This window comes from Oryzias latipes, chromosome 15 (genome assembly GCF_053564925.1).
Source record: "Oryzias latipes strain Hd-rR chromosome 15, Olatipes_Hd-rR_3.1".
In the NCBI taxonomy this organism is placed as follows: domain Eukaryota; kingdom Metazoa; phylum Chordata; class Actinopteri; order Beloniformes; family Adrianichthyidae; genus Oryzias; species Oryzias latipes.
Genome location: NC_136251.1, coordinates 11,561,171 through 11,784,878, shown reverse-complemented (window position 1 = coordinate 11,784,878; position 223,708 = coordinate 11,561,171). Strand labels below are relative to the sequence as shown.

Genomic DNA, 223,708 nt, shown 5'->3' with positions numbered 1-223,708 from the left:
CCGGAACTGCCTCGCCAGACAGAGCGGTCTCCGGGCCGTCCTCCGGACCCGCCTCGCCGGACTGCTGTTGGCCTTTTGATTGGCCTTTTGGGCCCCCTCCTCCTGGACTCTAGGAGGAACCTCGGTGCGGTTCCTTGAGGGGGGGGTTATGTTACGGTTTCTGTTTCTTTGCCCTTGTGGTTTGTTTCCTTTTTGTTCTGTGATGTTTTCAGTTCACTTCCTGTTTTAGTTTGTAGGGTTTCCTGTTTTGTTTTGTTGTGAGTTTTACTTTGGTTCCCCATCCTGCCTGATTGTGTTCACCTGTGTCTCGTTTGTCTGTATGTATTTAAGTCTTGTCATTCCCTTCCTCCTGTGCTGGTCCATAGTTTGTAATTGTGCTGTTCCCTGGTTTTGAGTGTTTCTGTATTTCGAGTATTCTAGCCTGCTGAAGCAGTGGTTTTGGTTTTCTTGTAGTTTTTGTTATTAAACCCCCATTCCCTGCATCCTCCTGCCTCCTCTCCTCTCTGCGCCTGGGTACTTCCCTTCTCCCCCGTTACATTCCCTTTTTTTTAAAAGAATTTCAACCTCATCTACTGCTGATTACCCAGGTCAGGTGTGTTTAGGCAATAAGGAGCTTCAATGGCAGGTTAGTTGGAAAACGTGTAGGACACCGGACTTCGAGGCCTGGAGTTTGACACCTGTGATTAAAAGCCACCAATTAACCTACTAAGCATGTTTTTGGACCGTGGGAAGAGGCCATATTGGTCTCCCGGAGAAGCTGAATCCAAAAAAAGGAAGTGTTTATGTGTAATTATTTAAACTAAAGAAACTCCTGGAGATATTGTGGAACTCTGCAGGATCAACAGCAAAGGGAACTTTTGTGTTCAAGTTATGTAAGATGTACAATGAGAATTGTGTAACCCTCAGAGAGCAGCAGTTACATGCCAGTGTATGGGTTGGAACAAAGGTTTATTTATACAGGAAGACAATGCGAAGTACATGTGTTCGGATGTATAATCAGTTGAACTTTGGTTCATATCAGTTCAACCACAATTAACATTTCAGTTAAATTTAGTTAAAGTTCCTATTAGTCCTCCACTGTAACTTACTGCAACCAATGCAAACCTTCTCGGTGCATTCTCGTGGTCTCTGCTCAGAGAAGTAACTGTTGTCCTGATGTTTGCAAGACGAAAACCACAAAAACAGGAAATTCTTCACGCCCTTGTTGCCAGAACTAAGGATGACTTTGTCAACAGAAGCCTACCATGATCTTCCATCGCCCAAGGATGGAGTGATATGTCAAAATGGACTGGTACAAAAACCCACTAAAGCACATTCAACATTGCACCAGGGGAGACCGGTTTAAGCTTTTTCACACAGCAGAAAAAGGGAATATACTAGACTGGCAACACCAGAGAACCTTGCAGTACCTTGGATGTAAAGAGTAGGGGTTATAACAGGATTTTCCCAATACAACATTGTGATGGGACACTGACATGACTTATAGACTGCTTGACCAATACTGAGTCATCAGGGTGGCCTAAAGGGCTCTGACCCATGATAGTTATGCATTTGTAAGCTTAGAGTGCTGGGGTCCTCTTGGGAATCAATGCTTTTTTCCCCTCTCCTTACTCACTGTTGACCTTTCTCCTGTTGGTTCTCTTTCCCAGGCCAATGTGTCAAATCTATGAACATGTATGTTTGGTCTTATAACAGATGTCCAAGTGTTCTTGTGTCTGTCTGTCTTGTCTGACCCTATGTCTGATCCATCAGCTGGTAGCCTTTCAAGAGTCTGCTTCGGCGGGTGGTCTCTCCCAAGCCACCGCCTTTCATTCCCAAATTTGAAGCCAAGGCCGAAGTTCCAAATATTGCAGTTCTGCAAATGACCACTGGAGGCTGGTTTCACAAACTCAAAAAAAATAGGAGAAAAAAAAGGTTTTTCAATAGTTTGATTTTTTTTTGGTGGCAACTCTTAGAGAAGTTAGTGTTTTTTTAACAGCTGATTTTAGTTGAGCTAAAATGTGTGTATAATTGTGTTTGTGCATAATGTTGGGCCAGTGGCTGGACCAATGAGTCTTCTTTTTCTTTTAACAGCTCCTTTTAGGGTTTGCCGCTGTAAATCATCTGCCTCCGTCTAACCTTGTCCTCTGTGTTTTCCTTGTCCACACCAACATCCCTAATTCTTTCTTGTTTACCTCCTCTATGGTCTTCCTCTGGTCTTCTTTTCTAGTCTCCTGTTAGCTCCGACCTCAGCATCTTTTTACCCACATTCTCACTGTTTTTATCCTCTGAACGTGTTCAAACCATCTCAATCTGCTTCCCTGCATTTATTTCCAAAACACCTACCATGAGGTGTTCCTCTGATTGAATAGTTACTGATCCTATCCAATCTCATCATTTCAAAGAGAACCTTCATCTCTATTACCTCCAGCTCTGCATCAGATCCATTATCTCTAAACTTTCAGTTTTTATGCCAGATGACCTTCCTCCAGACACAAACCTGTATTTTTATCCGGGCTGGGGACCGGCAAAGGGAAAGCTTACTGCTGCATAAATAGGCAGTAGACCTAAGGACCCACACTGAATGAAACTCTTTGTGCTCCCTGAGAACCCTAGCCCTACAACCCAATGAGTTATATCACTAGAGGAGACACGCCCGCTTTAGAAGCCTGGCCGATGGTGGCGGAGCGCGACGCCATCTTGGTGAGGTCGACGACGCCCACATGACATTGATTTCTATTGATTTTAGTGGTGTCTAAGTAGCTTTTATAAACTGTATATATTTTTAGTTTTAAATATATTTATACATTTATATAAATATATTATATTTTATGTATATAATATAGATACATCATTTGTTGTTGTTAAAGAAGAGAAAAAGTCAGCCTTAAAAGCTCAAACTTGAATGAAAATGCATTGTTGCAGGACTTCTTACAAATGAAAAAATTATTAGAAAGAATTTTTAAAATTAATTTCTGAAAATTTAGAAGTTTTAGACCTCTTTGACATGTAATTTAAATTATTTAGAAAAACCCAACACTACGTCAATAATAATAATAATAATAATAATAATAATAAATCAATAGTAAGTCAATACAAACAATAAATAAATAATAAGTCAATAAATAATAAGAACAATAATTATATAATAATTATTATTATTATTAATAATAATAATATTCAAAAGAAGTCCAAAAGTGAACAATAGATTTACCCTAAAAAAAAACAGTCTGGCCTCTCATCAAAATCTGTTTCCACAAATGTTTTGAACAGCCAGACTATATTACTAGTTGGTACCACAGTGATCCATCTGGGTTAACTCTTTTGATAGATAAGGCCCACTTTTTCCCTAAGTCTGAATCCATTGGATACCTGCAAGAAAAGTTCAGTCACTGAGTCAGAAATCTGTATTACTATAATAGCCTAGTATGCTGTATATAGGTTTAGCAAAATAAAACGTACATTTATATTGACAGCAAAATAAATGGACATCATGCAGCATGTTGATAATAGTCCTGCAGCATCATGCATGTCAACATGTGTTCTATTAATGAAGCCCCTGCAGCCTTAAAAAATTAAAATACTTACCTGTGAAATGATACACCTACCTCCTTCATGGACTCATTTATCTGATTTTGGCAGTTGAAAACCGCACAATGAACTGGCATTATGCAAGAAATGTGTTAACATGCATGTACTGCAGTAGTAACTTGACCTCACCAAGATGGCGGTGCTCTCCTCCCATGGGGAACCACGTGATGTCTCTTCTAGTGATATAACTCATTGCTACAACCCAACCAACTAAGGCCAAATTAAACAGAAGTCATTAAAGTGGTACCACTTTATGCTTCTTCCCCTTCATTATCTAATAGGAGACATCAGAGATTATTGATCCAGAGTGTAGTCCGTATGATTTTCCCTAATTAATCTTTTGATGGGGAGCTATTCTTTTTCATTGCATCCACGTTACGTAATCAGTACAAAAACAAACACACAAACCTGCTTGATGTGTTGGTGAGTTATGGGGGCCGTGAAAAAAATACAGTGATGATCATTTTAGGGTTGGATTGTAATATATTGAATTGGATTGAATGAATTGTTTGAAAGTTATCTCCTCTGCCCATCATGGTAGATGGGTGTTTTCCTGTAAAATGACCATGCTGTGTCAAACACAGACGCATCTGCTCACACTGTGTCACACACATGTGGGGTTTGTTTCTACATGTCTGCTGCTTTTTCTAGAGCCAAAGCGAAAGATAAAAAAGCTTCTTTGATTGGCGTTTTAGCTGCAGCCTCTTCAGGTTGAAACTTGTGCCTTTTTAATAAATACCTGCTGAAGGCTGTGATGCAGACTGAGCTCTGCAGAACAAAGATCCACTCACACATTTTGGTTTGTTGGAAAAGCTCAGATTTTTGACCCAGCTTTCTCCACTGAAGTGCGTTTTTTTCTTCTTTTTTTTCAGTGGCAGAATTGTTGTCCAGTTGCTGAACAGCATTCCCCTCATTGCTAGCCTGTAGGTCTGTTCAAAACAAAATTCCCCATTTATCAGTAATATGCTGCAGGCTGGGGGAGGTACGTGTGCTTGTTGATAGGTAAGTGCATTGAGAATGTCATTCTGGGTGTTGTTTGTTGTAGCATTTGCTGAGTGATGTCATCCCGCATTATGGTATGAAGAGCATGTGGAGGATTTTGAACCTGTTACCTGCTGCTTCTTGCTGAAACCAACACTGAAACGATTTCTAATTCACAGTTTATAGTGTCAGGCCTCTATGCCTCGTGTTCATATTTTTAGCAGTCATTACTGAAATTCAGAACAAGGGAGCCGTTTAGCTCGTGCTGGTTTGCAGCGCCTTCCATCCTGGAAACCCAGGTTCAAATCCGGACTGCTCCCTGTTCCCTTCTCCGCCCCTGTGCTGGTCCCAAGCCCGGTTGCTTTGAGAAGGTTGCGTCAGGAAGGGCATCCGGCGTAAAACATTGCCAAGTTTACCATGTGACTCGTTCGCTGTGGCGACCCCTGATGGGAGAAGCCGAAAGAGAAACAACAAAACTGAAATTCAGAACAAGGTGATCACATCATTCACAAGAATCCACTGTATTGCAGAACATGGAAAATGCCTAAGAGACTAACAGGAAACTGTAGCACAAGAATGCTGGTGACCTCAGATAGTTCAGCTGTCAACGATGTGCCTCCATTCTGTTGACTCACTCTACAAATTTAAAGACTAAGGAACATTTCATGAAAACGTCATGCTCTGAGACTTCCGCTGGTCTTTAGAAATCAGAAATCAGATAAAATGGAAGATGAAGACACGGAACTAATCAACTTTGGTTGTTGTTCACCTTTTGGACTATCCTTTCACGGGTCACCACAACAAAGCAGCTTCCACTGATTTGCATAGGTAGTTTGGCAAAGACTTTTTTTTTTGCCGGATGCCCTTCCTGACACAACTCTGTATTTCATCCAGGCTGGGGACCGACAGAGGACCCTCACTGGATAATTGCACATCATGGGTATCAAACCCTTATTTTTCATGGTCCAGACCTGCGCCTAACCAACTAAGCTTTCAAACTAATCAACTTTGGTAAATCCCCAATTACAACCTTTTGTAATTGTTTTTTTCAAGCTATAAGTCGCTCCAGAGTATAAGTTGCAGACGCCAAATAATGCAAAATAAAGAAGAAAAAACATTTCATTTCGAAAAAAATTACAAATAGGTCACACCTAAGTATGAGTCACACCCCCAGCCAAACAGTACCATAAAAAAAATACTCAGAAAAAATCAAGGACGTGTTTAATCTGGCTGTCCGTGCCATTCATTTAACCCCAAGTATTGACTTCTTTAACCCTGAACGCCTTGTGTCACCGGTGGCATCTAAATAAAACTCTTTGGACTAGCGTAAATATTTGACTGTTGAAGAAACAATCACTATTCCACCGGAATCTGACGTGGAAAAAAGCTGCTTTGCATCTAAATGCAACACTTTACGTTTCATATTGGTAAAACGGTGCTTTTCTCAACATCAGAATCAGTTGGTTTACATTAATTGCAGAAGTACTTAACTGTTGTAAAGTTTTGCATACCAAAGCCGTTTTTCTCAGCTGCAGAATCCGTTGGAACTACATTAGTTGCATAAATGGTTCAAGAGTTACAGTAGTTCAACCATCAGTTCTTAAGCAAACGGCAACTAGGTTGGATCATTGTGGAATAGTGGATTGTGCCTGTGTTGAAAATGTAAGTCAATTCCCACAAAGTTAATTCTGGGCATCATGTAACAAACATTTAGCTTGTCTCCAGCCCGGTGCCTCAGATCAGCTGCTTCTGGAGGTACCGAGGTCCAGACGGAAGCTCAGAGGGGACAGAGCTTTTGCTGTCGCTGCTCCAAAGCTTTGGAACTCTGCCACTGTCCATAAGAGAAGCTCCATCACTGCCCATTTTTAAAACCTGCCTGAAAACCCATTTTTATGCTCTGGCTTTTGATACAACATGAGACTTCTGTTATTGCTGTGTTGCTGTACTGGTTTTATTGTTTTGATCTCTGTATATTTAATCTTGTGTTTGAACATGTTTTAGTGTTTGTTTTCTTTATTTCTCGTGTTCAGCACTTTGAGGCGGCTGCTGTTGATTGAAAGTCCTATATAAATAAAGATGAGTTGAGTTGAGTTATTTTCCATTTTTGAAACGTGATATCATATCCTGCCAAGATCTAAAGGCAGTCAGAGAACTCTGTTCAAACTTTAAATCTGTTCGACAGAAACCAGAGGACCATAAGTCCTTTCATCACCCAACAACCATGGGCATCACCACTACTGTAGTTGAACAAAGTGAGACGGTGAAAGAGAGAAGTAGAAAGAGAGGAAAGGTAAAAGACAGATGACAGAAAAACCAAAGCAGTAGCACAGAATATCTGAAAATGGTCTGCCTCATGACAACCAAAACCTGGTTCTAATACCCTGCTTGATTTTGAAAAATCGCTGCCTTGCTTAACTAGATTAGCTAGATTAGATTTTTTAGTCAGGAACATTCAGGACATTTTTTTCTAGGGCACCACAGTGGACTGCTGGGCTTAAGCCCTTTGACAAGATCATCAATAGGTGTTGGAAGTCTATGAAGGAAAAGCCGTCTATTTCCACTGATGCTTCAGTACCAGAGAATGTTCATCAGTCTTAACCCCTGGAGTTTTTTTATTTTTTTGGTGCATATGGTGAGAACATAAAATTGTGCATCTACCATTGAAAGTTCACTTAAACAGAAACCTTTTAGGTGCAGACAGGAGGTACAGCTGTGATGACTCAGATGGTCTAAATCAGTCGTTCACAGCCCCTGGGGCTGCAAACCAGATCAGTTGGTACTGGGCTGCAGAGGAAAAGCACCCAACCTACAAATTTTCCGTTTTATTTCTAATCTGACTCTGAAAGAAGTTTTATTTTGGAAAACTACTGGATTCTTCCACCACATCCAACTCATTCTTGAGACATGTCAAGTTGCTTGGTAACTTATTAAGAGGGTTTGATGTAAACAGAAACATAGCGATTGTGCCTACGTTTCGTGAGTCTGAGGTGGATTCCTACTTTAAAGCTTTTGAACGTGTTGCAATAGCTCTTGACTGGCCAGAGGACATGTGGTCCATATTGCTACAATGTAAGCTGGTGGGAAAAGCCCAGGAGGTTGTATCCTCTCTTTCTGTTGCTGACAGCTTACAATACCTTCTTAAAGCGGCTCTGCCGGTCGCTAAATTAAAACCCCAAAGCTCGCAAACTTAATTAAAAAGAAATGTATTAAGAACGTTTCTTTTGGAAGAAAAGAGTCAGTGAGGAAACAGAAGAAATGCTTTTGACTTAAAAAAAAAAGAGACAGCAGCATTTAACAGACAAATATCAGAAACAAATATATTTAGAGCAGGAGTCTCCGCCCTTTTCCAGGCCACAGACTGGTTTAAAGTTAGACAATATTTTCACGGAGTGGCCTGTATGAAGCCTAAGTCAGCTTCTGAACTTTTTTTTTTTTGTAGTTTCCAGTTTCCCTTACTTTTTGAGGGTCAAGTTTATCTTCAACCCTGTAAAATATCTGCAGCTGCTTAAACTTTGTAATGTTAAATGGCCAGTCTCTCATGAACCGCTATTTTTCTAAAAATGATCATAAACAGGAATCCACTGTTTAACCCTTGTGTTATCTTAGATGAGCCCACGCTTACATTGACGTGTTCTCCCTACCATGACAAAGGTGGATAAAGGTGGAAAGATTTCATGTAATCCATGGACACCAGTGAAGATCACAAATCATTGAAGAAAAAAGGTTCAGCGCACTGTCTAGTGGGTCAATATGACCCAACTCCCAATGTTAAAGTGCCTGGGATAGCACAAGGGTTAAGCTACTTTATTAGTGGCATTCTCATAACGTTAGATAGCCGGTTACTGTCTAATAGTTCTGCATTAATATTATGGTGTGTGGGAACACCTATGGAAATGACTATATTTTCAATCCAGCAACAAAGAATCCAGTGTCAGTTTGAGTTCAGCGTTATTCCATCTTTAGAGACAGAAAGTAAGAAATGAAACGACACCGGACCATCCATTCATGCAGGCATGGCAGTTCTTCCCTGTAGAAAACCGAATCATTTTCAGTTACATTGTTTTTTGTAAGCGGAAGCCTGATCTAGTCACTGAAGCTACAGGCTTGTCTTCAAGGCTTAAAAATCCATTCCTTCTGCACTCCTGAGCATTGAGACCTAACTTTAAGTTTAGAACGGACGCGTAACGTTGAAGCTTGTGCACACTTTAGTGGTAAAATCACTTATGATGACCCCCCCCCCCAATCAATACCTCTCTACTGAGTATGCGGTGAACCAAAAGAAAGACGTCCTTCAATGTGGGTCTATTGCTCTCATCCATTTCTACACCGTCAGGTGATTTGTGGCAAATAAATTGTTTTATGGCAGAAATGTTTGATCAGCACTTAAGACTTTGATGCCTAACGATGCAACTAGGAATCAAACCACTTTGTCTCCAAAAACGACATTAATTTAGTATTAAAAGCAAAAACAAAGGTGAAGTTGCTTTTTCTTAAAGCTGAAAATAAAATCAGGCATGAAGAGGTTTTAATGTGCAAACAGAGCAGACTGCAGAGACTGCATCTTTTCATGTTTCTTTTTTCAATTACATTTGGAGAATTGATCATGTGATGTTGATAATGTAGTTTTGAAATGCATTGAAAGGAGGAAAACCACAGGTGGAGTTTTAGATCACTTTGGTATTTTGGTCATTAGAGCTTGCCGTAGCAACAATGTGTTAGTCTCTAATACTAATAGTTCTTTTAGATAAACAAAAATAGATCATGGAGATTTTGACTCACCCTGGAAAGTCTATTACAGCTTACAGTTGAATTTTCTGACAGGTGAAAATTTATTTTTCTGACTTTTCTTAACGTCTTGTTAGATTTTAGTGAACATTTTTGCACAATCTACATTGTTAAATTATTCTTTTCTTCATTTGATCCCCCCCACAGTTTTTCAGACACCATGAGCCTGAAACACACACAAACGGAAACAGTAACAAGATAAAAGTTTTAGCAATGGTGGGGAACACCTGATACCGTCTCAGGCTGCACAGTTGCTCAGGAATGCGATCATTCTGCATTTTTAAACTGCTGCGGTCTGAGGGCGCAACAACATCCGCTCCTGGCAGTAACTTCATCAGAATAAAGTCACTGTCATTACCTTCCCTCATCGTTCTGTACAAAAGAGGAGCAAAAAACGTTTCCTGTTATGTTAAACAACCTTAATTTTGAAAAGACTTAAAAAATGAAGCCTCGCACATTGTTTTTATTTTACTTCACTCTAAGTTGCAATCAAATATCAGCAACTGGAGATGAAGGCCTTAAAACAGGAAATTATCATTGATCGTAGTGTTGCAAGTTTTTCTAAGTTTCTGCAAACTTTAATTAAAAAAAAAAAACATGCATTTGTATTTCAAAGGTGCAATAAAAGAATAAAGTAGAAAAAGGTTGTTTCTTTTTTCTAACAAGGAAACAGGTGAACCAGCCCCCCAGCTTCTTGAGCAACAGAGAAACATGCATGGCATCTGAATTAGTTCAGGCATCCCGCCTGCAGCGTTGCTGTGGACTAAATCATGGAGTCACTCTCACGTCCTGCACGCCAGTCGACAAGCGCCAGCCTGTCCTGCTGAATGTTAAATGTTAAAAGCTACAGACGGAGGTCGATCAGACTTTCTATGAACACGGAGGCTAAAGGAGATATTGTTTTGTAACAGAATCATTTCATCTTTTGGGTGTTTGTTAGAGTCTGATTTTTTTACAGCATTCTCAGACAAGTTTGAGGCAGGCACTATTGGAGTTCTGAAAAATAAAATATAGTTTACTTACTCATTTTAAAATCTGTCTTGGTTCAAAAATATGCTGTTGTGCACATGCTGGTTCAAATCCCTCTGGGTGCTCTGTGTGTAGATGCTCTCTTCATGCATATGTGGGTTTTCTTTGGGCATTCCGGCCTTCCCCACCCAAAAAACATGCCTTTAAATATTCTGAAATCTTTTCTGATGAGACTTATTAAGCATTTATATACTTGACTTGTGATATGTATACTAATTTCTGGATTAGCCATATAATCTCTGCAATGACATTGAATCAATAAGCACTTTCTTTGTTGTTTGATAGTATTAATACGTATGGATTTGTTTAATGATCAGCATTTGGATAGGGAGCCCTCCAGGGGCAAGTGGTTAAAAAGAAAAAAGATCTAAAAAACCGTGCGCATGGATTCCGTACCCTGTAGGGCTCCGTACTCGGACTGATAAAGTATGAATGAATCTGATTAGAAATTACAAACTGTAAAGAAATAAGTAATAAAGGAATTTGGTAAAGCCTGATAGGAATGGGATAATATATATTTGCTTCTTCCCACCCTTTTTTTAAGCAAATATTTTAACTGTTTCTGACAAACTTAATTTTTAAAGGATCCATTGTGTCATGTATGGTATGTATAAGTACAAATATGTTTACGTATGAATAAGAGTAATTTTAATGAGATCATTTACATGTGTAGGTCAAGGTGGATGTATATGGATATGGATATATCTTTTACTTATTTTTACCAGTCAAGTCACGATTAACCATTCAAAGTTTGGTATGTCTATGTGCAGATGCAAATTTCCTTTTTCCCTTTCTTAAGTATTTTTTTTGTTTTGATTGTTTCAAAAAAACCTAATCCAATTTCCAATAAGGTCACGTGTGATTCTAAAATGTCCACTAAGTGTGAATGTGGTTGTGTGGTTGACCGTCTCTGTGTGGCCCTGTGATGGAGAGATGACCTGTTCAGGGCGTGACCCACTTTTGCTCAACAGTAGCCTGGACCCCCATGACCCCGTGACCCTGTGACCCTGAACAGGACTGAGTGGGTTAAAATAGTGTGTCATATTAACACTTCAAATAGAAAATATTGTGTTGTCATTCTCCTTTTTAGACAATTAACTCAAAACAAAGAGTAAATTTAAAAAAAGGAAAAACTAATCCGAGGTAAAAGTCAAGATGAAAAGCTGTTTTATTAAAAGGTTCTAAAACGGGAGCTCCTCTTTGGGACAAAATGAATCAAATCTGCTGACATCAAAGGAGAAAACAGTCCGACAGATGCTGTGAAAGCATAGCACATTTTAAAAACATGTAAAGCAGTTTCATATCCAATCCCAAAAACAAAATAAAAGGGTACTGAAGCTACACCTCTGCTGTTGGCAGCAGTTAAAAGCCAGCGATTTTGAACTAAGAGGCGGAACTTGCTTTGGCCCAAAGGAGTCCTCTGAATGACTCCAAAGCTTGGATCCACGCTCAGTGATCAGGGGAAAAACCATGTTTAGACTTTTGAAACCTTTTCCATTGGAGGCAGCAACAGATTTAAATCTCTTGATCTCAAATGATCTTTTTTTTTACATAAAACAAATTAAAACTGTAAAAGAGAGTTCACAGGTGTTTTGGGAAAAATAATAATTCCGCCAAATGTTGTCAGATTGAAACAGACTTTATAAACACAACAAAAGTACAACGTACAAAGTACAAAAGTACAAAAAGCATCTTTGTATGCTTCTAATCAGTCAAGGCCATTTTCAAGTTTTATGAAACTAATATCAATAAAGTTACTTGAAATGGTTATTTTTATGATGCTTTAAAGTGGAAAAAAGTCACAAACGTTTCTGAATTGTTTGTTTCATTGGCAAGAGTTGCTCCTGAAGGCTGCATAAATCTGGTTTATCAAAGGAATTCCCTTCTCGATACTTTATAATTATCGCTCTTATAAAGAGAGGTATGGTGAAACGTTAGAGCAAGTGTCCTGTCACTGCTTTCATGCGCCCACAATTCCCTGCAGTCATCCACCCAGGAATATTTCACACACAGCATACAAAGGCCTTAACCCTCAGCCTTCAGCCCGGATCAGAAATCTAAAAACATTAGACTAAATAAAGTTTTTAATTGCATATGAGCTCATCAGCGTATTAAAATAATTCTGCAATGTCTATATTTAGTGCAATGAATTTCAAAGGAAGGACTGTTCTAATGCGAAAGACTATTACATTTGTGATTTTACGCTTTTACTTTTCTTTGGGTAATTTAAATTGTTATACATCATAGTTGTAATCCAAGGGGTCCCACCAGGATCAATACTGAGCACAAAAATGTTTACATACATTCTGACGATAGTCACTATGGGACTCAGGTTTTTGAGGAAAAAACATGTTACATAACACAGTCAAATCACATTTTTTATTTGCTTTAATTTTATTCAGTCATATCTTTTCCTTGACGTTTTAAGAAAGTCCCAATGTTGAGAACTTTTGTGAAATGGAAGGAGCTTCAAAGTGACCTGAAATAGGGTAGAAAACTCCACATCTGTTCTGGGACCGTAGATTCTGTAGATTTACAAAAATGTTTGCATAATTCTCCCTCTAGAATAAACAAAAAAAATCACAATTTTATCAAACCTGGAGGCTGAAAGGCCACAATGTGGAATACTGTGTTCTAGTTTGAGTTGTTGAAATTGTTTATTCTAAGGGCTTTTATGGTTAAAGAAACAAGAACATTTTTTGAATTGTTAATAAAAAGTAATCCTCACAGAAAAGGCTGACGGCGATCTGCGTGTGTCCTTGTTTACAGTGATGAGTGAATTAAACCATTTGAGGAATCCTTGACGGGCCTATGATCTGCATGAACTGCATGTTCTGTGCAATGACAGCTGGGATGGGCTCTAACACGTCACCCATGAGCTGGGAACGGTCAAAATGCAACAAGAACAACAGTCTAAACCACATGTGTCAAACTCAAGGCCCAGGGGCCAAATGCGGCCCTCCATGTCATTTTATGTGGCCCTCGAGAGCATAAAAGTTTTTAATTTCTTAAAATAAAAAATAAAAATTGGTTTGTATTTATTCATATCTAGGGGGAATCGCACTTGAAAAATCTGATTGGGCAACTATAAATTAGGACTTAAACTGTCCATATAACCTAACCTGACAGAATGAAATTTAAAAGGATTTATGCTAAAGTAACAAGCAAACATCTGTTTTCTATGCAACTTTAATTGTCACTTTAAAAAGTTATAATAAATAAATAATTTAAGTTATTGAACATTAAGGAGTAGTTACGTTTATTTTTCATTGCATTTAGTTACATGTATAAGTTATATATGGCCCTTTGAGGACAGACACTATGCAGATGTGGCCCTCGGTGAAAATGAGTTTGACACCCCTGTTCTAAACAGTTCCTGAAGACAGCTTCGATGCAGAACAGGACTCTGGAGAAAACTCGACTGCTTTCAGAAGCACATCTGAGAGGCTCATCTTGCGTTTGAAAGACCCACTCCAATGAAAATAGTGTTTTTGGTGTTTTTAACATGTTCTTTTAGCGTTTTTCATTTTTGAGCATTTCTTTATTCAGATCAATGTGAATCAGTTTGAAAACATGCTTATTTATGACGTAGAAGACACAATAAGTGGGCCACAAACTCGCTGCTCTCTCTCAGTAGCGGCGAGGGGAAAGGAGGCGGGCTTGCTCTCTGAAGGTGAATCTTTAATGAACTACAGCTGCTCTGCAGAAACAATGTACAAAAGAAATTTTAATAATGGGTAAAAACGTCAGAATCGTAGTTATAAGACGACTGGAAATCCTTTAACAATTGAACAAAAGATGATCGGAGCAGGACTTTAACAAGACTGGAGGTTTGATCAAAGGTGGTGACCTGAATTTTGCTCATCAAGCATGATTTTGACGTGTTTACATCAAAAGAGTTGGAACTGCTTTTGCAGTTTGACTTGAAACTGAGGTCATTTGTACGTCCTGGTTCAGTTCAGCAACAGTGTGAACCACCTTCAGGCTTTTTTTGTCATGCAGTGGGTTGAGTCAGAGATCAACTATCTGGTGTGTGTTCATACGGTGAACACAGGACAAAAGACTGGAGGTGATAGATTTTTCCAAAATTGAAGCCCAGAAGATACAATTTAAGAAGCTAAACATCAACCTGTTGTTAGAACTTGTCAACCTGTGGACACTGCTATCATTGATCGCTGGGGTTTAGTATCCAAGTACTCAAAACAAGTTCCAATACTTCCAAAACATACTGTACAATACAAATAAAAAGCAATCTTGCAAAAAATAACTTGACTTGGAGTAAAGTAGTTAATGGTGACAGTGTCTTTGCCATCGATATATTTTACCGTAATTGGCCTGTGTGTATTTGCTGCTTTACACAGTGACGTGCATGTGCAGGCGCCATTGCTGTGCATTGAGTCACATCACTGAACCCTGCTGTTCCAGTTTAGGACAGGCAGCCATCAACCACAAAAATCTGGCTATAGCTCCCTCATTTCTTTACTGATTTTAGCAAATAATTGCTCAAATTAAAACTTGGAAATGATTGGTCTGGTGGTATATTTAAATGTTTGCTATCTCTAAAGAATAATCTGTGAGTAGAGCAAGAACTGCACACCAAAAATGGTGTTTTTGGTGTTTTTAACACATTCCTGGAGCATTTATCTGCCGATGGGAGACATTTATAAAGACAATTACCGTAAGCTTAAACATTTTACTTCTGAGTATTTCTTTATTCAAATGATTGTGAATCAGGAGCAGATGATCGAGTCAAAACCAAACGTGGAGAAGCTTCTATGCTCCACATATCTGGAACAGACTTCCAGAAAGCCTCAGATCCGCTGAAAGAGTTTATTTAAAAGACCCACCTGTTCTCAGCTGCACTTGATTAGATTGTATTCAAAAGTTTACATCCGCACTGTTACTTTAAGCTTACTTTTTGAACTTTCTTTACATTTTTGATTTTAACCACCACTCCTTTAACATTTAGTTTTGAATGTTTTTTTTCTAAAACACTTTGAATTGTCTTTGTACAGGAAATGTTCTAGCCTTTTTAGGAATGGCGGGTCGCAAAGAAACTTGCCTTGTAACTGTAAACAGGCCACTTTCAGCATAGAAACCAACACTTAACATCCACAGAAATTCTTATTGGGCAAAAGTCGTTTCCTGTTGAAGGCTTGAGAAAATACCATGTTCATGTGGTTTGGTGCATTCAGAGTGAAAACAAACCAAATTCTCAGCATCAATGAGTGTATGTGAAATACCTGCACCTTAACACTGCCAGCAAGACTGACTGTTACTTTTTGATCAGAGGTAGACACAAAGGCATCACACTTACTAGTAACTTGATGAAAAGAGTTTCCAGTTTCATTTTTTTATGACAATGCAGAATAAAAGCATCACTGCAATGAGCCAGAATCAGCCCAGCAGCAATTTTTCATTTGTTGTCCTTGGACAGTTGTTAAAATTGTCTACCAAAAAAAACCCCAACAATTTAAATGATCAATAAGAAGGATATACAATGAAAATACAATTATGAGCTGAGACTTAAAGAGGTTTTGCTGCATCTTACTTTTTTTGAACTTGAAACTTGAAAGTTTTTTTGTTTTCTTTTTGCAAAAAGTAGGTTCACTCGATTTCTGCTATACATAGTAACTTCTGTGGAGCTAAAACAGTCTCCCTCATCCTTCAGGGTCACTTGGTTGTATGTTAATTTATTTATCCTTAGATTTTTTTCAATGGGAAAACCTGTTAGTTCCAGGATCATTCTCCCTGTGAAATCTCTTTATTTGTGTGCCATCACTGAAAAGGCTTATGTTTATTTTTTTGAAGTACATTTTATTCAGAAAGAGTGAAATTCTTTGAAACTGTTATCAACACAAATTCTTAGCGTTAAGTGTTCTCCAAATACACGAATGTTTACAAAAAGAAGAGACAAGAATTAGCAGAGTACATCATATAAAGCGTTAAGGAGTGAGGCTCTATGTTTGAAGTGAAATATTTGCTCTGATCTTCTCTGACAGAGTAAATGATAGTAGAAGGATCTATGAAGATGTGGTCACATAAGACGATCAGGGTAACTTGACATCAAATTGACTGGTTTCAGGAGACACTCCATCCTTGTTTGGGTGTTGGATGTTTAACTTTAAAGAACAGATTTCATAAAAATGCGTTGAATGTAGACGCACTTCCAGGTTTTGAGAAGAGGAATGACATTACGAAGTGCTAAAAAAATGCCTGGGCCTTTGGGGATTTTTTGCAGATTCTTCTGCACTAAAAGAAAAACAACAACCAATGCAGGAAGTTTTGGTCTTTTACTGTCGGGCAATGGGCATTTTTTTTGTTGGATAAGATTAGTCACAGAATGAGAAGCATGTCTGGCTGCATGATTCGCATTTTTACTTTATCTTTTTAATGTCGAGTTTGGGGCTGCATTTATGATGACTAACCTATGCTTATGAGAAAACCTTCAGAAATGTGTTTTAGTGTGTAATCACGTCACTTGAACAAATGCAATAAAGATCTACTGTCTGGAGCTTCTGGCTCCATCTGCCAACATCAAGCAGTATTTCATTCAATTCAACTTTATTTATATAGCCCAATATTACAACAGCAGTCGTCTCAATGGGCTTCATACCAGTAATTGTATAGTAAACATGTAATCAGTCATAGCATTTAATAGGTAATTGCTAAACAGACTAATCTAATCTAGGCATCACTGCCCTTGGACCGTCCTTCTGGGTAAGGAAAAGAAGGGTCTAAGGTTGGATGGGAAACTTTAGGGCAAACTTGAGCACTTTTGAGGTCTATTTTAAACTTTTCAGCTCATCACTACAGATTTTTATCAAAAGCACCCATCCTAAAACAGATTCGTAGTAGATACTAAGACCTTTAGACGTTTCCAGGACGGGAATATTCTATCAGTTTTTTAAGTTTCCAGCCTCATATCCCACAGTTCAACAGGCAGAAAATTACTTCCTCTAAAGTTTGCTCTTTTCTTTGTCAGTTTAATTTTTAGGCGATTTCCTTCTAAATAAAACCACTTTTAAATTTTTAAAAAACAGGTTTCGGTTTTTATAGTTTCAAAACATTTAAGTTAATGACGAAAGCTTTTGTAAAAAAAATGCAAATGTTTTCGTTGCCAACATGCAACACAATAGAAGCATTTTTCTTCCAAATAAAAGCCTGTCCAAACCAGAGTGCATTCTAGCTGATTATATTTGTTTTCTTATTTTTGAATCTGTTGACAGAAAACCATCTGAGGACAAACATGTCTGCAGTCTTTTCATTCCTCTGCTGGTTGCAGCTACTGCATGCTTCGTTATGCCTGACTGATCGACACGATTGGTCAGTTGAATGAAGAAAACCTTTGATGACACATCGGACAGACAACAGCCCAAGCTACAAAAATGTTATTTTATTGAAGAATTCGCAATAAGAAGTGAGAAATCATCAACATACACGGTATGTTTAAAAGATTTGCTGCTTCTCTGGGTCTAGAGGAGCAGCACAGGATGGTTCTGAGCATGCTCAGAGCTGCAGATCAAGCTCAGGTCAGCTGGCCACCACATTGTCTTTGACTGGAGACATTGGTTTTCCTTTCCTGCAGGGACTCAACCTCTGGGCGTCTCTGAGAGCAGAAAAACAAAGTGAAGGTTAGACTAATTTCTCATTTCTATGAACAAATGTTCATATAGTCCTTTTTTTGTGCGTTTACACACATAAAAAATCTTGTGACCAACAAGTGGGTAAGAAAAAAAGAGAAAAAAAGCATCCCGTTGTTCTCAGTCATCTGCTCTGAGCTCTGCAGGTTTTTGCTGAAGAAGCTGCTTCGTTCAAGCTTTGATTCTAATCGGTCCCATTCCTTAAATTTACATTTCATGCAGAAACACCAAACACGACCTACTACAAACAAAAGAAGGAACATGCAATAAGAAAACATCTTAAATGAGAAAAAAAAAGATTCCTCCTGGAAAATTACAGAAGAAATGGCAACTAAGTAAATGAAGCATCTCGTAAAGGAACTCTGATGTTTCATAGGAGCTGAAAATCATCCAACCAGAATAAAGGGTTGGAGATGAACAGTCGGTGACTTTCATAAAACTGTGGACTAAACGAGCTGCATTCTTTTGAAAAACGGGTCCTTGTGAAATTGACCGGACGCCTCTGGCGTCTCAGCTTCCACGCCGGTTCTGTTACATGTTCAATAACTCTCTCCAGGAACCTGCAGGACTCACTTTTTGAAGCTGAAGTTCTTCCAGAGGCCGCTGATGGTGGCCTGGACCCCCGGGCTGTTCTCGTTATTTGGGGGGGAGTCCTTCTTCCCAGAAGCTGAAGGCTTCTTCCTGAGCCCGCTGGCTCTGGCGGGGCCCAGCGCTCGAGTCTTCGTCGCTTGGAGCTGACCGCTGGAGTTCAGCTTGGACAGTCCGGAAACCTTCAAACAGAAAAGAAAAAAAGAGTTTATAAATGAATCGTGTTTACAAAAACTTCAGGACAAACATACCTTTGATCCCAGCATGCTCGGTTTTGGCTCCGTTTGGGGGGCCGGACTTTCCGCTTTTACAGGGCTTGAAGGGATTTCCTAAAAAACATGAATAAAGTTTTTGTTAAAGGAACAGTTCTGCGTATTTCAGGCACGGCGGCGGCGTCTGTCTCAAACCCAGAGGTTTGTATAAGGGGCGGAGTTTGTTTGGACGCACCGATGCAGCATCAAAGGCGGGGGCTTCCTCTCTGTCGCAGGGAGTCAGCTGGGGCTGAGACTGGGAAAAGTAGGCGCTGTCCTGGGAGGGCGAGGAGTCCAACTGGCTGTCCTCAGACTTTTTGTCGGGGGAGGGCGAGTCTCTTGGGAGCCCACCAGTCTGTAAGGAGGAGAAAGTCTCCCTCTTGTAGTGGAACTGCTGCAGAGCTGCCAGACCTGAGGCAGACTTTGATGCTCTGGCTGTTTCCAGCGATGAAGATCCACCTGACCACTGGAAGAGCTGGAGCCCCTGTTTGGCTGAACTGGGGGGGCTGCTAGTGGGAGACTGAGAGGGGCTGGGGGTTTCCACAGACGGCCAATCAGGACCGTCGCTGTCCTGAGTCTGGATGCTGAGCGAGGATTTGTCCCCAGGTGGACCTGCAGCTGCTGGTTGTGCTTCTCTGGGGGGCTCCTCCATGCTGGGACCTCCTGCTGATCTGGAGCTGCTGAAGAACCTGCAGGTGACGAGGAAGAGGGAGGAGCTGAGCTTCAATCAGGAGAGTGAGTGTGTAACGGAGCAGAACAGAAAGGCATTAGGGAGAGGAAACACCTTAAGCTTTCCTCCTCCTCACAAGACCAACCCAGAAGAAACTGTGAAAAGCTCCTGCTGCTCCCTAATGTTGTGGGACGGGTCTTCCTACCTCCAGATGAACTCTCCCAGCTGTTGTCCCACCCAAAGCTTGATCAAGGCTTTCAGAGGGTTAACAACGATTTGAATTATTCCGCCTATGTTAGCCAAGATCCCATTAATCTGGTGGAAAGAGCAGATCAGGATCAGGATCTTGACTCTGAAAAGAAGCTCCTGTGAAGCTTCTAGAAGCTCCACGTTGCCATCAGTGGGATCAGCCAGAATAATCCTAAAGATTTCATTCAAAGCAGCTAAATGTTAGGCTTTAAAAATAATAAATCCATGTTTCCAACTGCAGCAGTGCAATCAGAACTCAAGCTTTTCTCAGGAAAGAACTGAAATGTCATTTTTCTTTCAAATCGTGTTCAGACTTGATGATGTCAATTTTTATTTGAGAGGATTTAAAGGATGCTATGGAAGTTTTGAAAATGTAGAAATACACAAGCAGTGTGAGCTTCAGTGATGACTCAGAACCCAGAGTAGACTTCAGATCCGTTCTCATTAGAGTTCATAAAACGGTGTGAGGCCTGACCTGCTGAAGGTGGCCTGGCTGTCATCCTCCTCTTCATCCCGGTTCCTCCTCTGCAGCAGTGTGGCAAAGCGGTTCTGTGTCCGGGGCTTGCCGCCGACCACGGGCCGGTCCGGTGTCTCTGACTTGGACCTCTTCAGCACAGATGTGGAGTATTGCTCCAGCACCTCCTGGTCAGGAACATCGCAGTCTGCAGGAAGACAAAGAGAATCAAATCAGAAAGAATTTATTTCTGTAAATCCTGGGAACAAATTGTGTTTTTTCACATTAGCATTAAATTATAAAGTTATACATTTATAGTAAAAACACTGTAGTTTACAGAATAAACTTCATTCTTACTTTGCACATTGTTTCGTGATTTTTTTTTAGAAGAAATTGTAACAAATTGAAAAATCATATATGTGGGATTGAGAGAAAAATCAGCTGCATTAACACTTAGTATTAACAGTAAGACAAACATTCAAACGATTGTAATAAAGTAAAAAAAAACAGAGGTCAGAGTTACATCACCTGTATGCAAAAAACAGAGGGAAAAGCTGAACATGCTAACACTAAACTGTAGAATTAAACACACAAACTGGAGAAAAAGCACCAAAGTGAAAGACACTTTTCATAGAGCATCGGTACGGTGGCCTTGGAGGTCAAATCACATCAACAAAAAAGGACAATAAAGATTACAACAAATGGAAAAAAAATGTTAGAAATTAAAAAAAAAATCCAGAAAGCAAAGTGCAAGAAGAAAAAAAAGTAGTTTCCAGAAATCAAGATGAAATATTAAAAAAAATATAAGAAATCAAAAAAGGTAGGTGTAATAGGACATCACTAATTAGATAATCAGTTTTGAAGAGGAGGGAAAGCAGAACAATTTCATGCCTGATTTGTGCCAAATACTTGATAGAGCAATCACTGAAATGTTGCAGTGGCTAGAAGCTACAATAACATCTGAAGGACCATATCGCCATATCAAAGGTGAACAAGCATCATCAGAATTCCTACCTTTAACGGTTCCTTATTTTGTTTCTTTGTTAACTTTTCATTTAGATATCTGGGAATTACTTTTGTTTTCTAAAAAGTTTATTTTTTTTAGGAATTTAGTGTTGATTTCTAAAGTGTAACATTATCATTTTTTCATCATTCGATTTGCTTTTTCAGTCGTCATTCTGACCTTTAAGACGCTTTGGCGTTGAGTGATATGTTAGTATGATTGGCACTTCAGGGCCACCAAAGTCATGGATGAGAAACACAATATTCAGATGATGGCAGAAATATTGCAATCCAGACTTTGGTCTGACAATGTTTTCAATTGATTTACATTTAAAACGATTAAAAAGTGTTTTATTTCCACAGCTAAGCCCGTTTTTGGTGGTAGTTAACGACAGCTATGAATTAAAAACAAAAACATTTCTGCATTTCTTCACACTGAACCAGGACTGCAGCATCTCGTCATTTTAACTTCACCTTCATCCTTTGTCAAATTTGGTTGCATGTGCAACGATGAAGATCATTGATCATCTTTGATAACGCCACTTGGACGCTTCATCCCTGCCCCCATGATTGAGAGGAGGTTCCGCCATCAACCAATCAGGTCAGCTCACCCTCTCTGGGCCTCTTCACCTGCAGCAGCCTGTCCACGCTGATGACCCGCTCCTGCCCCCTGGTGGGCGGAGGCCTGTGTGGGGAGGCTGCAGCTTGGGGTGGGGGTGCTGGAGTGAAGCCTCTGCTCCAGATGCTGCCCCCGCTGGAGGCTGGCGAGCCCTTCCAGCTGTTGGTGCGATGTTTCCCCTGCTGAGGAGACGAGGACAAACCCGTTCTGAGACGTGAAGGTTCAATTCTGTCACCTCGGTCTGAGAGAAGCTCCCACCTGTGGATTATCTGGACTGAAGTCATCTATCCGCTCCATTGTGTTGAAATCAAGATTCCCCAGGGCCATCTCCAAGCCTCTGTCATCTCCCGGATTCCTGAGGTCACTCACATCAAGGAGAAACACTTTGGATGGGGAGGAACTTCATGTTTTCTGACGTAGATCAGAACGCGACTGAAAACAGGATACAGGCCGGCGTAGCTGAGGGAGGCGGGGTCAGTGTGCTCCGGGTACGGGTTGAGGGGAATCACCTTCCTCTGGACGGGATCGAACACCAGCTGATGAAGAAAGGTGTTGTTTGCCCTGATGAAGCCCTCGACGTACTCTTCAGGCACCACTAGATTCATCTTCAGGTACTGACCCATCTTCTTAATCACCTGTAGAGAAAGCAAAAAGTATCTGATTTTATTATTAGAATCAACTTACAAAATGACTACCAAAATAAAAGACAGAAACTGATGCTTATGAATCTGTTTAGGTAGAGATTAAACAAGATGTGGAGTCTTTGCTGCCACCTGTTGTCTAATTCTAGTAGTACATCAACAATAAAAAAATAAAATCTTATCATTTTGATTTCCTGATCCAAAACAAACATGTTTTTTTCTGCTCCATTAATGTCATTACTTTCATGTTTGAACAGTTTTATGTGATAATATATAATAATATATATAGAAAATGCTTTTGGGTGCCTAAGAGTTTTTTTGACAAATATTTTTTAATTCATGCTTTTAGTTATATTTAACTCATTATTAAAAAATATTTTTAGATATATTTAGTTTGCTTTAACTCCTAATTAACGTTATAACAAGTCCAAATAAAACTTTATACAGATTTTATTTTTTATTGTCTTTAATTATTTCTTATTTAAAAGGATTTTACCACTTATTACAACTGATGTTTGTGTCGATAAAGACAGCACGGATGGTGAATAATATGACTGACAGGGGTCAGCCTGGCCCCGCCCCTACCTTCAGGATGTCCGGGTCTTTGGCGAGCCGCAGCAGCTTGCAGGCCTTTCCCAGGCCGATGCCGTGCAGCGAGGGAAGGTAGTCGCAGCCGGAGAGGATGCACATGTACCTGAACTTCTCCTCTGTGAAAATGTTTCCCAGGGAGCGGCAGCGACCCAAGTTACCTTGATCTATCTCCAAACCATTGCCCTGCTTGTCCATTTTCAGGATCACCTAGAAAGAGAGTACCTTTGCTGAAACATGACAGCAGAAGGTCTTCTTGGTTTCCTGAAGTTTGCGTGGTTTATGGTTCTTAATGTTTGGCTAAAAACCGTCTGCTAACATCCTTGAATTCTTTATGAAGCCTGGTTTCTAATGTGCTGCTTCACTTCCACACACACAATCATCTGCCTGTCACGGATCACTGCCTCTGTCACAGCACTGCATACCGTCTTGCAGCCAAACGCCAGCAGGTCAGAGTCCTCAGTGATGACCGCCTGAGCCAATCCAGACTTGGTGAGGTACGCCAGCTGAGCGTCCGCTTCGTACGGGGCCACCAGGCAGTCCACCCCCCTCGCCCTGGCAGCCTGGTTCAGGAGAAGACACACAATCAAGAAGAAAACCTCACCAACTTGTGTTTGCAACTGTGTTCTGACATTCCAGACCCCGAAAAACCCCACAAGGAGTGACTTACTGAACAAAGATGGAACTACATTTAGTAAAACGATTCCTTCTTACAATAAACACTAACAAAAAGTGTTCTTGACAGAATGCAAGAATTTGCTTGAGATGGTTGATTTATTTATGAATATTAGATTGTTGTCTAGCCGTATTTCACTGTGCTCATTCGTCCACCACATGATGACATCACCAGATGTTCAGTCGTGTTTAGATCAAAGTTTAATGAACCTCAGATTAACTTGTATAAAAAAGCTAAATTCTTCGCTCAAGGATTAGTTTAGTCATGGAGCGAGTGATGCAGCTCATCCTCACCTTGATCAGGTTGTGTGCCATGGCGGGTGTGATGTTCACACAGCGGGTGAAGCAGTCTCTGGCCTCTGACAGCTTCCCTTCCCGCAGCAGCCGTCTGCCTTTCTGGAGATTGGCTTCCCGCCGCCTGAAAAGGAACAGAGTTGGTGAGATCTGCAGAGGAGCGGAATGCAGAGCCCATCAGGCTGCTCTCGTTCACAGCAGACTGAGGGAAAGAGCTGAGGCGAAACCGGGGAACTGCAGCTCGCCTCTGGCGACTCCTGCAGACCCACTCCGTCTCCAAAAAAGGAGAAATGAGGGGAAGATACTCACTCTCGTCGAGCCTTTTCCACTTCCTGTTTGGACGGCAGATTGCGCCCGTCAAACACCAGGATTGGTTTGATGCTGAAGTTCAGCAGCATGTCCACAAACTTCAAGCAGTACCACACATACCTGCAGCGGGGTAAAGCGAGCATTAGAGCGTCTCCGTCAAACACCAGATCATCACGCAGGCAACACAGAGACTCACTGGTCCGTCGGCTCTCCTTTGGCAAGCTTCTCGGCGCAGGAAAAGGCTCCTTTGTGCAGCCAGCAGTAAGTGTCCACAGCCACCGTCTGGCCCTTGTACTTCTTCACGTTGATGGGTTCTGCTGCATCCTTGATGAACTGCAGCAGGCCAGTGATTCCCATTTTCAACAGCCGAGCTCCGCCACTCCCAACAGGATCGGGTCTGGTTTCTTTTGGGAGGACATACTTTTAGAATAAGCGCTAATCACAATAAGATAGGGATATTGTCGAAACTCAGTGAATGTCATATACATAGGGAGATAATTGCATTGGGGTGATAGACACATCATTTTGTGTTTTCTTTATAATGGTCTCCCTGTGTTCAGTGTGCTTTATTTTAAAAAAAAATTCTAAAAAGGAAAAAACTGTTCAATGTGGCATCAGTTTCAACATTCTGGGGAAATAAAAAGCTGATCTTGTCTGTAAGTCATTCTAAGTTCGTAATTCAAACTGCTATGAACAAACGACGGCGCTTAGCGAAAGAGCAGCACCACCTGACCATAGTGAGCTTTCAGGTTGGTGTTAGACATTCAGATGTTGCAGGTTATCTTAGTAAGTCTTAAATAGTCATCAGCAGACTTATATCAAGACACAGAACCACTGACAGAGTTTGTTCAGACCCAGGAGTGAATCCCCTCCAGTGACAGACCAGAACCATGACCAGAACCTAAGGACCTCTGAACTCAGACATGGTTCGGCAAACGCCACACATCTGCAGGCCCGTTTACCAGATGTGACGGGTACTAGGGGTTCCAGACAAACCAATCACAACTGACTCCACCATTTTGACTTGAAAACCAGACGACTGTACAGCTGACTCCACTGACACCAAGACACCGCCGTGGACGTTTGCAGTGGGTGCAAGACCATGTGACCTGGACAATGCAGCAAAGGTCTACCGTCCTGTTCACTTGCACAGAAAAGATGGTCGTCAGCGTTGCTGGAGAAGGCGAGGTGAGCGAAACGCCGAGGTCAACCTGATCGTTCACTTTGGAGGGGAAGGAGCAACCGTCTGGACAGGCATCAGCAGTCAGCGTAAAACCGATTTGGTTATTGTAGATGGTCCAGTTACTGCACATCATAGAACCATCATCCTCCCCCATTTCCACCAGAACACCCCCAACTTTCTGTTCATGGATGATAATACCATGGAGCCAGAATTGGACTTCAGCAAGTGGGAGTCCCTCAATGACCTCTGACCTGAACCCCTTAAGCAGGTCTGGGACCAGCTGATGCAGAGACCTGGATGATCGTACCCCACCCCAAAGTGACCTGGCAGAACTGCATGCAGCACTTGTGGAAGAGTGGAACACATTTCCTCAGGACAACATCAAAAGCTGGACATACCCGCTACCGCCTTTTTAGGGGTTATTTTTATTACTTTAATTAATTTATTACTGTCTTAATTTTGGGGATAATAAATATGAAAGCAATGAAAATAGTGTTTCCTTCTCGTTCATTATTACTCAGATAAGGGAACTTTAACCTATTTCGTTAAAATTCAGACCAAACAGAAAAGGCACTGATAAATGACAATTACCTTAACTTTTAGTGAGTAGTCAAAATACGTCCAGCCAGGTCAAAGACAAAACTCATCTTTGTTTTAATGTCAAACTTTCTTACAAACGATTAAAAAGCAACCCAACTTTGGTTTGTTTTGCCGAAGTATAACCTTATGTCGGATAAAATAGATTCGCACACAATTTTCGAGGAGAATGACTTTTTGACGACACGACGAACGACGGACAAACAAGCAAGAATTATTTAGGTAGGACAATTTTATGTTCTCCGGCTCGATCACAAACAAACGTTGGCTTCAACGGTAATGGCTCAACTAACGACGATAGCCGGAAATAAACTTAAATGGTGTGGAATTGCAAATATTTTATGTAAAAACGTACCTGTTTGGCGGTATCGAAACACAAAAGCTGGTAGGTAGCTCTAAAAAATTTGGTTTTAGCGGCAAACACAGTGCATCCAGTAAAAACTCTTCCTATTGGCCAGATTAGCGGAAAGGGCGTGGTGACCGGAAGAGAAAATGGTGAACCCGGAACGCTGGAACATTGCAATGTGTCCTCCGCACCACTTGGTGGCAGTATAACAAAATTGAATTTGCGCTGATTGTTGCTCACGACACTACATAGCGGCATGTGTTTAAAACTCTACCAACAAGCCTCATTACATGAAAAAAATATATATCTTCAAAGAATTTAAGGATGGTGGTCTCAATTTGTTGATTTTGACTGCCTTAACGGAACCCCGATAATAAACTGGCTGAAATCGTGGATCAAACACAGTGGATCAAACACAGCCAATCCTTCTGGTTTTATGTCCCAAATTATTTATTTAACAAATTAGGCGGGTTAAAGTTGGTGCTTAATAGTGATTTTGACATTGATAAGCTCCCTATAGCATTATCAGAGTTCCACAAACAAATTCTGCTATACTGGAAAATATTGTGTGCGCATAATTTCACGCCACAATCAAATATTATATGGAACAACAGATACATCCTCCACAGAAACAAATCCTTGTTTTGTGCTGAATGGTTTGGCAGAAGTGTCTGGTCGGTGTCTGAACTGATGGATACGCAGGGCAATTTATTAGATTATGAGCAATTTTGTTTAAAACATAACTTTAATCCTCCTATTTCAGAATTCTTAAAAGTATGTAATTCTCTTCCTCGACAATTTGTATTTCTAACAAGGAACACAATGACACATGTAATGATAAAACCACAGTTAGCCACATTATCAATTGAAGCATGCCTATTACGGACAAAAAATGTAATAACTCTTTTATCAGAAATTGGTTCATAGAAAGGTTTTTTCCTGGACAACAGAACAAAAACAATATACTGCATAAATTTGAACAAAATGTTGTTACTAAATTATGAAGCGATTTCATGAAACCTCCTATTCCCCCAAAAGTTAAAGAAACACACTTCAAAATTATGAATGATATTTTTCACTCCAAAGAATTACTTAGATTATGTTTCAACATTGATGACAACTGCTGTACCTTCTGCCAAACTGCTGTTGAGGAAACCGACCACATATTTTTCCTGTGTAAAGTTATACAAATTTTCTGGTTGGATGTTTACAAATGGTTAAAAAATAAGTTCCCATTCAATATGGACTTCTTTTCAAAAGAAGTAATAATTTTTGGCCTGTCACTACACAACAATGTAAATAATGTATCTATCAATACTGTGTTATGTTTAGCCAAGTTTTTTATACCTTCTTTAACAATGAGGCAAAGTAAGGCAAGTTTATTTAAATAGCACAATTTGTACACAAAGTAATTCAAGGTGCTTCACAAAACAGAAAAAAGGCATTAAAATCACAATACATCATAGAAATAATCAACGTAAAATTTACTTTAAAATAAAAGAAAAAATTTGAAAATTGATTTAAAAAGAAAGGAAGGAAAGGAAAGAAAAGTGCAGATAGGAACTTTCAGTCATATACACGGCTAAACAGAAAGTTTTTAAGTCTAGATTTGAACATGAACACAGAAGAGGCCTGTCTTACGACTTCAGGGAGGCTGTTCCAGATTTTAGCTGCAGAATATTGAAACACTGATTCCCCTTGTTTAGTTCTGACTCTGGGAATCAACAGGAGGCCGGTCCCTGAGGTCCTCAGAGTACGAGATGGTTCATATGGCACTAACATGTCAGAGATGTACTTTGGTGCTCGGCCATGGAGAGACTTGTACACAAGCAGAGCTGCTTTGAAGTCTATTCTTTGAGGTACAGGGAGCCAGTGCAGAGACCTGAGCACAGGACTAATGTGATCATACTTCCTAGTTTTGGTCAGGACTCAAGCAGCAGCATTCTGGATGTACTGAAGCTGTTTTACGGCTCGTTTGGAGAGGCCGGTGAGCAGGCCGTTACAGTAGTCTAACCTACTGGAGACAAATGCATGAATAAGTATCTCCAGGTCTGGCTTTGACACTATGTTTTTGATTTTGGCAATGTTATTCAGATGGTAAAATGCCGCTGATGTTACTGACTTGATATGGCTGTTAAAGTTCAGGTCAGAGTCCATGATTATCTCTAGATTTCTGACTTGATTTGAGGGTTTAAGAGACAGAGAATGATGAGGTCAATTTATACTTAAAATCCATAAAATTAAAGCCATAACAGTTTATGATATCCTGAGTGATATTCCCAGTGTCTGAGACAGTTTATTTATCTGTTGTATACCCCTGCATTTTGTAACACTATCCAACGCTGAAATTTTGTGAATTTTATGTAAATGTTCTGGTGTTTTGCATTGTGTTAAAAAAAAAAACTCTACCACTCGAAGGCGACATTTCCCCTAAGATTTGACTTGAGAATGCAGCTGGTACTTCAGAATCAGCTTTAATAGCCAAGTAAGAGGGCAAACATACAAGGAATTTGGCTTTGGTGGCTTATGCTCTTATGTAAAAAGGACAATGCAGACAAACCAGGACAAAGCATAGATGCAAAATAATAGAAAGAACAAGACAAATACAAGATTTCAGCCGGTTTTAGACTACAATCTTTTTATTACCCAATACAAATATTACCATAATAAAATCATTTATATTCAAAGGTATACATAGATATTATCCAGTAAAAGATACTTGTCGATTTGGACACAGTATTGAACATCTTTTTGTAGATTGTTCTGTTTTGAAGTGATCTACAAACTCATGGGCCTTTTTGAGAAAACTGTCCCATTATCCATTCAATTTGTTTTTGATGGCAATCAAATATTGTCAAAATATTATATACTCAAGAGAAAATGGTCAGGTAGTTAGAAGTTATTAAAAACAATTAGACTATTTAAAGTTGTTCAGTGTATTATTTCAATTTTCATTTCTTTTTACTTCATTGTTTAGTCTTGGATGGTTATTTTGTTATAAGATATATAAACTGCTTTATGCTTTGATTTGTTTGAAGAAAATGTTTGGATATGTATACTACACTTGTAATACTGTATTGTATTTTGAATTGTCTCACAATTGAAGAAAAAAAACATTTAAGGTGGTTTAAAAGTTCTCATGTTTGAGCTTTCTGTCTGGTCAGAGTTCATCAGAACGACATCTCTGGGAAGAAGCTGTCCTTGTGGCGAGTGGTTTTGGCGTACAGAGGCCGGAAATGCTGGCCTGAGGGGATGAGTCTAATAAAAAATTGCATCCGGGATTTGAGGGGTCTGCTGACATTTTATCAGCCCACTTCCTAACCCTGGAGCGGTAAAGGTACTGGATGGAGGGGAGGTTGGAACCAATGATCCTCTTTGCAGATCTGATGTCAGGACAGACTGGATTGCAGTTGGCTGCATTGAAAACCAGGGTTGGTTTCCCAGATGGCGCTATGAGTTTATTCTAGTGTTGGTCCCTAGGCAAGACCCTTCACGCTAATGCCCAACTATGTAGCCACAAGGGGACCCTCCCAAGTGTGGGCATCCTTGAGCCGGTCCCCTGCCCATAAAATATTGGGTTGTGTCAAGGGTGTCCAACGCAAAATTCTGCCAAACCAAGCGTGCCAATTGGTTCAAGCCGATTAGCTGTGGCAACCCCTGAAGGGATATGTCAAGTGAAGAAAAGACCAGCAGCTCTTTGACCAGATTGAACTTTTAAGTATAACATCTGCTGGGCCTTTTTTGGGGGTTGTCAGCCCAAGATCCCATGAGATCTTGGCATCTCCCTAGTTTCAAGTGGGTTCAACTCTGGCTGAACCAGAGGACTAACCACTGCTCTTCTGTTTGCTAACTCACCATCCCTAATCTGATTAATTCAATCCAAGTTTCTTTAGTCAAAACACCCAGCAACTTTGCAGGCAAGTTTCATCGTCAACAGGATTTGTGGACCTTTCCAGTGTTACTTAACTGTATACTTCGAGTGATCAAATCATGGTATAACCGCTAGATAACTGGTTTCTGTTCTTTGCACATCTTAAATGTGCAGGAGACTGTTCATTTCTCATCCAGAGAGTTTCCAGTATTTTAGCAGTGTCACTCAAGTTATTGGTGCTTGGGGTTGGAAGACCAAGCAAATGTGATTTGACGGGGTAGGAATAAAGGCAAACTTGCCGCTTCAACTTTAAAGTTGAAATTAAAAGGGACCATTGAAGAAGCCATCTGATTATATCCAGTTAGATGCTACAACACAAGACTCTGCAGGGTCAAATTTAATTCATAAGCCATGATTATGTTAAAGCATTTTATTCTAGAGTCAAACACAACTCAACCATAGCATGACTAGCTGTAGAGTTTCTGCTGAAGCTGCTGCTGAGGACCTTGGTCTTCAGAAACATGCTCCTTCAAGTAGTGGATGGATTGGTAGTAGTCTTTGCCCTTCTCATGGTTCTGGCTGAAGGTGGTGTAGGTCCCAGGAGGGTACAGACCATACAGGAGCCTGTAGTCAAAGCCAGGATAAGGAGAACCCCAGAAGCCACCAAGTCCTTGGCCTGGAACAAGCACACTGGTGAAAGCAGCTCCAGGCTGCATGGGCTCAGCCGGGTAACCAAACTCTTCCGTCTGCTGCTGGTAGTTGCCAAGTTCAGCTTCCTTCACAATATTGGAGGTCTCTCCAGACTGGAGGACAGGTCCAGGCTGAGGTTGAGGGGCTGGTGGGAGAAATTCCCCAGGTCCCATGGTTTCGGCTTGTTCAGAAAAAGTTGGGGGAGCAACTACCCACCTAGTTTCTGCAAAGAGAACATCAGTTCAGATTTTGTTCAGTGCAAGAGTTACATTAGCTTAGTTACCTGGCATGCCAGCTTGAGCCCCTCCAGGCTGTGGGGAAACCACTGCAGGCTGAGAGACGGGAGCATTGTAAAACACTGCAGCAGGAAGTTCAGTCTGGACAGGCAGGGAAGCTACAGAATACCCCTCCACAGGCATAACAGAGCCTTGACCAGCTGATGGAGCTGCAGGAACAAACTGAACAAGGTTCAGATCCTGCATTGGTGAGTAAACTGGCTGAGAGACACCGCCTGCAAAGGAGCTCCGAAAAGGTGCAGAGTGGGTCCTCTCCACTGTTCTGTAGGAACCTGCAGAATTTGTGCTGCCGCCATCTGTGGCCTTTGAGCCTAAAAGCCAAGAGATACATTTACAAACAAACTGGCATATTTCTGACCACAGCTGCAACACAAAAATGAAGCATTACCTTTGGCAGGAAAGCCACAGGACTCTGAAACCAGCAATGCAAGAAAGGAAACCCTAGAAATGAGAAAAGCATTAAAACTCATGCCAATACCCAAACTAGGGCCAAGACTCTGTTCCTACCTCAGGAAGCACCTCACAGACTCCATAGTGAGCACCAGAGTATGGAAAACCTTAGTGAGTGAGGGGTTATAAATGTGAGCAGACCAATACTGACCAATCACAGCCTAACGAGCAAATAACAGACAGCTGCAGGTGAGATCAGCATCAGGCCTCACCTGAGTTAAAAAATAAAACTGAGTATACATCAATCTCAATGAGAAGACAGTGTCAGAAAAGTATGAACATTTATGAAGCAAAAGCCTTTTTTGCATAAACTTGTGATAAAAAATGTCAGTCTTCCTCAATGCTTCACTGAAGAACAGATGATCCACAAATTGAACTCCTCTAACATCTTTATGAGTTTGGTTACCACAGTCACAAGCTGCTTCATTGTTTTCCTGTTGGAGATACATTTTTAATGTATTTTGGATTTGGTTCATTTCAAGCATTAAAAACAGAAAATACCAATGAAGAAAATCAAAAGACTTCTGTCCATCCATCTTCTTCCACTCATCCAGGACCGGGTAGTGGGGGCAGCAGTCTAAGCAATGATGCCCAGACTTTCCTCTCCCAGACCACCTCTTCCAGCTTCTTTGGGCGACCCTGAGATTTTTCCAGGCCAGCTAACTGACTACATGATGGACACCAATGTGAATTCAACATTTCTTCTTCAAGCTTCCAAATCCTCTGATATGATCAGTCACTGAGCTGCTTATCTATCCTCTATCATTCATGTTCAGCAGCTATACGTTCTTGTCATCAGCAGCATCAGAATGGAACCTTTAGGACCTAAGAAGAAAAAAGACCGGCTGGAAAAGGCTTTCAGTATTTAGATGTTTGCTGCTGGAGCTCACTGTTATGCCAAAGCATTTAAATCTTCTTCATACCTCAGAAAATACATTCAAAATGTAACATGAAGTAGAACTAAGATCTGGCTGTTTACTTTCACATTTTTATGAATTGATCTCTGAATTACTCACACAAATCCTGATGTCCCACTTTAAACAGGATTTCCAAGTATATATAGTTTATAATTCTTTACAAATTTACATTTGTATTTGATATAAAACTCAATGGTAACTCTTTGTGGATAAAAAAAACAACTCATTTTTAGATGGTAAAGCATCAAAAAAGCTGAAATATCAACATAAAGTGAAAATGTAGTCAATTGGAACTATATAGTCTTAACACTCATCATTCTGTTTCAGTTAAGTGTGTTAAACATCATTTAACATTTTAGGAATTTGTTATCAATTGGTGAGCTAATGCAGAGTTTGAGATTGGTCAAAGTATTTTCTCATGTTTCTGTGGGGAAATGAAAGAGGTGGTGCTAAAAAATCTGATAGCCCTTGTTTAATTATTTTGTGGATTTTACAAGGGGATCTTTGTTCCACTTTTATGTGAGTGGAAAGGGAGTAAAGGAACAAGTAGTGAATTACTTTTTAAATTGTGGGATCTTTCTGATGATTGAAGTAATTTATAAAGAACATAAGGTTTACAAATGCATTTGTATTTCAAGTAATAAAGTAATCAAGTATTTCTTGATTAACATCCTTGTAAATCAGGAGCAGATAATAAAAATTGTGGTTTGAAAAACTTGTGATTGTGTCATGGAAGCTACGACGGCAAGCCACAAACTCCTCTGGACGCCCACTCCATTCTGATGCATCCACTTGTAGACAAATAGATCCATGTTGGTCTTTATTTTCCTTGTCTGAGCTGGAATCTGGATCTAAACTGTACGGCTGGATAGCTCCAGTGTTGTTCACCATTTTTGTTGCACCGGTAATGTTAGGTTTGGGATTGCAAGAAGCTGTAAGGTAGCGGGATAGAGTGTAAACAGATAGATGATGGGAAGTGGGAATGGGATTACTCCGTGCCAATTGTCCCGCCCACTGCTCAGAGGCAAATTACTGATGAACTACTGCCACTCTGCAGAAACTATGTTCCAGGAAAACAGCATAATCAAAATTAAAAGACCACTGGGAATGCTTTTACATACAGTAGATCCTAAAATGGCCTGAGTGGTATGGAGACCCACAGAGTTGGGATCCTGCTCTGTTGTGGGACTTTTTAAAAATGTTCCTTCATACCTGTGGCACTCCCTTGTAGGACTGCATTTATTATTCTATTTTTTATTTCATATGTGCATTATAAAGCATTATAAAATAAAAAATACATAAACTGCAGTTAATTTAGAGGCAAAATTACAAAATAGAAATTGTCATCTCTTTGGAATTATACTAACCGCCACATTTGAAATGATTGTGAATACAGAATGTTACTTAAAGTGTTATACAAAGATATTTACAATTATATACGTGTAATTAACAGCAACAAAGCCTGCTAAATTCCGTACTAACTTTGATTGGACTTTGATTTAATGGTAAACACATCTTTTTCAGAATTCGAAGCCACTCATTGGTCAATCTCTGTTGCCAATTTATTTGTCTAATTTCTGATTGGTTTAAAAACTAAAGACCTAGCAAAGTTCACAAACAGATAATCAGTACTCGGTTTAGGGTTCTGCAGGGACTCTCTTCCACTGCATGTGGCAATGCCCTGAAATAAGACTTTTTTGGGAGGTGGTTAGAAAAGCAGTGGAGATGATTGTTTAAAAAACTGTTCCAACAAATCCTGTTATGTTTATTCTAGGTATATATCCTTCAAATCCCAAGTTTAGTAAAAGCGATCAAATTATGATTGACATGTTTTTTACAAGCAAAAAGAACCATTGCAATGTTTTGGAGAAGAACCTGTAGGCCCAAATTGACTCACTGGGTGAAACAGATGCTCGTAGTTTTTCCATTAGAAAGGATTACATGTATTAGGAAAGGAAAGTTCGAACTGTTTGCAGAAATGTGGGGTCCTCTAGAAAGTTTTGTGAGGAGTCTTAATTTTGAGAATGGATCTGTGGATGACCAAGACTAACTAAGAATACTCTGTAAACCTTCAGTATTTAAAATTAAAAAAAAAATGCATTTGTATTTGAAAAATGTATCAAAAGATGGCTTTTCTTTAATTTCCTGATTAGTAGAGGTTGATCTGTTTTTGTTCTTCTTGTTATTGTTTAGTTGTTTTTTCTCTGTTCTATTTTATTTATTCTATTTTAGTTCACATGTACAAATTGGATGTAAAGCTTGTGATTATGTTTGATAATGTACCAAATATTAAAATAAAAACAATATTACAAAAAAAAACTAAAGACCGCCCATCATTTTAGACTGGTTGGTTTTGTAACCATTTGATTTAAAACTATATCAAGTTCAACACAATAATAAAAGAATATGTCATATATTTTAAATAAATGTACTTAAAATAAATAATAGCCTAAAATTAAAATTTGATTTTTGATAAGAAATTGTGATCAATTCGTTTTTTTTTTTTTAATTGAACAATTGCAACATACAAAACAAGAAAATACAACAATTATGCACATATAATGTACAATAGAATTCTGAATACAGAACAAACGTGTTACATTCTTTAAAAAATACTAATTATTAATAACAAACACAAAAAGGAATAAAAAGTAAAATGAAACAAAAAAAAAAGAGAAAATGCGAGAGTAAATCTATGTCAGCAGTCCAAAAGAATTACAAATGCTAATTGTTTTTTGAGCTTTTGTATTTTTTGAAGCAGAAATTAAGTTTAAATAATGCTGCAGTTCCAGTTTGAACACAAAGAAATCAGGGTTTCTATTGGAAAATTTTCTTTTGTGTATATGAAATTTAGCCATAAATAATACCATGTTTACACAAAAGAATGCATCACGGTCTTTGACATCAAAGCTATGAAAACCAAAAAGTATGTTTTTGTAATAAAGTTGTATGTCAGCAAAAATAGAATCGGTGATAAATTTGTGAATGTTTTTCCAAAATCTGTATGTAAATTCACAAGACCAGAATAAATGAGAGCAGGTTTCAGGTTGTTTCTGGCAAAAAGTACAACTGGTGTTTATGTCAGCCTCAAATTTAGTTAAGTAATGCTTTGCTGGATAAAATCTGTGTAGAAGTTTAAAAGAGATTTCTTTGACTTTATTTGTTAAAGAGATTGTGATCAATTCGTGTCCCGCAATTACAACAGTATTTGAACGCACCCTATGACGTGTATCGTTTTTCCAGCGCAGAAGTGTCTGTCGGATGAAACCAAAACAAGATGCGGTGAAGACGCTGCGGTGATTGACAGCCCTCCGTTGACGCGTCTCGGCCTGTCTTGCATTTAAATGTCGTTCTTTAAAGGCCAGTGACCGTGACAAAAATGACAATGCAGTTTTCTCCAAACAACGGAGACTTTACGTTCGTGTCCTCCTCGGAGGCTCAAGGTAAGCTAATGCTGCTAGCAGGCCCTTAAAAGTTAGATTCAGCCAAAGTCTTTTCGCATATTACATAATTACTTAGTTCAGTGTGTCAATAAAGCTTGTTTGACTTGCAACTGGATTATCACTGAGCATGAGTCTGGACACGGTGACTTTTATGGAATATTAATTCCAGTGTTTCAGGAAGGGGCGTTAGCCTAGCCTAACTTTCATACGTGGCTGGGAGGTAGCTGTTCCATCCGGGAAGTAAATGCACCGATTATTTGTTATTTTATACGGTTTAAGCTTTGGTTTGAGACGTTTGAATTAAAGTTTGACCCCTTTACTAAAGTTACAAACTTATATTTACGTAGTTTTTTTAAAAGCTACGGCATCTCTTCACCTAAGCCGGAGAGTCAGTAGGTGCCGAATACCAGTTCGTACTATGTTTGGAAAACTGGGAAGCGTAAAAGAAAAATAATAATAAAAAAAACCTCAAACTTTTCTCAGTCTGTCCATATTTCATTGTTAAATAAAAAACAAAATTCTGATCAAACTAGCCAAATAATAATTAGCTAGTTGAAGTTAACCTTTCCTCCCATGTCCATTGAACAAAACAACAAAATTTGCATATCTGGTAGACAAACCCTCCACTATTCCATCACCGTTGATGTGTCTGTTGAGTTTCTCAAACTACTTTTAAGTGTGACATTAAAATTGTTGCTCACGTGCAAGGAGTATTTGATGGTTTACTCTCTAAACGCAGCCTTAAATTCTACAGAACTGAGCGGGACCATCAGTACTCCAGATGTCAAACTGAACATGGGGGCTGACGGCGGGAGGGACCCGTACGCCACCACCTTCCTGAGGCAGCGGGGCTACGGTTGGCTGCTGGAGGTGGATGACGATGACAATGAAGAGTCCAAGCCTCTTCTGTGAGTGCAAAATATTCAAGCTTATTGATCATGTTTAAAGGTGGAGAGAAAGGCATGTATTTTTTAAAGAGCTCAACAGGATGGATTGTCTTAACTGAGCTGTCTTAGTAACTGAAATGAAATCCAACTTTAGCTTTAGAGGACTAAACTGCTGCATCTACCATAAAGCTGTTTTTCTTTGAGTGTAAAAGTACAATTTAAGGTCCATAGTTTCTACCAAAGTTTTATTATAGACTTGCTTTTTTGAAAATGATCATTCGTAGGTGAAGTTAATACATCTTCTTTAATTAGGTCCTTTGAATGTGTAAATAATTTAATGTATCAAATTTATATCAGAAAAATGTAATCTATCATTCATTACTGCAGTCCCTCGCTGTGTTGGGGTTCAACTTTCGCAGTCTCCCTGTTTTGCAGATCTTTTTGTGTGTAGTTTAATATGTTCATTTTCATTCATCTTCTTTACCGTTTATTCCCTTTCGGGGTCACGGGGTTGCCGGAGCCTATCCCGGCCACTTGGGCGTAGGCAAGGCATGCCCTGGACTGGTCGCCAGTCTGTCACAGGGTAGAATATCCTCAATCACACATCCATTCACTCTCACACTCACACCTATGGACAATATAGAGTTGCCAATCAACCTATGAAGCATGTTTTTTGGACGGTGGGAGGAAGCCGGAGATCCCGGAGAGAACCCACGCATGCACGGGGAGAACATGGAAACTCCACACAGAAAGGTCCCCGTTGATGTGTTTTTCAGGTCCCCCAGCCAGGACTTGAACCGGGGGTCTTCTTGCTGTGAGGCAAGAGCGCTAACCACTGCGCCACCGTGCAGCCCAGTTTAATATGTATGTCTGCATTATGTTGCAGACCAAATGCGTTCAGCTTTTCACGTTTATATGAATTTTCAATTGTGAGCTGATGTTATAATTTTTTTCTATTTTATTATGGACTTAATTTTCCACAAAGGTTTAAACTGTGAGTGCTTTAAGATTCACTCCGATGGAAATTGTGGTTTTAACTTGTTCTTGTGGCATTTTTCTGGTGATGGAGGACATGTAAAAGGAAAATTATGCTTAAAAATTCACTTCTGAGTAATTCTTTCTTGAATCAGCAGCAAATGTACAAATTCCTTTAGAAAAAAAAAGCTTATTTGTGAACAGGCCACAAGCTCTCTGCTCCAAGATCTTAGCAAGTGGGGTGGGGTTGCTCTCCAATGGTCCCACCCACAACTTAGAGGCAAATATCTAATGAACTACCACTGCTCTGCAGAAACTGTCCCAGAAAACGCTGTTTGTTTTTTTTGCCTAAAAACGGCATAATCATAATTAAAAGACCGCTGGGAAACGCTTTAAAATAGATCAAAAGATGATCAGGGTGGGACTTTTAACAACAAAACAAAGTAAAAATATTGATGTCTAAATTATCAGATTTCAACAATTATAATTTACAGATGCATCCAAAGATTAACACAGTTGTGACTAAACCTGGTTTCTCTTTTCTTTGCCTTGTTAAATAGGAGCACTGAGAAAGTAAATAGGCCTTATTGTTTTTCTGTGTTTGTGTTTGGCAAATATAAAGACATTGGTAGGTTATGCCATTGTTACGCACACACAAGACAACACAAAAAGTTCTGTGGATCTTCTCTTGGTTCTGTTGACTCACCTCCAGTTCATCTTCATGATCAGGGAAGAACTGGACATCGACGTCAAGGACATTTACTACAAAATTCGCTGTGTGCTGATGCCAATGCCATCGCTGGGCTTCAACCGGCAGGTGGTGCGAGACAACCCGGACTTCTGGGGCCCCCTAGCTGTGGTGCTGTTCTTTTCCATGATCTCTATCTACGGACAGTTTAGGGTGAGCAAAAAACAAACAAAAAAATGCTGTTCTGTGTGTAGTTCCCCAAATATTGTAAAGCGGAATTTCCACAGAAAAAACTTAAGTAACTAAGAAAGCTTCTTGGATCCTCAGTTGGCTTCTTGTGTTTTCTTTCACAGGTTGTGTCTTGGATTCTCACTATCTGGATTTTTGGGTCTCTGACGATCTTCCTGCTGGCTCGTGTTCTTGGTGGTGAGGTAAGAGCTGAACATCAAGGCTCACTACAGCAGAGCGCGTTTGCTCTCCTCTCTAAGGCCTTGTGTTTTCTGTGGCGAGCAGGTCTCATACGGGCAGGTTCTGGGAGTGATTGGGTACTCCCTTCTTCCACTCATCGTCATCGCGCCGCTGCTCTTAGTGATCGGAAGGTTCGATGTGGTTTCTACTTTAGTCAAGGTAAGTGAATGAAATTAACAGCAGTTTATACTCTAATGTTGTAATAATGTTTATCTATCAGTGGATGGAGATGCTCAAGGAGCTCTGTTATTGTTATTATAAAGTATTTTCTTATCTTTTTTTTGCAAAGCTTAGATTTGATTTAATATTTATTACAACCATTTTTTTTAAATGAATCAATTCTACATTAAAAGAAAAAGACAAAACATCAAACATGAAGGACAACATTCCTGTGGATAACACCATCTCTGTTCAAAGACCATCCACACACTTGACTTTATGTAAACTGAATTTGTATTTTTGTATCTTTGCCAAACATGATGCAGTGTTTTGTCTGAGGTGCAGGTTTGGGTGTCAGCGACGTTTGTTGCATCATCAGGTTAACGTTTAGTTATTGGTGGTTCTGCAGTGAAGCTTTAGCATGATTGATCAGCAATTCTCCATCTGTCTTTAATAACTAAAAAAAAGATTATAACAGAGATTTCTCCCCCTCTATCATTTTCAGTCCAGTTTGATTAGCCGAGGATCTGAAAATATAAAATTACTTTGATTTTTGTTTGATTTTAGAGCGTTTTTTTCAGACCAGAAGAGGCCAAAGACTCTTCTTGAGAGGGCAGAGATTCCCATTTTCATATCTTCATTTACTGGGATACAATTGTGTTCCAGTAACTTCACAGCAAAAAGAATCGATTTAAAATAAAATAAAAATTGTTTTCTTTTTCTGGCTTAATTTTTATTTGTGAAAACTTGAATTGGGTGAATTTTTGTGATATTTATTTGGTTTCATATTTGAGGGGAAGTCAGCTGTAGTATGATAGCCATTTTTGTACAGCTAACTTTTCAGAAGAAGCCAGTGAAAATAGAAACCCCTCTGAAAATGATCTGATGACGCTGAAAAAACAAAGAGCTGCATTGAATCTAAAAACTCAATTAAAGCTTCCATTTCTATCTTTTTCATTATATGGTTAAAACATTAAAATAGTTGTAAGTTGACATTTTACTTTTAAGTAATTTCAGTTTTCACTCCTTGAGTGGACGGTCATGAATTAGTCTAGATTAATAGAAACATTGTAAAGATGTTTTCAAAGGGTGTTGTCATGGCAGCAGTTTCCCCCTCCTTCATGCATGTGACCTCTGTCAGAACTATTTGTGCTGATGCGTCTCCTCTCCTCACTCCACAGCTGTTCGGCGTTTTCTGGGCCGCGTACAGCGCCGCCTCGCTGCTAGTTGGAGATGAATTCAAAACGAAGAAGCCCCTCCTCATTTACCCCATTTTCCTTTTGTATATCTACTTCCTGTCCTTGTACACTGGCGTCTAAGGGGACAAACTCATTCATGGACTGTAAGCCCGGTGCAGGGAGCAGAAAGTTGGGCAGCGTCGACGGAAAGTTTTTAAAAAGATGTTTATTTCTTTTTCTTTTTAACTCTCTTCAGCCGTAGGGATTTGGGATATATATACATAAACATATATATATATAAATATCATTGTAAATAGTTTTTTCCCTCTTGTCTCTGGTCAATAAAACACATCATCTTCTGCAGCTAAAAGCTTGTGATGCAGATGTCTCAGCAGTGGGACCCTCTCCTCTCGACTGTCTGCTGCCTCTGAAGCTGGACTTGATGTAGAGCTGCACACTCAAACCGCACACTGTGGTGCCAAACGTCTGTGTCGGTGTGTGCGTTCACGCCCGCAGTTCTGGGCTGTCCCTTACTGTAATGTCCACACATGCCCTCCACCTGCCGATGGATGGAGCCGCGGAATGAGGCAGTGGTTGAACCACTGTCTGCAGAATGTGGTGCCTTGTTCTCCCTCTTGACGTCTTGTTTGTCTGCTCTTTGATTCAGAAGAGTTTTCAGTAACTAGATAGCTGCCATTAATCTGAGGAGTTTCTGCTAGTTCATGGCTTCTGTCTCCAGTCAGCACATCTGATGACATTCTTACATTAAACATTACTTTGCATTATAATGTTCCATATCTTTAAACACTCGGTTCCATTTATAAACCTAAGTATAAGTTTCCCTAAATGCTTAATTGAAGAAATAAGAAAATGATGGGACTCTTTAAAGCGTTAACCTGTTCCTCCCGTGTTCAGTATTCTTAACGAAAAGTGGTCTTAACCAAACGGCACTCAAAAAATCAGTTTTTCCTATTTTCCTTTAAAAAAAAACAGTTCTGCACTGGTGTCACTTTTCCTTTTTGTTCAGGGTTTCTGAGCCAGAGAAAGGAGACAAGCAAAAAAAGAATTGCGTAAACATGACTTGTCAAAGCCTTCTGACGTTGAAACTATGTGGTTTAAAGGGTAAAATTTCTGTTTGACAGTATCAGCAGCTGTTTAATATCTGAACAGAAACTATGGAAGACCTGCAGTTCCCACCGGTCACAACATAGGTTTTCACAGTTTGGGGATTTTTTTTACAGATATAAGTCACCTATTATGTAAAAAACATGTATTTGCATAATGATTCTGTTGCAGGAGAAGTCTCATCTGATGAAAGGCTTTCTTAAAACAAATTATTAAACAATTTAAGGTACATACACCTTATAAAACCTACTTTCTGTATCAAATTCATTTTTACACTTAATTACTGGAGAATTTTGGTCTTCAAATCTGCAATAAAAGATCAATTTATTCACAAATTGTGTTTTTATTTAAAAAAAAATATGTGGAATTACCTCAGGGATACAAAGTCAAAAAAGTTCAAATAATGAATAATTTTACACATTTTTACACAGGAATAGCATTTTACATAATGTTAAGAAAGCTTAATTTGGTTGAGCTTTTAAACTACACCCTGTAAAATAAAAGTTTCTTTAGTGCACATTTAAATGGCCCAAGCAGTCAGCAATTGTGTCATGATATTGTGTCGGTAGAATCTGGAAAGTCAGAGACGGGTTTCATTTCATCCTTTATTTTATCCAGCGCTGATTGGTTAAACGTCTTAGTAATAGTAAAGGTGATGCTTTTTTAACCAGTCAGAAAAATATGGTGCTTTATTTCCTCAAAGAGCAGTTGAACCTGTTTTTGACAACTGAAACTAAGGCGCACCGTAATATTCCTCTTGTGAACTTGCAATGTGTGTTTATGGTTTTTAAATGGTTTATCACATCGCAACGTAACTGAAAAACATGAGGATGAACCCTTACGTTTTGGCAGATTGATTACCTTTAATGGCTAAACTCGAAAGTTTTGGTTTTAATCACCGTAAAAGGTTTGTTTTATGTTCACATAAGTTTGTTCAGCAGTTGTTCTCGTGTTTTTGTATTATCGCGAGATGTGGTTTAGAGATACGCTAGCTTCGTTGGCCTGGGTGTGAGCGACATGAAGAAGAGCCGAGGCGGCCGTTGCGTAGTGCTGTTGGTGAATAGCCGCTGCTACGTTTACGGGCGGGGGAGAGAAAGCCGCAGAAGGAGTCAGCAGTGGCGGGGCAGCGCTAGTTCAGAGTCAGTCTCGTAGATTTAGGAGTATTACGTGTATCAACGGACCCCTCACGAAAACAAAAGGGAAAGGAAGGGGGAAAGGTGCAAGAAAGATGGCGGCGGCCGCGGCCTCGCCGGGCTCCGGTTCGTCAACCACCTCAGACTGGATTGTGCTGAGAGACGGCTGCCTGCGCTGCGACGAGGAGGGCCTGCGGAGCCTTTCCTACCACCCGGCCCTCAACGCTATCTTGGCTGTGACCAGCCGTGGCAGCATAAAAGTTATTGACGGCACTTCGGGGGCCATCCTGCAGGCTTCGGCGTTGCATGGTGAGTAGCTGAGTCCCCTGTCCTGCCGTTGACAGTAGCCGTTTCGTTTCTGTCATGCTGTCAACAGAGGACCGGACTCGGGTGCATTAGCTTACGCCTTAGTTGCTCTTAGCAGTTGTGTCAAGGCCTGTTCGGGTTGTTTAGTCGGATGATGTACTCAGCTCCCATCTGCTTTCATAACGGCACTGCCGCCGTGTTGGTACACTGACGAGTTTATGGTCACGACACTAAAGTCTTTAAAAACGACCGCGTTTGTGTTTGTTTGAGGGTAGTTTCAACCTTGGCACGCTAAGCGGAATTAGCACTGCACCGCTAAGCCGGTCAGCTTTTTCCCCGACACTTTGTGGTGTCTTGCCGCTCACTCGCAACGTGTCGTCAGTAGTTTAAGACATATCTTGCACACCTGGACTAGCATAACAACGTAAACATTAAAACTACCGACTGTCTAAAAGTTTTTAAGCTGTACAATGTGAAAGACTGGGTTAGCTAGCGAGTTAGCAAACGGCTCGCGAGCCGCATAACTTTCCAGCTCAGCGGGCGCGCTCTGTCAGATGAGAGCAGTGATGCTGACACTCGGTCCATGCTGCACAAGTAGTGTTTCTGTAGGGACGTGGACTTGGTTATGTCCACCCATTTACTTTTTAATAAGTTCATGTTGACGAAGGGAACATTGCCAAAGGACACAAGACCTCTACTAAGCCTGTCGTGTAAAAGTATACTTAACCGCTTCTCTGCCTCTTCTAGTTCCTGCTTAAATCCATGCCCCAGATAGCAATGGTTTCCCCCAGAAAGCCAATGAAAACAACACAAACACATTAAAATGCAAATTTTAGAGTTGCCCAGTAACATTCTGAGTGCTTACTGCCCACATTTTATCCTGATTTGTTAAGTTGAATTCCTGGTGTGACAAAGGATGTTATGTCTCTTCGTCCTCATCCGGGGGCATCCTGAAGCGAATTGTTGAAGGCCAGAGTTCATATTTTGACCTGATGGTGCTGAGAATCAGCAGGATTCTGTCTCACCAGATGTACTGTGAATTACTTGGTCAATATGGATTTTTTGGGAGGATTTTAAAGACCCACTTAGATGAAAATCCTGTTTTGGGTGTTTTTAACATTATCTTTTGGCATTTTTCTGGACATGTATAGAAAGAAAATTAAGCTCAAAAGTGCATTTTGTGTATTGTTTTTATTCAAATTGCTGTGAATCTGGAGCAGACACAAAAAGGCAGGTGAAAAAGCTTGAAGGTGTGACGCAGAAGCTACTATGGCGGTCCACAAGCTCCCTGCTCCGCTCCATTCTGATGCATCCACTTGTAGACGACTAGATTGATGTACGATTGTTTTCCTCGTTGGAGTTGGCATCTGGTTTAAAACAGTATGGCTGGATAGCTACAGTATTGTTCGCCATTTTTGTCGTTCCGCTAATGTTAGGTTGTGAGCAACTGTAAGGTAATGGGAGAGTGCCAATAGTCCTGTCCACAGCTCAGAGATGAATGTCTAATGATCTACTGCCACTCTGTAGAAACTATGTTCTAGAAAACGACAGGTATTTTTTTAAATTTTGGCTTCAAGCGGTATAATCATAATTAAATGAGCACTGAGAAAACTTCTACAATACATCAAAAGATGATTGGAGTGGAACTTTTTTCAGTAAGGCTGCACGATATGAGGAAAACTTGCGATATGCGACATTAGTGATCAATATTGTGATGACGATATAACCTTTTGATACATAAAAAAATAGGAAAACAAAAGCCAACCAACACATCATTTACATTTCACTGCAGAAGTCATATTAAATAAAAGTCAACCTAACTTTTCTCAGAATGACCATCGTCTTTATAGCAGGTGGGCATCTAACATAAAATGGCTCCTTCTGACTGGTCAACGTCGTGAAGGTGTCCATCTGATTGGTCAAATGTGTAAAGGGCTGTATTAGCTTTGTTAAATGATTCATTCTGCCATGAGATTCTTTTAGCATGTTTGTAAACATTTAATGTAACCATTAATCGTAGTTTCTGCCGTCTTTTGCGACACATGCTGCGCAGGCTGATATCGCAATGATGATACATTTTCGATTGTGTGGACTTAAAATTAGGTCAACACTCAAAACAGAACAAATCAAATAAAGTTGCCTATGAGCTTTGAACTTTGTTTGTGCTGATGTGTCATGTTGGCTTGATCCTACCAAAATAACAGCAGAGTCAATACAGACTAATAATTAAATTACCAACACTGGATAATGCATAAATCCCAGGTGTGAATGTGGTGTGTCTTGTTGTTTGAAATGAAAAATCAATTGAGCCAAGTGTCTTTAGATCATTTATTTCTCCTTAGTAGTGTTTGCTGCCAACAGCTGAGCTGAATGAACAGCCAGCAGTGTTTAAAGATGCTGATTCTCATGAACAAGCCCAGTGTTATTTTATGTGTTGTTAAGGAGCAATGGTGCTCCACAGGGTAACGCTTATTGCTTTTTGTTCTGTCTCTGTACTTAGTTTTTGAATGGTAGGCAGAGAACTTGAAGAATGAAATGCAAGTGGTTGCAAAAAGCAGTTGAAAAATATTGTGGAAAAAAATTAAAAGATGGAGTGGAATGATGTCCTGTTGGCGTCTGATGTTGAGTTTCAGCTGCTCAATAGTCCTGGCTTGTCTTTGTGACATGATCCTTTTCATGGTGCTCCAAATGTTATTCAGTTTGGGAAAGGTCTGGACTGCAGGCAAGCCAGTTCAGCATCTAGACTCTTCTACTAAAAGCATAGTTTCTGACTAACGCTGTGAGGGGTCCAGCATTATTTAGCTGGGAGATGCAAGGCCTTCTCTGTAAAAGACAGTTGTCTAAAGGCCCGTACACACCGGGACGAATATTCGCCAGGCGTTATTCGCCAGCGTTTTTCGCCACGTTTTTTGTGTTCACACCCAGGCGATTTTCGCTGACGATGAGCCGAGCGAACATGCAATTTCATTCCCTGACATTAGATGGCGCTTAATGTAAACAGAAATACTCCTGTACACAAGGTGGCGCTGCGCAACCTCCAGCTTCTTAAAGTCGCTTTTCCCTCAGAAGAAGAGAGCAAGTATTTACGCGCTTGTCAGAATCATACAAAGAAAACATGAATATTTCAAGCACCAGTTGCTCCAACTGGGGATATTTTAGAATGTCCGTCATTATTTCTTCGCTGCTGTGTAGACGCTACTCGGCGTCCATCTTCTTCGCTGGTATGTGTGTTCAGCAAGGCAGTTTTGTGTTTGAGCGCCCCCAAGTTGTGTTTTACTGTAACTTCAGAAGCTCCAGACACGTGTGCAAAAGCGCCATTCTCATTGGTCGAATAAATGTCGACGCGACGCGTCGAGAAAAAAAAAACGAACCTGAGGCGGTTTTTTTTTTTGACGCTTTGACGCGTGGCGTTTTTTCGCGTCGGTGTGCACACTCTCATTGGTGCCCTTTGTTTAGTCACGAGGCGTTAAACATCGGCGAAATTCGTCCCGGTGTGAACGGGCCTTTAGACGGAGCAGATGCTGCTAAAACCTTGATGCATCTTCCGCAGCGGTAACTTTGTCCTTCCATAGGAGTGAGCTGTCCTTTTCACAGGCACTAATCCCCTTTTTACCATAGAGATGCTGCCTTTGGAGTGTTAAATACTCACTGGATGGCCTTTCTTGTCACACATTAGCTGGGATTTCCTGAAATACTTTCACATTTAGGTTTGTTTGACTTCAGAGATTTTTTTCTCAGTTTGCTTTAGCCCATCGTAGGGCAACAGTGCTTCTAGATCATGTTTACAAATGGCTTTTTTTGCACAATAGAGGTGGAACATTCATTCATTTTATTCTTTTAGTTCCTGAATAAATGAACTCGGAGGGTATTCCTGAACTAATGTGCTGATGTGCATTCATTTCACATATGTTCCACAATTTCTACTCTATCTATACATATGAAATGCTGCCTTTTAAAATGTTTTTTGCATAGCTAGTTATGTCATGGACTTGTTGCCAGTTATTCTAATGAGCCACAAACCATCTCCTGATAGAAGTCTTTTAACTGCCACTTGTTTTGTGGGTCTTGTGTTTTTTGTTTCTCCAATGTTAGGAAACTAGATGCTGTTGCAAAAATGAACAAATTAGCGTTTGCTATGCTATTGTTATGCCAGTGGGAAAGAAAATTATATGTGTGGGTGTGTGTGTGTATATATGTATATATGTATGTGTGTGTCAAAATTGAATTAAGGCTTTGAGTGAAAATATTGTGTATATGTGCGTGCGTGCGTACATATGTATATGTGTGTACAAAAATGTGTATGTATATATGTGTGTGTGTGTGTATATATGTATGTGTGTGTGTATATATATCTATATATACATATCTATCTATATCTATCTATATATATATCTATATATATATATATATATATATATATATATATACACACACACACACACATACATATATACACACACATACATATATATACACACACATATATATATATATATACACGCATGCACGCACATATACACAATATTTTCACTCATTCAAAGCCTTAATTCAATTTTGACACACATATAGATAGATAGATATCTGAGGCACGGGGGTGGAAGCATCATGCTCTGGGGGTGTTTTTCTGCACAGGGTACAGGACAACTGCACTGTATTAAGGAGAGGATGAACGGGGCTCTGTATAGTGAGATATTGGACAAAAACCTCCTTAACTGAGTCAGTGCGTTGAAGATGGGTCGTGGCTGGGTCTTTCAGCATGACAATGACCCGAAGCACACAGCCAAGAAAACCAAGGAGTGGCTCCGTAAGAAGCATATCAAGGTTCTGGAGTGGCCTAGCCAGTCTCCAGACCATAATCCAATAGAGAATCTTTGGAAGGAGCTGAAACTCCGTGTTGCTCAGCGACAGCCCCGAACCCTGACAGATCTAGAGAAGATCTGTATGGAGGAGTGGGCCAAAATCCCTGCTGCAGGGTGTGGAAACCTAGTGAAGAACTACAGGAACCGTTTGACCTCTGTAATTGTTAACAAATGCTTCAGTACCAAATATTAAAGTTGTTTAACTCAAGTGATCAGATACTTATTTGTCACAGTAATATACAAATAAATTGATTTAAAAAAATTGTACAACGTGATTTCTGAATGTTTCTTCAGATTCTGTCTCTCACTGTGGAAATGCACATTTGATGAAAATTTTAGACCCCTTCCATGTTTCTAAGTGGGAGAACTTGCTAAATCACAGGGTGATCAAACACTTATTGACCTCACTGTATGTGTGTATACATGTATGTATATGTGTGTATACATGTATGTATATGTGTGTATACATGTATGTTTGTTTGTATACATTAGGGCTGCACGATATGAGGAAAACTCGCGATATGATATGCGATATTGGTGATTAATATTGCGATAACAATATAATTCGCGGTATATAAACAAACAGCAAAACAACCAAAAACATCATTTCCATTTCACTGCAACAGTTTAAAAATTATACTCTAAATGACCCTCGTCGACGTAGGAGGCAAACATCAAACATAAAAGGGCTCATCTGATTGATCAACAACGTAAACGGGTCCTTCCGATTGGTTAAATGCATAAAGGGATTTATTTCATTTGCTCAATATTTCAAGCTGCCATGAGTTTGTTTTAGCACATTTAAGGTAACCATTTATTGCGATTTTCGCCGTCTTTTGCGGTATGCATATTGCACAGCTTAATGTCGCGATAACGATAAATTTGCGGTATATTGTGCAGGCCTAGTATACATGTATGTATGTTTGTAAACATGTATGTATATGTGTGTGTATATGTGTGTGTATGTGTGTGTATACATGTAGGTATATGTAGGTATATGTATATCTGTACATTACCACAGTGAATTTTAAATGAAAAAACTCAGATGCCAGTGAAGTGCAGGCTTGCATAAAAATGTGAAAAACTAGAGCATTTTTAAACACAATCCCTTCATTTCATGGGCTTTCAAGTAATTGGACAATTGACTTCAATGCTATTGCATGGGCAGGTGTGGGCAATTCTCTTTTTATGTTATTATGAGTGAAGCAGATAAAAGGCCTGGAGTTGATTAGAGGACTCTTGTTTGCATTTTGAAGATTTTGCTGTGAACAGACAGCATGCGGTCAAAGGAGCTCTCCATGCAGGTGAAAGGAGCCTTCATTATGCTGAGAAAATAGAAAAAAAAACATGCGAGAAATTGCTACAGTATTAGGAGTGGCAAAATCAACAATGTGGTTAATCCTGAGAAAGAAAGAAACCACGGGTGAACTCAGCAACGCAAAAAGACCTGGACGTCCACGGAAGACTCGTTGGATGATCGCAGAATCAATACCATGGTGAAGAGGAACCCGTTCACAACAGCCTTAAAGACCTGAAACTTAAAAAAAAAAAATTGGACAGAATAATTCAGAGTACTAGCATATTTAACAAAAGTTCTGTTTAATGTAATTAATGTACACGTAAGAAAAGTTAGTCTTACTAGTATTAATTTGAATAAATGTGTGGCTCTGAAAGGTTTGATTAATACCCAAAGCTAAAAAAAAATCCCTTTTTTTTTTCTTTTTGAAACCCCTCAACCTGTCTTCTTCTATCTCCTCCAGCTAAACCTGGTGGGCGTGTCAGATGCCAATACTTTCCCGCTGTGGACAAGGTGCTTTTTGTGGACGACTACGCGGTGGGATGCAGGAAGGACTTGAACGGCATTCTGCTCCTTGACACAGCCCTCCAGCCTCCAGTGAGCAAACCGGAGGACATGGTCCAGCTGGAGCTCCCGGTCACGGAGGTGAGGGAGGACTGAATGTTTTCATTAGGAGCCACTCTGATCTTTGTCAAATTCTGACTTTGTCATATCAAAGCCAGAATTTCTTTGTTTCTTAAAAAGAAAACAGTTTATTTTAGACCTTGTCGAAGTTTTCCGTGAAATCAAAGATCAATCTATACGAAGTAATTAAAACTCTTGAACATGAGAGATGAGAGCAAAAAGGAATCTGAAGCTAAACAATCAAAATAAAAGGTTTGAAATTCTTTTACATAGCTGTGCTGACAGACTTTTATTTCTTGTTGAAGTCCTTGCAAATCAAGAGAGTGAGCAGTAATTTAGAAAAACTAATATCCTAATTATTTGGAATAAAAAATAGTTGTCATATAATCCAAAATTAAAAAAAATATTCTTGTACAGACTGTACTTTAATGTTTCCAAATGAGATGAATCTCTTTTACTGTAAGTCTGGAAAAACTCAGTTTAAAACCTGTGATTACTGATTCTTAGGCCTGCACAATAAATCGCAAGTTATCGTTATCGCAGTATCAAGCTGCGTAATGTGCAAATTGCTAACGGCGGTAAAAATTGCAATAAATGGTTACTTTAAATGTGCCAAAACCATTTTATGGCAGCTTGAAGTATTTAACAAATCAAATAAATCCATTTATGCATTTGACCAATCGGATGGAGCCCTTTAATGCTAGATGTTCATCTCTTATGTAGACGAGGGTCATTTGGAGTGTAATTTAAGTTATGTCGAGCTCTATTTAAAGTGTTGCAGTGAAATGGAATTGATGTTTTGTGGTTGTTTTCCTATTTGTTCATGTATCTCAAGTCATATCGTCATCACGATATTGATCATTAAAATCACATATCGCAGGTTTTCCTCATATCGTGCAGCCCTACTGATATTAATGCTAAAGACGAGGAGACACTTAATGAGGTTTGCACCTATAACTTTGCCATTCAAACTTTGATTTACTGTGTAATCAGGTAATCAGAGGAAACTTATTAAGTAACTGTTAGATATTGATAATGTTTCTATTTAGGATCTTCAAATGTTGCTTGACATGAAGCTACTTTTGTTTGGTCCTTCAGGCTCAACAGATGCTGTCAGCCTGTCAAGAGAAGATTGATGTGTCCAACACTGAGGGTTATGAACTCTTCATCACACAGCTCAGAGAAGGCCTGAAGAACACCTCTCACGAGACGGCAGCAAATCACAAAGTTGCCAAGGTGAGTGACGCAGCTGCTTAAAAATAAACAACCAAATAAAACTAGAACATGTCATATAAAAAATAAGCTACTTTTTTATGTTGTATTCAAGTTAGTGTACACTCAAATTAGAGTTCAGGCTCCTGAACAAATTAAGAGGGAATGTTGCAGCCAAGCTTTGCAAATTTGCTTGATTCATTCTCATTGTGAGGTTCAGAAATAAAAAAAATGCACAAATTTTCTTCTTCAAAAGTGTTGAATATTTCAGCAATAATCCTGGAGGGTATTCCAGAAAGCAGGTTATGCTAGTTACCACGGTAAGTTTGAGGCTAAGGAAGCGGATAACCTCAGCTTTCAGTTCCAAAAGCAGAGGTATGTTTAAGGGTATGCTTAGTTCCCATAGCAACTCATGATCTGAATATAACCTGGTCAGGAGCAGGTTTAGTTGAAGGTTAGTTTGTTTACAGAGAGGTGAAGCAGCATGGCGTGTCCATTTGAAGATGATTTAGTGGATGAAGAAGCTCAGATAATACTTTTTCCATCGTGAGAGGGTGATAAGACCACGTATCCATGTTGTAAAGATAAACTTTTTTACATTGCTCTAACTTAATTATTCGCTTCAGTTAAGATAAATAATTATTTTGAGTTCAGTCAACTTGTAAATAACACGTAGTTATCAGACATTTATTTTACTTTTATTCAAATGAATTCAATTAAGTAGGTGTAACTTTGGTGCTGTTGTTAGATCGGCACCGCAAGGAATTGTGGGATACAATTCGCTTTGCCTGTCTGTAGGATTTGGGTTTAAATGTATGTTTTTGTCTAAACATATTTAGTTGTGTAGCTGTTTTACTGTGTTTTGCCTAGTCATTTGTCCTGTTATGTTTACTTCTTTCTGCACCATGAGTGAGAGGGAGGGAGAGGATGATGAGTTTATTTAGCACCCCTAATGCAACAGTAAGGCATAGGAACTGAAGTTACAGTCAGTCATGATAATTAAATGCATGGTGTGTATTGTAAGTCCGCACTGTATCATTTATTTTATTGTTATAAAAGTGAGAAAATCTGCAGCCTCTAAAGGCCCGTACACACCGGGACGAATTTCGCGCGCGATTTTCGCCGATGTTTAACGCCTCGTGACTAAACAAAGGGCACCAATGTGAGTGTGCACACCGACGCGAAAAATGCCACGCGTCAAAGCGTCAAAAAAAACACGCCTCTGGTTCGTTTTTTTTTTTTTTTTTTTGACGCGTCGCGTCGAAATCTATTTGACCAATGAGAATGGCGCTTTTGCACACGTGTCTGGAGCTTCTGAAGTTAAAGTAAAACACAACTTGGGGGCGCTCAAACACAAAACTGCCTTTCTGAGCACACATACCAGGGAAGAAGATAGACGCCGAGTTGCATCTACACAGCCACGAAGAAATAATGACGAACATTCTAAAATATCCCCGAACCAAGCACCAGTTGGAGCAACTGGTGCTTGAAATATTCATGTTTTCTTTGTATGATTCTGACAAGCGCGTAAATACTTGCTCTCTTCTTCTGAGGGAAAAGCGACTTTAAGAAGCTGGAGGTTGCGCAGCGCCACCTTGTGTACAGGAGTATTTCTGTTTAAATTAAGCGCCATCTAATGTCAGGGAATGAATTTGCATGTTCACTCGGCTCATCGTCAGCGAAAATCGCCTGGGTGTGAACACAAAAAACGTGGCGAAAAACGCTGGCGAATAACGCCTGGCGAATATTCGTCCCGGTGTGTACGGGCCTTAAGTTAGACATATGAGAGTTCAAGAAGTACAGTAAATTAATATGGAAAAACATTTAATTGAATTGGAGTAATATGACATTTAGTTAGATAAATATGTAAATTTGATTTGTATAAACAACTATTGAATTGGATGTACATTGGAAATTAGGTTGATTAAATTTAACTCAATTACCGGTACTTGTTACAAACTGAATCAATTCATTTAAGTTTTATAAGTTGTGTATATATACATCACAATGTAATTGGAAATAAGATCAGAAGCTCCTGTGTTAACTTTGTCTGTTATTCTACTACAAGCAGAAACTCTTTCTTTTGCTGATGATGCAGCCGTATTACTTTTTTGATGGACGTATAATCTTCATACGCCGTGATTAAAATCTCAGACTCCGTCTCACTAAAGTTGAGCCCTCTCTTTTTTTCTCCACGCGTTGAGAATGCCTTTATGTACTTGCCGTGCACACGCATTAACCCAGGGTTACAGAGTAAAGCGTAATCATGTTAAGTCATACCCGGTCTTTTGGAACCGACATACCCAGAGTAAGCAAGTTCAGGTTGATTTCAGCCAGAGTTCAGGGTTAAAATCAGGGTAGCTTAAACATGCTTTCTGGAAAAAACCCCAGGAGAAGTAGCAGCTGTTGTGCATCATTATTGAACCTTTTTTAAACTATTTTAAAGTCTTTCATTCTGGTACATAGGGGAAATATTAAGAGAAACTCTGCAGTCCTCTATAAACTAATAATTATCTGAAGTTTTATAGGTCATTGTATGAATGTATAACTGATGATTGTAATGTTTTTGTGTATTATTCTTATTTGATTGCTTGAAATAAACCATTTCAAATCAAATCAAATCAAAAATCAAATCAAACTGGAGCATCTTTTCTCTTGATGAAGCTCAGACAGACACTCCCTTGACAGTGATTACAGTCATTACATTGAGTTGGTTTTAAATCATCTGAGCATTCCTTCTCTTTCTCTGGACTTCACGTAAACTCTCACACACTGCTTGTAATCTGTTTTTATGATTTAGCATTTCTTAAAACATGAAAACAAATATCATCTGGTCTTATATTGTCTAACAACTATGTTGAAACTATCTGGTTTTGTAACTAACAAAAAATGGGTTACTCTCATACGTTTTTCTGTTTAACAACATCCGGACTGTTGCAAAGATGAATGTGCGTAAAATAGGAAAGACTTTTGGCTGATCATCACTAGCTCCGTGGAGAAAGTGTGTGTTAGCCTGGGGGCGGTGCTGGCAGCATAGACTCTTCCTGGAAGGGGCTGTTCTTCTCTGGTCTATGTCAAAATGTGAGGACCCACTCGTTTATGTGGATTGGGAGGGGCCGATGCTCAGAGCAGGTTTATAGAGGAATACTCAAAAATGTGAGAATGGATCAAAATACCACTTTTCGTGTGGTTTCTTTTCGTGTGGAATCAACACTATAATGCATTTAAAAGGTCCAAAAAATGATTTTACGTGGTATTTTAAACTAAAATACTTTTTTGGGGTAAAACAGGCATACAATTTGTGCATTTGCAGCCTGCACCAAGTAATGTGGTCTTCAGCTTAAGTTTATCAATTTTTTTTTAAAGGTGTTGAACAATACTTTTCACCATAACCTGTAGTTTAAGTTCGACCCATTATTTAAGGATTAGTAGTATTCTGACCAGTTTCAGAGTGCACTGTGGCCGATAACAGACAGGCACTTTTTTTTTAGCAGAATTAGGCACCAGAAGAAATGAGAAACATGTGAGACGACTTTTAAATTTTTAACTTTCTTAATTTAATTGAAGAAAAGAATATGTTTACAAGAAGCAAACAGACAGAAAACAGAACCGCCATCAGCTTCAGCTCTGGTTGTGGTGCTTTGAAACTTAAAAAGGAGACTGCTTAGAAGGAACGCACATGAAACTGTTTCCAGAAAACACTAATGTCTGAAAGAATGTTATTCCACAGAAGAAACTATAAACAATCCTCCATAGAACATAGTGCATTATTTTGTTTACAGTCAACAAAAGGTTCACATCAACAGCAGACTTACTGCATACAGCAGAGCAGAAAATGAGAATCTGGCTGATCCAAAGCGACCATCTCTGAACCTGAAACTGAATGTATTTTTGGAGAAAAATGAAACCTGTTGGTACTAATGAGATTTATCAAAAAACAAAGGGTGAACACATGCACTGTAGTCAGGAACAATAATCATTATGATCATTTAAATTCAGAGCCTCATCTCTCATCTCTAAAAAACCCACTCCAATGAAAATAGTGTTTTAACATGTTCTTGCTGCATTTTTCTCATGACGGAAGACATGGATAAAGGATTTAAAGTATGAGTATTCCTTTATCCAAGTCATTGTGAATCAGAAGTAGGGCTGGGCAATATAGAATTTTTTAAAAATTACGATATAGTTATTTTCACATCAGGCGGTTACGATATATATCACTATATAATCCAAATAACTATTTTTGTCAAATTTTACACACTCTGCTCATAAGAAAATAGTGTAAATATCAGCAGGTTGTATAAATTTAAGTATTTATTTCTTATCTGACTCTTCAGTCTTACAAATCGCTGCATGTTCTGCGGTTTCACCAGTTGATACTAAACACCACACAGGTGAAGTAACCTGGGTGGTGGGGGTGGACAGTGTCTCGCGTGCAGACTGTAGAGGAGGAGAGGACAAAATAAATTCACCAAAAGGAAAGCTAATTCATAGGACTACGTTTACGCAGACGTTTACTCGCCATGTGGCGACTAACACTCTAATTTTAACTCCCTAAAATGATAGCGGATGGTAGGTGTTGATTAAGGACCCTTTATAATAAGTGTATTGTTTTATAATAAGCGTATCGTTTTATCGCCCAGTCCTAGTCAGAAGCAATGGAAAAAAAATGCAGTTTATAACCGTTAGTAGTTGTTGCGTAAAATCTGCAATCGGCAGGCGACGTGCTCCGCTCCATTCTGATGCATTTACTGGTAGACGACTAGATTCATGTAAGATTGTTTTCATCGTCTGAGCTGGAATCTGGATCTAAACGTCTGGATATGTCAATTGTTGTTGCAGTAGTATTGTTGAATTAGTGGTGTGACGATCTGTAAGGTAGCAGGAGAGCGTGTAAACAAAGGGATGATGGGAAATGAAGAGAGGCTCACTCCATGCCAACTGTCCGTCTTGTTAAAAAATATATTTTCAAATAGATTCTAATAATTTGTGAAAGTTTTGAACTATTGATAGGTAATGATAGATAATATAAATAGAAGTCAGTTTTGCATTCTGTTTATTTTTAGTAATCTAACGAATGAGTGCTTTCTGCTTTCTCTATTGCTGCGTTGCCGCATCAACTGCTGCAGCAATGCTGAGAAAACAGCAGCTTCCAGGCAGGACAAAGTCAAACACACCTGTTGGATAAATGCAGCTTTAGGCCACTAAGGTGTCAGCAGTTAAGGGGCTCCTGCTGCTGGCGGCACCGCACAGCAGCGACACCGTGTTGCTGCACTCCTGACCTCTGCTGCAGAAGCTTTCACCCTGCTCTGATCGTGAACAGCACGATTTCTGTCCCCCGCTGTCATACAGCACATCACAGCCCACATACACATCGCACATAGAAAACGACAACATTTAGATGAACAAACGATGAGGCTGGGTGTTTAATGGGGTCTTTAGTGCACCGCACAGGTGCAGTATTCTAGGGGCTCTTCCTTCTGAAGCTATCAAATGTGTATGTTAGAGTTTCACACTTTTCCATTGTTTATGTTTCACGAAAAAAAATGACTGACCAAGTAGTCTTTTCATGGTTTCTATTATAGTTTAGTATTGTCTCATTTCCATGGAGTTGCTGTGTGTAGAATGAGCAACCATGACCTATTAAAATAGGAAGATTTTCAGTTTGCATTAATATGGTATGCATTTAACAATCTATACTGTTATAAACAGAAGAAAAGGAGCGTTTTTGTATTAAAAAGGGGGGGGGGGTTGCTGCCTTACGATGTGTTGCGTGAAATCCGAGGGGAAGGACTCTATGCTATCGTGTCAAATTGATTTTAATAATGTGAGAAGATGTGTTTCTGCACAAATGGTGTAAGAAATGTGATAATGGATAGACAAAGACAGACAAAAAACGATTGTAGAAAAAGCCACATCAGGCCCTGAGTGGAGAAACAAAGACTTTAGAGTGACTGAATGAAACTTCTATCTTAAAGTACAGCTACAGTTTTGGTGCTGAACAATTTCCTCTCCTTAGCTTGATTACATTGTGTAAATAAGAAAATACGAATACTTCCTTTGTCATGCTTTGCATAGCCACACTAAAAAAAGATCCCCCTCTGTGTATCCAGCTCCTATTGATTTTTTTTGCTCTCAATATGCTCACTTTTACTTTCTTTGTCTTTCTGCGGTTCTCTTAGTGGGCGACAGTGACGTTCCACCTCCCCCATCACTTGCTAAAGCTAATGGCGGGTGCCATTGTTGGCGAGCTCAAGAAAATCAACCAGAACGTGGCGGCGGTGTCCGTGGCCTCGTCCATTATGGACAGGCTTTCCTACCTGTTGTCCAGCGCCAGGCCAGAGCTGGGGTTGGGCCCTGGACGCTCTGTGGACAGGTGAGATCAAACCTGTTTTTGGCAAGATGAAAGGAGCAGAAACGTTACTACCTTAACATGAAATTAAATATTTTTTTTAGGCTGGATTCTGGCTGTACCTTAATTTTTAATGTGAATTGATTTTTCAAATCTGATGTTTCAGGTGTAATTAAAAGATAATTCATTTGTCTCTCATTTCTTGTCAAATTTCATTAAAATATTATAACTCTTTTGTTTTCTTCACAGATCCTTGATGTACAGTGAGGCCAACAGGCGGGAGACGTTCACATCATGGCCACATGCCGGGTACAGGTGGGCTCAGCCTGATCCAATGGCTCAGGCGGGGTTTTACCACCAGGTATGTTTCTAGAAACAGCTGGAAAAACTGTAGTAGTGCAATTTTCTTCTGTTTGTTAACAGTTAGCCTGTAAAATTTGCATGTTGGCAAACAAATTTTTGCTAATTTGGACTTCAACAAGTTTGCGTTAACAGAAGAAAATGTGGCCTCGTTTTGAAGAGTTGTAGCTTTGCTCAGTAAACATTTGTAAAGTTAGTTTTGCACAGAAAATAGAGCTGGATTTAAAGGTCAACTCCAGCTTTTTGGTAGTTTTTTTTGCTGTTTAAGTTCACATTGAACTGAATAGAAATTGTCTTCCACAGCCAGCGTCAACGGGGGATGACAGAGCCATGTGTTTCACCTGCAGTGTGTGTTTGGTCTGCTGGGAGCCCACAGATGAGCCCTGGTGGGTGGAGTCTTGATCTGGCTTCCTGGAGTTTCGGCTTCTCTTTGTGACACGTCAAACGTTTTCCCTTTCCTCCTCCAGGTCCGAACACGAGAGGCATTCTCCCAACTGTCCCTTTGTAAAGGGAGAGCACACCCAGAATGTGCCTCTGTCAGTGACCCTGGCAACCAGCCCGGCGCAGTTTCCCAACAGTTCTGACAGCTCGGACAAGATTGCTTGCTATGGCTTCGGCAGTTGTCCACAATTCCTGGCTGCTGCCACTAAGCGGGGCAAGATCTGCATTTGGGATGTCTCCAAATTGATGAAGGTCAAAACACCATGCTACTCATTTGTTAGGCTTCCTCACCTGTCATGTTTAATCGGATGAGCTGTCAAAATCCACGTTAACCCTTTCAGATCTCTCTAACCGTGTGCCTAACAGGTGTATTTAAAGTTCGATGTCAACCCCTATGACCCGGTCATATTGAGGCAGTTGATCCTGTGCAGCATTGAGCAGGGTTTGACGTTGACGGAGTCACAGAGACCAACACTGAACTGGTTAGAGGAGTCATCTTCCTGCTCTGACCTGCCCAAGCTCGAGGGGGACAGGTACGTCGCATGAAGTCTTAACATTCAGGCTCAAAGAATCTTTGATTAAAAACATTAAACAAAAGCAGCTCACCTTATCAGCAAATGTTTAACTTTTCACAGGTTCTCACCCACAAATAAAATGAATTAAAACAGTCATTTGGAAGGCTGTAAGTACAGAGAAAACCCCATCAAACATGTTTAGTTTTCTTTAACTGAACCAAACATCTGCTGGTTCAGCCTTTAACAGAAAATTGCAGTCAACTTCAAACTATAGCTGTTAAACTGTTGAAATGTATATAGCAGATACAACTGAGAAGAAAAGGAGTTGCTAAGAACAGGAACACCATCAATGGCAGTTGAAAATGACCACGCTATGACCATGTGTGACATCCAGGTATAGACAGACAAAAGGGTTATGGCTAAAAAAGAACTAGAAGACAGCCATAGTGATAGATGTAGCAATCTAAAGTGAAGGCAGCATCAGGGAAAAGGTAAGATCCAGAAATACAGAGGTGCTGAAAGAAGAATGGGGGGAAAAATGTGGAAGGTAACAACTCTCCTTGTGGTTGTTGGAATAGTTAGAGCTGTAACCCCCCAATTTGCAAAGTGTCTCTAGCAGATTCCAGGAACAACATCTCAGATTTCTGTCCAGAAGAGTTCAGTCCTAGAAACGGCAGAAGTCCTAGTGTCAACTGCCCCCTCACTTTACTAACAAGTGCTTCATGAAGGGCTCCATACCTGCGTCATAAGTGCACATTATCCTTGCAAATACTTCACAAAAATGTACCACAAGCACGGCAATGGTACATTCCATTTTCATTATACCCCTTGAGTTGGCTGACGAGTCTCAAGGGAAATGCGAGATCGATCTGATCCTCTCTAGGACCCTCTATGACCTGGACAACTTGCAGCACCCGTATGGGTCAACCCTGCAAATGGGTCCATGTGACGAAGGCCCTAGTTGGAGCGGTGCCTGAGCCTATCCTGCGTGCTTAATGGCAAGGCAGGGTCCACCCTGGACAGGTCCCCAGTTCATTGCACACCCCTCCCCCCTGCCTGCACACACTCATTTCAATTTAAGCATCTTTTTTTACTATAATAAAAAGCCAGAGTGCCCTTACAAATCACACACACTCGATTTGTTTATAATTTAATTGCACTGATTAAAAAACAACTGGTGATTAAAAAGAAACTTTGTGTTTGACTAACTTATTAGACATTTTTTAAAATGCCTTCTTATTTTTCAGTGACGATCAGCTGGAGGATTCAGACGGTGAGGAGCATTCCCGATTAGAATCCGGTACAGGTGATTCATCATTCAACATCTTGTGCAGAATCTTTTTTTCCCTTCCCTGTTTTATATGTTTCTTTTTTTAAACAGTGCAAGTGTCTCATTTTGTTCTATCTACTCCAGGCCAGCCTTCCCAGTGGGAGAGTACAGATGTGAGTCTGGGGGTGACGGCACTGAGCGTGCTCCAGCAGCCAGAAAAACTCCAGTGGGAGGTGGTGGCGAGTGTGTTGGAGGACACGGTGAAGGACCTGGAGGAGCTGGGTGCAAACCCGTCAGTAAACCAAACCAAGGCCCACAGCCATGCTAAAACAAAAGACAAGGTCCCTGACCACCATAACATTCCCTTTCCCTGCCTGCTGGCTGGAGGCCTCCTTAGTTATTGCTCTGCTTCCAGCAGCCCTGTGGCTGGTGGTTCAGCCACAGCACCAACATCAATGCGGAGGACCTCAGGAGGTCCACTCAGAACTCAGGGCCCCGAGCCTTTCCTCGGACCTCTGCAGGAGCAGGCTCCCATGGAGATTGAATCATGTAACCTTCAGACTGCAGCCCAGGAGCAGGGCTTCTCTAACCCGACCGGGCCTCAGGCTGCGAACCCTTCCTCCTTGGCCCCTGTGCGCAGGACTATGCCTGTGCTGCTGCTGTACAGCATCAGAGAGGTAGATGACAAATCCTCAGGACAGATGTTCACTCAGATGAACAGCCTGATGAGCAAAGGGCTGCACGAGGAGGGCTTCACTGTGCCTCAGATCATCGAGATGGAATTCGACACGCACGAGCAGCTGCTTCTTCAGGATCCTCCCATCACCTACATTCAACAGTTTGCTGATACGGCGACTAATCTGGGGGGGTTGGACGGTCATGTGAACAAATGGAACACACTGGGGACAGCAGCGGTTAACAGCCCGCCTCGACCTGGAGCGCTGGTGCAATGCCTAAGACTACCCAAACAGCTGGAAGATCAGAATCTTTTTGTGGACTCCATCACGCCGTGCTGGGACGGACTTCACGTTCTGGTTGGGCTGCAGCCCTGTTGCTCCGAGTCTCTTAGTGCTACAAACCAGGTCGAGGCTCTCAACAATCTAAACCGCTTACACTCGGCTCTATGCAGCCAGCGCAAGGGAGACTCCCTTCAATCAGTGGCTAATGGCGTAGAGGGCCGACACACCGGGGCGTCACCGCCTCAGACTCCTCTCATCTTACCCCCAGGAGACAAGCAGCAGCAGCAGCAGCACCAGCAACAACACAAGTCTCAGAGCAGTGAAAGCGGAGGAGGTTACCTTGCACTCTACAAGCTCAACTACTCAACCCGCATTGTCACTTTGAAGGAGGAGCCCATCAAGGTGCAGCAGATCAGGGACCCATCTGATGCCATAACCTCTCTGATACTGCTGCCCCCAGATGTGCTGGACAGCAGGGAGGACGACAGTGAGGAGACTCCAGAGGAACCTCCCCCCTCAGTCCAAAAAAACGGTTTGTCTGGGCTCGAAACTGCTCCGGCGGGCTCTGCTGGGTCTGGAACTGCAGCTCCATGTGGAGCAACCACACCCATCAGCAGTGCTTCCGTCACCAGTCCCTCCACCTCTGCCCCCGGCCACAAAGACTGCAAGCGAGCAGAGGTGGCTGGCCTGGGCCACCTGGTGGTCACCACACAGGCCGGGTATATTATGATACTGGACCTGTCCACATTGGAGGTACTCGCCAAGGTGGAACCGCATAAAAAGGAGGGGGCACCTGAGGAAACGGACCCCTTTGTCTCAGTTACATATTGCTCTGGGACTGACCGCCTTTGTGCCTGCACTAAAGGTAATCATTGCATTCCTTTCTGCCGTGTTACTGACATTATGTTCACAGCTGAAAATGTGGATGGCGACTGTTGCACTTCATCTACATTAAGTCTTAAAAGAAATTTGAACTTTTCAAGACATTATTAAACTACTTTAAAAGTTAGTGTTTTTTTCCAGAAAACTCATTCAAGCAGCTTAGGAAAGACAAAGTTTGACAGAAGTTTCAATGTAATAAGGGCATTCAAATATGCTCTGAACATGGAGTCCTGTTAATTGCTGTGTAGTTTCTTTGAATGTTTTTTCAGAATATGTCCTGGTTGTTCAGTCTGTCTGCGCTTAGTTTATTACAGCTAACAGTTATTTTGTCGTTGAGAAATTGATGAATTAACTTTTCACTTAGTCAGTTATTAACAAATATTCCAAAAGCAACGATTGCTGTTTTACTCCGACCACACTCATGTATGTGATGCTGCTGAAAATATATTTGGTTGAATCATTTGGTTTAGTTTGTAGATAAATCACGGTGGAGGCCCTGGTTCAGATCTCAACTAGGACCTTTGTGTGGAGTTTGCATGTCCTTCCCTTGCACATCTGGGTTTTCTCCAGGCACTCTGGTTTCCTCCCACAGCCCAAAGACATGCTTCATAGGTTATGTGGTGAATCTAAATTGCCGCTAGGTGTGCATGTGAGTGTGGGACCCTGCAACAGCCTGGCGACCTGTTCAGGGTGTTCTCTGCCTTCGCCCAACAGTAGCCGGGGCAGCCTCAGGCAGCTACACAACCCCTAAGGGGATACAGCTGTTAAAGACGATAGATGAAGTCTAGGAATGTGATCATTGGAAAATCCTGATCCGACATGTTTTAATCCATAATCTATGTTGTACTTAATGCCCTGTCTTTCAACTTTCTTTGTAACCTTCTCGAATGCTGCAGTCCTCAGTTGTATTTGTGGTTGCCTTGGATACAGCACCACAACCCAGACGCATTGATTTCTTGTCTCCCTTTTCATGTGTTTCTTAACACATGTGCAGTTGACAAGTTTTAATGTCATTTCCTTGTGAGGGAGAAGGCTTTTCTCCCTGAATGTGTCTTTTACAGCTAATAGCACACTAATTAGCAATCAGCAATAGTCAGGCCCTTTTGTTATGTTTTACTAACTTTTCATTTTTTTTATTAGTTAAAATACTTGACGTTTAGAAGAAATACAAAAAAGTAATTATCAGCAGGATGCACGAGCATCTGGATTTTGTCGCTGTCAAAACAAAAAAATGTTAATCTTAAATGGCTTAAGCCTGTTCTTCTGGCCTGGTAACCAACTAAGGACTATTACTAACGGGCAAATAATAATATAGAAAAATGACCATTACATAAATCTTTTCCTAAACCTAATTTGACGGGTTTTTTTTTTAGCACAAAAATGTTTACAAATCACATCGATGTTATTTTATGTGCATATGTCTTTACCAGTTGGTAAAGGGATTAAAAAGGACATTTCAAAGAAATATCCAAAACTTCGAAAAGTAAAAGGATCCCTATGGAAGTGAATAGAAAAGGCTTCTTTAGAAAACCAGCCTGAAGTGATCATTTTACAAACTGCAGCATTTGGTGTATTTATTTTAAGTTAAAAATTAAATGTAGGGCTTGACACTTAAATTACTTCTTCTTCCAAAAATAACCACACAAAAAAATATATTCATTTAACAAGTGTTGATGGTAACAAATTAATTATACCACACCAACATTTTTGGGTACCACCATAAAAATATGATAGCATTTCAGCAGGAAACCTTATGACAAAGTTAAAAGGAAATACATTTAATATTGTTATAGTTCTGCAGGACAAAAGAAATGTTAAACTCTGAATATCAGAGAAGTTTATTGATCTTTTGTTCTTTAGTATTGGTAACAACCTGCAGCCCAAACAGTGCTGATACATGACTGTAGATCCCTGATAAACTTTAAAAAGTTTGGGTTTCACACTGTCGTTACCTGAAAGAAAAATATTCCAGTTCTTTTTAAAAAATTTTTTACCCACGCTGGTTCTCTTCATGTGGTCCGGGGAGCTAATGTGAAGTCCTGAGGGTTGATGGGTAATCAGCATATCTTTGTACGAGGTTCATTTCTGTGTCTGCTCTCTTCTGAAGGTGGAGAACTTCATTTCCTTCAAATTGGAGGTGTGTGTGACGATGTAGATGATGGAGACATGTTTATCGATGGCCCCCTTTTTAAAGGGGCTGAACTGCTTTCTGATGGGGCCAAGCCCTCCTCCAACCCCTCCAGCCCTGGAGTCTCAGGTGAGCCTGATGCTTCCATCATCTGAGGTTGGTGCTGTTCTCAGTTCTCACCTTCATGTACATAAATGTTTCTGGCTGGCCCCGCTGCAGGAGTGGAGCTTCTCGTGGACCAATCGCTGACCACAGAGAGTCTCATGTCTTTGGTTGAGTTGACACGCTTTGAAACGCTGACCCCCCGCTTCTCAGCCACTGTGCCGCCGTGCTGGGTGGAGGTGCAGCAGGAGCAGCAGCAGCGGCGGCACCCACAGCATCTCCACCAGCAGCATCATGGGGATGCAGCTCAGCACACCAGAACCTGGAAGCTGCAGAGTGAAAGGTAGCTTCTACCTCCTTTATTATGAGTAAGGATTGGCATGTTCAAGTTCTTTGTGGAGGCATAATAGTTTTAAATGGCACATATGGGTTTCTTTCTGTCTTTTTTTTAGATAGTGTATCATTTACAATGAAATTACCTGATAAACTGCATGGTTGTGTAGTGTTGAGTGAAACAGACATTTTCTATTGTTAAACTTGTTAATCTACTTATTCTTCTGATTATTTTGCTGTGATGCAATGGCTGTTATCTGAGACAACTGAGCTTTATTCTGAAATTTGTGGAAAGCGGTATTCATCAGCAGAAATGATTGATTACTAGATTTGAAACAGCCAAAGCTAAAGGAAAAAAAAATGAGAAACTGCTTCTAAAAAAGGATTAGGTTGTAAGAGTTCAATCTTACTTAATTCCAGAGGAAGTGTCAGATGTCTTAAGATGAGATATCAAAGCTTTAGAAACAAAACATTCAAAGGCTTCAAACCAGTTCGTGTTCTAAACCCGAGCATTTCTGTGTCCAAAGCTCCAGTTGGGATGAGCATGTGTTTGAGCTGGTCCTTCCCAAGGCATGCATGGTGGGCCATGTGGACTTCAAGTTTGTCCTTAATGCCAACATCACCAACATTCCTCAGATTCAGGTCACTTTACTAAAGAACAAAGCTCCAGGCCTGGGCAAAGTCAGTGGTGAGCATCCTGTGTTCCAACTCTTAGCCTTTTTTTTCATGCAATTTCTGTGTGTGTTTGTTATGTGACTTATCTATAGGTTAGGAGTCTCAAGGTACTATGTTATGATGTGATAAGCCACACTTATTTGTTAAAAAAAGTCACTAATAAATCGTTAGAAAATACTTTAACCCTGATTCACATTATTTGTTTAATCTATGTGAAAATGATTTTTTTTTTCTATTCTTATAGTGAGATTTATGAAAGGTCTGAAACATGGTAGCTTTACCAGAAGCTGTGAAACCTCACTGGTGTCTTACTGAGACAAAAACCAGTTAAATGATGATTGTTTTTGGTCACTCTGTGAAGACTTAGAAACCTGCTGGTAGTTAATACAGTAAAAAACTGATGCCACACATGTACTGTTGCTCTCAGTCTATAAGAACCACTTTGAAGTCCATGAAAGCCCCACTCTGATCATCTTTTGATCCATTTTCAAAGCGTTCAGAGAGGTCCCTCAATTATGATGATGCGGTTTTTAGCCAAATCAAAAAAACTTGTTTTTCTAGGACACGGTTCGTCAGAGCGATGGTAGTTGAGTAGAAATTCCCGTCTGAGTTGTGGGTGGAGCCCTTGGCACAGAAACTCCTCCCCCTACTTCCCGTCACACATAACCCTTAATTTTCTTTATATATGTCTTCAATTATCAAAAAAATGCCACAAGAACATGTAAAAAAATCGGAGTGTGTCTTCAAAGAGTTTTGGGAACAAGGTGCACAGAAAAGTTGGTGCTGGCCTGTGATTCTTGTTTCCTGTGTTTCGAGCAGAGACACCTGTAGACAGACAAATCTCCTTTCCTCTGTCGAACATCCTCCATGCCAATGGGGAGAAGAACGGCCAACCCCTGCTGCAGGATTTTACAGAGGACATCCAGTTCATGGACATTGAGGAGACCTCCGGTGAGGGCCATCTCCTCTGCTGCCCGCAGCTGTTCTTCGTCACACAGCTGCTCAGCCGAGCTCAACTTTGGAAGCGTTTTAACCCTCCCTGTGCTTAATTGTTCCCTCCAGGCTCGGTACTGTGTCCATTCCTTGAAGATCACAAGGAGGATATTTTGTGTGGTCCAGTTTGGCTGGCCAGTGGGCTAGACCTCTCCGGTCACTCTGGCATGCTCAGCCTCACCAGCCCCAAACTGGTCAAAGGTAATTGTGGTCCCAGACCGTTTCATCTTGTGCTCAGCAACTATTCACTAAACAGTACATTGTGCCTGAGGTGTAATTTACCTTCTGGATGGGGTTACTGTTGTCCAAGTGCCAGTGTTTCATCATGTGGTCACAGCTGTTTAAACCATCTTTTGTTTCATGGTTCGAATCTGTTTTTTTTAAATGAAATGAGCAGTCCCCCCCCCTTTTTTTAAATCCTTGTCTGATTTTTTCTTCTTTAAATTATTTTTAAAGAAGACCCCTTTTTTTTTTTCTTTTTAAATCTGACTCTAACTTGACATCCTCATATTGTGGCAATGAAAAGTTGTAAAACACTCAGACGCTTCTTGGTGCTACAGGCATAGCAGGAGGGAAGTATCGTTCCTTCCTGGTTCACATCAAAGCGGTCAGCGAGGGTGCAATGGAGGAGAGCCCGAGGCCCGTGGTGCGGATACCCAGTGTGAAACCTCACAGCTCAAAAGCACACTCTCTGACCACGCTGCTGCAGCGCGCTCAGGCCTCCAAGGTATGACCCCACGCCTTGCAGGTCACTCAGGTCTGGTGCCCCTTCTACTGTGAACCTCAGTCACATTCTGGCCTCTCCTTCCGTGTGCAGGAAAAGATGTCTGCAGGGAAAACGGAGGCTTCAGCTCAGTCCAAAAAAGTGGAGAATCTGCGAGGCTGTGACCTGCTGCAGGAAGTTTCAGTAACAATCAGAAGGTTCAAGAAGACGTCCATCCCAAAAGAAAGGTTTGCTCTTGCCTTTGAAGCCTGCAGATTGACTAATTCAGATCTGGTCCTTCTCTCCCTTGTGCTACAGACACTGTGATGTGCGTTCTATTACACGCTATGTGCAGGGTTTTGAACGTGTGTTCAGCTCGCAGTGTTCATACTGGACAAACACGGAGGGGCTTCTTCGTTTTCTGCTGTTCTACTAGCACATGCCCTCCACCTACAGTTGGAGGAGGCTTGGTGCAAAATGCTGAAGTGGTGCAGATCTCATGAATCTTGCTCCAGGCTTTTTCTTTCACAGCTCTATTCTGATGTATGAAAGTCTTGGTGTCGTATGATTCCAGCCGGGCACAAACCCCAATTATTAATTTAATTCCTTCATAATCAATTTTCAAATGGTTGGTCAAAGTTCAACCTGGTTCAACTTTTAATTTTGCAACTAGAACTTGCTTCATGTAAGTATGAGAGTTTTCAATACAGAAGCCTGAAACGCGCAAAAACATGTTTACATAGACTTTTCATTGGAAGTGGTCAGTCGGCATGGTGCAGAGAGCGATGTAAACGTAGCTTTGTACCTGAATCTAAATTTTCTGCTGAAAACTTAAATCTTCACTGCTGGATTTTGATCGAGCGAATTTTTGAAAGCAGCTCCTGTTAATCCAAATATTGTCACTTCGTTTTGTGTTCCAGGGTTCAGCGATGTGCCATGCTGCAGTTCCAAGACTTCCACGAGAAGCTGCTTGATGGGCTGTGTCGGCGAACAGAGGGCAGCGTGGCTTCTGAGCATGCTCAGAGCCTTATCCTGGACATCTTGTGTTGGCTGGCTGGGGTTTTCTCCAACGGGCCCTGCAGGTCAGCCTGGTGACACACATGCAGGTTCCATGTCTGCGCTGCTTCAGCATCAAAACCCTTCCTGTCTGGATTTCAGCTTGAGAGAAGGAAAAGAGGGCCTGCTGGTGAAGACTCGGATGAGGCTAACAGAGATTGTGCGGATGTGTTTCTTTGAAGCTGGCCGCAGCATAGCACACAAGTGTGCACGCTTTCTTGCACTTTGTATAAGGTAAGACACATGCAGTAGGCTCTTTTCCCCTACAACGGGGTGTGTCTGTATCTCTTTGTCCTGTTTTGGAGTTGTCCCACATCTTTGTATTTCTTCATTGACGAATGGGCACTTTTCATGACAATGATGCTGTTTTTTTGTCTTTGTTTTGTCCTGGGGACAGTAAATCAGAACTGGGTGTAGTGGTACTGAATTAATGATGAACAATAATGGCTGTTTCATTTGCAGCAATGGAAAAGGGGAGCCGAGTCAGCAGGGGTTCAGCATGAGCCTGCTGAAAGCTCTGTTGGATAACATGCCTTACTTGCCTGCTGCCGCAACAGGCGGTGAGTAATGCAGCAGCAGCTCTCTTCCCCTCAGAGGCCTACAGTGACCCAGATTCTGTTCTGTCGGCTCTCAGGTGCTGTGTTTTGGTACTTCGTACTGCTGAACTACGTGAAGGAGGAGGACTTGGCGGCGTGCAGCACTTCCTGTGCCTCTCTGCTTACAGCAATCTCTCGGCAGCTGCAGGACCGCCTCACACCACTGGAGGCACTGTTGCAGACCAGGTAAACCTGTCTTTCAGCAGAGGGGTTTTTAGTCCTAAAACTGCTGATGTTGTTTGTCTGGACCTTTCTGGATTTTGACTTTTTTCACCTGGTTTGTTGCCTTTCTCCAGGTACGGTTTGTACAGCTCTCCGTTTGACCCGGTGCTCTTCGACCTGGAGGTCAGTGGATCCTCCTGTAAGAATGCCTTCAACAGCAGCATCGGAGTTCAGTCAGATGAGATTGATCTTTCTGACATCCTCTCAGGTAATGAAATTCTGGTGACTTTCAAAGAAATTAACTCTTCTCGTTTTGATCAGTTTTTCAGATGGCGTTCAAATGACTCATAACAGCTAAAAAAAATACAAGTTCTCTGTGATTGACACAATGTTTTTTTTTCCCATTTACCATTCCCCCCCTCATTTTTAGCTGAATAAATTATACCATGTTAAAGAGAGTGAGGGGGTTTAAATTTAGGCAGATGTAACTTTTGATTGCATTTAGAAACTGTAAGGCTGATGATTATAACTACACTTTACAGTAAAAAGTCCTGCAGAGGCGATTTTTCGTTCTTTTTTTTAATACTACTGCTGCTCTGCAGAAAATGTTTTTTTTTTTTAAAGTTTGGCTGTAAACTGCATAATCATAAATAAAAAATCACTGGGAATGCTTTGAAAATGAAAAAAAAGGTGACTGGAGTGGGTCTTGCATGTTTGAACCAAAATAATTTATGCTTATTATTTTGGGCATTTTAACAACCAATAAACTAGCTTACAGAACCAACTAATACGCCAAAGATTTCCTGCAAAAAATTATTTCCTAGCATCATTCCCTGCTTTGTGATGTGTGGCTTTTTGAACTGGTGTTGCACCTTTTCACCAGTGCCCTGTCTGTTTTATGCTGATGATCTTATAGTTTGTTTTCATGTGACTACATAGAAACATTACCCATACCTGTTTTTCTAAAGAAGAATATAGGAATTGTGTTTTGCAAAACTAAACTAGTTAGAACTAAGGTACCACTGTACACATTTTAACAGGGGTCAAAGGATTCTGTTTAATTTTGCACTCATTCTCCTCTTCATCACTCGGGTTGCTTTTCATTTTGACCGCTGCAGTCTTTGTTCTTCCCTAAAATAAAACGTGAATTTTATGGATTTCTGTTCGGTTGACAGCCTGTAGAAAACACGCTGACTCTCGGCATTCTCCCAACATAAACCTGAAGTTTAGACTGTCACTGTTTGCAGGGAACGGTAAGGTGAGCAGCTGTGCAGCAGCAGAGGGCAGCTTCACAGCATTAACTGGACTCCTGGAGGTTGAACCTTTGCACTTTACTTGCATCTCCACCAGTGATGGCACACGGGTGGAAAGAGACGACGCCAGCATGTTCACTGGTAACCTTTTCCTTGTGTCACTCAGCCATAGCCCAACTTTCAATGCTCGTCCTTTGGGGAACCTTTTTGCCTTTGACCCTCAGTGAGTACATTTGGTGTGACCCCCACGGTTGGCGGCCTCTCGACTGGCACGGTTGGTGAGGCCTCAACAGCTCTGAGCTCCGCGGCTCAGGTGGCCCTTCAGTCGCTGTCTCATGCCATGGTGTCAGCTGAGCAGCAGCTGCAGGTCCTGCAGGATAAACAGCAGCAGCTGCTAAAGCTGCAACAGCAGGTAAACTATGACTGCCTTGTGTGGCGCTGGCAAGAGCTAGAAACAAGAAAAGCAGATTTTTCTTTTGTTATCAGCAGAATTTTTATGTGCACTCCTTACAAAAACTCAATCCTTCAATACATTTTGTGTGGAGAGAATAATTGATATTTCAAAAAGTCATTTAAAGGTTTCAAAACCAAGAAAACATATCCATACCTTAGGTTGCGTGTGTGCATAAGGGGGAATTGGGAAATCCTCATCACAGTTCTGTTGGGTCAATAACACCTTCTACCTGCAGAAGGCCAAGCTAGAAGCCAAGCTGCATCAGACCACCTCTGCAGCTGCAGCTGTGGCCTCTGGAGTGCCCATACACAACTCTGTGCCTTCCAATGCCTCATCTGCTCCGGGCTTCTTCATTCATCCCTCCGATGTCATCCCGCCCACACCCAAAACCACGCCTCTTTTCATGACTCCTCCCCTCACACCTCCCAATGAGGCCGTGTCGGCAGCCTTCAGTGCCGAGCTGGCGCACCTGTTCCCCGGCTCTATGATGGATACGGGACCGGTCAACCTGTCTGCACACAAGAACACACACAAGTCCAAACCGGTGAGACTCACACTCCCCTCTCTGTTAATTATTACTGGATCATGACGGGGAGGGGGGGTCCGAGACCTTTTAAACATTTCCAGGATTATTGTTATAATGCAAGCATCCGGGTAAACATGGATTTGACAGAAACGGAGGCTCCTGGATTCTGCTGTGTTTAACCTTTTGACTCAGTGTTGACATCCTTTTGAGGACTCTTCAACCGTTTACACTATTAACGTAATTTGTAAAGTGGAGAAAAACAGCTCTGTGTTGACATGCAACACTTAACAGCAGCAAAGTTCTAACACAACCAACGTAAATCAACAGATTGTCAGGGAGAAAAGCGGCTTTAACATAAAATGTTGCACCGATAAGAGAAGGAGCTTTTCTTTGCATCAGATTCTGCTGGTTTATGGTGATCGTGTTAACTGCCCAAGAGTTACGGTAGGTCGAAGAGCGTGTGTAATTTAGGCATCGCTAGGGACACCTGAATGTAAGCAATGTTCCTGAAACACTATAAACAAAACCTAACTGAACGAATTTTCAAAATTGCTGTGTCCTAATCTCTTGGTGTCGTTTTATTGGACCCATCCACATCAAGCTCATGTTTCTCAGTTGAAGGTTACAGTTTTAACATTTGAGATTAGAGGACTCATTTTTTACCGGCAGGTGGTCCTTCTTTTGTCTTGTTGTTTTTGTTTGTTTACCAGAAGTCTTTTCTGTCTCACTTCCAGAGTCCCATGGGCAGTGGGCTGGCTCTGGCCATTTCCCAGGCGTCTCACTTCCTGCAGCCGCCTCCTCATCAGTCCATCATCATCGAGCGGATGCATTCTGGTAGGTCTTATTGCAATATGTTGTGCAAATGTGCTGTTGTGTATTTATTTACTTTTTATTAATGAAAGCCAAAAAAGATAATTTCTAAGCAGTAGATGTCCTGTTTTGGTAAAAAAATAAATTTTTATGGTTGATTATTATTAAAGTTTCTTTATGGTAACTGGAGAACTTTTCTTGGCAGGAGCTCGCCGCTTTGTCACGCTGGACTTTGGCCATCCAGTCCTGTTGACAGACGCTCTAATCCCGACCTGCAGCGACCTAGCCTCTTTGTCTATAGACATCTGGACGCTGGGCGAGGAGGTGGACGGCCGCCGGCTGGTGGTGGCAACTGACATCAGTACCCATTCACTCATTCTGCACAACCTGCTGCCGCCACCTGTCTGCAGATTTATGAAGGTCTGCTTCTCTGCAAACTAAAAGAAAACAGTAGCCCAATCCCACCAAAACAGCTGACAGGTTTGTTGTTCTTGTTCTGTCAGATCACTGTGATTGGCCGCTATGGCAGCACCAACGCGCGGGCTAAGATCCCCCTGGGCTTTTATTACGGCCACACTTACATCCTGCCGTGGGAGAGCGAACTGAAGCTCATGCATGATCCTCTGCGGGGAGAAAGTGAAGGTGCCAGTCAGCCCGATGTTGACCAGCATCTGTCCATGATGGTGGCGCTGCAGGAGGACATACAGTGCAGGTTAGACTGACATCATTTTAATTTTGGATCTTTTAAGTCATTCTGATTGTTCACCTTTACCTGCACAAGTGGAAAATGAAATGAAATTGACCCGCCTGCTCCAGGTACAATCTGGCCTGTCATCGGCTGGAAACCCTTCTTCAGAACATCGACCTGCCGCCTCTGAACAGTGCCAACAACGCCCAGTATTTCCTGCGAAAGCCAGATAAGGTGGTGGAGGAAGACCAGCGCGTTTTCTCCGCCTATCAGGACTGCATCCAACTGCAGCTCCAGCTTAACCTGGCTCACCACGCGGTCCAGCGGCTGCGAGTGTCGCTGGGCGCCAGCCGCAAATCCCTTCTCACCTCAGGCTCCCCTGGGGCTCAGGATCTGGTTCACAACTCTTCCACAGAGCAGCTGAGAACCATCATTCGTTACCTGCTGGATACGCTGCTCAGCCTGCTGCACTCCAACAACGGTGAGGAGACCTGCCGCAGCCACAGTGCTGCTCGTGTGAGTTCTGTCGTTTGGGGCGCAAACACTTGAATCTTCGGTCTGCATGTTTCCAGGACACTCTGTGCCGTCGGTTCTCCAGAGCACCTTCCACGCCCAGGCCTGTGAAGAGCTTTTCAAGCACCTGTGCATCAGTGGGACGCCCAAGATCCGTCTCCATGCCGGCCTGCTGCTGGTGCAGCTCTGTGGAGGCGAGCATTGGTGGGGCCAGTTCCTCTCTAATGTTCTGCAGGAGCTCTACAACTCAGAACAGCTACTCATTTTTCCTCAGGACAGGTGGGTGGTCTCAGATTCCATGAGTTTTTTCCCCAAGTTACTGCCATGTCTTCCCTGATACTGAGGAGAAATGCAGATGCAAATCTACAGTGAAACATGGAATGCCCCATCTTTTTTCCTGTTTGTACAAGATGATGCATGTGTGTTTGTGACAGAAACGTCGCAATATTGCCTAAGCGTAAACATTTATGGTTTTCCAGAAAGCCACACATAACCAGTTAATAAAAACCCTTTCTAGGAGCTTCAAAGAAAAAAGCCAGGAAATAAATAACACTTTCTGAAAATAAAATTAAATTCACTACCGCGGGCCATAGTTTGAGGGACCTTTGCTTCAAAAAGCCTGAACCTTTGACCTAATTTTCAGTAGGACCTTTGCATCAGGAAGGAAGACCAGGGGCCTCATTTATAAAACTTTGCGTAGGATTTGCGTCAGAAGTGGCGTACGGATGAAACATAGGACGTGCGTACGCACAGAAATGTTCGGATTTATAAAACCGTGCGCACGCACATCCTACGCATCTTTCCCTTAATAAATCACAACCGATTCTAAATGCTGCGCAGCTTTTGCGGCCTCATGACACGCCCATAGTTGACCATAAATAGTCCGTGAAACGCCCACAAATGAATATTCATGGCTTGCGAAACCATGGCGAACACAGAGAGGAAATGGAAAAAAACGTAACTTCACTCAATGTGAAGTAGAAGTTATCGTTGGCGAGGTGGAAAAGAGGAGAATAATGTTGTTTGGAGGGCACAGTGTGGGCATTACTAATGCCAAAAAGCCACGTGAGTGGCAGACGTCGTTAATGCTGTAGCCTCACAACCTCGGACCGTGGTTAAATAAAAAAGAAATGGTCGGACATCGAAGTCGAGGCAAAAAAACGTCTGGCGCTGCACCGCCAGAGTGTGTCTTCCACGGGTGGGGGGGACACCGGAGCTGACCCCTCTTGATGAGAGACTGGCGGCAATAATTGGGAAATCCCTTAAGTGGAGTGGTGACTGACGCGCAGGGGGACGCCGACGCGCCAGATGCACCGGGTGACACACCCCCAAAAGCCCGCAGAGGAAGTCGGAACCGGCTCATAAGCCACTCGTCCTCGTTTGCCAGCAAGTTTTCTTGCTGTCTACAGATGCGTTCACTCCGAATTCTTCCATTTGCCACATCTTCTAAGAGCGCAAGATCAGCCATTGTGCGTCATTACGCATTGTGATGGGGGATTTTATTTCCATCCATTTAATTGCATCTGACAAGCTACAAATGTCGGTAATAATCAACGTGGAAATGGGAAATTGATCAGCAAATGTAATTTCTTGTTGCTCTCTGAATGGTTGAGACATACGCCATACATTGTTTTATCAAAAATGAAACAAACTAAAGGCATATGCATGAATACCATAATTCCATAGCTTATGAAGAAATGTTTTACTATGAAAACAACTTTCCCTAGTGGACAATTAATGCATCTCTCTCTATCTATCCATCTGTCTGTCTGATTGCACCTTTGTCTGCTCCTCCAGACGGACACATTGACGGGAATCTCAGTTTTGTACATTATTTCGTTCTGTTAACTATATTATTTATGAGGATGAATTGCACAACATGCCAATATTGTAGAACATATTTCACTTTTCTTTTTGCAAATAAGTGTTCATTTGAATTTCTGTTGTAATTTTCGTTTGATTTTTTTGTTTGTTTCACTGCTGATCGGTCCAACGGGTGTTTGTGTAGGCTGTTAATTGTAAGACTTGCTTTGTGAAGTCTTCATGTTATTTATGAGAGGCAGTATTGTCATTTTCACTTTCACGCGTTTCTTCCATCTGCCGACGGCGTCGCCGTTTCTCATTTCACCCGTTTTTGTGCGTACGCCTGGGTCAGAGCTTGCGTGAAGGACCGCACATTTTCCCGTCAAGTTTGCTTTTTATAAATCTCAACTATTGCGTGGAGAGTGGCGTACGCCTTCTTTTGTGCGTACGCAACGTTTATAAATGAGTCCCCAGGACAGCAGCGGATCAAAATTTACTATAATGTAATCTAGCGTAATGTATTATAATAATGCTTATTTCCCTTTCATAAATACAATGCTGGGTCAGTTCATGAAGCCCAAGCCACATCTGTCTTTCCCTGAACTCTTTTCTTCAACTGGCCCCTTCCTCAATCACTCGAAGCCGCGAGGATGACTCTGTAGTTTCTCCTGTTTCTCACTTGCTCTTAATTACCTGTAAATCTATTTAGCAAGATGAAGTCGTAATAAATATAAAACAAGTAGTTAGAGACCATTACTGTAGTATTTCTGTTGTAAGACGCTTGAGTAAATCCACTCTGTACTTTATGATTTAGTCGTGGTCTGAAGATGTTGCAGAAGCTGTCCTCCCCTCACCAGCCTCTATTAGTCATTTGCCTTCATCACACAGAGAACTATTGTTCTGCAGGACTCATGACTTTCTGCATTCACTAATCAACACGTCATGTCTAGGATGAAGCACTTATTGATTATATTTAAAAGGTGATATATTAGGTCTAATCTAACCTTACAACCTAAACCAAATGACTGCAGTGATTGGTTGATAGGTTTGGTCTCATCCAAACACAGAAACTTCCTTCATTTCTGTTTCAGCTAAAGGAAACAAAAATCTGAAATGTTTTTGCATATCAAAAAGTTGATTTGATTTTCGAGAAATCCTTACAGTCCTGCAGAAACTAGTGCTTCTGTCTGCAGATTTAAAGTAGGCAGATTTAAAGCTCTGTGCAGTGCTGCCACCTTTTGGCTGCAAAAATGCATTACAACTAGAATTTAAAAAATCTTTTTATCCATCAAAAAGCTGTGAGTTTCTGCTAGATGTCTTAGGGATGTGATGGAGTACTTTCTAAAGTCCTCTTGGTGGGTCTTTAAACATATTGTGTTCCATCCAGTAATCAAGGTTTTTGGTTCTTGTTTTCAGACATCTTATGGTGGTGTTCTGAGTTTTAACAAACATCTTGGTAAAAGTGAGATTTCTAATGGCGCCTTGAATCGATGTCTTGTCATTGCAGGGTGTTCATGCTCCTGTCCTGCATTGGCCAAAGATCCCTAAGCAACAGCGGAGTGTTGGAGGGCCTGCTGAACTTACTGGACAGCTTGCTGAACCCACTGCAGCAGCCACAGGCGGTGGTCCAGCCCAGGACTGAAGGTGAAATGAGTCCCGGGACAGCCCTTAATAATGTCAAAGAGTGATGTTTTTTAGACTGAAGACTTGCAGAAACCTGAGGTGGGTGTTTGCTTTGCAGGTGTTCTGGACATCCCCATGATTAGCTGGGTGATGATGCTGGTTTCCAGGCTGCTGGATTCTGTGTCCACCATAGAAGATGAGGCCTCAGGCGGCAAGAAGAACCTTGCAGGGAAAGAAAGGGAAAGACCTGGATCAGGTATGTCGGGCTCCGTTTTGTCAAAAGCCGAACTTCAGTTTGGTCGGAGATCTGCAGCTTTGTTTGTTTATTTATTTATTTAAAATTTGGCTTTTGATTGCTGGAATCCTTTAGTAGACTTTCGCTGCTTTACCCATACAAATCTCAAGTATATATATTTGTTCTAAAATCTTCTAAATTCTTGTTTAATTTTTTTTTTACTTAATGTAAGGCTATAAATGAATAAACAACACTTAACTCTGCCAAAATAAATTAATCTTAGGAATTACATTTCAAATTTAGAAAATGGTTCTTTGCAAGCAGCAAAAACAATGTGCAGAAAATGTTTTACCAAAGCTTATTTTTTCAACAATGACAGAAATCTGATAAATATACTAGGTATACCTAAGATTAAAGAAAAAGACTAAATTAAAGAATCTACTTGGAGATGCACTTAGTGGCATTTTAAGGCCAAAATCATGTTTTCTGTAATAGTTGATTTTAAAAATTCCTTTTCTCTCAGGAGTCCTGCTAAATGAACACTTTTTGTGATGAACCTTGGTTTTGAAATAGAAACTTGGAATAAAAATGAATCAAATTGTCTTTTATTTAAATCATTTGAAATTGTAAATTGAACCAAATTTGAACTTTGAATCAAATGTCTTTAGGACTCTGGCAGTAAACTCGGCTGTAAACTGATGGGTTAAGCTTGTTGTGTCTTCACTGAAAACCAGCGGTACCGGTAGTGTTCCTTCTGTTGCATGACGCATTGTTTTTGTCTCTTAGGGAGCCAGTGGAGCTTCATCAATAACAACCTCCAGACCCAAAACCCCACCAGAGCTGCTAAAGGCAGCAGCAGCTTAGATCGCCTCTACTCTCGCAAGATCCGCAAACAGCTCGTCCACCACAAGCAGGTAAATGTGTCTGGTTTATTCTTGGCCTCCTCCGTCGCAATACTACATGCTACATACTAAGATGGAAGGTTTTGGTTCTGATATTAATCATCCTGTCTTTATTGCAGCAGTTAAATCTCCTAAAAGTAAAACAGAAAGCTCTGGTCGAGCAGATCGAGAAGGAGAAGATCCAGAGCAACAAGGGCTCCTCTTACAAGCTGCTGGTGGAACAAGCCAAACTCAAACAAGCCACTTCAAAGGTGAGTCTCACGCTTCCTTCTGGAAACCAGAAACCCCTCACGTCGTTTTTGCTGATCCCACAGAGATTTACACAGAAAAAACAAAACAAATGCGTAGCTTGGTTCACTGTTGCCCTTTTTTATAAGCTGTTTAATATTATAACATCATTGGCTGCTGTTGGTGAGCGATGCCTGAAAAGTTGCATAAAAAAGGCAGCATTGGTGGAGAGATTAGAAAATCCTGTCTGAAGCTTTCCAGATCCAGGTAGATTGGAAATGTCTTTGAGTTGTAAAAAGGCTCAACGACACTAAAAGATGGCTGTAAATATATTTACGACACATACTGCTAATGAGATAACTGTATTCAGTTTTTGTAATATTTGTATTTTGTTGCTTTACGGCACATGTGTCAAACTCGATGCCCGCGGGCCAAATGTGGCCCTCCATGTCATTTTTATTTTACGACAACAAACTGTTTTTTAAAGACCCACTTCAATGGTGGTTTTAACATTTTGTGGTATTTTTCTGATGATGGAGGGCATATATAGTTACAGTTTTGTTCTCTGGGAAAGAGCAAAGACGTCTAATTCCTTTCCCATAATACTTTCTGTTTTTTCTGCCACCTCAGCACTTTAAGGACCTGATCCGTCTGCGGCGGACAGCGGAATGGCCTCGCTCCACATTGGATGCAGAGTCCACAACAGCCAAAGAAGCCCCAGAAGTGGAGCCTCTGCCCTTCACCCTGTCCCACGAGCGCTGCATCTCCGTGGTGCAGAAGCTTGCCCTCTTCCTGCTCTCCATGGACTTCACCTGCCATGCCGACCTGCTGCTGTTTGTCTGCAAGGTATCCACAGCATGGACCTCCTCTCACAGAAGGACTTCTGTAGAATTCCCGGTGACTCTGCTTTCTCTGTGCAGGTTCTGGCTCGGATAGCCAACGCCACCAGACCCACCATCCACCTGTGTGAGGTGGTGTCCGAGCAGCAGCTGGAGCGACTGCTGCTGCTGCTGGTTGGAACAGACTTCAACCGGGGAGACATTTCTTGGGGAGGCGCATGGGCTCAGTACTCCCTCACATGCATGCTGCAGGACATCATGGCAGGTCTGTTTGAGTTTGGTAAAGTTTTTCTTTAGAAGCAAAAAACACCAGTGAAATCTAATGAAATGTTACCGTAAGGAGGCTTTCACATTTAATGTGACTATTGCCAAATTCATGTACGTGCCTGCATTTTTACACATAGTTGTTGAGTTTTTCATCAAATCAAACTTTATTTATAGAGCACTTTTCATACTACAGTAGCACAATGGCAGAAGATAAACCAGAACAAAATGCAGGGTTGAATGCTATATTGCTGAATGAAAATGAAACTTAAAGGATAATATTTGGCAAACATAAGTAAACAATTAAATAAAGAAATGATCAAAGTTGACCATAAATAAAGTGAAAACAGCAGAATAACAAAAAATATATTTTTGTGAAAAATGCCAGCGCTGGGTATCGAACCAGCGAGTTTCTGCACCAAGGATTCCTCATGTATTTCATTGAAGGCAAAAATCCTGGAATTATTTGAAGAGTTCAAGGATTTGGGGGACGAAAAGTCATAGCTAACAGTTAAATGGTTAGAATAGGTGAAAAATTCTGGAGGACAAATTTTAAAGGACTTAAGTGCCAAATAATGGCGGAAGATATTATAATAAAAAGAAACTGGAAAACAAGATGAATAATCAAATGAATAAGTAGACCTTAATGGAAAAGTAAAAATACTCACAAAATGAATTTACCATAAAAAGAAGTAACGAAAGTATTGTTTTGCTAATTTTCTGTTTTTTAACTGTGATGTATTTTATATGGTATTCTTACATATTTTTATGTGCTGTTATTTAATGTTTTTCTGTAAAGCACTTTGTGACTGTTGTCATTACTTGCTGACTTAAAAGAACCCCTAAAGACCCACGCCAACATGTTAAAACCCCTAAAGACCCACGCCAACATGTTAAAACCCCTATAGACCCACGCCAACATGTTAAAACCCCTTAAGACCCACGCCAACATGTTAAAACCCCTATAGACCCACGCCAACATGTTAAAACCCCTATAGACCCACGCCAACATGTTAAAACCCCTATAGACCCACGCCAACATGTTAAAACCCCTTTAGACCCACGCCAACATGTTAAAACCCCTATAGACCCACGCCAACATGTTAAAATCCCTATAGACCCACGCCAACATGTTAAAACCCCTATAGACCCACGCCAACATGTTAAAATCCCTATAGACCCACGCCAACATGTTAAAACCCCTAAAGACCCACGGCAACATGTTAAAACCCCTTTAGACCCACGCCAACATGTTAAAACCCCTAAAGACCCACGGCAACATGTTAAAATCCCTATAGACCCACGCCAACATGTTAAAACCCCTTTAGACCCACGCCAACATGTTAAAACCCCTATAGACCCACGCCAACATGTTAAAATCCCTATAGACCCACGCCAACATGTTAAAACCCCTAAAGACCCACGGCAACATGTTAAAACCCCTTTAGACCCACGCCAACATGTTAAAACCCCTATAGACCCACGCCAACATGTTAAAATCCCTATAGACCCACGCCAACATGTTAAAACCCCTATAGACCCACGCCAACATGTTAAAACCCCTATAGACCCACGCCAACATGTTAAAATCCCTATAGACCCACGCCAACATGTTAAAACCCCTATAGACCCACGCCAACATGTTAAAACCCCTATAGACCCACGCCAACATGTTAAAATCCCTATAGACCCACGCCAACATGTTAAAACCCCTATAGACCCACGCCAACATGTTAAAATCCCTATAGACCCACGCCAACATGTTAAAAACCCCTAAAGACCCACGCCAACATGTTAAAAACCCCTAAAGACCCACGCCAACATGTTAAAAACCCCTAGAGACCCACGCCAACATGTTAAAACCCCTAAAGAGAGAACTTCCTACCTATTTTGCTGCCAGCATAATTATTACCAAACACAGTCTGATGCTCGGTGAAGTTCCTTCTCATCTTTCTGTGATATAAACTTGTGACAACTGGTCCAATAGAACAGTTGGGAGGTCTGAAATGGAATCAGAATGATCTTTTTAGTCAAAAACCGTTCTGATGGGTAGTCCGCTGACCTGAGCGTGCTCTTGTTCCAGGGGAGCTGCTGACTCCGAGCTCTCTGGATGCGATAGACGAGGTCGTTGGAGTAGGCGAAGAGGCTGCAGCAGCTTCTTCTTCCTCCTCCTCCTCCGCTGCAGCGGATTCAGACGAGTCCCTGCTGCAGTCGGTCCCGTTGGTGGAGAGCATCGACGAAGCCCTAGTGCCTGATATCATCGCAGGTACAGCAGGGGCCTCCTCAGTTTTCCAAAGTGCGTGGGTAGCCCCGTCCTCCACACCTCATGATATGAATGCATGCCCTGCTTTTTCCTCCTCTGCCGCAGATGCACGTCTAACATTCTCTCGACAGCTTTTCACGTCTTTTTTATGGCGGTAATGAAGTGTAAGATTAGATTGGAGACTGCAGGAGTGTCAGCCTGGCTGGAATGGTGTTAAGTTTTCCAGAAATATGCTTTAGGAGTTTATCTTCTTGTCTGTTATTCCAGTGTGCTTACTTGGCAATATTAAAGCTGTTTTCGTTATCCAAAGGTGCTCCACCTCTGTCATCTTTGGAAAAAGATAAAGACATTGACTTTGACTTGCTACAAGACCTGATGGATGTTGATATTGATCCTTTAGATATTGATTTGGAAAAAGATCCTCTCGCTGCCAAAGTCTTTAAGGTATGTTAATGACAAGCTTCTGTGTTCTTCCTCTAGTTGTACAGTTGAATTTCATAAAAAGATGAATTTTTGTTTAGGAATCAGTAATTACACAGCACATTTTCAGGAAGTTAGGAAAAAAAATGTTTGAGGGAAAATATCTTTAAATTAACAAAAAAGTTTAGCAAATACAAGTTTGGAGGTACCACTGTGACTAGTATAAATGAGAATAAAGCCTAAAACATAATGGAAAAAGCAAAGTTACTGTTTTGCATCAGAGATTTGAATTCAACCCATGAACAATTACTTAGCTTTGGGACTTTTTGTGTTGATGTTCTTCAGTTTTCCAGGTTTGTGCTGCTTCTGCAATGTAAAAAACATTTGCTTTTTGAAGCTTGACAGAAACATTTGTTGTTTTTTGATCTTTGCTTATGAGTCCATTGAGTCTTAACAATGACATGCCAACATCTTTTTATTTTCTTCCTACGGAGAGCCGCTTTTTGTCTGTGATCTTCTTCGATAAACAAAAGCCACATTGCTCGAGTTTGTTTTGTCCAAACTCTGTTTTAATTGTTTTTTAGTAATGAAAATATGATCAAAATCCAGGAAATTCCCGCTTAAACTGACTTGTTTGGTGGAAACTAGAAAATAATCCTCATTAACTTTATCTTCATTGTTCTTTCAGCCCATAAGCAGCACCTGGTATGACTACTGGGGGGCTGATTACGGCACGTATGGTTACAACCCTTACATCGGAGGTGTTGGGATCCCAGTGTCCAAACCAGCAACGATAACTGAGAAGCCTGGCTCCACCAGTTTGTCGGTGTCTGTGTCGCAGGGTGAGGACAGCTTCAGTTTCAGCCCGGTGCTGGTCGTTCAGCGGCTTTTCCCTCCTAAAGTCTCTGCCTCTGTGCCTCTCAGCTCTGGACGCTCGTCTTGAAGTGGGTCTGGAGCAGCAGGCCGAGCTGATGCTCAAAATGATGGCGACCCTGCAGGCGGACTCCATCCTGCAGGCGCTCACGTCAAGTTCATCCCCAGGTAACCAGAAAACCTTCCAGATGTTTGACCAGATGTTCTAGAACCTGTCCCGTCAACATTTGCAGTCTGATGACCGGGTCTTTTTGCTCTCAGGGAGTCAATCCTCCAACGGAACAGACGACTCTTTGCTTCGAGTTCTCCAAGGTGGAGGCTCTCCTCCGGGCAGTGCCCTGATGACCCAGCCCTCTTCCATCCCTATCCTCAGTTCCTGCTTCAACAAGCTCTTCTCCATGCTGCAGGTCCATCAAGTACAGGTTAGCATCCATAAAAACAGTCTGGAAGTGGCCGGCCTCCATGTTGTTGCTGTAATTTTTCAGATGATGTGCAAAGGGGATCCATCAACTGTATTAGCCAAAAACCCACCAGCATTTCAATCTGAATCACTTGCTCCTTAACTCTTTAACGCTGGAGCTCCAGTGTTCTTTCAACTACTGTAACTCTTCAGTCACTTACCCATTCCAGATGATTTAACTGAATCAGATGGCATTATGTTGATTGCTTAAAGGTCGTTACAGTATGTCAAAGAGCGTGTGTTATATTTGTGCTGGCGACATCTCTGGTGTCGAAGGGTTTCAAAGAAGTGTTTGTGTATCTTTTTCGATTAACAAACCTGAACTAGTTTATAGGTTGCATGTTGTGTTTTATGGCACTAATTCAAAAATGTTCTGATGAACAATAAATTAATAACGCTAACATGTTTTCTCTGCTCTCAGCTGGAGTCGCTGTTGCAGCTTTGGTTGACTCTCAGTCTCAACACGTGTTCCAGCGGCAGTGACGACAGCGGGTCGGACATTTTCCTTTTCAACGCCAGCCGCATACCCACCATTCCACTAAACCAGGGTAGGTTAGAGCTGCAGAGGCTGTTCAGTCATCCAGCTTCATGCTTTCCTCATTCCCGCTACTGTCTGTTCTCAGGCTCCATCAGCAGCTTCCTGTCGGTGCTGGCGTGGTACCCCAACACATCCCTGAGAACCTGGTGTCTGGTGCTGCACTCCCTCACCCTGATGAGCAACATGCCAGCCTGCGGTCAGTGTTCCACTTTTTGCTTTCCATGTGTTTTTAGACTTCGTTAAACCTTCTTATAAACACGGAGATGAACCTCACTGAGCTTGACAAGGAGATGAGAAAAGACTCAAATTTCTTGATTCAGACATTAAAGAGATGTACTTTCTGATGCTTAATGATGCTCCATCATTAAGCTTCACTTGAACCTGTCAAGAGTTGTCGTCATGGATGGACAACGACCCAACTATTTTCCTAATTATTCTTTCTGACTGCACCTTTTAGCAAAAATGTAACCCCCCTGCCACATTCTCATAAACTCACCAAGATTTGCACACACCCGCTATAAATTCATTTTTGACACAACAAACAACCCCCCCGAAAAATGATGACGTCACAAAAAAATGACAACATCACAGTTTGCAAAACTATCAAAAAAGTGAATAAAGCCAATATCTCTTTAGGGGCTCAGAGAAAATATTTCTAAAGCCACTAACAAAACCAAAACACACATGTCGGGGATATCAAAGGGACGTTTTAAAATGAAAATGGGTGAACATTTTATAGCAAAATGTAAAGTTTGGCCATTGTTACATTTTTGTACTTCTTTCTCTTTCGGCTTTTCCCATCAGGGGTCGCCACAGCGAATCATCCTTTTCCACCTCACTCTATCATGAACATCTTCTACCCTAACATTAGCCAACTTCATGTCCTCTGTTAAGACATCCATGTATCTCCTCTTTGGCCGTCCTCTTGCCCTCCTGCCAGGCAGCTCCATCTCCAACATCCTTCTACCAATATATCCACTATCCCTCCTCTGAACATGTCCAAACCATCTCAGTCTGGCTTCTCTGACTTTGTCGCTAACACAGGCAACATGAGCCGTCCCTCTGATGTACTCGTTCCTTATCCTGTCTAACCTGGTCACTCCTAAGGAGAACCTCAACATCTTCATCTCCGCTACCTCCATCTCAGCCTCTTGTCTCTGTCTCACTGCTACCGTCTCTAACCCATAGAGCAGAGCTGGTCTCACCACTGTCTTGTACACCTTTCCTTTGAGTCTTGCTGACACTCTTCTGTCACACAACACTCCTGACACTTTCCTCCAACCGCTCCAACCTGCCTGCACTCGCCTCTTCACCTCTTTTCCACACTCCCCATCACACTGAACTGTTGACCCCAAGTACTTAAACTCCTGCACCTTCTTCACCTCAGCCCCCTGTAACCTAACGCTTCTACCTTGATCCCTCTCGTTCAGACACATGTATTCTGTCTTACTACGACTGACCTTCATGCCTCTTCTTTCCAGAGCAAACCTCCACCTCTCTAGCTGTTCCTCCACCTGCTCTCTACTCTCACTGCAAATTACAATGTCATCCGCAAACATCATTGTCCAGGGAGATTCCTGTCTTACCTCATCTGTCAGCCTGTCCATCAGCATAGCAAACAAAAAAGGACTCAAAGCTGATCCTTGGTGTAGTCCCACCTCCACCTTGAACTCCTCTGTCTGACCTACAGCACATCTCACCACCGTCATACTTCTCTCATACATGTCCTGAACTACTCTGACATACTTCTCTGCCACTCCAGACGACCTCATACAGTACCACAGCTCCTCCCTCGGCACCCTGTCATACGCCTTCTCTAAATCTACGAACACACAATGCAGCTCCTTCTGACCTTCTCTGTACTTTTCCATCAACATTCTCAAAGCAAAAATGGCATCAGTGGTGCTCTTACGGGGCATGAAACCATACTGCTGCTCACAAATCTCCACCTTCTTCCTAAGCCTGGCTTCCACTACTCTTTCCCACAGCTTCATTGTGTGGCTCATCAACTTTATTCCTCTATAGTTGCTGCAGTTCTGCGTGTCACCCTTGTTCTTAAAGATCGGAACCAGAACGCTTCTCCTCCATTCCTCGGGCATCTTCTCACTCTCTAGAATCCTATTGAACAAACTCGTTAGAAATTCCACTGCTGTCTCTCCTAAGCACTTCCATACCTCCACAGGTACGTCATCAGGACCAACGGCCTTTCCACTCTTCATCCTTTTCAGAGCCTTCCTAACCTCATCCTTTCCAATCTCTGCTACTTCCTGCTCCACAACAACCACATCTTCCTCCCTTCTTTCCCTGTCATTTTCCACGTTCATCAGCTCCTCAAAATACTCCTTCCATCTTTTCTGTACACTCTCCTGGGTTGTTAGCACCTTTCCATCTCTGTCCTTAATCACCCTTATCTGTTGCACGTCCTTCCCATCTCTGTCTCTCTGTCTGGCTAGCCTGTACAAGTCCTTCTCTCCTTCCTTTGTGTCTAACCTGTCATATAGCTCATCGTAAGCCTTCTGTTTGGCCTTTGCCACCTCTCTCTTCACTCTACGCTGCGCTTCCTTGTACTCCTGTCTACCTTCCTCAGTCCTTTCTACATCCCACTTCTTTTTAGCCAACCTCTTCCTCTGGACGCATTCCTGTACTTCCTCATTCCACCACCAAGTCTCTTTACCGTCTTTCCTCTTTCCAGATGACACACCTAGCACCTTCCTACCTGTTTCCCTGATAATTTCTGCTGTAGTTTCCCAGTCATCTGGAAGCTCATCCTGACCACCCAGACCCTGTCTCAACTTCTGCCTAAATTCCTCACAAGTTTCTTCATTCTGTAGCTTCCACCACTTGGTCTTCTTTTCTGTTTTCCCTCTCTTCTTCTTCCTGACCTCCAGAGTCATCTTACACACCACCATGCGGTGCTGTCTGGCTACACTCTCTCCTACCACCACTTTGCAGTCAATAACCTCTCTCAAATGACCTCGTCTACATAGGATGTAGTCCACCTGAGTACTCCTACCTCCACTTCTGTATGTCACTCTATGTTCCTCTCTCTTCTGGAAGTAAGTGTTGACTACAGCCATTTCCATCCTCTTCGCAAAGTCCACCACCATCTGTCCCTCCAGATTCCTTTCCTTCACACCAAACCTGCCCATCACCTCCTCATCACCTCTATTGCCCTCACCAACATGCCCATTAAAGTCTGCTCCAATAACAACTCTCTCTCCTCTGGGAAAACTCTCTATGACCTCATCCAACTCACTCCAGAATCTCTCCTTCACTTCTAACTCACAGCCAACCTGTGGCGCATACCCACTGACTACATTCACCATCACCCCTTCAATTTCTAACTTTAAGCTCATCATCCTGTCTGAGACTCTTTTCACCTCTAGAACACTGTTTACAAACTCCCCCTTCAGAATCACTCCTACCCCGTTTCTCTTCCTATCAACACCATGATAGAACAGTTTGTATCCTCCTCCAATACTACGTGCCTTGCTGCCCTTCCACCTTGTCTCCTGCACACACAGTACATCTACCTTCCTTCTCTCCATCATGTCTGCCAGCTCTCTGCCTTTCCCTGTCATTGTGCCAACGTTAAGAGTCCCTATTCTCAAACCTATGTTCCTGCCTTTTCCCTTCTCTCTCTGGCCACGGGCCCTTCTGCCTCCCCTCTTTCTTCGACCAACAGTAGTCAAATTACATTACAAATTACAATACATTTTTGTACAATATCGGATAAGAAAGCCTTTTTGTGGTCTCCAAAAAGATTCACACACATAGCAACAGGTAAAGTCTACAACCACAACTGAAGTTTTGTTGACCTTTGGACCATACATTTTTCCTTAATCCTTTTACTATGTTGTGATGACCCCACCCTTACATTAACGTGTTATTCCTACCATGACAAAGGTGGATAAAGGTGGAAAGATTTCATGGAATCCATGGACACCAGTGAAGATCACAAATCATTGCACAAGGGTTAAAAATATTAAATTTTTTAAAATTTTAAAGTTTAAATTTATAGTGCAAATTTAAACTCCTAGGGATTTCAATCATCATTTCCAATCATTTCCAAATTCCTTCAGCATCGATGGGAAGCCACTTGGTAAGAAATGTTGGTTTTTAAGTTTGTAGGTTTGGTAGTGTTCCCCTGTTGCTCACTTTTTTTGTTTACCAGAATATTGTCAAAATTTTAAACATGAATCACTGACTCAAGCTGATCAAAACGAAATGGCATCCAATAAGAACAGAATAGGAATGTGGGCATGGTTGACAAAAAAACTCCATCCCAAGGAAATCTGAAGATTTACTTTTACCAATTTTTCTAAAAACTGGCAAGAGATGTTTGTCACCTCCAGGTGACCACAACATAAAATAGTTGCTATAGAGATAAAACCAACCGGAAAGCTGTCATTTTGAAAAAATTGCTGTTTTGTCACATGCAGCTCTGACAAGGTGGCAGACTCAGGGGGGGAGCGTAAGGGCCGTGTACCGGCCGCTCAGCCAGTGAGGGGGGGTCAAGAGGAGGCGGTGGGGGCTTGTTGTCTTTGAATACACAGCAAAGCACAATCTCAAGTCTATAATAAAACATCAGAACAAACAACAGAACAACAATAAATGAATAATAAATACATTGTAAACGCTTTGAGCATCTGAAAAAGCGCAGCTAAATCTAATCCATTAGTATAATTATTAACAAAAAAATACAAGAAAAGGGAGTTTCAAAAATCTGTCTTGGCTGCAAAAGGACTCAGTCTCAAGACCCAGACCCCCTTTGGGATGAGTTAACTGACTTACAAAATGTGTCTGATCTTCCAGCCTCCAACAGCGGCATGAACTCCCAGGAGAGCACAGCTCAGCAGATGGTGTCTGACCCCACGCTAGTTCATGTTTTGGTGCGTTTCCTGTCCGGCGGGAGCACCAACGGGACGAGCCATCAGAGCCCGCATGTGGGACCCACTGCCACCCAGGCCATGCACGAGTGTCTGAGCCGCCTGCAGGTCCACCTGTCCTCCACGTGTCCCCAGATGTTTAGCGAGTTTTTGCTTAAACTCCTGCACATCCTGTCCACTGAGAGGTAGGATTTCACTTTGTGGGAAAAATAAAACTGTTGGCTGTATTAGCACAAGTTATGGGAGCTAAGACGTGTTCTTGACTCTACAGGGGTCCATTCCAGTCAGGCCTGGGCCCGCTGGATGCTCAGGTGAAGCTGCTGGAGTTTACTTTGGAGCAAAATTTTGAGGTGGTGTCCGTGGCAACCATCTCCTCCGTCATCGAGTCCATCACATTCTTGGTTCACCACTACATCACCTGCTCAGACAAGGTGGTGTCTCGCAGCGGCTCCGACAGCTCTGTGGGAGCCCGGGCGTGCTTTGGGGGTCTTTTTGCCAACATAATACGGCCTGGAGATGCCAAAGCTGTCTGCGGGGAAACCACCCGGGACCAACTGATGTTTAACCTCCTCAAGCTGGTGAACGTGCTTGTGCAGCTGCCGCTGTCCGGAGACCGAGAGTTCAGCGGCCGAATGCCACCTGTGGGCAGCGGGGCAGCCGAAAGCAGCGTGTCAGATGAGGAGAAGGTCTGCGGCAGCAAAGAAAGCGTGGCTGGAGGCTCTGCGTCCAGCCAGGGTCCTTCTGCAGGTGTGGCAGACCTGGTTTTGGCCAACCAGCAAATCATGAGCCAGATCTTGTCGGCCCTGGGTCAGTGCAACAGCAGCGCCATGGCGATGATCATCGGTGAGACAGATCAAGTTCATTCAGTCAAATTAGTCAGTTTATGATTCTAGCACCTTTTCATTTTGTTATGCAGTGATCTTCACAGCAGCTTTCAACTATGGTATCTTCAACAATTTCAACATGAATAATAATTTAGAGTAAAAACAATTTAATGGTGTCGCTTAAAGGATTGAAGTATTTGGTAATAACAACAGACTCGTGTTTAAATCCAATGAAGCGGGAGAAAATTCAGCTCAGTCAAAGCAGACAGAGTAGGAACTCAAGATAGAGAGGGATTTATATCCCCCACAAATACAAAATCATAAATCCATTTCATCCAATATTTGTACTACCAGGTGCTATTTTTTGGTTTTCAGAACAGATTTTACGTTTTTTTTTAACATGTTAAAAGTTGTTCCATTTTGTTATTTTCTCTTTTTCCTGAAGAAACTTTTTCATGGAACTCTTTTATTGCTTTTTCAGTCTTTGCTCTCTGTTTTGGATGTTGAACACAAATGAGTTGTTTTCTTTAGCACAGCGGCTAACCACTGTGCTGAAAAAGCCCCGCTGTTCCCCCCCTTTGGGACAACACCAGGCCTGTAATGTTACAAAGATGCTGCTAATACTCAGTTGATTCAATTTTGTTAATATATTCAGTAAATACAATTTTTAAAAATGAAATTCACATTGTTTTATTTACCGTCATGTCTTCAACTCCAGTCCAGGAAGATATTGTCTGACTTGAAGTCTGTGATGACATATAGGTGACATACGGAGCAGCTAATTAGCATGAAGGCATCAGTGTGTAACGGCACTGCTGTCTGAGAATCGACGCTTTTTGGAAAACAGCAGCTTTACCCTCCAGTTCTGTCTGGATCCTGTTGAGAATCGTCAATGTCCCACTGCCTCATCAGCCCAACCTAAACGCTATCCGGACGTGAATTCACAGAAGTGACCGGGGGGTGGGGGGTGTCTCTAATGTCGTGCGCTTTTTTTTTTTTAACCTCGCGCACGGGCAGTAGAGGAGGAGCATTGATGACAAAAGAAGTTCACGAAAAAGAAGTCATGTTTTATTTGTGTTTTTGTGTAATTTAACCACTTTTTGTTATTCATTAATAATGGCAGCTTATCATTGTTAAATGCCAGAGGCTTCATTAATAGCTCAGTGCCGAGATAAAGTGGAAATGGAAAAAAAAACTCCTCTCACCTAGAAGCTCTCATGTTTCTGCAGGAGCCAGCGGCCTCCACCTGACCAAACATGAGAACTTCCACGGTGGTCTAGACGCCATCTCAGTGGGCGATGGCCTCTTCACCATCCTCACCACCCTGAGCAAGAAGGCCACCTCGGTTCAGGTTATGCTGCAGCCTATCCTAACTTACATGGCCTGTGGGTACATGGGCAGACAGGTGAGCTTCAGTCTGCTTCTGTTTGGTCCCCCTGAACACTGACAGACCAGAACCAAAATTTTTTTTTATTTTCTAGGGGTCTCTCTCCACCTGCCAGCTCTCCGAGCCTCTCCTGTGGTTCATCCTCCGAGTGCTGGACACCAGCGAAGCTCTGAAGGCCTTCCATGACATGGGTGAGACACGGGATGTCTTTTTCTTTTGGTCCATGATTTTGTGCCTTTTGTTGGGTCGCCTTTTAAACTAAACATCTTTTTTTATCATCATCATGCTTACTTTAACAAACAAGTCATTTCTGTGAAATTACTTTTACCTTAATTACTTACAGAAAGTTTTTTTTTTCATGAAACACTCAGAGAAAACTGTGTAAAAATACTGAGCATTTTTCTCTCAGGTGGAGTGCAGCTTATCTGCAACAACATGGTGACCAGCACAAGAGCCATTGTCAACACGGCTCGCAGCATGGTGTCCACCATCATGAAGTTTTTGGATTCAGGTCCTGGAAAGACGGCAGATGGAAACCTTAAAGCCAGAGTTATGACTTCCGAACCTGACAACGCAGAAGGACTCCACAACTTTGCTCCTTTAGGTGCTTTGAGTACTTATTTCATTTCTGCGTCAATCAAATTGTGATCACTGCTTGAAAGAGAATGTCTTCATCAATCTGCGTCTGTCTTGCAGGGACCATCACATCCAGCAGCCCAACAGCACAGCCAGCAGAGGTGCTCCTCCAGGCCACTCCCCCTCATCGGCGGGCCCGCTCGGCAGCCTGGTCCTACATCTTCCTGCCAGAGGAGGCTTGGTGTGACCTCACCATTCACCTTCCAGCAGCCGTGCTCCTTAAAGAGATCCACATCCAGCCTCACCTGGCTTCCCTTGCCAGTAAGTTCCTCCCTCTTCAGACATGCCAGGTTTTGCTAAGGTTAAGTTCAAGTCTCTAAAAAAGGAAGTGCTTTTTTCTGTCTCCTGACAACCAGCCTGCCCATCATCTGTTTCCGTGGAGATCAGTGCAGATGCGGTCAACATGCTGCCCCTTTCCACGCCCGTCATCACCAGCGGGCTCACCTACATCAAGATCCAGCTGGTGAAAGCTGAGGTCGCATCTGCTGTGTGTCTGCGGCTTCACCGGCCTCGGGATGCCAGCACCCTGGGTCTGTCCCAGATAAAGCTCCTGGGTCTGACGGCGTTTGGAAACACCTCCTCTGCAACGGTGAATAACCCCTTCCTCCCTTCAGAGGACCAAGTCTCCAAAACCAGGTAAAGGTTTCACTTAGAAGAAGCGTGTTTGTGAGGGATGCTCTGGTGTTGAGACGGTCTCCTTCTCTGTCGGCAGCATCGGCTGGCTTCGTCTCCTCCACCACTGCCTGACCCATGTCGGTGACCTGGAAGCCATGATGGCCAGCGCTGCCGCCCCCACAGCAAACCTGCTGCAGACCTGCGCCGCCCTGCTCATGTCCCCGTACTGCGGCATGCACTCTCCCAACATCGAGGCGGTGCTGGTCAAAATTGGTCTGCAGTCCACAAGAATTGGGCTGAAACTCATCGACATTCTCTTGAGAAACTGCGCTGCCTCCGGCACAGACCCTGCCAGTGAGTCTCACGCCGCCAAGATTTAATTACAGACACGATGCCCTTCCATCAAGAACGAGTTCGCCAGCACGTACATTTATTCCCTTAAGAGCTTTTTGAATAAAGCTAGGTTGAAAGATACACAACCTTTTTCTTTGTTTATTTTATCCCTCCAGGTTATGGAGGGATTTCTGTCCCTTCTACTCTCCTGCATATCAGCTGGAATAGAAGCAGTTTAAACTTTATCTGCCTATTTAAACTGAACAAAACAAAGAATATCTGTATAGATCAGAAAAAGGTTTGGATTCCTGGAAGAAAAAAACAGAATCAATCCAAGAGCTCACTGACTGTCTGATCTACATTTTCAATATACTGGTTACAAATCAGCCTGAAGCTGCGCTTAGTATTTTTATTGATAATTGTTAAATCACTCAGATCTTTGGCTTAATTTCTATGTGTAAATTCTGGATTGTAAAGCTGTGCTTGTGTCTCTGCAGATCTGAACAGTCCTCTTCTGTTTGGGCGTCTCAACGGCCTCTCCTCCGACTCCACTATTGATATTCTGTACCAGCTTGGGACCACGCAGGATGCTGGAACTAAAGACAGGTACCTGAAATCAGCCCGCTGTGTTCTTTGTTTGTTTGTTTGCCCCCCCTTAAAAACTTAATAAAGGAGGAGAAGAACTAGTCCTCTGTCAAGGTGATATTCCAGACAGCCATGCGCTAGTCGTAAAAAGCATCCTCGTCATTTTTTACTGTCATCAGTGCCGCCTGTTGCATTCTAATTCTGCTGAGGAGAAAGCATCCAGACCTTGAGAAGAAGTGACTGATCAAAGTTCTGAATCTTCCCCCTCCAGGATCCAGGCTCTGCTGCAGTGGGTTAATGACTCCTCCCGTGTTGCAGCTCATAAAATGAGCGGCCCCATGGGATTTGCCAGTCCTGGCTTCACCCCTGGCTCCTCGAGGGAGTATGGCCTCCTCATGCCGTCTCCTTCTCACCTTCACTGTGTGGCGGCCATCTTGTGGCACAGCTACGAGCTGCCGGTGGACTACGACCTGCCTGCGCTGCTCAGCAGGGAGCTCTTTGAGTCAGTTTCCATTCAATAGCAACAAGAGTCCACAGCCCCCCCTTTTTTTGGCCATGTTGTTTCTGATTCTGCTCCATGTTCTTCTCTCCAGACTGCTGTATAACTGGTCCATGTCTCTGCCATGCAACGTGGTGCTGAAGAAGGCTGTGGACAGCCTGCTGTGTTCCATGTGCCACATCCACCCCAGCTACTTCTCTCTGCTCATGTCCTGGATGGGCATCGTCTCAGGGCCCAGCGCCAGTCACTCTCAGGCCCAGCAGCGCCGCCTCGCCATGACTGACGATGGCAAAAAGCAGCATGATGCTCACGCGAATGCCGCAGGACTGACGGACGACTCCAAACACGCTCGGCCTCCTGTGAATCTGTCAGAGTCACAGTTAACCACCCTGGCAGCCGCGGCCCAGTCTCCAGGAGCAATAGAGCAGTTGCTGGAGTCAGGCCTTCCCTCCCTGCTGGTTCGCAGTCTAGTCCAATTCTGCACAAGTCTCCTGGTCAGCGCTGACCTCCCATTACCCGCCACTCAGATGGAGAGGCGCCACCACCAACACTACTACTCGTCTTCCCAGAGCCGGCCACCTCTGGCAGGAGAGCTTGCCGCCCCGGTGCTGCGTTTCCTCACTGAGGTCGGAAGCAGCCACGCCATGAAGGACTGGCTGGGGGGGCCGGAGGTGAACCCACTGTGGACGGCGCTGCTCTTCCTGCTGTGCCACTCTAGTGCAAGCACTGGCTCCGGAAACAGCGGGCAGCCTCAAAGCGCCGGAGCTGCTGCAGGCCCACCTTCAACACATCCTCACCTCTCAGGGTCAAGGTTCTTGCTGGCATCCTCTGGGCAGACCGGGGGGCTCACCACACAGCAGAGGACGGCTCTGGAGAACGCAACGGTTGCCTTCTTTCTGCAGTGCATCTCCTGCCACCCAAACAACCAGCGACTCATGGCGCAGGTCTGCGTTTGCATCTCTACTATTGATAGAAATATGTCCTATATGCCCTAAAATGACTTCATATCCCTAATGTTCCTGACGTGTTTGAACTGTTTTAGGCATCAATTGTCAATGGCCTGTAGTTTTGTTAAATGATGTATTTCTGTGGATGTGCTGTTTCTTTATTTTGGGCTGCTTTGTTTGCTGCAGGTTCTCTGTGAGCTCTTCCAGTCTGCTCCTCAGCGAGGCAACGTTCCTGTTTCTGGAAACATCTCAGGTTTCATTCGAAGGCTTTTTCTTCAGCTGATGTTGGAGGACGAGAAGGTCACCGTCTTTCTCCAGTCTCCATGTCCGGTTGGTGTTTTTCCTCCTCTTTACAGATGTGACCACATGGTGGCAGCCCATTGCTGTGCAGAACCCCCATAACCTGAAAATGCTCCACTCACATCCTGATTTTCCGTATTTTACAGCTCAAACTGATTCCCATTCATTTTAGAGAGTTGATTTTAAGAGTTCAGGAAAGTAAATTGTTATTTCTGCTTGACTAAAATGCCTTGCACACCATACAAACTGAGAGGCATTTGAAAACCCATGATGCTGTCGTCAGACCTGTTTATAGTTCTCTTGTTTTTTGTCCAGCTTTACAAAGGACGCATCAACGCCACAAGTCACATGATCCAGCATCCCATGTACGGAGCAGGCCACAAGTACCGCACGCTTCACCAGCCCATCTCCACCAGCTTGGCTGAAGTTCTGGACCGTGTGTCCGGTACGTATCGCTGTGAACGACTTTTGTTCCTCGTTGCACAACAGGGAGCAAAAAGGGAAAGAAATCCACAGAAATGTTTGAATACCTTATAATCAAAGTCATCTTCTTACGCTTCCGCCTCATAAGCTGCTGGGCTCTTCATCTCTCCATCCTTCCTTCTGGGTCATTCATCAAAAAGAACTAGAGATTTGGTCACCAATTGTACTGTAAGGTTTCTGTGGGTAGGTTTGTCTTCTTAAAGACCCACTCCAACGAAAATGGTGGTTTAACATGTTCTTGTGGCATTTTTCTGATGATGGAGGACAGAAAGGAAAAAAATATATAAAGAAAGCTTTAAATTGCTCATGGCTAACAGTCCCGGCCACAAACCAGAGGTGAATTTCTAATGAACTCTTTCCGCTCTGCAGAAACTGTCTTAGAAAACGACACTTGTTCTTGATTTTGGCTAAAAACGACATAATCATAGTTAAAAGACCCCTGGGAACACTTTTAAAACGGATTCAAGATGATCAGACTGGGACTTTTAAATCATCTTAAAGGGTTTTTAGCTTCATCCCATCCGTCTGCAGTAATCCACATTAATCTTTATTTATTTTTTTCCAAGTATCAAATTCCTCTAGACTCTTCCTTACACATATGCTTTCCTGACAGTTTCTGGTCTTAGGTGTTTTCTCCACCTGCTCAGCTTAGGTTTTCTATGAAACTAAAAGCTCAAAGTGATGTCAGGTTCTCACCATCTCCTGCAGTTTTAAATAAACTGAGACCCTTTGTTTGGTTGTTTATGTTTACTGAAAACAGAAATTATGTTTTACTCGTGGAGTTTAAAAAGATAGAAAATGTAAAATATATCTACATCGACATGTGTGAATTTTTTTATCCCAATAGTGTGACTGTAGCCATTTTCACTATAAATCAGAATCAAACGCTGCTCCTGCAGCCTTTCCTTTAGCTGGAATGTTAGCGTGCACATGCTTACAGTGTTCAACAGGGGGAACCTACTGCGTGGTTCCAGCTTTTTATCCCTTTTGGTTGTTTCTATAAACTGTAAACTCTGTTGTGAAGTTAATATCTTCTGACAAGCATCACCACACATGAAGTCCCGGCATATCAGTCAGTCTGCTGTGTTTGAAGACAGAAACTTTGTTAAAAACTGAGGGATTTTAACAAATTCTTGGCCCAAAAGTGTCCGTTTTATTGTTGAATGAGAGAGGTCATCTTCCTGCACCTTCCATATAATCTACTTTTGAATATAAATTTGAATTTAATCTGAGCACAGTTTGATATCCACAGTGTGTAGTTACTGTGCAGGCAGGAAACTCCATGTTATCCTGAGTAACTGTAACTTTTAGCATCAGGCTTTTTTTTTTCCAACAGGAAGTGCATTTGGTTTGAATAGGCCTGGGCGAAAAATCGATTGAATGAATTAATTCAAATTTTTTGTTCCGGGCGAAAAATGACTAAATCGAGTTTTTGTGGAATGGCGCATTTTTGGCTCCCCAGAGATTCCGTAGCGTTAGTTTCACACGGCAGTATGGCAAGCAACAAACAACAACATAACTCACACGAAACAGCAAGCGACAGCATGGCTGAGAAGAAGAAAAATCTTATACTTTGATTCCAAGAGTGTGTTCATTTATTTATTATTCATCCCAGAAATGGGTTGAGTATGTCTTGCGTTTTATTAAATAAAAGCAAAATTTGCTTTAAGTTGTCTGCCGTTTGTACTTATTGCTTTCCTTAAGTAGGGGGGGGGGGAATCGGGAAAAATACATACATGCAAACTTGTCTTTGTCTACATAGTCCTGAGTTTGTAAAGCGTTTGGTACCTCTAAACAGCCTTTTAGCAAACATTTTGTCTTCAATTTTTATCAACGCTTCTCTTTATTGTCTTGTCCAGTCCATATACTGACCAGTTCATTTAGCAGCCAAGGAATCCTGAAGTATACCAACGCAGCTGCTGTGTTTCACAGTTTAAACTGACCGTTGACTCATTTTAGAGTCCTTAAAAAGATGATTTAGCTGTTTTTCACATCTGTAGATGGTCTCGTGTTTTTTGTCAGAGCTCCACTTTTCTTCTCACCTCATTTACTCAGTTAACATCTGTCTCTTGAAGCCAGCATGTCCCAGGCTCAGCCATGAGATGTGCTGCTTACTGGACCTTCTCTAAACCTGAAGGTCAGCGGCACAGTGCTGATGTTTGGAGCTGCAGTCACCTCTGAGCTCATAGCTGTGTGTGTGATTAATGGTTCACCTCTGAAGACCTTGAAGAAAACTCAGTCGTGTGTCTGAGAGACGCGTCTGCAGCAGACGCAGCTCCTCTTACCCGGCCCACACATTCAAAAAATGTGAACTTGCCCGTTTTTGTTGGTTTTTTCATAATAACCCAACGCTCTCTCAGTCTTATAGTGTTGCATTTCTGCTTTTCATCCTTATAGATACTCCAAGCATAACTGCAAAGCTGATAAACGAGCAGAAAGAGGACAAGGAAAAGAAAAACCACGAGGAGAAAGAGAAGATGAAAACTGACAATGGCTTTCAGGACAACTACAGCGTGGTGGTGGCTTCAGGTGAATAAAGGTGTTTCATAACTGAGAAAGTCCAGGATCTTTAGGTGTTTTTTTCCACTTTGTGTTGGACTTATAATATTTTCATAGCTCTATAGCTCATAACAGAAAAGATTACGGTTATCTAATGTTTGTAGAACTTGAAGAAAGTTGTTTTTGAGTGAGTCTGGATAAAGCCTTTTACATTTTTTACATTTTTAGTTGTAGGAGAAATGATTAGAATTTCCCTTTGGAGAACAAAGAATTAATTTATTCCCCCCTACCGGGATGGCGGGGGGCTGCTCTCCTGGTTGGGCTGGAGCTTACACTCTCAGTCCCCCTTTTGGATATATATTACTTAAAAACCTGACTGTAATGATTGTAAACATCCAGCAATGCTTATGCTGCTTCAAAAGGGGGTTTATTAAAATCTACTTCTAGTGTATCAAATGTTTCATAACCCCTTTTGTAACAGTAAAATATGTTCAACACAAGAGGCTTTCAGCTCTCATCTGTCTGCTCAGCTGTTGGACAGGACAAGTTGAAAAATAAATAAAAATAAGTTTAATCTGAAGGATAGAAAACACTAGTTTCAAATGATGCACACCAAAACCATGAAAGTCAGCACAGCTCCATCGGGTGCATTGAAGTTTACAGCTGCCAAAACCAGCAACTCTTTTCATGATTCCATGTGTCCATCAGGTTTGAAGTCGCAGTCCAAGCGGGCCCTTTCAACCCCTCCAAGACCACCATCCAGGAGGGGTCGCGTTATGAGTGACAAGCTGACGGCTTCTTCTGGTGTGGACCCTTCAGCGAAGACCATCAGTGTCCCTGTCTTCCATCTGTACCATAAGCTTCTTCCAGGTGACACGGAGAGCAAACCCAGGCGTGAAGCTCAGCAGTCAGACTTCAGCACTAAACCTAATCCGTGTCCCGTTCCTGCCTGCAGGTCAGCCCCTCCCACCCGAGATGACCCTGGCTCAGCTGCTGACACTCCTTTATGATCGCAAGCTACCACAGGGATACCAGTCCATCAACCTAACAGTCAAACTGGGTTCCAAAGTCATCTCTGATCCCGGCCTGTCCAAGACGGACTCCTTCAAGAGGCTGCGCACGGAGAAAGGTAGTGAAGCTGTCTAATCGGCAGGTTCATTTACGAAGACTTGTGTTTCTGGTTCCAAAAAACATGTTGTCACAGAAAGAGCGGATCAACAAACCTCGTGGTGCTTCAGGCGTCTTTAACATGAGCCTCACATCACCTGGGCAACCAATGAGTGGCTTTTTTATATCCCTTTTTTTGCTTTAAAAGCTCATTTAAAATGGAGAAATTTGATGAGTGTTTCTGAACTCAAGATGCCTGATTCCAGTTCCTCTGTTTGTGTGTGCAGCCTTAGTAGAGCTGCAGTTTTTCACATCTCATTTTACACAATCTTTAAATTCTTTTATAAAGTTGACCATTTGGAAAGGTCAATTAAAGGTCACCAAGGGTTAAAATTAATATCAAAGAGCTAGGTGTCACGACTGCTTCTGCTGTCGGCTCAGTCCAGAGATGCAGCAACTTCCGGATATATTTAGCTGGCAGATTCTGCAGAGTCATGGGTCGGTATTAGGTCAGTTTCATTTCAAGCGTTTTGATGACGTCTGCTGAACCTGCTGTGACGGGGACAATTTAACTTCTTTGTTTAGCTTTAACGCTGAAGTGAAAACTGAAGACAAAACATGAGTTATGAGATGGACAATCCATCAACTGAATTCATCTCAGTTCTGTAATTCAGTCATTTTTATTTTGAAATGAAACATCTGGAATTGAATTGAATGATGAACATGTTAATCCACATGAAAGAAAAGGTTATTTTTTTCCCCCCAATTAATCTTGTTTTGTTATCGGCTACAATGATGAATCAAATAGTCTAAAGATGAAATCCAGAGACAAGCAAATAAAAGAGAAAGATGCAGAGTTAGAATTGTAATTAAAAGACGGTAAATAAAAAATGTAATCTGTTTAATGGCTGGAATGCTGTTTAATGGGAACCCTGTAGAAATGGTTTTAAAGAAGAAAAAGTAGAATTTTTGGATTGCTGTAGGAACCCTTTGTGGGTTTCCATCATTAGGTTTTTAGAGCAGCATTTTACTGACTTAAGATTGTGAAGGCATATGTGACCTATTCCGATAAACTGATGCATTTAATGGACAGAAATAATTATTTTATAGAAGTAAAAACGCAGCAGAACAATATGATCCACATGATTAGGGTTCAGCACAGAAGTTCTGATGTTTCCAAGTTGGACTCTGCATGTCTGCAGCTGTGGACTCACATCTGTCCTGTGTTTGGCTTAAGCGGACCACTGCGAGATGCTGAATAGCTGTGGCGAGGACGAGCCCATGCTGGGGGGCGAGGAATGTGTGGAGGCAGCTACAGACGAGTCGCTGCTGGAGACCAACCCCATCCAGTCTCCGCTGCAGGTTTTCGCCGGCATGGGTGGCCTGGCTTTGATCGCAGAAAGGCTGCCTATGCTCTATCCCGACGTCATCCAGCAGGTCAGTCGCAGGGAAACATTTCATGAGCTCCTTCTGTTAATGATTAAAACCTCTCAAAGGCTGGCATGAAGTCTGATTATTAGGCCTTTTTTAAAAAACAAACAAAAAACTTCCTTGTTTTTCACTGTGAAGTCAAAAATACCAGCTGAATTTTAAATGAAGCCAAATGGATTCACAGGTTAGCGCTCCGGTGGTGCCCTCTACCACACAGGAGAAGCCGAAGGACAGCGACCAGTTCGAATGGGTGACCATCGAGCAATCAGGAGAACTGGTGTACGAGGCCCCAGAGTCCATCGCCGCAGAACCGCCACCCATCAACAAACAGCAGTCGCAGTCATCTTCGCCGTCCTCGTCCTCCTCAGTGCAGACCATGTCGCCCATCCCAGCACACTCGCTGGCCGCTTTCGGCCTCTTCCTGCGCCTGCCGGGCTACGCCGAGGTTTTGCTGAAGGAGAGAAAGCACGCGCAGTGTTTGCTGCGACTCGTGCTGGGCGTGACTGACGACGGCGAGGGCAGTAAGTCCCAAAACCCCGAGTGTTCTGTGACTTCTGAAGCATGTTCAGCGCACAAGATCTATGTAAAACTTCTGCTTTCTTGTAGGTCACATCCTCCAGTCCCCCTCAGCCAACGTCTTACCCACGCTACCGTTCCACGTCCTTCGAGCCTTGTTCAGCAGCACCCCTCTGACCACAGACGACGGCGTTCTGCTGCGCCGCATGGCGCTGGAGATCGGAGCAATCCATCTCATTCTGGCCTGTCTGTCAGCTCTGAGCCACCACGCCCCCCGCAACCCCAACGCCAACGCCAGCGTGTCAGAGGTACACACACTTACTAGAGGATGTCTGCCTGAAAGAGGCTGACATGAGCACGATGTTAGTCTGATGAGAGCTGCTTTTGGATGTTGAGAGCCCCTCACCATGACAGCTGATGGGCAAATCAAAGCACTTCCTTGAAGTCTGTTTCTCCTCAAAAACCTGATTTAGCTGAAACGTCAAACTGTCAGAGAAACCAGGGTCTGAAAGAGTTTGGAATGTTACTAACTGAATAAAAATCATAGTTTTACTATTATTTATGCCAAATAAACAGTTACTGCTTAAATCATCATTTTTATTCGTCTCAATATTCCCATTTTAAACCTGACTTTGTGTAGATTCTGAGCTTGTGCGAGGTTCCTCTGGTAGATTTAGGATGTTCTTCTTTTTTTAGCTAAATGCTTTTGTGAAAATTTCCTACTGAGTTTTAAAGTTTCAGTAAAAACTTTCCAAGAGTCTGTCTGATGGAAAAACTTTATTTTATTGAGATAAGTTATTCAGAGGCTGAGCCAGAATCTTTTGCCCTCTGCTGCGGCTGCTGTCATTGTCCCCGAGTTATTATTCTGCCTTTTGCAACAGCAGATCTCAGGAAACAATCTCAGTCTTTATTTGGAGCTTTTCCAGTCTTTAGGCTCTTTCCATCTCTCACCTGCATCTCTCCAGACAACAAATGACAAGCTCTGAATAAAACGATTTCATTGTATAAAAGCGTCTGAAAGAGGTGATCGTCCTGACTGCAGACAAAAATCCTGACAGTAATGTTTTGTTTCTTCTGTGCTCTCAACACTCAGCTATTTGGGGTTTTATTACCAAACATTAGAGTTAGTAAGATATTGTGTTGACACCATTATGATCATTACCTGATGATGTTACAGGAACAGAGATGTTGATTCCTGCATCAGTAATTGACTGGATAACATATAACTGGACGGATTGCGTGTGACATCACTCATAGAAAATGACTCTCTTCCGGTTCCAACCAAATTAAGTCAATTCAGTCGCCATTTTCCACGATATATCTGTCTGTTGGAACCAGATGCTCCTAATAAGTCGTGATTGGTCCGCGTCAATCTTGAGTTAATATTTCTATGGCAACCACTCTTTCCAATCAGTAGTGAGCATGTTAATAATAATAATAATAATAGGAGTTAGGAGGCCCCACCCCTACCACTGAAAGTGGGCTCAGTAGAATCTATCAAACTTTTGACGCGAGGCCAACTAATTTAATGGAGGCACCTGATTGGTCAGTTTATAGCTTGAATCACTTGCACTTCAGCAAAAATATCGAGACGAAAAAATTAGGATTTGCAAGAATAAAAGGTATCGAAGCAAGAACGTTGTTTTTTATGAATAGAATGACAGTAATATCTGTTTATTTCTCTAAAGAAGAATGTCCCCAGGGGGAGGGGCGGCTAAGTCCAGTTCTCATTTGCTGTCGATGATCAAAATAGAAAAATGCGATGCTCACACTCCAGCTTTTGTCATCTATACGTTTGATCTAAGTTGTTGCCGTTTGTGTTTTGGTGTTTGCAGCCTCAGATTTCCAGCTGTCATGGAGCGGGCACCAGTGAGGAGCAGCAACTGTACTGGGCTAAAGGAACTGGGTTTGGTACCGGATCCACAGCCTCGGGTTGGGATGTTGAGCAGGCTCTCACCAAACAGCGGCTGGAGGAGGAGCATGTCACCTGTCTTCTCCAGGTAACCCCAGCTGCTGTATCACAAAGGCCGATGTTAATTAAAGACCCGCTTTGACGAAAGTTGGGTTTTTGGTGTTTTTAACATGTTCAAATTGGGCATTTCTGAGTATTTCTTTATTCAAATTGCTCTAAATCTGGAGCAGACGCAAAAATGCAGTTTAATTGTAGTTGGGACAAAGAAACAACGCTGGGAGGGCCACAGACTACCTGCCCCGCTCCATTCAGATGCATCCACTGGAAGACAACTAAATCCATGCACGTCTTTGTTTTCCTCGTCTGAACTGGAATCTGGATCTAGTCTGTACACTGGATAGCTCCAGTATTGCTCAACATTTTGTTGCACTGCTACTGTTAGTTTGGGCTGTAAGCTAGCGGGAGAGCGTGTTAACAGAGAACTCTTGGGAGGGGGGACCAAGTTGGAACAGTCCCGCCCACAACCCAGGTGAAGTTCTAATGAACTCCTGCAGAAACTGTCTTAGAAAACGACACTTTTTTTTAAGGTTTTGGCTTTAAATGGCATATTAATGATTAAAAGAACTCTGGGAGCAATTTAAAATAGATCAAAAGATGAACGGAGTGGGTCCTTAAAAAATAAATCTTGTTGGAGCTTCAGAAAGAGTTGCTCTACATTTAAGTGACTGTTTGCCGTTATGCTTGTAAACCTGCAAACTGTCTAACTGAAGTAAGTCTGTTTAAGGACACTTGAAAAACAAACATTGTTTTAGTGAATGATTGTTTTCTGTTCTTTACCAGGTTTTGGCGAGCTACATAAACCCAGCCGGCTCTGGCGGCTGCCCCAGTGCTGACGCCTCGTCTGCAGATGGCAGAGCCCAGAACAGCTCAGCGCTTCCCGCAGTCCTCCAGGAGCTCCTGAGCCAGTCCTGCCTCATCCCAGCCATGTCCTCTTACCTGCGGAACGACTCCGGTAGGTCCCATGCAGGGAAAATCTTTTAGAAATGCTCTGAAGCTGCATGTTTCGGAGGGATACCAATGGTCACGCATCATCACAGGAAACGGCTTTAAGTGTTGGGTTATAAAAAGCAGGATGGATCACCTGTCAAACTGCACTGAACAGCCAATAAAAGAGCAGGTATGCATGGAAACAAAAGTGCGAGCTTGACAACATTCTCCCTTCTGTACAAAGTTGCTGCAGCAGCCTCGGCAAAGCTGCCTCAGCCGGGCTGAAGCAGCAGAAAGAAGTGGCTGTGACCGCTGGCTCCAGAGTCCAAACAACACAGCAGCTTCTGAACAGAGGGGCTTAGAAAGGAAGCGCTCGTTGGCCTTGATGCTCCGTTCCTCACAGAAAAAGAAGAAAAGCAGAGAGAGGGGTGTTGGAGGGCAGTGATGAAGAACAACAGCCAGCGGGGAGCTTAAGTCCTGTTCTTTGGCTGTGGCTTTCTGTCCCCTCAGAGATATGAAAGTTTACAGGCGGAAGGAGCAGCCAGGAAAACATTGTCTCTTTTGCTCCACTTCATGACTTATTTTGCCAAATTTCCAGAGATTCAGAGGGACTTAAGTGCTCAATAATGAAACAAAATCATACATTTATTCACAAGAATGGGGAAAATGGGAGCATTTCTAGAAAAATGTCTCTGTCTGCATGTAGACCTGTCCTCAAGCAAGACTTTAACCCACTTTGCCCCTGAATGTCTACATGCTTCAGAGGTTTACTAATGCAATCAGGATTAAATTTAAACCCTGGACCCACAGCCTTAGTTTTACAGACTTTGTTTAACATACTGTCGTATTGTACGTTCTGGGGCGATTTTCCAGCCATACACGAACATCAAGCAAATTCAACAATGGACTTTTACAACTGTTCAATCTTTTATTGTTGTCTGCAAATTAAAATGTAGTCTTTTCTGAGATGGACAGTATAATCCTTCTGTGATCCTTCTAGGCCTGTATGGTTTCTGTCCTCTGGTCAGCATCAAACGATGCAGGTGTTTATGCTGATACTCCCGGCAGTCACTGGGGACAGCGGGATGTTAAAAACAACAGATGCTGATCAGGGAAATGGCTCACAGTTTCACAGTGACGTGGCTCATTTTTCCCCTCTGCTCTCTCAGTTGATGCTTCTGCTCCAACACATGCATGTTGTGGTGAAAATGTGTCTCTGCTTGGAGGGAAATGCAGGTGACCACGGCGACGTTGCCCCCGAAACTGAGCATCCCTATGCTGCAGCGTTCCTCTGACTTGATTCTGAGAGAAGAGGACTGACTTCCAGCTCTTCCTTCTTCTTCAAAAAGAGCCTCAGCTCTGAGGGGGCAGGAAGGGATGAACCCCAACAGCAAATCTGGACTCTTTGAAGAACAGGAAAAGTAGAGCAGAGGAAAGGTGTCGGATAGAATCTCGTTTGTTCTGCAGAAACGTCTCTGAGGTCAGATGGGTGTTTCTGTGAACCTTTGTCTTAAGAGACACCTTCAACCCCCCCCCAACCTGCCATCAGTCAGTGATGTGTACTCCCCGCTGCATGTGTTTACAGCATCTGCCCCATCACATTTGCGTTTCATGTTATTGTATTGCAGCCACAGTTCTGGGAGTTTTTCTGATACGGCATTGTGGTGCTGTAGTCATCTTAAGACAGCAGATGGAGCTGCAGCTTTATGCTCAGAGACCTCTTTGTCTAGCTCCCAGGACTGAAACCAGACTTGGATCCAAATCTAGTCTTTTTTTGTTTGTTTTTTAAGATTTACACATTCTTATTGTTTCAAATGAAGTTTGTCAGATGTTTGACGTGGTGCAGCTCAGAGCCGGAGGGCTTTCCCTCACACTCGGGTAATTCCCTGAGCCTCTCAGTCGGGGCCAAGAGTGATCCCCGAGCTGCCTGCAGAGCCTGGAAGGTGGCATCAGATCAGCCACCAGCTATCATCAGAACGGCTTTCACCGCTGAACTGAAACGGATGCAGGTTTTTAGGTGTTGGTGTTCAAGATGATAAACAGAGCTTTAACAGAGATGAAGCAGATGGTCCCGACAACAACGAGATGAAAAGAGGGGGTTAAAAATCAACAGCTCGACTTTTTTAAAGCTCAGACTTGTGCATTGTTAGGGGTGTGTTTCTTTGATTGACAGGTGGGTGGACCTATGAGGGAACTTTGCTATGTGCTCACTTTCTCGCACCGTTGTCCATTTTTGGAAGTGAGTAATCTCACCGCACACTTCATTTTCAGCGTTCATGATCCCATGGTTGACGTCAGACCATGGAATCATGAGCGGTGTGTGTGAGTGTGTTGTTGTCACAGGTGACCTTTACAGCAGGAGACTTGTTTCCCTGCAGGAGCAGCTGGTGGAGCTGTCACAAGATCGCTTAATGAGCAGTTTGACATCTAAATGAGTTTAGGAGACATCAAAGATGAAGAACTGGAGAAAAAGTATAAAGCTTGTTCTTACATAATTCCTGCTGTGAGAGAAGCTCATGTGGATAAATTGGGACAGACGAGGAAAATAAAGATTTGGTTTAGGGTTTCTGTGGAGCTCTTCTTTGCAATATTCCAATATTATGTCCCATTGGACATGAAAAAAGATTTTTGGGTTCAATCTTAATGCCGTGAATTAAGAAAATGAGTTTTGTTGGGAGTTGCACCAGCTTTGAACTTAGTCCATTGACTTTTTCAGCAACCTGTTCCGGCTGAAGTGACACGGTAATGAAAGCTCAGCGTGGCTCGGAGCATCAGCCACCGTTTCTCTTACCTGCATGGCTTTAGTTTGGTTTGTTGAGCGACGGCGGGCACTTTCTGCCCCAAGAGGTGTGTGGATTTTTAGCTCGAGTGTTTGTGTTCTCCATTTTTCATTGTGCTGCTGCTTATCAGCCAGGAAGCAGGTGGAGCTGAGCGCCTGCATCCTGTGTGCGCCCCGCACCGCCGCCCGCTTTGCCGTGCAGGAGTATCTCTTTTGTGTGCACTGATGGTCTCATAATTAAATAACAGCAGATAAAAGGCATTGCAAGCGGCTGTAATTGCTCCTCATTATCTGGTGAATGCCTCTGACACACACTCGAATGCCTGTGTGTGTGTGTGTGTGTGTGTGTGTGTGTGTGGGTGAAACTTTGTAAGTTCACAGCCCTTTGTTATTTTTGTGTCACTACACTGTCTGTTGAATCAGAGCCTTTATGATGGAGCAGTCTCCTTTAAGACTGTTTTACCAGCTGGGGTGACGGGTTTATAACAGACTGATGTCGAGAGCATCAACCAGAAAACGACATGTTTGTTTATGGCACGGAGTGTAGATCCAAAACTTGATCTTCCTGCAAAGACTTATTTGGTTATTTGAGTAAAACAAAAACAAAAAACAACTTCTTGTCTGGTTTAACTATGGACATAATTACCATTTAAAGACAAATCAGTCAAAGCAAAAGTAAAGTTTTTTTTCAAGAAACTTTCTCTAAATGTTTAGCGTTCTCATTGCAGGTTTTGGATGAGTGTTTCTGAAACTCACCCGTTAGTTCTTCTCTTTTTGGAATTGGCGCCTTTGATGATTCTTCTTCTCTCTTTGAGTTAGCAGATTACTAAATCAGTGATTTTTGAGCTTTCCCTCATCAGATGCCTGTGAGTTTGTTTCCCCTGAAGGACATTTTGGTCCACATCAGAGTCGGATCCAAGCTGCTCTGATTCAGAAGCCATTTTCACCAGTTTGAAAACTGTTCCCACAAATTCAATGGAAACTAAAGTGCAGCGTGGCTTTACATGACAGCTGCCTCATTGTGATGAACGGCTTGTTTCACTCTTCCTCGTTGCAAGTCACGGAGCACTTGATTCATCTTCTTTCTGTGTCTCCAGACGTTACACGAGTGAAATAGAGCTAAAAAGAAAAGCTTCTTTATGGAAATCTACACATTCAGAATTAACTCTAACACAGTAGAGACTTGGTGTCACATCTGTGAAAAGAATAGATTTAAAAATCTCATATTGGTAATTGTATCGACCAACACCTGTTTAAAAATATTGTCATGTCACATAACAGTAAAAAATATTTTCAATATTTCCAGTATTTTCCATCCCTACTCCAAATATTCATCTGCACTGTTGGATGTTTTGTTGGACGGATTTATGTCTTAGTCAAACACAGCCATACAGGGGGTTGACTCGTATCGGTGCTGCAGGTGTATGGGCCCGTAGAGGGTCGTAGACAGGCGTGGCCACATCTTCAGGGCCACGCGGGTGTGGATTCCAGTTCCCTTGAGAACCCACCTCAAATAATGTCATGAAAATATAACGTACGATTGTCGTGTGAAGTAACGCATGTATGACGTACTGGTGATGCTGTTGTACGGAGCCCTTCTTTTGTAATGTGTGAGTACTGGCTCCTGACTGCGTGGAAATTCGTGCACATAGGGTGTGCAGGCAAGTGCCCATAGGAAGGCCACACACTCTACCCTCTGTTGTCTAATATTGTCAGCCAGGCTGCACGCAAGGATCACACAACGGTCGTGGAAGGAGGATCGACTCATCCCTGGTATACTTTGTTTACGGGCTCCTTGCAGAGTGCGCAAGATTTAGGGGGGTCGGAAAAAATTCAATATCTGTAGGACGTGCCTGCGTTTTACCTACTTCAATCTTACTTGCACTTACGTGTTTAAGTGACAACATGACCTTTCATCAGTAGCATGCATGTATGTAGAAAAAAACATGGGGAAACATTTTCACTTTGCGGGCTCACCCAGAGGTTCACAATCTTAATATTTTGTGTAGGCCACCTGCATGACCCATTCTTCACTCGCAGGACGCCCATATCCACTCATAAGGACAGTTGTGACTAAGACATTAGTTTATGGAGAACCAAGGATTAATACCCCTTGTGCTATCCTATGTGGTCAGGATGACCATTGATGTGTTCTCCCTACCATGACAAAGGTGGATCAAGGTGAAGAGGATTTCATGTAATCCATGGACACCAGTGAAGATCACAAATCATTAAAGATAAAGGTTCAGCGCACTGTCTTATGGGGTCTTGATGACCCAACTCCTAATGTTAAAGTACCTAGGATAGCACAAGGGTTACTAATACTTCCCTTAACTTCCAGTTCTTAAGCTTTTAAAGCTCTTAGCAGATGGTAATCATGATATTTAGCTATAGAATTACCGTGTACATTCTTTCCCTCCACCTTATCCCTTTTAACTTCTTTATTAGAACAAAATGTTGCAAATATTAGAAGCCTTGATGTCTGTAAAAAAGCTCTCCTAGGTTAAGTCAACTGTTCTACATTACAGCCCCATGATCTCACCTGACGCACACCCCCTTACTGAAACAGCTACACAGATTATCATTCTGGCTGCATCCCGGTCCGTTCCCATGACGACGTAGAATCCTCAGTTTCAACAGCAGCAATCCCCGTCCTGCGTGTGCTTAACCTTTTTCCCGTTCTCCTCGCTGGAGCACAAAACACAGTGCGATAGATCGCCAAGTCTCCAGTGTTCAGAAGATGCTCATGTTCAGTCTCACACCACTGTCTTCATCGGCTGTTGCCTAGCAACCAGTGATAATTTTCCTCTGCAAGTACGCTCTGCTTTACTTCATTTCTCATTTTTTTCTTTCTTATACAAATTTAATTTTTTTAAACTTATTGCTAGAAACTGTACAAAAATGTGAATTAACTAGTTTCTAAACTATTATATTTTTATAGTTGTTAATTGCATATTCAGCCATTTTTCAGAGATTGCAAGCAAATTGCTTTAACTATTGCTTAGCAATTATGCCAACATTCTAGCTAGCATGAAAACTGTTCTCACAAATATGGTTCAATTTATACAGATAGAGGCCAGTCAGTTGATATTAAGTAGATGTTTACTCTCTGTTTTTATATGGTGCTTATTTTTCTCCTTGAACTCTTGATGCAGGTGTGATCTATTTATGAGTGAGAACTGAAGCCCACCTTCAAAACTCCAGGCTCAAAAACATCTCTTAGTAACTGATTCAGATTCAATCTTCTTCCCAAAACTAAGAAAATGTTCTTTTTAATTCTCTGACGGGCAGGCAGGCGTTTACCTCCTCTCACTTCTTTCCACCAGTTTCTGAGCTCTGCCGCCCAGTCAGCCCAGTGAGCCTCTCCACATTAATCATCTGTGTCTCGGCAAAGCCTTCTGGGATACATTACCTTTTCCCGCCAACCCCCTGGCTTTCCATCACCACGGACTAAGCCACTAATGAGAGCTAAAACCTTTGAATGTCACCACAGCTCTCAATTACCCAAAGAGAAAGCCCGCGCCCCATGTTTTGTTGCTCTCTTAATGAAGACCACATTTCTTTAGCTTAGTTGATAATGGCACCACCATGTTTTAGAACCTACCTCGCATCAAACTGCAAGGATTTCAGGTTATTCCAAACTTTAGTCGGTGGAGCCAGTCAGCTCCTGTGCTACATCACTCTTATTTAGTGGCAGATGCTGCTGTGTAGTTAGAAGTTGACTGGCCCGTTGGGGATTTGCTTGTAATTTTTCTCCACTTGGCATTCAGTCAAGAACATTTACACCAAATAAACCTCTACAAAGGGACTAGAAAAAAGCCCAAAATGCACCCTGCCTCCATTTTTTTTTTAGGCTGAATGGATGTACCTTTGATATCCATCTCCATTTCGTTTAGTTTGTAATTATTCACCTGAATCAATCTCTGTGTCACATGAGGTTTAGTTCTGCTTCCAATCTGCCTGATAACCATTGGTATCTTAAGATTTAAGCCCCCACATTTTTATTTAAATCACCTCTGTGACGTTTCTTACTGGTGAGTATTCCTGAGCGTATTGCCCTTCCCTGATCTTAATGAGAAAGCTTAACCTTTCTTTTTTGGGTTAAAGTCTTTTTTTTGTACTCAAAGACATTTCACATTTAGACATAGTTCAAATATTTATTTAAAAAGGCATTTTTAATACATAGATTAGAACTCCTGTTACTGCTCTGAGATGAACGAGGATAAATGAAGGCAGAAAATCCTCAAACACCCTTCACAAATTTCAAATGATGGATAGAATTGCAGAAAAACCACTGGACACTTTCCCTTTTCCCAATAAAATTGGCTAAATTATGTAATTGCAGGTTGGTTTTTGCTAATGTAACAATAACTCAATACTTGTGTTTTTTGATTCTAAAGGTTTCTTATATAATTTTTATTGAAGACTCAGTGGTTTTGTGATGAACCAGTTTGAAGGTGATCGCGGGTTGTAGCCACGTTTCTCTGCAAGTCTGAGGTTTTGTAACCTTTCTGGCCAACATTGTCCTCAAAGCAGCATAGTCTGTGCTCGGTTCAATTCTGAATTTGCTTGTTCCGTCCTTGGATGGCCATGACTGGATCCCCAACTTCACCATAAAGTCCAAGTCTGAGGAAATGCACAGTTAAATGCAATCCGTTATATTTCCCTTTAGTCCAGCTGTCGATAGACATTCTATCAAAGGAAAGTTTGTATTTCCAGTCAGTCCTTTTGGAGGCTTGTTTTCATTTGGGCTCCTCTCAGCCTGATTTCAGCTGAGAACTGTTCTCGTGTCCTCCAGCCGTTCGTTATCTCCACAGCCCATAGCTGGGATTTGGCAGCATGGCTCCTTCTCCTTCATCCTCAGCCACTCTGGCCATTCTACCCGTCTTTTGTTTCCAGTCAAGGTTCATGTCGGGCGGGATTCTCTGCCAGCTCTTTGTCCGTCTTTGCAGACAACTGCACTCTGCTGCTCACGCTCCTGCTTCTACCAGACGTCGCACCTGACAACTAGTTTTCTTGGCCTCACCTCTTCACAGTGTGGTATATATGTAAACAAACACGATCACAAAAAGGTTCAGGAACGTTCCGATGATGCCCAACAGGGCTAAGATGGACTCCTCTTGTTCCTCCTTGACCTCCAGAGCCCGCACGTCATCAAGAGTGACGACAGTGGTGCCCATGATCCTGGTGCTCAGCTAACCTGGCAAAGGGACATTCATCTGGAGAAATGGAGACACTTGGTTAGGCAGAGGTCATCTACATGGTGTAACTGAAACTCCATCCCCTGATAGAGCTACGTCATGCTGAAATTTCCCTCATCAGAGCCGAAGCTTGCTGCACTTATGAACAAAGTAAACAGTTGTGAAGCCCCTCCTAAATTAGTTTCTGTGTTTGAGTTCCTTAACAGCTGATGGTGGCCCAAGCAGTGAAACGCTTAAAACGGCACAGTGACGCTTGGTGGCGTTTCCTCACATCATTTAAAGCACACTTAACCCTTTTACCCATTATAATTAACATTCATTGTTTCTCCAGCTCACATTTTCACAGCTGTCGCCCTCAACATCGTTCCAACCTTTCCTGTAAATGCAGCCAATGTGTTCCCCTTACACCTCCATGTCTTCTGTAACGCCAGGGACATGAGGACAATGAAAGAAAAGAGAAAGAGCCTTACCCAATGGCTTTTTGGGTGCACATCATCATCCAGCATGCTTCTGAAGTCCTTCCACAAGAAATGTGGCTTTAAAAATCGTGCTGCATATGGAGCTGGAGGCTAGGAAGAGGGTGCACTCTGGGACAGAGTCGCATTCCCTCAGCAACAGAAGGGGTGAAAGGGAGAGGAAGCCTCAAGCCTCACGTCACTTCTTCAGCCTTCGTGTCAAAAGCGACACCTGTAAAGTTCAGGACCCCCCCTCCTCCAGCTTCCCCTTACATTAAGTTCCAGCACTTGCGTCCAAAGAGTCAGTCCTTAACAGCAAAGCTGTGTTTCTGCTGCTCAGACACTCAGCCTGTTACTGAGGAGAAAGCCTCTCCTCATTGGCTCTGTCTTACCTCCCCACCATTCCTTCAGTCCTTTTACCTCCGCATCTTTTTTAGAAAAAAATGTTCCTTTTTCTTCTGCTCTGTCTAAACTCCTCTGCTCATCTTCACCAGCTCCCTCCACAGCGTCTCTGTGCCTCCTCCTCGTTCCTCAGCACACACTCGCTTGTTTTGCCTCCTTTGAGGATCAGCAGGAGTTGAACATTTCAGAAAGCCTCCTACCCGTCACCGAAGCCCACATGCCAACAGTGAGCGTGTTTGAGTCTGCAGGCGTTCGGTGACAGCCAGCCTCCTCTGAGAGGTGGGGGTGGGGGGGTGGGGGTTGAGAACAGGCAGCTCCCAAATTAGGAGAGTGTGACAGGTGATATTCCAGAGAAACCATAAGCCACGAAAAATCCCACGGACCAGAGCCAAAGGAAGCCTGCGTCTTCCACCAGCCTCAGCAGCGAGTCACCGGGGAGCACCGTGCATTGCATAACCAAGCAGAATGATGTTGGGAGAGGGAGGACGGGTCCTGATGGCCGTGGCAATGAAGGAACAGGAGTGCGAGAGCGAGAGGGAGGGGGTGAGACAGGGGAGGGAGGGGGAGATGATATCGCTCACGCTTACAGTTGTTTCCTCCTCTCCCGCCGCTCTGGGGGCTGCTGGAGCGCACTGCTCCCACCTAAACAAAAGGCAAATGCAAAAAGCTACGAAAGAAATCCAGAGGAGGCGAGTGCATCCCCATCAGTGGAAGCCACCATAAGCTGCTGCTGCTCCTGCAGACCAGGGAAGAGGGGAGGAGGAAGAGGGTGAGGAGGAGGGGGCCACCGCTAGAGGCAACAGTGGAATTGAGGATGTGACAGTGGGAAGGAAAAAAAGGACGTCCCTGAGAAGATGGGGGGGGGGGGGGGGGGGGGGGGGGGGGCTCTGTACAGAAACCTATGTATTTCTTTCTGCGTGGCTGAGAAAGACCAGCAAAGTGATGCTCTAATTCAGCCTCTTTCTTCACTCTTATCTTTGCACATGTCAGAGGGGAGACATCCTGCTAGGCGTTGTTTTCCCCTCAAACCACTTCTAAAAGGTTTTGAGTTAACGAGACTCAAAACGTCAACTGTTCTTTGGATGCTTTATTCAGTCTCCTACTTGGATTGTACTTCTAAATGTGTTTCATAGAGCAGCACATGCAGTCGGCTCAGTTCTCGTTGTCCTTTGACTCTAAATCTATAGGAACTAGGACCCATTTATCCTTAAAAATAAAATTGTGTATTTTACCACTTTGACAAAGTTTTTTTTTCCGTTTTAGCCTATTTTACAGTAGATCAAACGATGGTTTGAGTGGGACTTGAACTGAATCCTCTAACAAAAATGCACCAAAGAGTGACATAACCCTTGTGCTATCGTAGATGACCCCACCCTTCCATTGACGTGTTCTCCCTACCATGATAAAGGTGGATAAAGGTGGAAAGATTTCATGTAATCCATGGACACCAGTGAAGATCACAGATCATTGAAGATAAAAGGTTCAGAGCACTGTCTAGTGGTTCTAGATGACCCAACTCCCAATGTTAAAGTCCCTAGGATAGCACAAGGGATAAACCTTTTTGGGTTTTCCCTTCTGAATCTCCAGCAGACCTGGCTGGGTCTTCTTCTTTGCCTATTCATTTTGGTTTAGGAGATCTTTTTTACCTTTGATGCCCCCAAACAGTTTTCGGTTGTACCTGCGTGATGTTTTCTGGCACTTTGGTTTGCTTTTCATTGTGCTATCAAATCAAAACAAGATGTGAACGTGTTTGGGACTAAAAGAGCAAAATCCAGTAACTGAGCTTTGATGGGTGTCTGAATAGGAAGGTTGCTAAACATAGCAATAGAGTCAGGTCTTCCTGATCTTGTGTAGATTATATACACCTGCAATGTTCCAAAGATATTTCCAGATTTCCTGCTTAATTTTGGGAGCAATAAACCTATAGGAAAAACTTGATATTGAGGGTGTCCTGTCTAGAAAAATGCTAAATACACCAAAAGCACAATTTTCATTGGCGTGGATCTTTAGACATAACAGCTTTTATGACATTTGTGTTGTTAACAATAAAACAGCTATCGGTACGAGGCAGCTTGGATCAGGTGGAAGTTGTCTTGTTGGTCTAAGATGTCTAACATTAAAAATGACTAAAAAATCGTCCACTTGTTTTTTGCTCATTAAAAGGGTCAAGCTTTAATTAGCATGCCATGAGCAGTTTGAAAACGCATAATGAACTATTTTTTTCAATTACCTAGAGATTATTTAGGTTAATGAATGTTTTAGTGTAGCAAATCTTCTTTGTCTCAAAGTCTCAAAATATGAGGAAACTCCAGTTTGGGTCAGGAAATGTGTGTTAAAAAGGAAAGTTATTGTGATGCCACTCTGCTTCTGTTATTATTGGAGAGCAGCGATCCTCCGGGAGAAACTTTAATCTGACCCAGGACACATAATGCACTTTAGAACCACAGTTTATATAAAAAAAGCAAAATAAAATTCTATCTGCACCGAAATGGAACGGCTGCTCTAAAATGACAAAGTGCTGGAGGCGACGTCTTTCTGGTGCCTCAAAGTCGTGTCGCTTCGATGCACATTATCTGTCCACTGAGGCAAGCTGTGTGTTGGCGGAGACATGTCTCAGTCTGACGGTTTCCTCCTCTCTGTTGTGCTCGGTTGGCCCAGAGGGGTCAGGAAGACCCGCCGCTGTCCAGCCATGAACCTGACTCACAGTTATTCGCCACCCACTCTGTGTGACCTGCATGCTCGGAGCCTTCTTGGCTCTGAAAGTCCATACAGCATCCCTCCATGCAGGAGGCCCCCACACATTACCTTCACCGCTCACAGCAGTGTTCTGCTCCCACCTGCAGAGAGGTAGTTGTGGAACGCGAGGCGTGTTAACTCGATAGCTTTAATAAAGCAGCATTGTGTCATGAAAGGACCTCCAGCAACATCCAGGCTTTTTTTTTGACCACTCTGGGCAGAGAAGCTGCTGGCAGAAAGCAGCTCTGACAGTTTTCCAGCCAACAGTCGCCTGTTTGCACACCTTGCAGTGTGGTTTTCAGAAGCTGCTTTAACTCTTTGCCACACAAACTTCTTATGGTTGTGCAGAAGTGGTTGTTTTGTTGGATATCAGACATTTCAAAAGACTGAGCCCCTGTGATGGCCTTCTGGCAGCTTTTTGAACAGATTTCCATTATGGAAGACCCCCACCCTCCACTGCAGCACAGCCCATTAAGGCCAATTAACAACCTTGTTCCTGCAAGGCTCTGTCTCTGCTGACCTCGTTAAAACGGAGCTGAGGTCTCAGGAGCTGGAAGATTTGATTCTGTGCTGAGGGCCTTCATATAGTTTTTATGGAGTTTCTATAAGTAGCTGATTTTTTGGTTCTGGACGTCTCAGTCCTGCAGGAACAAGGGTGAGCTGTGTGTTTCTCAGTGAGTTTCAGTCCACATGTGTTCAAAACGTAGGGGCCCCCGTCACCCCTTACAGTGAAATACCAATCATCAATCAGTCTGTCACCCATAATTACACGATTCCTTCATCCACACGGAAAGAACAGGCAGGAAATTGGATGAAAATGGAAGCGGGTCACCAGTAGATAACAGGATTTGGGGGATAATTAAAACCTCTTCTTGACATTTGACAGTTTGGATTTTTCTGCACATGATGGTTTTTTCTTTGTTCAGGTCAAAAGGGGGAGTTCACACTGTAGAATTCACTAAATAGAATGGTTATTGGTTTACAAGGAAAGAAAACACCAAGTCTGATTGAAAACATAGAAATAGGTGCAGTGATTTCTATGCTAAAGCTGAGTGTAATTTGATGGATGGTATGGTGTGTCACAGGTCACAGACAGGATGCTTCAATGGTTGGTGTGTGGTTCCATGGGTTTGCATGGAAGCTGCTCCCAGTCAGCTCCGCACAACACAGTCAAATCCTCCCTGATGCTCCTCAGTGAGTTCATGTTGAACACTGTAAAGGAGGCAACACACGAGAGAGCTCTGCTGGTTCTGTAAAGGGCTGCAATTTGTTTATCTTTACAAATCTCACTTCCAGTTGTGTTTTCTTCTCTCTAAACCTCTGAAGGTGGAAGCTATAGATGAAGAGACTCCCCAGATCTGCAGCTCAGTGAGACAGACCAAAGCTCAGGGCTCTCTGAGGTTTCCTGGGAAACGCAGCTGAGGGTTTGGCTGTCTTTGTCCGGCTTTACCGTTTCCCCCAAACATGCTGCTGCGCCTGCAAGACACTGAACACTGACCATGCGTTTTGTCCCACCATGACAGAGGAACACAGGAAAACAAAGAGTTCCTCTTCCTCTGCTAGTGGACCTCAAGTAACGACACGAGCTAATGAAAGAGTTAGAAGGGGTAAAAGATGAAGGGAAAAGGCCACGTTTTAACTGGTTCTTGTTTTTATCCATCGATAGAAATGAACAGTTGAGAAAAATATTGAGATTTTACAGCACGTTATTGCTATTTTCAAAGCATTCCCATTAACCTTTTAATTAAGATGGCTGATGTCATTCGCGCAAATTTATGTGCGACCAGCACAAAAAGTGGTGGAAATTACTGTTGGCCACACGTAGTACGTGCTGCCAAGATGAGCATTGCTGCCTTGCTCGCACGTAAGTGCGTCCAAGGTTGCATTTAGCCATTGGCTGGACGTATTTAAAATGAAACCTAAAGTTAAAGTCCCATTATCAGATGTGTTCTCCACATTTGATCCTTCCCCTGGAGGAGCGCTGAGTTGTAGAAACAGCCCCACTCAGGAACTTTTTGGTGGTTTACCGTAACCTTAACCTGTAATCATAACCTTAACCCCTTCCTCTAGGTCTGTGCGGTCAAAAAATTCAGGGCTAGCCGCATATATTTCACAAATCATGTGCGAAAAGACACTTTCAGATAAGATTACCGGGATGCTGATTTTAGTCAAAATCAAAAAGGGTGTGTTGTTTTCTAGGACATAATTTCTGTAGAGTGGCAGTAGTTCTCTAGGTTTGGCCTGACCAGAGGTGCAAAACAACCCCGCCCCCCTTCCCCTCTCTGTTGCTAAGAGCAGGGAGCTTGTGGCCCGCATTTCGATTTTCTACGTCACAAATAAGCTCCTTTTTAAAAAGGTTGTTTTCATCTGCTTCTGATTCACAATTTTTTGAATCAAGAAATATTCAGAAATGCCCTATGGTTGCCATATGGAGTGGGCCCCCCCTCTTTCGGTTTTATTTGCACCTTAGACATGTAGGGCCCTTGGTAGGGGGGGTGCTTGGACATCACTGCCAGCAAGCAGCGGATGTCCTCCTAGCACCCTACCCGCCAATTTTAACCGCACCTTAGACATTTAGGGCCCCTTGGTGGGGAGGGTGAGGGGACGTCACTGTGAGTAATCAGGAGATGTCCCCTTAGTGCCCTACCCGCCAATTTTAACTGCACCCCCCTTAGTACACACACCCCTCCCCCCTCAATATATACATCCCAACATAAACACACACACATGCACACACACACCATCTCAAACACACATACACGCACACACAATTTGCAAGGAAGGTGGGACCTGGGTCCGTCTGTCCCCTGCCTCTTCCCTGGTGGGGGGTGCGGGCCCCCCTTTGCAACGGCGGCCGTGTCCCCGGGGTGCCGGCTTCCTGGGCCCGGCGGTGCTCTCTCCGCGCGGTGGGGGAGTTCACATTACATCTGAGCCGGGGGTGTCTGGTCCCTGGGGGGTGGGTTCTGGTCCTTGCTCCTGAGTGCTGGGCCCCGCCAAATTTCCAACTGTGGCCGAGCCTGGTCGGGCCATATTTATAACACCCCTTGTGGGCCCTCTTTTTTTTCCCCGGGGTTCCCCCCTCCTGGGCGGGGGCGGCGGGCCCCCTGCCTCGCTCCTCCCTGGACCAACCGTGGGCCGGGCGGATGGTTGCCTGGAGTGCGGAGCGGGTCTCCCTTGGGGGGTCCTGGCTCGTACTTGGGGTTGGGGCGGGGGGATGCCCGGAACTCCTGGGTGGTGGTGGGGTGCTCGTTTGGGGCTGTGGGCGTCCTTCTCCGGTGGGGCTCTGCGTTGTGTTCTCCCGGCGCGGCGGGGGGGCTGCTCTCCTGGTTGGGCTGGGGCAGCGCTCTCTTTCCCTCCGTGCTTCCCTGGCCTCTGGCTCTGGGGGCCTTGCGGCGGCCCTGCTGGCCCTGGCCTGGGTGGCGGGCTTGGTCGCCCGGGCGGCGGTTGTTCCCTGCCGGTTCCCGTGTGGCGTTGGGGGGATTCCGGCTGCCGCTGCTGCTGCGGTGGGGGTCTTGGGGTGGGGATGGCTGGGCACTCTCCCTCCTTCTTTTCACGTTCCACCATCCATTTTAGAAGAACATAAAACCTCACCTGAGCACTGGTGTTAGCTCACCTTTGCACTAATAGCTTGCATGACTGAATGACTGAAATATTTCACACTAGTTGGTTATCAGGCATAAGTATGCGTGTGAACACTATCTGTTTTGTGTACATGTCGACAGGTGGACATTTTTGCAGCTAGCAGGTGTGTTTATAACATTTGAGTGTGTGTGTGGACAGGCCCCGCCCTTTTTGTACTGCATTTGAACCTTACCATAATGATTAACAACCAGTAAACCTGTCTGCTCTATGCTGCTTCATGGTCTTATCCCCCTTCCCCTCCTATTATCACCCCCTACCCCCCCCCTCTCTCTAGCGTCCCTCTCTCTTCTTCCCCTCTTTCCTTTTCCGTCCGGTCCAACACCAAAGATTTTCAGACATGATTGAAATTAATAAAGTTTGGCCTCAATTACAAAAGGGGTTTATTCAGACATACCTTTGGTTTGTCAGAAGATTAATAACCCCTCTTGTTAAAGCAAAATATGTCCAACACAAGAGGCCCTCAGCTCTCGTCTGTCTGCCCAGCTGTTGGACAGGACAAGTTAAAAAAAAAAAAAGAGAAAAAAAAAAAAAAAAAAAAAAAGAAATATTCAGAAATGCAATTTTATGCTTCATTTTCTTTAAACATGTCCATCAGAAAAATTCTACAAGAGCATGTTAAAAAAAACAACTGTATTTTATCACAGTGTTTCTTTAAGCAAGTCACTCTTTTCTGCACGTTAAATGTGAAAAACTGGTTTGAAGTCAAAGAAAAACATTTTTAGGGATGAAGAGACTCTGAACTGTTTTAACTTGCTCTCACAGGCTAAAAGTGATGCAAAAACCATTTCTTTCCTATCAAAGTCCAGGGATGGCCTCAGTTTATTCAGCGGAGACTTAAACCATTGACAAGCATGTTTTGAACGCTTCAAACATATGAAAACTGAATTCTGAATCAGAGTAAAATGGTTTGGAGTTTCTCTTTGCTCTCTCAGCTGCAGTAGAAGATGGAAAACATTTGTTTGTTGCGTATCCTCTGCTCACTAACTCTCCTCACACGTATGCATTTATCTCCAGGTGTTTTTCAAAGTTGCTTTAGATTTTCTCAGTGTTAGACTTTCAGTGTTCTTTCTGGGGAACACAGAATCCAGTCGTACAGCTTAAACAGCCCTAAGACCCACTGTTACATCAGCAAAGCTGCTTCTGCTCTGTAGGACATCTGAACCATGAATCCATCCCAGCGTGGTGCTCGGCAGCGTGGCGACTGTCTCTGTACAGGCTTTAAAAAGGCTGTAAATCATGCTGAGTCGGGGCTCTCAGCCGGTCACACAGCAATGGCTGCAGGTTGCTGTGACCAGGACGGTCAGAGGTGATGATGAATGTCACCTCCTCTGACCGCTGCTCATCTCACAGCCGGAGACGGGGTTTCAGCCCCATTCCTCCAGCTTCCAGACGAGGATCTAGTTTTTATAATTTCATAAAATTGTGAACCAGTTGACAAGATAAAGATCAAACATGAAGCTACGGGGCAGAAATCTGCTGAAACGTGATCAGACTTCCAAAGCTTTTTTTTTCCCTTCGACAAGACTTCAGAAACCTTCTCCACCACTATGACAAGACTAGAGCTGACTAGAGATAAACATGGATGTTTAAAGTGCTAGTTTCATTTAATATTAAAGAAGCCGAGGATGAATGAAAGCAGGCACGCCGGAGTACAGTCATGAACATGGTGCTGTCACAGTTTGATTCAGATCAAGAGGATATCTGGGGGGAGTTTAAAGACACACAGGTAGAATTTCTGCTTCTCCTCAGTAAAGGAAAGAAATCTCTAATGATCACTGAAACTGACATTTCATTAAAAAAGATTGCGTAAGTCTACAAATCAAAACAAAGGCTTCTCAGTGAAAGATTAGAACTTAAATCCCCAAGCAGCAGGTTTAAGATGACAAATGCTAGCGCATCTCCAAGCAGCTTGATGTTCTTGTAACTACACAGATTAATCAGAAGTTTAAGGTCCGCAGGATTGAAGACAACCTTTCCTGGATGAGGTCTCAACCAGAGGAAAACTGTTCACAAACTGAGAAAAGAAGAGCCCAGATTGACCTCCAAAGGTGGCAAATCAAAGTTAGAAAATTCCTCAAGGGGTTGATTGGTTCAGTTCATGCGACCTGCACTACCAGAGTATTTTAAAAAAAAAAAGGTCATTAAAGCTGCAAGCAGATCTGAGAAGCTCTTCCCTCTGCTGCTCCTGGTGATTATGCAATATTAATGTCAAACTTTCAATAATGATTAGGATCTTGAGATTCCTCCAACAGAGGAACATATATAGTGAAGCTGGCTGAGAGTTCTAAAGAAACCAGTGATGCTTTTTGACTCTCTAAAAACCTTTAAACTTGTTTTTCTTAGGCTGACATAAAGACGACATAAATACGTGCCTATCGATTTCTGCTAAGACACCTTGAAGGGCATTATCCTGCTCATACCATGGTCATTTATGAAATACATCCTAAATCAATAACAATGACTTTAGTTTTACTATTTTAAGGTTTAAATCGTTTTTCACAAGAAATGAACTATCTGATACAGGGTTTGACGGGTTGTCATGGTGACGGCTACACACCCTGCCCCAATTTCACTCTGCTGCAGCTAAGGAAGGACATTGATATATGTGCTGAAGGTCACGTGAAGTTACAACATGCATCATTTCAGAGGGAAAGTTCACCTCTTACTGCTTGTTTTAGACCAGATGATGAAGCTGAAGTTTGTCAAAGAATCAAAGTCTGCAAGTAGTTCCCTAGATCGTTTTTATTGCAAGAAATATTCACCATTAACTCTGATCATAAATTGTGTATCAACAATTTCTTCTATTTTTAATAATCAGATTATCAATAAACGCATATTAACTCTGTATGAAGCAATGAGGAAAGCAAGACAGAAAGACAGTCAACCAACTATTTAATATTAAAGGCAACATATCTGTTAATGTTTAATTTAATAGTTACTGGCATGTCCATCATAGAGCCATTTGAAGGACAGAGGGTAATAATATAGAACATTCAGGCTTTGTGACCTAAATTTCTGTTTAGGTGTTCATCACTTTTTAACAAACATTCAAAGAAGAAAAAGAGAGGTGGGTTTTAATGACGTTTTTTTTTTATTCTTTTTTATGGATAACGCCCTGTTTGCGAGTCCTGTCATCTGTTTGTTTGTGAGTTAGTTAACTGTCTGTGGATGTTCTGCCTTTCGTGCCTTTTCCACCCGAAGCCTTTGTAAAATCAAGTCTGACATTGAGCGGGAGGGGGGCATCTTTGATGATTTCACACAACTGCTCCTAGAACGTCTGTCAGTGTCCAGATGAGACGGGAATTTCATGTTTCGTGCTGCCTGGAGTATGCTGGTTAAAGGAGGAGATTAAAGCACGAGGATGTTTATGTACTTTAGGGAGGAGGGCGAAAGGGAGGTTGGATTTTCAATTTAAATGTAAAGCAGTTGGGGAGTTTCTGTCTTTGTGTCAAGGCTGTGAGTCAAACGCATGGAAGCAAAGTTTGCCTAAGCACACGATATGTGTACCTCTTAGACAATGGAAGGGAAGGGGGCACAGAAGGCGGACCAAATTTGTAGACGTGCTGTGGTTGAAGCCATCCTCAAGCTACGTCCAGTTAAGTCCCAGGAAACTGTAATGTATTGTTTTGGATGGTTACAGAAGTTTCAGTACCAATCAAGGCTGAGTATTACTGCCACAGTACCAATTTAATACAGATAGAACTTTGTTTTAATTAGAATTTCATTTTTCATAAAGATTGGTTTATTTTAATGTTTTTAAAATCAAGTTCTTACAAAAGTTATAACTCAAATCTGCCATGTAAACTTTAATACCTGTGATTATTGGACGGCTAAGCTAAACTTTAGCCTTTAAAGCTGCCTGATCTTTTATTTTGATATCACACTACGAAGCATGAAATTCTTCAAAACTTCCCATGCTTAGTTCCTTTCAAGTATTTATTTTTGCACCACTACAGTATAAAAAAAGGCTCGATATAAAACATTATTTTGGCTTCTTTTTAGTTGGGGTTTTCCGCTCTTTAATGCAGTTTCTGCCTCAGAGCTCTGAAGTGAATCAAACTCCTGTCTGTGCAAACTAAAACATTTATGATCAATTTGAATATCTCTTCTAGCTTTTCGCTAGTCCCATAAATGTCTGTGTTCTTCACTATAAAAATCATTTGAAAGTGTCAAAACAAGCACTGAGAAATAAACGGGCAGAGGAGAGAAGTTTGGATCTTCAGGAGGTTAATAGTAGTCATAGTCCGTTCAAAGACCAAAACTGTGACTGGTCTGTTTGCTTTCAAGCAGTTCTATAGACTCTGTTCACATTGTAGCCTCAAATGAAGCATCAACGAAGGGTTTATCATATTTTGCTCTCTAAGGGTGTACTGGAGTATGAGATGCCCTGTCAATGAATGGTCTATTTTTGAATTTATGTAATTTATATGGTGCATTAAACTATAAGGCACATTATATTTCCTATACCATGCTATTCTTAAGTCTTTATTGGTAAACAATATTGATGTATATGATAGTATATTACCTTTGGCACACAAAATAAATATTTTTTTAAATTGAAATATGAATTATTTTTGCAGCTTATTTTCCTACCCGGAAGTAAGCAGATTGATCTTTGAGGGCCTTTCACTCCGTGTGGGAGCCGCCCATTTCATGACGCCATCATAGAGCCGGCCTCAGCAGCGTGTCTGCGTCTCACCCATGAAAACGAACAACATCTGAACTTTTGCAAAGATGGATGTACATATTGTGCATGTAAAAGGAAAGCGTTTTTGTTGATCACCGCTAGCTCTTTGTGTGACCTGACAGCACAGACTCTTCCTGGAAGGGGCTGTTCTCACTTTTTTATTTTTATTTTTTTGAGAGCAGGGGCTGTTCTCACTTATCTACGTCACAATGTGAGAACCCACTTGTTTTTCATAGATTGGGTCGGGCTGATGCTCATAGCGCAGGTGTACAGAAGAATACAAAGAAAATATGTGAATGGATCAAAATGTTACTTTGGTGTTTCTTTTCATGTGGAATGAACATTATAATACACTTAAAAGCTCCAAAAATATATTTTGCATGGTATAGGCCCTTTAAGCAAGAAAAGAGTCAGAGATAAGTCTGTATGTCAGTCAGTCAGACTTTCTGTGTTTACATTAACTCTAGAATGTGTTTTTAACACGGTACATGTTAGCCACATTAGCGTATTCACAACACCTGTAACTCCCAACCTTGTTAGTAATGCGTAGAAAAAAAGTCAGACACCTCTGCACGTCAGCCGCATTAGCATCTTCACAACAACACCCAACAAAACATATTCACAGAGTGCCGTGTACCTCTCAAAATCACTTTGATATCAGCAGGTACAACCAGAACGGATCGGTTTGTAAGGCGCTCTGGATTATCAGGCACACTCATTATTACTCATTATTAAGGCTTTAAGTGCTCCTTAAAATTCTGATTGAAACCCACCACCATTGAAACCATGTGTAAGCCCACAGTGGGGAATTTCTGTCAGAAAGGAATAACTGATAGATTTTATTTTATTTATTTTTTTTAAATAAAGTTGGATAAGTTCTATTTTGGTTTCCCCACTATTGGACGGCAGATGGAATGTAGCTTGAAGCTAAATCTGGTAGAAAAATTGTATTTTCCTCTCTTAGATTTCTATTGGAAAAACAAAATGGTCATACCCCCCTCCCCGAGATTATTGTATTTTAACATCATCCCAACAAATAATCAGAATTTATTCGCTCACTTTTTATACATCGTGCAAGAAATAAGTCACAGTGCCTGAGTTAGGTGTCCTGAGTTCTATGGCTAAAGTCTTCAGATATGGAGTTTTTCGATGGTCGTCTTAATGAGTCACTGACCAAGCTGTTCCCATCTCCTCCCTGCAGTTCTGGATATGGCGCGCCACGTCCCCCTTTACCGGGCTCTGCTGGAGCTGCTGAGGGCCATCTCCTCCTGCACGGCCCTGGTTCCTCTGCTGCTGCCTCTGTCTGGAGACCCCGGCCAGGACGAGGAGGAGGAGGAGGATGAGGAGCACTCTGAGGGACAAACTTCTGTTGGGATGCTGCTGGCCAAAATGAAGACCTGCGTGGACACATACACTAATCGCCTCCGGTAAGACAAAAGACCATCGGGATTTCTGTGAGGTTAAAATAGGAGCTCCTTTTTTGTTCTGTCAATGCAGACCCTCATTCATGACAGACGATGTGAAAACCCCTGTTTTTTTTCTGACCTCCAGCGCTTCTTTTACAGAGAATCATTACGGTTTCCCTTTAACATAAAAACGCTTATGCGAGGACACGAGTGATTTCTTGAGATTCTGCAGCAGAGCTGTATTTGAAGATGCTCACAGACACGTTCACCAATGTCTTGTCTTATCATATGCTGGTTCAAGGCTTCAGTTGAAAGTGGTGAAAGTAGCTGATGTGAAAGTCTGAGGAGCAGATGTGATCACACCATCAGCAGATTCCCTCACAGCTGCTGACAGCTCGCTGACGGCGTGCTGTTTTCAGATTTACATATGTAAACTCTTCCCACAACGTCAGAGCGTAGTGACCACGGGTATTTTTAGAAAACACCTGTCACGAGTTTAGCAGCGTTTATTTTTTTCCTGCAAGCAGCTCACTTTCTTAGCAGCCTTCCAGAAAGATCACAGGTCTGCAGAGGCTCTTGTGATTCCGCCCAGCATACAGCACACATGGAGGTGTTTTTGTTTTAGTCGCTGTAGCAATTGTTTGATTAAAAAGTTTGGGTTGCAGCCATTGACTGTATAAGAGAACTGGACTGAGTCACCCCCTCACATTACAAACAGGAAGTATCTGCTGGCTCCAGGAAGCCAAAATCCTTTAGACATCTATAGAAAGATAAACATCTATTACTCATTCTATTGGTCAGAATAAGCTCTTGTTTTGTTACCGTTTTTATTTTTTTAACATGTTCTTGCTAATTCATTTTATTGTGATTTTTATGTATTGCAAGTCATTCAAGTTATAAAATGGCCAATCGGGTGCCTGCTGGCCCCCACGCCGCATTCATGTAGCCCGCTTTCAAGTGGTTGGAACAACCTGATTGGTGGCAGTGCTGGGAAACGATGTCTCAGACTAATCCCTGCTTATTGACCTCATCTTGCTCCAACATGGCGGCATTGTGGAAAAAATGGCGACTGAATTTACTTCATTTTGTTGAAGCTAGAAGTAAGCCATTTTTTTTAAAAGTGACGCCACACTCACTCAGTTCAGTTCTCATATACAGTCGATGGTTGCAGCCTGATGGCTGGGATGTGCTTCCTTATGCGCTGGGATTCAGAACTGAAGGAGTCATGGATAGGGGTCATGGGTGGGATGTGCTAACGGAGGGAAGGGGGGAGGGTGAAGGCTGGGTTGGGTTTTTATAGTAATACTGTCTTTGTTTCTTGTTTTTAAATGTAAAGCGCTTCTAGTTGCGCAAGGCAGGAGAAGCACATTTTATCAATAAAGTTTGATCTGATTTGAATGTTGTTCTGCTGTTTCCTTAGGCCCGACCCCTCCAGGGTTGTCCTGGACAAAGTTTGTGCATAACCAGATCTGCAAGGCATTGTTGCTGGCCTGGAGTTGCATATATGGCCATCTCTTTCCATTTTTTTACACCGTCAGAGGTGGCATTAACAGTTGGCCGACACAGAGGGAGAGTTGATATTCATGTGAGAGCCTCAGGTAGCTGGAGAAACAAACCTATTCCAGTCTGTGTGCTGCGTCAGTCCCTGCTGGCCACTTCCTAATAGTTGTCACAGTTGGTTTCACACGTTCCATGAGTGGTGAGCTCTTGGAAATTAGAAATAAATAAAGGTAGTCTGACTGTCCCAGGTGGGTGGGATTGCTGTGTAACTCTTGCTATGTTGGTATAAACGGGGTTAAATTCCCCTGCTGCTATAAAGGCAGCCTATGGATGAAGCAGTCTGCCGTCAGAGCAGAATTGTTTTTTGTCAATAAGAAATTGGAAAGTTATGCAGCCGTTAGACAAAAAAAGTGGTTATTTTGCAACCTTGCGTGCTGTTTGATGGCCTGACTCTTGTGAGGTATAAACCAGCCTTTGTTTGACCTTTCCCAACATCAGTCAGTCTTGTTTGTCTCGTCTACTTGGACATTTTCAGGTACCTGAAGCCAGGTCATCCCAGCTAACCTCAGTAGAATAGGAGCCTTTCAGCACAGAAACACACACAGTGGGGCTTTAACTTTATCTATGATTATTGTTCATTTTTGGCACAACTGTGCTAAGAACTTTACATATATTTTGTTTTGTTATATTATTTCCAAATTGGGATGAGAAGGGCGTGGTCTCTTTAATTTTCCAGAAGCTGTCAGCCATGTTTGTTTCACCCAAAGCACTTAATGTCCAACAGAGAGGACAAATGTGATTATTCTGGAACATACAGTACCAAACAACGCTCTTAATAGATCTCGCATTTCTTGTGGAGTTAATTTTACTAGCAGCAGTTCTGGATGAAGTGAAGCACTTGTCTAGTAGAACTTTGTCATTGATTCTGCAGAGTTCACCACATGACGTTTCTGTTGCTGCTTGATATTTTCCAGTGACCATCATGGGATTAGGGATTAGGCAAACAGGATTAGGATTTTTGACATTACTACACTAAAAAAACTAAATCTTAAGAAAGTTGATAAGAAAGTAAAAAGGTCCTTGTTTCTAGAAAAATTGTAATTTTTTTGTCTTGCAAAATAAATGCTCTTACAACATTACAACATTTTTTAATAGCAAAATAATCTTAGTTTAAAAATACATGTTTTAGTGAATAGAATTTTTTTTCTTAAAATAAGATTTCTTGGGAAGACTATTTGTCTTAGTCTGTTGGCAGATTTTGTTTTGGCTAATTTAAAGAACATTTTTCACATGGTAAGAGTTTTTGACTTTAGAACTCCCATGAGTCCTTGTTCTAACTACAGTGAGACCCTTTGATGTCCTTTCCTCCTCTAGTCCATGTCGATCAGCTGATGTCAGTAGACGGAGCTTGTCAGACTCCTCGCTGCTTCAATCTGACAGTTTTTCTGCATTTCATCTCCAGTCGTAAGCCTCATCTTCATTGCAGATTGCCCTCAGGATGAAGCTGACATCCAGCTGAAGACGCGCTTATCTTGCTGGAGGAGAGCATTGCCTGGGGCTTTTCAAATCACCATTACTATCCAGATTTTGATTTGATTACACCTAAACTTTAGTGACAGTCTTTCATTGGAAGGATTTAAATATATAAAACTTATCAGATCTGAGATTAGAAAGTGTGTCAACTTTCATGAATTTTTATCTCATCGGTCACATTTTAAACTTTTAAGATGATAGACTGGAACACTGAAACTTTAAAGGTTGAATACTTTGAACACAGAAACTCACAGCGGACTCTGACTCAAGAGGCAGAGGGCAAACAGCCCGGCAGTGAGATTAATTACGGAGGATGGTCTCCCCCAGCCCCGTCCCCGCCTGTCAACTGCACTTTAGTCCAGCAGACACTCAGGACAATCTCAGGGTCTGCTTGGAGGGCAGTCACCTACACCTTCATAATCTGCTGCGGAGGGAATCTGGGACGAGGATCTGTCAACAGCTTCCTGGGGGGGGGGGCATTTTTAGAAAATGGATACTGGTTTAGTGTGGTTCCTGCGTGGTTAAATTATAAAAATGTATTTATCATATGTGCCACAGACATGGACATTTGTGTTTCTGTTTGTATAGGTCAAAGAAGGACAAAAGTAAAGGTGTGATCAAAGCAGACAGCTCTGAGCCAGAGCCCGAGGGTTTGACTCTTCTGGTGCCGGACATCCAGAAGACGGCCGAGATCGTCTGCGCCGCCACAACCAGCCTGCGGCAGGCCAACCAGGGTGTGTATGCATGTCTGCACTGTCTTCTTCACTGAAAATATCTTGTTACCTTACTGAGTATTTAACTCAAACACAGCAAATGAGGCCTGATTTGAACAAAGTGACATGACAAAAACCTCCTTCCTCACCTGACCTCAGCCAGCTACCGTTCACCGCGCTTCACCTCATCCCATCTCAGCTGGATGTGAATTATTGCAGAAGCTCTCAGCTTCGACCTTTTGTCTCTCCATCCGTCTCTGATGTTCTCATCTGTTCTGTGCCCCGGCTTCTCTGATCAAGGACACAAAAACGAGCCCCAGTTGTAAATGACAGCACTTTTGACAAATTAATTCCAATCAAGGACACCTTTGACCCTGTTTTAGAAAGTTAAACTGGACCAAACTCACTCATCTGGACTATTGGCCAAGTGTCCTCTATAGTTTCTCTTCTCGCTTCAAACGTTTTCATCTTTTTGAGTTGTTTCTTCAACCCCAGGAAGCCAATAATGCCTTTAAGGAAAATAAGAAAATTCTGAATTTGAGAAACGGTTAAGGCCAAGTTACACGAGTCATAACTTGTTTGGGACACAAGGTAATAAGAAAAGAAAGAGATCTTTCCAACCGGCCATTAATCACTGAACAGACAGAAGCATCAATAAAATGTCCACCACATGATGAAACATTACTCCTCCCCCATTACCTTGTTGCTACACAGTACACAGGATTAATTATACTCCTCCCGCCCACTTCTCCAAACTCTCTCCAGAGGATTTGTATGCTCGGTCCACATAAAGTGACTCATAAGTGATGGCTAAGGTGGGAAGCTGCCCATTAGAAGGGATGGAGGTGAGAGAGAAGGCACAGATAAAGATCAATGTCATGTCTCTTCATGTGAAGAAATCCATTTGATAAAGACCTCTGGAATGGCACTTGATACACAGTTGTCCAGTGTAGATTTGGCAGGATTAGAGCCTGACAGATGGATAAGCATGTAATTAGTGAGGAGGCTTCAGATAGGATCTCAGTGAGATGTCAAAGCAAACGAGAGGAGGGCCGTATCGACCGAGGGAGGCACCAGCCGCGGCGAGCAGACTGGATGATGATCATCTTCAGCTCCTTTGGTGTTCTGAAGCACAGTCTTCATTTTTGAAGAGCTGGGGTCTGTTTTCCTCTAAAGTTTAATGCACGTGCGATCAGACTGTGGACTGGTTTAGGGTAGCAGTTTAAACAATTCTCACATATTCATTAAATTAGAGTATAATAAGAAAAGATGTTGTCATATTTAGGGCTGAGGAGTGGCTTTTAGTATCACTTTATGGTTTCATAAGGGAAGTTATGTTGTAAAATCATATTATTGAAATAAGTAATCCAGATTGTTGTTATTGTATGTAATGTGGAATGTCATTTTAATTGACTATTCACTAGCTGATGATATGCCAATATTAGTATATTAAGTCACTAATGACAACTGTACTATACCATTACGCTGTGACAAGTTTACATAAGTTGATCACTAAGACTGATCTCTGTCTTTGGGATCTGATCCTTGTCTTTGGAATCTGATCCTTGTATTTGGAATCTAATCCTTGTATTTGGGATCATCTCGGGATTTTTGTTGGTTGGTGTCTCCATGTCAGATCAGTTCTGCTGCTTGTTCACATGTCAGATGTTTTGATGGCTGGAGTTTTTTTTTCTTCACTGTTTGATCCCTGACTCTGCGCTGTTATTCACTCTGTTTTTTTCTCTCTCTGTTCTTTGTCACTTCACTCGACTCACAGAGAGAAAGCTGGTGGAGTCTTCAAAGAAGGCCTCCAGCCGGCCCAAACCTCTCTCCATTCTTCGTTCTCTGGAGGAAAAATATGTTGCTGCCATGAAGAAACTGCAGTTTGGTGAGTTATTTTGCACATCAATTTATTATTGTTTCTGCGAATGTTGCTCACAATATCCCATAAAAAACCAACGTTTAATGGGCGTGCACAAAAAAACTCCTATACTTGTTCTTTTTAAGCCAGAGTGACTCCTTCAGTTTCTGTTTTGCGCTTAATCAAAGCAGAGCTGCAGTCCGTCCTCCTTTATTCTCATGTGCCTAAATCAGCTGTGGAGTCTTAAAGTAAACCACAGAACACATATTTGCGCTTAAATATTTGTGAAGCAGTGGGACACTCTGGGCATAAGATGTGCTATCCAGAACACGCTAAACACGGGTTCTTAAATGTGAGTATAGCCCGGGGTGTTCACACCGGACAAACTATGTAGCCGCAAGGGAGCTCAAGTCTCCCTGTGCCGGTCCCCAGCCCGGAAAAAAATACAGCGTTGTCAGGAAGTGCATCCGGCGTAAAAACCACCTGTGCGTATCAGTGAAAGCTGATTCGACCCGTGATGAGCTGAAAGGTGAACAACTAGCGCGTGTCTGCCGCCCACAGCTGGAAGAAGCTTGGTGTGAAATGTTGAAGTGGTGCAAATCTTGATCCAGGCTTTTTCTTTCACAGCTCTATTCCGATAAATGAAAGACTTGGTGTCATAGAATTGCGACCGGACACAAACTCCTTTATGATCAATTATCAAACAGTTGGTACTTCCGTGAATTAAAAGGGATGCCATTCACATGTCACTACCAAATCAGAGCCCCTGATTGGTCTAACTTACAAAATGTGCGTAGCAACACAAGAGTTTTGAACACAGAAGCCCAAGCTGCACATTTACGCCGGTTTACAAAGACTTATCATTGAAGTGTCCGCTTGAACACACCTTGCCGAAGGCGGTGGGAATGTAGCTTTATCAAAAATTGAATTACATGCTGGATTTTCCCGCTTTGCCCTTGTCAGCTCTACATTACTTTCTTCTAGTTTTTTCAAACAATCTCACATTACATCAACAGCTACCTCAGTGTTGATGTTTGTCAAAACGGCAAACATTGAGCTAAAATGCTCTGCAGAGCTCCTTTAAACATCAATTTACCAACAATGAGTTGATGAAAGAGAAACTGAACAGAGCTGCTGCTAAGGAGAGAAGCCGAAACGTTTCAGAGGCTCAATAAGGTTCAGTATGAGCTCATAAGACTGATTGATTTGCAGACATTAGCTCCCAGAGTCTCATTCCAATGAAGATTTGCACTAAAATCTTCATTGGAACCTTGTTACATCCTTTTAGTCACCGTTTGTACCCAATGTCACAGCGTTGACAGCTATTAAAAAGAAAATATGTTTGTAGAATCTACTTGTTGAGCAAAGATGTTTTTAAAAAGAGAAAAAACTTCTGTAAAAGGGGCTTAGAACATTAAAATAGAATCTGCTCATTTTCACACATTTGAATTTGATGTGTGGGGTTACAGTGAGGGTAATGTGCTATGGTCTCCTCTTCACCCAGACACCTTTGAGATGGTCTCAGAGGACGAGGAGGGGAAGCTCATGTTCAAGGTCAACTACCACTACATGTCTCAGGTGAAGAACGCCAGCGACACGAACATCGCTGCCAGATCCCGCCGGCTCGCCCAGGAGGCCGTCACCCTGTCCACGTCGCTGCCCCTGTCCTCCTCCTCCAGCGTCTTTGTCCGCTGTGACGAGGAGAGGCTGGACATCATGAAGGTACTGTCAACCCAGCTGTTTGCAGACACTGAATGAACTCCTGTGAAAGGACTCTGGTGTGTGTGTGATGTGTGTTTTTACCACAAAACGACTCCAGTGACATTTAAAAAATGACTCTAACCCCTACCAGCTGATTAATGGCAACATCTCCTTCACTAAATGTCAAAGTCCTCATCTGTTTAACTTGGTTTTGGCCAGAGAGCCTTTAAAACACAGAGAGCAGTTCAGCCACAACAAATATCACTAAAGCTACAAGAGTCCAGGGAGGAAGAATGAACGCCTTTATGTACACTACATATGTTTAAATGCTGCTGTGGCTACATCCTGAAGGCTGAAACAAGAGCATGTTTGTCCCCAGTGAACATCACGGTGTTGGTTCTGTGAGACCCACATTTATTATTTATTTTGTATTTGCTCCCCCCGAGCAGCAGAATGGTGCCTGCTGAGGTGGAAACCCCCAGATCTGTGAGGGGTCAGCACATCTTTCCCCTTTTTGTCTGAATTCATCGAAGCTCCTGCTTCCATTTAATGATTCTGTACATTTTTCCTCTGCGTTTGTCGAAGCGTTTCTCATTTTTAAAGAGCCTCCTGTGAACTTTAAACATTTTTACACAATTGCTCTGTATTTGTGCAGGCAACACATCGTTTTGTTTTACTCTCTGAACTTGAACCCAACTGCTACTTAGTCAACTCCTCCATCCCTTCAGTCTGGTGATGGAAGTGATGCAGGATTGTCTCTTTCAGAGAACTCTGCCGGAAAGCTCAGCCCAACAAAAAGTCAATAATAATAATAGATAATAAATCAATAGTAAGTCAAAAAAAATAATAATAACAATTAATAAATAATAAGTCAATAAATGAATAAATAAATAAGTCAACAAAAAGTCCAAAAGTTAACAATAGATTTACACTACTAATTCATGTAAGGGATCAATTTGGTGTAACACAGATGGTATGGTGCCGGGTTTCAAGCGAACAATCTGGCCAGTCTTATCAAAATGTGTTTCCACTAGGCCTGCACAATAGGGTTGTGCCGATGGACGATATCATCGTCCATCGTGATGGGTGACTGACATCCCGATGGAGAGACCACCATCGTGATGCCACGCCCCCGCCACGTTGCGCGTCGACACCATAAGCCGCGGTTACATGTACAAAATATCCTGATGGGATCAATGGTCGGATTAGAATCCAACCGTGTACATGGGCCCAGAAAAAAGTTTTCAGAATATAAAAACGTTCACTAAGGTCACAATTTCGGTCGGAATAAATCATTCGCACACGCGCAGGATTCGCACATGCGCAGTTTGAAAACCGGAAGAGGATACAACTTCCGCCGAGCGGCTTTTTTTCCAAACTTTATTGAAGGTAACAATTCAATACAAAACAATGTTAAACAGCGCCGAGCGGCTATATGCATTGACATGTCAGCTCGGTAAAATACGAGACGATCTTCTAAACGTACTTTTAATAATGTTACGGTTATTATGAAACACCTGTTCGCTCATCATTTGAATTTTAATCCGTGTGGTCAGTGCTTTTTCTGAACGTAGCCAGGATTAGCAGTATGCTAACACGGGCTAACAACATTAGCTTTGGGTGGTGCTGCATCCTGTGAATAACATCAGCCTTTATTTAGTCGGGACACGACTGGAAACACAAATCCACGTGATTGATTGAATGTTTTCTAAGGACTGAGCGACATTTCTGCTTTGAAGCTCAAACCGCTGTGTGTGCTGACGATCCGAGCTGTGCTCAGACACACGTTTAGACCCGGTTCTGAGTTTGATAGCTCGTACCCCTAGAGCTGCGGGACGGATCGCAGTCTTAAATCTCCCACACATACCGCTCATGTACCCCCCCCCCCCCCCCCCCCCTTCCCATCAAACATAAAGCTGTAAATCCGCCCTCCGCCGGTCCACTTCGCTAGTTAAGTGCGGGAGCGGACTACTTCTTTTCTATTTTGCTTGTTACTTTTTCTGTAAAAGTCACTTCCCTCAGTTTATACTGGATCATCGCGGATTAACCATTAGTTGGGAAATAAAAGGAAAAAAGCAAAATAACGAATAGCAGTTATATAAGAACGAAAAATGTAAAAAATACCCCCCCCCCCCCCCCCCCCCCGACGATGTCATCGTCCATCCCGATGGTTGACAGCAAACATCGTCAACGGCCAAATTAGGGGACATCGCCCAACCCTACTGCACAATATACCGCAAATTTATCGTTATCGCAATATCAAGCTGTGCAATATGCATATCACAAAAGACAGCAAATTTGCAATAAATGGTTACCTTAGATGTGGCCAAACAATCTTATGGCAGCTTGAAGTGTTTAATGGATTGAAAGAATCCCTTTCTGCATTTGACCAATCAGATGGACCCCTCTACGTTGTTAACTAATCGGATGGCGCCCTATTATGCTGTATGTTCGCCTCCTATGTCAACAAGGGTCATTTGTAGTATAATTTTTAAGCTGTTGTAATGGAATGGGAATAATATTTTTGGTTGTTTTGCTAATTGTTTATATACCGCAAATTATATCGTTATCGCAATATTAATTACTAATATCGCATATCGCGAGTTTTCTTCATATCGTGCAGCCCTAGTTTCCACAAAATGTTTTGAACATAGGCAGAATGTATTGCTAGTTGGTACCACACTGATCCATCTGCGTTAGTCTTCTGATAGCTAAGGCCCACTTTTTCTTTAAGTCTGAATCCATTGGAAACCTGCAAGAAAAGTTCAGTCACTGAGTCAGAAATGTATAAATCTATATTACTATAATAGCCTAGTCCTAGTACACTGTATATAGGTTTAACACAAAAAAGTTTACATTTATGTCGACAGCAGATTATATGTATATCTTACAGCATGTTGATGATAGCCCTGCAGCATCACGCATGTCAACATGTGTACTATTAATGATGCCCCTGCAGCATTAAAGGAAAAAAATATAATATTTTCCTGTGAAATGTTCTGCCTTCCTCCTTCGTGGACTCATTTCTCTGATTTTGGGAGTTGAAACCCGCACCCGCTCTCCTCCCATGATGAATCACGTGACGTCTCCTCTAGCAATATAACTCATTGAGTAGAACATATGCTGGGCGGCCCACAAGCTGCCTGCTCAAATTTCTCAGCGATGGGGAGGGGAAGAGGGGGTGGTGTTGCTCCACGCTAACTGTCTCGCTCACAACTCAAAGGTACATTTCTAGTTAGCTACTGCCTCTCAGCAGAAACTATATCACGGAAAAGGATTTTGGATACAAACAGCATAATAATGTAATGAAAAGACCTCCAGGAATACTTCTACAGCAGATAAAAAAAAAAGAAAAGATAAAATGATTATTAGGTCTTCAAGGTGTAAAATAAAAGCCTGCCAACATGAATTTGATCTCGAGTCTTTGCTTCTTTGATTCTACTGCTGAACACATTAAACCAGATCACACCTGAAGGACAAAAGTCTCACAGCTGGAAAACAGCATCAAGCAGTAAAACTGAAGTTCACTGCTCAGAAATGTTGAGCTGTTGCTCCATCGCCTTCAGACATGTGGCACCACAGATAACTCTGGAGGGTCAGGTGCATCATGGAAACGGCCTTTATAAGCCCATAAGAGCCCTGCTCCTCTGCCCAGCATTGTTGTCTGAAGCTTGTTCATCTCGTGCTTCCAGGTTCTGATCACAGGCCCAGCTGACACTCCGTACGCCAACGGCTGCTTCGAGTTCGACGTATACTTCCCCCAAGACTACCCCAACTCCCCCCCGCTCGTCAACCTAGAGACCACTGGTGGACACAGCATTCGCTTCAACCCCAACCTCTACAACGACGGCAAAGTAAGGGTGCAAGTTCAAGCAGCTCCTGATCAAACGTCAGGGTCTGTCCTCCTTCACTCGTCTGATTCCAAAGTTCTGACTTTGAGGATGTATGTTCAGAAGTTAAAACTTTTTAACCAGTTTTAGTCTGACAGCAGGTGCAATCAGACAGGAATAAAATTCATACTTCCCCCCCAAGTCATGAAATACCACATATTTCCCACAAATATTAAATTAAAGTCAGACTGAAAGTTATTCATTTCTGTAAGGCAAAAACCTAAAGATTTCTGAATTACCTGAGATTTTTCTTCTATTTTGAACCATGGGAAGTTGATCGTTAGCTCTTGTCCTCTACCCAAATAGATTTTAGTGACTTTTTTTTATTTTACTAAATCGTTCTAAATAGTTCTAAGGAGACAAAAAAAGTTAGTTTGACTTTTTTTGTTCATTCATTTTGTTTAGCAGCAATTAAAAGTGCCCAAAAGGTCAAAGGGCCTATTTCATGAAAAATCGACTTTTCTTTTAGCTTTTAAGTGTGTTGTAATGTTCATTCCACTAAAGAAGAAACCCCAAAGTAGTATTTTAATCCATTCTCATTTCTATCTATGCAAAAGTTTAGATGTTTGATTTTGTGGGCGAGACGCAGACACGCTGCCAAGGCCAGCTCTAGGTTGATGTCATGAACTGGGCTCCACCCACAAGGAGAAAAAGGCGGAGCCTCAGAGATCGAGTCTTCTCACTATCGGGTTGGAAAAGAGCTGTGAAAAATAATTATTTCATTAAAAAATAATGTTTTAGTGTGCCATAGGTAATACATTATCATATGTATGGATATACTTTACTCTGATAGGCTTAAGAAATCATGATATTGGCCCTCTAAAAAAAAAAAAAAAAAAAAAAAAAATGTAAATAAAATTTAGAAAAGAACACAGTGACCAAATGTGACCCCATGGGTTCTACATGTTGGCCTTCCTAAGTAAACGGGTTATATTACATTACAAGAATTTCCTGTATACACGAGTATGAAGTTAAGTTTTAACCCTTAAATGCCTGATGTTGCAAATAAGCAACAAAACACGTCGGCTCTAAAACGACCTAAATGTAGAATCTACTTCAAAACAAACACAAAGGTGAATTTTATCATTGCTGGAAATAAATGTAGGTGGTAAGGGGTTGACCAAATCTTATTTTCAAGGACAAAGTTTTCAAAATGAAGGTGGTGTGAAGTGCAGAACTTGCTCTAAAGCTGTAAGGTTACTTGTTTGCTTTGACTTATGCGTGTTGACTGCATTATAAATAGAATTCAATTGGCAACAAGCAGCTGATGGTTGACTTGCAGCCCAACTCTGACATCTTGACTGGGAGTGCATAGAAACCTTCCCAGGTCTGTCAGACGTCAGGCCTCGCACAGAGGTGACATTTGTAAGCACGTGTCCCTCCAGGCCTCTGGCAGACATGTTGGAACACGGCGAGCTCCCACACCGCCACGCTGGCTTCCCTTCCTCCATGATTCTGGGGTCCAGAGGTTGAAGCTCGCCACATTAGCTCCAACTCATTAGGCAGCAGCTCATTTCCATAATGGACCCTGACAGCTGCTTGAAGAAATTCCTGGGATTTCCCAGATCAGTGGAAGAGCTGGAGAAGCAGGCTGCAGCTCAGCATGGATGGATGATGGATGGTTGAATTCAAACGGCGACGCTTCGCATTTATGCAGTTTTTAGCCGCACCGATTCAAGCAAAGGAAAAGCAGGATCTTTTCTGCTTTATTGATAAGTTGCTCTTCAAAAGCAAGTTTATGCTAAAGTGCACATCAAACAACAAACATAACTGTAAAAAAGCACAAATTAAAATGTAGAATCCAGTTGGATTTGTGAATCAAGGATTTCCTGCAAAATGGCAAGAGCATGAAAAGTGAATTGCGATATAACAAGATAACTGTACTTACTTGAACGATTGGACCTCATATCAGTGCTTAACATTTGACAGCTAGGAATCGACGTTGACACCCCCCCCCCCCCCCCCCACACACACACACACACTTTGGACCGAAACCACAAGAAAGCTTGTATCAAAGAACTTTTAAATCCCAGATCTGAAAAATAAGACCAGTCAGGATTTACACAGTTTACTGAAAGGGTTTCATTATGTTTTTTAACTGCTCTGATATCTGAAGTAAATAATTTAACTGTAACATTTAGTCCTTTTTAATTATTGAAGGAATTAATAATAATAATGCTTTATCTGCGCTTTTGCTCGAAGTACTCTCAATGTGTCCATTATTCATTCACTCCTCTCTCATATTTTGTGATGGTAACTACTGTGGTAGCTACAGCTGCCCTGGGGCAGATTGACAGGGGCATGGCTGCCAGTTCGCCCCCAGAGCTCCTCTGACCATCACCGGTACATTCATACGCATTCACACACCAATAGTGCAACACTGGAGACAGGGAGGGTAACGTGCCGTGCCCAAGGACACAACAACAGTTGATCGGGGGGGGATCAAACCGCCGACCCTTTAACCATTGGCCGACCTGCTCAACAACCTGACCCACTGCTGTCCTGAATTATTTAAACTCCTGGCTGTAATGTGAACATTTGATCTATTTGTCTTTTATTTCCTTCATTGGATTTTCTCCACACCACACACCACAGAATCCGTTCTTCAATCACAGCGGAAAAAGAAGAAATCCTTTACTCTACAGAGCTGTTTGCTCTGTGTGGCGAAAGATGGATTCTGGTGAAGTTTCCACACAGAAATATCAGAAGTAAATTTAATTCCACAACAAAGTTTTTAAGGCTGAACAAATTAACTATTTCTATTTAACCTAAATTAAACAGCAATTCTGTAGTATCCGTGTCATCAGTCTGTTTTAATAAATAGAACATGGTGTCATCAGTATAACACTAAAAATCCTTTTGTGATGCCTAAATAAACATTTTACAGTAATGAAAAATTGCTCCTAATTCTTGAAGAGGTGAGGTTATTACCGAAAACCGACACCAGCTGTTACCAGGTCAAAGTTCTGTAGCTGGAATCTCATGTTCTGGTGACACTGATCCACAAATGTGTTCTCTTTAGGTCTGTTTAAGCATCCTCAACACCTGGCACGGCAGACCAGAGGAGAAGTGGAACCCTCAGACCTCCAGCTTCCTACAGGTGAGATGGAGATCTGTCCTGGCTGGCACCTGTCCGAGCGGATCAGCACCAGTGCATGCTTAGTCTTTATGTCACCATCGCTGGTTCATCGCGGGCCCAGAGCGCCCCATTAACAGCTTTGTGTTTGGACAGCTGACATGACAGATGGAGTCATTATTTTGCTTCGCTGACGGCGAGTGTGTGTTAATCAAGCTGAGCGCACGCCGCCATCATCCCAGCCTCCGGGTTCTGTCCGACACCCAGAACCAGCCGCTTGATACGCCTTTCTTTTCACATCTGACTAACATGGAGTTTAGTGACAATTTTTTTCTGTTGTTGGTCAATAACAATTTTTAACAAGTTATTGCAAGTAAAAAGATATTCCTAATAGCCTACCTGGTTAAAAAAAATGTTAAATTAGACTAAATTCACCATTGTCTGGCAGAACCTTTTAAAATATTTCATTATGGACATATTTGGACATTGTTTTCAAAAAGATTATTTTTTTGGGAGAAAAAACCTACTCAACTATACTGAAAAGTTTTAAAACAAACTCTAAACTTCCATAGATGTTCCCGGGTTTTTTTTTCTAGACGTGTTTATTTTTCCTAATATTTATTGATCCGACAGGAACAAAGGAGTGTGTGGAAGTCTCTTCTGTTTTTTCTTTCTGCCTTCCAGAGCTGCAGAATACACATAGACGCCTTTATTGATTATCATTCCAGTTAGTGTGCTGCAGATCGATAGTGGGAAAAGAGGGGTTGTTGGTCTGGGGAGACGCCTGGAAGAGCGCCCGCCCAGGAACCAGGAAGAGCAGATGGTCTTTCCTGAAGGTCACTGGTGTTCACATGATCCTGCATTTCAAGCAGTTTCAATGTATGTGAGGCCAGCAGGCACACTAGTTATGCTAAAGGCCAGGAGGGGAGGACATCTCCAGTCTCCTTCAGACAAATCATCTGACCACAGCTGCTTATTGGAGCCAAAACTCTTTTTTATTTGTTGTTGGTCAAACTCCTCAGAATTCTTTGATTTTCATGGTGACTCTGCTCCCCAGAGTTTTCTGCTCCTCTGTACTTTTCAATGGATTTCTGTCTCCTGACTCAAACCTCTTTCTTCTGCAGGTTTTGGTGTCTGTGCAGTCGCTCATCCTGGTGGCAGAGCCCTACTTCAACGAGCCAGGCTACGAGCGCTCCCGCGGGACGCCCAGCGGCACCCAGAGCTCGCGGGAATACGACGGCAACATCCGGCAGGCTACGGTCAAGTGGGCCATGCTGGAGCAGATGCGCAACCCTTCCCCGTGTTTCAAAGAGGTAACCGGCACGCTGTGATTGGACACGCCTCACAATTCTATTTGGTTTTTCTTTCACACTCTTGACAGTGAACTGAATCACACATTTCCAAATGCTGCTCATGTGGGGGCCGTAACCTAAAACAAGCTCTCTGTCACCCTTTAATTTAGAGCTCTGCTTTCATACAGAACTACTTTTAGTTTTTAAACCTCCATGTTGATCATCACTGAAACAGTCAGAGGTGAGAACACAATCTGTGGTTTTAGTATGTTAGGTTCTGAAGCTGCTCTGGACCAATTTTCCATCAACCTGGGACAGGGATCGGCTTTTCGTCTGTCAAAGGAAAGAGCTTGAAGAACAAACTGACAGTAAAATCCTCGTGTCAGTTTTCATCCGTCGTCTGTCTCGCCTTACTCGATTAAAAAAGTTTTGATTGAGGTCTTTGACTGCTCTGTCCCTGTGCTTTTGTCCTTTAAATGTTGAGTGTTGGAAGAGGCAGCTAAAGAGCTGTTCTTCAAGGAAAAAAGTCTTGTTTTTTTTTTTAACAATTTTATGATTAATCTTTTTTCTTTGCTATGTAAATTTAAAAAAGAAAAGCTGTTCTGTGGTCTGGCTTTCTAAGTCACTTTGTTCCAGGGACATCGTACATATCGTTAAAACCCCCGACATTAACATTAACACCGTATATAAAGAAGATTAAGCTCAGAATTTCATTTCTGATTCAAATTATAGTGATTCAGGAGCATCAGGAGTTGTGAATTGTTCCCCATTTTTGTCGTATCGGTAATATTAGGTTGGTGGTGTGAGGGGCTGTAAGCTAGCGAGTAAGCATGTAAACAGAGAGCTCTCAGCAATGGAGATGGAAAGGGTGGCGGGCTTACGCTGTGCCAACGGTCCTGCCCTTAACTCGGAGACGAATTTCTAATGAACTGCTGCCGCTCTGCAGAAACTATGTCCTAGAAAACGGCACCGGATTTTTGGATTTCTGCTAAAATGCTGATGACAACAGATGTAAATGGTGTTTAAAGCTAAAGAGGATTGTATTTCACCCGTGTTTCCATTTCAATATCAGAACTGAAGCTCTATTGTTGGTTTGTTTTGTGCTACTCCGTCACCTGCCAAGGAACTTTATGGAAAAAAAAGAACAAGCAGCAAATGTAGTTTTTGCTGCTAAGAAAGCCCAACAGTTAGTACAATGTATTTAGGGGGTGTGAGACGTTTATGTGTCAAACTTTGGGCTGGCTCTCTGAGCGTCAGAGCTTGACTCAGATCAGATCTTTCTACTTCGATGCCCCGTAACAAACCACAGATGAAGCACTGAGCACACGGAAGAAGGAAGTCCATAAAGATCCCGTGTTCTCTTGAGCTTTTGATTCAGGTGTTCCCACTCGGGTCTCACTCGTCTTCTCCTCTGGAATAATGAGAGGATTCCCTCAAAGGTCACATGGCACCAGCTGCTCGTCCCTGAATGCTCACGGAGGTCTCTGTCTACATTTCTGTATGCGCTTGTGTCTTCACGCCTGTTGAAAGGTCGTTTGTCAGGACTCTGCAGTCCCGTGTGTGCTTGCTGAACACGGATGCTTGCATGAAGTTTCTCTCTGCGCTGTGAGGAAAGCTCAAAAACCAAAAGTCAAAGTGTGGCTGGTCCAAGCAGAAGCAGCAGCAACAGGAGAAAGCCCTCATCAGATCCGGTAGCCTTCTGATGTTAGCCTGCATCCATCCAGGATGACTTTCACCTTCACTGACATGACCTTGAATGCTCTCTTCCGTGCCCCACCTCTCTGGAAGTCACAAACCCAACCGTGGGTGTGGCTTTGAAGTGCACACACGCCGTGTAGATGGGACAAAGATGGAAAGAGCAGAGAAAGATGCATGAGGAAAAGGAAGAGATTAAAGCAGAGCCTCAACCCCCTCTGCTGCCTTTTTGCTTCTCTTCTCCTGGTAAACAGCACATCAGCAGCTGCCATTATAACTAATCGCCTCCCTCCAGCACCAGAGCAGCAGATATGCGGAGCGCTCCCTGCATACTGATCATCCGCCCTGGCGACTGTTGCTAGGAAGTGGACTGGAGGGGCTCGATTGCGGATGATTGACACCATCCATCGAGGATGACTTCAGCATCCTTGAGCGCCAGTAGTTGAGGGAAGAAGGAAGAGCGGATGTGGTTTACTCGTGTCGGCGGGGGGAGGAGCCTGATCTAAACTCTCCAGGCTCTCTGGGCCTCTCCTTAGCGTTTGAGTCTGTCTCATCTGTGGGGTTCAATTCTCCAAAGTTTACTATTTGAACAGAATTCATTCTTCTTTTTTTTAAGATTATTTCTCTGTTCCTATTGACTTTCTGGAAGTCTACTGACTGGAGTTAACTGCTTCATCGTAACTGAATCCTGTCAGAGAAAATTGAAACGGCATGAACCCGGAGGTCACATCTCTGCACTTCCAGCATTCCACATCGAGATCAGAGCAGCGAAAGCGATCAAAGCCGGGTCAGAACTGGAGAGAGAAGTGTGTGCGCCTCTGACATCAACCTCTGTGTGTTCGCAGGTGATCCACAAGCACTTCTACCTGAAGAGAGCAGAGATCATGTCCCAGTGTGAGGAGTGGATCACTGACATCCAGCAGTACAGCAACGACAAGAGGGTCGGTCGCACCATGTCCCATCATGCAGCTGCACTAAAGGTAACGTCAGAGCTTCATATCTCGAAGGGCGCCTGTCTGTGAAATGAATTATGTATCATGAAATCTGCAGATCAGCAACCATGTTCTGCTTTATTAACCCCCAAAAGGAAGTGATGATGTTGCAGCATAAAATATTAAAGCAACATTAATAAATCAATAACAGTCAGCTGGAAAAACGTCTTTAGGTTGTGTTTGTATCCAAGCAACAACATGACGTAGCGTGGGCAGATAACGTATGAACTCTGGGAGCAGGAACCTCATTTCAGTGTGTGTCTGTGGGGGGGTGAAGATCCTTGCAGGAATGAGCTCAGAATGCTAAAGGCTGTGAAGGAGCTCTGCTCTTCCTCCTCCTTTATTCCTTAAAGGTGTGACGAGGTGCTAATGTCCAGAACACCTCCACCCTTTTTAGCCCCTTTGATTTATTTGTACATGGATCCTTTTTTTCTGAAGGCTCATCAGTACTCTTACACAGCAGAAAGTAAAGAGGAAATACTGCCGGACTTTTATTTTGTTGAAAAAGAATTCTTATATGAGCTAATACATTAAGTTTAAATAAGTTTTCTCCAAACCTCTGCAGAATTTTTTTTTTTTTTAGTCCTTCACATTTACAGGGTTCTCATTCCAGACTCTAAAAAAATAAAAATAATCTAAAAATGTTTTTGAGCCATTGACTGCACAAGACAACTGGACTGAATGACCCCTCCCCCCTGGCGTTCCAAACAGGAAGTACCAGCTGGCTCCAAGAAGCCAAAATTCCATAGACGTCTAGAGAGAAATAAACAGCTGTTACTCAGTCATTCTGTTGGTCAGAATAACATTTTTTGCTTTACCTTTTTTAACTTCTTTCATTATATTTTTTATTGTGAGTTATTCAAAAAATAAACTGCCCAATCAGATGAAAGTACGTGGTCCCACATCAAGCGTTGAAAACATTTGGGAGATTTTGTGTAGCCAGCTTTCAAGTGGTGTGGCTTTCTAACAAGCTCACCCCTGATTGGCAAGAGTGGTTGCCATAGAAACTATGACTCAGACCCATTTGGACCAATCACTGATTGCTGATGACGTTTGGCTCCACCATGGCGGTGTTCCTATTGCAAAAAAAAAAATGGTTGAAGCTGGAAGAAAAGCATTTTCTGTGGGTGATATTACACTAACTCGGTCCAGTTATTCTATACAGTCGATGTTTGAAGACGATCATTTGTTCTATTCAAAGATCTGTGGCATCAGTGGGACTCCATGTAGTTTAAAGAAACTAGAGGGAGTGAAGGAAGGGCATCCTTCCGGGTAACAGAGCCCCTCCCGGACAGGTTGCAGATGGAATCAGAGGCAGTACCTCCCCTCCTCACCCATCTGACATCCCTCTGAGACTCAAACGCTGAGAACATCCCCGGCTGCTTCCCTCCCATCTGTCTAGAACAAGAAGCTCCACTGGTTCGAGTCCCACGTCTTCCTCCATGTTTGGCCTGTTCCATTAATCATAAGCCTTTACTGGGCTTGTGTTGGTGTAGAGCAGTGATTCCCATCCAGAGCTACATGTTCCCCTGAGGGGATCTGGGAGGAGAATACTTCACAGATTATTTGGCAAGCAGCTGTTACAAACACACGTGTGTAAATGACCTGATACAGGTCTGAACATGACGGATGTTTCAACATCCTGTCCTTCTGGATGAGTGTTCAGTAGAGGGAACAAAGGTCAGAGGCCAAAGATGAACAGAAGAAGGTGAGTGGAGACGACATCTGATGATTGTTTATCATGAAATCCTTCTGGCCTCAGAATTTTCCGACACCTTTATGAAGGCGGCAGCAGTCTTCAAATTAACTGTTATGTTTTGTTTGAGCTGTTTCTTTAAGTATGATAAAAGCACACATGTTCAATAAAATGCACAGCATCCACCAAACAAAAAAGGAAACCACTATGAGAAATGTCAGCTGAGAGCTTCCTCTCCACAAGACAATTCACTCCAGCAGGGCGTCAAGGATGTGATGATGGCAGAACTGTTATTAGAAAGCTCAGTGGTCCTCTCATTTCCAGATGTTTCACTTGACACTTCAACCACCAACAGTTTCTGTCTAGCTGAATGCAGATCCATTTGAACAAATGCTGTCCAGCCTGCTCTGAGGGGGCATGAGCTACGTTCACAACCAAAGAGTTCTCAGTGGATGATTATGCCATTTTTAATTACAATTTTTTAAAAAATGTATCTTTTTTTTTTTTTAAGACAGTTTCTGCAGAGCAGCATTAGTTTATTAGAAACTCTCGCGTATGAGCAGTACTGTTGCCATGGAGCCATGCCACCCCTCCCCACTGCTAAGAGCTTGTTGGCCCGTCCAGAATGTTGTCTGCACCACAAATAAGCTTTTTCAAAACAGCATTTTTTTTCCCCTTATGCTCCTTATTCACAACTTTTTGAATACAGGAATACTCAGAAATGAAATTTTGAGCCTAATTTTCTTTATGTCCTCCATCAAGAGAAAAATGCCACAAGAACATGTTTAATTCACCGTTTTCCTCAGAGTGGGCCTTTAAAAAGCATCAATCCTTAACTGCTTTTTCCTTGACCATCATGAAGTGATTGTAGAATCATAAAGGACAGAACCCAACCTGTCCCCTCTGTTCCTCCCCACAGAGGCACACGGCTCAGCTGAGGGAGGAGCTCCTCAAGCTGCCTTGCCCCGACGACCTGGAGCCCGACGGTGACGAGTTCTCCTCAAAGAGCGCCGCTCTCATCCTCCAAGAGCTGCCCGGTCCGGACTCTGAGAAGCCCGGCGGCAGTCAGGACGGCCACTGCAGCGAGGGCCAGCTATGAGCCCTCCAGCCCTCAGCTATTTCCTCCCCCTCCCAGCATCACCCGATAGTTACTCTCTAAAAGACTCGCCGGCTGGAGAGCGCCAGCCGCCACTTTGTTCATATTTGTATGTAAAGATCTAATAGCCGAGAAGGAGCAGACGGACTCTGAAGCACGCTTCGCCCTGACCGAAGAGTCGACAGAATCTTTTATTTACCTGTAAAAGAGTGTAAACATTTTGTCTTTTTTCCAATTGTGAAATAACCACTGATTGGTATGTTATTAAACTTGTTTATGTATACATAAATGCAGAGGAAAATTACAGATTATATAAGGGAAACTACCTTTAGAGAAGAATGTTTACTGAATGTTAATTTCTTTTGGTTTCTTTTTGACTGTTAGAGCGGACACGGTTGTAACCAAGGATTTATCGGGCCATCTTTAAGGATATTTTAAAGCCCCCTCCCCTCCCGCCTCTGGTTATCCTCACTTTTCTGAATAATCTCGGATCATACCCACTTGAATAAAGGCAGATGCTCTGTTTTCCCTCTTACAGGCTCCACATTAAAACGCTTCACTATGCTCTGGATTAACATTTGTCGCCTCTCAGAACTCCATGACTATTTTCCGTCGGCCCGGCTGCAGCGGCAGACTGCGTGTGTGTGTGTGCGTTTCTGTGCAACTTTCCACGGTGAGACGAAGCTGTGACGTGCCTTTGATTGACACCACGCCTCCCAATCCTCCGTCAGAGCCACTTTACTGGTTGGTTTCTACCGAGCTCTGCTCCGTCGTACACCAGACAAACTGCTTTGATCTTTTTTTATTCTGTTCATCTGCAGTGATCATCAAAGAAATGCACTTTCTATTTTAGTCACTCGTTCAGTCACATTCTCCTTTTGCTAGGACATTAAATGGAGCTTGAAACGAAGGACTGACTGTGCCCATGCTTCTTTGTGGGTGGAGTGGTGTGACGAAGCAGCCGAACCCCAGACCTGCAGCCGCCATGCAGACACGTCCTGAATTTAGAGGCAGTTCTCTGCAGGAAGGCTTCATAAAAGCTCCTGAAAGAGGTTTTTAGAAATCTAAAATCCTCTGACCTCCCATCTTTACTCCACACGACCAAGAGATGACGAAGCAACAAGAATGTTTTAAAGTGTAGTAATATAAAAATTAAGGCTGTTTTGAGAAACAAACTTAAATTATGCAAATTTTTTATCTATGAAATTTCAGATGTTCCAGAAATACTCATTTAAGACGGTTTTAGACCTTAGATTGCTCTTATTTTGGTGTAAAATGTCAATCATCAGAAAACTTTTATAAATTTAACTTTCATGATCTTCTATAGAAAACTTCCACAGCACAGACGCCAGAAGTGTGGTCAAATTTTTAAATGTCCAAAAAAAATTAAAAATCAAAAACTGTCAAGATTTAACTATTAAACATTTTTTTAATTCTTTGCTCATTTACATGAATTCACTCGTTTATGGTCTATTTGGGGAAAAGAAATCACATCAGATGAAGGGAGGTCTGAAGCTGATTTGTCATGAAATGGGACCATCCTACTAACATAATGGGAGGGGAAGAAGAAAGCAAAAATTGCACCAAAAAAAATCTAAATTTATTGGCCAAGAAGCATTTTTTAGCTTCTCTGATGAAGCGTGTTAAAAAACTAAAGTAACTACAGCAAGGTGAGTTCACCAGTGACCTCTAGGCTGTTCCCCTGCAATCGGAAACACGTTTAGGCTCGTGGTTTTCTTTGTCTGCATTTGTAACATCCATCATAACTGTTCTGGGGTGGATTTTTCTAAAACTGGTTTTGGTTTACTGTTGACATCAGAAGCATAAGTAGAGACATTATGGTTTCCAATAATGGAGGCGTCTTATCCTTGTCTTCATAAGGGGTCTCAGACATGCTGCCTTGTGTGTTGGTGGGAACGTTTGGTTTGTTACAGAAAAGCAGCAGCTCCAAGTGCAAATCCTATAAAATCACCAGTTTCCAGTCTGTCTCTTAACATCTACAAAGGAAAATGAAGAATCGAGAACAAGACGCCACAGTCATCTCTTCCGTTGAGCCACGATCAGCCAAGACCAAAGAGCTAGCTGTTGCAGTCACATGTGCCTATGAGTACTTTGACAGCAGAAATGTGTGGATTTCAAGTGTTCTTGATCTTTTTTAGCCTCACAGCCCTTTGACATGTCTTTTCTAGGTCTTGGAGGCTGAATGAATAAACCTCTTAGTCACAGTGTGGACAGTTTCTTACCTTGCACTCCCAAATGTCATGCAAACCTCAAGTTACCAATCGTTGCTGTTCCAGAAGCTGGTTTAGAAAAACTGCATCTTAGTGTTTTAAACGTCTAACCCTAAACCAAAAATATCTGGTGTCAAATACTTTTGTTGTATTTGTTTCCTTTCTTTCATGTCAATATTCTTTACTGGTTGGGTGGTGCAGTTTTTAAAATGAGCTGTTTGGAATGAATTCAGGTTTGTATGCTTATAAATGCTGCGTTTCCTTAATTGGCAGTTGAGTAACTCCCTTTTGTTCACCCCATCTTGTTGTCTTGGTAACATCTTTTAGGTGGGCGGGGTAAACTCAATACGGACGACACCTTTTAGGCTTCATTTTTGCCATGCAGAATCCTTGGGGTGTTGTCCGAGATTCACTCAAACTGCAGCGACTTCATAGCTTGACCAGACGCTGAGGCTGGTTCATTGTAATGAGCAAAAATAAAAAGGCTCCAATGAGGATCCAGTAGTTATTCTTGACCAAAAAAATATACGAATAACAAAAGAAAGGTTGTTTTCAACATCTTTAATGGAATCTGTTAAATGATGGGGTCAATAAAAACACCTCCCCACCCTCTCCAAACACAAATCACCACAGAAGACCCAACCTGCAGGTTAAAAGGTGCACTCAATCAAAATCCCACCCCGATCATGTGACATGGTGACAACAATGGTGGCGACACATTTATTGTTTGATATGTAGCTCTGACGCAACAAAAACCTTGTGATCCTTGAATTCTGTCTATAGCAGCTCTTTACATTTTTAATATTTTTGTCTCACCTGCTTTCCTGTTATTTTTTCCAGTGTTTTAAAGACCCACTCCAATGAAAATCGTGTGTTTTCAACATGCTAAAGACAGCATATTCATAATGAAAAGACCAGTGGGAACGCTTTGAAATGGATCCAAAAAGGGTCAGAGCGGGTCTTCAAACTTGACTAAAACCCACATGCTGTAGACATGGTGAGAGCTTGACTGAAAACCTTTCTTTGTATTCTTTTTTTTTTTAATCTGATGTTCCTCGGGTACGTTCTCTGACGTGGGTGTTGATGGAGGGTTCTTTTCTTGATAAAGAAACGTCTGCTCAAACAAACTTTAAGGCATTCTCTTCACAAGAGTCTGCTTCAACTTTCCATCTAAAATTCCTTCCATTTCTGCTGCTTCATCTGTCATGAACACAATTTTAGTTTTATTGCATTAAGCCATTTTGAAATTAGAATTTATGAATTCCTAACATCCCTAAAAGTCTCCAGTGTTCTCCACACATTTAGTCTTGCTGCTCCGAGTCCGCTGCAGTTTAGTTCTTCCAACACCCACATCAAGAAGCTTTCTTTTTCCTTCAGTCAAGTGACACAATGAGGGTGTCGGAGATGGAAAATATTCTAGAACAGAAATTATTTTTATCCTTGTGTCCCACTTACTGTCAAATCTGCTCGATCAGTCCTGAAAGCAAAGACGCGGTTTTCCTCTGTCTTCTATACATATCCTAGAATACTTCATTGATTGATTCCAGCGGGGAAATTAAAATGTGACAAATGAAAAAGCACTTACTCATCCTCCATCATTAATGATCTGATGGTTCATACAAATGTTCTTTAAATGCAAAAAAAAAAAGGTCCCCACGTGTGCTTTAACTATTAATAGTGAAACAAAGTTACTTTATATATCTAAAAAAAAACATAGATCTACTTGAAATAAATTTGTAAGATTTTATTTACCCTTTAATCATTTTGATCTGTAATTTAAACTTTGTCTGCCTGGTCTTTGTCAATTTCTAATTCTGCTTTTGGATATAAATCACTTCTTTTTTTAATACATCAGCTAAAAACATCAAATCACTTAAAGAAATTAATGTCAACATCACCATGGAGAAAGAGGAAAGCTACAACGGTTCCCAGGAAGGATTCTGAAGAGTTCTCAAGATTAACCATAGAACTACAGCAAATCCAGGTCTGATCCAACATAAGATTGATTTTTAAAGAACCAACAGGAACAACCAATAACCCGATATTTAATAAATATCATAATATAAACTAAACAACAGCTATCAGCTTTAATTATTTCCATCAATAAACAATTCTCCAAAACAGGAGCTCACTGAAACCAGAACAGGTGCTCTTCTGGTTTAGTAACCCGGGAGCCTTAACCCCTGCTGTCTGCCACACACTGAAATAAATTCACTCCAGGTGAGGAGGAAACCAAGAAATGGGTGGAGCTAAATGCCAAAATACATTTGGGAGGTGCTAATTCATTTCACACTGTCATCCCTGGCCGTGTACCTCGTCTCTGGCTCGCCTCTACTGCTGCTCCTACACCTGGCTGTGGATCCTGTCTCCGGCTCGACTCGCGCCCCTGACTGTCCCCCCAACTCCATCTGGATGAAGCTCGTCTGCTGGACTTTAAATATGTAGTTGTAGAGTTAGATAAGTTAGTTCTTCTCTATGAGTTCTGGTACATTGCCTGTCCGTCCTGGGGGAGGATCCCTCCTTCATGTGGACACCCCTGAGGTTTCTTCGTTTTTTCTAGAATCCATTTTTTTAGGAGTGTTTCCTTACCACGAAGGGGGGTCTAAGGGCAGGGATGCCAGTTTAGCTTAGTCAGTTTGATAGTTCAATTTAGTATTTTCCTATTGAATTCTATGGATTCATGATCCTTTTGATTTTATGTTTAACTTTTTCAATTACCAATACGAACCCCATGGAGACAACTGTTGTTGTGAATTTGGGCTATACAAATAAAATTGAATTGAATTGGGGCCTATCCAGCTACTGTCAGGTGGATGGTTCTCCAGCGTTGCAGGTACACCCCTACTCACACTCATCAGTTTACCTATGAAGCATGTTTTTAGAACATGCAAAATACACACAGCTGGGATTTGAACCCTTGTGAGGTAAGAGTGCTAACCACTACTCCACACATCACCATGCAGACCCATATTGGTACAGCAACTTTTACAGTGTTACAAGATGGCAAGCTATAACAACCCCCCCATCCAGTCTTTCCACACAAAAAATTTGCAACTGAAATAATAATAATAATAATAATAATAATAATAAACAGTCGGTACATTTAAGATTTTATCATGCTAGGAACATTAACGCCCCTGCACGCGCGCCGTCAGTATGTCCCCCACAATGCATTGCGCAGCTGTCATGGCCGCTCACTAACGCCGTCTTTTGCCACATGGGTGAACGTAAACATTCTACAGCCGGTTGAAGAACGCAGCCTCCGCTCATTCATAGAGCTGTTCAACGGCGGACCCGGCTCGGAACCGTCCTGACCCGAAGCTAGCAGACGCCGCTGGGAGCCTGGGACATGTCGCTAGACGCGGAGATCTGTGTCCTCAGAGGGTTTTTAACCTCCAGCGCTGCGGAGGAGTGGAAGCAGAGCGCAGTGAGCGCGTCTGGTGAGACACCGGCGTGTTTCCGTATATCAGGTTTGAAACACCTGTGAGTTCGAAGCTGCGCCGTTTGTTCTCTCAACGCTGCGGACGTTGCGTCCTTAAAGCCGAACCGCGCCTGAACGCAGCAGCGAGAGGATCAAACAGCCTCCCGAACTTACGTGGATAAAATCAACACAATTTTAATTTTTTGTTTGTATTAAATGTCTTGAAACTGCTGATGTAGTAAATGTATGCTTAATCGATTCTTTAGAGAAGTGAACTGTCGGCGGGGAGATTGATGTGTCACGCCAGACTGTTAGCTAATTTCAAGTCCCTCGCGCTGTAATTAGCAGTTTTTCTCTGTTCTGACCGCTCGTGGCTTAATGTGAATGGCTTCCCCTTTTGGCATTCTTCACCTGCGTGGATTTAAGGCGAAAGGAGCGGAAATGTGAAGTTTTTGAGGACTTTTAGCTTTCCTTCGGTCCGGTCTTTCGCTGAGCTTTCCCCGTGGGGGTCCGTGTCGTGTTTTGAGTGGGGGTGGGTGATGTCGTGGAAAGCCCATTCCCCTCAGAGCTCAACAGCTGTGATCAGCAAACCGGGGCTGATGCTGAGGAGGATGAAGGTGCTGCGGACCGCGGGTGGAGGAGGACAATCCACGAACAGGTGACGTCAGAGTGCAGTTTGAATTGAACACCAAATAATATAAGAACAACTTTTAATGTAGCAGTCAGAGCGGTCTAATTGAAGTTGCAAACATCCTGGGAGGGGGCAGAAGTGATGGGCAGTTTTGTCCTGCTGACGGGTGAGCCATCCATCTATCAGCTGCTGCTGCCTCAGCCGTCAGTCATCTTTGGCCTTCAGTAGGTATATGCAATTCTTTCATTCACATGTCTTACATGCATTTGATTCCTCCTTCGTTTCTTTAGTTAGAGCTGAACCTGACAGGTTCTCAGTCTGGCTGACCTCAGATACCAGGACTCTATTGTACAAGTTCTCCCACTTATAAAGATGAGAGAGGCCTGTAATTTTCATCATAGGTAAACCTCAACTATGAGAGACAAAATGAGAAAAGAAATCCAGAAAATTACATTGTCTGATTTTTAAAGAATTTATTTGTATATTATGGTATTTGATCATTAACAAACAAGCCGGATTTCTGGATCTCACAGACCTGTAACTTCTTCTGTAAGAGGATCCTCGGTCTTCCACCTGTTACCTGTATTTATGGCTCCTGTTTGAACTGGTTCTCTATATAAAAGACACCTGTCCACAACCTCAAACAGTCAGACTCCAAACTCCACTATGGCAGAGACCAAAGAGCTGTCTAAGGACACCAGAAACCAAATTGTTGACCTGCACCAGGCTGGGAAGACTGAATCTGCAATAGGCAACTGCATGAATTTTTCTGAATGTTTTTTACTCATTTTGTCTCTCATAGTTGAGGTTCACCTATAATGAAAACTACAGGCCTCTCATCTTTTTAAGTGGGAGAACTTGCACAATTGGTTGCCGTCTAAATACTTTTTTGCCCCCCTGACAGTCTTTGTTTTCCTCATCAAAGCTGGTATCAAGCTGAAAACTGTACGGCTGGAAAGCTCCAATATTGCTTAGCTTTTTTGTTGCACCGCTAATGTTAGGTTGGGATTGTGAGGGGCTGTAAGCTAGTGGGAGAGCACGGAAACTAGCGTTTCCCAGCCCCGGTCCTTGGGGAACACGGTCCTGCATTTTCTTCTTCAATCCAACCCTGCTCAAACACACCTACCTTTGATGACTGCCATCATCAGGCTTCTCCAGATCCTGGTGATGCGTTGAATCAGGTGTGCAGAAACAGGGCAATATGGAAAACTTGCAGGATAGTGTGCCCTGAGGTCCAGGGTTGGGAAACACTGTGTGAACGGATGGATGATGGTAAGCTAAAACGTCATAATCATAAAAAGACCTCTGGGAATGCCTATAAAATGGATCAAAAGATGATGGCCGTGCGTTTTCAGGCCTTTTGGAAAACCTTATTGGTTTCTCTGTCAATGCATTCTCCTTTATTGAATGTTTTACTCTAGCAAGTTCTTCGTAAGGAAAACCAACATGCTGCTGTGTTTGCTGTTGCACTGAAAATGTAGCCCTGAAAGTGATCTACTAGCAGGCATGCAGAGATTTAGTGAATGTTTCTTTTTTATTTTATATGAAAAATATTTTAATTTTCATTTCATACAAACTACTTTTGACTATAAATTGAAACATATTCCGTATTTTGAGGTGCATGTAATTCAAGCCACACCCAAAAGTACCAAATGTTGCAGTTTCTTGAACGGACTACTGGAGTATCAGCAAAATAAGTGCTTTAGTAAAAACAGTCATGTTCATGAATTTCTCTGGTTGCCTGAATGTAAGAGAAGCCCCTATGGTTATCCTCCCACTCTCCTGCTTCATAGAGGGTGTTAAAAGTTTTAGCTGAAATTGTTTATATAAATATATTATACTATTATTATATATTATATTATATTGGTTCTTACAGTTTGCTAATATTTTTCCCAGGTGTGTTTGAATTATGTTGTATGAATCTATTTTTCTGCAATCTTCTACCAAAAACCCCCACTTTTTTCAGTCTTTTTTTCATTCTAACTTTGTTTGGGAGTGCAGTCTTTGCAGGAGTCTGGTAACAGTTCTGAAGGTTTTGCACTTGTGGGCAACATTTGTCTTTGCGGAATGAAGGATTTAAGCGTGATGTTGGGAAAGGGGGCAGGACAGATGGCGAACATTAACCTCTGCAGTAAATGCATATGTGGACGTTGAAATGTTGGGCTATTTCCTCTTTCCATTAGTGGAAAATAGGCTTGGGAATGAAGAGTTCTGCAGGATCTTAATCCATCTCTCTGCAAAGCCAAAACTGTTCAAACTTCTTTTTCTCAGTTGGAAACTAATATTCTTTCTTTTTAAACTTTAAATTCCCCTGTTTTCTTTATCCGTTTCATTCTTATAATCAGGAGATTTGTGAAGCTCATTTTGTGTTTTCATGGTTTTAATTGAATCAGCTAGTTTCAGGTATGCTTGAATTTAAAAAAAAGTCACTATCCTGATTTAAAGGAAGATTAGAAAAAAAAGATTTCAAAATCAAATTTATAGTTTTAACCAAGCCCTTTTTTTCATTTTTTAGCTTACTAGAAATGGAACCCACAACCTTTAGCTGCCAACATATTTTCTTTAGAAGGTCTAGAATAGCTTTCTCCCAAAAACTGTGTTCTCCTTCTTAAAACGGTATCTTTGTCAAGGGAATAAAAACACGATTTTAATTGAGCTTCAGTAGGCTGGTCAGATCGATCAAAGTAGGAAATGAAACCTTAAGAGAATGTTGTTTTTGTTAATGTTTGGTGATAGCATAATCTGTTTGATCAGTTGTTCAATAAAACATAAAACAGAATTTTAAAAAAAGCAAAAATTAATGGAAATTCTGAAAATTGATAAAGTTGAACTTCAGAAGATCAATAAAATCAAAAATCCCAGGAAGCTGCTCTGATGCAAGTGAGTCAAGCATTTTTAGAAATGTTACTTTTTACATTTTTTTGACCAATCAGATGCGTGAATTAGTGTCTTATCACGTTGGAATCATTTGACAGATTCTCCTGAGCCTGCTTTCTCTTAGTAACAGCCTTTGTTAGTTTAATTCACAGAAGAATCAACACACCACACTCAGTGTAACTTTATTGACGGAGTGTATTTGAATAATTGTACTACAGTATACAACAATCACAGGGTCCTCCACTGTGAGCCTGCCTCAGCACGGTTGGCTGAATGATGCCAGAGCACAAGACAACCAACCAAACCCAAGGAACTGTACTTTGGAGATGAGTTTATTCTAGTTTGTTTTGGATTTTCTGATTTGAAAACAAACCCACAGAAATTCAGGTGGCATCTTCTGGAACTTCTGACACTTTTTAATTTTTTTGTGGGACTATTTTAATGTAATTTTTGTTCAGTCTTGCTCTATGGAAAAATTGACTTGTTTACAGTTGCACCAAATTCAACTTCTTCCCCTAACCCTACGTTTAGCCCACCAAACGGAGAGTTATGAAAAAATAGTGTCTTCGAATTTGGACGTTACGACCACTCGATGACGTCATCAATGTTCGCTGGTCATTTATGTTAGTGCGTTACTGCAAGCACTCAGAAAATTTGGTTAACTTATAGAACATTGGTTTTATAAGTTTAAAAGGTCATGCTAAATCAAAAAGTCATTAGTTACATTTAAATATAAACTTCTGTGCTTCAAAGCACACTTGTGTGAAGAAATGCGTGATGCAGATCATCCTCCCAACAAAGGAATACCCAGCCCTAAGTCACTACAGCCCCCCCTTTAAAAAAACAATTTGGGACACCACTACAGCTCCAAATAGCCCTACAATTGGAGCAATAATGAGAAGCCAGAATTTGTACATGTATTCAGCCTTTGTCTTAAAATGGCTTTTTCTACTTAGACCATTGACAGACCTCCCATCCCTAATATTTATTCATGCTAGTAATATTTATTTAGTATTGACATAAATATATCAGAACTTCTTGTGGTTGAGACTTCTCCAGCTATAATCTAAGATGGCGTAAACGGCACTAAAGCTTGGAACAAATGTTTCTTGAATGGTTATATTTTTTCAGCAAGACAATGTATGTCCTGGCTGAAAATCGTGTTTGTTCCACATTTTGACAGATTAGAGGTATGTCACAGGATTTCTGTCAATACTAATCCAAAACTCAATTTATTCTTTTTGAAAGAAGCAGATGGAAAATATTTATTCTGTGCTCCTGAGCATGGTGTCAGAGTGTGTAGATTTACTGGATGTTTTCCAGTTCTCCTGAGCGGTGTCCATCTGAGCTTCCCCCGAGCACTCATCTTTGGTCTAAATTGCTTCTTTGCCCTGAGTGCTTCGGCTAATTCTATTCACCGGTGCCTTATTAACCGAAGCTTCATGCCTCAACCTTTTATGAGTTATGGACTAATTTCTGAGCCTCTCCCTTGTTTTCCATAATTGCTGCCATTTCATTGGCAGGCCTGCGAAGTAGCTGAAGTTTCATTATAAATGTGGCCGTAGCGAAAGCATTCATTCCTCCCCCTCATAAAGCCGGCCTCTCTCCTCCTTCCTGCTGTCGTGGTAGCCCCTGGGTTTCATTAGATCTGCGGTGAGATGAAATTCCCCGTGCCTCTTTGACAACATGAACAGCTCCTCCAGCAGTTATTAAAGCCAAGGGGGCACTTAGGGTATCATGCAAGTGGGCTGGAAATCTGACTGCAAATGGACCCGTACTTGTCATTGGAATGGTGAAGGACATCTTAAAAACCAAGATGCAGGAGCCATCTGAGGCTGCCAGATCCATTTTTTTTACTGGTCCTCAGCAATGTTTTAATTGAATTGGAACAAATGAAGCTTACTCAAAGTCTGAGTTTTGACTCCAGGTGGCAGTATTGTGTTGAATGAGGCAACTTAACAAAATATTACGATTGATTTAAAGCTGGAGTTACCAGGAACTTTGGAACATCAGAAATATGGCGGCTGCAGAGTGATACATTTATCTTAAATTGTAAAAGTGAAATCAATCCACACAATGTTTGCCCAGAAATGTACAATTTTAAGATTAGAACATGTCATTGGGTTGCTGGAACTAACCAGGCTGCTGTTGGACAAAGGCAGGGTATACCCTGAATAGGTCACCAGTCGCTTGCAGGACTACACAACCACATACGGACTCACATGCACACCTAGAGGAAAATTAAAATACACAAATTAACCGTTGAAGCATGCTTTTGGACTGTGGCAGGACGACAGAATGCTTGGAAAAAACATGAACATGGAGAACATGCTAACGCAACATAGAAAGGTCCCAGCCGGGATTTGAACCAGGGTGTGTCACTTGGGGGCTTCCAAGAAGTCTGTGTATTTTCTTCAGTAAGTGGTAGTGCAGTCGACCTCTGATCGAAAGATTGGAAGTTTAATTCCCGCCGTGCGCCCATGTGTTGAAGTGTCCTTGGGCAGGACACTGAACCTCCACATTGCCTCTGGTGGTTATAGGTTGGCGCCAGTGTTTGGCATCAGAGCCGCCATTAGTGTTTGAATGGGTTTGTGACTGTAAAGCGCTTTCGGACTTTGAGGAAAGTAGTACAGCGCTATATAGGTATGCCATTTACCATGACTTTATGCATCAATTGAAGGTTGTTTGTTTCTAGCTAGTCCATCGACGTCTCTTCATTCAGCATATAGAACAGAGGCTTTCTTTCTACAAATAACTTTTTTGGCTTTACTTTGGATTTTTTGAAGACAACAGTCCCATAAAACTGCAGGTCTCTTCTTCAAACAAGTTGTGTACAATCTGTTGTTTCGCTAGTTTGAATACAGTTAAGTGTGTGAGTGTTTATTCCTTAGCCAGATAACCCTGACACAAACTCTTCACGCAACCAAAGGGAAGTTGTTCTTTGCTTTTGCCCAGCAAAGAGTCTGTAGTTGTTTGAAGTACTTGTAAGATGTTTTGAGAGTCGGGAGCCAGTGCTTAGGTGTTGGAGAACTAAAGAACTGACTCCAAAACTAGCAATGGAACCAGTTCTGTCAAGAGGGACTCAGATGTTGATGCTCGGCACTAGAGTTGCCACAATTCTCAGTTTAAAACAGATCTGGTTGTTACACCACTGAACTGAATTGTGGAGACAGCGAATCGTTGCATCCCTTCTCCATACCTACTTCATACCATTAGGTGTTGCGCTATATTTAAGAAGAATATATTTTTTTAGTATTTTTTACATCAGGCTTAGTAAAAGCCAACATCATTGTTACTTGCTAATTAGCTAATAAAAAAAAGGCTTATCGGAAGTTTTAGTTTTTTGTTGTTGTTTTGTAACACAAATCATATATAATGAACCAAAACAAAACTGTGACCCAAAAATTGAGGTTTGAACCAAATTGTGAAGCAAAATGTATTGTTGCATCTCTAGCAGGCTTCGGGATGTTTGTTTTTGGATAGTGGAGGGAAGGATAACGACACCCAAAGTTAAATTGCTTTTAGTTTCACACAGCTGTTAAGATCCATAATGTTCTGCAGAAAGGTGCCATCAGTGGTAGCTGCACTTGGGAACCAATTATGGATTTAACCCCTGATCCAACTCTTAGTACTGCTTAGCAAGCAAATAGGCATTCTATACTACTGTCTTTGCCATTTTCTGACTATGGAATTGAACCTTCAGTTCCTGTCTCTCGGGGTGGAAAACTTTATTAAACCATGTCAGCTGTGACTTCCACATTGTCCACATGTAGCCCCAGAAATGGACAGACCCAGTTCTGTACACACTGCTTCCTTTTTGAAGTTGACCATTGCCTACGTGACCTTCATCAATTGTTTGTAGTTTGTCCCTGTTGAATTCTGCACATACTCTCCCAGACTGTTGGGTGTCTTTGGTGAGCTTGTTCTGCACGATTCAGATGGATTGAAAGACAGAATCTATTTTCATGCGTCCTTTCTTGGGCTCTTGCAGACTTGATATCACCCGCATTTGAGAAAGATAAAGTAGAGATTTATTTAGTCTAAATAGTGTTAATGAAGCTGCGGGATGTGTGTTCTGCAGACAACTGATGACATCATCCTGGATCTTTGTTGGTATTCCAGGCATGCCTGTCTGTTCAAGGAGTTGCTTCTTCCTGGGATATAAAGCGACGTCCTTTGGTTAGAAAACATAAGCGCCTTAGTTTTAGCACGCTTTCCTCTGCGGCTCAGTACCCCATCGCTCCCTTTGCTTTGTCCGCTGGGGAAAACAAAGCAATCGGTGCAAATGAACCAACCAGTCTGGCATCTAGTAAGAAGCTGATCGAAAAAGGAGTTAAACAGAGCATTTGAGCCACGCCATTATTTCTGGTTGGGAAGCGGTGGCCCTGCAGCTGCCCTGCTATAAATCAATGTTTTTGTTTTTTTTGCCATCACTTCACACATGGGTCTCTTCATCTGGCTGCCTTCAGCTCAGTCAAGTTCACAGTAACATGGAGCAACATGATAATCTGCAGGGAACAGTCTCTGTCCTTACTGACTTAATCACAATAGGAGGCGGGATTAATGATGAGTACACAACAAAACAAACGAGGGCAGATTGATGGAGCTGTGAGGACGTTGGTGTTTATTCTGTTGGCTGATAACTAGCTTTGAAAACTTTGAAGGACATCGAAAGCTGTAAAGCTGAAGGCTTTCCAATGTCAGTCCAAAATGTTACCTCTAAATGTGAAGACAAGCGTGATGGTGCCCGCTCTGTGTGCTGCAGTTTTAACCTTCAGACTTTCTTCCAAATCCAATGACACAAGCGGAATTAGCTCAAGATGAGAATCAGTGATGATGGCTAAAAGGGAGAAGGGTTTACAGGCTGAGCTTCATCAAGTTTGGCATCAGAGGGGAGACTGCAGAACTCAGGAGGACGCCATTGTCCTTCACATATAAACCTCATCTAGGAATAAGTTTAATTCATTTTTTATTTTTATTTTCAAAAGCACAGAATTGGAAAAATAAAAAAGATTGACCGTATTTTCACACTATTGAGCGTAGTGGATTAAAAGGCGCATCGGCCATTTTCATGCATTTCATATATGAGGTGCACATTGTTTGCAACATGTATTTTGACAGCACCGTTTACTTGGCAAAACTCCTTCGACACAAGTGAGCACAACCAGAATTAACCTTAATACTTTGGGTTATAAAGTGCACTGTTGTTTAAGAAAATAAATAAGGGCTTTTAAGTCTAGCTTGTAGTGTGGAAAAAATGACAACTGAAAAGGACTTGGAGAACCTATGGCCTTTTGGTTGCTTTGTTTTTTTTGAACGTCTTTCTCGTTGTCAAGAGAAAATACATTTAAACTTTTTAATGTGTGTGGATAATTTGCATTGTAATTCATAAATACGGAACTACTGCAATTTATGTAACATTACTTTATAACCAAGGCTCTAATAAAAGACTTAATTTAACATATTCAAGACTTAGTAACTTTTCAAAGGAATTTTTTGGAGTTTCAGTGAACCTTTGCGTTTCCTGTGTTTCTGTAGATGCCGGTTCTCTGCTGCAGTCCTTGTTGGAAGGAGATTTTGAAGCGGTTCTGCTGAGCCCACAGGTGAAAGACTTGCTCACAGGAGACGGCTCCTACTATGACGAGGACATCCAGGCTTATCTAGAGAGACGAGTGCTGCTGTATCTGAGTGATGCCTCCAATGATGACCAGAATAGCAGGTAAAGTGAATCCAGTCGGGCAATGGCTTTCTGTTTGCGATCGTTTTTTAACATGAGTGATTACACTGTTTGTCAAAAAGCTTTAATCTTCACCTCCTAGCTGCTGTGTTTTTTAAGGATTGTCTATATGAATTATGGCTCAGGAAATGTTTTCGCACATACGTTTAAGGCTCATCTGTCGGACTCTTTTAGGCTACGTTCACAATGCAGGGCTTAATGCTCAATTCCGATTTTTTTTTTTTTGTTGTTGAAAAAATTCGATTTTTTTTCTTAAGGCCGTTCACCTTTCTACGACGGAGTTTTAGGGTCCACGGTGAGGGAAAAATATTCTGGCCAACATGACGAGATTAAAGTCGTCATGTCGACTTTAATCTCGTCATGACGAGAAAAAACTGTCAACAGCGGAGCTCTTTACAATTACAATCTTCTCATTTTAAGAAGGCAATGAAGCCAGGATCGTCTGTACCCACTGTTGTGGAATGGGGATGTGTATGTGCTGTGGCCGTGCATGTGTGCGCGTGCAGTGCAGGAGGGAGTGAGGGGGGGCAGCCGAAGTGTGTTGGGGGCGCGCATTCATGTTGTGTGTTAGGGAGGAAGGAGAACGGTAATAAAAGAAGGCTTCCCCAGAAGAACTGCTATTGACTCTTTATTAAACCGCTCTGGAGAATCTGAGGGTCCGAACGGGGAAGTGAACACTGAGGAGGATACGCCTTTGGCCCTGGAGAAGCCGGTCTCCCCCCGCGCTTCTGACCACGGTCAGAAAGGGGAAAAAAGTAATCGCGGGAAATGTTTAACACCACGCTTGGCCATTTCGCTGGAAAACTTTTCAAAAACCGCCCGGTTGCGATAAGAGCCCTCGAGTTTGGCCTGAATAGAGCTGTCACCCCAAATATGAATCCAATCGGTGACCTCACTTCCCTTCCACTGACTGGTCTCAGCAGCATCGTCCACCATGGTTGTTTATGTTCTCGTTCCCGCCTACTTCAATGCAGAATGACGTTTGTAGCGTATCAATGACGAACGGGTCGGATTCATGTGGCCTGACTGTTCAGACGGAGGTCGCATTTCAAAAGATCAGATACGATATAGGACCAAATACCCAAGTGGCCTGGGTCACATTTAAAAAGCTCGGATCTGTGTCGTTCAGACTGTCATGAAAAGATCAGATACAGGTTGCATAAGGGCAAAAAAATCGGAATTGGGTTGTTTTAGCCTGCAGTGTGAACGTAGCCTTAGAGTTCCTTTTTGTCACAAATTCTCATCATTTCATGGACAGAATTTCTCAGCTGGGCCAAACGTTGGAAAATTATGGCTTTGGAAATCTAAATTTTCTTTCAAACGAGAATAACCTTCTGGTCTCAGTTTGCATTGTCGGGAAATGTTACTAAGTTTCCCACGTTTATTTAGCTTGGTTTGTTTTTACTCTGCGCTCTCAAGAAGTGACCCAACTACTGGAAGTCCTGCAATTACAAGCACTTATCTCTTGGGGGTGGTATTGCCTTGTCAAGACCTGCAATAAGGGAGCATGAAGACAACCAGCTAGTTTGGCTAATTTTCTGATTAGCACCTATTAAAAAGAGCCAGAGTCTCCTCACTAAATGACGTTTACTTTGTTAGACACTTCTGAATTTTTTATAAACAGTTTGGAGCCAAACCATAGAGATGTTTCACTGCCAAAATTCAATTCAATTTCCAATTTTCACGTTTTCAATTTATAGTTTAACATGATTTGATAACAAAGGAGTTAACTTTTTTCTTTTTCCAATAACTGATGACTAAAGTTTTTCACATAATTTACTGATTCACGTTTTTACTAATTTAGAATTATACTAAAAAGGAAAATTAATGATGGAATCAGTTAATTTATTACGTGAAGTTTGATTAGAATAACCAAGGAGTTTCAGGTAATTGAAGGATAGAGCGATAGATCGGTTCGACATTTACAGGGATGCAGAGTCTGTACCAGCCTGTTGGGGTGAAGAGAGAATAGAGATGTAGAACCAAGCTCTGTTTATTGGTCAGTCAGTACTCTTTACCTCAACTGTGTTCATGAACTTTGAGCTAGGAATGAATGGGTAAGATCACTGTTACAGGCAGCAGAAACTTGGTTTATTTGGAGTAGGTTTGGGTTTCTCTTACAGATGGGATGCAACAGGAATTTGAAGTAGAGCCTCTGCTTCATAACATTAGACGCGGTTACAAGGGCAAAATATTTTGATCGGATCAATGGTCGGGTTAAAATTCACCCGTGCACATGGGATCAGAAAACCTTTTTCCGATTAGAACGAACGTTCCCATGGCTCACACTTTCAGTCAGAATGAATAATTTGGGCATGCGCAGTACTGTAAAAAGTCCCCGGATGAGGAAATGGGTCCCGTTGTAAACAAACCGCTGCCGCAGTGTGCTGGCGGTTCCTCCTGAGTTCTGCAGCTGCTAACCAGGAGCGGCGGGACGGCTAGCAGTCTTAATTCTCCCACAAATAACAAAACAACAAAACGCACATGTAACAAAGCATCCTCCCTCTGCTCAGACACAAAGTTATTAATCCAGCTGCTCTGCTCACTCGGGTGCCAGTGGACCGAGTGAGCGTCAGGGGGCACGAAGCGCTCCTTCCCCGCATCTCCCTCGTGAGGGGTGTAAGAGAGGCGAGAGCGGAGCGGCGCTTTTCACGGGGGGTCCGCAGAGCAGCTGGTCGGTCCCGTATGAGCTCCAAAGCTTTCTCTCAGCGAAACACCGTCTATGCATGACGTAAACCAGAGCAGTAGTGACACACGATCGGATGAACTGTTTACACGCTCAACGATCGGATAAACGATCGGTATAACCCACCTATCTCGATCGGAAAGAAATTCTGATCCGAATGAGTCTGACCGGGGCAGAGTATTCCGAATGGCGCGTTTACATGACGCATTTTCTTTCCGATCAGGCGTTCATTCCGATTACTTTTGCCCATGTAAACGTGGCAGAGATTGGAGTCAGTTAAAGTTGTTTGAACAGCTGGGAAGAACAGCATTGGGTTCCTCGTGAGAATTCATTGGCATGTCACCATGGGAATCACGGTGGAATCTGATGTTTACAGATGATATTGTGGTTTGTAGTGGGAGCAGGGAACAGGTGGAGGAGTAACTAGAGAGGTGGAGGTTTGCCCTGGACAGTAGGGGAATGAAGATTAGCCGCAGTAAGACAGAGTACATGTGTGTGATTGAGAGGGACCCAAGTGGAAGAGTGAGGTTACGGGGAGAAGAGATAAAGAAGATGGAGGATATAAAGTATCTAGGGTCAAGAGTCCAGAGGAATGGAGAGTCTGGAAAAGAAGTGAAGACGCGAGTGCAGGCAAGTTGGAATGGGTGGAGAAAAGTGCCAGTTGTGATGTGTGATAGAAGAGTTTCAGTTCAAATGAAAGGAAAGATGGGAAAAAACTGTGGTGAGAGCAGCCATGTTGTTGGGCCTAGAGACAGTGGCACTGAGGAAAAGACAGGAAGCAGAACTGGAGGTAGCAGAGATGAAGATGCTGAGGTTCTCTTTGGGAAGGACCGGGATGGATCAGTAATGAGGACATCAGAGGGACAGAACATGATAGAGGTTTTGGAGATAAAGTCCAGGAGGCCAGACTGTGATGGATCAGACCTGTTCAGAGGAGAAACAATAAATATAATGTAGAAGGATGCTGAGTCTAGAGCTGCCAGGCAAGAGGTCTAGAGGAAGACCAAAGAGGTTTCTGGATGCAGTGAACGAAGACATGAATGTTGGAGTAGAGGATGCAGAAGACGTGGTAGATGGAGGAAGCTGATTCGCTGTGGTAGTTCTTTCCTTTCTTGAAAGTCTCTGAAATCCCAGGATCTGAATGTTAACTCTGTGATAAATGAGCTTCAGTGTCTTGCTCTGCCTTCCACACAGAGTAACCTTGCTCTTTACACAGCCCACTACTTTAACGCAAGGCCATCAAGTAAGCTGTAGGCGGCTAAACATCTTCACAAATGATCTGCAGATGTTTTCCATCAAAGGACTTGAATAGAAGTGCCACATTATAGTTGGATGTCCTTGACTTCATTGTTTTCCCATCAACCTTGGATGTTGGCACGTCAGGTACAGGCTCAGAGTGAAGAACGTGGTTCTGTTGTCTTATAAAAACAATGAAACATTCAAAACTTTGAAATCTCTTTACATGAAACTTGTTTATTTATTATACATAAAGGTAACAATTAAACTGGACACACCAACCCTCGGGGTGTCGGCCACTGAAAGCGGTTCTCTGTTCCTCCCCACATTGTTTTTTTTTTTTGTCATGAATTATTAAATTTTAATAAGGACAGCTTAGTGTCACTCTCATATTCAGCAATGTGTTGGTTTTGGCAAAAAGCTGAATGCATCAGTTGCTGCCCCAGCTCTGCCTCGTCATGGCTGGGTCCAATTCTTTCTTCCATCGCTTCCACAACCTTGTTGAAACTCAGCAAAGCAAGCAGATGTCTGCTTTTTCCCCCCAAGCTTTTAATTTGTCATTGGTGATTAGCTACAAGCAAAGGCTGTAGTCAACATATTCATGAAAGAGTGTGTCTGTGAAAACCTAAGAGGTTTTGTGACAACCCTGTTGGTCTGTTTCTGTGGATAAAACTGTGAGGTTCTCCTTTCTATTTCTATTGTGCAGGGAGCTCACAGTCATGGCCCTGGCTGTGTCCTGCCTCCACATGTTTGCTCAGAGTAACTGGACTGGTCCTCCGCTCTCTCTAAACCTCTGCAACCTGCTTCCTGCAGCCCGACTTTCCTCCCAGGTACGTTCCTTCTCGCTTTCCTTCAGTCACGCATCGTGGGTGTCGGCAGTTTTGTCTTGAAATAGTTGCATTTCTTAAAGAATCATTCAGACTAAAAAAGTGTTTTAGCTTGTGGCAATTTTCTGATAATGAAGGAGATGTGTATCTATATATATATATATCTATATATATCTATATATATCTATCTATCTATCTATCTATATATATCTATATATATCTATATATATCTATCTATCTATATATATATCTATATATATCTATATATATAGATAGATATAGATGCATCATTGTATGAATGTATAAATGATGATTGTAATGTTTTTTGTGTATTATTTGTATTTGATTGCTTGAAAGAAACCATTTCAAATAAAAAAATTAAAATCAAATATATAAAGAAAATTACTCTAAAAATTGCATTTCTGAGTATTTCTTTACTCTAAATCCTTGTGAATCAGGAAGAGGCAAAAAAATGCAGTTTAAAGAAGATTGTATTTGTCACATAGAAAATAAGCTGGGCAGGTCAAAAGATCCTTGCTCCACTCCATTCTGATACTTGTAGACCACTAGATCCATGAATGTCTTCCTCATCCAAGTGAAACAGATTTCTTTTTGCTTAAAATCTTAAATTACCAATTCCCGATACCAAGTACTGGTCATTTCTTATTGGTGATTTTTTTTCTTAAGCATATTACTATTATTTGTTATCCTAAAAATCTGTTCAATCCTTTTTTTTTTTTTCGTAAGGCCCAACCCCATATATTTTTGGTTCCAAATCGAAAGTTTTGAGCAATGTGTGGAATGATAAAATAATTGTGTGTACCAGTCCCTGCTGTTTGATAAAATAACACACAAAGATCTTTGATAAGTCCAGGAAAAATGCTTTGAATTGCATCATAATTTAGGCTACATTACAGCAGCAAGCAGCACTGGCTGTGGCTCAGAACTAATCTGATGCTAGCACATGCAGACTGTTGAATTACCTTACACAGCAAATAAATTGAAATGCTAGAAAGAAAGTGAGTATTCGTACCTAATTTTCCAAATGCGTGCGGCCAGTACTGAACTTTTTTCTTAGCTGCATGGACCCCAGAGAAAGGGTTAAGTTTAGGATCACAGGTTAGGGTTAAGCTGCGTTCTCACCAAACGCAGTTTGGATCGGAAGCCAGCCTGCTTGGTTCTCCTGAACTTTATGATATTTTTCTTATTTTTATTGAGGCAATAATAAAAAAATGTCCCCTGATTTTATTCTTATATTTATTTTTACCCTCTCTGGTTAATGCGGGGCAGAAAGCCTTCAAAGTTGGTCAGAGAGAAAACACAAATGTGGAGAACACATTTGGGACTTAAACTTTAATTTTAAATACATGCGGCCAACAACAAAATCCAGCCTGGGACGCACTTAAAATGCATGCAGGGAATACAGCAATGTGCATGCACTACTGGGCCGTTGTGACATCACAGCAGCTCATGAATTCAAAACGCGTCTTTTCGACAGTTTAGATAAACTCAGAATTGAAAAAATTAAATGATTTTTTTATTACATTTGTTCCCTTTCATAAGAAAAATGCCACATAAACATGTCAAAAAACACGATTTTCATTGGAGGGGGATTTTAAGTTCTTCTCAAGTCTTGGTAGTTTGTTGGTAATGTTTGCTTTAACACTGAGAGTGTGGGTTTAAATCCACCTTCAGGAAATACTGACAAAGGAGGCAACTCGCCACTGCTTGGGGAAATGGGTCGATGCAGGAAACAGATTTCCCACACTCCAGAGTTGGACAGCTTTGTGACACCTTAGCTTCCAGTTAATAAAGTGGTTTAACGGCCTAAAAAAACACAGATGTACGTGTTCGCTGATGTTTTTCCCACTTGCATCAGTTTAAATCGATAAATGAAAAATCACACCTTAATTTCATTTGGTTGAAAGGATAAGTAAATAAAGTTTATTTTTATTAAAACGTATTTTTTTTTATAAATGAGCCTCATTATGGACATTTGTTTTTTAAACTCAATTTGAACCGTTAGTTTGTGTTGACTAAGGGTATTTTCTTTCTCTGTTGGGCGGCCATCATTTCCCCAAACGTCTAAATTGTTTTGTGGTGGTGGGTGTCTAGAGAGGTGCAGACACCCTCCGTACAAGATGAGAGCACAGTAATGCTGCTTCTCTGGGGTCCTAATTACACCAAGCTCAAGATATCGCTTCCTCATTGAACTGCAGAGTCGTGCGCTACGCTCAGCCATTACGCCCGAGGAGAGGCCGTTTCTTTTATCGAAGTAATTCCTCCAGCGTTCATGATTTATTTGTGTTGTCGCACTGAGGAGCCGGTGTTGTGCGACGGCTCGTCCATATATGCATGACAGCACAGGTGAAAGGGAGGACAACCACGGCAAATCCTTATGTCATGAAGATATGCTTCAACTACCAACAGCAGGGAGTGATTAAACGCACCTTTAGTACACAACAATAACAGCTACAGTATGTGCAAATGGATTTAAAAAAAGGGACGGTGAAGTGTAATATTGCAAGTGTGATAAAGTAGTTATTGAATTGGCTTTTGATCATCAGTTAGAAGTCTATAGAGGAGTGTGAAATGATGTTTAGCCCTGCAGATACATGCAGCAATCCAGCTGTACTGTAATGGGCTTCAGGAAAGCTCTTGGGTCCATGCGCCAGAGAACACGCTAGCTTAAACTGTTGTCACGACTCGTTATGCTCTGGAGGAGGAGCTGAAAGGGCCCGTAAACGAAACCTGCTTTGTTAACACACGCCATGTGTGGCTTTATTCATTAGTGTACACATTTTTATATAAATAGTTTCTTTACTCGCCCCCAAAAATGTTGCTATCTGATAATCCAGCATTTGCAAAATGACTAGAAATGCTATCATCAGAAAATCTGTCTCCAGGTTTTGATAAATTATTTGATTTAACTCTGAGAATGTACAAACTCGATGCAGTTTTCAAACTTCCAGTTACTTAAGTGTTTCCTCTGTTCAGGCATTAGCATTAGCCTTGCTAATGTGCAGACTGCAAGATAGAGATCTTTTGCAGACATTCTTCTGATGCATGCTATTATTGGACAAAGGACATCAAATTATCCTGTTTGCGTGGTCGTGTGAAAAATCCGATCAAGATTGGATATCTTGGGCTTTATGGTGGTGTAGTGGTTAGCGCTCTCGCCTCACACTGGGAAGTCTGGGTGCTTTCTGTGTGGAGATTGCATGTTCTCCTCCTTCATGTGGGCTCTATCGTTGCCTCCCACAGTCCAAAAACATGCTTCATCGGTTAATTGAGATTTTTAAATTGTCCATAAGTGTGAATGTGATTGTGACCCTGCTGCATACTAGCAACCCATCACCCAACAGTAGCTGGGATAGGCTCCAGCAACCCAGAGATACTGAAAGGGATTTAGTTGGTTTGAAAGATGGATGGATTGGATTGGATATCTAGTGTGTTTTGTAGATGGTCTCTGTGGTACACGGCTTCCCACCTTTACACCCATCCACATGCTCATCTATGCATTCAGACTTGTTAGAATACAGACTATATAAGCTACTCAGTATGTATTTGAAGTTATTTTTCTTTACTAGCCTTACTGGATTTGTCAGAACTGATGTCCAAATGTTGATTTTTTTTTTTTTCTTCAATAGAAGCCGTTGGTGGAGGAGATTCACTCTCATCTTCTTCTGGATGGAGAGTCGGTGTACAGCCTGGTGGCCAATCCTCTCCTCCTCCTACTGGCCAGGGTTATTCTGTGCAAGTGCTCCATTAAGATGCAAAGTCTGCAGGTACGTCTTTTTTTTCTGTCTGTCTCGTGCATAGTAAGGCAATTCAAGGCAGTTTCTTCAGTAAAGTTATTTTAAATTGCAGTCAAGTCCTCAGCGCAATCATCTTCAAACCAAACCCTACTGAATGCCAGGGGCGAGCATCGAATCAATGACGGCAGACTGTTTGACCAGTGAGAAGGCAGAGAAAACACGTCATGAATGATGAAAAGCTTCTGCCTGATCAGCTGCTGCTTCAGATTCAACAAGATGTTTGGAAAATATTTGTAATCCCCAAAAAGTAAAGAGAAGCTAACTAAATGCAGCCATTCAGTTTGGACCATTGACTGTATGGGAGAACTGGACTGAGTGGCTCCAAGAGGCCAAAACTCGGTTAACCGCGACACCCCTGCTGGTTCATCACCGCTGTGATCAAAAATCCCACACTGTCACAGCTCTAGTCCAGTTCTCATTTATAGTCAGAGGTTGGAGCCAAATACTACAAAACAGTGAAGCTACATTTTTACACTTGTGAAAAACCTTTTTTTTATTCTGTTTCTGCTGCATCTTGAGAAATGGTTACCACCAATCCTTCCATCCATCTTTCCAGAAATTACCAGGTCCTGTTGAAGCGACGTTTATCAAATAGATGCTGTTTTAATCAAAAAGCTTTGTTAATCAGTCACAGTGGTTCCACAACTCCCCCATAACCCCTTTTAGAAGCCCAAAATGCGCATTTGCGTCGTCTTTTCAATGAAAGTGGTCACCTGAATGCAAGTTGCAGAGGGCGGTGCAAACATAGCTTTAGTCTTTGATGTGTTGCAACACTAAGTACAGCTTATCAAGCTGTCATTATGGCACATGGTGCCTCTTGCCTGTTTGGGGATGCATGTTTAGTCCTGTAACTTCTTTGACTTCTTTCTTTTTAGTGAACAGAAAAAGGAGAAAAGGGATAAACAGCTAAAACTCAACTGTAATGCGTTTTTCTGGTTCAGAATTAAGCATCTTTGATTTGGAGCTTAGATGAAATTAGCTGTCAGTAGTGTTTCTCAGCAGGAAGCAGGTTAAAGACTTGTCGGGATGTTTTGCACGCAGGAAGCTCTAGCAGAGGAGGTCCAGTGTTGTGTTCTGACAAAGGGGACACGCCTGATTAAGCCGTGTGTGCGTGGAAGCAGGCAGATACTGATTCAGGCAGACACACACTTAAGTCTTCATGCAGCCACGGAACAGAGGTCGCAGACCTCTAGCATTGAAAATGCAGGAGCAGACATCTTAGCTGAAACACAAATGAGATTTTCCGATGGTTCACCTCCCCCTCTGAGTGCAGGGCGTGACGGAGGCTGGTCAGGGAGACGGCTGTGTGGATTTGCTCGTAATGGTTCAGAGACGTCCACGTTTTTCTCTGTCACTGTTTGTTGTTGTCAGGTGCAAAAAGGAAAGAGTGGACTGTTTTTTGTGCATTGTCAGCTCTCAGCTCCAGTCTGAAGTTGCTGGTCCTTTAGTGAGCTCAGCCTGCAGGTGACTTTCTTTGCACAATGCTTTTTGTGTTCTGAAATAAGTGCACAGCTGGCTTATCTGGATTTTAAAGCAAATTTTAAAACCATGGAAGTGAAAAAAACATTTTAATGAAGATCTTTTAAAAGATTTACTTGTTTCACTGTTTAAATGAAATGGGGGTTTTCTGCTTGCCTGTAAAGTTGACCTTTCTTTTTTTTTTCAAAATGACGTGGCAAGAACAAAACAGATTTACTGCTTTTTCTTGAAGACTATTTGCTAACAGAACGCTCAATTTAGGGATGAGTTTGATTGGTTAGACTGATGTGACTTTGTTTGAACCTCTAAACTGGATCGGCAGGGAGAGTTTGATGAGCGATTGGCGAAAGTTGCAGTGATTGGATGAAGTTGCCATGTTAAGAAAAGCCCTGAAGAGAATGAAGTTTGAATTGGTCTCAAAGTGAAAGCAAGATATTGGCACGGACAGAGATATTTAGGTTTATGACAAAAATGAATTTGCTCAGTTTTCTTTCTCCCATGAGAAATATTTGGAAGCCAACCTTTCCAGAATTTGAGATGCTGCGAAAGAGAACTGCTGCGCCAACAGCTCTGTCTGTGAAGACAGAGCTGTTCACAAGCAAAGTACCGGTACAGGAAAAGACTCCTAAAGCTGCACACACTGTCCTAATAGGTCATCATCTCCTTTATTCTGCAGGGAATTCCCTTTTTTATGGTTAAACTTTAAGCCTCTTTGGTGTTCTTCACCCTTGAAGGTCCTCTGTAGCTTGTTTGAATTTGAATGTGGATTGTTCATCACAGGGTTGTTTGAATGGCTCAGTTCTGCTGTTTCCAGACGTAAAAACTGCCCTGAAGTCACAGTTAGAGGCCCACATGATCCCACACGATCCGACCAAAATCGTAGAAACCACACACACATATGAGCGCAGTTTAATCGGGACAAGATGATTAGCATCACAGCAATAACCTACTGCTAGAAAAACTGTTTTGAAACATTTTCTCCATTTTGAAAAGTGAGGTTAAAGGTTTTTTTCTTCTTTCCTCTGTAGTTGCTGCCCTGGTGGACACTCCGCTACATCAACCTTCACCAACAAATCCTGGAGGCGCCTTCTCCACAGCTTCTGGACCTGGCCCACAGCTGCATGGAGAAAGGTTTGCGCACAACCTTCATGGAATTGACCTGCCGCAGTAAAAACTAGATCACTGACCGGAAGTCCTCGACCAGAACCGAAAATCCCCCCATACTGCTCAAAAAAAGGCGACCTGAAACAGTTCTCCACACTTTTGAGTTAAGTTGTATATCTTCTGCTTCTGGCCAATGATGTCAGGCGCCATCTTATCTGCAGACATCTGTATGGCGTTTCATCGCTGCCATAAATTGAACGACCACAAAGATAACTGAGTGGGCGTATTCAGGAACTGAGTGAGCGAACCTTAAAACTGCGCAGGCACAATTCTACCCGAACGACCGCGTAGTTTACATCTGCACGCCTGCAATCCAAACTGAGCCGTGATCCTGGGCGCTCACTTCCCCTTTGCGCGCTCGCCTGGGTTTGGGCGCAGTGTTAAGGGGGCGTTTTTGTCATTTGGGGGCGGAATCCTTTCTGGTTGATCTAATTGGCTGAAATTTGCATGTCAAGTCCGGTGAGGCAGCGGGGCGGGACTGTTTAGAGGCTTTAATAGAAAAGAAACGGCGGCGGTAACATGGGGGTGGTGAACAAATCATGCAAAATCAACTTTTTGAGCTGTTAAGTGTATTATAATGTTCATTCCTCAATATCCCAAAGCAGTATTGTGATCCATTTCCGCATTTCTGAGTATTCCTCTAAAAACCTTCGCTCTGAGCACCAGCCCCTCCCAATCCAAGAAAACGAGTGGGTCCTCACATTTGATGTAGATGAGTGAGGAACAGCTCCGTGGAGCTAACGTGATCGGCAAAACGCTTTCATATTCAATGCACAACATGCACATCCATCTTTGCCAAAGTTTGGATGTTGTTTGATTTTTGTGGGCGAGACACAGAGATGGTGCTGAGGCCGACTCTAGGGTGATGTCATAAAATGGGCGGCACTCACACGGAGTGAAAGGCAGTGCCTCAAAGATCGAGCGGTGTTGATCCTGAGTTGAAAAATGGCTGCAAAAATACTATTTAAAAAAAGGGATTTGTTCTGTAGTATGCCAAAGGTAATATCATATATATGGATATAGTTTACTCTGAAAGGTTTAAGAATAACATGATATTTAAAAAGAAACATTAAAAACTCAATCTGAAGTGCAAGGAGAGTATTCTCTATTAGTTTGATTCTTAAACTGAACTTTGGAGTCCGTGGTCCTGATCCTTCTGTGAGGAACTCTGGTCATGAGACGCCACAGAGAGAGATGCTGAAGTCATGTGACAACCACCTTGTGGGTGAGCAGGAAGTCCTGTCACGTAGCAGCTCCGTCACCACCTCCTTTGTGTTGTTTTATGCAGAAAGAGTCTCCGAAAGCCCTTAGCTTTCTGTTGTTTTGGGCAGAGAGGGTTTGTTTGGCCGCCGTCTGTTTTTTGACGGTTAACAGACGGTGAAGAGTGAGCAGACCCTGCTGGGTACAAAACAGGCTGATCATATTCCGGAGGAGCAGTCGGCCACACAGCCTGTTATCAATGACTTGAGAGAGGAGGTGGGGAAAGCATGCAAATGGGTTTTCTGAGCTGCTGCTGCTGCTGCTGCTGCGTTGATATTCAGCTACAGAATGGGTTCCCTCAGCTCTTTTAATCACAGTGTTCATTAGCAGTTGGGCAGCTTTAATTAACCGTTGTTATTCAGAGCTTGTTGTTGCTTATTTTTAGCCGTCACAGTTGTTGAATTTCATTTTTTTGCTGCAGTCAAGGTCTACTTTATTGAGATGTACAAACTCATGAGGCCTTTTTTATTTATTTATTTATTTATCCTCTAAATTTTGTTAAGGTTTAAAGGTGGCAGAAGGCATCAGTCCAATAGTTTGTGGTATTGTGACATCCTGGTACAGAAAACACACAGATCCACACATGCCAGCAAGCTGCAAACATTCATGATCCATGACAATTGGTTTTCCTCAAAATGAGCAATACTATCTGAAGACCAGAATATATTTCAAAGGTAATCCTCCATAGCTCAAATGAAAAAAAAAAAGTACAAAAACATCTAAATTAATATTTTTGCGACACTATTTTAGTTGTTTAATTCAGCATTTTTGAATATATATAATTAAAGTAAAGTCTTTTTTTTTTTTAATAAAATCCCACACATGACACACATTTCTGTCAAATGTTTTTTGTTTCAGGAAAAAAACCTGTTTCTGATTTTAGACTATGGCTGAATCCAATGACTATTTTGGATTTTCTCAAAAAAGCAATCCAAGTTTGAGTTTTAATGAATTTATTTGTTTAGCGGTGCAGAAAATAAGAATTTATCTTCATTAAAACAAGCAAGAATTTTCATTCATTCATTAATCTTCTTCCGGTTTTTCCCTTTTGGGGTCATGGGGCTGCTGGAGCCTATCCCTGCCACTTGTGGGCAAAGGCAGGTGGCCAGTCTGTCGCAGGGTAGTGTCCACAATCGCACACCCACGCACTCTCACATTCACACCGAGGGACAATTTAGATTAACCAATTAACCTATGAAGCATGTTTTTGGATGGTGGGAGGAAGCCAGAGACCCTGGAGAGAAGTCACGCATGCACAGGGAGAACATGCAAACTCCACACAGAAAGGTCCCCCACTGGTGTTCTTGTTCCTGTCCCCCCAGCCGGGACTTGAAGCAGGGGCCGTCTTGCTTTGATTCAAGAGTTGGCAAGAATTTTGTCCCTTACAAACATGTTACTTCTTCTTTAGGCATATAACAAGTAATTTCCAGAATCGATTTAATTTACCAGAACCTGGATCGGGTTTATTGATGATTCTTTCTATTCAATTTTTAATTTACACGATTTACACATTTAGAAATATTAGGTCACTGGAAAAATGAAGACATGAAAAGATTGATCTCTACTTTAAAGGATTATAGATTTATTAAGTTTGGGTGGATTCAGATCGATCAATTGATTTTTATAAACCCAGCCCTCGTGTCTTTAGACTGGAAAAGTCTTTTGATCTGGATGAAGTCTTGAACCATGCACTCTGTCTGTATTTAGACTGGCAGGAGTCTTGCTCCAGGCGTTTTCTTTCACAGTTCTATTCAGTTTTATGAAAGACTTGGTGTAATATAATTCTAGTTGGGCACAAACTGCAGTTATAATTTCCTCCTTTATGATCAATTTCACACGGTTTGCACTTCCATGTTTAGACAAAGACGTTACCCATACATCACTGCCAAATCAGAGTCCGTGATAGTCAAAGTAATGGTTTAACATTCAGCGCGTTTTCAATTACCACATGTTTTACATGTGAAGCCCAAAAACAGATTTAAAAAGTTCAAGTTAAAACACTTGTGTAGCGACCCATGAATGGCGGAGTATAGAAACGTCGAAGCACTTCATTGGACTTCATTGGAAGAGGTCATGCCTTTCAGATGCCGGTTCAGGCAGCATCAGAAGATCACTGGACACTTTAGAAACTCCTGTCCAACTGTTGTATAGTGTGTCTTTTGCAGTCACAGTTGAGTAAAAAAGGATTTAAAGTTGCCCCTCAGATGAATCCAAGTTCCTCTATTGTCTCTTCCAGCTCTAAGTTTTTCCATTAGAACAGTGTTTTTCAACCTTTTTTGAGCCACGGCACACTTTAACGTTGACAAAAATCCCGCGGCACACCAGCATCCAAAAAAATAGATAAATTAAAAAAAAGAAAAAGCCCAGTCTGTATTGATCTACAGCCGCTCTGCAATCTCACATGCATTTTTGTGATAATTGTTGCAGAAAACGCTGGAAGCTGCAGCTGTTTTTTCTAAAAGATGTATTAAAAATTAAGTCAAAAGAATCAAAAACTGTTTGATGTCTGTTCGTTGTTTTAAGACGTTAAGAGGAGAGACTCATTGTGCGCTAAGACAGTCACTTTACTGCATCATGGGAGATGTAGTGCCTGTAATCCGCCGACCGCAGAAAGACCAGCGTCTTTGTTTGAGCTTCATGGTTTTGTTCACTTGTTCCAGTCTGATACCAGAATCTGTGGAAAGCTACACCGCTAAAGACGAGCTTTAGCTGGTATTTTTGTTAGAACAGAGAGACTTTTTTGCGCTAAATCGAAACAAGGAAGTGAATACCTTAACCACTTCTGATTTGTTCAGACTGATGACATGTGATTAAGCCTTCAAGAATGATTGGTGGAGACAGTTAAAGGGGCGGGACTTTTCCTTACACAGTTATAGCTGCAGCTAAATCGCGGTATCCCGTTATTCTTATCAAAATGTCTTTAATAGAATCATATAAACACAAAGAAAAAATAATTTTATGATATTTCATATTCTTAACTTCTCAGTGTTTTATTAGGGCCTGTTTGGATGAACAAAGAGCTGATTTCCTGGAGATGGTAATAATTGTTTTTAGATCAGTTAATGAGGGCAATTTCTCATGGCACAATTGACCATCTCCCACGGCACACTAGTGTGCCCCGCGGCACACTGGTTGAAAAACACTGCATTAGAAGACTTTTACCTTGACTGCCCCCTTATTCTCAAGTATAAATGTTTTAGAAGAAAAAAAATCCAGTTTTTGAGCCTCCATGCTTGATTCAGGTGAATTTTCTAATTTATAAATGTAATTAAACAAAACAAGTTATGTTCCATCGCTTTCCCTCAAGATTAAGGAGCAGATTTTTGTCTGCAAGTTCACATTCAGTATCTTTGCGTCTTGGAATCAGAACTCTGCAGTTCTCCTGCTGCACCCGAAGGCTTTTCTGAACTCGTACGTTTTCCCTTTAATGAATATAAAAAAGTCCCGTCTAGTTGCTGGCTCTGGGTGCCATCATCGGTGGGTTGACTTCATGAATGTTGAACAGGGATGACAGCGTATGATTTCCCATCATGAATTTTACAGGTTCTCTCAGTTTTGTTTCCCCCGCCGCTCTCTGCTGAGCACGAGCTCTCCGTCTCTGTGACAGAGCTGAATTAATAATCAGATCATAGGGACAGAGGGAGGAGGAAACGGGCAGCGCAGAAGAGGAGACTACAGTCGCTGCTCTCCTCCTCCTTCCATTTCATCCCCCCTCAGTTTGTCTTTTACCCATCGCTCCAAGGTCTTAAGACTGAGGCTGGGAAAGACTTGGAAAACCTTTTTTCAAAAGTCAGTCAAGCTGAAACCAAACTGGAGGGTTTGGATAAGAGTTCTTGCTGATCAAGTAAAATATTTTTTCTCTGATAACACCACAAAATGATGACTTTCCTTACTTTAAAAGAGAAAAATTGAAATTCAGAAAAGCTGATTTTGGTTTAAAATGGAAAACATTTGACCGTTTAAAGTTTCTAGTTAGGCTGGATATTTTAGTGGAGCATCACTGACTCCTCTTGCCTATATGTCTCCAGTTTCACTCATGAACATTTGCTGCTTCATCAATCCCTCAACGCTGTGTTTGCATGTTTGTTGTCGGACATCTTTTAAACATTTCTGCTCTGGTGTTCATTATAACATCAGTAACAAATATCCAGACCAAGAAACACAGATCGTGACTGTTCTGTGCTGCTATCCATCCCTACATTTAGAAAAAGATGTTCAATATATCAAATCAGTCTCCTTATAAAGAGGATGCTTTTTTAATCTTCCAATAATTTGTTGCCTAAAATTGTATTAATTATAACCATAAACCCAAACCCGGCTCTGCCAAGAACTTCTGAAAAGTTGTCTTTCAGATAAGAGACTGCCCCCTGCTGGCACCCCTGGGCCTGTTGTGGCGATTTCACTTCAATTCAATTTTTAATCTGGAAGCTGTTGCCATCTTTTCTATATATATTTTTTTCAGATGGACAGCAAACATGTTCTCGCTTGCTTCAGCCAGTTGAGCCAGTAGATCAATGGACATAGAAGGCTTGCATCAGTTTTTGAAGAGCCGTCCAATGAGTGAGAATTTGTACACAAATGTTGTGCACAAATGTTGCACAATTTAATTTAAAGCCTACTGTTTCACCTTATTCAGATTGCTGTTAGCAATGTTTTTCCTGATGTAACGATTCTTCACATTTTCTGACTTGTTGAGAGCACATTGAGACAATTTGAGACTGTTCTAAGACCTGTAAAATTATTTTTTAATAATTATTCTGTCATTTATTTTGAATGTTCAGTATTTCATTGACTTGTGTCTTACTTTTGATCTGTTCTTGTGATTTTTTTGTTTATTTTATTGTGGATTTATCCCATAGGTAGTAGCTCTAAAGGTTGGACTTATTGAAAAGTCTCATATTTTTGAATGTGCATTTGTGTTTTGACAAATACGTGTTCAGGAAAAATACATTGACACCAGATTGATTTTTACTTGACCTACCCTGAGGACAAAACCAGAGATCTTATATACATTTTGTTTTTTCCCCCCAGTGTTCAAACATCCATCTCTGCTGTCTGCTCAGAGGACTCTTACTCTTCAGCTCCATCTGGAGTGTGCCTACCTCAGTCTGACCTACTATGAGTACCAAGCAGCCAAGGAGCACATCAGGAAAGCCCAGGAGCTCTCAGGACTCAGCATCAACTTGACAGGTCTGTAACATGTACTGTAACTAGTCTCTGAGGTTTTTATTCTTCTCATATTATTTATGCCGAAGCACTGTTTGAACATGATTCAGGGGCTCTTGGGAAACGAACTCGTTTCCAACAGAAGTTCCTGGCTCAGCTCATTCTGGAGGTCACAAAGAATCAGGATGGTCCAGATCAGAGGGTTGATGAGGCTAGTCCCACTCCGCTCGCCATTCTGCCAAAGGTAATGCGTTTTCCTGTCTTCTTTCAGCTCAGAGGATTTGATGTCTCAATTTACCAGACTGAGCCTTCTGTTGATAACAAAGATGCACAATAATATTGACACAATATCAGTGTCGGCAGATAACTGCATAAAAAGCTGATTAACAAATCGATCAGGATGACCATGAAGCTGCTCAGCGCACTCGCTACAGACTCCAGGAAGTCAGCCATGTTATTATAACATGTTGCTTTATCTGTCTGCTTGCACAGTGATGATACACATTTGATAACAGCACCTTTATTTACTTTCCACTTCTTTTTTTGGTGCTCACACAGACAAATCTCTAGACCTTAACCTCACCACCTCCACTTGCCATTATTCATACTATCTGATTCTGTTTTGTATGCTGGACAGTTTTCAAATGCTAATTTATTCCGTGAATTTTGAGCGTTTAGTGAAAAAGCAACTGAACTACCTTCTTATTTTGCTTAGCACTGTCTGAGTTCTGGTAAATACTGAAGATGACTCCTTTAACTATTGTCCATATCAGCTAAAATATGTTGAATATATCAGAATAATTGGTTTTAGAAAAAACTGTTGGCTTTTGCATCCCTAGATGTTAATTTTGGCCAGTAATATGTGACATAAAACATAATCCACACCATCAGCCATGTCATCATAATGTTGAGCCGTCAAAAAACAGGATGGTGTTATGATCTCAAACTTAAAATACATTTATAGACACTTGAGACCAAAGGCATCTTTGTAAAGATTGGTTTTAATTTAGCTGTAATGAAGCTATTTAGACCTCCACAATAAATCGCAAATTTATTGTTACGGCAATATCAAGCTATGCAATACACATTGCAGAAATCGTGATAAATGGTTACCATAAATGTGTCAAAACAATGTTATGGCAGCACGAAGTATCTAAGGAATTAAATAAATCCCTTTATGCATTTGACCATTCGGATGGAACCCTTCACGTTGTTGACCAATCGGATTGAGGCCTTTTATGTTAGATGTTGGCCTCCTATGTCGACTAGGGACATTTGGAGTATAATTTATGTTATTTAGACTCTTATTTGAATTAAACTGTTGCAGTGAAATGGTAATGGCGTGTTTGGTTGTTTTGCTATTTGTTCATGTATCGCAACTTATATCGTCATTACAATATTGATCACTAATATCGCAAATAGTGAGTTTTCCTCATATCGTGCAGCCTTAATGAAATTCATCCAGTTCACCAAGTATAAGTTTAAAAATCCAAATAAAACACTATGTGTCAGTTACAATAACATACTAGATAGTGTGGTGAGTATTATAAAGCCACAGCAGCTTTTTTTGCTACCCCATTGCAAAAAAAAAAAAGACCAAGATCAAGAGTTTGGATGAAGACGCAAGTTAAAGTCCAAGATTGAACTCTTTGATGGAAACTCAGTCAGAACTGGTCTGTTTATGCCAATATTTTTAAATACATGCTGGCCAATACCCATAACTGATATATGATAACTAAATTCATATTACCCTTTATGATGATTCTCTCAGTTTAACACATAGTCTAGGATATAGCACCAATTTGTTTCCAGCTAAAGACACCTATATTCACCCTTTTATAGCTGATGTGTGATGAGAAGTGAGCTGATCCACCCCCACTAAATACTCCTTATTGCAATCATTCTTTAGTTCATAAACTCTTCACCTGCTAAGAACATCTTGCTCGGTAAGAGCTATCTACCTGCTAGTCAGCTCAGTCCAGGGGTGTCTAGCTCCAGGGTTGGTCTCCTGCTGGTTTTTAAGAAATCCTGCCTTATTTGCTGCTGAGGTGTGTTTAGCCAATAAGAGGCTTCAATGGCAGGTTGGTTGGAAAACATGTTGGACATTGGCCTTCGAGGCCTGGATTCTGAAACCTCTGGCTGAGCCAATCAATCCTTGGGCAGTTTTTCTTTAATATGCTCGTTGGTTGACATAAGAAAGCAAAGCAAAACTCTGCTGTAACTCTCAGTAACTTCATCTAATAATGGGCAGGGAAATATTGCATCTAGGCCCAGAACTAGGTAACTTCATGTTTTACCCATTGAAAGATGACATTTACCATTTTAGGGGTCCATATGCCCATATATGATGAATGTTTGAACAATGGTGGCAGTGTCTTCAGGAGAAAACATTAAACTTGTCTCCAGGAGCAGCTAGATTCTGTTTATTTTGCATTTAATGCCTTTTTTGTAGTAATATCTGCAGGACATTGATTTTGATGGAGGCCCACCAGGTGCTCATTCTTGGCCATGCAGTTTTTCTTGGTTCTTACTTCTGTAAAGTATGTTGGAGATCTTCATGGGCTCTTTTCCTCCTTTGTTCACAAAATATGTAGAAGATCAGTCCAAAGCAAAACTCCATCCTAATCCTGCTACCTTAGAATTAGCAGAGAAGGTCACTTTTTTATTCTGCATTTTCATTACATTCATACTGTACAGACCAAGCCAAACATCTGAACACACATTTTCATTCAAAGAGTTTTCTTTATTTTCATGACTATGAAAATTGTAGATTCATACTGAAGGCACCAAAACTGTGAATAAACACATGTGCAATTATATACAAAACAAAACAGTGTGAAACAACTGAAAATATGTCATATTGTAGGTTCTTCATAGTAGCCACCTTTTGCTTTGATAACTGCTTTGCACACTCTTGCATTCTCTTGATGAGCTTCAAGAGTAGTCACCTGAAATGGTCTTCCAACAGTCTTGAAGGAGTTCCCAGAGATGCTTAGCACTTGTTGGCCCTTTTGCCTTCACTCTGTGTGGTCCAGCTCACCCCAAACCATCTCCATTGGGTTCAGGTCCGGTGACTGTGGAGGCCAGGTCATCTGGCGCAGCACCCCATCATTCTCCTTCTTGGTCAAATAGCCCTTACAAAGCCTGGAGGTGTTTAGGGTCATTGTCCTGTTGAAAAATAAATGATGGTCCAACTAAACGCAAACCGGATGGAATAGCATGCCGCTGCAAGATGCTGTTATTAATGCTGGTTCAGTATGCCTTCAATCTGGAATAAATCCCCAACAGTGTCACCAGCAAAGCACCCCCACACCATCACACCTCCTCCATGCTTCACGGTGAGAACCAGGCATGTAGAGTCCATCCATTCACCTTTTCTGCGTCGCACAAAGACACGGTGGTTGGAACCAAAAATCTCCAATTTGGACTCATCAGACTCACAGATTTCCATTGGTCTAATGTCCATTCCTTGTTCTTTAGCCCAAACAAGTCTCTTCTGCGTGTTGCCTTTCTTTAGCAGTGGTTTCCTAGCAGATATTCTACCATGAAGGCCTGATTCACACAGTCTCCTTTTAACACTTGTTGTAGAGATGTGTCTGCTGCTAGAACTCTGTGTGCCATTGACCTGCTCTCTAGTCTGAGCTGCTGTTAACCTGCCATTTCTGAGGCTGGGGACTCGGATGAACTTATCCTCCACAGCAGAGGTGACTCTTGGTCTTCCTTTCCTGGGGCGGTCTGCATGTGAGCCAGTGTCTTTGTATGGCTTGATGGTTTTTGTGACTGCACTTGGGGACACTTTCAAAGTTTTCCCAATTTTTTGGACTGACTGACCGACCTTCATTTCTTAAAGTAATGATGGCCACTCGTTTTTCTGTACTTAGCTGCTTTTTTCTTGCAACTATAAAATTCTAACATTCTATTCAGTTGGACTATCAGCTGTGTCTCCACCTGACTTCTGCACAACACTACTGATGGTCCCAACCCCATTTATAAGGCAAGAAATCCCACTTATTAAACCTGACAGGGCACACCTGTGAAGTGAAAAACATTTCTGGTGACTTCCTCTTGAAGCTCATCAAGAGAATGCCAAGAGTGTGCAAAGCAGGAATCAAAGCAAAAGGTGACTACTATGACGAACCTAGAATATGACATATTTTCAGTTGTTTCAAACTTTTTTGTTTTTATTTGTATAATTCCACATGTGTTCATTCATAGTTTTGATGCCTTCAGTATGAATCTACAATTTTCTTAGTCATGAAAATAAAGAAAACTCTTTGAATTAGAAGGTGTGTCCAAACTTTTGGCTTGTACGGTATATACATATGTACATACATTGACTGTTCTCAGAATGTGCATTTTTCTGATCAGCTGTTTGGATGCTTTGGCATCTCACTAACCATACAGAAATCTGTTCCTGGTCTAATTTAAGGAGTGCACATTAAAAACAGTCAATATGATTATTAATTACAGAAAAGATGTCTGACAGCATAATTATGTTGAAGACAAAAAGTTATAAATCCCATCAAGAGAAAAGGTCTTTATAGATTTGATCTTTAATGATCAGGTTTTACATGAGTCACATATAATGTTCTGCTAAGTTGATTCTTAGTAGCTCAGGAATGAAGCATTGATTGGATCTTTTTATGATTCTAAATCCTCCTCGACTTTGCTGGAGTGTTTCCATGAAGCTGAGTCTCGTGGCTGCTGTCCAGCTCCCATTCACTCCTTTCTGTGCTTAGAGTGCTAATGCTTCTATTACTGGAGGAATTGGACTAAATGGGCTCGATAAAGATTGTCATTAGCCAGACCCCACTGGCTTCATGTCTTAATGGAAAGAAGTACGGTAAAAGTCTTCATCAGTGGTGAGACAAAAGCTTAGGATGTAAAGAAATGATTCATTTCTAGAGGAATCCGTCAACCTTTTTTGCAAACCATCACCACTGTGCAGTTCGGGTTGTCAGAGCCAAGGAAGACTTTTTGATGGTCTTAAATACTTTCTTGAACATTGGAGTAGAAAGTCTCCTCCTGACCAGATCTTGTTTTATGACAAATTGAAAAGAAAATCCTTTTCAGGGTTGATTCTTCTGCATCTTTTTGGTTGGAAATCTCTAAAAAAAACCAACTGCAATATCCTGACATGGGTTTTATCAGCAGACTTAGAAGCCACCCGTTTTCTTTTGATGTAGAAGAACAGCAACTCTAAGTCTACGTATACACTGTGCATGTGACGTGCGTTCACACTGGACTGTTGCCACACAATGCTAGTGCATGTGTCTACAGTTGGAAGATGCTTAGTGGGAAATGTTGAAGCAGTGCAAATCTTGCTTCAAGTTTGGTCTTTCACAGTTCTATTCTGATCTATGAAAGCCTTTGTGTCATATAACTCTGACCAGGCACAAACGGCAATTAATTTCTACTCTGTGGTCAATTTTCCTCCAGCTGAATTAAAGGGTACGCATCCATACGTCACATCGAAATCCAAGACCCTGATTGGTCAACGTTCAACCATCTTTAACTTTCAATGCCCGAAAAGAACTCAAAAGCTTGCGTAGTGATGTGTGAATGCGAGAGTTTTGAACGCGGAAGCCTGAAATACAAGTTTCTCTTTGTTTACAAAGGTCTCTTCACTGAAAGTGGCTGTTTTAATGTCCGTTGCCGAGGCTAGTGGGAATGTAGGATAATATCCTCCTGAATAAGAGAGGGAGCAGCTCTCATAGTGAGCTCATTTAAGCCAAATTGGACACAAAAATCCTCTTCTCATTTTTGCAGATATTTTATTTGGACGTTAAACAGACATACTGCCTGAATGTCACTTTTGGAGCATAGATTAGTTTTTTAACTATCAGTCTTGTTACCATTAAACTCAAGAGATCAGTGCCTTTACATTTGTGACCCAAAACCTTCTGTTGGGTTTAAACTACCCAACCTGAAATTCTGAACATGTTTGCTTCAAAAGCTGTAGTTTTTGAAAGCAGTTTATCTTAGCATAGACTAACATCTTTAAGTCATGTGCAGGTTTTGTAATGGAGGGTTTTTCCTGTTTATGTTGTTGGTGAAGACTGACTGGATAGATAAATGATGCTGTATACTTTGTGGTTTGATATCACGTCAAGTCCAGACGGGTAATGATGCAGAACATAGCAAATGCAACACAGAGCTTTTTCAATGGAAGGGGGAAAAAATTACCCTCATGGCTGCGTCAAAAAGTTGATATCTACCAGATGGAACTGTCTTTGCTCATTTATGGGGTAAAAAAAGATAGATTACAAAATACTAAACTCAACTGCTATGAAGTCAGCTTTATACTCCATTTGCGCCATCTTTGTCTTCATAGTTTGTTTCTAACTTCCAGGACTGCCATCTGCAGGATGACACGGTGCTGGATGAGATCAATTTGGCAGAACCTGATAGCTACAAGCTGCCTGACCTCAGCGCTGAGGAGCAGGCCCTCATCCTTGGCATCTGGTGAGTCCACTAACCAGTTTTCTGGAACTCTATCTTGAACAAACTGTAGGGCAGTGATGCTGTATTGAGACCTACCGGAAAGATTTGACCAAAGAGTTTAATACAAAAAGATTGTGAAACTGAATGATAGAGTTTAAAGAAGGCAAATCTAATCCGAAAATATTACGTTAAACGGACACATTTAGTGTCAGACACATAGTGAGTAAGCTATGAACTCGCTATAAATACTGTTCACTTATTTTGAAAATTCCTCTGGGGTTTTATTTTGTACTTTTTTTTTTTGTACTGTTCCTGAACGATCTGCTCTGTGTTGAATTGATGCGCCGCTCAGACGTCTGGCTAAAGTAAAAAGTGGCTCCTCCACTAATAGAGAACGTTTTTCAGAGCGGAGCGCCAAAGACTGAAGTGGAACCTCTGAACCCCCGGGTTACAAGAAAAGGGTTTCGATAGATAAAAAACAGGCATTCCTAATACAAGGCAAAAAGAACAGGTGCTCAAGCACCCCAAGGGCCCTATGTGTGCAGGTGCCCGGGGTTGGATTAGGGGGATAACCCACCAAATGCTTCCCAAGCTCAGCTGTGTCGGCTGTTCATAGTTACCACAGTTGATAGGTCAAATTCAGAGAATACATTTCACACACCCAGGTGTGACAGCTAGCATGACTTTGGACTTAGCAGCTTTTTTGGGTCTGTCTTCTAACTTTAGGATCTTTATTAGATAACGAATAGAGATCAAATTGGATTTATAGAGATCTTTAGACATGGAGATATGGGACAGAGACCCAATTTTAGGCATTTTCAGATCATGATAGTCAGTGGACTTGGTTTAAATAGGCAGCGAACGAGAAACATTTTCACTCTTATTTTCTCAGTTGGTTAAGTGCAGGACTGGCACATGGGAAATCAGGGTTTAATTCCAAGGGTGTGCATTGAGCTTTATTCTGTGTGGGTTCTTGGGTAAGACCTTTCGTGCTACTGCCATGTAGCCAAAAGGGGGCCCATGTTTAGGTCTCAATGGGTCGGTCCCCTGCCCAGATAAATACGGGGTAATGTCAGGAAGGGCATCTAAAGTAAAAATATTTCTACCCAACCACCCATGCGACTCAGAGAAAGCCGATTTTCTGTAGCAACCTCTGATGGGATAATCATTTCTCTACTTCCTAAGGAAGCTGAGGTCTTTCAGTGTGTGCAGCAAGATGCTGGGGATCTTCTACCAGTCTGTGGTAGCCAGCACGTTATTGTCATCTGTGGTCTGCTGGGGAAGCAGTATTGCAATCAGTGACACCAACAGACTGAACAAGCTGATCAGGAAGGCGGGTTCTGTCATTGGCTGCAAACAGGACATATTTGAAACAGTGATGGAGAGGAGGTCACTGAACAGACTCCTTTCAATCATGGACAACCCAGAGCATCCTCTCCACCCTGTTCTGGACAAACAGCTAAACTATTTCCCTAGGAGGCTCAAACACCTCCGCTTCAAAACTGCCCGGTACCAAAAATCATTCATACCCAATGCAATAACCCTGTACAACAACTCACAATGCAAAAGATAACCTTTGCAAATTTTTATTATCTCTTTATTTAGTTTTTTTCATTTTGCACATTTCTTTTGCACATCTTTTTACCTGCACTGTTCTGTAAATAGCTTTTTAAATTATACTACTACTTTGATGTTTGCATCTATGCTACATTTTCTTTGCTCTTGTTTTTTTAATTTCATTTTAAGTCTTTTTTTCCCTCTGCTGTCAGTTGCTATGGTGACAAACAAATTTCCCACGTGTGGGATCAATAAAGTATTTTTGATTCTGATTCTGATTTCCTTCCAGCTTGTTGGATTTGGTTTGCTTTCACAATGCTGTCTAAAGGACTATCATCACACTATAACAACGGCTGCTCATTTTGGGCAATCATTTAACCTTCCCATTTTGTTTAATGTCTCCTCCTTACTTTACAAGTTCACCCATTAGACATTTTCCAACTCTTGCAGGCTGTTTTTCACTTGTTAAAATACACAACTTTCAAGTTATTCACTGTATTTGGTTCCATTTCGCTCTGTCTGGGTCTGTGTGGAGTCATGCTGTAGTGAACCTAGCAAGGATTCACTAGCAACTGAACTGAATCCCATATTTTTATAGTAATGAAACAGACTTTAGTCAGTTTTTTACTTGAACAATTCCAAGCCATGTGGGTTCTTGATTGTTGAAGTCCAGACCTGAATCCAATCAAAAATCTGTGGATTGAACTGAAAACTGCTGTTCACAAACGCTTTGTCCAACCTCACTTAGCTCGAGCTGTTTTGCAAGTAGGATTGTGCAAAAAATTAGTTTTCTATTTTTATGTTTGCAGCCTGAAAGGTGGCAAAAGGTTGAAAAGTTCAAGGAAGACAAATATTTTCACAAGGCACTATACAACAATTTTACTAATATATATTCAATCGACTTTAGAGAAACCATATTTCTTAACCATAAGCTTAAGAAGGTTACGTTATCAAAATGACATTAGACCAAAAACAAACCCTTGGAATGGCTCAAAAATTGAGTGTGGAGAAGTGGAAATTAACTGTAATCCTTCTGTTAGTGAGATAAGGCCCAAACCAAACAAGAAAAAAGAAAAGTAGAAATATAGATTTTAGTCTCAGTTCAGATATCTAAAATATTGAATGCAAGCAATAGGCCTACCAATTCTGTTTGAATAATCTCAGTGTTTTTGTTTCTGTCAAGGTATTTTTTTTAGTCTTTTGTCATAAAACACTGTAAATGTGTGTCCTGGTGGCGAAGGCCAGAATGTGTGATTAATGTGTCTGGTCCTGGACTGGTGTCTTGCAGCACTGATTTTCAGAGAAACAACCCTGTGCACAAGCTGACGGAAGAGGAACTGCTGGCCTTCACATCTGTAAGTCACAGTTCATTCACATATTTCTTCAAAATGTTGGCACATTTTTCAAATGAAGCAGACTCTTAGGGCATCAAGAGAATGCCAAGAGCGTGCAAAGCAGTAATCAAATCAAAAGGTGGCTACTATGAAGAACCTACAATATTATGTATTTTCAGTTGTTAAACGCTTTGTTGTTATGTATATAATTCCACATGTGTTCATTCATAGTTTTGATGTCTTCAGTGGGAATCTACAATTTTCATAGTCATGAAAATAAAGAAAACTCTTTGAATGAGAAGGTGTGTCCCTACCTTTGGTCTGTACTGTATTTACTATTAGCATTATAAAGTATTAAGGTGAACTTTTATTGTTTTTGTTCACCTTTTAATTATTTTTTCCACCATTATACAAATGCATTCTTTAAAATCATGAAATGTGATTTCCTAAAGATGCAGTCTGTCTCTAACAGTTGCAGTGTATCAATGATGAACATCACTCATCCTTTTTAAGCGGAACAACGTGGCGAATTATTTACTTTCCCTCACTGTAGTTTGTTAGCACGCATCTTTATGGTTTGTCTCACAGCTGCTGTGAGGCAGCAGCACAGAAAATTCATGCTCAGTTATTTTCAGATGACATCTGAGCTCTGATCCATTATGCCGCTGTTCTCATCCATGTAATGTTTTCTTTTCCTGTCATGCAGCTTAGCTTTGATTTGATCTACACCATCTTCAACCTGCCTCTCTGATTACTTATTGATTTTGTCATGTTGATGCTCCAGTACTTTTACAAGCTCTGGTTTAATAAATGGTAAACGGTGTCCACTTGTATAGTTTTTTTTTCTCTTTTTTTTACCTTCTTCAAGGTTCACATCACTTTACAGTCATAGCCCTATTCACTAAGGGTGTAGGAAAAATTGATTCTGTGATATATCGCGGTATTTCATTTGGCGATACATGTATCGATTTAAAATGCTGTCAAGACAATATTTATTTAATTATTTATGAGCGTCCTTCAACATCTGAATCTTCTTTTCCAATTAAACCCCTGACCGATAGTAGGCAGCACAGCCCACTGAGCGTCTTTGAGCAGCTCTACAGCCCAAAAAACGACTACAAGATCTCAGCGAGAACCAGCTCGTGTTAAATATTCGGTTAGCCTCGCGTTTTTTGTTATGAAACATGCACTACCTACAGAACCTCAATGGTTAAGGCGCATTCATTTATTTTCTTATACTGAAAAATGTTTTGTTGTGTAAATCGGACAATGTAGACTTTTCCCTTTTAGAGAAAATATATGTTAATTTACCAAAAGAAACGCACTATAAATTTGCTCAGATAAAAGCAACTTGCATATGAGATACAGTTTCAGTGCTTAACATTGTGATCATTATATATAATTAATTTTACCGTTTTATTACAATGAAAGGTGTATTAATATTTGTATAGTTTTTCTTTTCCAAGTCATACTCTTTAAAAAAGGAAAAATTGTTCCGGTACGGTCTTTGAGTTTATTGTGATACGTGTCATATCATGAGACACACATCGCGACATGTATCTTATCGCTAGACTCTTGCCGATACACACCCCAACTATTCACCCATTCACACACACATTCATATGCAGATGGTGGCTGAGCTGCTCTGCGTTGGCGCTAGCAAGGCCACCTAGAACAACGTGTGGTTCGTTGTCTTGCCCTAGGGCAGATTGAAACATTGCTGTGCATAACAGGAACTAACACTTCTGTGCCATGGTCTCTATACAAAAGTATAAAAGGTTTTATATCATTCTTTAATTTTTTCAAATAACTGTTGTTCTTTTATTAAAAAGAAGTGGGTTTTAGCTAATTTCACTAAAATAGGCTTAACCCTTTAACATCAGGGATGTCGCCGGCAACACCTAAATAACCCACGCTCTCTGACATGCCATAACACTTTGACTATTCATGTGATCAACGTGAATCATCTGATCCTGACGGGGAGAAAAGCAGATTCTGCTATCGACTTTGTGCTCTCATGCAGCACGTTACTAATCTAATCTCTTGCATAACAGCGCAAAGCTGTTTTTCTGCACTTAAAAATTAGCTGGAATTGCGTAAATGGTTGAATAGTTAGTGATCAAAAGAGTGGAAACTTTGGAGCTAAACCTATGGTGTTAAAGGGTTAAATGTTTATTTAATCTGACATTTATCAGGGCTTTCAACCAATGGGCAGCTGAGACTTTTGGAGGCTGTTCATCCAGGTTATATATTCTGTACACCAGAGCTGTCTAACCCCTTGAGGATCCTTGACCTTTTTGTTTCCACACACCACTGTTCCTGCAGCTTCTTAGTGTATACGGAACACGTTCGCACTTTTTTCTGACCATTTCAGCCATTGCCTATAACAATTCTGGCCACTAAACTACACATCTCATGCAGTAGGAAGTCAGTATACATCTTCTGGTTTTCCAGAAATCCTGCCTCATCTGCTGCTTATTACCTAGATCAGGTGTGTTTAACCAATAAGGTGCTTTCAATGGCAGGTTAGTTAGAAAGCATATAGGACACCGTCCCTCAAGGCCTAAAGTTTGAGACCTGTGCTTCAGATGTACTTGGTACAGAATGCCTGGTCGGGATGAGCTCTTCGATGGAAGACACGTCATTCTGGTTATCAGCGGAACTTTACTGTAAAGAAAGCAGATCACTGGAATAAATCTTGGAGAGTCTCCAAGTCCTTTTTTTTTTTTTTAGGATTTTATTTACTCCAAAGACAAATGATAATTTCCTGTCTTCTTTGCTTTGCAAGTAGGTTTTACTTTTTCAACTTTCCCATTTCTTTTCTTTTCTCCTATTTTTTTTAACTTGGTTGTACACCGATGATGGGGGGGAAAACCATCTAAATTTTTCAATGTATTGCATTCATGGTTCACAGAAGATTGGATTAAATGAATGGATTAAAGAATGTCGATAAAAGTTATGCGCCATTTGCACCACTTTAAGGACGTACTGGGTCATTAATTGTGAGCTTTGAACTTTAAAAACCTAGGTTAACCTGCAAGGTCTTCCATGTTCTCAGTGGAAGGAGGAGCTGCTGCAGGCAGCTGCTGGCTCTGTGAGCAGGCATCTTCCCAGCCTACATGTAGATCCAGCCGTCTGCAGGCTGGTTAGATGGTTGTCACATATCTGGCTGTCGTCATCAGTACCAGCTTTTGATGTATTCCCTGAAGACCAGCTGCATTTTTAGTCTGGTTCATCTGTAAAGGGAATTGTTACCTAAACAATTACTGCATTGGGGTTAAAGGATGGTAATTCATACAAATGACAGAAACATAAATGTCAGAACCGCTGGCTTATTTGTTGTCAGTATTTGGAGTCACAACAGTTAAGTAATCCTAGTGATAATAGTAGTGGTTGATTATGGTTTCCATTTAGAGTTACATTTTGGATAGTTTTGCAGGACTTTACTTTTTTAATGCATCAAAATACCCTAAAGAATGTGATAAAGATATCCATAATTGTTAAACTGCAAAATGTCCAAATTGGAGATCAGTATAAATCAATTAAATGCACTAAAGTTCCTAAAAAAGGGCTTAAATAAAGTGCTTATCAGTAGCTTGGTCCATTTGTGGAATAACTTACCTGAAGATCTAAGAGTTTTTCCTTCTGTGTAGATTTTTTTAATGTAAATTAAAGACTTTATAACTGTATTAATAGCTTACTAAATCAACCTATTTGTTTTATTTATTCATTGGGCTTTCAAGTATTTTATGGCTATTATGGTTGTACGTTTTTACCCTATGTTTAAATCTATGCTGTGCCTTCTCAAATTTTAGCCACAGCGTTTCCTTCCCTTTTTTTGTGTATTTTTTCATTGTTGTTGCCTCGTAATCTAATGTGTCTTATGACTTTTTATTGTTTTAACTAAAGTTTAGATGTGTCTTTTTTTGTTAAGTGCCTTGTATTTGACCATATGCTAATAAAAAGTGGTCTCTAAATAAGGTGATTGTTTGCTTGATATATTAAGGCAATCACTCCTTGTCTTAAATCAGTATGCATTAACTGTCACTAGTGTCCAGATGTGGGACAAGGTTCTGGTTCTACAGGAAGGTTCTTGTGTAAAGGATGTTCTGGTCTGTGACTCTTTGACTGTTTAACAAAGACAGAATGGTGTGTATTTTATTTGTGAGTTTACGGCTGAACACCTCATTTCTGATGAAGTCTGTTGGTGTTTGCTGTGCTGTCAAAACACAGATACTGCTGCCTTGTTTATGGCGAGTTTCTTTGTGTGCAGTATTCCAGGGACATCTTCATCATTAAGACTGAGCCGAGTTCGACAAACATCTGCAAACATCAGCGTGTGTTTGCTGCTCTTCCTTCCATGCATCACCTCTATGGTGGACTCCCCTCATGATTGCACTGTGCCGAGTCGTGGCTGCACAGCTTGTTCTGATTAAAGATGAGCGCAGATAAAAGCTGCAATCATCATCTAATGCTTACCCGGGGCTGAATCTGCTGGACATCCAGGCTCCGCCCATGGAGCATTTTTCTCTTTAATAATCTCATCCAAAGTTCAGCTTCAGCTAATAGCTTCGCATGATCACCTCAGCACGCAGACAGACTTTCAGGCTGTAATAGTTTTTAGTATTCTGTCCCTCTGCCTGAATTGTTGGTGTGACATTTAACCAATTTTTACCCTTCTAACGGCAACAGTTAATCGAATAAATTATTAGAAACTACGTTTAAATCCTTAGTGGGGCATCAAAAGGTTGAAAAACTATTTGAGATTTCTTAGACTTTGTTAATTAAAAAAAACAAAAAAACAAGGTGAAAATTAGGCTTTACTTTACTACAACTTCAGTGAAGTTTAGCAGAAATAGAAAAAGGATAATAAATAATAAAATGTTATTTTAATCATTAGGAAACTTATTTGCAGAAAAAAATCTGGAAAACTATAAAGAAATTTAAAAAATAAGTTAAGAAAAAACACTAACAATAAGTTGATTTTTGCTCCTAAGACCTCTTTAACTCTCTAAAAGACACGTGTGACAAATAAAGTAGGCAGGAGACATTTGTTTTCCAATGCCAATGAATCCGTGTCAATAAATTTTGACATTTGTAACAGCTGTCTGCGCCTCCATACATGTTATCAACAAGAGAAAGTGAAGGGAAAACCTTCATGTGCTCTGTAAAGTGTTTGGATGTCTTTAAATAGACTAAATGTAGATTTATTTTCCTAAGAAATGACTGTTTTTGAATCATTTGCTGCTGTTTAAAAACCAAAAAGGTTTATCCTGCTTAATAGCCTCACAGGACTGTTTCTGATAACCAGATTGTCCTAAGTTCACATGGGGTCAAACCTTTTTCTCTGTTTTTGTCTTTGTAGTGTCTGCTGTCTCAGCCTAAGTTTTGGGCCGTGGAGGTGACGGCTCTGTGCCTCAGGACCAAACTAGAGAGAGGACGAACTCGGTGTGTAGAAAGAGCCATGATGCAAACTCAGGTGAGTGGAAAGGCTCCACAGTTCGGTACAAATCACTGGAACCAAAACGGTTAACCCTGCAACCACTATGTAGCTTTTTACACAATCAAGTCATTCCCCAATACCATGATGTAAAATAGCCCCACTTCACAACAGAAAAACAGATTCAGCTCCAGACAACTCTGTGGAGAGTTTGAGTAACCTCATTCTTCTTTTGAAAACAACCTCCTCTATTAACAAAACCATCCGTCCCTCACAGCTCTAAATGCTACTCCTGATTTTGATCAATGACTTCCCTGATATACAGGTGACAGGGTTATGAAAAAGCTGTTATGAGAGCTGCTGGAAGCCAACTGCCTCGGCTGCAGCTTGGACTTGAAGCATAAGTCTGGTTTCACTTTAGCCTTTCCTGAGGAGAGCTGTCAATGTACTGCTTTTTTAATGGTTCTTCACTTACTCTGAGAAACCTCAGGCTTTCTTAATATATGAAGAAGACTCCTTTGACGATATTAATCTACATCTCCACAACCACATTCTATTTAGTGTAAAAAAAAAATATGAACATGTGAGCTAGTATTTCAGGGTTAAAGTTAGTCAGTGTCATCAGGGTTTAAATGGCTGAACTCCAACCCCTTTTTAGCAGCCACGCCCTTAATGGATGAAGGAATTTCCTTTTTAAATCAGGAGTCTTCTTAGTAAATTATTGGAAATTCATGTCTGAGTTGTGGGCAGGACTGTTGGCATGGAGTAAGCCAGCCCCTCACACCCCCAACCTAACATTACCGGTGCAAAAAAAAATCGTGAGCAAGATTGAAGCTATCCAGCCGTACAGTTTTGAGCCAGATGCCAGCTCTGATGAGGAAAACAAAGACGTTCATAGAAATAGCCGTTTACGAGGGGATTCTTTAAAATGGAGCAGAGCAGGGAGCTTGTGGCCCTCCCTGCGTATTTTCTACTTTACTAATAAGTTATTTTTCAAATGTTAGTTTTTCATCTGCTCCTGATTCACAACAATTTGATTACGATAAATTGAAATACTCAGAAATGAAATTTTTTGCTCAATTTTTCTGGATAAACGTTCTCCATCAGAAAAATGCTGCAAGAACTTGTTGACACAATATCTATGAGAGTGGGTCTGTAAAAACCTATTTGATATGTATTCCTTTACACTCTGCAAGCTTAGTATGTCATCAACAGAATACAACATTCAGCACCACTATGAGACTCACCATATGCAGAAGCAGTTAAGAAAAGCAAAGATTTACCAACTATTAGCTGGACTGAAACAACCATCTGCATTTACTGCAGCTGTGACGTCAGTGATGGAGAGGTGACAGCTACCTTATTGCTAGCATGTTGGTGCAAACATCCAAACCATTTTCGGATGGTGAACTTATTGAAAAATGCTGAAGGCTGCAGAAGTCTAGTGCCCCAAAAAGCAGATGACCTTTGCCAACAAAAGCCTGTCAAGGATTAGGATTGCAGGAGAGTTTCTAACAACATCTCTGAGGAGACTTGAAGGATTCCAGTCATTTATTGTATTTTTGGTCGCTCTTGATGAAAGCACCGACATCACAGATATTGCACAACTGTGCATGTGTTGAAGAGACGTCACAGCGGAGTTTCTTGAGTTGATGGACAGAACAGCAGCTGATGACATAGGTAGCTCTCTAGTTACCACGCTGGACAATGTTGGAATGAACTGATCACGTGATGTCAGTCTGGTCATTGATGGCGTCTCATCAAAGTTCAGGAAGAAGGCGGGTGTTGCCACAAAATTCAGACAGCAACCAGGAAGATTCTTGGATGTTTCATTGTGTTTTGCACACTTGAATGACAGTAAATGAGTTTCTGCACAGGATCTGAATCCTGATATTGATGGCTGGGTGAAGTTTCAGGAGAGAAAGAGAGGTCAATTCCACATTCTTATGTTCACAAATGTTTGCAAGTTTAATTAATTTTTCATTGATTCCCACATTTACATTTTAGGCAGGTGTTTAATTTTCATTTTTTTTAAAGTTAAAAGGCATTTTATTTGAGATCCATTGGTCTCTGTGAATGAACGTGTAATATTAAGTGATTTGGCTACCATGTTGGTTGAAGCATTTTTTCCAACTGAGTAAAAAAAAACAAAAAACAAAGCTGTTTTTTGCTTTTATGTTACTGGCCCGGCCAACTTTGGATCAGACGCCTTGAATGTGGCCCCCGAACCACAATGAGTTTGACACCCCTCCCTGATCTATTTCTTTGCCATAATAACATATCCGAGGTCAGAACATGTTTTTATTTGTTGAGTGTTTTAAGTTTGTAAATAGATTTAGTTGTAGATAGAATATATTGAATTATTGTGACAGTAAAGTCTGCAAACCTGTCTGGAATAGCTGACCTGGTTACACATCTTAATCCTTTTATCTTCCTCCTCAGGCGATCGTCGACCACTTTGAGGATAAGACTTGTCCTGCAACCGAACGCCTCAAAGTCTTCTACTGTTGCCAGGCTCCACCCAGATGGGCGGTCCAGGTATTAACATTCAGTCACTGAGATCTTTTACAGGTTTTTATTAATCTACACTGACTCTTCTTGATGAGGCGGTTATAAGCCTAAATATTGAATTTTGGTCCTTAGGTTAATGGAGGAGGTGTGGTTTAAGACACAGCCCCCCCCCCCCCCCCCTTTTTTTTTCTTTTAAGAATCAGCCTTGGCAAAAATAAACTTCAAGCTTTATTCTTTTACTATTGAAGTTCTGATCTGCCAGTTTAATGCATTATGTTATTTTTTTTCTAGAAATGATTTTTTACTCAACCTATAAATATATTGAAATTTTTTCTGTTAATACTAGTTTTCTGTACCTAAAATCTTTGGTTGTTTTTTTTTTCAATGATAATCAAAAGACTTTGATTCTTCACCTTTTTAAATTTATTTTAAACATTTTAAACTGTTTCTGATGTTTGTTTGTTTTTAAGATAAGTTCATTTTTAAAATTAGCAACTTTTTTCAGTAACCTTACAAAATGTTTCATTATTCCTGCAATATTACACATCTTTCTCTTTACTATTTAACTGTATTCGCAACACCCTTATTCTTGTTTCACTTTTAAACAGTGTTTAACTTATTTCAAATTTATTGCATGGATTCTTAACATTCAACTTCCTTCATAGTGATTGTATGCATCTTTCACAGCTTTTAGCTCGGTCTCAAAAGGATAATTCAAATAACTTCTAAGCCTATAGACTTAATTCTTTGAAAGTTAGCGCTAATACGTCCACATTTCTGTTCTATTAATACATTCCTATCAGATTTTATTTCTTCCTTCAAAAAGCCCCAGAAAACCTGTCATACATCCACTTCATTGGTGTAATATTAGAATTTATAGAACAATAAGGGGTGCCTTCAAGGTGTACAGGAATCTGGAGTTTCACAGAGATGTTGTTATTTAGGGGTAAATCACACAAAGTTTTATTTGTTTTAAGAACACAAAACCCAGAAATTGGCTCATGAAAGTCAATAACATTTGCAGGAACATAAACCCATAAAGTCTAAAGGCCCCACAGGCGCTGTAGAATCTGCACTAATTACTTTTTGTGACACTTTCCTTAAAAAAAGCATCACATCTATGAAGAGGAAGAATAAACAGTTGTGCATGGGAGGGTGGAAAAAGGGGACGCATTAAGGCCTGTCCAGGAGAATAAAGGGGAAGGAGTGTTGAAAAGAGGGGTGGTCGGTTGGGGAGGCAGCATGTAATAACTGATAACAGCAATAAAGCTGGAATTGAAGAGTCCGTATTGCCGCCTGGGGACCTGAAAGTGGGTTGGGAGGAGGATTGCAGCAGCTGCAGCAACGCTTTTTCTCTTCACAGGAAAGTGGGAGCATGCAGACGAGCAAAACACCAACAGCGTTTTTTATGGCGGCAGCAGTCACTTTGTTTTTGGTTCTTATACTTGGAGCACATTTGGAGTGAGGCCATTTTCATGCTTAACGTGCGATGGTGGTTGAGCACATTTAAAGCCAATAATAACGCATCATTTCCAGTATATCTGGCATTGCTCCTGAACATTTTCTAAAGCAGGCTGTACATTTTACGGCTGGGTTCCCTCCCTTTCAGGTGCAGATTAGGGGGTGTTGGTGCACAATGTGCCAAGTGAACATTTGGTGTCCTTGTCGGCAGCATCTCTACAGCCTTGGTCTTGTTTTGTCTGCAGAAAGTGCTGGCCAGCCTCCTCATAGACCTCGGCTGCACTAGTTCAGCTCTGCTGCTTTATGAGAAGCTGGAGCTTTGGGAGGATGCAGTGATCTGTTATGAAAGGCTTGGCCAACATGGAAAGGTACGTACCCACACACACAAACACTCACAAAACAAACAAACATGGCGTCAACCACGCTTCCCCACAATTGCACCCCATTCATCTTACTTCCAGTTTGGAAAATGAGCTGCAAATATAACTCAAGATTCATCCAAAAAAAAAAGTTCTTTAGTGTGCCAAAGGTATACAGTGATCCCTTGCTATAACGCGGTTTACTTTTCACGGTTTCGCTACTTCACAGATTTGCATCTTGCAATGTGTTCTGCATTCTGATTGGCTAAAAAGTCACTCCACTTCTTCTTTACCTGTGCGTCAATAACGTTGCAGTTTAATATGTACACGTACGTAAAACAGCTTGCCAAATTAACATTACGTACGTGCAAATTCTCTAGCAATTTCGAGTTTCTCTAAAACCCATAGAAAAAGAGCGACAACAACTGCCTATCACTATGTTCTTCTCCTGAACAAACACAGCTGCACCGCGGGCTTCAAAAGAAGAAAACACTGCAGAGCGGAGTCAGGATGCAGCGGCTCAGTCTGAAGAGCAGTGAAATACACCTGAGTCACTATTTGTCCCACTGTACTTTGTATCTCTTTAATAATCATTTTCAATTTTCTCCCGTTTATTCCAATACTTGGGTGGCGGTGGGCGGGGCTAATCTTCGCAATTTGAAGCCTTCTGTTCACATTGAAGATTAAAATTATTATTTGACAGGACAGTACAGAAGTTATTTGTTGAAAAAAACGTTGAAGTACTTTGATTTGTGAAACAAATGCTTGAGCCTGTAAAATGCTTTGTTCTTTCTTTTCAATGTATAATAGAGTATTTAATTGTATAATAATTGTAAAAAAAAAAAGAAGGATTCTACTTCACGGATTTTGCCTATCACGGGTTCTTTTTGGAACATAACCCCCACGAAAAACAAGGGTTTACTGTATCATCATGTATATGGATACAGTTTACTTTGATTGTGGTGTGGTCTGTTTCTTTTGACCCAAATGCACCCTTCTTAGGTTCCTTTAGACAAATCCTCGTCTGTCTTTTCAAAGTGCATGGCGTCACACCCAGAATACTTGAATAAAATGGCGGTTTTTCAGCAAAGGGAACAGGACAACTGGTCCGTGTAAAGGACAGAATGAATGGGGCCATGTATCATCAGATTTTGAGTGAAACATTTTTTTCTATCAGCGATGGTATTGAGGATAAAGCGTGGCTGGGTCTCTCAGCATGACAATGATCAAATAAATATTTGATAACCATAATATACAAAGAAATTCTTAAAAAATCAGACAATGTGATTTTTCTGGATTTTTTTCCCTCATTTTGTCTTTCATAGTTGAGGTATACCTATGATGAAAATACAAGGCCTCTCTCATCTTTTTAAGTGGGAGAACTTGTACAATTGGTGGCTGACTAAATACTTGTTTGGCCCACTGTATTTGTCCTTCCAATTTCTCTCCCTAATTTTTAGAAAGGTCAGGGTTTGGGAATCTTCAGCCCATCCAAGAGCAGGCAGAGGTGACGATAACCACAAACTCATAAACCTAACAAAAATGAAAGTTGGGGAGCAGTTTTTCAAATTCTTTTAATTTTTGTCACTAATGTGATGTAAATAGTGGCTTTGATGTTATATGTGATTACAGCTTTCTAACTTTTATTTTAATATTATGTGTGTTGTGTACCTGATCAAATTTGGATCAGTTTCACACCAATAACCACCATGTCACCCCTCTTTTTTTTATTTTATTTTTAGGCTGAAGATCCTCTGGTTTGTCTGTTTGCTACTTGATTCTTCTTCACAAACTCAAAGGATTGACTTATGATACAAACTAAAGGAAGATGCAACATTCCTGGCATTTTACGCTACAAATACACCGGCCTTGGCGATGCGTATTCACGCAACCACTTCCTATAAAAAGTCTATTTAAATGCGCGTTTCAGAGACTTCTGTGTGCAAAATTCTTGCGAACTCGTGCAGCTATTTAGGTTTCAACACCGTTTTCAGGCTCTATGTACAAAATGTGCGGCCATTGAAGGTGCATTGAAAGTTAAACCAGCTTGAACTTTGGCCAGTCAGGGACTCTGATTTGGTAGTGACGTATGGATGAGGTCCATTTTAATTCACTGAAGTACCAACCATTTAAAAATTGATCACAAAGGAGGATTTAATAACCGCAGTTTGTGCCCGGACGGATTTATATGACACCAACTTTTTTATATATCAGAATAAAGCTGTGAAAGAAAAAGCCTGGAGCAAGATTCATGAGATTTGCACCGCTTTAAGATTTTGCACCAAGCCTCTTCCAACTGTAGAGGTGGACATTCGCTAGTAGACAATAGATAAAGAAGAAGCAGCCCCCACCTGTCTGTGCAGTGTGAACACCAGGGTCTATATGTGAACCCATGTTTAGCCTGCGCCCGTATTGAAGCTGAGTGATTCATCTGCAACCTAAAGCAGCTCTCTTTTGTTGCTATAAATGTTTGACATTATTTTTTAAGAATATCAGCTTTTGTCTTGTAAAACTTGGATGAAAGTCATTTTGACCAACATCTATCCTCACTAGCAATGCTATACTACCACAATGATCTGCCCAGGTAAGCACGTCGTTTTGAAGGTTATTTTGAAGTCCTGATATCTTTGATATGAGTAAACATCTTATTTCTGACCTTTACATTGACACTATTCAGTGATAATTATGCTCACAGGTTTTTTGTTTTTTTGTTTAGCAGCAGATCTTCCTTGTTGCCACCAAGCTCCACAGTTTATTACCAGTATTCGTTTTTAATTATTTTTTTCCAGCTTGAACCTGCTCCTATCTCTGACTGCGATTAGGTGTTTGCCACCACCTCCCATCACGACAGCAGCACATTCAGCCTAACAACCAGCATCACACACAGCGACACAGTTGGATCTCTGCCCTCAGAGAGCTCTTGCTGCTTCCTCAGTGCTCGAGCTCAGGGACCATTTAATACCCAACACTTCTTTGTCCAGACAAGGCCATTTCTCACACTGTCGGTGCTGCTTTCAGCACACGCACGCACGCACGCACACACGCACACACACACACACACACTGATGCTGAGCAAGAGGCTCTCGGAGGATTTAATCTGCTGCTTGATGTGGATGAAGCGGCTACAGAGTGTTACATTACCCACCTCCAAACCCCTTGATCTTTTCTGCTCTGTCGGCCAGTGGAATTGCACACATGCAGCACAGCTGCACTTTATTTCGGAAGCATCATTAGTCTATCTGGTCTGGTGGAACGCTGAAGGGATTCATCAGAATCAATAGTGATGCAGACCTCTTTCTATCTTATAAGGCTCTCTATCAGGTGATTGATGAAGTACAATGTTCTATTCCTTCTCTTTATTTGAAGGGATACAATTTTTAGTCTTCTCACGTATCCATTTTGGAAAATATGTCTGACATGAAAAACATTACAACAGATGTCACTTTGGCCGTATTCTGCAGTTTATTATTCTCTGTTCAGATTTATGGTGCGTAACGCTCAAATGCAGGATGTACAGGCGGGTTTTTGGAAGTTAGATTCTGTAAGTTATGGATGCATGTTTATGGCAAATCTCAGGGAGCTTTCAACAAAGATTTCAAAGTAAAACCTTAGTTTTTCAGAGTAAAGCATTCATCTCAAGCAGTCATCAGTTCAGCTCGTTTTTCTGCAGAGACGTGCCAAAGTCAGCGTGACCTCCTGATGTCATCTAAAATTTGTTTTTAATTCATCATTACTATTATATTTGGTAACACTGTATAATAAGAGTCCTTAATAAACCATTTAGAAAACATTAACATTTTATTAAGCTGCTTATAAGTACATTAATTAGCATTTGTAAATGTCTTACAACTGACTTTCAAGTTTAAATAATCTGTTTATAAATACATTAAAATATTCGTTAATAAACTACTTATAAGACATTAACAAGCATGAGTAATGTGGTATAAAGCTCATTATGACATTTATTAGCATTTGTTAATCCTTTATAAAGTATTTGTTAGCATCTGCTATTGTATACAAATACCTTATAAGATAATAATACATCTTAATAGTTGTGTTCTTGTTAACAGTTTGAGTGTTTTGCAGCCTCCCAAACTAAAGCGTGACCAAATAGGGGTTCATATTCACAAGCTATTTATAAACGGCTTGTATGGGATTAATAAATATATTAACAGTGTTCTTATTAACAGTTTATTAAGTGTTTTGCAGACCCCCAATCTAATGTGTGACCAAATATTTGCAAGCCATTTATAAATGGCTTGTATGGGATTTTTTATTTTCTTTTTTGGGAGGTTAGGTAGATTGAAATTGACTATTCACACTTAATTTTCTAAATAGATGTTGTCTTCAGCGTGCAGATATCAGATAGTGAGTAAAAGCTTTCTGGAACAGAAGACGTTAAAGCCTTTTTCAACTGGAGCACAATCTTTGGTTTCACATGAAAAGTCAATGCCAGGAACAGCAGCTGCTGTTGTTACAATCATAACACAAACCAATGCTTTTAAGAGAAAGAAGTCAGCGCTTTGTGTTCTGGACTGGTTTTGTCAGTGATGTTTCTTGGTTTTGATCATCATGTTTGAGGTTGTCCCCTCTGTCAGACACTCCAGGTTTAGGTTGATGATCATTCACGGCTGTCTTCACTTAGTGAATTACCCTGAGAGTGTTTTACTCTCTGGTTTTCAGTTTGTCATTGTAGGGTCATTTGCTTTGTTACTACTTTTTTTCCTCCATGGTTTTTGTCATGTTTAAGTTTATTTATTAAATGTTTACATTTCTGCCAACCAGCTTGGTCTCCTGTATCTTGGCTCCTACACCACCAGTTCCTGAATCGTTACATTGGAGCTTAAGTATTATTTCTTCTTCCTAAAGTAGTCTGTCAGGTTGGCTCTAATTTTCTGCATCTAAATAGATTTAGTTGCTGGTGCTGGTCTAACATGCTTGGTATTCTCAATCTAGAGAGGAATATTTGAGGTTCCTCTAGTTTCCTACTTCTATCAGTGTTATTTGACACATTTGATGCAATTCTAAATAAACAAAACATGTTTATTTCAATCTAAAATCTGAAGTACAAACAAAGTAACCGATCGGCCATGGTGCAAAGGGTCAACCCTTGATTGGAAGATTGCAAGTTCGGTTCCCACCTTGCACCATGTGTTGAAGTATCCTCTAGGCACTGAACCCCATTGCTCCTGCTGGTTATAGGTTGGGGTCAGTGTAAGGCAGCGGAGTCACTATCAGTGTGTAAATGTGTGTTCATGGGTTAATAGGACTGACTTGTATAGCACTTTGGGCCTTCTAGGAAGGTAGTAAAGCACTATACAAGTATAGACCATTTACCATTCTGCAACACGCTGTTTTTGTCATCCCTTTTGGTTCTGCCCCAACTGGAAAGTTGTGGAGTAACTGAGGCAGAGTTTGATCCTGCAGTCTGCTTGTTGTTGGTAGAAGTGATTATCACTGCAGGGACAGTGGAAAATTGCTCCAAAGTTATATTAAGTCATTCAGTGTAGCTGCAGGCCTGTTGATTTTCTCTGCAGCACATAAAACACAGTTTAATGTGACGGAGCATCTGTCATGATCAACATGAGATGAGAAGAGAAGTCATTTTGTTCTATTCTTCATCTTCAGTGTGTTTCTCTCCAGTGTGATGATGGAGATGGTTCAGTAAAAATAAAAAAACAGGAGAAACAATCTCCAGTTTGGTTAATAACCTTATGCAGAGAATCACTGCATCAGTTAAGAAGTCACATTTTAAGCTCAGAGAGAATTGTCCTTGGGTTGTGTTGTTGGTTTGCATTTTCTGTTGTCTATAGAATGTGAGAGCTCACTACGTACTCAGAGCTTATGCTAATTATAAACCATTTGTAGATGTGACATCTGTTTACAAAGCAATCAATTGTGGAGATAACTGTCCTCCAGGAGCAGAAACTATAATTTATACTGGAGTTATGCAGATGAAATGGTGCGAATCCTAACTTTAATTTATTTCTATGGACATTTGCATGCAGCCATCGTACAGTGCATGATCCATTGTGCTTGTGCAGATGTGCAGACGGGACTTTAGCACAGAGACTGTTGAGACTTTACCTGCACATCCTCAGCCGTCAGAAGGACTCGTCTACGCTGCCAGGTCCCCTTTATTTAATTACAGGCTGCTTTGTCTTGCAATCTGATTACCCAGGTTGCTTTTGCCCAATAAAAAAGTCCCCTTCCCCTCTCGTCTCAAATCATGTGCTGTCCCAGCCAACAGTGTTGTTCTTATAATAACAAGGTAATCCATTTGTTTGGTCTCTGCCCAATGTTGTTTCCCTGCTCTGTGCTGTGTTCTCATCCTCTGTGACTCACAATGACATTGTAGCGCACAGCTGCACATAAATAATGTTTAATACTGCCCTGTTGAGCACATTTCATTACTTCTCTTTTGACAATGTTCACACTGTAGCTGCTGAACTAACCTGAGGGCAGCTGAGGAGCGAGACGCCACCGTGGTGATGCAACACTTGTCTCAATATGTCTTCCGGATTCCTCACCCTTTCGTTCTTTTTTTCTTTTTTTTTTGTGGGAATCAAACCTGCGATCTTCCAATCAGTATAACCTTTTTTTCTGCAAAATATCCACTTTATTTGTGTTGATGTCACGCACCACCTCTTAGCTTTGTGTTTGCACAGTTAAAGGTTTTAGTATAATAGGGTGGCAGCAGCCTCGACCTAAAACAGCACCATTCATGTTGACTTTGCTGAGGTAAAAGCAGCACACAGTCATCTGTCAGAAACAGTTTCATCTATTTCATCCTACCGGTGATAGAACACATTATGCACTCAAAGAAGCCATAAACACTGTTGTCTTTCAGAAATCACAATAGTGGGGAAACATCTGAAGCAATTAAGTCTACTAGTTTGGATGGGACAGTTGAGTGCGAAACCCCCCCGATGATGTATAAAGAATATCTGCTGCAATAAAAGAGGGGCACGCCTCAAATAAACAGTAAAAAAAACAGTTTTCATGTTCTTTGTGAGCATCTCAAAAACAGGAAGAGTGAAAAATCAGAGATCTGGCAAATTCCTTGTAGAGACGTAAAGATTTAAAAACAACAAAAACTTCAGGAAATCGCTTTTTAAAAATTGGTTAAGAAGCAAGTAACGAAGAAAACCCTTTGTTTCACTTTTACTAAGCTTGGTGTAATGTAATGAAACAACATTGAATATGTAGAATTTAGCACAGCACACGTTCGTCAATTTCCACTTAAACATATCCAAACAGATGCAGTGGGGATTCAACGATTCACTTTCCCCATGATCCAGTTCAATGGTCTAACATACAGTTACAGTATTGTGAGTCCCCCAATGCTATGCAATTCTGAACTGCTATGACCACAAATGTTAATGCTCAAACAGGAAAGTCTCTAACAGAGACTGGAATTCCTACCGTAGCCATCTCCTATGACATGATGACCGATCCTTAGTGCCCCAACTTTGCCTTGAAGCCCAAATCTACAGCAGACAATGGTGAGGCAGCCGTGGTGCTGGGGAAGAGCGGTCGACCTATGATTAGAAGTTGCAGGTCCGGTTCCCGCCCGGCCTGCCCATGTATCAAAGTGACTTTGGGCAAGACATTTAACCCTACATTGCTCATAGTGGTTATCAGTTGGCGGCTGTCTAAGGCAGTGGAGCTCTGATCAGTGTGCGAATATTTGTGTGCGTGGGTGAATGGGGACTGTAAAGCGCTTTGGGCTGTCTGAGACGCTATATGGGTATACGCCATTTACCATTTTAGCGACCGTCTTCGTTAATATTCACAGTCTTTCTTCTCTGCTTTTTCAGGCTGAGGAGATCGTACGTAGAGAGCTGGAAAAGAAGGAAACACCTACTCTGTATTGTTTGCTGGGAGACATCCTGAAAGACCATCAGTACTACGACCAGGCCTGGGAGCTGTCGGGCAGACGCAGCGCCAGAGCCATGCGGTCCAAAGCCCTGCTGCATCTCCGCAACAAGGAGCTGCAGCGATGCGTGGAGTGCTTTGAACAGTCACTCAAAATCAACACAATGCAGGTACAAGCAGCTAGCTCTGAACTGGCTCAGTGCTGACAGCTTTAAGATTCAATTGTTTTCAGAATGTTTTCAGAGGAGCCCTTAAGGATTTCAAGAGTATTTCCTTACAACAACAGGTACACAATAAAAAAACAGCCTTAGAACTGACATTAAATCAAGTGTTTTTTTTTCTCCAAAAATTTGTTTCTTTATGAACATTTTTCCGTCTAAAGTAGAAAAATAGAAGTTCAGACCCACTCGAATCATCTTTTCTTAATCTATTAAAAGTGTCTGCAGTTGTCTTTTCATTATGATTATTCCATTTGAGCTAAAATGGAAAAAAAACGTGTTGTTTTCAAGGACATAGTTTCTGCAGTTAGTTCACCTCTGCGTTGTAGGCAGGCAGGACAGTTGGCAGGAAGTAAACCTGCCCCACTTCCCGTCATGCATCTGTCTTCACACTCTCCAGCTAGTTTACAGCCCCTCACAACAAAAATGGCGAGCAATACTGGAGCTATCCAGCCGTACACTTGTGAGCCAGATAGCAATGTGAACAAGGAAAAGGCAGACGTACGTGGATCTATTTTTTGCATGTGGATGCATCAGAATGTAGCGGAGCAGGGAGCCTGAGGTTCGCCCAGCCTATTTTCTATGTAGCAAACATGATCTTTTTTTTTACAATAGATATATTTTATTCTGCTCCTGATTTGATTAAAATAAATACTTAGAAATGCAATTTTAACCTCAACTTTTCTTTATATCTGACCTCCATCATCCGAAAAATACTAAAAGACGATGTTGAAAAAACCAATAACACAATTTTCCTTGGAATCGGTCTCTTAAAATCTGGACTCTATTGATCATTAACACTGTTGTTTGTATAGCATACCCCAAAAAGGAAACCTGCGGGTAGATCGTCTCCATGTTAACTCAGATTAATAGGGACTTAGTGAGAGACGAGCCTTTCACAACGTTTTGATCTCCTGCTAGGAACTGGAACCCACAGACCTGGTTCTCGTTCCTACCACGAAACCAACAGCTGGATTTTAGTTACATCTTCCTTACTGAAGCCAGGCAGAGACAACAAGCTGCTTTTGGGAAAGATCTGCTCTGTTGCTCCAAACATGGATTTACATTTGTTATTGTGTGTATGTGCAGCTTGGTGTGTGGTTTTCCCTCGGATGTGCCTACTTTGCCCTGGAGGGCTATGAGGGAGCTGCAAGAGCTTTCCAGAGGTGTGTCGGACTGGAGCCAGATGTGAGTACCAGGACTCGCCCGTTCACAACAACACTCACAGCCTTGTCTTTATGAGGGCACACACCAGCATAATGGATCCCCGGGCTCCTTACCGGCACGCCATAATTAAACTCTCAACCCTGACCTGAGCACTAACCTAGACGTGATGCAAACCAGACAGCGTGAAGCCGCTTCCATGCAGCTGTTTAAATGAGCGAGGACTCTTTGTCTTTGTTAGGCGGAGAGTTTAGGAGGAGTCGCACAGAATCTGCATTAGGAAGCAAGTTTCATTTCAAAAACACAATGGCTATTGAAATGCTGATCCATGCCATAGTCAATTTATTCAGCTTTAGTTTATTTTTCTAATTTTAATTATATTCTAATTTCAACCCCCTGTCTGATCATCGGTCAGCTGCAAAGCAAAAAAATGTCTTATTTGTCATAAACCAATATTTATCTTCTAGTTTGTAATAAAAAACTAATCAGTTTTAACTCCACACCATTACACTACCACCGCCATGTCTGACCTGACATGATGTGGCTTTAGGTCATATGAAAAGGTTAATAGGCTTAAACCCTTCCAGAAAGTTCATCCAGTGTCCATAGATTTGTCCAAAAGTTAAAATCCAAATGTTTTTGAAAAGAAAAAAAAAACTGTTTTCCAGTTCTCTTTTCTTCCTATTAATAAAATAATTGTATCAAATGACTCGCATCTTTAAACACTTAACTTTGAAAATAGTTCAAATCAAAACCTTCGCTTGAAGACTTTTCTCAGGATGTAAAAAAAAGAGGTTAAAAACATTGAGAATTAAAAATCCTTTTAACTGTTCAAATTGGCGTTATTTTCCTGCTTTCAAATAAATGTTGTCTTTTTTTCTTTTTGTTTTGTTCTTTCAAATAAAACAACAAGGTTTTGTTTTGCTTTTAACATATTCATGATGTCAGAAAACACAACCTTGTTGTTTTATTGTTTTATTTGATTCCACGATCATCTCTGTGTCCTGAGTAAAGAATAATTGTTGTGGGTATTAATAATAAATCTGTTTTTTATTTATTCATTTTTTTAAAGAGGGACCTTTTAAAGAACATATTACATAATACATGCATAATACACTTAATAAGAGCAGTAGTAATCCTCGATTTCAGACTGTACAAAACCAAACTTCTTATTAAAGTATGAAGTAAGAAAGGGGGAAAAGATGCATCATATTCACAATAAAAAGCCAGAATGTGTGTAAACATTTTCTTAGGTCTTTTCCTTTATTATTCTATCATCATAATTTGAATTCATAATCTAAAAACAGACAAATATTATAAAAATAAAGTTTAAACATTTTAAAACGGGATCATTTGCCAAATCTGTGGAAGCGCTTCTGTTTAGGATTTAAGGTTCAAGCGCAAAATTGATTTATTTATTTTTATTTATTTATTTTTTAATTTTATATAATTTAGTGTACATATAACAAGTCAGTTTGTGTGTTTTACTGAACGCTTCTCAGAAAACTTCAGTACTATGCTATAAACAATGTTAATTTCATGCATAGTTGGAAAAGAAAAATGCATTTAGTTTGTAGACCATTGTAGAATAGTTAATTTTTTTTTTAAAACTCTCAAATATGATTAAATAGTTTGTTATACTTGGCATCACTACCTGATCATGATAAAAAATTCTCATTTATCCAGGTGAAGTCATCTTGAAGTTGAGTCATGTGGACTTCTAGTCTTCTCTTCTTGAAACACTTCACCGCTCATCTAAGTGTCCGGCTGATGGAAGCTGCTTGGATGAGTGGCAACAAATTCCAAGAAGAGAAGACCAGAAGCCCAGAGGCCATGACTCAACTTCAGGACATCAGTACCTGGTGACTCCTCAGGGTGGCGCTGCAAACACAAAAGAAGAAATCTGAGCCAGGTGTTTATGGGCTGAAGAAGAGAGAGAGGGTAGACAAGAACAACCAAAACCCATCACTGTAAAACTGAGCTAAAATGTACCACAGAATAATTTTAGAATAATCTGTAATCTGTCTTTAGTATATTGCAACCACAATACTCTCAAAGTCATTAAATCCCAGTAGCACTGCTTCTCTCAACTGTTCCTGTTTATTTATAAATCTAATGTCTATTTGGTATAAGAACAAACACTTTTAGACTTTTTTTGTGATCTTACATCCTCACTCTTCGTCCATATCTGACCCTTTCCTCCCCTCTTTCTCTCATCCCCCACCAGAACGCAGAAGCGTGGAACAACCTCTCCACAGCCTACATCCGCCTGCAGATGAAGTAAGTCTGAGCGTGCAAAAGACCCCATACTCCAAGTCTGCAGCCAAAGAGGCCATTTACATGAACAGAGAAGGTCTCTTTAATATAAAATATTTCCAAACTTTAACACAGATGAGCCAAAACTTACAGAAATGAAGGCTGACAGATGCTGGTGCATCACAATAAGGTGGAAATTACAGAAAAAGAGCAAAAAGTAACGTGTTTTAGATTTATATACATCACTTATTAGATAAAAAACAACACCAGTGTGCATTTTTAGTAGTTCCTGTTATTATTAGTAATTCTATTATTATCTGATCTCATATTTCCCTGCAGAATCAGCATCACTAGGTTTATTTTCTTCTCATTTCTTTGAGATGACATTATCTGCAAATTCCTGGAGATCAGCAGTTTCAGAGCCTGGACTGCGAGCATCACGCAGACGCTTCTCTTCCGCTGTGGCCTTTCATCTGCTCTGCAGCTTCGCACTAACAGATCAAACTGCTGAGCTGACGTTACCGCCGCAGACACTTTTGTGAAAACCGGGCTGCACCGTAGAACATCCCCACAAAAAAAGCAGAAAGCCTGCCATGTTCAGAGCATAAATGTTCCCTCTGAGCTTTTGTTGGAGCCTGTTTCTTCAGGCCTGAAATTGAAAAGCAAAGCAGGAACGCTTTTAGTCATACCTGGTTAGCAGCGTTGCCAATTCAGCACAAGCTCCTTTCAGCTCAGAAATATGTTGAAGTTGTCTGTGCGCTGTGGATGCAGTCATTCAGTGCTGATGTTTTCTTTTCTGTTCCTCCTCGCTGGCAGGAATAAAGCCTTTCGGACCCTGCAGGAAGCCCTGAAGTGTAACTACGAGCACTGGCAGATCTGGGAGAATTTCATTGTCGTCAGCACTGACATTGGAGAGTTTGCTGAGGCCATCAAGACGTACCACCGTCTGATGGATCTGAGGGAAAACTACAAAGACGTGCAGGTAAAGGAGCTGCTCGCAGCAGCATCTTTGTGCACAACTGGCACTGCAAAGTCATTCCTCTTTTGAAAGTTGATCATTCCTTTGTTTTAAGTTTAAAATGTGGAAATCAGTAAACAGGATTGTTTTTGACACCAGGCTGTTATAACGTTTATTTTTGGTCTAAAATACAACTTTTTGGCTCCCTTTTGCTGCCAGAAAAAGTAAATGGCATCGTTTTGTGGAGGTAGGGGGCCGCTCCAAACTGTCCCCACAAGGTTGGTAGCATGGAATTGTCCAAAATGTTTTGGTATCCTGAAGCATTCAGAGTGCCTTTCACTGCAACTATGGGGGCAAACCCAAGTCCTGAACAACAACCCCACACCATAATTCCTCCTCCACCGGCACAATGCAGTCCCAAATGTACCGTTCTCCTAGCTTCCTCTAAACCCAGACTTGTCCATCAGACTGCCAGATGGAAAAGTGTGATTTATGGCTCCAGAGAAGGCGTCTCCACTGCTCTAGAGTTTAATAGAGTCCAGCTCTAGAGTCCCGTGGCGGCATCTGAGGCTTTACAATGCACTTGGTGACCTGTGGCTGGGATGCAGCTGCTCTACCATGGAAACCCATTCCATGAAGCTCTCTGCGTTCTTTTCTTGGGCTAATCTGAAGGTCACATGAAGTTTGGATCTCTGTAGCAATTGACTGTGCAGAAAGTCGGCGACCTCTTTGCACTATGCTCTTTAGCAACCGCTGACCCCTCCATCAGTTTACCACTTCATGGCTGAGTTGCTTTTGTTCCTAAACTCTTCCATTTTGTTATGATAGTTGACTGTGGAATATTTAGGACTGAATAAATTTCACCACTGCATTTGTTGCACAGGTGACAGTTCCACGCTGTAGTTCACTGAGCTCCTAAACGGCCCGTTCTTTCACAAATGTTTGTAGTAACAGTCTGCATGCCTGAGTGCTTTATTTTATAGACCTGTGAGCAGACAAAGTGATTAGGACTCCTGATTCTGATCATTTGGTTGGGTGAAAGAATAGTTTTGGTAATGTAGTGCAAGTTAGTAATCCAGTAGGTCCCCGGTTACCCAAATGTGACATGTTCCAATTTCACAGTGGTAGATAACAGGATTGTTCTTAAAATTATTTTCTCTTCTATGGTTAGATTCCACAAGAATGATAATTTACTATAGTGAATTTTTATGAACTTGGAGATTTTATCCTTAGCATGATTTTTAATTGACAGATGAATCTAGAACAAGTCTCCGAACTGTGTTCCATGGATCCACCTTTTTTTGGGAAGGTCTAGGGCAGGGATGCCCGCACATTTTTGGTATGGAAGCTACTTTTAGAAATGACCAGCTCCCAAAGATCTACAATAAATATATTTATAAAAACACAATAATTAGAAATGTACAGGGTTATTATGAAAAGCAGAAGCATTTAAAGGAGATTTTAAATTGAATAAAAAAATGATTTTGAGTTAAATTGAGACATTCAGATGAATATGTGAGATTAGAACATGATGAACTTTTTTTCTTAACAGCTTTATGAATTGGACCTGTGTGTTTGCAGCGTTCACGTTGACGGCGCCACAGCGCGTTGACGTGGCTTTGGGTCAGTCGAGCGTAACTAAGGCACATTAGCAGCTGCATCCACAGTTAGGAGTCTGATGCTGAAAGATCACAAATTTCTGAAGTTTAGGAGGAAGAAAAACCACACATAGCTGGACTCTGGTTGCTGAACACGTGCAGTGACGTATTTGTCAGGCGATGCATCTCTATCAAGTGACGTTCTTCATGGGGAGGATGATGATTGGCTGATGACAAATTTTTCAATTTTTTTTTCTAGAATTAAAAAGCCTGTTTTATTTCTTTTACAGAATCTTACATTGATTTAAGGCAATTTTCTAAGTAACACTTCATTTTAATGTTTGTTTTTTTTTGCATATAAATGTTTGTCTTCAGTTTAGTGGGATCCCAACCCTTAATATTTTTTCCATTTCAGTGGAACGTGGTGTTGTCAGACACGGAATCCACTTTATTTTCTGCCAATGCGACATTCCCAGCAGGTGTAATCTTGTCCAAAGTTTGGCTAACAGATTTTTGTATCCCGCAGCACTAATGAGTCATTTCATTGTGCTCACATATGCAGAGCCAATTACAACAGCTGAACAAGGAGCCTCTCTTAGTCACGCCATAGTAATTGCACAGGCGCCAAAGCATTCTAGGAAGAAAATTATCTGTCTGTTTTGAATAAACAAGGCGAGGAAAACAATATTTTTTCCAGGGTTATTAATTTTTGCTGCTTCTCAATTATAACTTTGTTCCTGCATTTCTATGAGGTTAAATTGAAAAAAGACGCATCTTAGTGATTAAATTCTAGCTGTGGGGCTTCCTGTCGTTTCAGACTCTAAAAAAAACAAATTAATTTATTTTCAGCGCAGTTCACGCTACATTACATATTCCTCTATTTGGTGGAGGAGCTGCTCCTGTTCACTTCTGACGATCGGTTCCCCATGGAACATTAGAGTAGCAGCAGATTGATTAGGTGAAGGAATCTCCTGTTTGTCTCTATCAGGACACAAACCACATTCTCCGTCAGATACATTCATGTGCAGCATTTTATCTTCAGCTTCTCCATGCAAAAAGTCATGATTTTAGTGTCAATACCTTGCAGTTAAAAGCGTTTCCTGATCATTAACATAAATTAGCTTGAAGTGGGACGGGCATTTTACCTGGAGTTTACTCTGCCTTCCTCAATAATGTTCCATGAATGGGTGTTTGATCACTTGTTGAAGCAATAAAAAAGTTTGTACCATTTAACATGGCTGTCAATAAAAAAATCCCCACTTTCCAAAAATCTACCTCTAGTGGTCATCTGAGGAACTGCAATATTTGTCACTTCAAGAATGGGAACAGAATGTGGGGAATTAGAACTAACACATTTTCATCCTAAATACGTTGTTTTTTGTTGCAAGAAATAGTTCACACATTAGATTAGGAGGCTGCAAAAACACTCAAACTATTAACAAAGACACAATTGATGTAAATATCAGTTCCTTCCAAGGGATTTGAATAAGTGAAGAGTCATCGGAAAAAGATCATGTTAGTCCAAAAAGTTTTTTTAGAGTCAAGATAAGACGCACCTGAATTAAACTGTTATGCTAAAACTTTTCAGTATTCCTAAATCAATAAAGTCTGTTACTTGAAACCAGACAATTAACCATTTACAGATAAAACTTTTGCTTAAAAATATTATGTAAAGTAAAAAACAGCCTGCTCCGTTCAAAATTTCCTCAGTTAAGATGTTTTCAAGGTTAGATGACTCCAGATATTCAAGTTTATTGTCTTAAAAATTCATTACATCTTACTGAGAAGTTACTGGTAAGTTGGTTTTGACTTGCAGTAAATTTAACATGATACTAGAAACTAGACAAAATGACACGGTAGGATTTGGTTTTCTGCAGTGCTTGATCTGGACACAAACGGCACTGTTGTTCCTGGTTTTGAGGACTCCAGCCTTCCTGTGGGTCTTTGGTGATGGCCTCACTCTCATGTTGAAGCTGATATTTTCTCTTTGCTTCGGTGTTCTTTAAGTAGAAACTGGAGTAAATTTGGGTTTTACTGTTTTTTTCCCTTTGTTTTTATTTTTATTTTTGGGAGGAGTATTGAAAAACCAAACCTTAATGGATATTGGCACTCATGTATCTCCTGATAGAACCTGGAAGGAGGGGATTTGTAAAAGCAGCCTCTTTGACTTGAACCTGAATGCTGCTGGACTTCTGAGCTTATATATTTTGTTCAAAGTGACACCACTTTTTTAAAACGGAGGTTTTCTGAAGAATGTAGACAAACCAAGCTTTATGTTCCCCACAAAGACTTCTTTAGATTCCTTTAGTGAACTACAGACTTATTGAGGCAAAATCATTTAATATTTTTGTTTTAGATTTTCCTAAATCGAACAACGTTTCTGTTGAGGAACAAAATGTCATTTTTTAAATTAATAAAATAATTAAAGTTAAGTTGAAAAGTTTTAATTGTTTTTCTATACTAAGCACAAAAACAAAACTGCAAAGATTAAAGAACACAATTTATAAGTAAAAATATGCAAAACACAACAAAATTATACGCATTAAAATATTAAAAATTAAAAGATAAGATGCTTAAAATACATGTAAAACATCTAAGTAAGCTGTATTGAAGATCAACAGAAAAAAAGAAAAAGTTCTTAAAACAAATAAAATGTCCAAAACTTGAGGTAAAAATCTTAAAATCCTAAAACTGCATATTTCCAAAAAGGATTTTGTGGGCTGAAGCCACAATAACATCAGTGCCAGAGTCCTAGTTTGTTGAGGTCTTTTTTCCCCCCACACACAGACAGCGTCTGGCTCTCCTCCAAGAAGACTTTTTCTTGGGTTTGGGGATCTCTCTGGGATTCTCCTCAGATATCTCTAGAATCTCTGAGTCCAGATGGTGCCCCGGTTCTCTGGGATTCCTTGATTCTTGAGTGTTTTCCACGCGTTGTACACAGACCAGCGGCAAGTGCACCTGCTGCCGGATCAGGCTTGGAGCAGGGTTGTCTCTCAGCAGCTGACGGATGAGGGCGTTCTTCTCCTCCAGCTGTGTCTTCAGACCCTCTAGCTCCGTCTCCAGACTAAGCTCCTTTATAAAGTCAGCAAGGTCTTTACTCACCATTTGGCAAAGACTATCGTGCTCAGCTTTCAGTTCAGCAAGAAGCTGCAGGGTGTTTGTCCGCTCCTGAGTGTAGACTGAGACTTCTTTGTGGAGCTGCTGCTTTAGGGTCTCGACTTCTTGTCTGGCCTCGAGGATCTCAGAGTCGAAATTGGAGCTGAGTTCTTGGCACAGAACCTTTATCTGGTCCAGCTCTTCCTTTAAATCCATCTCTGAGGTGGATGTTCCTTGGAGGGAAGCCATCTGCAGACGAAGATCATCCAGTTCCTCCTGCAGACGTTTACTTTTGTTTTCTTCTGCAAGAAGAGCTGCCTTCAGTTCTTCCTTGTCATTCAACAGCTTATTTTTCTGCCTCCTCAGTACTTCCCTCATTTGGTTTTCGTTGTGGATCCTATTCTCTTTTTGCTGAATTTGCTTTTCAAATCGGCGTTTTGCTCGGTCCAGTTCAAAAGCCAAAAACGATGCTCTTTCGTTCTCCTGAAGAAATCGCTCTCTCTCCTGTTCCAGAAGCAAATTCAGATTATCAATGGTGTGGTAGAGTTGGGGCACCAGGTTGGGCCCTCTGCTGTTCTGCCTTCTGGAAAAAGATCTCTGGTTTGACATCTTTTTCAATTTTGGAGGTAAAAACAAGAACTCCAAATTGTGGATCGTCAAAATATTTTTGAGTCAAGCAGCAAACAAACTCTGTAACTTCTGGAAATGTCCACAGCTAGGTTAATTTGTAGTCTGCCAACGATCACGACTGAAAGAGCAATGACTTTAAACCCCACCCCTTTGTAGTTTTGAAAACAAACTTCACTCTATTGGCTGTTGTCACGTGACATTGTTCCAGAAGTCAGCCATGTTGGCGTTGTTAAAACATACGCTTGACGACGATTCCAGAACTCCGTTTTAAAGAGAAGCAGTCAGTTGTTGCCGTGGATACAGCTGTCGGATTTGGTCAGACAGAACAATTCAGTTACAGTTTGAATGTTTACTAAAAATCCTGAAGAACCAGAGAGTGAAGACAAACTGCTGACAAAAAGATGATTGCTGAGCTCCAAGAGAATTTTGCTCCTTCTCAGAAATTATGATAAAAATCTTGAGTCTGCCGTTGATTACATTTCATTATTATTTAATTATTTAACATGGGAAGGTGTTCAAAAAAGTTTGATAATCTTTAGCTTTTTTACTCAACATGGAGAAGATCATTAACAAGCCCACGACCAATGAGGTCATCAGAAAACATGGGTTGCCTTTGATATGAATCATCTCCATCAGTTCATTCAGTAAAACTCAAATAACACTCCTTCACTTTTGGTTCAAGTCCATCTCTGCATGTCTGTTTGTGGGTCATTTGTACATCGCTAATCTTAAGTGAATATTTCCAACATGGCGGCCTCTCATTGGGTTGCAGAAGTAGTTCAAGCTGTGCTGTAGGGCTCTACACACTTTTAGAGTCACACTTGTCCTTGAATGACTATATGTACATGCCAGTGACGTGCGGTGAGGTTGATGGCTGGTGAGGCACCAACTCCTCTGGAGTCAGATTTACAATGAAAGAACTAAATATTTCACCTTTCATCCAATGGCAGCTAACAGCTTATAAATTACACACAAGAAGATATTTGTCCAACAGAGGATATATCTTTTATGGACATGGATAGAACACTCTTCTTGTGTATAAAATATTCATATGTACTGTAAACATTTTAAAGTATACAGATGTGTTCAGCACACATTTGACCCTCAGTAACTGTTTCTGATAGTTTTCCAACTTCAAATTCTGGTGCTTTAATCAGATATCAAATGTTGTGAAAAATGATCATAAAAATCAAATAAATTATTCTCTGTTAACATTGAGTCCTGCCGTCAGACATGAGGCACAGCGCTCCAGAGCCTCACCAAGGGTTTCCGCTCCGTCTGTGATCGCGCAACACTCAAATTCGGCGATTTTAACCTCAGAAACTGTGGAAAACATGTTGAGTTGACTGAACATGTATATTTAACACAGATCAGTGGAAAATAATATTTACTTAATTTACCTTTTTCTATTTTATCACGATTATGACAGGTGAGGATTTGCCTCACCTGACCACACGTCACTGGTACATGCGCACAAAAAGCTCCTGCAAACAAGTCAGAGTCCAGCTGCCACTTTGAGTCCTGTTGGTAAACTATAATTGATAATCACTAAAAACAGGAAATGTAGCACAAGCAAAAAAGTTTTTTTTTTTATTATTTCATTACATCTTCAGTAGTTTTTAATGGTTCTCATCAAAGTAGAACATCTGTTTCAAATGGAGATTTGTCCTGACTTTTTATTGTTTTTATCCATCTTTTTACTCTGATTTATTTTTATTCTGTACATTGTCTTTGAGTTTCTTGTGTGGTGCTCCTAATAAAAATGATTTTTATTTTATTTTATTTATGATATTTTCTCCTTCAAAGATTCTGCAGATCCTGGTCAGAGCGGTGGTTGAGAACTTGAATGACAGCCAGGGGGTTCCAGCCGGAGCGCTGAGCCCCAAACTGAAGGAGCTCCTGGGTCGGGTCAGTTCCCGCCACAGCAGTGACGCTGAGATATGGCGGCAGTACGCACTGTTATATGGTGATGGCTGCAGCGACAGTCCAGAGGACAATGACAAGGTCAGAGACCCGGACTCTCACTATGTGTAACAAATGCCCCATGTATGGAAGGGTTTTCCTTTTTCACAGTTAGAACCTAACTCTGTTTTTGCAGAGCTCGAATTGAATGAAAAAGACTAGTGTATCTAATGATTTCACTTTTTCGCTGTTTTCTTCATTGTTCCAGCACTTAAATACAGACAGAATGACACAGATTTACAGGTTAATAAAGTAAAAAAAAAAGCTAACTTTAAAAGTAAAAATCTATCAATCAATCTGAAGTACATTTGCTTTTATTTTAAAAGGTTCAATTACCCAAACAAATACATTTGATCAGTTAGCAGCAACCTGCCTATTTATACTTCGACATGTAAGGTTTTTGTAGATCCACCTTAAGGAGCAGCTCCAATTTGAGGTTAACCTTCAGCTTCTTTTAAAGACTACAGTGTCAGGAGGCTTCATGAAAACCCACATCATTACCCCTCCACCACTGTGCTTCACAGTGAATTTGATTTTTACTGATACTACACCCAGCATATCCAGAACAGACAACAGTGGAGCAAAAATACATGCAATTTAGTGATTCTGCAAGTTGTTCAACTTAAAAAGATAAGAAGCCTGTAATGCTCTAATACACACTTATACACATCTATAAAAGACAAAATGTAAAATTAAATATTCTAAAACAAAAAAAATTAAAAAATCAAATTTTGTAGAACTCAACTGTTCTTAACCCTTGTGCTATCTTAGATGACCCCACCCTTGCATTGACGTGTTCTCCCTACCATGACAAAGGTGGATAAAGGTGGAAAGATTTCATGTAATCCATGGACACCAGTGAAGATTACAAATCATTGAAGAAAAAAGGTTCAGAGCACTGTCTAGTGGGTCTAGATGACCCAACTCCCACTGTTAAAGTGCCTAGGATAGCACAAGGGCTAAGGTTGCACTGTCATAATAACCGCGCGTTATTCGATTAGCGCCCCCTGCTGTCATGTGGAAAATAAGCATGTTTGACTTTGGATTCAATGAATGTGATTAATGAAGCAGGCAGAAGGCTGTAGAAGTTCAGAGATTATTCTTTCAAATAATGGTGCACTAAAGTAGATGGCATCTGTTTCCTGTGGAGAACTGACTGGAAAATCTCCTGAAGAGCCCCGGCTTAATCGAGGTGACGTAATAAAGGAGCAGCCAGCTTTTTCTATCTTTGGATGTAAAACTTTGTTCAAGATGATCAACTTTAAGATGATGACATTTTTATAGGTATGAATGGCTCTGGACTTTCTACATGACAGGATGATGTTGAGCTTGATCTCAAGTTCATAAACTGTTTAAATGCAGCTCCTGTATCATGAACTTGACTGACGGCCCTAAGAGTAAACCCGGCAGACCGTCTAAAGACCCAAATGACCTTAACCACACAGATCAAATTGTGCTTTTTCCAGGCGCTGCAGTTCCTGACCAAAGCTCATCGCTGCGAGGTTCAAGCTGGCAGTTGGGAGAAAGATCCCGCTCTCTTCAAAGAGGTGATCAAACGGGCCGTCCACATGGGACAAGGTGAGAGCTTCGATTCAGAGTTTATCAGCAGAGGCTTTACAAATGCATCAATGACGGGTTTGCTGTAAGAGCACCTTCTGCTGCTAGAAAGGGGTCCAAATCTCTGAATGGATCAGACAAAAGAAAGGAAAGTCGAGGTCTGATCTGAGACATTACTGGAAAAAAAACACCATATGTTTGAGAAATTCCAAATCCTTCAAGCAGCCATCATGTAGTATTAAAAAAAATGTCTTCTATTCATGTTAAATCACTACATAAAAAGTGTCTCACGGGTGTCAAAGAAAATCAGAATTTGAGACCAACTCCGATAGAAAACCCATTTTTGGTGTTTTTAACATATTCTTGTGGAATTTTCAGATGTTGGAAGACACGCATAAAGAACTAAGCTTACAACTGCATTTCTGAGTGTTTTATTTATTCAAATCATTGTGAATCAGGAGCAGACAAAAAAATGTGGTTTGAAAAAGCTTCTAGCAGTAACGTAGATGCTACAATCAGTTTCATCATTGCTTGCCTTTTTTGCTGCAGGTAATGTTATGATATGTAATGTAATTTTATTATGTCATGGGGTGTTGTCTGTAAAGCTGTACGGTCAAATATGACCAGCAATATTTTTGGTTATTTACCGTTTTTTAGAAAAAATAAATAAATTAAGGCTTCCTCTTTAAAATGCAGATTTTCCCCTTTTAATTTGTTTAATTTAAAGTAAAAAAAAATATGAGTTTACGATCCAAATGTTTACTTTTAAGACTAAATATTTAAGCTAATAGAATTAAATGTTTAGTTTGCAAATTAAATATTTTGATGTCTTTTGTAGAATCCACAACCATGCCGTTTAGGTCCACAGCCTTCTGACTGTTTTTTAATTTTATTTCTTTTTTTTTTCTATCACTTCCTGCTGCATCTACTGCTCTGGTGAAATCATAACCCCGTCCAGTGCGAGCTGGTTCAATACCAGTCCCTGACAGAAATGATCTCAATAGTTCTTTCTAGCTCATGCCTACCTCCCTTTGAAGGTGGGTAGATAAAAGAGGGGACGGGGAGTAAGCATGGCCGGCTGGTCCTCGGCTGGTCTGCTATAATAATCTCACATTATTCGAGTAGCGCCCCCTGCTGTCGTGTGGAAATGAGCACTTTTGAATTTGGATACAATGACTGATTAATGAAGCAGGCAGAAGGTTGTGGACCAACACTGCACGGTTGTAGACTCTACAAAAGTAAACAGATCCCCCGTCCACCTCTGGTGTCAATCAAACCAATATATTTTAGATAGGAGAAATACCTTTCAGGTGAGGGTGGCAAGTGTTCCAGTAGAGGAGGCTGTACTGACAGCTCTCTAAAGTGCAGCGATGCCCTGAGAAGAACCCCTTTTACGAAAGAATAGCAGTTAAAACGGCTCATCGATGTTTTCAGCCAGCAAGTTGGACATGTCTTGATTCAGAAGAACATGCATAGACAACGAGTCTGGCCAGAATAAGAGCGCAAAATCCAGCTTTTATTTTGGTAGTCTTTTTCCACTTATCGGCAAGTTTATTTGCATGTAAGCTAAATATTTAGTTAGGAGTTAAACATTTAGCTTAATAAATATAACACGTATAAATACAGGAATTAAAGATAAAATTATGCATTTGAAAGATGAAACCTGTTTTGTTTCTCCTAAAACAGGCTAAATAACAAACATTTTTGCTGGTAATATTGGACTGCAGCTTTACAAACAGCACCCCACTGTCTAATGAACTCCTGATGCTCTGCAGAAACATTGTCAGAGAAAATGACAGGTTTTTGAAATTTGGCTAAAAACAGCATAATTGTCATTAAAAGACTTTAAATCAAAGGATGATCAGTGGGTCTTTAAGGGGCGGAGTCATACTTTTCCCACAATTTTATTTCCTCTTAAGATCTGAGAACTTAAAGGATCAGAGTGAATGTTTGGATAAACCACGTTAGATAGATTGAGGAGAGATTAAGATGCTCCGAGCAGCGTTTTTGGAAACGTCAACATCAAGGTCAATGTGAAGATGAAGTAATAGAGCCAGCAGCCAGCTGTTGTGCAGATCCAGCTCAGATGACGACACTCACAGCAAAGGACAGATAAAGCAGAGCAGGAGGAAACTGTCTCCATAAATCACCACCGGTTGACCTTCACAGCAGAGGCGGAGGAGGCAGGAAGCAGCTGGGCTTCCTGCCATCAGGAAGAGGGAAGAGCTGACCTGTGAGGAGGTTGTTACTGCAGTGATGCCACCTGTTGGAGCTCATTCCCCGATTAGCAGTCATTTCAGTCTAAAACACAAAAAACTAACTTCTGTTTGTTTGGAAAATCTTCCAATAAAAAGCTGTTGTGTTTTTTAAAAGTTCCTGCAGTCCCTGAATGTCTCTTCATCTCTTAGTGACCATCAGCTGCAGTGAGAAGAAGAGCAACCCTGCTGAAGCTCTGCAGATGCTCTCCTCCACCCGCCTCAGCCTCCGGAGTCTGGTCACCAAAGCCAAAGTAAAGTCCAGCCACTTTTTATCTGAGTGAAGCTGACATTTCTGCTTTCTCTGGGGTGGGGGGTGTCAGTGTGTTTGGGACCGGTGGGGGTTCAGACTCACCTTTTTCTGCGGTAGCAACATAACAGAAGCCGTAAGAAAGCAATGATTGGTCTGAGTCAATGTTTCCATGGGAACTACTCTCTCTAATCAGGAGTGAGCTTGTTGGAAGACCCCACCCCTACTACTTGAAAATGGGTTTGGGAGAATCTGTCAATCAGACATTTCAAACATTTGATGTGAGACCAAAGACTTTTATTCCGGCATCTGACTGGTCGGTTTCTATTGAATAATTTTGTCTATAGAAAAAAAAAATTGTAAATAAATTAGTATCAGCAAGAATATGTCACTCAGTCCAGTTCACATATACAGTCAATTTTCCCCAAACACTTTCTGGTTGTTGTGTGACTCCCGACCGTGCTTTAGGTTGCTTTTGTTCAGGATTTCCCCCACAGGCTGTTGAGTTGGGAGGCTTTGGTTTGCTTTCACACATGACTCTAACGGAAGAGAACCAGAGACCGAAACGGAACCAAATCAAAAACGAAATAATCTCCCTTTGAGAAAACATGTCTCTGGGACTAGAATTTCTTTCTTAAAATAGGAATTCTTAAGACCATTTTTCTTACACCATTAGCCTTTTTTATTGATTATTTAAAGAAAATCTCCCAATGGGGTAAGAATATTTGACTTGTTTTGAAGGGGCTTGTTTTTGCAGCGTAGTGTGCTTTTAGGCCAGAGATGTGACAGTCACACAGATCATGAATTCAAAACTATATATCTAGATAGCTTATTTATGATAGAAACTGTCTCAAGTCCTTCCTGTTCTATCTTATTAACTTACATAATGGTGACAAAATTAACAGATCAGTGCAGATATGTGTCATCATATCAGTTTGTGTAGCTTCTGTGGCGTTGTGTAATATTTTTTTGCCCTCAAGTCTCTTCATTTCTGCTGTAGAAAACCTGCTGGTCTCTCACTCATAGTACTGTGTGGATTTAAAATGTTCACAAAAACCTTTTCTGTTATAAATACAGACGTTTACCATCTATGCATGCACACATTTTTACAGTTGTTTTTTTTTTCAGAAATGAGGCCCCTGGTGAGCTTTCACACCTGTCTAACAAAGCAGACTATAGGAACTGTTGTGCTTCACACAGTGAGCTATGGAAGTCTTTCTGTTCCATCAGATTCTGAACTTTTTAAACCCTCGAATTTTCAATTTGAATTTTTAAAACCTTTGCATTTAAAAATTCAGAACGAAAATTTGAGGGTTTAAAAAGAATTCAGAATCTGATGGACCAGAAAAACCTCCATATGAAAGCAGCCCAAACTCATCCTGCCACAGTCTTTTTGGTTACTGGTTGATTAATAATTAAAAGGTCTAAAACACAAAAGTTTACAATTTAATCATCAAAATCAGTTTAGCTTAATAAAATACTTTGATGTTTACGAAATGTTACTTTTATGCCTTGATGATGTTCCTTTGTGATTAGAATCCGTTTGTGCCAAAAACATGTTTTTTAGCACCAATGGAACCCCGGCAAAATTATTTGTGTACCGTTGTGATTCTAATCAAGTTGTGCTTTTGCAACTGTTTTGGTTGACTGCTGCATCAGAGGATCTAGAGCAGCCATGAAAGTTGTTTTTAAGGCGTTCCCCCCTCAGCCTCTCACCTCGCCTGCTTTGCTATCTTCCAGCAACTGCACACGGATGCGGGCACAGGTCAGCTTCCCGCCGAGCTGCAGGATGGCATCGCCACTCTGGAGGAGCTCATCGCTGCGCTGCAGAAGCAAGGAGGCCTGCGGCGAGACAAATCCCTGTGACATCCTTACAGACACGCCCCCTTCCTTTGAAAGAACTCCCAACATCATCTGTTGACTTCAACAGATGACTTATTTTGGAATCACGTTTTTATAGTTAAATACCCTAAATGGAAAGAACATTGAACAGTAAAATCTTAAAAACTCTTAAATGAATTTGTTTTTATGCAGTTTCTCTTTCATATTTTCCACCAAATATTGAGAAAAATAAAAGAAAATCTGAAATAGTGTTTTAATGTTTGTCTTTGTCATTTTTATGGAAATTCTGCCCTTCACTATATTTTTAGTCATCTTCTCATGTCTTGGATTTAGTCTCAGAGCTTACATTTCCCTAAAATATATCTTTATACATCAGCGAGTGTTGGGAACCTTTGTTTTCTTTCTTTACAGTGAAGCTTCAGATGATTTATCTTTTAAAGTGGAATATGTAAAGACTTTGATACCATCCATCCATCCATCTTCCTCCGCTTATCTGGGACCGGGGCAGCAGTCTAAGCAGAGATGCCCAGACTTCCCTCGCCCCAGCCACTTCCTCCAGCTCCTCTGGGGGAACCCAGAGGCGTTCCCAGGCCAGCTGAGAGACGTAGTCTCTGAGCTTCATTGTGTCCTGGGTCTTCCCCGGGGCCTCCGCCCAGTGGGACATGCCCGGAACACCTCTCCAGGGAGGCGCCCAGGAGGCATCCGGACTAGATGCCCGAGCCACCTCAACTGGTTCCTTTCGATGTGGAGGAGAAGCGGTTCTACTCCGAGCTCTCCGCTGGTGACAGAACTTCTCACCCTATCTCTAAGGGAGCGCCCTGCCACCCTGCG

At 41.5% G+C, this 223,708-nt stretch overlaps 5 protein-coding genes and 1 long non-coding RNA gene across 20 annotated transcripts; 3 read left to right on the top strand and 3 right to left on the bottom strand.

Annotated features, from left to right (window-relative positions):
- Positions 1-17,746: 17,746 nt before the first annotated feature.
- exo1 (exonuclease 1) lies at positions 17,747-26,636 on the bottom strand. Of its 6 annotated transcripts, none has more exons than XM_011484139.4 (14): positions 26,484-26,636; positions 24,545-24,752; positions 24,349-24,468; positions 24,040-24,163; positions 23,496-23,633; positions 23,068-23,280; positions 22,289-22,476; positions 22,100-22,196; positions 21,834-22,023; positions 20,242-20,428; positions 19,044-19,536; positions 18,848-18,925; positions 18,582-18,778; positions 17,747-17,974 (listed from the first exon to the last, which is right to left on the bottom strand). In XM_011484139.4, exons 2-14 carry the CDS (start codon positions 24,703-24,705, stop codon positions 17,899-17,901), a joined length of 2,262 nt encoding a protein of 753 aa, XP_011482441.1. In that variant the 5' UTR covers positions 24,706-24,752; positions 26,484-26,636; the 3' UTR covers positions 17,747-17,898. The 6 variants fall into 6 exon arrangements, with proteins under 6 accessions (XP_011482441.1, XP_004077258.1, XP_078787846.1 ...); XM_004077210.5 differs by having other exon boundaries at positions 21,834-22,020; XM_078931720.1 differs by lacking the exon at positions 26,484-26,636 and adding an exon at positions 26,123-26,341 and having other exon boundaries at positions 21,834-22,020.
- A 4,124-nt stretch (positions 26,637-30,760) lies between these two features.
- On the bottom strand, positions 30,761-31,975 carry LOC101162625 (uncharacterized). The gene is made up of 4 exons (XM_011484138.4): positions 31,839-31,975; positions 31,720-31,772; positions 31,319-31,642; positions 30,761-31,258 (listed from the first exon to the last, which is right to left on the bottom strand). The coding sequence occupies exons 1-4, from the start codon at positions 31,862-31,864 to the stop codon at positions 30,813-30,815; spliced, it is 849 nt and encodes a 282-aa protein (XP_011482440.2). The 5' UTR covers positions 31,865-31,975; the 3' UTR covers positions 30,761-30,812.
- A 3,933-nt stretch (positions 31,976-35,908) lies between these two features.
- yipf4 (Yip1 domain family, member 4) lies at positions 35,909-41,956 on the top strand. 2 transcript variants are annotated; one of them, XM_004076971.5, is made up of 6 exons: positions 35,909-36,141; positions 36,896-37,049; positions 38,733-38,904; positions 39,045-39,122; positions 39,205-39,318; positions 40,500-41,956. In XM_004076971.5, the coding sequence occupies exons 1-6, from the start codon at positions 36,078-36,080 to the stop codon at positions 40,635-40,637; spliced, it is 720 nt and encodes a 239-aa protein (XP_004077019.1). In that variant the 5' UTR covers positions 35,909-36,077; the 3' UTR covers positions 40,638-41,956. The 2 variants fall into 2 exon arrangements, with proteins under 2 accessions (XP_004077019.1, XP_023819044.1); XM_023963276.2 differs by having other exon boundaries at positions 35,922-36,141; positions 36,881-37,049.
- A 679-nt stretch (positions 41,957-42,635) lies between these two features.
- birc6 (baculoviral IAP repeat containing 6) lies at positions 42,636-146,484 on the top strand. Of its 8 annotated transcripts, none has more exons than XM_078931716.1 (73): positions 42,636-43,063; positions 49,680-49,861; positions 50,939-51,076; positions 57,235-57,428; positions 57,654-57,765; positions 58,068-58,150; positions 58,232-58,457; positions 58,572-58,738; positions 59,968-60,020; positions 60,135-61,814; positions 63,939-64,088; positions 64,179-64,404; positions 64,922-65,082; positions 65,889-66,020; positions 66,132-66,263; positions 66,623-66,789; positions 66,880-67,013; positions 67,686-67,847; positions 67,924-68,055; positions 68,284-68,381; positions 68,456-68,603; positions 68,714-68,847; positions 69,827-69,973; positions 70,057-70,244; positions 70,522-70,830; positions 71,547-71,646; positions 71,828-72,042; positions 72,126-72,334; positions 72,439-72,791; positions 72,883-73,102; positions 76,134-76,270; positions 76,368-76,505; positions 77,271-77,398; positions 77,509-77,637; positions 78,245-78,460; positions 78,535-78,718; positions 80,801-81,013; positions 81,291-81,424; positions 82,089-82,242; positions 82,325-82,441; positions 82,535-82,695; positions 83,155-83,281; positions 83,357-83,467; positions 88,087-88,345; positions 88,432-89,003; positions 90,214-90,389; positions 90,466-90,562; positions 90,781-90,975; positions 91,068-91,268; positions 91,364-91,643; positions 91,720-91,976; positions 92,453-92,561; positions 92,812-93,042; positions 93,134-93,983; positions 94,173-94,316; positions 94,602-94,731; positions 97,167-97,298; positions 97,977-98,138; positions 98,224-98,397; positions 99,613-99,812; positions 99,991-100,327; positions 100,413-100,630; positions 102,158-102,322; positions 103,075-103,246; positions 124,325-124,550; positions 128,151-128,296; positions 130,053-130,163; positions 131,641-131,858; positions 135,530-135,691; positions 138,750-138,827; positions 139,928-140,116; positions 142,636-142,770; positions 145,398-146,484. In XM_078931716.1, the coding sequence occupies exons 1-73, from the start codon at positions 42,850-42,852 to the stop codon at positions 145,575-145,577; spliced, it is 15,021 nt and encodes a 5,006-aa protein (XP_078787842.1). In that variant the 5' UTR covers positions 42,636-42,849; the 3' UTR covers positions 145,578-146,484. The 8 variants fall into 8 exon arrangements, with proteins under 8 accessions (XP_078787842.1, XP_023819027.1, XP_078787843.1 ...); XM_023963259.2 differs by having other exon boundaries at positions 77,506-77,637; XM_078931717.1 differs by having other exon boundaries at positions 59,968-60,026; positions 80,801-80,983.
- On the bottom strand, positions 110,144-112,528 carry LOC105353621 (uncharacterized). The gene is made up of 2 exons (XR_908353.4): positions 111,672-112,528; positions 110,144-111,219 (listed from the first exon to the last, which is right to left on the bottom strand). It is a non-coding gene; the product is annotated as an uncharacterized LOC105353621 (long non-coding RNA).
- Positions 146,485-150,935: 4,451 nt separating the features above from the next.
- Positions 150,936-223,128, top strand: ttc27 (tetratricopeptide repeat domain 27). Of its 2 annotated transcripts, none has more exons than XM_023963354.2 (20): positions 150,936-151,245; positions 160,273-160,453; positions 165,100-165,223; positions 168,871-169,008; positions 171,546-171,648; positions 177,973-178,131; positions 178,218-178,351; positions 184,460-184,572; positions 187,397-187,463; positions 192,808-192,921; positions 195,325-195,420; positions 197,100-197,222; positions 205,034-205,261; positions 206,399-206,497; positions 208,701-208,753; positions 209,546-209,711; positions 216,818-217,015; positions 218,440-218,551; positions 220,939-221,039; positions 222,776-223,128. In XM_023963354.2, exons 1-20 carry the CDS (start codon positions 151,155-151,157, stop codon positions 222,899-222,901), a joined length of 2,526 nt encoding a protein of 841 aa, XP_023819122.1. In that variant the 5' UTR covers positions 150,936-151,154; the 3' UTR covers positions 222,902-223,128. The 2 variants fall into 2 exon arrangements, with proteins under 2 accessions (XP_023819122.1, XP_078787847.1); XM_078931721.1 differs by having other exon boundaries at positions 150,992-151,884.
- Positions 223,129-223,708: the final 580 nt, after the last annotated feature.

Bases quoted from the DNA above. Each gene is read 5' to 3' on its own strand.
- exo1 (XM_011484139.4), bottom strand. From the start codon at position 24,705: ATGGGAATCACTGGCCTGCTGCAGTTCATCAAGGATGCAGCAGAACCC. The intron at 23,634-24,039 runs GTGAGGATGAGC...CTCCTGAACCAG, and splicing joins TGGCACACAACCTGATCAAG to GCTGCCAGGGCGAGGGGGGT. The intron at 22,197-22,288 runs GTATCCTGTTTT...GAGTGACCTCAG, and splicing joins TCCCTCAGCTACGCCGGCCT to GAATCCGGGAGATGACAGAG.
- LOC101162625 (XM_011484138.4), bottom strand. From the start codon at position 31,864: ATGGAGTCTGTGAGGTGCTTCCTGAG. The intron at 31,643-31,719 runs GTAATGCTTCAT...CTTGGCTTTTAG, and splicing joins CTGTGGCTTTCCTGCCAAAG to GCTCAAAGGCCACAGATGGC. The intron at 31,259-31,318 runs GTAACTAAGCTA...TTCTCTTTGCAG, and splicing joins GGCTCAAGCTGGCATGCCAG to AAACTAGGTGGGTAGTTGCT.
- yipf4 (XM_023963276.2), top strand. From the start codon at position 36,078: ATGACAATGCAGTTTTCTCCAAACAACGGAGACTTTACGTTCGTGTCC. The intron at 37,050-38,732 runs GTGAGTGCAAAA...CTTCATGATCAG, and splicing joins GAAGAGTCCAAGCCTCTTCT to GGAAGAACTGGACATCGACG. The intron at 38,905-39,044 runs GTGAGCAAAAAA...TTTCTTTCACAG, and splicing joins CTATCTACGGACAGTTTAGG to GTTGTGTCTTGGATTCTCAC.
- birc6 (XM_023963257.2), top strand. From the start codon at position 42,850: ATGGCGGCGGCCGCGGCCTCGCCGGGCTCCGGTTCGTCAACCACCTCA. The intron at 64,405-64,921 runs GTAGCTTCTACC...CTGTGTCCAAAG, and splicing joins TGGAAGCTGCAGAGTGAAAG to CTCCAGTTGGGATGAGCATG. The intron at 70,831-71,546 runs GTGAGACTCACA...TCTCACTTCCAG, and splicing joins ACACACACAAGTCCAAACCG to AGTCCCATGGGCAGTGGGCT.
- ttc27 (XM_023963354.2), top strand. From the start codon at position 151,155: ATGTCGCTAGACGCGGAGATCTGTGTCCTCAGAGGGTTTTTAACCTCC. The intron at 171,649-177,972 runs GTTTGCGCACAA...TTTTCCCCCCAG, and splicing joins CCACAGCTGCATGGAGAAAG to TGTTCAAACATCCATCTCTG. The intron at 205,262-206,398 runs GTACAAGCAGCT...GTGTATGTGCAG, and splicing joins TCAAAATCAACACAATGCAG to CTTGGTGTGTGGTTTTCCCT.